The sequence below is a fragment of the Scleropages formosus genome, chromosome 9, assembly GCF_900964775.1.
Source record: "Scleropages formosus chromosome 9, fSclFor1.1, whole genome shotgun sequence".
NCBI lineage: Eukaryota > Metazoa > Chordata > Actinopteri > Osteoglossiformes > Osteoglossidae > Scleropages > Scleropages formosus.
Window position 1 is genome coordinate 30,462,936 of NC_041814.1, and position 284,956 is coordinate 30,747,891.

Here is a 284,956-nt window from a genome sequence, read left to right on the forward strand (position 1 = left end):
GGTCTCATTTTGGAAATTCATTGAAAATATTTAAATGAAACAGTCTGGGTTTCATTTTGTGAACCACTTCCTTCCGAATTTTTGCCTCGAAATTCCGGAAAATATTATGAAATAATATTGTAATGCGCTGGACTATCTGGTCATTCCGATATCTGGTCACCTGAGGTCCCTTACAGGTACAATAGAAGGATCTCCCCTGGGATGTGAACCTACCTCCTACAAGTTGATAATTCATTCTTCTCCATTATTAATAATAAAAGCCACGCCCCTTTACAAACCCCACCCACTTTGCTAAGCCCCACCTACTCTCCTTCTTTTTTTTTTCTCACGGATCAGAATGGATTACCAGCCAACCAAAGGTGTGTGATTCTACACACTGTTCAACTGGACAGGTAAAAATTTCTCCATTCATCATTTTCGATGATTAAAATCTTTATTCAATAAAAAGATCCTAAAAACTGTCATGCCAAGAATAAAACACTCTCATTCTTCATCTGCTTCAGCTCAAAGAGATCAAGCTAGGAGTCGGGGTGTCGCCTCTTTAAGAAAAAGAGCTGGATTAAGCGACAATTCGTACCCACACACACACACACACACACATTTTCAGAACCGCTTGTCCCATACGGGGTCGCGGGGAGCCGGAGCTGAACCCGGCAACTCAGGGCATAAGGCTGGAGGGGGAGGGAACACCAGTCTGCCGCAAGGCACCCCAAGCGGGACTCAAACCCCAGACCCACTGGAGAGCAGGACCCAGTCCAACCCACTGCGCCACCATGCCCCCTCATCATGGTTATGTTAAGTACAAATATTTTAACCTGGCCCCCAACACATACCTCTTTGCCCCCAACTCTGCATCTGGTTATTCCTCACACATTGTCAGTGTATGTTTGTATCTGTCACATCTGCATTAGTTTTTGTGTGTGTGTGTGTGTGTGTGTGTGTGTGTGTGTGTGTGTGTGTGTGTGTGTGTTCTGGGCTAATTAACGTGTGCAAGGAGAAGACGGAGCCCTGGGACAGGTGTGTTTTTGTACCTGTTCCCAGTAAAAGCCTCTCTGGACCACTCCCCCCCTACTGCTGGTCCCTCACTTGCAGATCCCCTGGGGGAAGGAGAGGGAGGCAAACACACCCTAACAGAAACACACAGACACACTCCCATACGCAAACAGACACGACACACAGAGAGTGAGGAGTGACGCACAGTACAACCGAAAAACATCCACACATCACCTGTGAGTAACTGGTGGTCTGGCTGAGGGTCACAGTGGTCCACAGTATATCCTGAAACATAGGGCGGGAGGGTGTACTTTGGACATGGACACACACGCACACACACACACACACACACACAACTCACCTAAACACACATATCTCAAGACTGTGGGAGGAAACCAGAGCACTAAGAGAAAACCCATCCAAAAACAGGTAGAACCTGCAGACAGACTGACTCGCACTCGAAGCCACAACCGTGGCCAGAGGCCAGGAGCGCACAGATGTAGCGGTACGTGGCCCAGGCAGGGAGGGACGCCACACCGCCGTGACCTTGGGACTGTCCGCAGTGGCAGCTGGGCTGAATGAGCTCCGCTATGAATAAGTGATGAAGGAGCCGCCTGACGCCTTTGAGGGAAACACAGCGGTGGACGTGCCGGAGTCACGTCATGCTGTCCCACCGAGGCCTCGAACCGCAGCGAGCGCCGGCACGACCTGCCGGGACGGGATGCTGTCTCAGTGCACACTGGAGCCCAGTGGGACTGCTGGGTTGATCAGGGGTCAGCAGGGGGCGCAGCGGTTACAGCTTTCGTGTGGCAATCCAACAACCCAGGTTTGGATCCCACCTCCTGCTGTAGTCCTTCCAGACCGGGGACCCCGGTTCTCTCTGCTCTCAAGGATCTTCTCACAACACCAGTTTTTGGAACTGATTCCGGACCCGGATGATGAGGCACAAATACAGTAGGTGTAAACATGGTGTATCACAGCCCCGAAGAGCCTAAGTCGGAGTTACTGTCCCTTACGGTCCCCACTCTCCTTCCTCTACTCAAACCCATCAAACAGAGTGTCCAAGGGCTCTTGAGCGGAGGAGCCCCGCATTCCGGAAATTGCACAACAGGTCACGCCGGGTACCACAGTAAGGATAAAACATGCAAGTGAGATATAACCGGGTAAAAAATAAACACCACAAATTAATACAATATGGTAAACAATATAATGTAGAGTGATTCAAAGTAATTCAAAGCAAAACAAAATGATATACAGTATGTACACAAAGTTACAGTATTTACCCGAAACTGAACAGTAAAAACTGCCCAGCTGGATAAAGTGGTCAATAAAAAATTAGAAAATAAAATGGATGAATAAGAAATAAATCATCAGCTAAGTGAATGAAAGTAAACGCAGTTTGTACCGGACTGCTGAGGGTCTTTGGGACCGGAGGACGCATCGCAGTTAGAACTCCTGCTTTTGGGTTCAAACCCCACTTCCTGCTGCAGTACCTTTGAATGAGGCTCTTACCCTCAGCTGGCATGATAAGAATTACCCTACTGTACACATTTGTCAGTAGCTGAACGCTGTAACTGAGATGCTGCTCAACTGCGATCGGAGTCCACTTTGCGTCCAGTGGGGAAAGTGGCCCCGTTGTCCACGGCGGGGCGGAACTTGTCTGCGTTGCTAATGGCCCGATTTGGTTCAGAACTCAACCATAAACGACGGGGCATAAACGTAGCGGTGCGTCGACGGGACACCAACGTCCCCAGTGGCAGCATCAGGGCGCCAGGAACCTCCTTTATTATTCACACTTAAGTTCGGGAGACAAAAGGTGGCCGAGGACGGCGATCTAAGAGCAGCTGGACCATTAAAGCCGGAGGGGAGGGGAGCAGCCACATTACGGGGATGCCATCAAAAATCGAGAGCACAGCACATTACGGCAGAGGCCCCTTGAACTCCTCGCTTCCTCTGTTGAGATGACGCTGTATATCAGAGAAAATGGCGGCTGACATCTTGAAAGCCGCGTGTGAGTAAAGTCGGGACGCTACACCAGCTCGCGCGTCCATTTCCAGATCAAACGTCTCCGCTCGGCCCTCATCTGTTTTCATTCGCCGCTCGGCCCACGGGCGCATCTCCTCCGTTTGATCGGCGAAACGCTCCGGCGGCTCTTCTGGACGCTCTCGCTCATCAGCGCTGTGTGCTTATTTGATCAGAGTTTAGTGCCCGAAGGTTGTGGGGTCATGTCCATTTTGCGCTTTTACATAATAGTTGCTCAGCAAATTGTTCTGCTCAAAGTGCCCAACGCAGTAGCATCTTTATAGCGGTGCACCTCTGAACATGAACGCGCACTGGTCTCAAGGCCCCTCCTGAGAGTGGGGGGATTCTGTTCAGCAGTTCAGGGTCTTGATCACATCTCCAGGTGTTCCGCAGGCGCTCCTCACAGGTTGCGTATGCTCAAGTGCAATACAGTCTAATCTTTGTCCCCTGTGGGACAGGGCAGCTGCTAGCTAAGCTCAAGCAGGGGGTGTCATGGTGGGATAGGGTGTAATGGGCAGGGGGGTCCTATGCGTACTCCACCACCGGATCAATCAGAGGTGATTGGAAGTGGTGTGTGAGCCCTTCACTCTCCTGGTCATATTCGAAAGTCCTCTTACCCCTATTCCAGCTGAAGCTCAAAATGCTTCATTTGCATATATTTGCAAACATTTGCATACATTTGCATGCGCTGGTTTGCGAAACTTCATAATAAAGGGATGGACAGATTTTAAGTCTTGGAGAGTTTGTCAGATTTTTTTTTTTTAGCTCCAGGTTATCTGATGTTATGAAACATTGCAAAGTATTTGTGTCGTGTTTGAGTCCTGAAATTTATTTTCTGCCAAATAAAAGTGAGCTTTTGTTTTTTACTTTTCAGTGTCTGTCATTTTTATTGTGTTCAAACACGTTTTTTTTTTGAACATTTGTGAGTTATGTTGTTATTTAGTATGGATTTTGTGTTGACTGTGATGTGTAACAAGTGTTTGTTTTTTGATCCTCTCTTGTGTTCTGTGTATTTTAAATACTTAACTGGAATTAATAAATACTACAAGTAAAAATGGGTTCGATCCCCACTCAGTCTGTGTGGAGTTTGCATGTTTTCCCCATGTCTTTGTGGGGTTCTGCTGGGTGCTCTGGTTTCCTCCCACACTTCAAGACATGCTGTTCAGGTTCACCCATAGTGTGTGAGTGACCCATTGTAAGTAGTGTATCTAGCAGTGTAAGTCACCGCGGTGAGTAAGGTGTGTGGGCTGATGGTAACACTACATAGAGTTCATTAGAAGTCACTTTGGAGAAAAGCGTCTGCTAAATAAATCAATGTAATTCTGAATAGCAAGAATAAAAAAAATGAAGGTAGAAATCAGGTTTCGCTTGATATTTCTTCACGAGTGAGGCTGGAGAAAACAAGAACTGGGAGAACGTGAGTGCTTTATATACTGCATGGTCTCGTTGAAGTTCGTGTCCTCTGCTCCTTTACCTGAATCTCAGTTGTTGTTTCTTTACTCAGGAAGAGTCAACTGAGTTTCATTCCTTGGTGTTTAACAATTATGGGTAAACGGAATAAAACGATGCTCAATCACTGATCGCTGGACTGACATCACCCTCCGACAGCCTGCTGTCCAGACACCCAACTTCAGAGAAACGCACTCCCTGTGGAATTTACAGCGACGCCCTTAATTTTGAACAGATCTGCTCTTGATGTGCCACACGCAAACACACGCAATAACTGGACCCGACCGCAGGCCAGAAATGAAACACTTCCAGGGCCAGATTAACGAGACCGATAATGCGGCAGATTTAAAATGCCCCATTTGAGCCAAATAGCTTCCTTTCATTTAACTGTTCGTATTCTGTTTCATCATTATAACCGTTATCGCTATTGCTGGTTATCATCATTAATGCTTTGCGTTTGGCGAGCGAGAAACTGCCGACGCAGCAATAGCTGCAGGCAGCGCTGCTCTGCTCTCCGGGTCTGCAGTCTCAGCCGGCCAGCGGCCGAGGGGACCTGCCCCCCCAGCACACCGCAGCCTGTTTTTTCTCTGCGGGGGGCAGGACCCGGTCAGTGCGGATGGTCAAATTACCTACGTGGAATCGCCTCCCCAGCAGCGTCTGCTGTAAATGGTCCGAAAAGAAAGGAAGCTGTTAAACCTGCAGGGCTGTTTATCTGGCGTTGCCCACTCCTGATCCAGAAGAGCACTTCTCGACACCCCCCTCCCCTCCCCCAACGAGACGGTATGGATTGGGGGTGGGGGTCCCATCCTGTTCAAGACTGACTGGCAGGATAAATTGATCTAGGAGTGCAAGGTTCAGGCGCCAGTAAATACAGGAGGATGGGGTTCAAAAAAGAGCATAGCCCTAGAGTTGCCATAGATTTACTGCAATTATGGTAAAAAGACAGTAACTGTCAACGTTACTGTTTCATACGATGGCCAGAGCACCAAATATAATTTTGCTTCTCTTTACACTATTTTTTTCATTGAATGTAAATGTAAAAAATGGATTACATTAGATGAGAACTTTACTGCCAAAGGAGAGTGCAGGAGCCTACAGTTGCTCACACACACACACACACACACACACACACACACACACACACACACACACACACACAACTTAGAGATACAATAATGCCATGGCGACGCAACAACAACGCAGTGAGTACATTTACATTTACATTTATTCTTTTAGCAGACGCTTTTCTCCAAAGCAACGTACATCACATGCGTGAGGCCCAATTCCTTCTTTTCTTAAGTAGAAAAAAATAATTTAATTAGATTCTCTTAAATTTTGTTCCCTGCTTTTGATTTGGCCACCTCAGTCGCTCTGCAGAGAACAGAGAAAGTGATGCTAAAAACATAAAAGGTAAACTCATTTAAGGCTGGATAAAACCAGGTTCCCAAACTGCATAGTACACGTTATAATAACTCATAATTATGAAACGTTGATTAAAAGTTTAGGATTCATAATACATTAGCACTTAACAGTATGGAAAAATATGCACAAGAGGCCATTCACCCGGGTGTCACTGAGAACGTATTTCTTGGCAAGTTTTGGCAATGATGGGCAAACAGGCTGCTCAGAGAAAGGCTCATACTCCATATTTCACACAAAGCTCCTTTGGAAACCTGCCTCGGACTTACGATCCACACTCCAGTTTATCCTGCGCTTGTTTACCGCTGACCTTTGCTCCTGATTGACCTCCAGAGCACATCTTTGCCCAAAGCGTATTGACAGCGACCCTGACAAATAGCTGTGTGTGTGAAGGTGACGGACTGAAGTAACTAGGACACCTCGTAGGTAACTTGACAATATTGTTGTTTCTGACACTCGATGATGGAGCTCAGTGGTCTGAAGGGGGGGGTCAGTAGGCAGCCAAGCCTGAAGCCTCAACAAGACACATCCTTAGTGCTCCTGAGAGCATGAGTATGGAGCATCATTCACTAATACGGTAGCTGAGTTTCCTTCCTGAACTTCATGTTTGAGGGGTTGGTTTAATGCTGTAACAGACACATCTTGTCAAAAGTGTGTTGATCATGTCTCTTTTGAGTGACCTTCTGCCTGAGACGTCAACGTCTCCTGAGACAGTTTGCTTCCCAAAGGGACTCATCATCTAAAGCATCCCTGGGGTCCCTATCCAGAGTCATAACCCTGTACCCTCTGTGTGTGACCTTTGGCCCAATCTCAAGTAGCTGACCTGGTGTTGCTGAGAGCGACCAGAAGAGGGAAGAACTAACGAGGGTTACCCCACCCCCAATGAGAGTCCACCACGCACTCTGACTAACCAACGTTCTTTTGACTTGTGTTGGCACCCAGGTTAACTGCAGCCATTTCAATCCCCAGTACCAAAGCCAGTCGTATGCATTAAGTGGTGGAAGAGTCACCTCTTAAGTGAAAGGTCTTTCCAACTGGAGTTGCCTTTCCCTGTTTGTCCAGAGCTGATCTGCAATCTCTTCCAAAAGCCTGATGTCTACCACTCCTGGTTTAGCCAAGTAGCACTGGGAGTCCAGCAACTTCCTGGAGGCCTTCATCCAAAAGAGAGCTTCTCAAGCATAAACTCACTTCTGTGCACGAGTTCAAGTGTCGATACCTGTAGAGGGATGAAAGGATACGTAGAAGGATGGACGGTTAATGAATGGATGGATGGATTGTTCACTTAGGTGTCAGGGAGGCTCTCGGTGTCCTTCTCAGTATCTCTGCACAGATGTGATAAAGTTTCCATCCTTTCCCACAGTCCTCTCTGGCCAGGCAAACCTCACCGATGTGAAGGGGGGGGGGGGTCCCAGGATAATCCAGCAAAGGGGCTTGCACCCCTCCCCCACAGGCATTTACATAGATAGCATTTATTACGGCAGGGTTCCGCTTTGCATAGGAGGGAAAAGCTCTCGCAGCCGCAGATCTCCCTGACTAAGCTTGTAATTTACATGGCCAGACGGGGTGGTTAACCCTGGGATTGGGGGGACGCCGAGCAGTGTAAATGTGATTTCTCCCTTAATAAAATTCATAAAAGAGACGTTATACGCTCCCCCTCCCCCGCCACCCGACCCTGGGAAGAAGCAGCCGAGTGGAGGTTCTCAGTAGACGGAGAATGAGCGACGGTCCATGGAGAACTTCCACACTTGAGTTTGCGTCAAGGTGCAGAGCAGTTCTCCACGTTCCCATAGTGCTGTGGTCACGTGATCATTGCAGATTCACAGGAGGAGATGTTTGGAAGGGTTTACCAATGATGTTGGCATTTTTATCTAGCTGAAGGAAAAGAAAGAAAAGCTTGAGCAGCGAGAATATGGATGAACTTAATCACAGTGATACTGGGCAGAGGTTGGGTCACCAGCATTCAGGTTAGACCCTTTACACTGGTCCTCCTGGGTACAGAAACTCCTTTCTTTATTTTGGGTAGTTTTTAATCCAAATACTATGTCATTCTGGATATCTACCTTCAGTTTTAGGTCTTTTCTCGCTTTGTGAAAATCAGTCTTTCAGAACAAATTTACACCCATTTCTTTAGCCGAAGCTTCTCTCCACATTTATTTATGTAAATATACATGACTTACAATGTTCAGCTGCTTACACTGATTTACTTATTTATACTGCAAGGTGATTTTTATTCAATCAGTTTAGGTAAAGTACCTGGCTCAAGGGTACTACAGTAGAATGTGGGATTTGAACCCAGTTCCTAAGAGCGTAAGGCAGCAGTTCGAACCCCTATGTCATCTGCTGTCCTGTAGAGTAGTGTCAAATGGGGACTGAAATGTCCAGCAGTACCTCAGATGGTACTTCAAACCCAACCCACCTGGCTACCTGGGCAGAATCTGAGAACAAACTGGGGGGTGTCAAGAGCCGTGGAGGCCTTGACTTTGCTTGCTTGCTTGTTTGTTTGGTTTCTGCCTTGCATTTCCAGGAATGGGGTGTGTGTGTGGAGGGGGGTGCTGGGGGTGCTGGGGATGCTGGGGGTGGGGGCACCAGACTGCTGATCCCGAGGAAATTACCCAAGAGTCTGCACATTCTCCCAGGCCCTCCCCCCCCCGTTCCCTTTTTGTCAGCAGGTGCTGAGACAGATTTTTTTTACGTGTGACTGCCAGCGCCCTGAACTCCCCCCACCACCCTCGAGCCCCCGGCCCACCGAATGGGTCGCACACCACGGCGGCGACGCCAATCGATGCGCCGAGCCCCGCTGAGCGTGTCCGTGCAAGGGGCTTCTCCGCAGGGGATTGTGGGAAATCTGATTTATGACGCCTGTGGTGTTGCTGACCACAAAGTTTGCCTCCGCTACCCCCTTTCCCCCTTCGTGCGCTGCTATCTTTTGCTCTTTGACTCCGAGCGCCGCCTCCCCCCCTCTCTGACACGCTCTTCACCATCCTGCTTCCCTCCTCTGTCATTATGGTTGAGAGCACCTTCAATGTCTCTTCATGGTCCGCTCAACCCGCGATGGAAGCAGGAAGTGATCAGTGAGTGCATGAACTGCTCTTATCCAACCAGAAACCAGCCCACCCAGAGGGGCACGGACGTGGGGGGTCTTCTTCACACAGCCCCTCGACTCCATGTTCAGCCTCAGTGAACGTGCTCTCTGGTGCCTTTGTGTGGTTGTAGGCAGCAGGTGGAGAAGTGCTTAGAGATGTCAGCTTGCAACAGGAAGGACCGGGGTTCCAATCCTTGCTCTTGCTGTAGTCCCCTTAATCAAGGCACTTACCCTGAACTGAAACGGTAAAAATTACCCAGTTGGGTAAAGGTGTAAATCCCTGTGTTTAGCTCAGTGTGCAAACTAACGTCAACAACCCGTTGTACTGACTGGGGGTCGTGGTGAACCGGAGCCTAACCTGGCAAAGCAGGGCGCAAGGCCGAGTTGGGGGGGGGGGCACACACCCCCCCCCGAACCGGACACCAGTCTGTTGCAAGGCACCCCAAGCAGGACTCGAACCCCAGACCCGCCACACAAAAGGCACCGGCCAAACCCACCATGCCTCTTCACCCTCTTACTGTACAAACCTAATGTAAGTCACCATGAGTACATGTGCATGTGTGGTACTTTACATGCTCCACAAAGGTAACCGCTGTGCTCTGTACACACAGCTTTCCACACAATGGGTGTGTGTAGATGCACCATGAAGTTTCCTCCCCACTTGTGTCTGAGTGTTTCTTCTTTAACCATTTGTGTCATCCTCTTCAGCACTCTGGGGGAATGCTGTCCACGTTGGGGTTGGTTTTCATCTGTCCTTGAACAACTTGCTCACTTATCTTAGAAGATCCCCTTATTCAGCAGCTTAAATCCCTCGGACTTATTTGTTGAAATAACTGAAAGCCAACACGTCCACAAAGAATGAAGGTCGCAGGTGTTCCATCAGTGGAGGTCCTAGTACACGACAACGGATGTGAACTCTGGATGGTGAAGACGTAGGGCGTGCAAAAAAACGCAGGTGTTGGAGATGACTTTTCAGGACACCACGGTGAGTTTGGATTCTGTAGACAAGAAGGTGATGGTGGGAGGAGTTGGAGGAGGAAGAAAAGAAGGATGAACGACAACCAGGTGGATGGACTCCATCACAGTGACCATGGACTCAGCCCTATCAACAGTGAGGACAGAACATTCTGGAACCCCATACATCTGGTCAACAAGAGCTGGCATCAGCTTGACACTGAAGACTTAAGAGGAGAGCAGAACATTCTGGACGGACTCAACACGAGTCGATTCAAGGGCACGGAAAAGAACACTTTTCGAAGTAACTGCAAATTCCGACTGAACGCGGTATTTAGCGGTGCGAAAGCAAGGTACGACATTTCCGTCATGAGTCCCGTTGCTGAAGCACAAGGACTCCATACACAGAACCAGAAGAAAGTCCACTGGTCTGGACCAGGTGGCACAGGTGACCCGTGTCGTGGAACAGGCCACCACTCACACCAGCGGAGCGGCTCGAATCGAGAGGCTCCGCGAAGAAGACGACAGAGGAGCTCAAGCGGCGGCTGAGCGCAGAGAGACACTAGCGCCTGGGGAGGTGGAGAGGAGCAGGTAAATACCACAGTAATTGCCGTTTCCCCAGGCTGCCGCCCTCTCTGATTAGGGGCAGTGAAATGAGGCTGCTGCCGCTGCGCTCTAATTGCCCCCGGGGCTCAATGGGGGAACGAGCCGCTTCGCACCTAATTGAAATGGTTGCTAAGAACCTCACTTTCCACAGTCTCTGGTGGAAAGAGGTCTTTATCGAGTGTGTGTGTGTGTGTGTGTGTGTGTGTGTGTGCGCGCACTGCTGTACCGTTTCGACAGGTTTTCGCTGTGTTACGTCTGCTGTCGACAAGTTGTGTGTCTTTGCTGAGCAAAGCGAACCGTTAGTGTGCTACACTGAGCAGCTCATGTGGATGGAAGTTATTTCTCACACACACACGTAAACACACACACTTTGTTGTATATAACAATAATGACCACTTTTCCTTTCCTCAGCTGCTGTTTTAGGGCCAATTTGACAATTTCACTCCTGTATACGGCTGAATATTGTACAGGAGTAATTTGGAGTTTTTAGCTTAGGATGCAAAGTGTGTGTGTGTGTGTGTGTGTCGGGGGGGTTGCACATCTGCACATGAGCAGAACACTGCTGTCCAGATAGTAGGTTGACTAGGCAATCCAGTCCATTAGAATATCATTTTTTTTAAAATATATTATTCGGAAATAGCGGGTGCGGTGGCTCAGTGGGTTGGACCGGGTCCTGCTCTCCGGTGGGTCTGAGGTTCAAGTCCTGCTTGGGGTGCCTTGCGATGGACTGGCGTCCCATTCTGGGTGTGTCCCCTCCCCCTCTGGCCTTACGCCCTGTGTTGCCGGGTAGGCTCCGGTTCCCCGCGACCCCGTCTGGGACAAGCGGTTCTGTAAATGTGTGTGTGTATTTGGAAATAAAAAAAAAAAAAAAAATGTGAAAGACTGGAAAAATGGGACAGAAATTGTAAAAAAAAAAAAAAAAAAAAAAAATTTCTGAGCATGCAGCTTGAATTATGAAACATAAAAATATTTTTCCGTTATACTGTGTTTCATATTTCATTGGAAAGGCAACGCTGGATGGAACCGCCAACACGCACAAAGAAAGAGGAAAAGCCTTGTAGACACTGTGCATGGGAAGTAAAATAATGGTAAAAAGTACTAGTGAAAGGGGTGGGGGGTCGGTTAAGGGTAGGAGGTTCCAAATCACTCGACGACCATCCTCTGGGAGACCTCGTTGGCTCCCGTCTCCCACAGCTACAGGCTGCATCTCTTTCGGCGAAGAGCCCGGCATCTCCGGGGGGTCCGGCAGGGACTCTGCAGTGGGCGGGGCTTGTCGTAACACTTTAGGTCAAGGGTCAGGGCTTTGGGGAACCCGCTCAGATCAGTGCGACCGCATTCAATCCACACGTAAACGCTGTCGCTCACGGCAATTCCCTTCGCAAGAGGGCATCGCAGGTCACCCTGTGACTCTCATCTTTTTATGGACATGAGTCTTTGTGAGGGTTTTTTTTGATGAACCGTAACTCATCTGATGCTCCTCTCCTAAGTAGCTTACTATGTTTTTCACACTAGGTTACAGTTTTCCCCTGCCTTACCAAGGTAGACATGATCACACCAGACATGGTACCCATACCACCTCTGTTTTCCCTCCATCCACATCCCATCCCATCCACTGTAATCTTTTCTTAGCTCCATGAATGAGAAGAGCGACTCTCCTATGCTAATGTCCTCCAGGATGTGTCCAGAGATCATCGATACCTCATCTCCTTTCCCGCTGGTCCATGGGTTCTCAGCAGGGACCCAACACTCACTGAGAATTTTGTGGGATCAACACACCAATGGCTCACCGTGAAGAAGGTAGTTAAGGAGCAGCAACAGCAGGTGGTGCAGTACTTAGAGATCTTACTCTGCATTTGGAGCTGCCAGGTCCACATCCCATCTCTTGACCAAACTATTGATACACTTGACTCAACTGATACGGTAAAAATTACCCAGAGGTATAGATGAGCAACTGTAATGCGGATGTAATAGGAGTAGGGCCACCCTTTGCCTTCAGAACAGCTTCAGTCCTTCTCGGAATGCTGCCAAACATGACCTCAACTGTGTGAAGTGGGATACTGGACCTTAAATCCCACAGTTCTTTGAAGGATGAAGGAGGTGGAAATCTACTCTGCCCTGTGTGTTCCAGAAGTTTCCCTAAAGGTTCAGTGATGTTTGGATCTGGTGACTGAGGAGGATATGGAAGGTTTTTAACTTTGTTCTGGTGTTCATGAAATCACTCTTGAATTTGTTTGGCAGTCTGTAGAAGACCATTGTCATCCTGTAATGTGGGAACATTATGAGGGAACAGTTTGCACCACAGGGTGCACTTGGTCCTGTAAAATGGCCTTATATTCCTTTGCCGTTACAAGACCCTGCAGAACAGTCATTGGACCTAGTGACTCATGAGGTGGAGCCCACACCATTACTGTTGCCCCACCATGCTCAGCTGTATATCTGGGCGTTGACATCTACGTGTGCGTATGCGTGTTTGCGGCAAGAGTACAGAATTTTGCGAGATGAAGGTATAGAAAAGAGGTCATCGAGAGGAGTGGAGAGGCGGCCCGGAGAGCGCCCCTTTCCCGGCAGGTCGCCGAGCTCTGCTCCGTGTCCCGTCCCACGGTGCCGAGCGGCGAGGCCCAGACGCCCCTGCGAGGCCACCGCCGGGGCTCTTCCGTCAGTCCTCCCGTTCCGCGGTGGCGGCGAGGGGCGGCCGGGCCGTGCGGCAGGTGGCGGCGCTCGGCGCGGGCCCCAAATCCGTGTCACGGCGGCTGATTGGGGATTAAAACGTGTGGCTTATTCGCGGCGGGGGGAATGATACAGCGATTAGTGCGCCGCCGTCCGCCGCCGGCCCTGCCTGCTGAATTAGCAACATGCCTGAATGAGATAAAAGGAGCGGCTTAGCGGCGCGCGTCTCCGCGGGCTAATCCCACCTCAGCTGTGAAATGAACAGGGAGCGCGGCCAGCCACAAAGGCGCAGGGCTCGGCGAGTGTGTCTGTGTGTGTACGAACGCGCATACGTGTCTCTGTCTCTATGCACCCGCACCCGCACCCGCATGCGCATGTGTGCATTTTTGTTTGCCGGTCTATTTGCACACCTACATATCATATGAATATATGCGGGCAATAGAAATAAAAGATATTTCTATTCGTGCTCCAATATTTGCTACTAATAACTTCTGTGTATTTGCACTGCTTATATAGATGCTTATGAATGTGTGTGTATTTGTGGATGCGAAACGAAGGAGGTATTTAGTGCTTAGAGTCGTCACCTTGTGACCGAAGGATCCGACCTCCTGCTGCGGTACCCTTAAGCGTGGTACTTTACCCCGAACTTGCATGGTAAAAATGATCCTGCCGAATGAACGAGTGAATAATTTTTTGTACAAATGATAAAAGAATAAATAAGTGACATACTGTGCCTGTGCTTGTATTATGGGATTGGTGCACCGTGTGTGTGTGTGTGTGTGTGTGTGTGTGTGTGTTTAGTCGGGGAAAAACATGTGACAGACCTATGCATCTTATTTATAGTTTGGAAATATTTATAGTTAAATAATATTTATAGTATAGAATATTTACAATTACACAGTATATTTCCTATTTATAGTTATGCTCCACACATTAACAGCATTCCTTTCTATTCTGGTGTGTGAATATGTGCACATGTGTGTTTCCAGGTGAGAAAACACACACTTCTGTTTATTCACACACACGTAGTTTATCCATATGCGCACCAGGGTGTGTGTTTGGGTGGGCCAGCACTGCGTAAGCGACCGATTCGCTGCCATTCCCTCGAGCGACGAGTGCTTTTTTACCATGAAACCTCTGCTTCGAACGCACTTGGAGAGCCACTTGGGCACAGAGTCTCGACCCCCCCCCCCCCCCCCATGGTCCTTATTACTGCTCCATATTTCATTCACTTGGTATGACGCTCAGGTTGAGCACTCGGGCACCTTTAAGGTACAACCGCAGCCCCTCTGGCAGGATTTCAGAGGACGACAGTCCACCGCACCCCTGACCAAGGCACATTCAAAAGTGCGTCTGTGGGAAAAAAACAGTGTATCTGCAGCATATTTGATTTTCCACGCTTGCTTTCTCTTAAAATGACCCATTTTCGCACATGGACATGCATATTCGTGTGTTTTATTACTATTTGAAGTTTATTCACAGTCAAGTGTGCTTTGCCAGTCTAAACCGAATGGGCGCATGCTGCTTATTATTAATAATTAAGTATGTTTTATGTGTGTCTCTGTCCCAAATTGGCCCCCTTTAGCACACTTGAGGCCTGTTTGCATGCGCTGTGCTTTTTAATGTTTCCATAAAATATCCCGCGGTACAAAATTAAGGTGTCGGAGTGTATCTGTGTGCCGAGGCGTCCTGAGCACGGAGATAATAAAAAGAGATCGTAAAAAGGGAGGGGCCTCCCAGACGAGCGTCTTTCTTTCCGGAAGGCGGAGGAACCACCGACGTGGAGACAAATCACGCTCTATTATATTACGTTAGTTGCACATTTTCTTTCCCTTTCATTACTCCCCTATTTTTAGACGCACAAGCATTTTGTGCGACTGTGTTTGCGCTGACGCCACGCGAGCAAATCAAGTGTAATTTATTAGGGGCGTCGCGCTCGCTTTCGGACGCTCCCGAGGTGGGGCCTTGCGCTCGAAGTGGGCAGCAGCGCCGAAACGTAATTCAGCGGAACAAACGTAAGCAGCATTAATAAACTTGACAAGATGGCCATGTGGCCTTTGTTTGTTTTTTTTTTTTTCGCCATTTTTAACAGGCTCTCGGGCCCACGGCGCCCGTCCTCGTCTCCAGGGTGACGGCGCTCGGACAACTCGGGGGGTCCTTTCTGGTAAAGTCATCTTCTGAAATGCGGATCTGAGAAGCTGCGACCGGAAGCCACATGGCTGATGAGAGCATGGCTGCCAGAAGGTTGTGGGTTCGAATCCCAGCGATATGAAGGCTGCTGGGCTATAAGCAGTGGTTAAAAAAAAAAAAACAAACTGTGCAGTATTTAGAGCTGCCATAATGGACTCCAAAAAACTTGGTTCAAATCCCAGTCCTCCTTTGATGAAGGTACTTATGCTGTGCTGGTACAGTAAAAATTACCATGCTGTGAGAAAAGCATGAAAAAATGCAGATGGTAATGTAATACATCAGTTAAATAAATGTAAATTGTGGCATTTTTTTAACCCATCTGTTAATGGCCAAAAAATTAATTGAAAAATTTGCTGAAAACCTAAGCAGGCGGTAGCGACAGGTGAGGAGAACATGTTGATGAGCCTCCTCTTCTGAGTCATGACCTCAGAAAACACACACACACACACACACACACACACACACACACACACACACACACATTTTCAGAACCGCTAGTCCCATACGGGGTCACGGGGAACCGGAGCCTACCCGGTAACACAGGGCGTAAGGCCGGAGGGGGAGGGGACACACCCGGGGCGGGACGCCAGTCCGTCGCAAGGCACCCCAAGCGGGACTCGAACCCCAGACCCACCGGAGAGCAGGACTGTGGTCCAACCCACTGCGCCACCGCACCCCCCACCTCAGAAAACAATAGATCAATATTGCAGCATTTGGACTTTTGAGAAAAAAATACTGCTGTGATTATATTTTATTTTAGGTTTTATTTTATTTTATTCTATTTCACTACTTGCAGTGTCTTTATTTTGTCTTGAGGTGATTTTCAGGTGCAGCTGTTCGGATTGTCTCACGTGATTTTCCCCTCGAGAAATGGCAGTAATTTGACCCCATCGAACGACCTTCCATCTACGGGGGGTTTCGTGGAAGAACCGATGGAAACTGTACCGTTGTGATGCCTGTTAGTCCGGTTATTAATCACTTTGTTTGATTTCCGACAGCCGTTTGTCCTTCAAATCCCTTCCGTCACGTGTTCTCGGACCCGAAATTCCTAGAGGGTTTCAGCGTCAACTCAGAAAACGTGCAAACGTCACCGGATGTTTCTCCGGCAGCACACAAGGGCGAGGCGCTCGTGTCTTCTTACAAAACAAAGTCCGTTCCATTCCTCTCCCTTTTCCCACTTCCATTCCTGTTTGCTGTTCCCTTTCCCATTCCCATTTCCATTCTGGATCCCATTCCTGCTCCAGTGCCGATGGCCCTTTCAGTGGCAATTACAATTCCAATTTACAATTATAATTTCTGTCCCTTTTCAATTCCCATTCTTGCTCCCATTCCCACCCCAATCTAGCCTTTCTTCCTCCCCTTCCCTTTCCCTTTCCCTTTCACCCACTCCTTCTTCCACACCCATACCCATTCCCACTGCTATTTCTGCTCCCAGTCCCACTGCCAACCCCACTCCCAATTTCCATTCCCATTCCAATTCCAATTCCCATCCCCAATCCAATTTCCATTCCTAACCAATTCCCATTCCCATTCCAATTCCAATTCCCATCCTCAATCCAATTTCCATTCCCATTCCCATTTTGAGATTTCGGTTTTTCTGCCCCACAGACAGGCCACTAAAACACTCAATGAAGCAGTTGCTCCCTGGAAACTCACCGAACTGATGAAGTGCACGTTTTTCTGCGCTCTTTTTCATTCCCGGTGTCACTCTGCAGCTGCTCACAGCAAACAGAATGTAAATTTTTCGCAGTGTTTCCCCGGAAAATGTCAGTGATTAATTGTGTCGCATTGTTTCTGTACTCGGGACGATTTCACGGGACGGTTTATCCGCTAACAATGTCCAGATCCCCCGCCATGCGACGGAGTCCAGGAGGCAAAGTGTGGGTGGGCAGCGCCGCTCCTGCAGTTATTGCACGTTTCGCAATATTTCACAAGTTTCATTATTTCTGCCCTGTCCAGAAGGGACGTCTCCCATGGGTTCCTCTCGCTCTCTCTCTCACCCCTCGCTCTCTCTCTGCCTCTCGGGGGCCACGCCGATGGGCACGTGTCCTCGTTATCGGGAGAGACACAGCGCTAAGCATTTTCTCCTCCATTCATTCACTGAGTGTCTCTTAATATCATATTGATGATAATTCCCCGGTAATGTGCAATTTGCGCTAATTGTGATGCAGAGGGTGAGTGATGATGGTTTCTGACGGAACGCCTTCGCAACTCCTCTTCCCCCGATGGCGGGGGGCCTGGGGACACGCCGCGGGGCCCGTGCATCATAGGTGGGCTCGGCCCCATCCCCCCCACCCCGCCCCCCCGTCGCCATCATTCAGCTCCTTCTCCGCACTTATTGCTGTTTCTGCTGCTAATTTATTCATTGATTGTTTTTTTATGGCAATACGCTCAGATTCATCTGCAGAATAGATAGGAGCCCCTCCCCCGCTCCAAGAGCCCCTCCGCCATCCGCCCCGCCCCCGGGCGCACGCACATCCAAGATGTGGTTTTGAGGCTCTTCCCCGGGTCGTTAGGCCCGGTGTTGCGCAGCGCCATCTCCAGGCACGTGTGTGTTCGTGTCAAAGGGACGGGTGTGGACCTCACACACGAGCAAAGCAAAATTCCAGTCGTGCGGAGGGTCGGAGGGACCAACGCATTCATCACCCTCGTCCAGCTCGACCGTCCGCACGCAGCGTGCAGTGGAGCGTGAGATCGAGGGGGGCGATTCTTGCCTTTAGTTCTTTTATTAGTGTGTCTTTGTGCCGCTGTGCGTCTTATGTGTCTCATCTATGTTTGGACACCAAGCCGCGAACAGTGATTCGCTCTTCGCTCTTTTTCAAACTGCCAGATTTCAATCGGCTTTCCAAGTACTGTATTTTTGCTTTGGTTTCCACCAAAAAATAATTTCCTGGAGATGGAAGGTGGTTGAAACTGAAAGTGAAAGGAATAAAGACTTTTTATCCAGCTGGTCCAACTGTGTGCAAAACCTCTCTAAACTGCACATGATAATAATAATAATAATAATAATAATAATAATAATAATAATAGTAGTAGTAGTAGTTTTTAATTTGTTTGTTTTTTCCTCCAAAGCGGCTCGGTTCTTCAACCTGTCCTCCTTTTCTTCCTCATCGCTGCCTCCTCTCTTTGCGCTGCGGAGACGTCTTGCGGCCGATCAATGGGCCTCATAGCTTGTCAATTAGTCGCAGAGCACGAGCGGGAATGACATCTGCATATATATAGGGGCTGCGCTTAGCCATGCGGGAGAGACGCTCAGAAATGCTGCCCTCAGCTCGGAGCGGGAGAATCGATGATCTGCGCCAGGCGGCCCTGTGCGTTTGCCTGTTCGCGCCTGTGCGTGTGTGTGTGTGTGTGTGTGTGTGTGTGTGTGTGTGTGTGTGTGTGTGTGTGTGTGTGAGTGGCTGCTGTCTATGTGTGTGTATGTGGTTTGTGTCCAAGGTGCATCAGTGCCTTTGTGTGGGATGTGCTCATACATGAAGACGTATGTATTTGCAGTTTGTGTGTTTGTGAGCGTGTGCTGTGTCCTCCTGTCTTAACTGGGTGATTTCGTTCCTGCCGTCCACATGCTCAAACCCCATTTCACAAGACTTGGCTTCTGACCTGACCTCGAGTGACCTCGACTCATATTTAAGCGCTGCGACTAATAAAATAGGCGTACCCTTTACCGCGTTTCATAGAATGAAGCCTCTTACATATTTAGCGATCTCATCATTACTGGCTTAATGTTAAAATGGGAAATAGCAAATAAATGACTGGTTACCTTGGAAAATGTACGGTGGTAAGAACACAAGGTAATAGTGAAGGTTGTATACAGTATATTGTCTGTGGCTAAAACTGCAAATGACTTTTTAGAGTCATAAGAGCCCTCGCTCACCAGAGGGCTCAGTCCAGTGATCTGATTCCCAGCATTAACCGCGTCGTTCACAGAGCCGGGAGGGAACAGGGTGTCACTATGCATCACGATTACACTGTCGCTCTTTCACTGGGCGTGAGAAGAAACACCACGGGCAGAAACGAAGCTCTGAAAAGGTGATGTTGTTCATCTCATGAGGAAAGGACATGCTGAGGAGGAGGATGTCCTTTTCTCTGTTCCTCCAGTCATTTCTAGAGGCTTAGGAGATAGGAGATAGGGGTTCGGGTTAGGGGTTAGGGGATAGGAGATAGGAGTTAGGGGTAAATGAATAAGGTTAGGGGTTAAGGTAAGGGTTAGGGTTAAGGGATAGGGGATAGGGGATAGGGGTTAGGGTTAGGGGATAGGAGATCAGGATTAGGGTTAGGGGTTAGGGGATCGGGATTGGGTTAGGGTTAGGGGATATGAGATCAGGATTAGGGTTAGGGGGTAGGAGATAGGGGTTAGGGGTTAAGGTTAGGGTTACAGTTGGAGGTTAAAGTTAGAATTAGGGTTAGAAGATTAGGATTAAGGAATAGGGTTAGGAATCGGGGATTCGGGTTTAGATTAGGGTTAGGGTGAGGCAGCATGACGACTGGGTTAGTAGAGCTGGCGACTCACAGTGTCGGACTAGGGTTTGAATCCAGCTCAGTTTGTTTGGAGTTTCCATGTGGTTGCTGTTTTTTGTCATGGTCATTATTGTTCTTGTTTATTTGTTTATTCAGTTATTTAGCTGATTCCTTTGTCCATCTTCCAGCAATAGGTTACACAAGTCAATACAGCGCTGACAAGGTTGAAAAATACTCGGTTAGTTTGGTGGTTTAGAATGAAGTGCTGTGATGCGACCAACAGTCAGGGAAACACAAGAATAGACAAGTTTCTTTAACATCTCAATCAAATTGTCAGAGTGGCACCAACATAGTTCAGTAGCAGTCATGATTTTACGCACCAACATTTTTTTTTTTCCCCCCCAGAACCGCTTGTCCCGTACGGGGTCACAGAGCCTACCCAGTAACACAGGGCGTAAGGCCGGAGGGGACACACCCAGGACGGGACGCCAGTCCATCACAAGGCACCCCAAGCAGGACTCAAACCCCAAACCCACTGGAGAGCAGGACTGCGGTCCAACCCACTGCTCCACCGCACCCCCTACACACCAACATATGGTTCATTAATTTTTATAAATATAAGTATAAAAGATGGACACAACAATATCCATTTGAAGTGTTTCCTCTGGGTTTGGTGAAGCAAGTGAGGATACTGGAAAAAAATCTCCGTTGGTTTTCGTTTTGAACCGTACAAACCAAAAAGGTATCGTCCTATCAGATATCTGACCGCCGGAGGAAAACAGATACAAGTGGGTCAAACCCTGTTCCAAGGAATCAAATGTTTTCATGTGCACTTTTCTCTGATCTGTCTCGAACCCATCTCCTCATTTCTACTTGCCTGGTCACTTTGTCTTGTTTTTCTGTTATTCCAACTTGGAGCTCTGCACTCGGGAAGCCAGGCCTGTCAAGGGGGACACGGTCATCTCAGGTGGACGAGTGTGATCTGGTAGTCATACGGTATCGTGCTGGAGCGCAGGGAGTCGTCGGGGGCGACGGGGATGTCACTTCAACCTGAGCTCTTCCAGCAGGCCAGCAGTACAGGGCACGTTTCCTCTTCACCTCCTGTTCATCTCCTGTTCATCTCCTATTCATCCCAAGCTTGGGTGGAGACACCACTCAACACAATAACCCTTCTCATCCACATGGAATTCACAAAGACTATGAGACTGGCACTTTATCTGAACCATTTCTAGGGGTAAAGCCAGAATAATCCTGACCCTGACCTGGAATAATTTTCTAAACACTCCCACCAGCTGTGTTTTCCAGCTGTTTAACCAAGGGTTTGTTTCAGTTCAGGGGCAGAGGGCGAAGGAAGAGCGTTGTTCTTAAGACTGTTAACTGTATTGCTGAGCGTCTTAAGTCTCTATACAGTCTTTGTTGGGACAAAGGACTAACCCTAACCCTAACCCCAACCCTAATCCTAACCCTAATTTTTCTCCATCCACACCAACCTCATGTTCATCTCGTTCCTTGGCCAACCAGGTTGCAGCGCACTATTCTCTCAAATAAAAGCCAAGTCTTCAGACCTTGTACACATCTTGTTAGCTGTCGTATTAGATCCTCCTCCCCCAGAACCCCTGACAAAATGGCCTAATTGGCTGCAGTCAGACACCCTCAGCACCAGCCTGTATGGCAGGACATGTCCGGTCCACTGAGCAATCCAGCTTCCGCTGCTGGTTCAAGGCTCCTACACACACAGCTGTACGTACAGTATGTGTCTGCAGTTTGGTGTAAATGCAGTTTGACCAAAATGTCGGGTTGTGTAAGTGGCTTGTCCTCCGGAAAGAGGGGCTGAAAGAGCGGTCGCGTCACTGCGATGAACGTCGTCTCCTCCATTGGCATGTCTTTCTGTAGACAGCCAAGCATGACACTTAGATGGAGTTTGTGGCATCAGCGTTCACTGTAACCACACGACCACGTTTGCATTTCGGTGTTGTTCCTTCACTGACCGAGACAATGGCCACAATACGTAGATTTACCCAAGCGTGTATCATGAAGGTACCTTGACAACCAGCATATTCTGTCAAAAAGCAATACATTTCACCTTACATCACCAATATTATTAATATTTATTCAGCTGACGCCTTTCTCCAAAGTGATTTACTTTGTTAGGTTTGTATACTACACTTTTTACTGTGATTTACTCATTTATATGGATGGGTGTTTTTTTTCTTGTTCAAGAGTTCGAGGAGGTGGGATTTCAAGACTTGAATGTGGGTCCGGTGGGTCGCTCCATTGTACCATTGAGTATTGATGACTTCACATGAATAACCTTGATGTATCTCCAATGGTTTTACCCATTTAAACTGCTTTATTAGAGGAGTGTGTAAAATGAGAGTGTACACCGTGAACCCCAAGGCACACTGCAGCTCAGCAAGGGGAAGGTTCACTGTGTTTGAACGTTTGTCACGGAACCTCCCTCTAAACAGCATGAGCATCTGCCCTGAGGTCATAGAATCCAGGCCACGACAAAGTGTCTTTGGATACCGGGTTTTCTGATTTCTGAAAATTATTGTTTCACAGTGTGACGTGCTGGAGAGAACTCCTCAGAACAGGGTAAAATAGGATGGAGAACTTTTGGGCGGGTGGCGCTCTTCTATCATACAGCGCTTTGTGTCCTAACTAGGTTCTAGTTGGTTCGGTTGGACGGTTTAAAAAATTCCATCCTAAGAAGTAGTGTTCATAGAGATGTTCCGGCATTCCCGGTTTCATGGATCTGCACAGTTGACAAATCACAGCACCACCTGACTAGAGAGTATAAGGACCATAAATCATTGCAAGGTTGGGTTGTAATCAGTATGATCTTGAGCAGCCTTGAGCATCGCCACGCTCCTCCAGATCTCCAGCAGAAGGAGGCTCCAAAACATTCTACAAGTTTGCAAAACGGAGCTAATTACAAAGCACAAATATTTCATTGGCTGTAGATATAATTCGAACCCCTCTAAAATACGTACTCTCACCCTCACCTACACACACAGAAGCCCTCTTGGTTCATCCGCATTCAAAACCCTCATGAACAAGATGTTGACCACATCTATCTGGCCACATCTTGTGTTTCTTCATGGTCAATAGACCTCCTGTAACAGTAGATTGTTGGTGAACGTCGTCGCTCCCCCGCCGCCTCCAGCCTAATGCTTTCTGTTATAATTAAGTACCTAATTGATAAAATGGCAGAGATGCTAATCAGCCCATTTTGACAAAAATGTGAAGCGGTATTGGGGGGGCACTGTTGAGTTTGGCAACGAGCAGTAATGAGAAGCAGCAAAATTTGATATTTTTCATCCAACACCAACCCCGCCCGAAAGAAGACTTCACCCCCTCCACATCAGATGATGGCTTTCATTTAAAGGGCACACAGAGCTGCCATCCCTCATTGCAGTATTGACTGGCTAACGAGAGCTAATGAAAGCCATGCAGAGGTGGGCAGTCTATTAAAACTGTGGTTGATTGAAAGGAAGCTGATCAAGGAGGGTGGGGGGGTGAATTGCTGGGCTTCTGGAAGATGTCACCCTCCCCCATACCAACATCACTCCATTCGCGGAAACATTCGGGCGCATTCTTCCTGGAGTCACCATGACTAAAATGAGGGAACTGAGATTTACTGTGGATTCCCTGTCTCACTGTACCTTCTCCTGAATCTTTCCAAGGTAAACTTTTGGAAATCAGCTGTCATGAGGAGGGTCATGAGGAACACTTTCAGTGGTTGGGGTGTGAGACTGGGGTCCTTCTGACTGGACAGAACGTGGCTTAAAATTCAGCTCCAAGTGGACAGTTTGCTTGACCAACTACTGTAGTACCTTCTCAAAGGGTCGAGTCCATGTTTTGTGTCTAACTCTGTCTTATTTACGTAAAATATAAATTTAATCACTATTCCAGATTCAGCAGAATTTCAGAGGAAACTTAAACATGTTCAGGCAGGCTAATTGAACATTTAAGGTTAAAATAAGCGTAGGTTGAATTGTGTAGAAGGGGTGTGGTGGTGCCATGGGTTTGACTGGATCCTGCTCTCCGGTAGTTCTGGGGTTTGAGTCCCACTTGGGGTGCCTTGCGACGGACTGGTGTCCCGTCCTGGGTATGTCCCCTCCCCCTCCAGCCTTACGCCCTGTGCTGCCGGGTTAGGCTGCAGCTCCCTGCAACCCCGCATGGGACAAGCGGTTTCAGATGGTGTGTGTGTGTGTGTGTGTGTGTGTGTGTGTGTGTGTGTGTGTGTTAACTGTGTAGATCCAGTTAAGCCACCACTGCCAATAGAAGTGCAATTGAAGGATCCAAGGTTTACATACCTTAGACATGTCATGAGATGGTTGGATTCTCTGAAAAAGATGGTGATGTGTTGAGGAGTGCAGGAATAATAAGAAGAGCAACCAGGTGGACAATCAGTGACGATGGACTCAGCCCTCCTAAATACTAAGGACACGAGTAGAGTGGAACTTCTTGGAGAAACTCTACATGTGTCGTCAAGAAGAGTTGGCATCAGCTCAGCGACACCGAAAACAGAAGAGCAAAAGAATGATTTACGAGAAAAGGAGTAACAAAACCATGATTTACCTCTGTTCTCAGATTCTTTGTACATGTTCTCATCATAAGAGACAATAAACAATGGAGGACGCTACAGGTGACAGATAAGGGAACGTAAAATCCGCGGAGACGCTCTTTCCTTCAAGAAAGTTTGCTTTTGCACTTCTGCACATTGTAGGGCAGCAAGGCTCACATTAAGCTGAAAACTTGCCCGGGTCAGAACCTTCTTCATTTCGGGAAGAGAGCGTGTAAAACACGCTCGGACACTTTGAAATTGCTCTCCGACTTGTCTTTCATGTCCTTCCCTCCTTTTTCGGCCCTATCAAAAGGAAACCACTCGCAACGGACCGTTCCGGGGCTCTCCGAGAACCTCCAGATCCGGGCAGCTCCCTTTGTTGGACGCACGGACAACTCCTCCCATTGTGTCCCCGGCGCGATTACGGAAAATCCTCGCCGAGGCGCGGGCCGAGAGGAATAACGTGATTCCCGAGATGCGTCGCCGAGAAACGCGTCTACATATGTTTGATGTTTTTCCCTCTGCCTTTCTTGGCGGGGCTTTGTGGGTGAGAAAGTGCTTGACCGCAGAGGAAGTTGCGCGGCAGAATGGAAAGCGCTTGGCGCAGCAAGTCGGAGGACTAAACTTCTCTAAGTTTCTCTCCCCTTCGCCTCCATTTCCCCGTTGAAATTCCTCTCTGGAGATTATCCCCAGGTAAGCTTGTTAGCTCCTGGGGGTCTGCATCAGCAGCTCTGCGCGTTCACACTGACCACTCGGGAGTGTGTCCGCTTCTGTCCGCGAGCCTCCCTTCCCGTGTGTGCGCGCAGGGGGTGGAGGTCAGGGTAAGGAGATTTTCGGGGGGGTGCGAAGTCCGATTCATGGCGGGGGGGTGGGGAGATGGAAACGGCTTTGCCGGCTTCCCTGGCGGAGGAGGGAGAAGAGGTTTTTGGGGCAGGGGGAAGGTTTTCTGACACCCCTTCTCAGGGCGACACACTAACGCGCACACACACACACACACACACACACACACAGCATCATGATCATCATGGTCTAAACTCAGAACTCCTGCGCAGGACAGCCAGTCAGTCACGCTCAGAAGGGGCCAGAATGTGATCGCACCCCTTCCTCACAAAGCCCATTAGATGAAAATGACGAGAAAGTGTGTGTTACTGGGCACGACGCTACTCTGAGTGCGTGTGCCTGTGTGTGTGTCTGCCTGCCCATGTGAACGCCTGGTGTTAATAATCTCTTGTCTGTAAACTATCCTGTCGTGAAGATTCAATCTTTTTTTCCTAATTTTTTTTAAAACTTCTCTCAGTACTCCTGAGTGTGGGGGTTGGGGGGGCATAGCGCTGGAGATGGGGTGGGAGCACTCAGCCTCCACCGGGGCTTTGAGACGGGGTTTACACAAGCTTTGCAAAGAAGGATCCCAATTTGGGAATCCGGTGAACGGGGTAAAACGTGAAAAGCTTGGAGCTTCTCTCCAGAGGAAGGAGAAGCTGAACGGACGAGAGGGATTGGAAAGTGAGATTTGTGTCTCAGCCTTGGAGAGGGAACCTGCTCAGATCCGAGCAAATCAGAGGTGGCTTCCCTTTCCCACGTGTGCGGAGATGTTTCCCCAACAGGTATTTTCTGACTCATCCGCAGAGAGTCGTTCCCTTTTCAGCCGGAGAGTTTAGCCACACATTTGGGCGGAGGGCTTCCAGACATCTGTCCGCATTAAAGGCAGATTTTGTTCAGAACCACAAACATCCACAGGCTTCTCCCGTCCCATACAGGGGCGACTTTCTGCACTCCTCCCGCCTCATGTCCGCCAACGTTTCTGCTTTATGCCGTTTCACGCCTTCACAAGTGGCCACTGTGCTACCGGCACATGTCTGACCAGCCAATTCCATGCGATACGGTTTGGCCGAGAGACAACTCTTCTGCAGTGCAGTTTTAATAAGCTCTGACGTGGACCTGGACAGCATCACCTGCAACAGACCTGTGGTTACCAAAGGGTTTCCTTGGTTTTTTTACCTTCTATGCATACATTGGGTAATCGTAGATGTTCAGGTGAATCCCATCAAGTTAAAAGTCGACTCGTGGTGACCAGTCGTGTGGTTTCCAAGGTAGGAAAGGATGTGAGACGGTTTACCATTGGTTTCATCCATGTGTGTCTTTGGGCTGTTGGAGGAAACCAGAGCACCAGGAAGAAGCTGATGCAAACATAGAGAGAACATGCAAACTCCACAGAGACTGGGTCAGATTCAGACCCACATCTGAATCCATATCCCAGGTGCAGCAAAACACCTGCTATGCCACTTTGCCTAAAGGGGTTAGCTGAGGTCATGTCCATACACATCTGGAGTCACCAAATGAGGTATTTGTCTTCAGTTCCAAAGGCGTAGCAATTGATTTGTGAACATATGTTTGTGTGCGTGTGTGTGCGTGTGTGTGTGTGTGCCTTCACAACATGACAGACCTCTCCAGAGGTTCATGCTGGTTTCTGAGAGCTCCGAAGCGAGACTCATCATCAGGATCAAGATCATCTGGAAACATCTGGTTGTGTTTCATAATCACAACCTCATGTGTGCTTGTGCTACTGTGTGTGTGGGTGTGTGTGTGCTGAGTGAGTGTCAGTGATCGCAGGTCCATGCGAGATTGTGTGTTTCTCCATTAGCGTGTGTGAATGCACATGTTTGTGTTTATGAGTGTGTGTCTCCATTTCGGCACGTGCGTGTTTGCACGCAACACCCCCCCCCCCCCCCCCCCCCAGTTTTATGCTGACCACTACAAACGGATTAACAAGCCGAAGAGCTTCTCTGCGCTAATTAATTTGATTATGCCGCTGCGGAGGGCTGGATTAGCCGGGGAACTTTTAATCAGGGTCCCGGAAGATGGACGGGGCCTGGCGTGGGGGGTGGCGCCCCCCCCCCCTCGTAATTTACACCGTGCGATGTCACAAAGTCGATGCGCTTTTAATTCTCCCCTCCCCTCACCTCTGCGCACGCACGTGCCCCCCCCACGACTGCCTCTTCATTACCTCTCTCATTAATGGAAATCTAATCACAATCCCCCCCCGTTTTTGTTTATTTAACTGCGTTTGACACATGTGACTCCTCCTGTGTTATAGCCTGGAGCACCGGGGCATTGTGGGGAAGCTGTGGTCCCCCACCACTAATTGCATTAGCAGGCCCAGCAGCCAGATATAACTGCACCTGACGTGCGCTTATGAACACAAGATCAATACCCTCCATGCTCTCTCTATCTGCCCCCCCCCCCCCGTTGTACTGTAATTATTGATTTGTGGTGTAAAATTCAACAGGTATCCAGTAATGACCAAACGCCTCCATCTACAGCAACTTGTATCGCAGGGTGTAGCACTGGTGCCTTACCGCTCTTGGATTTCAATCCAGTTCAGTGTGTGGACGCTTTGCATGTTCTCCTCGTGTTTTTGGGTTTAATCCAGGTGCTCTGGTTTCCTCCCAATCACTTGTGTTTTAGGCGAACAAGTGACACTAAACTGCCCTTAGAGTGTGTATGAGTGTGTGATTGCCCTACGTAGAGTGGTGTCTCATCCATGGTACGCCTACTTCCCACCCCATACTTCAAGAATAGGCTCTGGACCACCATGACCCTGCTCTGAACAAGTGGTTAGTAATAATGAATGAACTCACAATCTCTTTACTTTTGCTCCTTTCCTTTCAATGATGGTCCACTACCTGTAGGGTTGAACCCCTGTAGGTAACCAAACCTGTGTTACATGTACATTTACTCATTTAGCTGATGCTTTTCTCCAAAGCAACTTACAATGCTAAGGTTCTTACAGTCATTTACACAGCTGGCTAATTATACTGGATTAATTTAAGGTAAGTACCTTGCTCAAGGGTACTACAGCAAGAGGCGAGTCTCAAACCTACAACCTCCTGGGGCCATAGGCAGCAGCGCTAACCACTACCCTACCAGCTGCCCCTACATCTAAGGTGTTCTTGTCTGCTTGGCCCCTGGGCTCTCAGCTGAGCTTGCAGTTAGTGCGTCATAAACATCGCCCGGCTGTCGCTATGACGACGAGAACTGGACAGGTTGTGTCTGTTTCGGTGATTGTTAGCGGCTAATTCTGATTATAATTAAGATTGTGCAGGTGACTGAAGAGCAACCATAGAGCTAGTAAGAAGTGTGTCTTCAGCTGCCAAGCAGCCATATGGAAATTAAATTTTAACGCAGTGACTGCTTTCCACAGGGTTCACATTAAAAGAAAAAAATTTCGAAACAAATTCAGATGGGAGAATTTGAGACAGTCATCAACCTTATTGATGCTTTCCCAGTTATCAAAAATATGTTAGTTGATCACATAGTCATTGCTTTGTGGTGCAAAAGTCCATGGCTTACAGAATTATGAAAAACCGCAAAAAATGGGTAAATCAGTGTCAGTAGCTTGGTGTACAAACCTCGGCGTATGTTTCCATGGAAACGGGCAAGCTTAATAAATGACACATGATATTAAAGACTGGGTTTGGGTTAAAAGCACCTGGAGCACAAATGAGTGATAATAAAGACAGGCTTTATCACCCTGGGCAAGTGACCAGGGATGTGCGAGGTCACCGGCTCATGTGCCGCCGGGGTGACATGTTCTCTGTGTGTGTGTGTGTGTGTATGTGTGTGTGTGTGTGTGTGGCTCTCTGACACAGTGGGAACGGCTCTCTGTCAGCAACACTTGTACAGGCCTCCTCGCCGCTCATCAGTCTCTGCAGTCCTCCTTTCAGCCCCACGCGTTTCCCCGTTTCTTCTCCGAGTTGCGGGCCACGTTGGCGCACGCCGCCGTTTCATCTGTCAGGTGCCGCCGTGCCAGTTACATAAAATCAAATTACTTAAATGGGGACAAAATGGTTGTTTGAGAAAATAAAGTTTTTTTGGTCGCCATTATTTATTTAATACCCTGTTTCTTTCTCTGCCGCTCTTTTTCGCCTACCCCGTGCGTGGGAGTGCGTCTCCCCCCGGTCCCTCCCGCTGCGACACGTGGCGACGGGCCCACGGCTCTTCATCCCACTCCGTTTCCCGCCACCGCCGACACTTCCAGTTCACAGCATCATTGTCGTGCAGGTTTAAAACAGCGCGTGTGTCAGCGCGCCACGGGTGCGGTTTCTTACCTGCGGTGCGTCTCCGCAGGCCCCTGACACGCGTGTTCTCATCATGCTAAATTGCATTTCGGGTGGGGGGTGGGCAGGTAAATAGGGCGGGTTCCGCTCACCGTTTATTTATCGTGCGCTTTGTCACTCGACGATGGATGTAGGACTTTTAAGTTGATAATGGCGCTCGTGAGCCTCGGCGGCGCCGCTCCGCCGATCAGTTAGTGACGCGGGACGGCCTACATGGCAAACGCTCCGTAAGCACTTTATCACAAGCGCTCGCTCGCACTTTCCCCACTCTTTTCGCCCGTCGTTCTTTCTGCTTTATTGTTGTTTTTGTTATTCTGCACCCCCAGCCCCCCCACCCACCCACAAACACCATCACTCTGACACTCATTAAAGGGAAAAGAGAGCGGGAAACATCAAGAGGAGGGTGGGGTGGCAGCTGTGCTCCTGCCTCTCCAACCTGCGGTCAGAAAGACGCGGCTCGTTACCGCGGGAGACGATCACAAAGGCCATCAATTATGGATCAAATGAGCGCTGGCGTTCGCGCCTCTCCTGCCGTCTCCTCGCTCGTCTGACCCAAGTAGCGCGAGGAAGACGGCGGAGAAGAGAGGAGGGTGCGGCAGGTGCGGCGGCGCCACTCAGGGGTTCGGGCCGTTAGGATGAGCGGAACTCATCTTCCGCTGATGAGCTGGGCTCTCCGATGAGCGCCAGCCAACACACCTCGCGCTACTTTGCTGTTGTGTATCCCTTTACGATCCTTTCCAATTAATATTTAATTCTGGAATAAGCAGAAGACCGAGGAAAGAGAAGTATGTAGGATTTTTTTTTACTGTTTGCAAAGATTACATTGAAACTACTGAAGAATCTGAAACATATAGAAATGTTTGTATAAAATTCACATTGATTTACTTAGCAGATGCTTTTCTCCAAAGCGACTTCCGTCGAACTCTATGTAGTGTTTTCAGTCCACACACAAGAAATGTATCACTTGGCTCCACCTAATTAATAAAACTGAACCGCATATTAACATTGGAGTACAATGGGAAAACGATACATGTCCATGTATTCAGAAGTGAAAATATAGCCCAACATGAAAGAATGATCCATATGGAGTCCATAGAGTAAGAATGTGGTAAACAGGTATACTGGTGTTTTCAGTATGGCACATGGACATGAGTAAAGTGGTTTTATTGCAATCAGCTGATTATTTTTGCCTTAGAAAGAGTTTAAATGCGAAAATTGTAGTAAAAATTGGCAATTTTGAAGGACGACCAAGTCTGAGCAAAATCAAAGACACAAAAACAGTGCATGAATAGGATTAAGTTGTAAAAGCTCCAGATTGTCTGACACACATTTTTAGAACTTTACCATAAAATTTATTATTAAAATGCATTTTTCTTTCCCCTGCAGGATGGTCTCTAAACCCCAGCAATCCTGATTCACACAAACAGTTAAAGGAAGTGACTGAGTGAGCGAACATGAGCTCGTTCTCCTTCCGCAGCCCATTAACAAACTAGATTGTCCATCAAGGTGGGGCAAAACTGAACACTAAACTCTGATTGGTTGACTCTAAACTCTGATTGGTCAACTCTAAACTCCGATTGGTCAACGCTAAATTCAGATTGGTCTCACTTGTTGGACACTGGCCAATGGAACTGATAAGAGAAGTCAACTATAGTGGAGAGACCTTTTCTGTGGATTTACTGTCAATGTGATTGTGACTGATGGCTGATAATGGCTAATGAATTTCACAGTTAGTTTAAAGGAGAAAAATTTAAATAAACATTAAATATGAAAAATTCACAAGTAACATTTCCATTTACATTTATTCACTTGCAGACGCTTTTCTCCAAAGTGATTTACAATGGATACTACGTAGTGTTACTAGGCCACACAAGTAACAAAAGGAGAGTGATGGAAACGTAAAACATTTTTTCTTCACTAATGTACCTGAATAAAAGTAAAAAAGTATCGATGCCAAACCCTACTCTGAAAAGTATAATTTCTCCCAAAAGTGACTTAAAGTCAGGTAACAGAGAACATGTAATGCGTTACTGCCCACCTCTACAAATGTGTCGTTATTGCACACCTGCATCCGGACACGATGATGGAGGAAGCCGATGGGGGGGCAGTAATGATGGGGTGGGGAGGTCAATACAGGCAGGATGTGAAACCTGCTACTAGCCCCAGGTGAGGCCGTCCTGCCCTCAGGTGTTACATATCCCTAACCTCCGGGCTTCCACTCATAGCTGCGATCAAATCGATGGAGTCCGCGCCACCACCACCCCCGCCTGCCCCCTCCCACAGGAGGGATTGAGGTGCCTCACCCAGGGCTTTAAACCAGCAAGCTTCAGGCTGTCGTGTCACAGACAGCCTACCACCTCTCTGTCTCACCAACATCTGTTGACTTCTTTTCCTGCCTTATTATCACCTCTGAAAATTTATATTTTTATGGAGACGTCTAAAGCAGATTGTTCTGTACTAATGCCGTCAATTCAAGGACATGAACTCAAATTCTTTCTCGATCAAGGTACTTATCCAGAGAAAAAATTATTGTGTAGCATTGCTGAATAAATGAGTAAATCACTGTAAGCTGCTTTTGAGAAACGTGTCAGGTAATGAATGGATAATAATAACGGTAATTCCACTCTAAACTGGGTGAGTTTAATGTATATTTTCCTCAGACATAACATATCGACAAAGTTGCACATGCAGCGTCATCCTGAGAAAATTAAGTGGAAATAGCGTGAGTTTCATGAGGGTTTGGGAATAAGGGACTGGCGCACTGCCCATAGTAGGAGGGCCCACAGGAGTCCAATAGCGGCACGGCGCCTGTGGGGGGTTGGGATCCCTCTTCCGTGACTAATGGGGGGGTTTAGGGGAATTCTGGGCTCAGCTGCAGGTCTGGGGACAGGGGTGCGGATGAGGGGTGTCTCAGGGGCTCTGCGAAGGACTCGCATCCCTTGTTCCCCAGCTGGGGCCTCTTTGAAGGAAGAAAGAGCATTGATCCCGGAGGAGGTTGTTATCCAGTTTCTTCAATTAACCGGCCGGCGGGGGAGTGATGTGGGGGGGTCCTTTCTGCCATGACGACAGGCTTCCGGTAGTTAATGGCACAAATGAGCACTAATATTTATTTACTGTGTAGCCCGCTGTCAGCCAATCAGCATGAAGCGTGGCCACCTGCCGAAGTTCCGCTTCACTGCTTCTCCCTGCAGCTGCAGGGCTGAGTGCCGAGGCATGACCCATCAGCTCTGGCTCTGCCAGGAGGGAATGGATCCCTGTAGAGGCCCTCACAGCCTTGTAGTGGGACCCCATAAAAGACAGGGGCCACCGAACACTGACTGGGGCCCCAGGTACAAGCAGGGCAGCTACACAGAGACAAAGAGAAGAGGGGCCCCCAGGCGCACACAGAAGCAAGTACCCTAGAGAGCTGTGTCTCTCTTTGCCATAAAAGACAGAAGAAGCAGCTGCCTCAGCAACATCGTCCCCAGAGCAAAAAAAAAAATCAAAATCAAAATATCAATAAGCTCTTACAGCATTAAAGGAAACACCTAAATCTTTTGCTTTCTTTGCCCGCTACATTTCGCCAATATCACTCAACCACCACTTACACTTGGCACACTTCGCTCTGGGGGGGGTCCAACCCATAACGCACACACATGAAAAATGGGAACACTCATCACCCAAGGGGTATCAGGTGGTGTGGCATTTAAGGAATTGGACTAGTGTCCAGACTTGTGCAAGTAACTATTCACCCTACTCAAACCAATGTCATGATGTAATAAGAGCAAGGTAGCTGTTTGAGACTGGACCCTGCAACCTTTTGAAAATGCTGTACCAAAAGAAATGGAAGGGGAAAAGAGCATAGAGAGAGGGTGGGCAGTAACTGGCACTTGGACTCCCAGAGGTTTTTTTTTTCCCCTCCTTTGGCTGGTTATTTGTTCTTTTTCTGCTTACCCTGAATTGATACTGTAAGAATTACACAACACACACAACTGCTTCTCCTGGGTGGGGTTGCGGTGAGCCTAACCTGGCAACATACCCAAGGTGGGATGCCCATCTGTTGGAAGGCATCCCAAGCGGGACTCAAACACCAGACCCACCACACAGGAGGCCCCGGCCAAACCCACTGCGCCACCACACCCCCCATCTAAGAATCATCCCGCTGTTAATTAGTTTTTACTCAATAAAACCATTAAGTTTAATTCACCTTGGGCAAAAGTATAAAAATATAGTTAAATGACATTAGTATCCACCACCATCCTACATTGAAAATATTGCACTCAAATTACTTGCTGAAATTGTTTATCTTCACATTAAATTATGTCATATACCATAGATTAATATAATAGTAATATAGGCTGTGGATGTGATGGAGTAGATAAGTAGTGGTTGGAGCTGTTCCCATGTAGTAGCAAAATCCAGGTTCAGGTGCCTTGAACAAGGTACTTACCACAAACTAATTCAGTAAAATTTAACCTGCAGCATAAATTGGTAAATCGGTGTAAGTACCTTTTACACTGTAAGCTGCTTTGAAGAATAGTATCAGATAAATACGGAGTCAAACACTTTTTCAGAAAGCTGTTATCATATGATCAACATAATTAAAGTGGTTTAGGGTTAAGAGTGATCATGTCGCCTTGGATCATAACTTATTTTTTTGGGGATCCATGATGAGAGGCCAGTAGGGTGGGTAGCAACAGCATGGACAGAGAGAAAAAGAGACACAGAGTGACGGGTGAAGGAGAGGACAGAGGGACGCGGGCCACAAATGAGGAATGAAGCCCAGCAGTGGCTCACTGAGAATTATTATTGATGATTCAGGGGTGTTAATTATTAACGAGGGCCGAGAAGCATCTCTGAATGTGTCTTTGACACCCGATACGAACAGACACTGATGGGCCGGACAGCAGAGAGGATGCTGGGTAGCGGACAGGGTGGTCGGAGGTGACAGTGAAGGACGGCATGTGGAAGGGGCTGTCGCTCTTGGCTGGTTGGCAGGAAGATAAGCAGAGAGATGGGATCTGTCTTCCTGTATCCGACTGAATGATTGTGGTGTGTGTGTGTGTGTGTGTGTGTGTGTGTGTGTGTGTGTGTGTGTGTGTAAAAATTACAATACATTGTCATGCAGTTCTGTGTCTGTCTGAATGTGGACATTATGTCTGTTCAGGATGCTACTGCCAGTCAGCCCCCCACGACTATCGCACCTGAGACGCCTGTCTCCCGAACTGACACTAAGAGGAACGATGAACGGCCACATTGTCACCACGGAGACATGGTGACGGGATGCTGCCGGGCAGCTGTCGCACCCCATCGTCTTCCAGGCCTGGGCAGCGGTTTCTTCCCTACCGTTTCTACAACAGTTCCAAACACTGTGAGAGCCTGCAGGTGGCAGCTATCGGGTCCAAACCATCTCTGTGTGTTTTACACCGTTCTCACTGCTCTCTCTATGCATTTAGGGAAGAGTTATTTCTCTACAAACCCTGATGGACAAAGGTAATAAAATGTACTCAAGTGAGAGCTGTGTGAGTGCTGAAATATGCAGTGCTTCTCCGAAAAGATGGAGCGATAAAAAGGAAACAAAGAGACAAAAGCAGAAATTACTGACAATAAACTGAGAAGGATGTAAATTTTACCATTTGCAGAGTAAAAATGCAGTAAATGCTCCACTACACTGCACATGACTCCTCAGCTGCACCAAGTGGAATTGTATGTATCCGTTTTAAGCACTGGGGGTTGTGGGTTCAAGACTGTGGAATTCAGACAGTACTCCTGCTCGTGTATACGTACCACATACAGCACACACACATATACAATACAGTGCACTTCTTGAACAATTAAAAAAAATGTTAACAAACATGATCCGCAAGTTTGTTGCTGATGACGCAAGAAGAGCCCCAGTAAAAACAAGAGTCCAGCATATTCTTGACTTATGTATGAAGCGCAATTCACTGTCAGAGAGCACTTGCTCTTCGGGTTCCATCAGTTTGTTACCCTTCCGTTTGGGTTTCACGGAGCCCCTGCAACATTCCAATGACTTAAGAAGAAAACTGTTTGACATACAACACAGCAATAGACATTTTTACACTTTACTTTTATTTTACTTTTACACTTTACAGTTCTCCCTCACTCTTCTTGACCCGGTGGTTTGATGAGTAAAGTGGTAGTGTTGCATGCAGGATACGATGACATTGAGTCTTATCTGAGAGTAAACACAATAGTGCCTATCATCTAAGGAAGAGAAAACAGTGCCCGGTCACAGTGTGGCTCTCACATGGCATACCTACAAAGAAGCAACCCATGTCCCAATTTCCTCTCACTTTCACAAGAGTCCCACAACTCCTCCTCTATTCATGACATCACCACAGTTTAGGTTGGAAAGGGTTGTGAAACCCTCACCCCACAGGACACCTCAGTTAAACGAGGCTGTCCGGGAACCCTCGCAAGCCGACTGCTGATGGGGGCACAGAGTCACTGCCAAGCCCTCTGTGATTGTGAATAATTCATGGTTCAGCTACTGCAGGCAGATGTCACAGAAGCAAGGGTTGGTCCCCGCAGTCCTGTCACTGCACGTCACCTGGCAGCTCTGGCTGCTTCTAAATACTACTAATCTACACTTTCTTTAACCAATACACCACTTTCTGCCTAAAATCATTCCAGACAGTGCCTCAGCTTGAGGGTGGATGGAGCTACAAATAAACGTTCAAAGCACGTGAGGAGATGCACAGCGCATGGACACATAACCATAGAAGATTTGTGGTTATCAATCAGGCGCAATATGTGTAAGTGCAGCAAGGATGAGAGAAAAAATGTTTATGCTGACATAACAGGCTTTTGGTGGAACTTAAATTTGGACAGTGGGAGATGATGGAGGATGAAGCATAGAAAAACAGAGATGGATGATGGGATATAATGGAGAATGAGGCATTGACAATGAGAAATGGACAGCAAGAGGTTATGGATAATGCAAGATGGACAGCGGGAGATGATGGGCACTAAAGTGTGGACATTGGGAAATGAAGAATTAGAAATGGACAATGGAAGGTGACGGAGAAAAAAGGAAGGACACTGTGAGGTGACGGACAACGTAAGATGGAGAGCGGGCGATGATGGGGATTCAGAGAAGGACCGTGAGAACTGGAGAATGAGACAGGTGGAGCAGAGTGAGAGAAGCTGTGAGTTAATAATGGGAGAGGAGTAGACAGTAGGAGGGATGGAGTGATTGGGAGTGCAGGATATCCTATGTGTGAAGAGGAAAGTGTCCTCATCTCACCCAGCATAAACAGGGAAAATGTCAAAATAAAGTTAAAAAAAAAGTGTGTCCATGTGTGTGTGTGCATGTGAGCAAGAACAAGGCCTGCAATATCGACCAGCCATCAGGCTTCCCTTCCTTTTTCTCCCTGCCTCAGCATTCCTCTGCTCTGCCATTACTGCTCATAATCTCATCTGGAGAGGCACTCAAACCCAAGAGAAGGCAAAAGGGAGATGCCGGGGGAGGGTTCTCGTCGAGTCAGATTCCGCTGAAGGTAATACAACACACACATGAAGATACCCATAGATACCGCCGGGTGTTTGGTTCAGGTCACTGCTGTCAAATCCATCTCCTGCTGATCCTCTGCAAGCCAATCAAAACTTTGTTTCACTTGCATTTCAGCGCCGCATTTTACATTTCTGTGTCGTATATACACGGCACGTGTTCGCCCGGGATTTCTTAAGTTCATGTAAGGTGTAAAGGTTCATGCACTAGCACTTTAAGATCATGTTTGGATAAACCTTTACACAGCTGCTCCTGTAATGTAACGTAAATGTTTATTATATATATTTCCATAAAAATATTAGAAGGAAGGTGATCAGGAATCAAATATATTCGGATAAAGTTTTTTGCAGCTACTTGTGTGACGAACATTGGTTCACATGGTGGAAAGAAACTAACTGTACTTAAGAATCACACTTAATGTACTTAATGAACACGTATTTTCTATGTATGTACGCCGCTTTGGAGAAAAGCATCTGCTAAATAAATAACTGTAAATGGAAACGTGTTTATCTTCCAAGCGGAACGTAACCCCACCATAAACCGGGGACCACCTGTGCAATAGATTTGTGGGACTGCTTTAGTGCAACTCACTTCCACAGTGTTTACAACTAGTGTTTGCAGGTGTTGGTCATGAATAACAAGAGGAGGAATGCTGTATATGTTTATGGCATGAATCACACCAATTATAAGTGGGGTTTACACAGACAGAGTGTGTGAAGGCCACATATTTTTAGACAATAGTTTCTAAGAAAATAGCTTTAATTTTAATGTAACTTGAAGTTAATAAAAATATTTAAAGTCTAATGAAATATATTTTTTATTTATTAGCTCTAGGTCAGAGATTATTCACAGTGTCAGAATCACAGTTTAACTGAGCTACTTGTGCATTTTTAAGATTGCGATGATTTTATTCTTAAGATTTTATTGATTTGGGCTTAGTACTAAAAGTGGTTTTGAAGTTACGAGCCAGAGGTTGTACATTTGGATCCCACCTCCCGTTGTAATGCTCTTGACTAAGATACCTACCCTGAAGTGCCACTGGAAAATTTACCCAAAAATTATTCCGCTGTATAAATAATTAAAACATTATAATTAGCTTAACGTTATATGTCACTTTGGAGATAAATGAATAAATGTTAACGGTTCATCCTTGAAGCAATATGAGGTATGATGTCAATGAAAGGTATAATAGTTGGATCTTGGTTAGGTGTGACCCTAAAACATCTTAGAGGTAAGTGTGGTTCCTACCACAGTTCATCTCACGCTGTGGGAAATAAATCTAATTCAAGACCCACTGTGATGGGACTATGTCCTGTCCGTGGTGTATGCTACCTCACACCCTGCGCATCTAGGATAGGCTCCGGACCACCGTGGACTGGTATTGGACAAGTGCTTACTGATGATTGATGAATGAATCTGTGATACATGTCCATTATTACTGTAGAGTTAAGGTGCTGAGATTTTATCATCAGCTGTTCGCAAAAGGATAGAAATCCACTATTAGAAAGCTGAACGAGTGTGTGTGTGTGTGTGTCTGTCTGTCTGTGCGGGCACACGCATGCTTGGGGAGATGCTCAGCATTTCACATTCAGTCCTGATGAAAATCCCACGTCAATACCGATCACGTTGACTGTGTTACAGAGAATTCCCCGCAGTCGATACCACCGCGGTCAGGCAGGCGCACGCCACTCACCACAGTATTGACCAGGTGAAGCCGTTGTCCAAACCTGACAAATGAAGATGTCGGGAGCTGTCCGAAATTAAGCGGCGGAGATAATTGTGGCTGAAAGTTGCCCGGTGACACGCAACACAGCTCACCATCGCTCCTTCGAAACCCTTCTTTGTGACCAGATCGATTTGTGGTCCATTCCTTTTCCCCGCTGCGTTATTCATGGTTAGAAGGCGGTTTCAAAGTTTGACCAACCGCAGGGCAGGAAGGGGCAAACAGAGGTCACAGGTGGTTTCCTTACGGGAGGACTAAATCCAGAGTGTGATGAAACCAGGTGTGTGTGACTCACACCTAAACAGCGGAGACGTTTGAGCTCAAACCCCTCTCCAGAATGAAGAGCAAAGCCACAGGGGTCCTCCTGCCACCTCTTCCTACTTTCCTTTCTGCAATTTCTTGTTCGTGCATCTTGCCCTCCTCTTGAAATGGAGCCACTCAAGCCTCGTTATTGAGGTTCACCCTCATCGGGTCTGGGTCATGAACTCAAAACATGCAGAATCTCACTGTCTCCTGACGAGTCAGTGCTCACTGGGTCTCAGAGGTCACCCGCACACTTGATGATTTCTCTCTTATTTGCCACGACCTTTGAGTCTCTAATTCTCGTTCTTCTCAACTCTTATCGAAGCACCACTCCCGTGTTTTACACATACATTTACTCAGTTCTTACATGTTTCTCTCCAAAGAGATGTTCAACTCAGAGTAAACAAAGGGAATCGCCAAGAGACACAGATAAAATCATAGCACATGATGTTGGACTCATTTATGCAGCTGTCAGGAGATCAGGAGGGAAATGGCTCTGGAAGAGGTGGGTTTCAGCCCCTTCTTGAATGTGGGAGGGGCTCAGCAGCTCTGCAGGCCGGAGGGAGTTTGTTCCACAACGTCAGGGGCAAAACTGAGAACCTGCAGGCTTTTTATTTTAGACTCCATGCGAGTGGGCCGACCGAGGGGTCCAACTTGGCTGTAGGGAAGGATCAGCGTTTGCTTATATGTTTGGGTATCTATATTAATCACTAGCTGTGCTGCAGTCAGTAAGTCCCAAGAGTGGCCACTTTGTGGTGCTGCTGCATCCAGTCCTTGAAATTATTCACTTTGCCACATACAGTTTGTATGTCATTTTATTCTGTGTAGTTTTCCGTTCGGTGACGTGAAGAGTGTAACCCGCGCACCAGGGGTTCGTAGAGATTTCGTACAGATCACCATATTCCCGTCAGGCATCACCGAGCCTTCGCTCTAAATCTGTGCTTTGGGGCAACTCTGTAAGGTGTGGTGAGCTGTTCTGCTTCTGAGTGTGTGAGTGTGTGTTAAGTTTCACCTTCTTCTTTGAAAACACAGTCATTAGCGTATTGATCGGAACAAGTATGCGATTTACTGGAATCAAAGGTTTTCTTAACCTTTGCCCAGAGCGTTTTGGTGGTGGGAGCTTTGGGTTCGAGAGGGATTCCCCAGGTTCAGCCCTGCCAGCTGCTGCTCCGCTCCTCCTTTGCACTCTGCCTGCCTCTGTTTGCTGATGCCCTGGTGCTGCGGCTGAACGCGACCGTGGCATCGTAACTAGGACAATAACCACGCAGCGTCACGGTCGTTGGCAGCACGCCACCACCGCAGGGTGTGTGTGTGTGTGTGTGTGGATGAGCAAGGTGCTCCCGTCTCTGTATTGGATCTACAACTGGTAGACTGCGGCCTGGAATCCTCACACACACACACACACACACACACACACGCGCGCACGTGCACAAGGTGTCCCGTTAGGATGTCATAAACTGGCAGCAGAGATGAAGATGGACTCGATGCAGCAATTTATGCTTCAGAAAACCACGGATTAAGCAGGTTTTTTTGTTGCGCAAGTGTGTTCTAAAAATGTCCCTCGCGAGTGTGTGTCAGGAGCGTCAATTAATGTAACTGCGCAGGCTGCCGGCGAATTAGAGCTGTCACTTGTGCGGTAAACGGGCGGTATGGTAAACACCTGACATAGTCTGTAATATTTCAGTACGAGGAACAGGCATTCTGCTGAAATAAACTCATCGCTAATGGTTTCGCATGTTACAAAGGAAGCAGAGCGGTCGCTGTGTCTCATTTTTGTTGCGAAAGGACTTTTTGAACTCTTGATTTTCTGTTAGATAGATAGATAGATAGATAGATGGTCAAACTGCACTTGCTTGAACTTTACAAGGTTAATGTTCCCCACTCCTTTGTTACACCTCTGCTAACGATTATTACTTTCGAATTCTTTGAGGAGTATCTAAGAAGGCTTCCAAGCTTTTGCCAGTCCCGGTGATGCAGGTATCATGAACGGCTCCCACCCTCGGCCGGCGGTTTGCCTTGTCAAGCAGCGATTTGTCCTGCGGCGATCATCACCGAGAGAGGGGAGAGAATTCCCTCCTTTATGTGACAAAGAAAGCGATCAATAAATGATGGCGAGGTTTGAAGAGGTCCGCGCACGCCGGACGTGTTCGTCATGGAGTATTTATGAAGCTGTCGGCCTGCTTCCTTCTCGCCGCCGCCGATCTCCCGCTTGAGGCTCGCACACCCTCAAATATCAAACTGCATGCACTTGTTTAACAAAGGGCTCTCAGACAGACACGGGTACCCTTTCAGAAGTGTGTGTGTGTGTGTGTGCTGGATTTGAATGCTGTCACAGATGATGAGCCCATCAGAACAGTAGAAGCCTCCGAGTTTCCGAAACAGAACATGTCATAAACCCCTCATTTAGACCTGTCAAAATTTGGGAGGGAAACCAAATTTTAAGTAATTTTTAATAAGTACTGTCATTGCGTTTTGGTTTTATGTATCAAAATACACCATAACGTCTATGTGGTGAATCGTTTTCAGACGAGTTTCGTCTTCAGACGATCGACCTGCGGTAACTGTACGCATGCGCAGAAAGTAGCTTGGCGTAGTCTGTAAGTGGAAACATCGCCGTCTTTAAAAAATCGATTTTATTACAATTTAGGGTTCAAGTTAATGAGTCATTTTAGTAGACTGATAAAGGTGACGTTCTGGAATTATTAAGCAATCTGGAACGGGACAGGAGGTGGTGGCACTGGCAGTTCAGAAACCAAGCAGCGGGAACATCATTCATTGCTGCTGCTCGCTGAAATAAAGTGTTTTCGCGATTATTATATTAAAGATGCATTTTTTTTTGTTAATTCAGTGAAGTTTTCAACGGAGGAGTTTTACTGTAGTTGGACTGTAGTTAAAAGTCCGAAGCGAACCACAGCTGCTTTGATCACGAAGCACAAATGGAGGGAAAAGTGAAAGTGTGGCGCCATTTTGTGTAATTCTACCACAACGAACTACAAAGATTTCGGAAATAATAATAATAATAATAATAATAATAATAATAATAATAGTAAGACGTTAGATTCTTAAAGCAAAGCTTCAATCCAACTAAAAGGTAATAAAGTAATCACTTAAGTAGTGAATAGTAATTACAGTCATTGAATGAGTGCTGCCAAGTTTGACCACGGTAAAAAAAAACTGCATATTTCACTGTTTGTTTAAAACTGGGTGTTCGTTCCTACTTGTTGTATTACATTAATGCTACATGAACATTTAGTGTTGCATAATTCAGTATTTCAGTCATGCGCTTTCTGAGACAACAAGCGCAAAATAAAAAGTAGAATTTATTAAGGGTTACTTCAACTGTGGTGAAGAGGGTCCTTTAAGTTTAATTGACAGAAACGTCACACCACACTTACTGGAACACCATTGGTATTTGTTCATTTAGCTGAAATGTTTTTCTCCAAAGTAACTTACAATGTGAATTTACTCATTCATTCAGCTGGGTAATTTTACCCGAGTAAATTAGGGTGGGGGCAGCGGTGGTGCAGCAGGTTTGGCCTGTGCCTGCTTGCTGGCGGGTCTGGGGTTTGAGTCCTGCCTGGGTTGCCTTTCGATGGACTGGTGTCCCGTCCTGGGTGTGTCCCTTCCAGCCTTTTGCCCTGTATTTCCGGGTTAGGCTCCAGTTTGCCGCGACCCCACTTAGGACAAGCGGTTTCAGTCAATGTGTGTCTGTGTAAATTAGGGTACTACAGCAGTGGAGGAGATTCAAACCAATGACCTTTGGCTATGAAGGCAGCAGCTCTAACTGCTGTGTTATCAGATCCCCAATTTTTCACCCATTGCTGTACTTATTCCAATAAAAATTAATTGATTTGAATTATTGCTTTACACTCATCGGAGAATAATGTTTTGTTCTTCATACTCAGTTATGTTTATTTAACAGACACTTTTCTCCAAAGCAACTGCCAATGAGCAGTTAGCACACACACACACTTGAACCCCAGACCTACCAGAGAGCAGGCACAGGCCAAGCCTGCTGCGCCTGTGTAATTAGCCCACACACCTTATTCACTGCGGTGACTTACACTGCTAGATACACTATTTACAATGGGTCACTCATCCATACATCAGTGAAACACACACACACTCTCTCTCTGAGTGAACCTGAACAGCATGTCTTTGGACTGTGGGAGGAAACCAGAGCACCCAGAGGAAACCTATGCAGACACAGGGAGAACATGCAGACTCCTCACAGACTAAGTGGGGATCAAACCCATGTTCTCTTACACCCTCCAGGCGCTGTGAGACAGTAACGCTATGCTCTGTGCCACCGTGCTGCCTGATTTTATTTTTCTCCCAGTTTGGATGGACATGAGTGCTGTGAATACTTATGTACCAGGGGATGGCTGTGGGCCAAGCAGTGGCAGTATCTGTCTCAGTCACCATCAGCGACTGGGAAACATAGTAATACAGCTGTGTTGTAAGACCTGTCAGTAGTTCAGCGGGAAATGTGTCGAACCTGCAGTGTGCCGACCTTCCGCGCTGTAATCCCACAAAGGAAACAAAGCAGGGGTTTCGCCTTGTTACCGCTGTTGTGTGTGATCCTCTGTCAGAGAGCCCTCCTTTAATCCCAGCTCATTAGCATCATTTCATCCCAGATTATAATTTAAACGGCCTGTGGGTGTGGTGTCCCCAGGGGGGATGGGCTCGTACACCTTTTCTGAGAGCTCTTGGGAGAGGTAACATTATCAGAATGAGTTTTATTGGCCAAGTGTGCTGATGCACACAAGGAATTTGCTGTGTTTCGAGACACTTCCAGTATTTAGAGACAGCAAACAGCTGACACAATTTCAGAATAAATGAAGAACATATTTACAGAGTATACAAACACAAGAGTATAAATAGTAGTATAAATACAACAAATGTAAATAAGAAGTAAATTACAAAAAGTGGTTGGATAATGTTGCACTGACAGGAGTGTGACTATAGGGGAGTGTAACTGTTCATGAGAGTGATGCCTAAGGGAAAAACTGTTCTTGTATGTGGTCGATCAGGTGGACAGTGGTCTGTAACGCCTGCCGAAGGGAAGAAGGGTAAAGAGTTTGTGCCCGGGGTGTATGGGATCAGTGATGATCTTGCTCAGCCGCTTCCTCATTCTGGACTTGTACAGGACCTGAAGGGGCACCGATGACCCTCTCAGCCGTCTTGACTGTCCTTTGTTGCCTAATTCTGTCCCATTCGGTAGCCGAGCCAAAGCAGACAGTTATACTATAGCCGTGCACAGGACAGACTCAATGACAGCTGAGTAGAACCGGATCAGCAGGTCTGGCAGCAGGTTGAACTTCTTCAGTTGGCGAAGGAAGTACATCCGCTGCTGGACCTTTTTCACGATGGAGTCAATGTCGGTATCCTACTTCAGATTCTGGGAGATCGAGCTTCACAAAGGGGTCTTTGGAGGTGCAGTCGAGAAGAGTAGTGGGGGGAGCACACATCCCTGGGTGCGCCAGTGCTGACTGAGCAGGTACTTATCTTGTCATTTATTTGCTTAACAGAGATCTGCCAAAATAATGTCCATAATCCTTTACCCCAGAAGGTATTAATATGATGCAAGAATTGGGCATGTTTAAGGTTTTAAGGACCACTACAAATGTGTGGGTTGCACTGGAAGTCCCAGTTCTGGTCCTCATTTAGTATCGTTGAGTAAGGTACAGACCCCCGTCGACTTGCGCACGTAGACTGTTCTTCAACCCCTTACTTAAGACAAAAGTTTCGTATGTCGGATTCCCCTCCTCGCTGTCACGTCCACACCTCGATCGACAGCACCTGACTCCAGTCAAGCACCTGACTAACCGCTCACCCTTTAAAAGACCCTCCTCAACTCCCATACCTTTGCGGAATCTCGTTTGAGACAACCCGTCCTCTTGCGCCATGTCCTGCTCTTCATCCCTTATTTCCTGTCTCCGTTCTCTGGTTTTCGACCCCTCGCTTTGTCCCCTGACCACGTCCTCGGATCCTCGCTCCCACTCCGACCACCGATCAACCAACCCTTCGCCTGTCCCCAACAACGAGAAATCGCCAGACCCGTCAGTTCCAAACGAATGATCCTGCACTTGGGTCCAACTGTCCCGGATTCCTCAGTTTCGTGTGACGCTCCCCCACCAATCGACAGAATAACAGGAATAACTTTTCCATCTCAGTTATTGCACCTTGACATTTCTTTGTTATTACTGTCGTTTTCATGCTAGCTGTTCTTTCACGTGCAGCATCCTTCACTATCGTATTTATAGTCGATACAGCTAAACCTGGTTCCCATGCTATAGGCTATAGACAATAATTGTTGTTCACCTTCATACTTCCTTATTATTTTCAGTTTCACCTCCAAATCAATTGCTGCTTGTTTGCGAGATGGTTCTTGTTTTCCTTCAAGTGTATGTTTACCACCGGGCATTGTGAATGATGAAATGGGTAAAAAATGTGGGGAAAAAGCACTACACTAACGAGAGGAGATGTGTTCACAGCTCGAAACATGTGGGAACTGGGACGATGCAGCTTCCTGCCTTGTCTGGCTACACTGACTTGCACAACGTATTCCCGGCATACGCATTATTTACTGATAGCACTTTTATTTTACGTAAATCCACATTATACGTTAGTCAAATTTGCTTAAGTAGAGGGGTGTCTGTATTAGTATTAATACCTTCATTTTGCACCACATCAATGTGTACAAATTGTCCCAAAAACAGTAAAGGTTATCAGTGCTGTGAAGGAGCCCAAGATTCATTATCATCCAGACACCAAGAGCCCTGTTAGTGGTTTCAGTCCCGTTTGAAGCCGAGCAGTCGTCTCCCGTCAGGTCACTGGAGTGGAGACAAACAGAGAAATGCTGACTCTAGGAGTACTGATGTTACGGCTTGTACCGCAGTAAATATCCAGCTGTGTAAATGGGGACGAGCGTGAGCCAGACTCAAAGTAATAACGTGTCTCATAGATTTGTTGTTTGGGCAGATGATGGAGAGGATTAACCAGCTGTCTGTTCTCTTTTGATTTCCTCTTGTTTCTTTAATTCTTGTCTAAATCTGGTTTTGTATTTATTTACATGTATTCATTTAGTTGACACTTTTCTCTATAGTGATTTATATTGTTAAGATACTTACTGTTATTTACCCATTTATACAGCTGGAGCTATTTTATTGCAGCAGTTTAGGGTTAGTACCTCTTCCGAGGGTATTGCGGCTGGAGGTGGGTTTCAAACCTGCAACCTTTAGGTCCAAAGCCAACTTTAACCACTACTTTAGTAGCTGTCCCACATTTTTATTGTGATTCCAGGGTTTGTGTGCGTGTGTGCCTGCATGTGTGCGTGCGTGCGTGTGTGTGGCCTCTGCACTTTCCTTTGTGATTAATAAAGTTCTCCATTTGTTTGTTTGTTCAGATTCTGTGAAGTTTGTTTCGTCCAAAGCAAGAAGCTGAAGAGTCATCAGATAGGAAATGAATTCGTGATGACTGCTACACACGAAGGCTGTTTAAATTGTATATGAACAAGTCATCTTGGGCTGATCATCACGGCGTCACCGCGACTGAGTGTTTGCCCTCCTGCAGACGTCCTACCCGTGCCTGGTGTGGGGGAGAGCGTGCCTCGGATAAATACCGTGGTGCCAAGGTGAGGGCAAAGCAGAGGAATTCCCTGCGCTCACCTGCCCATCTCCCCTCACGTGTGCGGTAAAAGGTAAGAAAGGTCCCCTGTGGTGGGATGATGTGTGTGTGTGTGTGTGTGTGTGTGTGTGTGTGTGTGTGTGCGTGCGCACGTGTGTGCGTCAGGCGCACCAACAGCTGTCAGCTGGCCGAGTGTGTGCTGCGCCTTGGGGGGTGATCGCGTCTCAGGAGCACAGCCACGGCACAGACGGGGTTCAGGAGCTTGTGGGCGTGGCGGCCCTCCTAGGTGTCAACACAGTACATCTATTCTTTTACCGCAGTAATCTCAGAATCTGGTTGTTGTGTATTTTAATATAATTGAAAATGACAGAGTGATGTCAGAAGGCTCCGTTTTAAGATGAGACTTTGGGACTTTTCTTATGGATTATTCAGATGTTTTACTGTATTTCTAGAAGCACCTTTACAGGTAAAGGGTTTTAAATCCAGAGTTCTAATTCTCAATGTGGTTATTTATTAGTATTATTATTATTATGAATAATAATTTTTTTTACCCCTGTTTTTTGCATTCTGTATTTAGAAAGGCAGGTTTGTGTGCAGAGGAGTGAATAATCACCCTCATTTCTGTGATGAGAGACTTTGATGGAAGTGCGATGAGTATGTGATGAAGTGTTTTATAACTTTATGGAATTTAATAAAGTTTGATGGGGGGAGAAATCTCCTAAACTGATGTTAGGAAATCGTAATTTGAGAGCAGAAACCATAAGTGGTATTTTGGCTAAAGGAAAGGAAAGTGGGCCGTGAGCTGGTAGACTGGTAGTTAGTTACTTAGTTAGTAGTCAGTTTCTCTTTGTTGATGTGATTAGATATGAGTATAGTGTGTGTGCCCCCCCCCCCCCCCCCCCCCAATGTTTGTATTTATTTTTGTGGGTTGTAGGTAGGGTACTGGTTATAGCTGCTGCTTTATGCTTCATGGACCTGGGTTTGAATCCCATGTCCTGATGCAGTACCCCTGAGTAAGGCATTACTCTGAACTGAGATGGTAAAAATTACTCAGCTTTATGAACAGGAAATATAGTGTCAGTAGCTTAATGCTTCAAGTCACTCTGGAGGGAAGGGTGAAATAAATAAAATGTAAAGGAGTGGAAAACTCAGAGTACTGGGTGAAGGAGGCCACGCGGGTCGAATTGTGTCCCGTCCCCAGGAGCTGAGCTGCAAAATGCAGTCTTCCAACAAAAAAATCCTAAGGATATTTCAATTTCCATGCGATTGCATGGAAATGGAAATCTCCTTAGGATTTTTTTGTTGGATGATTGCATTTCCTGTGCAAATAGCGCCTTCGTCTGGACTGATGTGTGCAGCACATAGCTTCAGACCTCACCTTTGGGGTTCCTTTTTTTAAATTACAAGCCAAAAGGTTGCTTTAATTCTTCCTTTACATAAAAAGAAATTTATTTCAGATTCCCTATGAGTTAAGATTTGAACAAGAATCCATGATAGTTTCTTTTTTTTTTTTTGTGAGCATGAAAAGGTTCTTAAAATGGACAAAAGCAGATTTAAAATGGAAAAGATAATTACAGATAATCAGGGTGGTCTTAAAATATGAAATTTTGTGAACATTGTTTTTTTGTGGATGCCCAAATTTAGCAGTTGTTTTGAAGTTGTCAATATAGGGATATGAATTTTTTTCCCCACCATCAGTAATTTAATGTTGAAAACAGTGCAGTAAAGTCTCCATCGTCCAACTTATATTTATTGTATATATTTTTTATTATTAATACATACACACACACACTGTCTGAAATCACTTGCCCCAAGCAGGATCACAGTGAACCAGAGCCTAACCCGGCAACACAGGGCATCAGGGCATAAAGCTCGAGGGGGAGGGGACACACCCAGGAGGGGACACACCCAGGAGGGGATGCCAGTCCATTGCAAGGCACCCCAAGTGGGACTCGAACCCCAGACCCACCAGAGAGCAGGATCTGGCCAAACCCACTGCGCCACCACACCCCCTTATTATTAATACTGCAGTGATATTATTTTAAATGACATAAACAAAAAATGCTTTGGATATGTAAAGAGGCGTGAAATACCCTGTTTTCGGGCTTTGTTACCCAGAGCAATACGGCCAATATTGGGTGGGGATGAAAATGGGCGAAGGAACAAATTACAGAAATGCACTGTGCTCCTTTCTATTAATTCTTATATTTCTGACAACACAATTAAAATTTCTGCAGACCTGTAAAAATAAATTGAATTTTTGAAAACTTGTCATGTCTGCAGGGTCACACAAAACATGCATTATTACTCCCCCTCAATGTAATTTTTTAGCAAAGCATTTATAAAAATACATCTCCTTTGATCAGCACTATTTAGGAAACTCACACCCTTCTCAGTTAAGATGTATAAATAAGGATATATTCATATTTGCATTTATTTGTTGAGCAAATGCTTTTCTCCAGAGTGACATGAAATTCAGATTAACAGAAGTGTATAAAATTTTCTGTAATGATTTCTAACAATTTGCGGGTTATTTAAGTGAAGAATATTCTGTCTGTTGAAGCGGGTTGGTGCGAGGAGCAGCTGATGAGCCCTTCCGGGGTTAGGAGTCCGCAGCCTTCTTCTCTCATCTCACAAGCACCTGTCACCGACACACACACAGACACACACAGACACACACACCGATGGTGGAGGTCACTAGGACAGAGCCAGGATGCAGCGCTGCTCTCGGAGGGAATGGAGGGCACGGCCATGGAGACGAGCTCTCGCAGTGGTTAACGCATCGGCCTGCGGGGATAAATAAGTAATGGTGTAAACAGTAATAACACCCTAGGGGTGGAGCGAGGGGCTGCTGTACGTGCTACACTGGGTGTGTCCACAGAGTGCTCCCTTTTCACACACACCTCTTTAATGTGGCGTAGGTTTGAAACCTGTCCCAGTCTGTGTGTGGGTTTCCTCCAGCTGCTCTGGTTTCCTCCCACAATCCAAAGGCATGTGTTTCAGCTGGACTGGTGACTCTAAGCTGTCTGCAGTGTGTGCGTGTGCGAATGGTCATGTGTGATTTCCCTGCAATGATCAACAAATTGAAACATTTTATCCTGTACCAGAGCAAAAATGTGATTTTTACCAGATTGCAGGCCCTGAATTCAAAAATTAAATCCAAAATTTTGCATCACCTACTGCCTTTTTTTCCCTCAGATGAAAATATGTTTTTATCAAATTACTGAAGGTAACATTTAACACAGCACATGATCTACCAGCGCCAAAGGAATTTAAGTCAGTTCTACGAATTGAAACGGACTGAAGGTAAATACTGCAATGTTTACCGCGCTCTGTCATGACAAATGTATTTTACACCTGTGCTTACAGGCAAGAAGGTGTTGAGTTTTACTCCCATTTTTAAGAACCCTTTTTGTCCCTGGACTCTGGACCCACTCACCTTTGGTTTGATCGCCCCTGGAGTAGTGGGTTAGTGCGAAGTGTATGGGTGACAGTGCAGTACTGTGGGGGGGTTCTTTGAGCAAGTCTTGCAGGTCCGACAACCCGAGTGGAGGGAGGTTCTCCGGTGACACTTTGAGTCCTTTACGGCTCTTTTATTGACATTGTAGAGCACTGAAAGAGAGATGAACGCAGACATGACCAATCGCACAGCATCCCCTGCGTGGGGATTTAATGATGAGGCCCCACATTTTGCACTGAAAGATTTATGGCCCCCAGCAAGCGGGGAGGGGTAGTATCGGCGCTGCTTTTCTGCGGAGAGCTGCCGAGGACGTGAAGGGTTCTGCTGCCCCTGAGCATCGTGGGTATCGGGTTCTGACACGGGGCTGGTGGTGGGACGCCAGGTCTGTGGACTTCATAGCTGGGAGGGAACCGGCTCATCTGGCAACTCAGCGGTCACGCTCACGAGGGTCAAAGTCATAAAGCCTATTGGCTCTCAGTTTTGTCCTCGATATGGTGGAATGAGCTCCCCGCATCCCTCGGAGCTGCTGAATCCCTCCAGCACTCAAGACGGGTCTCAAACCCATCTCTTTGAGAGCCACCTCTCTCCTGATCTCCTGACAGCTCCGTAAATGAGTCCGACACCATGTGCTGTGATCCTCTACGTAGGTGTCGTTATCCTGACAAGCGCTAGGTTGTGGTTTTGCGTCCCAGAGGAGCGTTTCTTCAGCAGGCTGGATTTTCCCAACGTTCCCAGGTAGACTGTGAGGCTCTCGCTCCGCTGCTGTCGAACATGAGCTGAATGAAAGACCGAGCGGTCCTCGGAGAGCGCTTCCACTCCCTTTCAGGGTCGCAGAGCACCGAGGAGTAACGAAAAAGAGCCGTGTGTGCGTGCATACAGTATATGTGCGTGTTTCTTGTTGCCATGTGCATTTGTTTGTTTATTTATTTACTTTGCTGCCCATGCTGCATACCGTAAATCCTCTGAATTATACAGGAGTCCCGCTCTGCCCTTAAGGTAAAAATAACACGTGTGTCCGGCAAATGGGGAGCTTAGAGTTTCTCCATAATTCATGGTAAAAGCCTCCACAGCACAACATAAAATATATATGGAAGGGCCTCCTGTAACAAAGAGACTTAGAGAACGGAGGCGCAGGTGGTGGTGGCGGCTGCGGGGGGCCTTGGGCGGGTGGACGGCGGGCAAACTGCGAGACGGTCTTCGCAGCGTGGACAGCGACATCGAGGAGTGAAGCGCATGTTTACCACGTTTACTTTCAGTCCGCTGTGTGACGCCAAGTGTGTGTTCCAGGGTACCATAGAGGGGTAACGGTGACTTCTCCAGATGACCACTGGGAGCAGCAGGTGATGTGGTGCTTAGAGCCCCTGTCTGAAATTGGACAGTAAAAATTACCCTGCTGCATATATGGTAAAATAGGTGTAAGTCTCTTAACACGGTATGTCAGGTTGAAGAAAAGGCTCTGAAAATAAATAGAAATAGGAGCACCGATGGCTGTGGGCTACAGGAGGGCTGGTGGTGCAGTGTTTAGAGAGCCATGCTGCTGAGCTGAAAGGTTGTGGGTTCGAAGCACCGCATCCTGTTGTACTGTGTCCCAAAGTACTTTGGCTTTAGTGCTTCAGAAGAATACCACAGTGTGAGGGGGTAAACGTTTCACTCTGTATTTATCTGACCCCCGTGTTCAGAGAGCGACTAGACAGGGCACCGTGGTAAAGAACCCGTTTACCAGCACAGTCCAGACAAAAGCCGAGGAGTCGTTAGTCCGGTCCCTCATCCCCTGCCCGACCGTGTTATTTATATTAATGTTTGTCTGACGCATAAATGTAGATTCACACACGCTCTTCCATTTTGGGATACAATGTAATGTATAAACATGGTAGAATACCCTGTTTAAAATACAGGTGGTCTTCCACCGATGAGAGGATTCCGCTCCGATGGCTCCACCCACAGGTCAGAGATCCCCTTACTGTATATTACTGTACAGGTTATTGTTTGTTTTTAAAAAAGAACAAACAATGGAAGAGCAGTAGGTGGCAGCAACAGGCACAAGAGTTGAAGAAAAAGCAAATACATACAGACACACATCAGCGGGAGAAAAGGGTACAGGAGGAAAGTGACATACACACCGTCCCCGAGTTACAAACATCTGAGTTACAAGCATTTCACATATACGAACCTTTCTGAGATGTGTTTAGAGTTTTTGTTCCATGGAAAGAGCGTCAACATACCAGTCCAGATTGGGCAGCGGAGCATCGCCCGGCATCGCGCCACAGCAACGGAGAGCAGTCAGCCTGTCATGAGTGGACAAGGTGGAGGAGAAGCGAAGGGAAGGTGAGCGAGTGAGCGAGCGAGGGGTGGACGGTCCCGCTTCCTTGGACACCAACCACATCCGAGACACGAGCCAGGCGCGTGCGCGAGGCTTCCCGGCTCCCCCTCCAAGGAAAACTGGACATTTGACCGGTGTCTCACTGCACCTGGATGGTGTGAGAGGACGTGGGTTCGATCCCCCTTCGATCTGTGCAGAGTGTGCGCGTTCTGCCCATATTCCTGCGGGTTTCAGGTCAGTTGGTGCCTCTGAAGTATTTGTGTGTTTTGGACCAACTCGACTGATGATGCGGTGGAACAAAGCTGAGCACTTGAGTTGACCCCACGTTTGTAGAGGGAGCATCGTCGCCATGTCTACCGCAGTGAGTTACCACAGCGTGGCCCTTATGGTTCCGTCTCTTTTTACTTCTGTAGGCCTCACTGGTCCGGTCCAGTTCGTTCGTGTGACTGCACAAGGTGTGTGAGAAAGAGGTACGATGTCCTTCAGACAGATGTGTACACCCTGTTTGCCTGGCACCCCTTCACGTGCACAGCGCGTGTGGAACATGCTGAATAATGCACACAGCTGTCAGCTGGTGGAGCGGGGGAGGCTGCAGTAAATCAGTGAAACCCCCCGCTTCAGCCACAGACTCACACAAATGAGAAAGATACATACACACCTCTGTGTGTGTCTGTGTACACACAAAGGACATGTGTAACACCCTCGCATTTCTGTGTGCTGGAGACGCACCCCAGTGACACTAAGATCCCACAGAGCATGATGGGTAAATGTTCAGAAGCATTGTGCACAACTCCCTCTGTCCCTCAGAGCTGCTGAATTCCTCCCAGCACTCAAGGGACATGTCTCTTTTGGACCCATCCAGATAGACGGGTATAAGGTTTGTACTGTGGTAAATGAATGGTTTCCTTCATGGATCTGTCTGAGTGAGTCACGTCACCCCCCCCCGCAGGACCAGGCATCGGCGTACTTTCAGCGCCACCTTATGGCCACGTTTCATACGGGCCTGGAAAGTCCACCAAATCCGAAGTGTATTAACTCGGGGACTGGCTGTATCACCGAGGGGGAGTCACTTGTTCTCCAGAACACACTTGCCAGCTCCTCAGGGGACCATCCATCTTGACTCCGTGTGTGTAAGAGTGAGACAAAGTGAAGAACACAGCAAAAGGTGTAACCTACTTAAATCTATTTTATTCATTTTAGCACATACAAAACAGTGAGAAATGCCAAACTGAACACAGGAAGGTGTGTTTGTGGTGGGACATGGCACAGCTGCTCTCAACATGGTAACTATGGCGATGGGGTTTACAGTGAAAACAAAGTCTCGAATCCACAGGATGGCACCGGAGAAGAATGAAGAAGTGCTGCGAGTCAGAGGTTACCGTTCAGACCCCCTGGTGTTCAGTTCTACTGTGGTGTGTGTTAAAGTGGGCCAGCAGGTGGCGTAGCGGCTAGAGCTGCTGCACTGCAGTCAAACCAGGTTCGAATCCCACCTCCTGATGTCATACCCTTAATAGCAGGAGTATTCTGTGATTTCTGTCCACTCCTTAGTCCCCAGTCCAGTGACATGTCCCCTGCGGATGCGGGTGCAAGGTGTTCTGAACCAATGGTTCCTGACCACCCAGTGCTGTTTCCTATCCGGGCCATAAATGGGTTACTGACCCAACACCCCCCTCAGCCCTCAGGCACACTTTTCCACTCAGGAGACCACACACAGCACACATGTGTTCTGCACTTTGTATGGTGAAATTCAAGCCCTTTTCCCTTTGTCCCTCAAAGCTGCTGAATCCTTCCCATGTTCAGAAAGGGTTCAAACTCATCTGCTTCAAACCCATCTCCCCCTGGACCACCTATAAGTGATTCCCTCACCACTGACTTTATCTGCCTACATTCTCTTTCATGTACCACTTATGTAAGAAAGTGCCGCAACGTGTGTGTGTGTGTGTGTGTGTGTGTGTGTGTGTTACGACAACATACTGAGCTTCATTAATCAGGTGGTTGGACCCGTACCTCAGTCTGCTGCTGCCGCATGTCCCTTTGGACAAAAGCATCTCCCTTGCCACTAGGAATAAGCGCAAATATGAAGGCGGAGCCATTTAATTAAACTGATGACCTCATCAACCACACGTGGCTTAAGTGACCTGAAGGTGCTGCAGCTTGAACCTCTAACATCTCCATCACACTTTGGGTGAACATCACCATGTTTGTCTCCAGACCTGACAGACCTTTAGGGTTCGACAAGCCACGGGGAAGCAAGGAGGTGGTTTCGAAGGGACCTAACGTAGCAAGCCGACCTGTGCCCTGCCGGTTTATCTATCAGCAGCGTCCGTGTTCACGCTCAGTTCGGGCTTTCGCCAGGAGTCGAGGGGGTCAGGGGTGATGGGTCATGACCCCCCCCATCCTCCTCCTGTCTCGTCCCCGCCCACTGCGATGCTCCCTCCTGTCTTGCCTCCAGTGAAAGAGCTTCCTGTGGTGCGGGTGGTACGCGTGTGAACACTCAGCACACAGCCTTGTCTTGCAGGGTCCTGAACCCCAGGCCCAAGGTCCCACTGAACCTCTTGGTGGCCTCGCCTGCTCCTCCACTCCCTCCTTTCTTCCTGTTCCACGTGAGGAGCGACGTGGGGCCATACCCCTTGGTGGAGGTGGGGCTTGCCTGGTGAAGGGCATTCTCCTTGTTTCCTCCGGGGGGATGCACTGCGGCCCTCCTCTCCACCTGATCGCAGAGCGGGGGAGAGCGTTCAAACCCAGGGTGTGTAGAAACGATATACAATAAACTTTCTGTAGTTCATTTTCAAATTTCATACTTTTCACTCATAAATACAGTCTTCACTGACACACCCTGCCAACAGATACCCAAACAGAATGGAAGAGTGGGTCTGCCTCCCCAACTCATATCCACAGTGTTTACAGTTCATGTCCATTCCTGAACAGCATGTCTTTGGACTGTGGGAGGAAACCAGAGCACCCAGAGTAAACCCATGCAGATACTGGGAGAACATGAAAACTCCACACCGACTGAGCAGGGATCACACTCACGTCCTCTAACAAATCCCAGGTGCTAATGTACACCAGTTAAAAAATAATTAAAATACTGTGAAAGACATTTTAAGTTGTATTACAGTTATATCGATGACATTCCGGAATTTACCATGTATGTACTCAGGTGTTACTGAGAGTGGTTTTGGGGCAAGAGTGACTGTGGGGTTACAAAACACACCGAGTTAAGAACAGGATTCCCGTCCGTCCGTCCGTCGGGGGGGGGTTCAGTACCTGTCCGTGCACCTCTGGGGACAGCAGGGTGATGACACAGAGCTCCACGCCACTCTCGCTGTAGGTTTTGAGGGTATGTACCACGTCAGCGTGTTTGGCCCACTTGCAGTCCACTCCATTCACCGACACTATATAGTCTCCTTCACGAAGCCCTGCCTCCTGTCACAGAGACCATGTTTTACACTGGGCCTACCAGAGTATGTGGAAAGGCAACACTTGAAGTAGTAAAACAGAATGCAATAGCTACAAGACAAAGCAAATCCTTCAGACACATGCAACACATAGAACAATGTTAGCAGTGCATTAACCACATAATAACAAAAAGAAAATGCAGTAAACACTACAGATACTTAGGGGGTGTTTATGAGGATATAAGTAATGCGAGCATAGTAATGAGATTAAAAAATGTGCAGCTGGTGATACTATGTAAATACATGCAAATTTATGTAAATATATGCAAATTTGGGGCATTAGGACATACAGTACACTGTGGTACCCAGTTGCATTAAGTAAGTTTGTAGCTGGATGCCAGTAGTGTAATATTAATGTGTCCTTACAAGTAGATCATAGATTATGGATGATCGATTATGATGTGCAGTGCAGACATGGCTCCTTGGGGCCAGTTTTGGGTGGGGACTGTTGAGGTGTCACGGTCAAAGAGTGTGTGCGGTGTGTTCTCACCGCGGCGCAGCCCCCGGGAACGACCCCGGCTACGAGCACAGGAGAGTCGCCCCTCAGCGTGAGCCCCAGGCCTCCGTCGGACCGCTGCAGGATCACGACCCGTGGAGCGCTCCTGCGGTTCCGGGCAGAGAAGATGGGCAGCGGGCCCTGCGAGTGCCCCACACACACACACACACACACACACACTTAGTGGAGAGTGAGATGTTTTCCAGTTTTCCCAGATCAACTTGGGTTCAGGTCCCACCGAGGACCCTGGCAGTGCAGCACAAAACACAACTCAGTAGTACAGGGGTTCCTTCCGACAGCCGTCCCTTCACCCCGTCATTCAGGTCCTGAGTTCCGAATGAGCTGTAACGTGTAGCGATACAACAACACCCAATGGACTCCGCAGCTCTTACAGTCTGGGTGTCCAGCAAATCACTGTGTTTTGTTTACACTACTTTTCCTTTGTCCTTCCCCCATTCTACTTTTTGTTTACACTGTCCAGCAGGTGAAAGTGGAAGTAAAAGTCTGAGTGTTCTGGTGGTGCAGAAAAGAAAAAGCAAAAGACAATAACAATGCAGCACTAAAATATGACAATACTGTACTACATTTACATATTACTACTGTATATTGACATTGTTGAAACATAAACAACATTACTTTTTCCACTAAGTAGAACTTACTTATAGTAAACCATTCATGCCTGCAGTAAAATAGTGTCACGACCACCTGTACTACTTCACTGGCACTTACACTGATTTACCCAAGTACACAGCTGGGTCATTCTTACAGCATCAGTACCTCAATCAAGGGGACTACAGCATGAGGTGGGATTTGAACCCGCATGCTTGGACAGCTGCAGTGACATTGTGTTCCAGTCCCACGGATGCTTACCAGCCGCCGGAAGATGTCCGTCACCTGCACTCTGGAGAAGTCGGGGGTCTTTATTTCCGGCTTCTGTTCAGTCTTTGCTGTGACAGCGGGAGGAAACGGTGCACCGGCAGTCAGAGGTGTGAGCTATGAGCCCTAGTGCTTACACACACACACACGCCACCAATGGCATGGCCCGCCCCACCCACTCACACTGCACATCGGGCGCCTCGACCGTCTCAAAGAAGTCATCCTCGTGATCGATGTGGGAGTAGCAGTGCAGCGAGCGCTTGTGCATCAAGGACAGCACCTCCTGCAGGATGTCCATCTTCCGCAGGATCTTACAGAGGCTGTGCACACGCATGGCCTCCTCGTGGCGCATGATGGCACGCCGCAGGTGTGCTTTACCTGGACACGCACGCACGCACACACACACTACATTCATTTAGCTGATTCTTTTCTTCAAAGCAATTCACAATTATTTAATTTTATTGGAGCAATTCAGGGTAAGTACCTTTCGCAAGGGTACACCAGCCAGAGATGGGATTCAAACCTACAACTTTGAGTCCAAAGGCAGCTCTAACCACTACACCACTAGCTGTCCCATACACACACAGCTAGGTAAACAGAGCCAGGGCCAGTAGGTGGTGCAGCGATTATATTATTTTGCCATTGTCTTTCCTTACATACATTGGTTGCTTATGCACACAAGGGACCCTGGTTCGAATCCCACCTCCTGCCGTTGCACCCTTGATTGAGCTACTTACCCTGTGCTGATGGGGTAAAATGAACGCCACTAACCAAGCTTGCGCCTCTCCTCAGGGTCCTGCAAAACGTGGCCGAGGGGCGGTCCTTTGGGCGTGCTCGTGTGGAAGTGGTGCAGGGCGCGCTCCCCAGCGCCATCGTCCCACTGTGTGGACTCTAGAGGCATGCACGCATACAGCAGGAAGAGTGCGTTTCATTTCTGGTAAGGGTTTGAAATTTTAGTTTCTACAATCTGGTGAATCAAACCCACAACCCCGTGTTAAAGGACACTCACGAGCGTGCTCACAGAGGGCCACGGCGGCGTAATAGTGAGAAAGTGCACGGAAGTGCTCCGTCTTGACCTGTGCCATGGTGGCCCAGGAGAAAGGAACGTAGTCCTTGACCAGCGGTTGCCCCATGGTCTGCAGAACGAGCCAGTACATGTCCGAAACCTGGAGGGGGGGCAGGAGCACTGGTACAGTCAGTGTGGTCAGCATGGTCACATCACATGCAATATTTTTTATTCACTCAAACACACGTGTGCATGTCAGAATGGTTCATATTCATGAACTATTAGTCTGTTCATAACTCGTTTTGTTCACAACTATAAATTCCCTTTAACCACAAAGCGTCCAATCAAGAACAGATAATACAATTTAGGTGCTGGTTACAGTGCGTAATGTAAAGAGCTCTAATCAATATATTTCATACCATATTTAATATTAATGAGTATAAACACAGCTCCTGGTCAGTCCTGACTGTCGATTGACTCATCCCATAAACACGGTCAGCATTCCTCATCGTGTTCCCGGTCACTGACACTCAGGGACACCAGACCGGAGCTGTAGACACTGTGGCAGTGAGTGGAATGAAGGCGGTGCAACGCTCCTATCGTGTCTTGCTGGAAACGCGTTGATGTGGGAAAACCCACCGTACCTCGGCCCTGCGTGTGCGTGTGCGTGTGTGCGCGCGCGCGCGCATGTGTCGCTCACACTGACCTGCGCCGCCTCCTGCGCCACCTGCAGGTGGGTGGTGAACTGGTCATCCCGCAGAAGCAGCAGCACACGCTCAAACACACACTCCTGCACCTGGGCCAGCATGAGGCGCACGAGCATGGCCAGTGAGGCAGCGCTCATGTCCAGGCTGGGCGCGTTGGAGAAGTTCTCCTTCAGATAGCTGAATGCTCCTGGCATGAGCCCACACACACACAGAACAACAATCAGCACTGGTGCAAATATGTTGTCACACATTAAACTTGGGAGATAATGCTGTTTAGAAGATGATACAGCAGGAGTGTGTGTGAGAGAGCGAGAGAGAACATGGATACATGGGTGTACAGTGAATCCGCACACAACCACACCTGTGGGTGACCAGATACCAGAAAGACAGTCAAGTCCAATTATTTATTTTAGTATAATAAATTTTTTAAAAATTTAAGTGGTCAGTTAATCGGTACCCCTCCCCCCCCCCCCCGACCCCCGCCATAAAAACACTTCATTTAAATATTGAAAGTGACTACAATTTTCAATATGTCATACTGTTTGCCTTTGATAGACAGAAGTCCCATCCAGGGTGCCCCCCCCCCACCACCACCTCCACTCAGCTTTGCACTCATTGCTTCCAGGAAAGGATCCGGATCACCATGAGAGTTCCTGGCGATGTGTGGACGAATGGGGCGGGGCTTACCGGCAGCGCGCTGGAAGGCCTCGATGGCGCTGTCAATGCCCTCGCTGGTGCAGCGGTCCTGGCGGGCACCGATCTGAGTGTAAAGTGCCCCCATGTTGAAGAGGACGCTGCCCTTCTCAAAGGCCAGGGCCCGCTGGCAGGAGGGCACACCTGTGAGGGAGTCATACCTGGGGGCAGGGTCACAGTACAGGGGCGTGGTCACATTGGATCCAACCCAGCATTACATGGCGGTGGGAACTGTGAGCAAATGGTTGCAGGTTCAAGTCCCGGTCCAGTCGAAATGGATTTTGTAAAAAGTTTTCTGGACAGTCGCTAGCAAAGTGGTTAGTGGTTGTCCAGTCGTGGGGTAGGGGGGTGGGACCCTACCAGTGGAAGTACACGCCCAGGGTCTTGCCAACAGGGAAGAAGCGCTGGTCCAAGAAGTACAGCTGGTTGTAGTACTCCATCAACAGCTCCACGCCCGCCTCGCTGCGGCTGGGGGTGCGCATGGCCTGATGGGATACCCATACGTTGTCATGTGGCCCATCCTTCCACTAACTGGTCAGTCACTACCCACTGCCTCAGGGGGCTCGCTATAATCAAGACTAAGTTCTGAGCTTAGAACCAAACAAGGACCTGATCGCACGCTGACAGCCCTACCTGAAATGTGCCGACAGCATGTTCACCTCCTCCAAATATGAAAAACTCCATCATCTTTTAAACACAGAGAAAATCTAATTCATAAATGCAGAATATCAGAGCTGCTCTGGACACCTTTAAATCCAGGCTTCAGACCCACATGTTCAGTCACTATGTTTGTGTCCCCTTTCACTCCCGGGATTCATCTCACAACTAAAGTCTCTTTATTATGTTTTCTGCTCTTCTAAATACTGACATTTACCATTAACTTTGTTTCTTTAGAGTTGTAACCCATGTATTTTTTACTCTAAAGCACTTAGAGAAGCTGCTTTTAAGGGTAAAGGAAAGCGCTTCAACTCCCAGTCGCTACGACCACACCCACACAGTCAGCACCATCCTCACCTGTCGAAGGTCCGCGAGCTCCCTGATCTCGTTCTCGTACTGCAAGCCATCTTCACCGTAGTGCTCGCAGATGAAGTCCTGTGGGGTAAGAGGGGCAGAAATAGCCTTACATGACTGACATTCAAGGTCTCTGTGGGATCTGAACACGCTACATTCCCCTTCCATGTCCAGGTTTCGTCTGCTCTCTGCAAGGGATCTCAAAGGTTCAAGAGCATTTCCCTTCCAGGGGGGACTGAGCCCATCTACCTCTTGATGTGGCCAAGCTTCTGAACCTCCATATCATCTGAGAGATGTCATCCATACCTTCAGTGCAGCGGAGAGGTCCACCTCTTTAGTTTCCTTCAAGCCCAGCGGGATCATGGGTACGTTGACCGACTCACTGCCAAAAATGAAGAGCCGCAACAAAAGAAACACGACGTTAGACTGTTACACACCAGGGTTCAACAGCCCCACACACACACACACACACACACACACACACACACACAGCTCTGTGATGTGGCACATACGCAATCCCGTCCAGTTTGACCCCACACCATCTGGGGAGGTTAACTCCCTGTCTGCCAAACCCACCATGTTGGTGTAAACCCACTACATACTGTGATATTGAGCACAAAAAAAAGTGCTAAAAGTTGGAAAGGCAAAGGAAAGCCATACCTATCAGCATAAAGCCAGAAATAATGAAAATGAATACTGAATTAAGGTTACAGAAACACATTATAGAAGTTATCTTGTGATGTACTGTTAATGCAGTGATATTTATTTTAAACAGTGCCTCGAAAGTAGCTCTTCAGAGTGCTTTAAAAAAAAAAAGAAAGAACAATACTCCAAAGCAAAGAAATTAATGTTGGCATTTAAAAGAACACCAAAATAAAGAGAGAAAACTATAATAAGGTAAATGATGAGATTGGAGGACATAAAAATACGTATTATAACACTTTTTGAACATGAAGGTTTGAAGCTTGGATTTAAAGGTGTCCAGAGCGGTTCTGATATTCTAATTTGAATTAGATTTCCTCTGTGTTTAAAAGACACAACAAAAATTTTTCACGTCTGGATCACTTTTGTTACTCAGGAACTAAATTTTCCAATATAAATTAAGAGTTCTTTTTTCATGAGAACTGGCCTCACGGTCAGATCTTTGGGAGCAAATAGCACTCATTACGTGAGGGAAGCCTGTGCTGTTGAACCCATGTTGTGCCGTTCTGTGTCTCTGCCGGAGTCGTAGAGTTACGGGACACGCCACAGCGTGTGTACGAGGGAGTGTGTATGAGGGTGTGTGTCCCACCCACCTTTCTGTCTGGTAGACCTCCATGTTGCTGTTGAGCTCCTCCAGCTCCTCTTTCAGCAGCTGCAGGTTGGAGTTGACAAAGCTGAGCTCCAGCGCCACAGTCTCCCTCACCTTGTGATTGGTGGTGGCCCTGGGTGGGTGAGAGAGCAGGGGGAGTGCACCCAGTCTCACAGACACCCCCAGTGGAGTGGAATTTAGCAGGAAGGAACAGGATTGGTTTGACTCCGCTTAATTCCGCTGTTCTGTTTGGTTTTACTGGAACAGAAGAGTCATCTTTCCATGACTGAACTCGCACAAAAAAAAAAAAAAAAAAAAAAAAAACAGAAGAACCACACACGCTGCGGTAGGAGAGGAAACAACCCAAAGAAACGGAGTGGGATTTGAACAAACACTCTTCTTCGCAAACCACAGTCCAACACAGAGGTGGGCAGGGAGCTCTTTGAAGAGGAACCCAGGAATCCTGAGGTCCTGAAGCAGCTCTACACAGACAGTAGGCTGCAGAGTGTGTGTGAGAGAGAGAGATGCGTTGCATCTTCTATGACACACACGCACCCCACAAATTTGCTTCTGCTGTGTAGTTTCATGATCAAGGGAACAAGACAAGTGCAGATTGTCCTCTCGTTAGGAGAGCGGCGAAGGCGACACGCTCACCTTCACCAGCCACACCTCCTTGAGACTCCTAGAGGTGCAGTAATAATGAGCTGAATTATTACACACCATGCAGGCCAACCCAAACCGTACATCCCACACACTCACCAGAGCTCCTATCCACAGTGGAGCCCCGCCCACCAGAGACCCGACTCACAGAGGGACCTTCAGCGATGCTGTACCTGTACCACTGACCACTGTCCGCTCTAGTGATAACTGGGAGTGACCGCGCACAACATCTTCATGAGCACATCTTCACTGCGTGCGCGTGCGCACGCACGCACGCGCACACACACACACACACGACCACAATCACCAAGTGACCAATAGCCACAGCAGGTGGTGGACACCTGAAGGTGACAAACTCATCACAGCGGAAGGGACGAGGAGGGGTCTCCATTCGCTCTGTGTGTGTGTGTGTGTGTGAGAGAGTGAGTGAGTGGGTGTTTTCAGTAACTGGTACATTACTGGTGAGAAATCACACAAAACAGGTCACTGGGAGCAGTGTGAGGACCTTTAGTTCCCCTGTTGGTGAGTCACCCCTCAGCACGGCAGGAAGGCGAGTTGTCACTGAAGGGGAGGCGCACATATAAACACATCCCCCCCCCCAGTCATCTAGGTCGTCATGCCGACCATCTCTCAAACACACAGCTGGGTAAAGAAACAAATCTGGCAACACCTTTAATAGCAAACTCATCTACTCACAGGAGGGACACACACACACACACACACACACACACACACACACACAAAGCCTCGATTCTGATGTGCGCAAAGTGCCCCCCCCCACAGCACGCACAGGGAGCTGTCCTCCTACTGAGACTGGGTGCTTTTGGAATAACAGCATTGGTGCCATCAAGAAGTGGTTGGAGCGGGCAAGTCATTAAAAATACTGCGGTAGGAGTAGTACAGCGGAGTGACAGTGTTGAAGGGTGAGAGCTGAGCACAGCAGTGCAGAGACCTTACTCAGCAAAAACAGCATTTAAAAAAAGTCATGAGTTTCCCAAGTGGGAGCTGGGCCCCCAGCGCTCCTTTGGACCTGGAGGTCACAGGTTCAAAATCCCCCCTCCTACTGTAGTCCCCCTCAAGCAAGGTACTTACCCTGAATTGATACAGTAAAAAAAAGTTACTCAGCTGAATAGATTTGAAAAATACTGTCTGTTTGTCACAGTGGCCACGCCCCTTTGTTTACACCTATTTATTTATCCATCGATCTTCTCCTGCGTTGAGTAACTTACACCGATTTACCCAGTCGCAGAGCTGGGCGTTTTTTACTCTATCTGGGTGGAGTACCACAGCAGGAGGTGGGATTCGAACCTGCCTCCTTCAAGCGCAAAGACAGGAGGTGTAACAACTATGCCCCCTGCTGACCTTCACACGCCAAACACGTGTGGCTCTGGGTTCCGTGGTGTGCAGGGCTGACAGTGGGGCTCCGCGTTTCATTTCCCTGAGCCGGCGCTCCAAATGGGGTTTGAAAAAAAATGTCCTCATTACCGTGGTGAGATAAACACTGTTGAGGCACTAATGAGGAAGCAGTCGGGGGAACGGGGGTGGGGGGCAAAAACAAAAGGCACATTTTTGTTTTTTTGGCTGAACTTTCCAGCCAAACTCTTGTAAGATGAGTGATGAGAACCGTGTGACACGTGTAGCCTGGGAGGGGATGGAGTAAGCATGGTACTAGTGCAGTAAACTGCTCCCACCAATAAGAACAGCTGGAGTCTCCTGAACCAAATTGCTCACTTGGACTGTTTAACGGCGACCTCTGACCCCAACATCACCACACAGTGATGCCCCGAGAAACCAGCAAAACAATCCCACAATCCTCAGAGGCAGCGATGACGACGAAGAGAGCGTCATGCTTCTGACAGATCGACGGAGCTGAGCTAAGTAAAGCAAAGTCCAGTCTCAAGTAGCAGGATTGGCCACACCCACAGTCCCGCCCCCTTTACCTGAACAGGTTCTCAGCCCCGGCACGCATGCGCAGCTCTTTGTTGATCTGCTGGTTGATCCTGGCCCTCCGATGCTGCAGTCGACTGCGCAGAGTCATCAGCATGGGGTCGCAGCCCTGGGGGTGGGAGCAAACACACACAGTCATTGAACTGCAGAACCAATTTTATGCAGCTAAACAGCTGCGACATCACAGGGCTTATTTGCATACCCATCACTATCTCACACTTGGGTTTGAATGACAAATCGACTGTCTATTTGTAACCAGTCGGCGCGACACCGCGAAATTACCTTTATTTTTGCACCGCATTTGTACCACAAAACGGCGACTGAGGCCCTCCAGAGGAAGGAGGGGCCATCGGTTCAGTTAAAGAATCCCGTTTCACCCATAATTGCACTCACGTTCGCTACTCCGTTTCCCTCAACGTTCACCACAATTTTACCTTCTCCTTTACAGCCCCTTTACGCATAATGCACCTGTGCTTCAGGGAGACAGAAGGGTAGAAATCCTGTACATCAAATGTTATTACATCCGAGAACAACAACAATAATAAAGATAAACATTGAATAACTCATAATTTAAAGTAATAATCATAGTAACTCATCACTATCGTCTCGTTCATCTTCTCACTTCCTCTCTCATCAAAACAGAGGTGAAAGTCCACAATTACTGGAATTTTCTTTGCCAGTTTCTCAGCTCCTTGGAGCCCCCCCAAATCCATTATAAGTGTCCATCTGTCCACCGCAGGGTCCTGCCGGTCCAAAGCCTCTTCCAGTCCACCTCGGACAGGACGCCACTCCACTGCGGGGCTGCAGTACCTGAACCTGCGCGAAGACGGTCGTTTGCTGCCAAACTGGGACAGTGCAGCAGTGTCACAAAAGGACTTCATGGTATTCTACTACAGTAGCTGTGGGAAACGAGGTCATCAAAAGCATGGGACAAAAAAATTAAAGATAATTAAAGACGGCGAGTGACTGAGTGAGACAACGGGCCGATTGTCCCCGTCCCGCTTAACGCTCTGCCAAGTCTCTCTCTCACACACACACACACACAATATCTGTGAGTTACTGCTCACGGCTAACACAAACAGCCGTCTTTGTGTCCAAAATGAGGGTTCCAGAGGGACACGTGCTCTGTCCACTCTGGTTCCGGATTATTCCGAGGTTCAGAGACACGGCACGACTCGGGCGGTAAAGAGGCGTTGCTGCTCACACAAGACCTGGGTCATTCAGGGTCACCGACGTCTCCATGGGTAAATCAGACAAGTGGAGCGCAGCGCTGGAATCTCTGTGGTCAAGGCCGCCCTCTTCCGAGGGGCTCCCGTCCTCATCTAGTCAGCATCCAGTCATCGTCTAGTCATCGTGTAGGGGTGGGAAACCCAAGCGAGAACATTCAAGAACGTCTTGCACTCCAGGGCAGCTCTCAAGGTCTCCCTAGGATGTGGACATTGACACCGGGTTGTTGTCAGGTGCCACCGAGTCCATGTCCACTCCTGTTGACCATAACCACAGAGCTCCTCCAGAAAGTTCCGCCCCCACCCCCCCACCCTCAGCGTTGAAAGGGCTGTGTCCATCGTCTCTCAGCAAGTCCATCATGTGGTTCCTGTTTATCCTGCTTCTTCCTCCTACAACTTTTCCCATCTTTTCGAGACCAATCATCTCACGACGCGTCCGAAGTCCGACAACCTCGCCCTCTCATCATTTCATGCGACTCGACTTCCGCCTGCTTGTTTGCTGTCTGCCCGCAGTGTCCTCGAGAGATTTATCCAGAAGCACAGTCCAAATGAGTCCACGTTTTTAAAAGTCTACCTTCCACATGCACAGTGCTGTGAACAAAACCGGGATTGAAAAATTAGTCTTTGTGCTTGTGGAAACATCTGAGGACATTCTGCATAGGTTTCATAGCAGCTCTTTACTGCCGTTTCCCACGTTGGTCCTCATTGAGCAACACTGATCAAGACTCTGGGTCCTCACATGAACCGCATGTGGTCATCGTGTTGGCGAGGTGCATGCGGACAGCAGCAGCGTTGCCCATCAACGAATGGACCACAGCGCAGCCCCCCGAGGACGACCTCTTCGGCCATCACCACGGAAACAGAACTGGTCCCAAGTCGTTCCTGAGCGTCCATTTGTTTTATGACCGCAGGACCGTTAATCCTCCATGTGCCTCTGGGGATTACCAGCCTGGACGTGCTCCAGCCCCCGATTAGCCACCGGGGGGCAGCAGTTCCCAGAATTCCCCCATCTGTGCAAGTCTTTGACACGCTAACCCTGCCTCCCCCACCCCTAACCCCCACGACCTCCAAGCTGCCAAACCCAGGACTCGGTCATATTTTATCCCAAATGTTCACCCTACACCAGACTGTAGCAGCACCTCACTGCTCACCTGGGTTTACCACAGTACACGTATACCTCACTTTCCACTGGTAAGATGAGCTCAGCCGGAGGACTGATTCTCTAAGATGCCAGTTCAGGTTCGACACAAACACCAACCGAATGGTCCGTTCCTCCCGCGCGGTGCTTAAAATAGTGCCACAATAACATCCGCTGCTGTTTTTGGGGAATTTTACCCAGCAGCCCTTGGGCTCAGAGCTGTACCAGGCAGCTGGTGCCACCGATCAGAACGAAGCTCCTGGTTTGGACGGACAGAGCGCCCCCTCGAGCCACGTATCCGAGAGGGTGAGAACAGTCGGCTCGGCGCGGTCTGGTTCGAATCCCACCACCCTGGTAGCGCCCTGGATTGAGGTACTTGCCCTAAATACAGTAGAAAGTACAAAAATGGGTAAGTCGCTCTGAAGTTGATTGATTGATGCTATAAATGACCTTGAACAAAAGAATAAGTTGCGTGAAGATGAAGAAACTGATCGAGGTACAGAAGACTCAGGAAAACCAGTCAAAGGAGCTCATTATTCATAGATACATGTAGGTACGAACGAGGAATTACGCTGCGATTAAGTGGGGCGAGTGGCACAGCGGGTAGCGCTGGTGCCTCAGTCACCTCAGAAAAAAAAGGCATCGGCTAAATATTAGTTTACTGTGACTGCATACCACTTTAGGGGGAAGCGTGCGTCACATGAATACATGCAAATTAAGTATCAACAGGGGCGTTGTGGCGCAGCAGGTTTGGCCTGTACCTGCTTTCTGGCAGGTCTGGGGTTCGAGCCCCGCATGCGGTGCCTTGTGGCGGACTGGGGTCCTGTCCTGGGTGTGTCCCCTCCCCCTCTAGCGTTGCGCCCTGTGTTGCCAGTTTAGGCTCCGGTTTGCCGAGACCCCGTATGGGACAAGTGGTTCTGAAAATGTGTGTGTGTGTGTGTGTGTGTGTGTGTGTGTGTGTGTGTGTGTGTGTGTGTGTGTGTGTGTGTGTCTTGTTCATGAAGACCAGCAGGACAGTGGTCTGTACCCTAGTGAGGCAACACACAACGAAGCATTTCAAGTGTGTTCACAAGTGCGGCAGCACGATCTCACTAAACAACCCCGTTTGGGGGGGGGGGCCTGTGACGGAAATCCACTGTGACAGATCTCTCCTCTTGGCTGAGGGCAGTGCGACCAACTAGCAGGAATTACCACAGTAATTACCGCGGTCATCAGCAGTTCAGCGTTCTATACGCTCCACTGCGGAGGAGAGGCCAGGACCGGACCGGACCAGACAGGGTGCGGGTTCGAGTCCCATCTCACACTCCCGCACTGGTGCCCTTGAACGAGGCACTTACCCGCGGGAAGCAGTCCGAACACCCTGCTGGATAAACGGGTCACGTGCTCTAAGTGGATTTGTATCGTCAGTAATAACGCTGACGTGACCGACGGCGATAACCTGCCCCGTACCTTGCGCATGCTCCCTGCGCGGCCGCTGTGGTCCTCCGGCGGGGGGAGCGCTTCCTCCGACCCGTGGTCGGACATCCCGAACGCACGCGCTGCCCTCGAGCCCGCTCTTCCGACGGCCTCCGCGGCGCGGGCTACCCGCGCAAGACCGCGGTGCGCGTGCCGTCGCCGGCAGCCCTTCCTTTGCTCGCCTGCATCACGACTCGAGCGCCGCGCGCGGACAGACGGAAACTCCCAGGGCGTCTAATTTTCCTGCGCAAACCTCCGCGGACAGGTGGAAAAGACCACTTAGCTTCTTCTCCACACGCGTTAGGCTCGCGCAGCGTCTTCTTCGCCACCGGTGCCCGTCTTGCAGTATAACGTCAGGATGTATTAATGACCGCGTTTCCCACGGGACGCAACCGCCGTCTCGCGCTCCAGGTCCACTTGTTGCTTCTTATCGATTCGCCGTTTGTCTCACGCAGCTGACTCCGCGCAGTGGGGACTGGACTCGGAGGGGCGGGGTCAAAAAGTACTGAACGGCCAATGAGGGGAAAGGAAGCGTGACTGGCGGTTGCGTTAGTCCAATGTTAGCCCGGAATTCAGCCCTCAATATCCTTTGGAAGGGCCGAGATGTGGTTCCCCCTGGCAACGCGAAGGCATCGGGAGGGGGAGGAGGGGAGGGCGGTCGGCCGAGGAACAAAGGCTGGGGGAGAACGCGGGGGTCCGTGGGACGGCTCCATCGTCGCTATTTAAACACAACTCCCAATGAGTGTTTGCGTCCATTGCCCACTGGACTTCGCTGTTCTAAACAGACAAACAAACAAACAAACAAACAAAGTCCTGCCCTTTCAGAGCCTCCAAACTCGAGCACAATGGCTGTGGGTCACAGTACCGCCCGGTATTTCGGAGTGGCGTGCGCGACCCCGCGTCTACACCGTCGCCCTGCCCGCGCGTCTCGCCCGCGCTTTCCCGCTCTTTTGGGAGTCCTCGCGCCAAAGGCTTTCGGGCGCGTTGCCTCAGCATCCGAAAGAGTGAGGTACCATAATAAGCGCCACCGAAAGTACTTTAGTAAATACCACGATACGTGCCTCAGAAGGCACCAAAGTGATGCCTGAGCAAACACCACAAAGTACTGCGGTAATACTGCGCTATGTACCGTAGTAAGTACCTCAGTACTGCAAAAAATAACGCACTGATACCGCGGTAAGCACCTCCGATAGCACTGTAAAACCATAGCAGCTGCCATAGTAAGTACCACAGAAAATGCAGTAATTTTACACGGTACCAGGTAAGTAATAATAGGTCAGTAAACACCACAGCAAATAAAACGTTAGGAATTGCAGTAATAACTGAGCAAGTGCCACAGGCACTAAGAGAGTAATACCCTCCCCCAGTGAGTACCACAGTAAGTAGTCCTGAGAAGTCCTTCATGAGGACTTTGTTTGTAAGGTGACCCAAGTTAATAAATACAAAATCAAAAAAGCAGTGGTTTAAAATGTTGGTAACAGCCTGTCAGATCTCTTCTGCTTTTAAGTGAAATCCTTAGAAAGAAAAAGCATTTTGTTCTGTTTAAATGTTTTTCCAGCAGAAAAACTGTGACGGTAACGGTACGGCTTCCTTACCATTCAGATCATTTTTAAGTTTGGATGAAGAGTTTATAGTGAAACAAATTAATGGAGGTTCTTAAAACAGGTCTTTTTATGCTCTTATTTGATATCCTTATTGAATATTAGCATGCAGCCGTGGCCAGAAATATTGGCACTTGTGCACATTTTTCAAGTAATGCAACACTTGTTCCTGAAAACTGTTGGAATAAAAAATGTAATTTGGTATCCACGTGGGTGGGTATTTCTTTGGTTTGCAATGGAACAGAACAAACAATTTATGAATAATTTATAAATCTAATTTCTAAATCAAAGCTTATTCCACAGGGAATCCTAAAATAACCCCGACAATATTACTGGCACATTCTAGAATGAGTTTGTTGTGGGGACTGGCAGGTGCTGATACTATAAAAACAGCTCATTTACTCAGTTTGAATAAAGAACAGGACTCAATCTCCTGTGTTGTGCCACAGTGTGCACCACAGTAAGCGTGGAGTAAAGACGGGAAGCCAAAAAACTGCCTGAGGAGGTCAGACACAAGACTGTCACCAAGAAGGGACAATCTCAACTCTGCAAGTCCGTCTCCAGAGACCTCGATGTTTCTGTATCCGTTACACATGCTGCGTTTGAGACATTTAAGACCCGTGGGGCTGGAGTTGACCGCAAGATTCAAGGTAGGACAGTTTCAACCAGCAATGCCCGTCACCAACTCAGTGAAAGGGGATTATATGGTTGGAGGGACAGGAGCACCCCCTTCTGAGACATAAAAGACGTGAGAGACATAAGGTAGTGCACACAGAAGGACTGAACTGTAACTTTTACAATGGCATTTTGTGGTTTTTAGGTGCAACTGAGGACAGTGGGTAGTGTAGTGGTTAGAGCTGCTGCCTTTGAACCCAAAGGTTACAGGTTTGAATTCTTCCACCAGCTGTAGTACCCTTGGCTTGAGCAAAGTATTTACCCTAAAATGAGTCCAATAAAATTAAGCAGCTGTATTAAATTGTAAATAATGGTAAGTAGCTTAACACTAAGTTGCTCTGGAGAAAAGTGTCAGCTAAATGATTTAATACAATTAATGTTTGTGAATAAAATTTACCATTACTACTGGAAGCCTTAGTGACTTACAACTGTAGCTACTTATGTACAAGGGTATTATATGTGCACAGTTTAGGTAAACTAGTTTCCCCAACTATAAAAATTCCCTCATTGGATTTAAACCAATAGGCTGTTCACAACCAGCACACTAACCCTAATCCAAAAAGGATTGAAAAAAGTACCTTCCCCATTGCCTGGGAACTGTAGGACCTGGGTTTGTACCCCAGTTTCCTCTATAATGCTGTTGATCAAGGTAACTCACCCTGAACTGATGCAGTAAAAACTATCCAGCTGAATTTACGTAGCTGAAATATGTTTACTAATAGTAATAAGGGACAGCAGGCGGTGTGGTGGTTAGAGCTGTTGCCTCCACTTGAAGGACCCAACGTCACATTCATTTCATTTATTTATTTAGCAGATGCTTTTCTCCAAAGCGACTTACAATGGATACTATGTAGTGTTACTAGCCCACACACCTTATTCACCAAGGTGATTTACACTCCTAGATACAGTACTTACAACAGGTCACTCATCCATACATCAGTGAAACAGTAAAACTCTCTCTGTGTCATTCACACACTATGGGGGAACCTGAACAGCATGTCTTTGGACTGTGGGAGGAAACCGGAGCACCCACACGGGAGCAGACACAGGAGGAACATGCAAACTCCACATCCCTGCAACTGTTCTGTAACCCTTTATGCAGTAAAAATTACTCAGCTGTGTATGCTGATAAATCACTCTAAGTAGCAGAACAATGTTTATTGTCTGTGTATTTTGTACACTGTGCACATTGTCGCCAGACTCTGGCCTGTGTAGCGCATTACCCTGTATTTGCACTCGTCTTGTTTGTGACACGCTGCACTGCAAGTTCTATGTGGCACAGATGTCCAAAGAGAGACAAAATTTTGCCCCGCTGTATGTGTAATACACCTATAGATGAAGTGACAAAGTTGCCTTTGATTTCGATTGTAATTCTCTTTGGAGGAAAGTGTCACATGAAGGAAAGTAAATATTTTCAACTTAGTTAACATTCAAAGCAAACCTGTGCTTCACGGACCCCTGAAGTTGATCCCAGGTTAAGAACCCCTGTTGTAGCACAATGACGAAAATTAGCGACAGTCCCCAGTTTAACAGCATCATTCTTTGTGCATTTCTTAAATTATCTTCAGTATCTAATGGGACACAAGTGACTGGTTTGTTAATGCATTCAGAGCAAATGACAGCACAGTAAAGGCAGATACCCGAAACACATTTTATTTCAGTGGAAACTTGTACGGGTCTTCAGGGCAGAGTAATAGTGGACAACCTGAAGTAGGAATTCCATTAAATACAGGTAAATACAGGTACATGTGGACAGAGACAGGCATTAAGTACAGTCTAGGTGGAAGGGGTAAGCATTGCATAGACGATCCCACCTGGGGCTTGTGTGATGTGGGGCTGAAAGGATAGTGCATGGGGATATGGGAGTGGGGACTGTCGAACACACACCTTTACACACACAGTATACACCGAGTCACAGCATCTTCCACTTTGGGACCACATCTGTCTGCACCGATACGGTAAACTGCCTTGCCAAACTTCACTAAACCTGTGACTCTTGGTTGAAGAAAAGGTGTGTTAAGGGGCTAGAATGAGACCAGCAGGGGATCACATGAGATTAGAGTCTTCAAAGAGCGCCGCCTGCAGGAAGGGTGACAAAGCACAATGAGGTAAAAGTGCTCTGAATTTACCATAGCCCTTTGTTTTTGTTTTTTTTTTTTAACTTTAGTTACCTTATTAAATAAGTGGAGTGGGCGGCAAACAATTTAAAAAGAAGAAACCTGGGTCCCCTGTCCTTCAGGACAGAGGTGTGTGGTGATGATGGGGGGGGCTGTTTCTAACCTGCCCCCTGGTGGTGGAGGAGCATCATGGCGGAGCCCTTATGGTTTTTCACACAGACGTGGACATGAAGCAGTGAGACCCCACACACACACACACACACACACACACACACACACACACAAAAATCCAGTTCTCTCCTCCCAGGGCTCCTGAGATGACAATTCCTAGTGGATTTGCTGCACTAATTACAGTCATACTTATTATCACTATCATAATTACATTATTTAGTTGCTCTGCAGGTGCTTTTAACCAAAGCATTTTAGTTTGACAACTTACCCATTCATTCTATTCATTTAACATATTTCAGGATAAGTACCTTGCTAAAGATCTTCTCTCAAGACAAGAAAACGCAAAGTTCTCATGATGGTGTTAAGTCCCTGAAGCACTGTGTCACTCGTGTCCCTGTTGATTCCAGAGAGGACAGTTTTCAACCTTTAAACATTAGCTATTTGGCCACAGGTACAGAAGCATCCTATCATCCATCAATCCATCAGTGTGTCTATCCGTCCGTCTGAACATCCATCCATCCAAATGCTGGCATAAATGATACACACCATTTGCAAAGCGGTCATGAGTCTCAAAGTGTGAGGAAAGGGACCCTTAAGACCAGGCGTTTATGTTTGTGTACAGTCTCGGTTTTCACTTTCCCTTGTTCACAGATTTGTTTTTTCAGTCTTGGTCTCACTGCTCTAGAGTGATAAACACCAAGGAGGACTAAAGACAAAATCATGGGCCCTGTGTGTGCGTGCATGTGTATCCTGCCTTCTTAAGAGAGTCCACTTTAAAATAAGTACAAAAAAGTATGGTTTATGTTTAGGAATCATCTATTGCATCAGTCAGTGTTGAGCTCCCCACAATATGTGTTGGGCCTGAGTGGTGGGGGGGGCATGGTAAAGTCTTGGTCGCTAGGACACTCCTTCACGTACCCAGCAAGGGTCCGAGAGGGTGTGGCCACACCGTCATCGTGAGATCCTGTACAGGGCAGTAATGCTGCCACTCTGGCAGCACAGCAGACCATATGTTGGGGTTCTACCACTTGTAGTTTGGTGCTCCTTAAGTAAAATTTTCATTCCTGATGTTTATTGCATGAATCTTACCATCTTTACTCCCTTCACGAAGGCATGGTGGAACATGTGGGAGCTCCCTGGCCTGGGACCCCCTGCATGGGCGACAAGGCTGAAGTTCTTGCCTCTTATTTCATACACCAATCCCTAGGTGTGGGCAGATGGTTGAGCGGGTGGAATCGGGTGGACAGTGCTCTGCCCCAGCGGCCCACGGACAGCACACCCACACACAATGCACTCCGTGCGTGTGTGTTTGAAAAATGTCCGAATAGCTGACTGAAAATATGTACATACTATATAAAATTTGAAATGAGTGACAGACACACAACTTGACAGGTTTGTTGCCTGGCACCTTAAAGCTGTTCTCTCTCTTTCTTTGTCTGTTGCTGTTTCGGTGCTCATGTCCATTTCCTCTCCCCTACTTCCTGTGTATGTGAGGAGCAGAGTGGCGGTTGGCTGACCAGTGGGTCAAAGACAGGACAGCTGCGTGATGAGCAGAGACATACACTGCAGCGTGGGGTTAGCTCTGGCCCGTGCTCGTCCCTCACGCTCATACGCACAGGTAAGGGTGCATGTGCAGCATTAGAGGCACGGACTTACGCACATGTTGCTGTCACACCTGCAGCCCTTAAGAGTCCCTTTCCTCAGTGCTCTGCTTCTCATCACGTCCTCCCAGCTAGTGTAACAAGAGTGACCTGAGTGTGTTTTGGCCCCATTTTCCCTTTCCTTCATCCTTCCTCCTGTGTTATTCATCGTTAGATATTTCACACAGTATTAGTAAAGTTTTTGTCCCACAATGTCAGCGGTGGCCCTAGATTGTCCTACGAGATCTTTGTCCATCTTGTGCGGTTGTGTATCCTGCTTTTTGTTTTGTGTGCTCCACAGCTCTTGTGGTCCAGCAAAGCGTTGTGTGTCTGTTCTTAAATTGTTTTATGTCAAGGTCAGCTAGCACTTGATGACTATAATTCCAGTTCTGGGTTGTTTCCGTTCAGGAACGGTTTGGAGAACGACCATCTCCACACACATCTTCTACCTTCGGCCTGCCGTCATATGCTGCCTCCTACTGGTCAGTGCTCTAACTGCGTTTCATTCCCATCTGTTGCCTCAGCTTCTCTCGCTTTTTATTCTCCGTCAGCCTGTGGGCAGAGACCAGAGGAGAGAAGTGAGATGGTGAAATCTAAGCGCACACGTGTGTGTGTGTGTGTGTGTGTGTGTGTGTGTGTGTGTGTGTGTGTGTGCGCACGCGTACGTATGTACCTATGGCTGCGTGCCTCCATCAATTCTGTCAGCTGGTCCTGTGCAGCTCGCAGCTCATCCAGGCTCTGCTGGTAGCTGTGGTCAGCCGAGCCGGATCTCTCGAGGATTGAAACCTGATTGGAGAGCTCACTTGTGCGGTCCCGCAGCCGTTGGATCGATGTGTACAGGTTCTCATCGTCCTGCCAGCACAGCACGCCATGAGAATGAGGGGCAACACAAAGTGAACAGGTAGTTGTGTAAGGGGAGTAAACAGAGGTGACAACAGTGTGGGGGGCTTCCTGACTAGATGCCAGAAGAGCCCACAGCTCACCTTGGCATTAACAATCTCAATGTGCACGAGCAGTGAGGCCAGTTCTAGTTCTTCACTGTAGCTGTTCTTCAGTGGAACGCTCCTGTAACCTGGGAACACACGGGCAAGTGTATCACTCACTCACACACACACACACACACACACACACAGAAAACACACAGGGAACAGCATATTCACACATACTGCATTACTGATACACTGGTTCCTGAGGTTTGCTGGTTAGGCTGTGTACAAACTTCAGATATAACATAAATATAACAAATAATAAATTAATAACGTATGATGGGGGGGGGGCATAGTGGCTCAGTGGGTTTGGCCAGGTCCTGCTCTCTGGTGGGTCTGGGGTTCGAGTCTTGCTTGGAGTACCTTGTGACAGACTGGCATCCCGTGTGTCCCCCTCCCCCTTCAGCCTTGTGCCCTGTGTTGCCAGATTAGGCTCCAGTTTGCCGCGACCCCGCCTGGGACAAGCGGTTTCCAATAGTGTGTGTGTGTGTGTGTGTGTGTAATGTATGATTAATAAGTAAAAAAAGCAGATGAGACTTTCCAGTTTTATTTTGTACTTCATAAAAACAAATCTAAAATGACCGAAAATAAAAATTACACAAACTCCTGTTAAATGTTGACTGTTGACCAACCCATCCTATAAACACGTGAAGCGTTTGTCATTTTGATATTGATCGGTGACACCCAAGAACACCAGATACGAGCTGTAAACACTGTGGAGGTGAGCTGAATTACGGTTTCCCCACACTCCTATTCCGTGTGGGTGCACTTTACTGCCTTCTGTCAGCTCGGATGGGAAACAGGTGGCTTTTGCTCCGCAGCAAACAGAAATTTTTACAAAACTCATAAGTGAAGACAATGTCGTTAAAAAGTTATTACAGTGGAAATCAGCTGTGTCTGACTGTAGCTGGAACCAGAATACAAGGACAAAACGTGTTTAAAAGGTTCTTACATATTTTACTTGATACACATATAATAAACACACACACTGGGCTCCTCACCTGTCTTGAGGGCTTGGACAGGATAGCTGGCCTGGGCCAGGAAGTTGGGGTCACTGAACATGTCCTCCTCGTACACGACGAAGCGAAGAAAGGCGAACGTGGGGTTTCGGATGTCAAATACAAACTGCTTCTGCATCCACACGGGATTCAAGCCATTGTCCGCTAGAGAGAGGCGGGTGGGGGTGCGCCGGCACACACAGACACACACACAGGGATCAAGACATTGTCTCTGGGAGAGAGTAGGTTCAAGGGTGCAGATGAAGATGTGCACATGCATACGTGCTCATTCTGGTTTCTCACACACGCACACAGACATCCGCTGGAGGAATAGCCATAGTCGGTCATATTAAAGACATGACAGTTATTCCTGTTGTGTTCTATCTGACCCCGTGTGGAGCCCAAAAGGTGCCTTGTTGTCCCGCCCCCACAGCCAGCGTACAGTTAGCGTACCCACAACATCGGTCTTGCACTTGCTGCAGTCGTAGTCGGCCCCGCACACCTCCACCTCGACAAAGGGGCACACAATGCTGCGGCCGTTCTTCGGCAGGTGGCGCGCTCCGAGGACCTGTAGGGGGAGGGGAGGGTAAATCTGCACAGCCACGGGAGGAAGGACGTTCTCTGGCCACACATTTAGCTCCCCTCTAACCTGCATCTGGATGGTGATAGGCTCCACGCGCAGCGTCTCCTTGTCGAAGGGGTCAAAGCTCTCCTCCCTCATGATGTCCGGCTGCGGGACGTAACCAGTGCCCCCTCCCAGGGTGAACAGCGCCTGGTTCAGCTGCATGGGCTTGTCTGCGTGGCGAGAGAGAGAGAGAGAGAGAGAGAGAGAGAGAGAGAGATGGCACGAGAGGTTCACACTGTGACAGAAGGCTATAGTCAAAAGCTCGGTCCAAGGGGGCGGAGCCTGATTTGTCTCATTTATGGGACAGCAAGCGGCCGTCCCTGGACCCCCGCAAAAGTGTCACTTGCTGGAGGTATGGACTCCTCCTGAAGAAGTGTGCCATCGGGAGCCGTACTGAGCACAGAGAGCCATGGGCTTGGGAGGCTGCGTCAGAGGACAGCAAGGGGTGCTGTGAAAGGCGGCTTTGCTGTGGGAACAGTTGCGTACCGGGTGTCTGGAAATTGAGCGCCACCAACTGGCTGCCACACAGCCACATGGGCAGCGGGTCGTAGTTGGAGGAGTCGAGGCGCTGGCCCTTGGGGTAGATGCGGGACAGCTGCCTCCGGTTGTACTGCAGGAAGCGCTTTCCCCGGCCACGCGTGGCAAACTTCTCCGCCTTGGTCTCCGGGAAGGAGGACATGTCCCGGTAGCAGGCCTTGTCTGTGCCGATCTCTGCGGGGAGGAACGTAGACAGTTTGTCTCTCATTTCACTGGAAATGTTTCATGTTAACGAAATACAGCACAATTTGAGGGAAAAAGACAAAGACAGTAAAATGGTTCTTGACCAATTCTGCATTTTCTAAAAAGAAAAAAACAATATGTATTGAGAATTTTGGCTCAAAATCTCTTTACATATCTAAATTAAGTTCATTTTCATGATTTTGAGTTTCATTTTGCCAACTGACCAACCACTTGAGAAAAAAATTACAAACGATTGCGACAAGATGATGCCACATTGGGAGATGGTAAAACGATGCTACTGGTCTAACTGATTATGTTTTGATAATGGCGCACACATGTCTATGAGTTTGTGTGCGCATGTGTGTGTCTCTAAAGCTCTAGTTATTGATGCACTTGTGTTTACTCCGAGTTATACTTCACTTTGGAGAAAAGTGTCTGACAGGTGAGTAAATGTAAATATGGGTAAGTTATTGTACACTTGTAACTGTACTAATTTTAAGCACCTTAACACTACATCGCTTTGGAGAAAACACACACACACACACACTCACACACACACACTGTCTGAACCGCTTGTCCCATACGGAGTCATGGGGTACCGGCAACACAGGGCTTAAGGCCGGAGGGGGAGGGGACACACCCAGGACGGGATGCCAGTCCGTTGCAAGGCACCCCAAGAGGGACTCAAACCCCAGACCCACCGGAGAGCAGGACCCGGTCCAACCCACTGCACCACTGCACCCCCAATGCTTTGGAGAAAAGCATCAGCTAAATGAATAAATGTAAATAATAGATGGCACAACGTTTATGAAGCTTTCTTACACAATCCACATTTATAATAAAATGTTTATGCTATTAAAAGTTTTATTTATCAGTGTCAATCACTTTAAATACTTAACACTTTTTATCAATTTGGTTTCGCTGAACTAACTTGTTTTTAATTCTGAAAAATACACACAAGATAGCGTGTCGCACTGGACCGTCTGGTCATTCCTGTCAAATGCGGTCACGTTCGCGTGAACTCTATTGCGGGACATATCTACTCAGTGTTCTCACAAGCACTGACATGACAAGGCAAAGAAAAGCCGGAGAAGCTTCTGAACATGTGGAAGACGGTTAAAGAGAATCTTGTGGAGAAGAGCTATGGGCGGTCTTCTTACTTTCCTCATTGAAGGGCACAGGTCGGCAGTACACCACGAGTTCCGAGAGCTCCAGCGCAATCTTCTTCCGCCTCTCCATCTGCTTCTCCTCCTGCATCTGTCTCCATGAAAACAAGTCAGCATCAGCACAAGCAGATGGCGTCTCTGCCCACGCTTTCTTCACAGGTACGCTGACCTCAGTGGGCGGGCCTCACGGAGACGCTTCCGGAGCAGCAGTACCTCACTCTTCCTCCAGCAGAGGCCTTAGCTCCACCCACAGCGTGTTACAGATCATGTGACTGGCTATCTGTCTGCCTGCACATGTGTCGGTACCAACCCGCGCATCTGCGTTCTGGGCCGCCTCCCGGATCTTGGCCACCCATCCGTTGAGGTCCTCCAGGGAATCCGCCGCCACGTCAAGAGTCTGAACCGGGTGCGAGGACATCTGCTGGGAATGCACGGTGAAGACGTAGGGCCGCAAGCTCTTGCCCTCTTTCTGGACCACTGTGACGGAACGGGAGTGTGACGCCCGTTAGCGTGTTTAGCGGAGCGGAACCAACCGGAACGTGTCGGCCAAAAGAAGCTCGAGGCTTGGGCCTCTGCTGGGTTTTGGGTTAGCTTTCCAACTGGGCACGGCTCAGAGGGGCTATGGAGTAGTGTCAAGATCTAGACCGGAGCCAGCAGGGTACAGTAGCAGCCCTCTAGTCAAAGTCCACTCGTGGTGATTCCCGTGTGGTTATCACTGTAAGGGAGGGTACAACTTACTGCTACAGTCTTTCACACGTCTTTGGACAAGAACATGGGAGGAACATGCAAACTAAACACGGGATGAGCCAGATTTAAAGCCACGTCCAAATGCAGAGACCCAGAACTGCAAGGAACCGGCGCTACCTGCTCCTCCACTGGGCTGGACTCTAATTGGAGAAAATCCTAAGGGCATCGTGGGTAACGCTGATCAGTTAAATTCAACAGAGGCCTTTATATACGAATGAAGATCAAGGGGACAGTGCTGTGCAGGACACCCCCACAGGGACACGAGCAGCCCGATGCCCTGTGGGGGGGTGGACTCACCCACTTGGCAGGTTGACACGTCGATGAAGCCTTTGAGGAAGGTGCCTAGAGGGCTGCTCTCAGACGACTGCAGCGGGTCAAAAGGAGGAAAGAGAGAGAGTGCGTTTGTGTGTGCATGTATGTGTGAGCGCCTGACGAAGCACCGCTGTGGTCATTTCTGACCGTTTTTGTCTCCCATCCCCCTCCCACTATTAGGGACTCACCACGTCCTCTGACTCTCGGCACGGGGAACAGGGAAGCTCCTCCACGTAGTTGGCGGGGAACCATAGCTGCTTCCGTCCCCCGTAGTCACCACGCCACCTAGACACGGGTACAGGGGGGTACAGGACCCATCCGATTTTGCTCCATCTCACCTCTTGGGTTTGGTTACCTGCCAGCTACCTTTCAGCAAATTAGTTGCTGTCTGGTCATTTAGTCGCCTCTCTCAAATTTCTAAAACTGCAGCCTCCTCGTAAATGTCCTTCATCCTCCTGCACATTCAGTCCCTTGCAAGCCTTGCTTAATCCTTTTAAGGTACTCTCCCCGTTTACCCTCTTTTTACCACAGTCGTCTAGTTCGCGTGCTCCTCGAGGGTACTTGACCGAGAGCGGACCCCCTCCACTGATTTGGACCTGTGACCATCCGGTAAGTTGCCTAGGTGCCCACGTGCTGCTCCTCACCAGCCGCCCTCCTGCTTGTCCACGTTGACGATGAGGGCCTGCTTGGGGAAGCACAGTTCATCTTCACGCTGTGCCCTGTAGTCGTAGAGAGCCCTCACGGTGCACTGCAGCGGGATGCACGCACGCGCACGCACACGCACACACACACACAGAGTGTCGGTTTCCTTCCCAAAGAGCCGTGCTTTAATAATGACAAGGCGTACTCCACCTGGCACCATCACGCGTGACCCTGGACCTACCCGAGCGGTCGGCATCTTGTTGGCTTCCACGTAGAAGTGTGGTGTTCGCACCTCATACAGCGCCCCGTAGTCCAGCTCCTGGAGGCAAGGAGAGCGCGAAGCCACGTCAAGCATTCCGGCACACGCCTCGCTCTGAGCAAGGCTGCCGGAGCATGGTCGATTACCGTGGTGCCCATGCGTTCCAGCGTGTCTTCATTGATGGGGTAGCGCAGCCTCATCTTGCGGTAGAGCGGGTGCTTCTCGTAGTAGCTGACCAGGTCCACGAGGCTCTCAAACTCGGCCGAGCTGCCCAGCATGAAGAGGCGGCCCTCCTGCTGAATGCGGCAGTGCTTGATCTTCCCCTCCGCCCTGGTGGGGGGTGCGGGTGCGGGCAACACAAATATACAAACACACACAGAGTTAGTGAGCAGCTGCAGGCCAGCCGTGGGGGCGGTGGGGTACAGACCATCAAAGGGGCGAATGGGATGAGGGCTACAGGCGTAAGAACCAGGGTACGTGTTGGAAGAGTCGGGTTACGAATATTTGAAGGTACTTTTTTCTGCTTATTTCTTATTTGCGTTTCTATATTTTTCATTTCTGTTTACCCGTTCGACAGATCTGAGTTCACCTGCCGAGCCGCCGACACGCGGCAGCGAGAAGCACCAAGACAGCTCCGCGAATGTGGGGTCGCCTTAATTCATCTCACTTCCACAGTGTTTACAGTGATCAGCAACAAGGTGACAGGTATTGCACACTGTTGGGGTGCATCTGGTCAACAACCGGCACCAAACAGGAATTTGTGAGACAACACATTTATTTTCAACCATATTAAATTGGCGCCAAAAAAAACATTAAGAGGAAAAAAGTCCTACACTCTGTTTATTAACGGTGATATAAAAAATTTTTACAAACCCTATCCTGTAAAATAATGAGGACATCTGCACTATTAACCTTTCGTTGATGTTATTCCTGTTTTTCGGAATAATTATCGTTGCATTGCCATTGCTGCTGTATCTAGGTGCTGACGTGACTTTGGATTTACGAACAAACTGAGTTGGGAACAGAATTCCAGCCCCAGCTGCGTTCACATTCTGAGGAGCGGGATGGATGCAGGTCAGCAGGGCGGAGAACGAGGGAGGGGTAGAACACAAGAGGAGGCGGCGGCGGCAGCGGCGTTTGCGCACCTGAAGGAGATGGCGTAGGAGTTGGCCTCGCTGCGCTTGCGCACCAGGAAGGCGCCGTCCCGGGGCACACGCATCAGCATGTGTTCAGCCTGCACACGGGACAGGCACGCGTGGTACCACCTGCGTCACACAACTGCGAGTCAAGCCACCGAGCCGAGGTTCCTCAACCGCGCCCCTCGGCGAGGAAGACAACACGCAGCTCGTGACAGGTCATCTGCTCATGACTTCGGAATGACTAATAACTAATGGGACGTCTTTCCTGTGCCGCAAATTCCGGAAGGCGCTGCATATTTTAAGAGCAACGCACTTTACCGCATGCTCATTTTAACATGCGGTCCCCCGAGGTCTGGTCACGACCAGATGACCTGTATGAAGCACATTTCCCCTCTTCTGAACTCCAGCACCACAACATACCTGGACAAACTAGACAACAGCGACCGCGCACAAGGTTTCACGCAAACGTTCATACGCTCGACCACGCGCGTCTGCAGGAGCTCCAAAAACTGCACCCAGCCCACCCCTGACCTAGGGCCCCGCCCACTGCCCCCAATCTCACTCTCGGCTCTCGTGGGCGTTGGGCTGCGGCACGGGGTTTCCCAGCCTCATCTCGAACTCGTTGCAGCGCAGCGGTGTGTCCCTGTAGTGGCAGATGAGGCGGTAGAGGCTGTCGAACACCAAGTTGTCCGTCAGGTAGAAGCGGGTGCAGCCGGACTCCTGGCGCGAGTGGATTCGGCAGTGCTGGACGCGGCCCGAGCGCCTGGGGGCGGAGTCACATCTGCATTTACGGGCTTGTCAACGGAGAGCGGCAGCGCGCAAACGCAGGTCGGCCGCAACGGCGCGGTGAAACGGGGGCCAAAGCAGCGCGCACCAGAAGGACAGGGTGTAGTCGCCCACGAAGGTCTCGCTCTCGCGCACCAGGAAGGTGCCGTCCTTCCCGCCGCCCTCGCAGTACTCCTGCAGGAGCTTCTCCGCCACCTGGCGCCCATCGCGCCCCCCGCCCAGCTTGCCGTGGAACCAGCGCTCGGCGCAGTGCTGCTCGTTGTTGTTGCACTCCTGCGTGACGGGGACGGACGAGGAGATTCGCGTGAGGACGGCGGGCGCGCAGCTCGTTTCCACGTCATCGCGTCCCTCGAATGTTCACGCACCCCCCGCACGTAACGTCGCCATCCTTTAGCCCACATCGCTCGTACCTCCTTGCTCTCGTCGTCCTCCTCCTCATCGGTGCTCTGGTAGCGAGACGTCTCCTCCGAATAGTAGATCTTATTGCTGGTCAGCACAAAGTAGTGTGGAGTCCAGGTCTGAAACAAACAAACACACACACACACACACACACACACACGATTCCAGTTAAATTACAACGGCAACCCTTCTCCCAGCAAGCCCAGCTGTCCTCCAGGCCGCACTCACGTGGTCGATGGGGTCCTCCAGGTACAGGATGCCGTTGCGCAGCGAGTTACTGATGTCGCTCTCGGAGTAGCTGGCCGACGTGACCTCCTCGTACAGCGTCCCCTCGGCCAACTTCTTGTGCTGATGGCGGCACAGGACACGCGTCCCTCAAACACGCCGTCCCGCTCGCACCGGCGACACACCAACCCAACGTCTAACCACTAGAGCTTAAAATCTCCTCCGTTTATCAGTTTCCTACAACGCAGCCTGTGTTTACCCATCAGGCCAATACATGGCAGCGCAGGAGCATGGGACCACCCTTGTTCAACTCACTTCCACAGCGTTTACTTCCTAAGCGGTAAATAACAGCAATGCAGCGCTGCACATGTTCAGTAACTGAACGGAAGGTCGACGACATGACTTTTTTGTTTTACTTTTAATTTTCATACAGCTCAACGTTAATAAAAAGGCCACAGACAAAAAGTCTTCAATGCGTCGCCAGGCATGCACACGGGAATTTGAAGAATCCTTCACGTTCCACTGAGAAGCATCTGTGTTGCGCTTCATGCTGATACATGAATTACAAGCCACTGCTTGAACCTTGATATTAACTAACCAGCCCGTTACCCACTATGCTCTCTGCAGGCGTACCTTGATGAGGATCTTCCTCCTCAGCTGGTAGGGCGAGGGCAGCTCGTCCGCAGCGACGTCCACGGGCTTGGTGAGCAGCAGGTCCCCGAACACCTTCTTGAAATGGGTGGCCATGTTCCTCTGCTGCACCACGCTGCAGTGGTCCTCGATGGACAGGATCACCGGGTACCTGCCGAGGAAGCGGTTAGAACTTCCCGAGGAAGGGCATCCACCGCTGACGTACTCACGAGGGAAGGGTGTGGGGCCTGAAATGCTACAGAGACAGGGTGGGAGGGGCTGGAGGCACTTGGCGAGAAGCGGGCGCCATTCTCTTCTTGCGCGTCAGCGCGCAGCGGACACTCACTCGGACGTGACGAAGGCGTGCTCCTTGATGGTGTGCAGCACGTCGAGGAACTTGATCTTGGAGGTGAGCGTGTGGCCATGGTAAATGATGGGAAGGTCGTCGGGTCCATCCCAGCAATCCACTGCAGCGGAGACGGAAAGAGCGACGGCGATGAGGACAGCGAACGCAGAGAAGGACACGCAGAGAGGAAGAGGCAAAGGCGGCGTCCTCACGTTCGATGCAGCGGCAGCCCATGCGCAGACAGCGAGCGTACGCCTCCAGGGACGACTCGCTGGAGAACTGGTCCCCCGTCAGGTACCTGAAACACACCGAGGGGGAGGGGACACAATCACTTCACTTCACTTCCACTGTATTTTTACCCTTGCTTGTGCTTTTAGGCCCTAAAACTAAGGCACGTTGCGGACACAAATCATACTCGTTATACCTTTATTGCTACTTTTTATTCACGTATCTGAACCTGGGACCCCCGAGTCCAGGGGCGGCGGCGAAATGAAAAAGTGTGTAATTTAAGTTCTCCGTTCCAACACCTCGACCGCACAGGGTGACACCGACGTGAAGGGGCCGAGAGAAACCGCGAGACGGGGCAGGGACCGGGGCGGCGAGGGGGTGGGCGGCGTACGTGTTGTGGGAGGAGGAGATCCAGTACTGGGACAGAGGCCTCTTCATGTCCTCGGGGGAGACGGCTACGGGGTAAGGCTCACACACAGCATTCTCCTTGGAGAACAGGAACGTGAGGAACTGCAGGGGGGAGGACAGGGGTTCAGACACAGCACCAGAAGCACGGTGTGTGTGTGTGTGTGCGTGTGTGTGTGCGTGCGTGCGTGCGTGCGTGCGTGCGAGCGGCCTGCAGCCCTCACCTCATCCAGCTGCAGCGAGGGGTCCAGCTGGGCTCCGCCCCTCAGGTACCCCAGCATGAAGTCCCTGACGCGACCGATGTCGGCCGCCCACGACTCCTGGAACGGGAGACACACGGCCGTCAGGTACAGACACACCAGTGCTTTGTGCTACGAATTTCACACACAAACATCGTCTAGTTCACTGCTTTATTTGTACTGTGTCTGAAACACCTGTTTGCTGCACTTGGGAAGCGGCCCGTGTTTCCGCAGCAGCAAAATGCACCGAGGCTGACAAAAAAACAGCGGGAGCGCGGACCGCCTTCATTCAGCTTCCTCACACGGTGTTCACGGCTCCTGTTTGCTGACTGCGTTTACGGGATGGATCCGCTAAGAATCGGCGCTGAACGGGAACCGTTTTGTTTTCGTTTTAAATTAGCTCTGATTTTAACGTAGCTCAAAGTTAAAAACAAAAACGCTCCAACGAAAAATCTTACAATATATCTGCATCCAAGACTTTCACACAACCTCGACTATAAATGCATCGACGGAGATCTGTTTTCAGCTCCGATCGACCGTATAGAGGACAAGGGGAGCTGAAAGTGGCCAGAAGCTGATGAACACTGCAAAGTGGGAAGTGACCAGGAGCTTCTAGACACGTGTGTCACATCGTCTTGCTTTAATTTAAAATTACAATAAAACTATTAGAGTAAAACGGACCGGTATCCCGTCCATAGTGCACACTGCCTCACATCCTATGCTTCCGGGATAGGCTCCAGACCACCGCGACCCTGAAGTCAGCAGTCGCTGGGAAAGGTCGGACAGATGGAAGCGCTACACTACATGGGCGCTGCCGCAGTGCCCTTCAGCGTAAACCTAACAGTGTCCTTCATACCTTCTGGTCCAGCTGCAGGAATTTCTGGAAGTCATACAGAGAGATCTGGCAGAGCTCGGGCCGATCCACATTGCTGTTAAATACACACACACACACACGTAAAAACAATACCTGCCACTACACTGTGGAATAATTTACTCAGATTTATGAAACTGGTCTCAAGCCAACCGAGACGCCGTGCTTATGCACATTTACGCAAACAAAACATGATGTCTGTAATGCAACACTGGGGGGCAGCAAAGGGTAAAGTAGCCAAGGGCAGTGGGCGAGCGAGGGAGAGAGAGCAGTATGGTAGGTGGAGGAGGAAATGAGAGGATCAGGGGCCTTGGAGAGAATGTTCGATTGGGGGGGGGGGGTTCCAGGATGAGCACCAGAGGGACATGTGGACAGGGGGTGCACTCACCGCAGCGGGAAGGACAGCTCCAGCTGTTCAATGATCTGGGGGGGCAGAGACACAGAATGAGGGGTGGGACAAGGGGGCGGGGCCAGGAGGTTCCCAGTGGGAGGTACGGTGGAGTGTGATGTGAGTGCGTCTTAGTGAGTGTAGGAGAGCAAAACCACGTATCTGTGTTGAAAGGGGAGTGTGTGTGTGTGTGTGTGTGTGTGTGTGTGTGAGGGAGCAGTACTCACACTCCTCTGTGCATCAAACATTAGCGTCCTGTACAGCTGGACAAAGTGGGGGAAGGTCAACTCACAGCGGGCCTCCACCTCCTAGGCAGAAAAAACAGACGCACGCACGCACACACACACATCAGGACTTTGGGATGATTTCACCAAATGCAACAAACAGCACATTCGTGGGATGCAGACTATAACAATCGCTCCAGAAGCAACACACCACCTGTAGACCGGCGCCACTCACACACATGCACGCGCGCGCGTCTGCATATACATTTATATACATACACACACACACACCACGGAATTGGCACAGTTGGAGAAGTTTGCAAAAGAGACCCAAAAACGCACTAACCGAATTACTTTATTTCATCTGACGCTTTTCTCCAAAGTGACTTACCATGTTAAGACACTTAAAATTACATACCCTTTTATACAGCTGGGTAATTTATACTGGAACAAACCAGGGTAAGTACCTTGATCAAGGGTACGACAGCAGGTGGGGGGATTCGAACCCTGATCCTTCCGACTGCAAGGCCACAGTACAAACCCCGCCACCTGCTGGCCACTCCTGAGATTAAACTGAAGACTGGCTGAAGAGCTGAACTCCTGAGCCAGTGGTCACATGTTAGACCCTCGGAGCAGGTCATGGTGCGGTAAAAATATCAGCACAATGTCCAGCTGTCAGCAGGTAAAAGCCCTCGCCGCCGCCACCGACTATCTGCAGTTCACTCTATAACATCGGGTCAATAACCTTTCTTTAGTCAGGGGTTTGATGACAGAGTAGGCTGGCGCTCTCCCTCGAACCCCCGCAATGAGTCGAGCAGCTTCCATTGACAGGGCCGGGCGCCACTGCGTCAGCGGCGCTTTACGCACACAAATAGCAGCGCTGTGAGTCAACGCAACTGTGACTCACGTAAGATCAATGAGATGCGCTAAATATAGAATGTCGGAGATCCACAAGTAGGACCACGTGATTTTTTTAGGAGCTCGCAGATCAGGTTTCAGACGTTCAGGGCTGAGGAGGCCGTGCAACCGAGACTGCGTTTCGGGTGTAATTTATCTGTAGTTCATTCATACAAATGTGCGTGAACCGCTCTGGCTTCCTGCAGCTGGTTTAACTCTGTGGTTACGGTCTACAAGACGGTCAAAGAATCTGCACCGATACCTACAGGCCCTCATCACCTCCTGCAAGAGTGCTGTGCTCTTCCCCCTCTGGCTGCCTGGTGACCCCACTCACAAGGGTCAAAAAGTAATAGTCTGCAGGTTCTCAGTTTTGTCCCTGATGTGGCGTAATGAGTTCCCCCTCTCCCTCGCAGCTGCTGAATCCCTCCTACATTTAAGAAAGGTCTCAAACTCATCTCTTTCAGAGCCACTTCTCTCCCGATAGCTCCATAAATGAGTTTGACACCATCTACTATAATGTATTTGCTATTTGAATGTCACTTCTATAGGAGCTACGTGAGGGATGTGAACCAACAACATGGTCGCTCTCGCTCTGTGTGCAGGTGCTCAGTGGACCCACCTGCAGCTTGTCCTTCAGGAAGCGCATGTTGGGAACGCGGTAGTTGACCTGGGGCAGCAGGGCCTTCACATCCTTGGCAGTGATGCTGCAGTGATGGACAGAAACACGTATACAGATACTGTGGTTCATCACCGACACACACACACACAGACACACACACACACACACACACACACACACACACACACACGAGCGTTGTAGACCGGATATGACCTGTATTTCCATGGCCCCAAAATGTAAAAAAACAACAACAATAGAAACCACAGATGTGTGAACCGCCTTCGTTCAACTCACTCCCACAGTGTTCACAGCTCGTGGGCCTGACGCAAGGTCCAATTCTGTGAGAACCTGCTGTGGTTGTCGGACACTCTCCCCAAACCCCGCCGACACCGGGACAACATGGGAGCCCGACACTTGCGCCACGTGTTCCTCGTCGCCTCCAGCTTCTAACTGGCTCCAGCTGTCACAGCAGGAAAGGCACGCGTGGCGCACGGCCGAAACGTGCGCAGGGGTAAATGTCGGTGCTCTGCGCCTCTTACTCAACTCATCAGCGTGTTTGTTTTGCACGTGCACGCATGTATGCAACGCCTGCCGAGGGGTAACGCTTCCAGGAATAGGTTCGAGGACTTCTTTTTCCCCAGAAGGGTTGTGTTTTTTTCCAGGAAGACCTCAGATTTGAATTATTACACGTTGCAGAAAAGAATAATTCCAAACGATACCAAATCGATCAGTCACTTCCCGAGATCTTGAAGGAGAGTTCGGTGGTGTCTGTAGGCAAAGTCCATCAATCGGATGGGGTTCTTGATCACATTGTAGTTCCCACATTGGCATCCAGGGGGCGGAATCGGGCAGCGTGGTGAGGTCTACAGAAACCTGCGATGAGACTTTCCATCTCAGTGGGGAAAAAAAGCGACCAAGAAACAAGAGGAGGCCACCCAGAGAGTGACGGCTGCTCTGGTAGAACGAGCTCCTCAAGGAAAGACGAGGTTTTCGCGGTAAATCAGCGTAACGACTGGTACTTTGTTGTCTCGGAAGGAAAGCGCACAGGCCATTATGGCACTTCCGCAAGGAGTACAGCCGAACTGAAGAAAAGAAACAGTTTGGCATCTTGGGCCAACCAGGTCCAACAGGTGAAGGTGATGAACTGCCCAAGGACTAGTGCTGTTGGTCTACGTGTGCCACCCCCCACAGCCCCCAGCCCCCAACCCCCAACCCCCATCCCCTGTCCCGCTCTGCACTTTTCCCCTCAGCTCTGATTTGAGCTCCTATTTCCATCCAGAGGAGCCAGGAAGCAGCTGTCTCACAGCCCTCGGCATCACTTCCTGTTTCGGTGGACGAAGGGCCTTATCGGGGCCGAGCAGACGAACCGTGTGTTCCGGGCCTCGCTTCCTGCGCAGGAGGAGCTGGCTCTCAGTACTGGGATGTGTGTGTGTGTCGGTATGGGAGTGTGTGTGGCAGGAAAGGGGTAATCCAAAGGCTCTTTCGCATATGATACACCCCCCTCACACACCTGCTCCTCATATCATACATCAGGGTTCAGACCCATCTGTGCCTCTTGCAAGAAACTGACCGTCCCACCATCTCATCCTCCATCTGGCCTCCTAACCTGAGCTCTTTATCTGGCTGGCGAGGCTGAGATGGGATTTCTGAGGGGGGTTCCGGGGACCCATTCGAGAAACAAACACGATGAGGTCAACAGCTACTTTAATCCTGGAACCACCACTATCTTGTACCTCTATCACAAAGGTAGGATAGATCCACAAATTCATGGCCTTCACACCGAATTCTGACCCTACCATCAGCATGTCAAAACAGAAACTGCGATTCACTAGACCAGGCAACATTTTTTCACTCTTTAATCAACCAGTTTGTAGCCTCATTTTCTTGTCCATATCTGAAAAGAGTGGAAACTGACAAAGCCTTCTGCTGTTGTAGCCCGTCCACTTCACGGTGTAACGAATTCTTCATTCAGAGATGTGTGTTTCCATATCATTGTGCTGAACTCTTATGTTTGCACTTGTGCTCCTCCTGTTAGCTTTGACAAGTCTGGCCATTCTCCCCTAACCGCTCTCATTCACAAGGTGTGTTCACCTGCACAAGCAGTGCTGACAATGTTTTTGTGCATCACACCACTCTGTAAATTCTTGATGCTGTAGTGTGCAAAAATCCCATGAGGGTCCCTGCATCTGAGATCCTGAAACCACCACACCTGACCCAAACAACCATACGACTTTCAAAATCCTTTAGATCATGTATCTTGACCATTCCAATGCTTAGTCGCAGACTAACTGAACCTCTTGACCACCTGCAAGCTTTATACGTTTGGAGGAACCGGTGTACCTAATAAACAGACCATTGTTTATTGCACAGTTTGGTAGGCAGGTAAACAGTGGTTATGTAGCTTTGATTGTGCATTTTAGGTTGGTTTGCTACCAAACCTTTCCTGTCCTTCACAACTACAGTTGCTTCAAGCTATTCCAGTTTATCTAGGAACTTTCAATAAATGATGTCTGTTCGTGGTTGAAAAAATGTATGATGAGATGTTGGTAGTAAGGCATCTTGGCTCAACAGGCCAAGATGATGTTCTGAAAATCAAGCTTCCATAGGAATTCAGGCATCGGGATATAACACTGTTCAACCCTCCCCTTCTTCTCTCTCACACACACGAAGACATACAAAGGTGACTCACCTGCCTTCACGGTTGCGGTCCATGGCGTCAAACTGCTTCTTCAGCCACCTGGAAGACAGGAGACGGGCTTGATGTGAGAGTTCGGCGAAAGGGGCGCAGTTCAATCCAAGGAGTCATCGTTTTAGGACATCTGAGTGTGTACTTAACCTCAGAGATTTTCCTAAATATCTCACCAGCTTCCAGCTTCGGTCAAATGAAGCCATCAGGAAACACTGACCCCCCCCAAAAAAAAACGTAATTTAACAACACATGATCTTTGATGTGACCTTTTAATTATGAGGTCCATGAAGGTGTTTTTCCTTCAGTGATAGAAACTGTTTCAGTGGTAAGACACCAAGACAGACAATTAGGAAGGACAATTAGGAAGCACTCAGGTGTCCTGCCCAGAGACAAAAGAGGTAAAATAGTGTGCAAACTACCCTGTTCCTGGCCAGCTTGAAGGTGAAGGGGAGTGTGTTGTGAATTTGATACCAGGTGGACATTTTTAAACCACCAAAAAAAATACACACTGAAATTCAAATATAGCATCTGCTAGTCAGACATCGGTTGGACGTTCGTCAAGACGTCCACAAGAATGAAGATCAGTTCAATCAATGGTACTTTCTGTAACACTGAAAGGATGTAAAATGTGGTCACTAAAGAAGTACAACAGCAAAACATGAACTACAGTGCTTGTAAGACACTTTTAAGGACAGCATGGACAGAGAGGTGGACACGAACAAATCAGGACAGAGCTCACATAGGAAGTACAAACGATGGCACCAAGGTACCAAGAAGGACAGATTCTCTCGAAAACACGGTAACGAGTGGAAAAGCTGATGGAAAAAGAACGCGGACAGGCAAAAACCAGACGGATGGACTCAATCGCGGCAACCGCGGACACAGCCCTTTCAGCGCTTGAGGAGGACAGAACTTTCTGGAGAAACTCTGCACGTGGTCACCAGGTGTCGACATTGTCTCGATGGCACGACAAACTTTGAGTGGACGTCAACATTCAGTTGCTGACAGGACAGCGAAACTATAAATAAGTGTGTTTGTCCCCGACACCCTGTGACATACACACTGCTGACACTTCAACAGATCGTTTTAACCGATAGAACCTGAATTGCAAACCTGTTGTCAGCTTTCGCACAGCTACTTTTGTTGACAATGAAATCTGAAGGAGTGAAGGTGACAACCCCGACACACACACACACACCAAGGATACACCAGTGCATCTTTGTGCATCTTTGTAACGTGAGAAGAAAGCCTCACGAGCACGCAAACTGCACGCAAATCAGACCTGGGGCCGGATCTGATCCCTCAACCGTGGAAACGGGCCAAAGACCCGCAGAGCCTCATTGCCTTTTGTTGCTATCAAAATAAGTCGGCGATTTTTCCATAGGGCGAAAACGTCAAAATCGTCAAAGCAGATTTAACGTGATCAGAGGAGGGCACAGAGTGTGGAAGCCATGAGCAGCTTCACCTCGGTGTGCAGCAGACCTCCAGTCCCCCCGCCGGGTTCGAATCGGTCGGCCAAGTTTGGGACGTGAAAATGGAGTCGAAAAAAGGTTTGAAAGCGGTGCCGCGTACAGGAAACGGATGCGAATTATGCAAAACTCCCACCACGGCGCACAAAGACTCCCTGAAAAGCTTCACGTGCGGCTCGAGCCGAGCGGCCGGCGACCCCGCCCTGCAATCGCATGCGGAATCCCACCACACGGACCAAGTGTGGGACTCTTTTATTCGGATCAGACGGCGGATTTCAGCGCCGTCCTTTCTGGTCCGAAAGGACGTCCGGCCGGAACGAGGACAAGTTACCGTCGACCGACTTCACCTGGGTAAACAAAGGTCAGATAAAATAAACATGAGGAAGATATTTCCGGCTTCTCGTCCCCTGCCCCCCCTTCCCGACCCAGAACGCCAAGTGAAAACGTCCATTCATTATTCATGGAGGACGGCGCTGAAAGACGTCCATTAAGCACCGAAGTCCGTCGGGGCCGCAGACGCAGCGCTGCCCTGCCCTGCCCATGTGGCTTATTTACAGACAGGGAGCGCGGTAAACGTCCAGCCGACACGGGACAGAGACGGCGAGGCGGGGTGGGCAGAGTGACCCGCACATTGTTTGTGTCCTCTCGCTCTACCTTGTTTACCACCCCATTTTACTTATAAACGCGGTTCACAAAATCATACACGGGACCATGAATTGCAGCGATTTGAAGAGTCAGAGCACCCCAAAAAAAGTGTAATTTTCCGATCTCAAGATGTTAAAGGAATCATGCTTCGCTTGATCAGTTATTAATTAATATTATAATTATTTACAATTTATCTCTCAAAGAATGTTTACAGTGTCAGGTTTGTACACCGAGCTACTCATTTACCCATTTATACAGCAGGGAAATTTTTACTGTATCGGATGAGGGTGAGTAGTACAGTGATTAAGGGCACTAGAGCAGGAGTGGGATTTGAACCCAGAAGCTTTAACTGTAAGGCAGCGGCTCCGACCTCGAGACCTACTTGTTTGCGAAGAACCATTGAGCGGAGCAGAGACACACGGCACTTATTGTTCGTCAGGTTGTTCTTCGTGGGTCGACATCAATCGCTCACCAGAATGGGCAGCGGGCAGGCAGTGAGGGAACAGGGGTGTGTGTGTGTGTGTGTGTGTGTGTGGGGTTGTGTATGAGAGAAAGAGACAGAGCCTTGCGATGGACTGGCATCCCATCCAGGGACGACCCAGTCTAGCTTAGCACCCCCTGCTTCCACGACAGGCTCTGGACCACTGAGACGCAGCCCCAGGGTAAGTGGTTAGCGACAGTTAGAGTGAAGATGTTGTTTGGGTCGGGACTCGCACGGGCTCACGCCACCCTCACCTCAGGGTCCAAGGTTCACATGGAGCGTTGCTACGTGTCTTTGAGTGTTTTCCGGTTGGGAAAGCGCGTGTCTGCGTGGGTGTGTGCGCGTGTGCACGTGCACTAAAGTCACAGCGTTGTCTGTGAAGAGTGGCCGAGAGCCAACAACCCAGTAAAGACTCCCCGCGCTGTCGCGTGTGAGCCGGAAAGCTGCGGGTTCAATTTCGCACCGAGACACCGCAGTTGAGACACCCGAGCCCCCCGACCGCTAATGGGTCGGGTAGCTAACACGGCCACACCGCGGTAAAGCTGACCGCCCGAAGGACGCGCTCATACCAGCGGGTGTGGGGTCAAAGCCAACGGCCGAGGCGGGAGCTCACCTGTCGATGTGCTGGGGGGCCGAGGACCTCTGGGTGTCCGCGATGAGAAAGTTGAGGCCCGTGATCCACATGGTGACCTCCTCCTCGCTGAAGGCTGAGAGACAGACAGACACACACACACACACACACACACACACACACACAGTCAGTGAGGAACATTCACAGCTGATTGATGAAGATAATCCGATGAAGCAGTTCACTGATGATGCCCTGGTCTGGTCTTGTCACCAGAAGGGCTAAAGGTTCAAATCCCCAGAAGGCAACTGCTGCTCTGCCATTAAGTTTTAAAAAAAAAAAAAAAAAAAAAAAAAAAATTAAATGTCTTTTTTTTCTTTCTCTCCCTCTGCTTTCTACTCCACCAGGTCACGTGTTCTGACAATACGACAGACCGCAGGTAATTTTCTTCTTTTACCGTCTTACGGTCAAATTATTTGCGTTTCCTCCTAAAATCACTACCTGGGACGGCAGAAGGTCAACGTGGGACTTGTCTCATCCTTTTGTCCTTCACCTTTATTAACTCGGCAACAACGTTCTGTCGTCGCCTCCATCTCAGAGCTCTTTTGTACAAGAGCACATGAGCCGAGGGATGAATTTTCTTTAGCTCAGATGATTAATAAATAATCTGCATTATATCTTAAAAATAAATGAGGAAATATATAAATGCATACACAGTCAGTCCCCGGGTTACGAACGCCCGACTTACATACAACCTGTAGTTACGAACCAGCCCCCGTAAAGGCTATTATATTAAAAATTTGAGTTACATACAACGATTTGTAATAACAAACGGGCGCTACTTTGCGATGAGCATTAAAGCATTTTGCATCTACAGCGGTTTTCAGTCGGACCACGTTGCTGTTAAGCGTCTTGTGTGTTACTGTATTTGGCTTTAATTTTTTTTGTTCTTACCCTCCTAGCCATGGCACCAAAGCGTAAATGTGATGCAAGTGATGGTGAAGCATCCAAGAAAAGGAAAACGATCACGACTGAAACTAAAGTGGAAGAAATAAAGCTATCAGGAAAAGATGAAATGCCAACAATCACTGGAAAAGTGAACATTAAAGTTTCTTTAATGTTTTTTGTACCCACACACACACTCTCTCTCTATTATAAATACTGTAGTTATATTTATTATCATCATCACACTGTATTATTATTAGTACTGTATTATTATATTAAAGATGTTTTATTGCATCCAAAGTGTTTCTTTAATGTTTTTTATGCATAGAAAGGTAAAATATCCCAAGACAAACATTTGACCGACGTTGGATACCCACCATAGCTAACCGTTCCGACTTACGTACAAATTCGACTTAAAGACAGACTGAGGAATGGAACTGGTTCGTAATCTGGGGACTGCCCGTATATGAATTAATTAAAAAAATAAAATACTGGATTACGCTAAAATCAAACACTGGATTGAATGAAACAACTGAAATACATCAAGTTAAAATTAAAATACTAAATACCTTAAGTTGCCTGACTTGACACAGCAACACAGACCTCTGGGATCATTAACTCCCTTTTCCTGGGACGTCTGTAAATTAAGTCCACGTACCGTACGCACACAACACACCGCACGCATCAAACACTGTATGCAGGGCTCACGTCCGCAGCTTCGAACCCCTTTCTCCAAACGCTCGGTGGGTTGGGGGAAATGGGGCGCGGGGGGGCCCACCTGCCACACTCAGGGTCTTGAGGCGGAACTCCAGGCCGTGAAGGACGATGAAGCAGAGCGACAGGTCGAGTTTGCGCGCCTCCTCGGGGTAGCGCTCAAAGTCACGGGAGCCCTTCCCCAGGCGCAGCTCCTTGATCTCCGTTACGTCGACTGCAAAACCACGGGAACAAACGTTCAAAGGAGTCCTCGCCGAACTCCAGTACGTTAACCGCTTTTTGGCGCAAATAGAGCCCTTTTTGTACCAATCACAAATATAACCGCTTCTTAGTTGCAAATATTTACGTTTACATTTATTCACTTAGCAGATGCTTTTCTCCAGAGCGACTTCCAATGAACTCTATGTAGCGTTATGAGCCCACACACATTATTCACCGCGGTGACTTACACTGCTAGATACTCTACTTACAAAGGGTCACTCATCCATACATCAGTGGAACACACTCTCTCTGTATCAAATACCGTCCATCTTGGCTGTGTCCTATAGCCGTGTCCCCGCTCAGCTCTCACCCAAGCGTAAAACCATCTCTCGCCTCTGATCATAATGAGCCCTAACGCAAAAAGGCACGGAAGGAAATGCTCAAAGGTGGAGAGGCGAAAGGCAAAGGAAAGCCTTACCTATCAGTTCACAAGTCAAGGTGAGAAATGTAAGAAATTCTCCATCAGCATCGTTACGAATGACTTTGGATAATTTTTTTTTTTTTTCCACTGCTCACTTATTGAAAATGATCCTTCGCCAGTGGCTCAGCAAACAGGGTTATGGGTAATTATGCTTATGACATTATGTAGGGCCCAGATACTCAATATGGATTTTGCGTATTGAATATAGATGAACCTTCCTGGCTCGGGAATCATTGTTTACTTAATCAACAACTTGTTTTACAACAATTCATATGTTCAGGGACGAATTACACTCTCAATGCGCGGGAATCCTGTACAAACCCCTCCCCCCCGATGACGGCGAGACACACACGGCTCCTTAATCGCCCCACTATGACTGAAGGGGAACCAAGCCGGTAAAAACATGAATCTTAATTTTAAATATTAAATAGCCCATTACATTCCTTGTGTATTTGTTTCAGATATAAACATAACTAATAAAATAAACACCCCCCCACCCCCCCACGAACTGAAACACTACACTCGTGGTGTTTAAGTGTAAATAAGTGACGGAACAGTGCTGGTTCTGAGGTCAGGGGACGGGACTTGTTTCCAAAGGTCACAAGGCGAGGAGGTAAACAAACAGTACAGGACACTGCCCCCCTCCCCCCCCCCCCACACACACACACCCCACTCCCTCCCCCCTGAAGGGTCCCCGAGTTGTCAATGCGTCCACGCGCAGTGCAGGGTGCGGGATGAACAAACACACGGAGGGACAAAGGTCGCGTCCCACACAACTCTCACAACAAGGAGGTGAACCAAGACGTGACACGTACACACACTCCCTGAGAAAGAGGGAGGGAAATGCACAAAAACAGCGAGTACAGAGTGTAACACACACACACACGCGCACACGCACACAAGCTGTGTCCGTCTCTCGCTCCACCACAACGTCCACACCCAGTTGACCGCTGTGGGTCGGCGCCACCCAACCGGGCCCATCCACACGCACAGGGTGGGTCCGCCCAGCCACCAATTTGGGCCCCTGTGGTCAAACCACTGGAGTCACGATCAGAGGGTTGCAGGTTCGTATCCCATGTACAGCCCTTCCGAGGAACTTGCTTAGTCTTAAAAACGAGTTTCGAACACATAACAACATACAGTACATTACTGCCTCCAAAAGGGTTAGGGTTCAAGTCTTAAAGAGGCCCTGCTTAAAAAAACTCAAACTGCCTAATTACAAGATGGAATAGTAAATCAAGGTAAATTTTACAGTAAAGTGGGTGAAAGGATCTGCTAGGCAACTAAAACAATAAGAACAATATTAATGGAGAGCAGCAGTGTGCCCCCCCCCCCCCAGAGTACACAGCGCACTGTGGAAACCTGAGACGTGGCAGCGCTGCTGACTCTGGCTCCGAGTGCGGCCAAGACTTCCTGTGTGCGGGACACAGGGAGATAGTGTGTGTGTGTGTGTGTGTGTGTGTGTGTTACTGAAGAAGAGGGAAAGACAAAGAGGGGGAGAGAGAGGCACAGAGAGGAGAGGTCTAAGATGAAGGAGCAGGTTTTCAACTTCTCCTCTCCTCTCACACACACACACACACACACACACACACACACACGGAGATAGAAAACCCATAAACCAGACCAGAATGGAATTCCTCACAAGAGGCCACAGCGAGAGCAAACAGGCCACGCCCGGCGGTAGGGTGCCTGCGCTGGGACAGGGTGCGGCACAACGCCCGAATTGGGGGGGGTACCGCGGCGGAGCGTCCGTCGGAGGGACAAGACGACTCTCCGTCTCGCACCTTCACACTGCAGGGTTTTTTTCTGCTCGAACTTGAGGACGTTTTACTACGTCTCACACGTCCTCTCGATGGGCTAAAGTGGAAACGCAGCAAAGCCTTCAATTCAGGCATCGGGTGGCGCCGCGGTCAAGGAGTCGAACTCGAGACGATGAGACTCTGGCATCGAATCGAATAGAGGCTGATGATGGGAAAAGTCGGAGGAAGAAGAAGAGGACGAACGAGAACCGGGTGGACGGACTTGATCAGAGACAACGGGCACAAGCGCGGACAGAATTTTCTGGAAGCACTCCGTATAGATGGTGTCCAAGAGCGTCCGGCGACCCGACCCGAGCTGGAGGAACATTCACCACCGGACCAGTATAATGCTCAGCTTTGTGCTCCGTCCTGCACCCAAGGGCTACGGCTTAGCGCCGAAACAATGTACAGCGGGGTGACGTACCGCAGTAACGCAACTCTAAACAACGGCTGAACTCCTGAGACCGACTGTTTCGGTCACACGGCTCGTGGGTCCCGACCCTTATCTCGCACGCGGGGCGCGGACCAATTTGCGGTCCGGTGCCGAGCGAGGACCTCGACGGGCGCATTGTGCGGCCTCGTTATCACTTCCGCCCAGCTGCCTCCTTTTGTCTCTTCTCTTTGTCTCCCTTTGAGGGGTTTCCTCCGGTTGCCGAGGAGCTCCACCCCCCACCCATCTGACTGGCGGCGTTGCCCCTCCTTCGATGAGAGCTCTCTCACACAAGGCTAACTGGCGCGCTCCTGCGAGGTCGAACCCTTCGCCCGGAGCGACTCGCCACTTTTAGCCCTCGACACGGTGCCTTTCGGGTGAAGGACCAAGAGACCCGTCTTTACACACGCAGCCAATAGGGGGCAGTAAAGAGCACCCGAAAGAAGTCCGACCGCCGCAATTCTACTCCCTTCCGCAGCATTAACGGCTCCTGAGTGTCGGTTATCAATAACGAGACAAGGAACGTTGGCCGCATTTGCGGGATGAGTCAGTCGACGACACTTTTCTATTTTCAGCCTATTTCCGGCCGTATTAAATAAGCGCTGGGATCCGCCAATTTGCAAAATTAATCCGTTCTTGAAAATGGTGCCGATATCGACGTTTCCGTTACCGAAATCCTATTTCAAATCAATTTAAACGGAGAGAAACGCGTTTCCCGCCGATTCGAAAACCCCAAACCAATTTGCCCAAATACCTCTAGAACGCTGTAGGACTCCTGTATAACCACCAACCCATGATTTCACACAACATAAAACATATTTACACACTTAGCGCATCACTTCTCCGCAGGATGAGCAATAAACCAACCGGGGATCCACTGAGAAAGTTGCGTTTATTGGGAACAACTTTCTAAAACTACACAGTGCTGCTGTCTGCGGTCAAAGACACACCGGTGGAATTTGACACACTTCCTACAACGCAGAGCGTGACACACAGCTCTCTTTTGAAGCAACACTCACGTTCTACACACACCAACCGACGGAAAGATCCGGATGCAGACACACACACACACGCTACAGCGCATCACTGCGCTTCCGTTTCACTCGAGTTACACGCTTTGGACAAATTTCATTTCTGTTCCATAAAACTGGGCATGAAAAGCAAAGAGGCGAAATTCTGGTAAATCCACGAATGCCTGAATTAAATTCTTTGACCGAGGAACTCGCATTGAGTTTCTGCAGCAAAAATGACCGTTTTGTGTTACTACACAGTAGGTTAGATTACACTGGTCTATCTGCTGCCTTCTTCTCCACACCCTTTCAGGGCCTAGAACTGCACCCTTTCACAGCTTTATGAACACACACACAGTCATTCCGCTCGGGTTCCAAGAATCAAAACACGTGGGCGACAACCGGGGCTCGAACCAACAACCTTCGGGCCGCAAGCTCGGTCTACTTCTCTAAAGGCCCCAAGCTGCGCGGCACCCTGTGTGTTCGTTGACCTGATGCATCGAGCTGTGGGCTCACGACCCAAAGGGATGCTGCGAGGGATAGCACGTAGAGGAAGCGGACAGGATCACACACTCAAAGACACGCCGACACACACGTGGCCCGAACAGGCCTTGATCAACACACTCGCGCACCGGGTTGGGGGCGGGACCGCTCGCGATGCTCCTGCGACTACCGTTTCTTAACCGTCGCTGGGGTCAGCAGTGGAGGCGTGGCCTAACGCACCCACACACCGGCTGGCAGAGAGAGCGCTAGGACACGTGACCGACGGTCCACCGGACCACGGATCACACGTGAAACAGGAGTGAGCTGCGGACACGCGAGGCTGCACACGGCACCGTGTCGCGACCGCTATCGAATGCGGGCAAAACACGTAAAACCGGCAGGACCGAACAGCGGCGCGTTGCCGGAAAACAACACGCAAACACGCCTGGAAGGAGGAAAAAACAAACACGGGTGTCTCTGTCCCGAGCCCATTTCCTACAGGCGCTCCTTCCTGTCCCCAGACGGCCTCTCGGTCCCGCTCGTGTGCGTGTGTGAGAGAAAGAGTACAATTTATTCTTACAATTATGCATCTTTGCTTTATTCTTAAACATATGCAAATTATTACAATTTATAATTAAAATCATTTCTATATTTTTATGTTCCAATAAACACATATTGCATTTACGTTAAAGTAACTCTTTTATAATTCATTCTTAAATTCCTATTCTTTGCTCCTTACATCAGTTTATCCCTATAATGTTTTCTTAGATTCTCGGCTATACAGACAATCAAAGGTGGAGGCGATCATTCTCCGCTGAGGGTCCTGCTGTTCTGGAGCCTATCTTTGAAGTGGGAAATCGTAGGTGTGATGCATGCGCGCGCGCGCACACACACACACACACACTCTGATACACTGGGAAGTTTCCGGTGCTTTCTCATGGCGAACATAAACACGCAGGAAATCTGCAGGAGTGTGTGATATGATATGAAGCCTTCACCTCCAGCTTATGGAGTGGTCATTTTTCTGAACATGTGCTAATAATCACAGAATCGTGCTTCCACAGCGTGTGTGTGTGTGTGTGTGTGTGTGTGTGTGTGGGCCATTTAGGGGGGGTGAAGAGTTGAACGATGAATGAGTGAAGCTTTAACAGAACTCAGCAGACAGGAGCTGTCCAGCCACGATGTCTCACTCATTCATTCAGACACACACGCACACACACTGCAAGGTAGGGATCCTGAGAAGAGGCTCTCGGGAGGCCAGGTTCAGAAAGCAGAGTATGTGGGCAGACGGCAGCCGTGTGTGAGAACCGATGGGGCCGAGGGTGTGGCTGGAATGGGGGATTGTGGGAAAGTGAGCTGGGGGGGGGGGCAGAGAGGATGGGAGAATGAAAGTTCAGTTGGAGGAGACAGTCGAATGAGGAGAAATGGAAACACACACACACACGGGACTCCAGGAATGTACCCTTCTACAGGGTGGGGGGGTGCGTGGGAGAGCATGTGTGTGTGAGAGAGAGAGAGAGAGAGAGTTTACAAGCAGGGAGACAGTGAGACCACAGAGCGTCTTTGATGAATGACTGACCAACCACTTGCGGTTACGCAGACACAGGGGTGTGTGTGTGTGTGTGTGCGCACACAGAGCCCTGTGGGGGAGGGGGAACCACATCCACATGGCTCATTTATCTTTAATCAATAATCATTGGGGGGGGGGGCACCCCACAGAAGAAGTGATGCTCTTAACCACCATAGTCTTTTACTACAGTAATTCAGGTTAAATTTGTTCCCAGAGGCTACAGCCTCACCACCCAACAGGATCTGAACCCTAACCATTCTGGTACATTTATTGTTCTGATGCTTCTCTTAAAGTAGTTTACACTTATTTACCCTGTTATACTGCAGGGAATTTTCACTGTATGAATTCAGGGTAAATACCTTCATCAGGCTTACCACAGCAGGACATGGGATTCAAACCTGAGTCCTTGAAGTGCAAAGGCAGCAATTCTTACCCCTGGACCACCTGGTGCCCCAACACCCATCTGATCTGCCCTGCAGTCTCACTTTCACACAACAGACTCCCTTTGGGATTTGAACCAACAACATTCAGGGCAAACCTGTGTGGGAGCACCCCCCCACCCGAACACCGTGTGACACCCACAATCTCAGTGTGTGAACAGCAGAGTGTCTCCACGGTGTCCACCTGGACGGACGTGTGCCGCAACTTTGCGCACCGCTTAGCGGATGTGATCCAAAACACAGTGACTCAGAACCTTATGGAAAATACAGTAATTATTTCATCTAAAAAAGGCAGGGGAGCAGGTGCCGCCTTTGGACTCCGAGGATCCAGGTTCGAATCCCACCTCCTACTCATTGATGTAGGTACTTAACTTGAACTGACACATTAAAAATTACCCTGCTGCATAAATGGGTAAATCAGTGTTATTAGTTTCTTATTCAAGGTTACACTTATTTGACTCTTCTGTTCAACAATAAAAAAAAACCCACTGACGTACCATAGTACACACTGCACATTCTACACTGCTCTGGCTGCTCAACTTCCAAACACAACAGACTGTTTGTATTTTAGTTTGTTCATAACTCTAAAATCCCTTTCGTCCAAAACAACAAAAAGTTTTTTTTACAGCTTAGATTCTGACAAAAATCTCAATAATACATTTTTAAAAATAAATTTATTTTTTATTAACAACCAACCACATTTTTCAGTCACAGTCTAAGTTATTTGTGTATAAGAATATGTTGACAGAAGGAGCCTCCTGGCAGGTCGTGACCCCAGACTGACTGCAGTTCTGCTCACTGTCCAATGATCCCCAAACCTCGGGGGATGGGGGGGGGGGGGTCACTCTGTCTCGGTCACCTGTCTCCCGTCCATCTGGTGCCTGTGGGGACTGGACCCAAACTGCCGCTGAGCTGGGAGACAGATGGTCCTCCAGTGGAGGTGGAGGAGGTGGAATTATTATGTAAAAGCTGTGGGCTGCAAACCCTGCGATTGAACTACTGAGTGGGGTCCTCAACCGCAACTTCAACACACACACACACACACACACACACACAGTCTTGTTTATGTTTCTATTTCTGAGACCCACTGTCTGTCTGCTGGGCAGCTGCGCTCCCACCACAACACCTGTGTGTGACACCTGTGAACGGAGCCGCAACTGATGCCCCCCCCCCCCCCCCCCCCCCATACAGCCCTCTAACCACGGTAATGTGACAGTTTACAGTGCTCTACTGCTACTGAGGGAAAGAGTAGAACAACAACCTGTCTCTCAACAGCAGCCATGGAGCGCACAGCTGGACTGGACACCTGGAGACACCTCAATTACATGTAAATGAGGAGCAGGCAGGACAGAGGTTAGAGACTCTGCCTCTGCACTTGCAGGTTGTATGTTCAAGTACCACCTCCTGATGGAGAACTTGGGAGCGATGAAATCACCCTGACTCGATACAGTGAAAATGACTACAGAGCAACACAATAAATCACTGAAAATACCTGAACAATGCAAGCCGCTTTGGGGAAAAGCATCAGCGCGGTGAAAAAAAAGCACCTGGGTGGCACCCAGTTCCACACCTGGACGGGGAGCTGGATTGGACCACTGGCTGAACACCTGGAGATGGGCCCTGAGAAGAGCACCTGTACACACGTACAAACATCTGGATGGGCTCATGAAGATGTAGACAGTCAGCTGTACGAACCCCTGAATCAACACCACCAGCATCATCATCATCATTTATTCATCTGATGCTTTTCTCCAAAGCAACTTTCAAAGTTAATCTACCGACAGTTATTTACCCTTTGTACAGCTGGGTATTTTTTACTGGAGCAACTTAGGGTAAGTACCCTGCTGGAGGGTACTACAGCCAGGAAGAGGTGGGAATCGAACCTGTGACCTTCGGGTCCAAAAGGCAGCAGCTGTAAGCACTATGCTACCAGCTGCCCAACATCTCTGTGAACATCTGGATCGACACGTGCATGAACATGCACATGAACATCTGGACAGGCTCTGGATGCACACGTGGTGAACCGCCTATGAACACCTGCCAGGGCCCCGACCAAACACCCACCCTCACCCCCCCAGGTCGTACTCACTCTCGCCTTCCACCTTGTCGGGGCTGCGGCTCCACACCACCTGCCTCGTGTCCTGCTTTATCTGGAAGGTTCTCCGCTCGGGCCGCTGGGACTTCTTCTGGTAGAACACGGTCATGACCGTGCCGATCTCGAGGCTGCGCAGGACCCGCGCGACGCCCTCGTGCCAGTCGGGCGCGCCGGCGGGCCCGTCCGCGCAGCCGTCCGCGCTCCCCGCGAACCTCGCGGCGCACATCCTCACAGCATGCCCGCGCTCGGGGACGCGCTCGGGGACGCGCTCGCACGGGGCCGCGCCACCGTCCGCTGTAATTAGCGGTGCTCGCGCGGCAAAGGCGGCAATAATGTAACAAGTCCGATATGAGGAAACGCAGATCAAAGGTGGTGTGAAAAGGCGGGAGGATAAAAGAGAGCGATTGATACAGTTAAAAGAGATGAAACCGGAGCGCGAGGGAGGAGGCGGACACTTGACTTGTTACATAAAACAACATCAATGTTCCTGTGTGAGAAACACGGCGAAACAGCGGCGTCCGAAGATTGAAAATCAAAACGCGGCTGAGCCGCGGCCTCGCGCACGGGCTGCGCGCGACGCGATACGAGCGAAACGACGGTGCTGAATATGCCGATGACTAGTGGTGTGTGTGTGTGTGTGTGTGTGTGTGTCCGTGTCCGACCTGCCAAAGTTTCTCTGCTCCTCCTTCCAGATGCTTCTGGCTTCCCGCCGAGATGCTGCAAGTTGTGCAAAAGAACACGGACGATGTGTGTGTGTGTGTGTGCGCGCGCGGCTATCTATACACACTGTCTCTGTGACTGTCTGTGTGACAGAGCGTCGGTGTGTGTTCCGCCTGCCTGTAAGGACCGTGTGTGTGTGTGTGTGTGTGTGTGTGTGTGTGTGCGTGCGTGCGTGTCAGGGTGTCCTGTCCTTCACCCAGGGGGAGGGAGCGAGCGTCCTGCACGAGCGCTCTTCTTCACACCGACAATCCAATATCGAAACAAACAGTCACACGCGCGCGCACGCGATGCTCACGGCGGCCCAGGTACACGGGGTCCTCGGCTGGTGCTGCTGCTGGTGCGCGCTCACGCTGTAGCGGTCGGCCAGCCCCAGCCGCGCGCCTTCCATCCCCGTCCGAGGGTTCGAACGCGTCTCGCGCTGCGGCCGAGTCTGCGACGAGAGTCCGCCGCTCCTGCGCCGCGTGCACGGCTCGCGCTCCCGCGTTCATATATCAGCGCGCGGTACGAAACGCATCGCCGCTCCTCGTCCCGACGGTTCATGCGCGGGACCGAGCGGCTCGTGCCTGGAGAGCCGGGAGGGGGCGCGCGCCTGGCGCGGGGTAGAGGAGGGGGGGGGTCTAGGTCTGTGCTCTGCGAGAGCGGGGACGCACGAGCGCAGGAGGACTAGAGGAAAACGGAGGAAAACGCGAGAAAGAAGGCCGGTGTGTGGGGGGGCTTTCGGAGCGGAAACAGCGGCATCTAGCGGTCCGTGGAGTGTGACCGACGCTGGTCAACACACACAGCAGGGGGTGCAGCGCTTAGATCCGCTCGCCCAACGCTCAGAAGGACCCGGGTTCGAAGGCCCTTTGACGAAGCCACTGATCCTGAACGGATTCAGCAAAAGTTACTCTGCTGCATAGGTGGGTAAATCGTGTTGAAGTCGATCACCCTTCAATAAAAACAAGAACCCAAGTCATTCCCAGCAAGTGATGATTTTCACCACGGTAAACTGTCCTCTGCCAAACGACCGTAACGGGAACGTCGTCACCGTTGCGCAATTTTTTACCGCAGCGAAAGCCGCCACGCGTCGGTCCCGCCGCGAGCGATTCGCTCGGTGAAGCGATGACGGTCTCGGGTGAGGAGCAGGAGACGGTGCTGCGCCCACCCCCAAGGCCCAGTAGTGCCCCCCGTGGCAGGGGGTAGTTTGACTGCGCGCGCCCTACGGCCGTTAGGGTCCGTACCTGGTTTACACCGCGGGCGCCAGATAATGGGCTCGCACAACGTAAGGAGCAGTGCTGAGAGTTGCTGTTCTCCGCATGAGGGTGTAGGTTCGAATCCCACCTCTGACCGCAGTACCCTTGATAAAGGTTCTTACCCCGAATTGGTGCTGTAAAAATTACCCCACTGCATAAACGGGTAAATCAGTAGCTTGACATCGTGAGTCACCCTGGAGGAAAAGTGTCAGATAAATGAATAACTAAAGATTGTAATGAGAGTAACAGCATTAAGGCAGCTGACCCAACCCTGCCTTAGATCAGAGGAAACTACCGTTTGACCCGTTTGAGGAATCTTTTACTCACCCGGCCTTAGAGTGACCTGATATTTAATGGCAGTTCTGGGCCTGGTGTGTGTGTGTGCGTGTGCGCGTGTGTGCGCGCGTGCATGCGCATTTAAGCCTGCATACTTCTCCTTTACCACATCCAGCTGTGTGTGTGTGAGGGAGGCGGGCTGGTGTTTGACATCACCGTGCAGAAATGCCTAATCGGCTCCACATGGTCAGGCTGGGCGTGTGCGGGACCCCTGGCTACCGGTCACAGAGAGGCCGATCGGAGGTACGCGCGGCCCACCCCGCGTCTGCTGGAATGAGGGGCGGGGGGTGGGAGGGAGTTGGACCAGAGGCGGAGCGCAAGGGAGGGTCATCGCCACATTTTCATCGGCTAGGGTGCTGCGAGTAATACTCAGCATTCCCAGTAGAAATAATTATTTCTAGTATTATTATTAGTATTATGGTCAAACACGAAACCAGTGAAAAGAAACTAGTCCGACGTAAGAAATGCAGATATTTATTTCTTCACCCGGACATTATAGGTAGAGTCAATCTTCCAAGTTTATGCAAAAAGTCTGCAGAAATATTTTCAGATACAGGAAATAAAATTCAGCGATTTCATGCTTCGTTTCTAATAGTTAATAATGGGACAACCTGTGTTTTCGTAGTTCGTTACAACAAAGCCACTTGGTAGCTCTGATCACCTGAAACGGCGACTGGCTGCAGGAACACGTTGGCCTTTCTGCCGTTCCGCACTGCTTTTTGGTACCTGCACTAAATCGCTGCCTCCTCGCTAACATCTCGCATCTCTGGCAACGATTTTGGCACCGGAGCAGGAATTTAAAAACAGAAACGAAAAGAAAAAGAAATAAAGTCATCTCGGCATAGGACGTATCGAATTTTTACGGCGAAACGTTTCGCGCGGTTCCGCGCTTCTGTCAGACGCTTGAAAACCCGACGAAACGGAACACGCAGGTATAGCTGCGCAGAGAACTCGAGGCACCTTTCTCCATGAGCGTGAGGGCACGTATACCGTTGATGCAGTTAATCATTATAGGACTAAATAAAAAAAAAATTTAAAAACTTTGAAAAGTGTGTTTCGGAATCAGCGAGTCACCATCTCGCCCAGAAGAGTTTCAAAAAGAACCTGCCGGCGCTGCACTTTCGAGGCTCTGGCGCGTGAGCGAGCGAGCGAGGTCGACGATGGGCCAGCAGGTGGGGCGGCGGTTAAGGACGCACAGACTTGCATTGCGAAGGTTACCTATTCGAAGCCCGTTCCCCACGTCTGCAGGACCCCGGAGGACGGAACGCACCACGGGTCAAACGCTGCAAGGGGCGTTTTAGAAAAGCAGCAGATATGAATTACTGGCGAGCGACAAGCAGTCAAAAGCTAGCGGACGACCTGCGTTCGAACCTCCTCCTTCACGTCTGAGGATCGAGGAAACATTCTTTCGCCGTTCTGCAAATATTACTGAAAGACGCTACATTTCGACCTTCGTTACAACTTATCATCATGGTTACGCAACGAGGAGTCTTTCGTTCACGACGACCGGGACGTTACCGTTCGGAACTGCGGAACGGCTCGTACGAGTCACCGTTATAGCTTTCCGTTCAACGCAGACGTTAGCGGACGACACGGCTCCCGTCATACGAGCCGTGACACGATCCCTCCGTTAACAGAACAGCTCGCGACTTTGCCACGAAAGAAAAACTGTGATTTTAGTCCGAGTGAAAAGTTGAAGAAGGCGGCGGCGCGACACTCCGCCCCCCCCCCCCCGTTCCGTTCCGCACGCTCCCATCCGTGGGTCCACCCGGTCCGTCGGCTCTCTCAGCCGGACGCTGGTTAGTTCCCATCTCTCCTGAGCTCCGTGAGCACCGAGAGGAGCCGGTCCGACAGCGCCACCTGATGGAATAGCGTGAAATGCCACACTGCTCATAAACCACAGCTCCTCTGTCCCTTCGCATACAGTTTTTTTCATACTTTATATATAGTTTCAGTGTGTGTGTGTGTGTGTGTGTGTGTTCCATTACACATGACGTGCACAGTCATGGATGAATTATACACATGTGTAAGGTTGCTGACGCTAAACATCTGGTCTTGTTTTTTTTTGTGGGTGTGCGCATAATTATATCCGCGTGGTGCGCGTAATGGAAAAGGAGTAAGACGGCCGTAACGGGGTAACTCACGGGGTACGCGTCAGGATCGCGCAGCCTCTTATGGCGGGGGTGCAGCATGTCCAGGGAGCGCTGTGCCCTCTCTCTGACCTCCCGCACACTCTCCGGGGGCTGTAGGACCTACGATGGTCGAGGGGAGCCGTGAGCGCAGGCTATACAGGCAGAGCCACGAGCACAGAAAGCACAGAATGTTTTCCCGTCCAGAACGACTAAAATCAACTAAAATAGCTTCTTACGAAGCTGAACTACAGCTATGGCTGAATAACGTTCTCAAAGGCACAAGAAAAGGATCCCTGAAGAGTCTTGAACCTGAAACCTTCTGGTCACAACAGTGCCAGACTAGGGTCCCTCAGGGGACGTGACCCAGCAACCTTCTGGCCACAAGTCAACGGCTGTATTACCCACCAGCCAGGCTCTAAAATCCAGCATTTTAAAGCTGCGCAGCCGATGCAACTGAATCCGGGGTCGTAATCGTTCCAGGAACCGTGGGCAAAGAGGGACGCGGCTTTTTACAGCAAACACAGTAAAATCCCAGCTGAGATCAAATGTAACGGACGCCGTTCCATCAGCCACGATCACATCTCTCAGGAATTCCTTTGTTCTCTCCTGCAGTCCGAGATACCGGAGCTGCTGTCCAAATTCAACTATCCGGCGAAATTAACGTGCATAAGATGAGTCTAAACATCATCATCATCTCAACAGGCGCCGTATCAGGAAGAAACGCGACCCACAGTACCGCGTCCCTTCAGCGTTTCCGAGCAGCGAAGGCAAACGTTAGTGGGTTTGTATTCGGTTCTGTCCAGCAGGAACAATCCTGATCCTTCCCCTTACTGCACGTCACGTTATAAGCCAATTTACTACTAATGTACTTCTTATTCTTCAAGTCACCACCTTTCATGTAATAAAAATGCTTGTTGGGTTGGGTTGGGTTGGCTGTTTAGGGTCCTGTCAGACTGACCACGTGCTGAGCAGAGGATGAAGCTTTGCACACTGGGTAAAAAAAAAAAAAAACAACTTAGTTCTTGGATTAAAGGTCCAAAGATGAAAAATGTGTCAAACGACTTTTCGAGAACTGTTCGGACTACCGGATTATGTGGTTACAAAGGTTTACAGGTGTACGGCTATAAAGGTGTAAATAGGGGCGCAGGGATACAGATACACAGTGTTGCACACATAGAGATATGGAGTTTTACAGGTATACAGGTGCGGATACATACAAGGAAACAAGTCTATAAATGTACGGTGATAGAGACGTACAGGTGTGCACGCATACAGGTGTATCGAGACACAGGTGTACGGATACGCAAATACACAAATATAAAGGTATACAGGCGTACAGGTTTGCAGCAAATACAGGCAGCATCTTATGGCCGAATACGGCGGCCGAAACATACCTGTCCCTGAACGAAAACGTCCCGCCACAGGCTCACCACATGGGCTGGGGTGACGCTGATGGGATTCCGCTCCTGCCCCAGGAGATGACACCGCAGCTCCACGCCCTCCCGGGGGGGCGGCTCGTCGCGCACGCACAACAGGTCCAGCGCGGGGTGGCCCCGGGCGTCCAGCAGCCGGTAGAGGCCCTTCCTCCCAGGCATCGTGCTCTTCTCGGGGTCTTCGGTTACCTTCATGGTGGGCCGGCCCGCCACCTCCACAAGCTGCGACGTGAGCATCAGGTCTCAACGTGGAGCGGAGCAGAACAGAGCTTCGCGAACCCGGAGTCGCAGCCCAAATGGGACCGTCTCCAAAGCGCAAACACACCCATCTACAGCTATGGTTACACAATTACTTCGCCACTGGATTTTATTTTGTTATAGTCTCTCAGAGAAATTTTTCTAAGAACTTCTAATCTGAACGAAACAAGAATGTTTGCGTTCGTCCTCGATCCAGGGAAACTATGAATATTGAACATGCGCAGTGTCTCAGAACACCGTGATCGCCAGGTCAAGACACGGTCGTGGTCACGGTCGCCACCGAAATGGGGTGGACTCACGCAGGCACAAGGTCAAAATACAAATGTGGTTGACTCACTAGGGACAACGATGAGTCTGTTGCCTCTCTTTGGCCTCTACGACACACGGGTCCGTTACCTTGTACACGCAGCCGAGCGAGGGCTGCAGCGTGCACGTGACCAGGTGCGTTCCAACCCCGACGGCATCAATCTCGTTCTCCTGCAGCCGACAGGGAGGGACAACAAATAAGAAAGAAAAACTACACACGTGGACATAAATATATCTGCATGCCTGTTGTCACTGTGTTTGCAAATCCCTGTAAGCGTACCACATATAAACATAAACGTTTGTTGGTTCCCATATTATTTACAAACTTCTCAACAACTGAATCTCACAAGAATAACTGCAATTTATCTGTTATTTAACAACAGTTGTTATTAAACCGAGGGGGTGCGGTGGTGCAGTGGGTTGGACTGCAGTCCTACTCTCCGGTGGGTCTGGGGTTCGAGTCCCGCTTGGGGTGCCTTGCGACGGACTGGCGTCCCGTCCTGGGTGTGTCCCCTTCCCCCTCCGGCCTTACGCCCTGTGTTGCCGGGTAGGCTCCGGTTCCCCGTGACCCCGTAAGGGACGAGCGGTTCTGAAAGTGTGTGTGTGTGTGTGTGTGTGTGTGTGTGTGTGTGTGTGTGTGTGTGTGTGTGTGTGTGTGTGTGTTATTAAACCAGCCGCTAGGTGTCAGTAGAACCCACTAAAGACAATGGCAGTGAGACCTGTCTTTCTTCACCCAGCCACTAGGTGTCAGTAAAAGCCACCAAACACAATGGAAGTGGGACCTGTTTTTTTCCACCCAGCCACTAGGTGTCAGTAAAACACTGAAAGTGCAGTGCTGCCCCGATTCAACTGCATCCACAGTGTTTTAAACGCATATCCGGCATTCCTAAGTGTCGGTGATGAATAACCAGACCGTGAATGTTGTGTGTTTATTCACATTATTTCCATTTTGCAGATGCTTTTCACAAAACTAACTCAGAATAAACAGTACATATGGAGATTAATTATTTACCAATTTATACAGCTGGGTAATTTTAATGGAGCAATTCAAGGCAAGTCCATTGCTCAAGGGAACTACAACCAGAGGTAGGAATCAAACCTGTCACCTTTGGATCCAAAGGCAATAGAGCTACCACTACACTATCAGCTGTTCCTGATTCAGGAGACAAATCTTTCAGTGAACAGTACTGAATACAAGTTTCTGCACACAGAGTAAGTAATTTTAAATTAGTTTAAATTTTAATTAAAATATTAAAGCCTGACAAACTGCCTGTATTCATTATAGCTGTATCCAAGATTTCCACAGAACCTAACTCATAAACACAGGTCATATCTCTGCTATTAAGCTTTTACTGACAGGGACTGAGAGGTATAAAAAGTAACTTTGGATTTATTAATAAATCTAATTACGAACCGCCTTCTGATCCCAATTCTCTTTGTAAGCTGAGGGAATTATGCTCATGGCCATGTATGTTTGAGCACGTGTGTTTACGTGTATGAATGCACTGTTTGTATAACTGTGTAAGTACTGACGTGTGTGTGCGTGACAGAACATGTACAGGTACCGCTGTGCTCCCTTACCGTCTCACTGAGCTCCTCCAGGTTGCACTCTGAGATGTTGTTTGTCCCCACGATGCTGAGGGACAGGAAGTCCGGCTTACCGAACCTGCAGCCACAGAAAGGCTTATAGCGTGACGGGGAAAAGGTGCCTTTATGAGCCGAGTCCAGCCAGCCCCACTCCCCCATCACGCTTACCCTTCAGCGCAGGTGCGGAACACTCGGCGCACTTCCACCGACTGCCTGCAGAGGTCCCCGCTGTCTAGCCGCACACCTCGGGGCTTGTACCCGAGCTCACAGAGGGAGAGAGCCACGGCACAGAAGCTCAGCAGACCACTGTGGGTGAAGTGGGAGGAGCCAAAGGCCTCATTATTGCACCGCCCAATCAGAAAGCAGATCCATTTTATCAATGAAGAGGGAGCAACACAGGGTTCGGTGGCTACAACAAGCAAAGGACCCGGGTTCGAGTCCCCGTCCTGCTGCGGTACCCTTAAAGTACTTTCTCAGAAGTGATACAGCAAAAATTACCCTGTTGTATAAATAGGTCAATCGCTAAGTAACCATACATCGCTGTGGAGAAAAGCATCAGAAATAGAAATTATTAAAATAATGATCAATCTGCTGTTTCAGCAGTCAGATTTACATTGATTGATAGTTGTCATTAGTGGATGACGAAGATAAAACTGTGAAACCGGACCGCAAGAAAACCGTTTTCCCCCCGAGCACAATGGGAAGTCATGGTTTCCAAGGCAGCGTAGAGTACACAAGCGCTCCCTTAACTGTGTCCACACAGCGCATCGCATACTGACAGGACACCTATAGCTCCCCCTGCAGGACGGGCGCCGCACCGCAGTACCTGGCCATGCTGTAGCTGTCGATGACCGGCAGGAAGTTGCTGGGGTACGCGGCGGCGTAGGACACGAAGGCGGCCAGTTCGCCCTCTCGCACCTTGGCCCTGTCCTCGGCCAGCAGGTGGCACACGCGGCTCAGGGATGCGCGGCTCAAGGAGACCAGGTCCACGGGGGGTCCGGGGCCAGCGGCAGGAGGGAGCCTCTGTGAGCAGACCATTGGTCATGCCTTTATTTACTGTTCATTTCACACCAGTGTCCTCGGGTCCAAGAGGGCGTGTCTTTATGAAGGATGTCAGCGACTCACACAAGGCTCCGCCTCCTCCAACGAAGAAAAGGAAGTGATGTAAGAGTGCCCTATGGTGCCCGCCAGAGGGATACCGAACAGGTAGCCAGCCTGGACATTAGTGGTCAAATTGAACCCTGGTAGAAGGGCAAGATGTCAGTATGTAAGTACAATCACAACACCCCCCCCCGCACACACACAAAGTATAAGCAGTAACTGATGGGCAATCACCCCCCAAGTGGTAGAAGGTGGTCACTTAATTCACTCATGATCAGTCACGGTCCCTCACTCCTGCACAGGTTCAAAAAAAGGCTCTCAGTCACCCCCCCCAAGTGTGTGTAGCATGCAGCGGTCACTCACGGTCACTCTCCACCTGTGCGTATGCAGCAGGTAGTGGTCACCTATGGTCACTCACCCCCTATGTAAGCGCAGAGTGAGGCGGTGAGGCTCCCGTCTGGCCCCTGAGCCCTCCGCAGGCCCATTTCCAACAGCTGGAGTTTGGGACCCGCGGCCAGGCGGAACCTGGCCGCGTTGGTGCACACGAGGCTGAGACACACACACACACACACACACACACACAAGAATGAGCCAGTGTGTGGTGCAGCAGGTTACGGACAGGTGTGTGAGGTCACAGCTTCTACCTGGCGTAGTTGACCAAACACAGCAGGCTGCTCTCCAGCAACTGGACCACAGCCAAAGGGCCAGAAACCTCCATGAGGGGGACCTGGGCGCACAACCATCATGACAGTCATCATTACAGTCATCATCATCATCCTCCTCCTCATCCTCAACACGAACATCATAAACAGCATAAAAGCTGAAAAGTACTGCCTCGCCAACACGATGCTCGGCTCCCTTCGTCCACTGGAACAGCTGCAGAGGCACGAGCGCCTTGAGGGGCTACATGGACACACGTGTGTCCCGTCCAGCTAAAGTGACCAGACCAATCGATCGATGAATCATCCCGATTGGCTGATCGATCCGTAAATGACATTGATTTAACTTCAGTCCCACTAAGAACTTTGTAAGTGTCCCAAGAAATGCCTTAAGCGTTCATCCCATTTCAACGTCACACACTCAGTCCTTCCTGTTCAGATATTTATGTGGTTTTACTTTTTCCAAATTTTGTTCCTGGGAAATAATTTCATAATACATCAATAATAAATTAATTATTCCATATATTAAATTTTATTACCCTTTCGACCCTTTTTAAATCACTTGGGTGGTTGTAGTGGCAAACTGCCTGTGTAAAAAATAATTTTTTTTTTTTAAACATATTTTTTAAATACAGAAAATAGTTGGTATTTTACACTCGCTATTTTTGTAAAATTTCCTGCGTATGCAGGGTAACAGGAATTTAGCCTAAGTTTCATGTTCATGAAGGGTCTACTGTATCTAAAATAAATTTTTAAAAATTACTGAAAGAGTAAATTTACAGCCTTCATTTATCCGACTGGCTGCAGCAAGATGAATATTGTACATCATATTTCAATAAATGATTAAGGGTCCAAAACAGAGGACGGCAGTGCACAAGGCTGCCTCCAGCTGAGAGCGTGGGTACACAGTTCCCACAATGCATTGCACCTCATGGTCTCTCACAGAGCCGCTTGGTTTCGGTTTATCGCACCAAACCAGATCCGAGACCAGATATACGAAAATGACGAAAATTAATTATAATAGACATTAACGATCTCTGAGTGGACATGTGAAAAACCGCATATCTGGAGAGGAAATAACGAGAGATGAGAGTATATATCATGGTGTGTTCTTTACAGGTGTGCTCCACGGGGTGGCGCAGTATGTGTGTGTAGACAAATACACCCCCCCCCCCACAACAAGAGGGTACTATGAAACACTCTGAGGACTCGTTCATTCAACGTTGACTGCTAACATTCTCGAAAAATCTGTATGCAGTAAAGAGCTCTTGAACCCAAGTCTCCACGTCCGTCGTCGTGATTCTCTACCCCCAACGCTGCCGACCAATCAACCAATCACAGCAGTCCATCGATCGGGGTCACCTGGCGAAACCCTACACGAACACCCTCTCCCTAGCGAGCACGTTTCCCTCTGCGGAACTCTATTTTAGCGCTGAAGACCCCGGGCCATCCCATGGCATCGTCGAGGCCACTGTTACAGCAGCATCCCAGTCAGTCAGTGTGACGTCAGCGAGCGGAGTAGCCAGACAGGGACCCACCCTGGCGAACGCAGCGCTTCCCTCGGGGACGGCGCGCACGGTCACCCCGCTGCAGTCGAGCCGGCGCAGGTACGAGAAGAAGTCCGGGTGGGTGTCGGGGGGCAGCGCCGAGCGCAGGTACCGCACCTCTGTGTGGCGGAAGAGGGAAACGGAGATACGCTGCAGTCACACACCCCGCTTCTGGGATAGATCATTATAAGATAGGCTCCAGACCACCGTGACCCGGCTGCACTGGTGACTGGACACACAGCCAGGCAACCAAGCAGCGCGCAGATTGATTTTTGGCAGCGCAGGGGCTGCGTTTCCAGCTAAAGTTCCCAGGTGAAAACTTTGGCTACGTTTTAGACACCTGTAGAGCACCGCGCGCGCACTTTGTCCTGCCCAGTGCCCACCCCCCCCCTCCATCCCGAGGTAGATTATTATACGTAAATCGATTGGAAAGTTCCCGAAAACAACCCAAGACCGTCGCTGAAGTACAAGAAGAACAAAATTTGTAATACCTTGCTTGAGTAGAAAAATACAGTAAAAGCACGTAAACGCAGTAAAAGTGACAGGCTCGGTCCCGCCACATCTCTCTCTCTCTGGCCCCCGCGAGCCGCTCACCTTCCTCGGAGAGGCGAAACCCCCCCAGGAAGCGCGTGCACTCGCGCAGCCCGCAGAAGAGCGCGAACCCCCCCTGGAACGGGTTCGAGCGGAAGAAGAGCTCGAAGGCGGCGGGCTCCTCGTGCCGCCGCGCGCTCCAGTACCCGTATGCCATGGTGAACTGGTACAGGTCCGTGAGCAGCGACGGGACTCGATCGGGCACTCGAACCCGCGCCGCGCGCTCCGGCGCTGCCATGTTCGCGAGCGCGCTGTTGCGGAAAGTCCGTGCTGAGATTTCTGGGACTTTGAGTTTATTGCTCCCCCTCCGCCAGCGCCAGGACTCGAACCCAGCTCGTACTGGGAGGAGGTTAGACAGAACTGTTCAAGTCAAGTGCGAACGGACAGATGGGTCTTTCGGCCGCGTATGGCCAGCGCGTGCACTTTCACCACGGTAAGCACGTGCTGTACACCCGCGGAAGCTTCGAGACGCTTTCAGGATAGAGAGGTTGGGAGGACACTGACTGGGCGGAACCTAATGAATATAGAGAGAAGGACAGAAAAAAATATATAAAGAGGAGAAAAAGTGACAGAAGGAGACGGAAAGAAAGATAAATTATATATATAGAAAAAAATATTATATATATATATATATAGGGGGTGCGGTGGCGCAGTGGGTTGGACCACAGTCCTGCTCTCCGGTGGGTCTGGGGTTCGAGTCCCGCTTGGGGTGCCTTGCGATGGACTGGCGTCCTGTCCTGGGTGTGTCCCCTCCCCCTCCGGCCTTACGCCCTGTGTTTCCGGGTAGGCTCCGGTTCCCCGTGACCCCGTATGGGACAAGCGGTTCTGAAGATGTGTGTGTGTATATATATATATTTGTATATGTATTTCTCCATCTCCTTCTCTCAATCTCCTATATATACTGTGTACAGTATAGACAGGAGCGAAGCTGCAGGCTGTGCAAAGACGCCCCTGAAAGTCCAGCACATAGTAGCAGGGTGTGAGATACAAGCCGGAACGGCGTTCACAGAACCAAGTGGCTGGAAGAGTTTAGAGGAACATCTGAGCAGAATATGGACCGAAGGCTTGATGAACCGCTACACTCCAACCGGACCCCTTCGCTCGTCTACTTCTGCTCGCTCGGTGGTCCCCCGCACGAAAGGCAAAGCTCGGAGGTTCTCGGTTCTGGCTCCGTTGTGGTGGGATGACCTTCCCCCGTCACTCAGAACTGCTGAAACTCTGTCTACGTTCAAGAAGGGTCTGAAAACTCACCTTTTCCGGACCCATATCTCCCAAGATCTCTCCAGCTCACCTATGGTGTAAATGTTCATGTACCGTAACTTCATGATCATCCCCAGATCAGCCTTTACACAGCCGATACTCCGGCACTGTACGTGAATGTTTGTGTACCTTCTAAAAAAATAACAATGTATGAAGGTGATCAGGATTCGTCTATTCTGAGTTTTGTGCACCTACTCGTGAAGAACATTGGCACAGAAAGTGAAAAGAAACAAACTAAGTTTACTTAAGAATCCCACATCTGCAACTATGTCTTTCTCCTCGTGTAATGAACACACTGTATTTTCTCCGAGATGTACGTCGCTTTGGAGAAAAGTGTCTGCTACATGTGTAAATGTAGATGTAAGCCCCCAAGTCCAAATGGGAGACACCGCCAAAGGTGGTTGAGGACAGCAGCACTAAGGTCCTGTGGGACTTCAAGTTCCAGACTGACAAGCAGTTTCTGACCAACCAAGCAGTCATAGTGGTGGTGGACAAGGAGGAGAAGAGGGCAGTTGCGATAGATGTGGAATCCCAGGTGAGAGGAATACCAGAACGAAGGAGCATGAGAAGATGGAGAAGTAGCAAGGGCTGAAGGACGAATTGGAACGGGTGCGGAAGGCGAAGTCCAGGCTGGACTCAGTGGTAATAGGAGCACTGGGGATGTGACCCCCAAACTGGGAGAGGGGCTCCGGCAGGTTCCGGGAACAACATCTCAAGTCTCTGTCGAGAAGAGTGCAGTCCTAGGAACAGCTAAGATACTGCGCAGAAGAGAACCCTCAAACTCCAAGGGCTCTGGTGGAGGACCTGGGCTTCAGGAAGACACCAGGTGGGGATGAGAGGGAGATTTTTTTAGAGAGAGAGCGAGAGAAAGTGTCCCCATGCTGTCGTCCTCCTCAGCCTTATCGACAAGGGACACCAGCTGACTGTACCAGGGTAAAGGCCATCATCACTGGCCTAGCAGGAGACAGGATCAGTGGGACATGACTTGTGAAGTAACCAAAGTACAGCTGAGTTACTTTCGTTCCTTTAATTTTAAATATTCTCTCCGTGTTACACTGTGTGTGTGTTACACATGACACACCCTCTCCTTCCTGTCCCGTCTGTCCACGTCCTCAGGAAGGAGCGGCACTCTGTCCTCATGGAGTTCTGTTGACCTGTTCGTCCCCCGAGACCCCCACATTGCCCACACCGCCGTCCTCAGTAGGACATAAGTTCTGTATCCGAAGTGGGGTACAGAAGTGGGTGGTGTGTGTGTGAGTGAGAGGGCTGAATCTTCAAATCTCAAACATGACGCCAAGGGACACTGTCGCAGCCCAGAAATCATGTCCAGAAGGTGGAAAAGCAATATGCCCTAAATAATGACTAAAATATTATAAGGTCTTTTAGTCTGTCTGCCCACAAAGTAAATTTAATTACGCAAAATTACCGGAATATTCCAATCGTGGACAAGTAAACAGCTCTCTGGGTCCAAGCACAGCGAAATGTAGTAAAAGCTGAGGCAGCACCACTCAGCTACCCCCACCTTCTTCCCCGGGGAAGTATCTGGCAAGCTCATTGGTCAGCAGGTGGCGCTGCCCCGCCCACAGGAAGTGGGTGGGCTGGCGGCTCTGGCCCCGCCCCCGCTCGTAGTGAAAGCGCGCGCTGAGCTCGAAGGCGAGGGAGGAGCGCAGGAGCCCTACGGCCCCCGCCCGCTCGGGACACGGGTGGTAGAGGCGCCCGCTCGCGGGGTCCGCGAAGAGCGCCTCGGGCCGGAAGGGCACGCACAGCTCGTCTCCGCCCCCGCAGAAGGAGAGGCGCTCGGCCCCGCCCCCCTCTCCTTGGCCCCGCCCCGGCAGCAGGTGCGTGAAGACGAGCGGCCTGTCCTCGCAGCGCAGGAAGTTCCTCTCGCGCCCGCAGGGCGACACGAAGGGGAAGTGCTCCTCGTAGCGCCCGCTGTCGTTGGGCCGCAGGCGACTGAAGAAGAACGCCAGGAACTGCTGGTCTGCGGGGCGACACACCATCACCTCATTAGTTATTATTATTATTATTATTATTACTACTGGTGGCAGCGGGTAACTATGGTGTGTAATGTGGGTTCCAATCCAGTTTGCACGCTCTCCCCGTGTTCACGTGGGTTTCTTCCAGGTGCTCTGGTTTCCTCCCACAGTCCAAAGATGTGTGTTGCAGGTGTCCTTCCCTAGTGTGTGTGTGTGTGTGTGTGTGTGTGTGTGTGTTTGTAGCGTGGAGCGGCGCAGTGAGTGACCTTTGAAGCAGGTGATGAAGTTCTTCACCTTGGTGTCGTCCAGGAAGAGCTGTGGGTTGAGGTCAGAGGTCAGCAATGGTCACTTAAGCTCACTGGGACACTGCCTGAGCACAATCATGGTACCAGGAGCAGCACCGCGCGCTACTGTACATGGAAAATGAAGCCGAATATACAGTGTAGTTATTAATCAACACCGAAGGCATTTAGTTACTCATCAGTACAGCGCGGCGTGTCGCTCTTAATAACTCTGAATCAATTTTAAATGAACTGCTCAGCTGGGGGGGGGGGGGGGGGGGGGGTCACCTGTCCTTGGTGGTCGATGTAGTAGAAATATTCGCGGACGCGCGCCTCGGGACTCTGGCCCTGCGCGTACACGGCGCTGTCGCGAGCCCAGTGGACGGGCGCGCGCCACCACAGCCGCAGCCGCAGCCGCAGAGCGGGAAACATCGTCCGCGCGCCGAAGGGAAAACAGCGCCGGTGAGCGAGCGGCCACCTCTGCGCTCGAGGGGAACGGTCCGACTGCGACACCGGAACCCCAGGAACTCGGGTGGCGCATTTGAGTTCCGCCTCTTCTAACGTTCCAGTTTTTTTCATGAAAAAAGTGAAAGGGCAAAAAAAAAAAAAAAAAAAAAAAAATCGGCAGAGATGTGATTTGTACGCAACGCAATGGGCTCGAAGTATGACAAGGAGGGGGGTCCCCCAGGGCCGAACATGCCCCCCCCCCACTCCTCCCCCATATACTTCTGCGTCACTCAAGCGAGGCCAGTCGCTCCTGCTTTTCTTTTCTCTTCTCTTCTCTTTCCCCCCGTCCGGTGTATCCTGTCACTACCCGCAGCTCGGCCACTGGGCGGCGCTCTTTCCCCACTTTCCCCTCGCCCTCCCAGCCGTCAGACGACGCTCTGGAGTTCAGAACAAATTAATAGCGTCCGTAATGAATTACTGTATTGTGGTCGACGAGCCAGGACTGATGAGAAGTGTACCACTAGAGCGAAGTGATGTGAAGATTAAACTTTGAGTATCTTTGTTTCTTTTGACTGCCGACAGCGAACTCTATCCTCATGCTTTCTCCGACGACGTCACTTCATTTAGGAGACACTTTTAACGGTGACTTTTCTGCAAAGCGACTTCCAGTGGACACCAGCACGGTGACTTACACCGCTATATACACTGCTTACAGCGAGTCACTCGGCCATACTACCTCAGTGAAACACTCACACACGCGAGGGGTGACTTCGAGTCACCAATCCATCTGAACGGCGTGTCTTTGGACTGTGGGAGGAAACCAGAGCACCCGGAGGAAACCCACAAAGGAGAACATGCAAACTCCACACAGACTGAGTGGGGATCGAACCCAGGTCCTCTCGCACCACCAGGCGCTGTGCCACCCTAACCCTAAACCCTAAATTCCAACCCCGCACACTTTCCCCTGGAATCTCTTACATGGACATATCGCTTCATGCGCTGCCATGGCAACCGATCTGGCTTGCCTGCGTGCTCGCCCCTGAGCGGCCGGGTGACGTCACGTTGTCGGTGGTGACGGAGACGCGGTAGAGTGAGCGCGCGCGCGCTTCAGGAGGCAGTGTCAGTGCGCGCTCTTCGGCAGAGGAGACGCGACGCGCTGCGAAGCCATGGAGACCCTTCTGGGAATTATTAATGCTAATAATAAAAATAATAATATAATTACTGACGCTGCTGTCATCGCGCGGGGACTGTGAAGAACGCGGAGAAATGGCTGAGAGGTGAGGCCGCGCGCCGCGCTTCTTCTTGTCTTTCCCACCCCTCTTTCTGTGTGTGTGTGTGTGCGCGTGTGTGTATTTAACAGCGCATCATTTTAAACGAGGACTGCAAGTCCAGGGTGCGCACGGGGCGCGCGCTGCTCCATGCTCTCGAGGCGGTCCTGCTTCAGCATCCCCTCCCCCCGGCGCGTTCACGGCGAGATGCACCCGTACACCTGCGCTCGTGCGGAGCCTGCAGCGGGCGTGGAGCGCGCACACCTCTACTTGTGGCTGTGGCGCGAGGACGATGCCGTGCAGTGTCCGGTGCGCTCGCGATCGCGGCGGTGGCGGCGGCGGCTCAGCGCTGTGGTTGTGAGTGACGGACGGAGGATGATGATGAGTGATTTGCTGTGGAGGTCGGTCATCGGTGCGCGCGTCACGCCCTCGGGTCTCACCAGCACTCAGTTCATTACTGACTTTCTGGTGGGTGGAGATGGGGCTCGTGCTGTGGTGGCAGCGGTCCAGCGGTGGTGTCCATGATGGTGTGATGCTGGTGCTGATGCTGAGCATCTCCACGTGCCTGTCATCACCGGTGGAGCGGAGCACGAGTGGAACCCGACTGCGACTCGGACCACGTGTCGGGGGGACCGGAGCCGCGCGATCCAGAGCAGTGGAGAAGATCAAGAGGTCCGGCGGCCCGCTGCCCAGAGCCAAGCGTTACTCTGTGTACTTTCTAGAACATTCTCCACGTCCCGGAGCATCGCGGACTCCAGAGTGGCCGTTTCTGATGGGGCGAAATGGATGTACGCGGTGCGTCCGTTGTACAACATTTAGCGCACACACACCCTGTCATTGCACGTGATGGCGGCAGCGGGGGGGGGGGGGGGGGGGGGTCTCTGAGGGCGTGGTCACTAATCCCGGCCCCCCACAGCGGGGAGGGGCCCCAGAGTCGTTCGCGTCAAGGACTCGCTGTCAGATGATTTTGGCGAAGGCTGTGTGCGCGCGCTTCTTCTCTCGACAGTCATGGACGCACGCGCGCGCGCGCGCGACCCCGCTGCACCTGTCGTTTCTCTCTCACTGTCCCATCGAGTCCCCATTACGCTGTTAAGTACAGTTTCGCTCGGTGCTGCCCCCCCCCGAACCCAACCCGCCTCTGCCGTGCGCGCGACTCGTATCGATCGGAGCGCCGGGTTCCGGAGTGAGAGTCTGCGCGCGCCCACCCGTCCCTCGTCGATCCGCAGGCACGAGGAGTATTTAAGGAAAAGCGTTCCGACGACCCCTATTAAATCAGAAACTCCCTTTTCCCTCAAAAAGGCAGGTAAAATGTGTCAAAAAATATGAGGCTGAAATATCACACTGCTTCACTGCTTTGGTGTGTGTGTGCGTGCGCGTGCGTGTGTCTGTGTGTGTTCATAGGAGGCGACTTCAGGGAGAGGGAGACAGTTTACTAATAGGATTAGTGTGTAAAAGTGTTTCTCCTCTTTGGTGGGGGATGGGGGCACTGAGCCAAACCCCCTCCTCTCATGTCCTGATGATGTGCTGGTGCAGGGTGGGGGGGACACCTGTCTGAGGACACCCCCTCATTTACAGTGCTGGATGAGCTCCTCCGGCAGCAGTGCTGGTGACCGTGCGGTGACACACTGAGCTCTTTGTTCCGCCCGCCCCAGCGCCGAGTTTGGGTCGCCGCTCTCTGCCCGGAAACTCATCCTCAACTCCGCAGCTCCGAGTGTCACTGAGGACAGTTAACTTCTCGTCCCAGTAGTAATGTCTACTCCCGCTTCGGCCTTGTTGAAATGCGGCTGAGCTTCGTGATCCAGTGCAGGTTTCTGTTCTATGGATGTGCGGCGTAAGAGTCCCCCATGAGCACATGCGACCACATCGCAGAAGCTCGTCTCCCCTTTGTCAACATTATTCTAAAGCTGCTAAAATTTCACATCTATAAATAGATGCTGCTTTTCCTGGAGAAATTCCACTTCATTATCTTTGGAAAGACTCAAACCAGTAACCTTCAGGTGGCAACTGGTTTCCAAACCTAACACATTCTCTGCTGCTCTGTAAACGTGGCTTAAAGACAGGGCCAGCAGGTGGCGTAGTGTTTAGAGGCATCTTTCAATTGAAGGACCCGGGTTCGAATCTCGCTCCTGCTGCAGCGCTCTTGGTCAAGGTGCTTACCTTGAATTGTTAAAGTAAAGTTACTCTAAGTTGTAAGTTGCCTTGACAACCGACACCTAGTAGATCATGGTTAACGAGTCCGACTCGGTTTTGATCACCCAGCTATACCTGCATGATGTTCTACACCACTGACGCTCCTGTGGAGGGAGCTGGAGAACTGAGAGGAACACTCAGCCCCCCTGACTGGTATCTCGATTTACCTTTATCATTTTCACAGGGCTTCTACACGAGAGCTGCACGGTAGCCGTAAACTCGTTGAGAATGATTGAGCTACCTGCCGTGCTCCTCTGTTTTCCCACGGTGGTCTAGGAGGGCTTTTCCACCGGCGTAATGTCAACCTGAGCTCCTTTCAGAAAATATCTGAAACGGAGACGACAGCGCTGGAGCTCCACGCATCCCTTTCGCTGAGTTTTCCCTGTTGTCTCACAGAACAGTCTTTCCTGTGACACCCGACCACTTGCACACAGTCGTGCAAGAAAAAGCTAACTGTAACCCTAGCTCTAATCCCAATCCTGACCTTGACCCTGACCCTAATCCTATTTCTAACCCTATTAAAATGAATGTGTGTGGTTATGAAAGGAAAATAATTCAGCTAATAAAGATACTTCTTGACCCACCCATTGGTCTATGGCCCTGTTGTTCATTGTGGATGTTCACATGGTAGGACTGCCCTTTCCAGTCACCAGTGTACCTTGAAGTACCCTGAGGTAAACCAGCTGAAACCGTTGCTGAAGTCGATTGCTGGGGTTTCTGCTCGCTCTGATGTTCGTTGCTTGACAGAAGTCATTATCTGGGCTCTAAGACACTTCATCTAGTAGAGCAGCTGTCAGTGGAAAGGTTGTTCCAAGACCTGCAGCACCATGGCCTCCAAGGACTGCGGTTGGGCGGTGTTGATCTAAAGCAATCTTGATTTTTGCTTTAAAAATGAAGAATGACGTTAACGTGACCTGCACTCTGAATATGCTTTCAGAGGAATCTTGTGAATATGGCCCTTGCTGTCCGGGAAGCTTGTGAACATCTTCTGAAAGCCAAGTTCTCTTTGAACCCTTCCTGTTATGGCACTTTCTCTCGTGCTGCTCATGGCTTGAACATTGTCACAAAGGACTTCTCTTCTTTATTTTTTTAATCAAGCTTGACAGCGAGGGAGCAGAACCTTCTTTGAGTCAGAAGAGTTGCCCTTCTGGTGCACCAGCTCCGCAGTCAATACGCCGTCATGGCCAATCTTTCATGATCTCCTCATCTAAGTGCCTTCAGATGACTGAACGGTGTTCTTAAGTGAAGGTCTTTTCATGGATTCTGGCATGATGATGGAAAGCGCTGGACCTTCATCAACTCTGTGTGTGTGTGTGTGTGTGTGTGTGTGTGTGTGTGTGTGTATGTGTGTGTGTGGCAATATGGTGGGGGTGTAAGGTACTCTGCATCTCAATGAGGTGACCTAGGGACCTCTACACGGAAAAGATTGATAGGACAAGGAGGCGTGTCCCATTCTTGATGGTGTTGACGGCCGAGGAACAGGTGGTAGTGGTAGCAGTGAGGAGCACAGCTGTGGGTTGGTGATGGTAAAATGGATGGATTTGGAGAACATTGATTACTTCATTGGTGTCTTGTGAGGGCCAGGCCAAGCTCAAGATGGCCAATGGTCCACCACCCCCATGTCTCCTGTTTGCCACGTGTCACACGTTCCACTGGTCCCTTCTGTCAGACAAGCCCTAAACCCAACTCAAAGCCGAAATCAGAAAGTAGTTAAGAAAGCAGGCTTTGGACCAAAGAAGTTCTCAGCTCTTAAGAAGAACTGTCAACCAAGCAAACTGTTTTGAGCCAATGTCCTCAGAAATTCACTGCTGTCATGGTTATTTGTCCCCAGCTTTCTCCAAAGCCATCTACACAGTAGTGTGTGATTTGTAGACAGTTATTACACACACACACACACACACACACACACACACACACACACACACACACACACACACTTTCAGAACCACTCATTCCAATAAGGGGTCACAGAGAACCAGAGCCTACCTGGTAACACAGGGCAAAGGGGACATGCCCAGGACGGGACGCCAGTCCACCGCAAGGCACCCCAAGCAGGACTCAAACCCCAGACCCACCGGAGAGCAGGACCGTGGTCCAACCCACTGCACCACTGCGCCACCGCACCCCCAACTACAGTTATTACATTTTACATTTATTTATTTAGCAGACGCTTTTCTCCAAAGCAGCTTCCAATGAACTCTATGTAGTGTTACTAGCCCACATACCTTATTCACCAAGGTGACATACACTGTTAGATACACTACTTACAATGGGTCACTCATCCACACATCAGTGGAACACACACTCTCTCTGTCACTCACACACTGGGGGGGAACCTGAACAGCATGTCTTTGCACTGTGGGAGGAAACCAGAGCACCTGGAGGAAACCCACGCAGACACAGAGAAAACCGCATCCTCTCGCACCACCCAGGTGCCGTGAGACAGCATCGCTACTCGCTGTGCCACTGTGCCGCCCAGTTGTTCTCAGACAGTGGTAATCAGGATGCAGGTGGTATAGCAGTTATAGTTGTCTTCTTGCAGTCTGAAAGTGTAGGGTTGAAATCCCCTTCCTGCTGTAGAACCCCTGATCTGGTGTTTACCCTGGACCGAAACCATTAGAATATCCTGCTGTACAGTTGGGCAAAGTGCCGTAAAGTTGTTCAGGTAGCTTTCTAAGTGGCCTTCTAGAGAAGAGTTAGAGACGGATGAGTGACGACAGGAAGCTGTCTGTCCAGTTGGGTATCAGGCCCCCTGTTTCGGGAGTCGCGGGACAGAGGCCCCGTTTGACACGCGTCGGTCACGTGCGGCTTTTCACTCGCTGCAACTGGGCCAATCAATAGGGAAAGAGCGCTAATGTGGTGGCGGCACCAGATGGGCCCCCGGGGACATGAGTCGGAGCATGTGACACTATTGGGGAGGCGACACGCACATCGGTGGGCTCGGGACACGACGTAGGCTCCCTGCGGGTAACTTCACTGTCACCACACTGCGCTGCCCCTGGGCCTCTGGCCACTGGACAATGAGTTGGGGGGATGGACGGACAGACGGACAGGGTTAATGCAGCGATGTGTGACGATACACACTCACAGGGTTCTCCGCCTCTAGTTTCAAGTCAAGAGACTGTTCTTGGATCCGGACGGCTTTTGTTGGTGCTCAAGTCCATTGTCGCTGCATGATGCGCTCGCAGTTGTGTTGAAGCTTCCCCCTGTCTGCTTGCTTTGGTCCCTGATGGTGTGTGTGTGTTGAAATGCTGTGGAACAAAGGGCATAGTGAGAAGATCCTTTACAGTGCTTTGTTGGTCAGCCCGTGTCAGTGTTGATGTGCTTTCTGTGCTCCATGTGACTGTGATCTGCAGTGTGTGTGTGTGTGTGTGCATATTACTGCACACCGATCAGTGTGTGTTACCACGCTGCGGTGGCGCCCCCCTCCCTGTGGTTGTGACAGCACGGTGAAGGCTCTGTGATGGCTCTCCACTTATGAAAATTCCCAGAGATGCAGCCCAAGCTGGGCTGATGGAGTGCCAGGGGTTGCTAGGCGACCAAACACCAGTGTGGGGGAGAGTGACGCCTCCCTGGGTCAAAAACAGCAGCATAATTTTCACATGATAGGATACCGTTTGATTGTTCTTATTGCTCTTCGTCCTGTGTTGTTTCTTTTTTTTAACTGATTTTTTTCTTGTTACACGTGTTATGCTCCGTTACTGCTCTGCTGGTCCTACAGCGGCTCTCCGTCCAGCACATGTGCTCCTCTGGTATGTGACCCTGTAACAGCCAATCAGGGCTCACAGTGCAAGTGGGCTGAGTGTCCATTGGAGGGGCAACGTAGCTGTTGCTATTGGCAACCAGCAACTCGCAAGCACCTGACGGGGCAACAAAGCCGCAAGGCAGCAGACAGCTGAGGTGACCTCACTAATTAGTTCCTCGCTCGGTGACTCGGCGTTGATTGGTCCGTCCCAATTAACCTGCAGCAGAGGTCAAATTCGCCCCTTTTACTGCAGAGCACTGTTGATTGGTTCTTCACAGTCAGCTAATGGCAGAGCTCAAATTCTTCCTTTTCTCAGTAGAACGGTGCTGATTGGTTCCCAGTCTCAGTCGACCTGTCAGAGCTCAGAGATGTCTGTTTCGGCAGAACCGTGTTTTTGGTTAATTGTATTCAATCAGTGGCAAAGCAGAAATTTTTGGATTGGTTTCAAGTCCAAGTCAACCAATCACAGAGCTCAAACATGTCCACTTCTCATGTGAGCACTGTTGATTGGTCAGTTACAGTTACCAATCACAGTGCTCAAATTGTATCTATCGGTACCTTTCTCATGCGAACAGTGCTAATTGGTTCCTGGTCTGAGTCAACCAATCATAGAGCGCAAACATGTCCATTTTTTAGCTGAGCGCTGTTGATCGGTCAGTCAAAGTCAACCAATCACAAAGCTCAATTGCTTCTCAGCAGAACACTGCTGATTGGTTCCCTGTCTCAGTGGACCAATCACAGCTGAACAGGGACCTGAGCTGCAGTGAAGAGCCTATGACCTTCCGCACGGTACGCCGCTTGATGCTCCATTCCCACCGAGAGCTTTTCCGGATAGGTGGGCATGAAACGGAGCGGTCACGTCTGCGTTGCACAATTTTATGTTAATTTTATGCACCCCGGTAGATGATTTTATATGGCTTTAATAGCGGTATAAATGTCTTTTTTCCATCTGCTGTAGGAGTTTTCTTCCGAAGCTCTTAATACCTTGACATTTGACAGCCCTTAAAATATTTACACAAGCTGTTCTAATTGCCCTTTAAGCATATTTTCTGGTGTCGGAATGTTTTCCAGTAAAATCGCGGATCTGTCCTAATGGATCCATGATGAAGATTTCGGTCTGTGCTCAAAGCCATTTGGATCACTTTCCTGCGGGCGCCCGTGCATCTTATCGTGACCCGGGTCTAGTTCAGTTATTATCATATGAATAGTGCTTTATTGATCGTTTCCGTGTGTGTCACAGCTCTCTGGTGACCTTCCGAGACAGAGCTCCGGCGACCTGATGGGTTCCAGAGACCCACTGGGACAGAGGGGACGTCCAAAGATTTGTCCTACAGGTGGAACTCCGTTAGGCCTGAGACGGGAGGCTGTTCGCCTGTGACCTGAGCATTTAGTATGTTCCGGAAGCCCTGCATCAAAGTAGTGCTGCACCACATCTGCACTGATCACCTCCCATTTAATTTCTGACACTTACTGTACTTGCGCGTACTAAATACGAGCGAAGATGAATAATGTCGGGGATATGAACTCAAGTGCAGCGTTGCAGTCCTCTATTAAAGCCTGTGGACCGTAGTATTGCTGGACACTGGAATACAATGCAACGCTTAATTTACTGGTATTATTATTATTATTTCTACTTATTTATTTATTTCTAATGTTGTTTTTATTGACTAGCTGCTTTTCCCAGTCAGCTTGCATTTTCCTCAAAGCTACAACAACCAGGTCCCTCCCAGGGCTCAACGTAGCACCTGCAGGGCGCCAGCCGGTGTCCTTAACCGCTGTGCTGCCTGTTGCGTGTCTGGCTGCGGAAAAAGAAGGAAGGAGAGAAGAAAAGAAAGGCACGAGTGGCCGCCGGGGGTTCAATGCTCCCGGCGGGGAATGGGCCAGGTTAGCGCAGGTGTGTTAAATCACACTCCAAACGGCCTGCCGAGCCCGTTTGCATGCAGTGAGCGGGCTGCGTGAATCAGACCATTACGGATGGCACAAAATCGATGGGCGTGGCTGAAAGGCGCCGGTGAAATAGCGCCGTGCCCGTGGGAGAGCGCGCGCGCACACACAAACACAAACGAGCACGTTGTGTGTGTGCGTGTGCATGTTCGCTGTGTGATTTTGCTTGGCGTGCGCGAGCTGTCTGTCTCCCTTTCACTTCATTAATTTCTGATTTGCTCGGCAAATAATATTACCCATCACACAGTTTGCCCGTTAAATATGACTGGATTACGGAGCAGAGGTTCGAACGCGGAGTGTTTCGTGTCAACGAAAGGCACAGCAGCACTTCCCCAGGATTTGATCCGCTTCCTAAACCGTCTCACCACCTGCGGCCCGTGAAGCTGTGTGTGTGTGTGTGTGTGTGTGTGTGTGTGTGTGTGTGTGTGTGTGTGTGTGTGTGTGTGTGTGTGTGTGTGTGTGTGTGTGTGTGTGTGTGTGTGTGTGTGTGTGTGTGTGTGTGTGTGTGTGTGTGTGTGTGTGTGTGTGTGTGTGTGTGTGTGTGTGTGTTACCAACCTTACCCCTCCTCCACTGCAAGGCGAAGATAAGAGAAGATGCTGGATCAATACCCCTCCCCACCTGCTCCACAAAAGGTTGCCTGTCTTTCATTCCTTGATCCACATTGTCGTCTCCCGGTGTCACGTCTGATTTCCCCTCCCCGTCTTGATCTCTCTCCTCAACCACAACTCGTTCAGCTCTACCCCCCCCAAGGCCACCTACAGTCAGTCCCGCTGAATTCAGTGCAGTCAATTGAACTCAATAAAGTCAATTCAATTTAGCACAATACAGTCAAATCAATTGAGCTCTGCTTCAAACGGCTTTGCCCCTCTTACAAATATAGCACTGCCAAGGCGTTCCTATGAATGCAGAGATGTAATTGTCCATCTCCTTTTGTTTATGACCCATCTAAAACCTCGTGCTTCTCCAGCACTGGTGCCTACATCCACACAGGTTCTCTGTACAGTAGTATGCCGGGGAGGGGGGGGGGGGCACCCACTGGTACTTGGACCCCCAGAGGTTTATTTTTGTCCCCTTCTTCACAGTGGGTTTTTTAAATTTTCATCTCCTCAGTTGCCTGCTGGCTTATCCTAAGAGTACAGTATAATGAAAATAAACACCTATGTTACTGGTTTATGTATTTACTATACTGTACTTTTTATTATACAGTGTACTCTTTCTACTGATTAAAAAAAAGTTTACTGTAGAACAATATGCTGTGTTACGCAGGCAGCAGCATCATAAACCTCAGGTTTACCATGTCGCTTGACTGCATTGAGCCTCTATACCATCTAGGTGTGTATGAGTACACTTTATGATGTTCGAACAACAACGAAATGGTCCAACGACACATTTCTCGGAACGTATCCCCATCGTTAAGCGACGCATGTCAGTACTGATATGATAATAATAGTGATAGTATACTGACAATTACTGCTGTTACTCTCTATTGTATCTTTATTGTATTACACTGTGCTATACTGTTGTATTGTATGGTTCTGAAAAATGGAACTGAAAGTCCTGTCATTTTTATGGGACATGATTCATTCCAGCCCTGGTTACCACATTAAATAAGAGTTGAGGTGACATGACTTTTTTTCAAATGAGAATCTGGGAAGTGAGACTGAAGGGGAACCATTGCTCGCCATGGGGCCTCCAGGAGTGTCGATGCGCATTCCCGATGTACTGCCTCACATTTCCTTCCCTCTCTCCTGGAGCAGCAGGTGGTGTAATGGTTAGCGCTGTTGCTTTGCGCTTGAAAGATCCAGGGTCTAATCCCACCTCCTGCAGTCGTGCCCTTCGTCATGCTTTTTAACCTGAACTGACACAGTAAAAATACCTGGGTGTAAATAGTTGCAAGTAGCTTACTGTATAAACTGAACATTGCAAGAAAGGAGTCAACAAATAGTAATTAATAATCATCCATAAAATAATCCGTTTCCCATTTCTCCCTCATTATTTATTGATTCCTCCTCAGTATTTATTCCATCCCTCGTTATTTTCTCTTGTTTTCCGGCACTGTCAATGCATCTTCGCACTTATTGTATGTGTTTATCCCGCCCTGGGTGTGTCCCCTCCCCCTCCAGCCTTACGCCCTGTGTTGCCGGGTTAGGCTCCGGCTTGCTGCGACACTGCTCGGGACAAGCGGCTTCAGCCAATGTGTGTGTATGTGTGCGTGTGTGTTTATGTGTGTATTTACGTTTATATGTGTATACTGTATGTATGTTGTGCTTTTTTTTTTTTTTGTCCACTCTACGCTATGAGCCACTGGGAACCGAAGCCAAATTCCCTGTATGTGTGTGCATACTTGGCCAAATAAATCAAATTCTGATTCTGACTATCCATAATCAATAACCATTTGTCCAGTGCAGGCCGATGGTGGTTCAGAGTCCATCCTGGAAGCACAGGTCATAATCATATCAATTTGCGTCATCGTTAAATGCCAAAGACGAAGTTCACTTCATCAATGTGCGACACGCGGCTTTACAGAAGTAGGTGAGCGTGAGCTATTGAACTGTTAAAATGTGTGATTTTTTTAAAGAAAGACGAGAAACCTAAACGCCGCACAGTTCGCCGTTTGCTGATCAGACAGTTAGTACCGTTTCCTTGGGTTGAACTGCGTGTGTTTGGTTTTCAGTGGGATTTTTCAGACTTAGTTTTCTGTGTATGACACTGTGCTGGTGCAAACAGCATGCATATTTAATCAAAACCCGTTTGCAGTTCAGCTGTCCAAACTGTGACAAGAAATGGCTATGATGGGTCGTGGTAGATTGTTTCTAATTAAATTTTTATGACTGCTCTGTTTTGAATATGTTTATTTATCTTTCAAAATAAAATACATCTGCACTTAAAATGTGTCTAACTTAAAAACAGGAGGCCCGGGGGAGAATCTGGAATTTTCCAGAAGTCTTCAGTGCTGCTGGATGGCGGGCAAAATGAGTTGTAGGCTGTGCTGGAGAACTGGAGGTGAAATAGTCTTTCTCCGTCCGTGATTGACTGCAGTGATAAACCGAGAGGGAAATTCGGGGCCCGTCTCACTTTCCCGTTGACGTACGGTTAGACTTTAGGTGGAACCGACACCAGAAACCCGTGAGTCCATCTGGATGAAAGACTGCGTCGATCCATCGATTCTTGAGCAATGCGAGGGAATACGGGGCTGCGGGATCATATAAGGTCCAGGTTGATGCTTTTTCTCAGTCCCGCTGTCGTCCAGTATTTCTCCTGGCAACGGACTTGATTATAATCACAGTTGTCAGGTGGAACTGGCCGTATAACACGAGGCCCGGCAGGAACGTGACGGTCCAGTACCCATGTACCTCCTTCCTCTGTCCCCACCCCCGTCTCTGTCTACGTTCAGATTCAGAGTGGATAATGAAAGGACACGTTCGCACAAACACACACAGTGACCGTGTTGAGCAGCGAGGACGAAGTCTGAAGGCTGCCTCGGCAGCGAGCAAACGAGGGAGATCGACCACGCTCCGGAGTTAACCCTGTTAAAAAAACTGATATTTGAATAATCGCGGGTGCATGTTGATCCTGTGATTTACTCGGACGTACGCAAGGGACATTTTTGCAGAATTTATAAGGAGGAATAGTGTTTGTTAAGGGCTGTTGCGGTGATGTCGACTGGTGGCGACCATGCGGATAGCTGGTCTGAACTGTTCTCGGCCTTCGGTCCGATGGTAAATTACCGATGACGGTGCACCCATAGCTGTGGTTGGTGTATCAATCTAACACGTTACCTGTCTTCCTGTTCTCCGTTGACCTTGCCAGGGATGATGTCTTTCTACTGAACTTTCTCTTTGCATGATGTGTCCAAAATATGAAAATCTCAGCCTTGTCATTTGAGCTTCCAGAGAAAACAGGTTTGATCACCTCCAGCAGCCTTTTCAGACGGTCTTCGGTATACACAGTATTCTTTGCCAACACCATCGTTGAAAGGCATCAGTTTTCTCCCTATCTTGTTCTTTCACTGTCCAGGTTTCGCACTCATATGATGTGACTGAAGATGCCACGGTTTCACCGAAATGAATCTGTGTTGTTTAAAGATACATCTCTGCGCTTGAAGATCTTGTTTGTCCAAGTCAGTTTATCCTTCAATTTCATTCATTGACAATTGATCCAAATTGGCTGAACTTGTCTACTTTTTCTATTTCTTTTCCACCAGGACCTAAAGTCATTTACCAGTTGTCAGGTCCAGTATTTGTTAAGGTTTCCACATCCTTTGTTAACAGGTTAACCCTTTCAAAACTGTGTTCCTTGGTCAAGACCAGCAGATGTAAGAAAAAGTAGCTCATAGGAAATTTTACACTACGAACGCCACATGCTCTGCAGGTCTTTGTGGTGTCCTACCACTCAGTTAATTCTATTAAATTATAATATTACAGAAAATAACATTACTTGGCTGTAACAGGTGAGAAGTGCTGTGTGGAAAACTCCGGGGGGCGAGTGTTGTTTTCATAAACGACTGTAATCTAAGCAACTTTAATGGGACACAACGAAAACGAGGGCACCTCAGTCCCCCCGGGTTTCTGATATTGACCTTTCAAACAGAGCTGTGTGAAAACCACTTCTTACACAAGACAAAGTCAATACAGTAACACAGCCGTCAAAAGAGTGCAGAAACGTGAAGGTCCTAGGGTGGGACAGTTAACAAGAAAGTGCTCGTACTCGTTTACATTGCAGCATCTTAAAATAAGACGTATTGTCATTTCTTAAGAAATCAAAGTCAAGTCAAAGAAGCAATGAGAGTACAGCGTTGTTTGGCTTTGTGGTCAGTCTGGTCAAGTGGTCACCAGAGAAACGTTAGTGTCATTGTGGCTTTTTTTCTGTATGAGATGGCAATCCAAGGTTTTTGACCTATAGTGGGGGGGCGTGGTGGTGCAGTGGTGCAGTGGTGCAGCAGCTTTGTCCAGGTCCTGCTCTCTGGTGGGTCTGGGGTTCGAGCACCGCTGCTGTGCCTTGTGGCAGGCTGGTGTCTCGTCCTGGGTGTGTTGCCTCCCCCTCCAGCCTTACGCCCTGTGTTGCTGGGTTAGGCTCTGGCTTGCTGTGACCCCACTTGAGACAAGTAGCTTCGGCCTGTGTGTGCGTGAGTTCTACTCCCATTTGTTCCCTTCATGCTTTCTTCAATGCGCACACTTATAGACTGTTCCTGCTTTATGCTTTAATTTGCCCAGATCTGTGCATTTTGCCACAGTGGCCCTGCCACCGACTTGGGATAAAAGCTCCCGCTAAGTGAATAAAATGTGAAAATGATGTGTGTCATGCTGTGGTAACAGCTTGAGTTGGATGAGACCCACTGTGATTAATCTGACCTGAATGGTGAGGATGGGGGGTGGCAGACATGGTCCAGGTGCTGGCCTAGAGGTGGATCCCGACACTGCTGAGGGCATCCCCATGTTAGCCAGCACAACCTGGACTACTGTCTGATACTATTTATTATTATTATTATTATCATCACTTTTTTGTTAGAATGCACTAAAGCCAGTTAGGCCTTAGACAGGCAGTTATTTCCTATTAGTCAGTCCAAAGAGAGTGACTGATTTGTCTGCATTTTGCATTGCATTTACATTTTAATTTAATCACACACACACACACACACACACACATTTTCAGAACCGCTTGTCCCATACGGGGTCGCCGGGAACTGGAGCCTACCCGGCAACACAGGGCGTAAGGCCAGAGGACACACCCAGGACGGGACGCCAGTCCGCCGCAAGGCACCCCAAGCGGGACTCGAACCCCAGACCCACCGGAGAGCAGGACCTGGTCCAACCCACTGCGCCACCGCGCCCCCTCCCTTTTAATTTAATCATTTAACTAAATAAATTCATTATCCATAACAATGAATAAATGCAAATCCGTTTAGGGCTTTGTGGCCGAACCAAATCGTCCATACAGCATCAACTGAATCTTCTTAGCGGTGCCAGGGGAATGGGTTTGGTGGAGCTAGTTTTGACTCGTCCTGAGACGTCCCCTCCTGGCCCCATGCGGGGATGTGTCAGCACAGAGAAGCCCCCCTCAGTCCCACCCATCCTCCACTCCCTGGGGTTGACAGGTTATGTTTTCCATGGCCACACTCAGCACTCTCCTGCCAGCTCACATTTATCTCATTAGAATATGCAGAAAAAAGTACGTTTTGCATGTTATTCAATGTCCATACTATCAAGCATGGCGGCGGCAGCATCATGCTGTGGGGTTGTTTTTAAAATGTGTGCCTCAGTGTACGCTCGTATATATGGGATGTATAAAGCATTACTACATTGTCAACAAAGCAGATATTCTGGCATATATATTTAAAATAAAACCACATGCAGTAAATATCTGTAGTGCTTGTTTTCGTATGAAATAACGTTCAGAAATATTTTTTGTGTATGTGTGTTCGGCATTTTTTGTAGTGGTGGTGATAAACTAGGAGTCTTGGAGAGAAACAGTCCAGCAGGCAAGTTTTTAATGACCTCTCATTTACATGTGAAACCCCAGGTGAAGTGACTTACTACCCACATAATTACTACAATAAAGTAATTATTAATTATTCAATAATGTAATGGAGGCAGTGGGTAGCAGAGTGGTTTCAGCCGTCATCTCGCAGTCCGGCACCTTTCGGTTTGAACATCGCTGCTGCTGTAGTTCCCTTGACCAAGGAACTTATTCTGAGCTGATACAGTAAAAATTACCCTGGTATATAAATGGATAGATCAGTGCAAGTAGCTTAGTGTACAGATTTAACATTGTGTCAAATAATAGTTAATTATTATTTCTAATTTTGGGCTGTGGTTCTGATTTTATTTCAGTTCAAATTAATGCAGTCCTGTTAATGCAGTCTGCATAACACAATTACAGTGCAATGCATGATTCCCCCCCACAGACACCAGTATATGCACTTTGCAGATATTTGTCATAGGGAATCATAAAAAAAAACAAAATAAATTTGTTGGACAGCCTTTAAAAGCAAACACAAAATTTAATGCACTCCTAATAGTGTAATTTAATTGATAAATTGGGTGATTATAAGTTAATTACTTGATTTATTGAGTGAAGGGACTTTGTTTTGCAGGGATTTTACAATTGATTTACATTTATTCATTCTGTAATAATTTGTCATCAATAAATTTTCTGATTAATAAATAATTTTTGTGATTTTGTGATTAATAAAATATTTGAGATTTGTAATAACTGTGATTAATAAAACCCATGTGTTGGTGTGTGTTCCTCGGTACAGGTTTTTTTTTGTGATGAAAAGGAACGGCGAGTTTTTACAAGAAAAGTATAAAATGAGATTAAACGCTGCCCTTCTGCAGATTAATGCCCATTTGTTCCAAGTTTTAAGACCTGAGTTTGTGTCAAGAGGGGATGAAACGCGGTGACTATATTAGCGGAAATCGGCGTTCAGCTCCATGTTGGGAGATAACACACAGGGTCCGGAATCGATTTTTCCGCAATGTTCTCATGGAAACAAGAAGGATGAATTTTTCGATCCCTTTTTCCACATGTTTAGTCGTGGCCAATTACCCGGGTGTGATATCTCGTTTTGGAAGCACAAAACGGAACCTGATAGGGAGAGACCGCTAGCGACACACACCTTCTTCACACCCCTCAGGCAAAGCAGCCTTGGAAGGGAGCGCCGTTTGCTGGGTTTTACCTGTCGCCCGAATTATCGGAGGTGTCACACTGAGTATCGCGGCAGAGAGAGAGAAGCTCATCCATCTCGCCCTCCCAGAGGAGGCTGGGACAGTTCCTTGGGGGAATATGGGCCTCCGCACTACAGATGGTTAGTGCGCCACAGCGGGGAGTCAGACCCGGATCCACATCATGGGGTATATGCCAAATTTTAGTGAACCTCTGGGGAAGTGCAAGTGGATTCATTTTCAATAGGTTGATATGTCTGTAGCGCGTAAATGAAGGGCTGTGTCCATGTCTGGGCAAGAGCAAAAAGTGCTTAGTTTGTGTGCGTATGTACGTGTGTGTGTGTGTGTGTGTGTACCCGTCACTCTGTCCATTCCCATAATGTCACATGTGATGCAATTTTATTAAGTGGACAGGAGATCCAGAGAGAAATGAGATATGTTGAAACCTTTCTTGAATTTTGAGAGAGATTCAGCAGTTCTGAGTGAGAGAGGGAGGTCGTTCCACTACATTTGGGCGAGAACCGAGAACCTTTGTGCTTTTACCGTTGGATGTTTTGTGCGTAGGAGCACCAAACAGGCAGAGGTGGAGGAGCATAGTGAGTGATCAGGTGTGTTATCGATATCAAAAAGCCTTAATGAAGAGTGTTGCATTTGATGCGGACAGCTGTAGGAAGCCAGGGGCCGAGGAGGGGGGAACGTTTCGGCAGGTCAAACACTACTTGAGTATTTCACTCAAATACATAGAGGGGCACTTTCTTAAACACTCCCTTCTCATCCTTGGAATTTTAATTCACATCACCAGTCTGAAAACATGTCCTTACATGGGCTGAGTATTATTAAACCCAAGAGATATAGCTTTGGAGAAACTTCTTAAATGTCGAAAGGGATTCAGCAGCTTTGAGGGAGAGAGGGAGCTAATTCTGCCACATCAGAGCGAAAACTGAGAACCTCGGGACTTTCAGCTTTTGTGTGGGACCGCAGATCAGCCAGAAGGGGAGCAGTGTAGCAGTCTGGGAAAGATGGGTGAAAAGGTTCTCCCACAGTCAAGAAACAGATGTCGAACCCCCTTCGTCTTGAAACCAAGGACACGCGTCTTACCGGTTACATGTAGCAAGTGGTTGTGGTTGGAGTAACTAGTTCGGTGGCAGAACCGCTGTCAGTCGTCTCGTTCGTGGCTTCACTTAACCGAAGCAGTTAGTGAAGTGTGGCCCACCCATGATGATGATGCTGTGTGTGAGCAGACGTTTCCAGGTTTGCTGGCAGGCCCCCCCACGCCGTCCCACCAGTAAATAAACAGAGCGCTGCTCACAGGAAACAGCTTACGGCATGGCGTCCCGGAGTGTCGCACAAAGGCAGCGTGAGGCCAGGACGCTCCGGGTTGCAGCGCTATGGCAACCGAGCCGGCGGCAGCGCCAAGGCCACCCCGTCGCCCGATTCCGGTCCTTTCTTCTCCTTTGTGCTCTCGCCCCGTGGCGAAGGTTAAAGCAGCAGCCCTGCGAGAGCCGGCCACCCGCTCGCCGCCCATTTCCTCCCGCCAGCCGCCTTGGCTGCGCTTCCCATTGACGCTCGTCTGTAAAATGTTCTCTGTGGCGCAAACAAAGTGTGTCGAGCAAAGATTTGGGTTTGTCCTCGTCTGAATCCGTCCACCTCCACCTGTTCTCGAGTGCTCAGCTGGAACCAGGGACCAGAGGCAGCATGTGTGTGTCTGTGTGTGTGTGTGAGAACCAGTGGCTCGGGGGAAGTGCAGAGGCCATGTGACTGGGAAGCCACCTGCGCCATTGTGGAGCAGCCCCCCCAGCACTCACCTCTTTGCATGGAACCCCCACCTTGGCAAAAAGGTCTAAATCCCGTTCATGTCTCACAAGCCTTGGAACAGTGCTATACAACACAAAGGGGAGCAGTGTGTGTGTGTGTGTGTGTGTGTGTGTGTGTGTGTGTGTGTGTGTGTGTGTGTGTGTGTCTTTCATCTGTGATTTCCACCTGGTAATTAGTAACCGCGACTCACCACTACTAATCCAGCATAATGATGGCTAATTGTTAAGGCATCACAGAAACTGACAGCCCCGTTCAAAGCACCGATTTCCGTCCCTGCAGGGGGCGCCCTTTCAGTCATTGGTCTTTTCACATGCCAGTCACACGGTCAAGTAGAACTGAATTTCGAGACATGGCTCCAGCTGACATTTCCAGCATCAAGAAAGGGAGTCTCATTTGCATGTAATTGCCCTATTAGCATTCGTTTTTAATTTTATTCACTCGGTTTTGGACACTTATTGTCCTGAGCGACATGACTGTGTATCGGAGGTAACCATGACAACAAGGAGACTTTGGGTTCCGTTCCAATGACCTTGTCGTAAGTCGACTTTTTTGTAACTTGCAAATCCCCTTAATTGTATTATATAAACCACGAGGATATATGAAGTTATATTTTTTACCGCTTTTATTCATTATACATACTGTAGTCAAAAAATAGAAATTCAGTCCAGTATTGTATTCTCATTCTGTACAGTTTTTTTTCTACCGTTTCACATACTTTCTTTAGCTTTTTCTTTCCTGCACAACCAGAACGCTCATGTTTTTGCTTGCTATCCATTTTAGATTCAAATGGAGTCTGTACTGTACGCTCTGTACATAAAACTTTTTTGTAACTATAATGTGGCCACTGATAAACACAGTGACTGAGTCAATCAGAAATATAGCGCTTCGGAGCAGGGCGACCAACTGATTGCACAGCAGATGAAGCGGTCATTGTTAACATCAAGACGAAATGTAAGGACTCAAAAATAATATAACCGAGCTTGATGGGACAGCTATCGTCGAAGGTCGAGGTGGTGGTTAGGCATATAGGTCAAAGGTTGAGATCCAGGTACAGGTAGTCAGTAGTGTAACTAAGAGCCATCAATCCGATACAGTGTTGATTGTCGTTAAGTGCTTTTGGGTTCCTCAATTTTTTTTGACCACACATGTGGTTTCTCCGGAAAGTTCTGTCCTCCACTTATGTCCTTGAAAGGGCTCTGTCCGTTGTCACTGTAATTGAGTCCATCCATCTAGAGGCTGTTCGTCTTCTTACTCCAACTTTTCCAAGCACAATTTTTTGAGATGCGACCTTCTCAGGACATGTCCAGAGTATCACTACCTCAGTCCCATCATTTGTACTTCCAGACAGAGTTTGAGTTTGACTTGATCCAACTGTTTGTTTTCCTGGCTGTCCACGGTGTCCTAAGATTCTCCCCCAGCACCACGGTTCAGAGGAGTCCATGTGTTTCCTGCTTTGTGTCATCAATGTCCTGTTGTCTAACAGTGCAGTTTTACTCCTTTGGTGATAAGAGTAACACAGAAGAATTCTGGAAATGACATCTATTAATAAGGTACAGTTTAAAGCTTACGAGGCAGACATCCCAAGGGTGCGCTTCTGTGGAGCTCATCTGCTTGAGTGTAGATTTACTCGGAAGCCTCGATTTTCACAGCATCCCATGGTACACAGCTCTGTCTCGCAGGACTGTCCCCAATTAGTGCAATAAAACCCAACAGAGGGATGACTGGAGGAAGATTTTATTAACACTCATGGCCCTACGGGAGACGTGCAGGGTCAGAGGAGGTTTGGGTGCACCTGACCAACTCCTCTTCTCATCTGCCTGTGTCTGCAGCCTCACCAGCGATGTGCCTAGGCCTGTCTCCATTCAGGTGGGGCATGGGCCAGTTTGGTGGTCGCTCCCAGCCTTGGAAAACGGTGTACTTGTTGTTTCCCACTAACCTGAGTACTTGGAGAACTAATGAACTGTTAATTTTCCCATCACTGGGTGCAAATATGAGTATATGATGTAACTGAAAGTGAACTGGAGAAGCACTGGTATATGAGGCTGTGTGAAAAATGTAGGCGTTTAAAAAAAGTGAGTTCTCTCGCAATGTCTTCTACAGAGAAGCCCACTGTGAGCTTCTGGGTAATTCCTCTCTTGTGGGTCAGGAGGTCCATACAGCTTGTTTTACATTTTTGGAAGCCTGTTGGGGTAGGCTAGTGGATCAATAAATAGGAGGAGGTGTAGAGAATGAGGAGAAACTATGGCAAGGATGGATTTAGGGATGGGGATGGTGATATTCAGGTGGTTTTAGCATTATGTTAAGGAGAAATGACCTGAGTTGTTCTGTAATTGTTTACCCTCACTGTACTGGTCATTTCCACCTTCTTGAGGGATCACACTGACCTTAACAAAACCCACCTGTGTTGTTCTGGATTCATTCTGTATTCAGTTACTTGAGTTGAGAGTAAATCTGGCTGATTTTGTGAGACCTCCCAGCTGGAAAAACAGGTCAGCTGAGTAACAGTGTTGTGAAGACCAAAAAACTAGTTGAGACCCTTCAAAATGAAGTTAAGAGGCAAGAAGTGTTGCAAAAAAATCTCTCAGGTGCACGGTTGGGTATATTAGAACGAAACAGAAAGAAAATGTCTGAACCCAGGCACTGTGAAGACTGTTCTTCTTAACTGAAAAACTTCATGAAAGGTCAACTGTTGGTGAAATGATGAAGACACAAGTCACCACATTTGGCTCAGTTAATTGGATGAAAATGGGAACCACTGACCTGAGATCAGCCATCTCAGCTCTACAGACATGTGACCTCATTGACAAAGTGGCTAGACAGGAGCCGCTTCTTTGAAAAGTTAACATAATATCATATAGGAAGTTTGCCAGAACCCGTAGGTCAGAAGACTGCTAAAATTTTAAGAGAAAAGTGTCAGACAAATGAATAAATAATGATAAAAAATTGTATTTGTGCTGAGTATTCTTGGATATGGGCACGGTGGCGCAGTGGGTTGGACCGGGTCCTGCTCTCTGGTGGGTCTGGGGTTCGAGTCCCGCTTGGGGTACCTTGTGGCAGACTGGTGTCCTGTCCTGGGTGTGTCCCCTCCCCTTCTGGCCATATGCCCTGTGTTACTGGGTAGGCTCTGGTTCCCTGTGACCCCATGTGGGACAAGTGATTCTGAAACTGTGTGTGTGTGTGTGTGTGTGTGTGTGTGTGTGTGTGTGTGTGTGTGTGTGTGTGTGTGTGTGTGTGTGTCTTCTTGGATGAAGATGGCAGATAAATACTGATTAATAATAAGATATTGTTGTAATGAAACCTTGCCCAGGTGACACCATCCATACCATCAAGGATGGTGGTGACAGCATCATGCTGTGGGTGAGCCAAAAATAGGTGAGCCAAAATGTAGGCAAAGCATGTTGGAGAATCTGTGTTAGTAGGCAAAAAAGAACTGTGTTAAAGGTGAAGATTGGTATTCCAACAAAACAACAACCCAAAAGGTACAAAATGCATAAACATTTATTCATTTAACAGACACTTTTATACAAAGCAGCATACAGCTCAGAAGTATTGGCTTAAAAAGAAGGTTACTGTTCTGGAATGGCCTCTCCTTCAATCCCTCTGAAAATCTGTGGTGTGACCTGACAGTTGTGCTCTACAGATGCTTCCTATCTAACTTGGCAGGGAGGGAACAAATTTGCATGGAGGAACGGGCCAAAATTCCGAAATGAAAATGTGCAGAGCTCATCTAGACTTGCTTACAAAGATAAAGAGCTGTAGCTGCTGCCAAAGGACTGTCTACAGAGCGATAACTCGGGGATGATTACTTCTGTAAATGGTTGTCTTTCGTCTCTGGAAAACACACATTTGCTGAATGAAGTGTGTTTTGCATCATAAATGTGTCGAATTTATAGTGTCAGTGATGGGAGCAAATATTTGTATGAATTCAAATTTACGTAACAGAACAAAATATGATAATGTTTAAAGGGACACACACACACACATGCACGCACACACACAGCCTTATGCATGTAGCAGCAGGTGGTGTATCTGTTACGGCTCTTTTATTCTGAAGGTCTCTGGTTCGAATCCAGCTCCCGCTGTAGTGCCCTTCATTGAGGTACTTACCTTGAATCGCTGCAGTAAGTACACCCTGCTCTCTAAAGGGGTAAATCATTGTAAAGTTGATTATCTGTCATTATATATCACCTCAGACAAATGTGTCTGCTAAATAAAGATTAACGGTAATGCGCGCGCAGACACAGACGCACACACACAGATGCTAGTTATGTGCAGCAAGGCTGAAACTCAAATATCCGTCTTAACCCTGGACATCATGTAACCATTTCCTAAACTTTCTGAAGCTTGGAAGCCCAGTGTAAATCCTGGAGCGTTCAGATGGTTGCAGTGCCCACCCTTCGTTCCTGGATTAGGCACCAGCTCTTTATGCAGAGCTCTGAGGATGCTGACAAAGGGGCTGATTTGTTCAAACAAAAGACAATTATTGAGACCGCTCTTAGCAGGTTTTTGCATGCAGACTCATTTTACGGAAGTGTCACAATGAACCAGGTTTATAAACCATCAAGCACTGGCTGCTTCACCCACTCTGGAGGTCATTGTGATCACCACGGAGGGTCAGCGTGAAGACACTTAAGGCCATGCGTTCTTGTAATTTGCCTTGAGCACCAGACTGTTTGAGACCCTCATCTGGTCAGGTCTGGGATGTCATTGACCTTAAAAGCCACGACTCCTCCCATATGTCAAAAAAGCCTGGCAAAAATCCATCCACTCCATCACGCCACAGAGCATGTCAGCGGTCCCAAAATGCTCACCGTAAGAACATTTGCCTCTTTCTCCAAATGCTGAAGTACTGAGTTATTTATTTACCTATTTAAATACTATAGGTGGATCATTTTTACTATAGCAATGTAGGGTGAGTGTCTTGATCAGGTATATTACAGCAGTAAGTAGGATGTGAATCTGCCACCTTTAGATCTAAAGGCAGCAGCTCTAACCACTTAGCTGTGAGCTGCCCACTGAAAGGGAAAAATTCGGAACCGGTACAAACAATGATGTGAGCCTAAATATAATAGAAGTGAGGTTACATTTCGACCCAGCGCTCAGTTTCCGAGAAGGTACTTTTCGTTTGAACACTCAAACGTTCCTCAGCCCGCAGACAAAGAGCCTGCCTGAAAACAATTCCCTGAGAACCCCTTCGAAGGAGGTGTAATCACTCTCCGGGCCCTTGTGTTATCCACGGATTAATGCTCCTTTTCCTGGTAGTCTTACTAATACACACTAACACACAATATATGTGCTGGAGCCCTTCCAGAATGTGCATAGTGTTTTTTTTTTTTCCTCACATGTAGGTGGTGGTTTGGTGACATTTAAATTTTTTTCATTTCCATTTTTTACGTTGCACATACACCACACACAGATTTGCACGCTGGGCATGTAGACGCCCACACAGCCTTGTCTAGTATAAACTCATACATGGCGTTATACACACTCTCACACACACTGACTCATTTTCAAGTCGGACACACAGTTAAGAGGCTTTTATCTCACTTCCTACGGTGGAGACGGGTGGGCGGAACGTCACTGCCGACGCGCCTTTGACAAGTACAGCCGTGCACCCCTTAACAACGTTTTGCTTAACGACTGAGCGCATATACGACGGTGGTCCCATAAGATTATAATGCAGCTGAAAATTTTTTATTGACTAGTGACGTCGTAACGTCGTAGCGCAACTTGTTACTCTCGTGTTTTGTTTCAATTATGTACAGTACATAATACTTGATAATGATAATAGACACCTGTTACTGGTTTATGTATTTACTATACTGTACTTTTTATAATTATTTTTACAGTGTACTCTTTCTACTTATAAAAAGTTAACTGTAAAATATACTGTGTTGTGCTGGCAGCAGCATCATAAATCTCGTGTTTACTGCATATCTTGACTGCATCGAGGCTATACCATCTAGGTGTGTATAAGTACATTCTGATCGAGGCTATATCACCTACGTGTGTATAAGTACACTCTGTGTTCAAGGCTATACCATCTAGGTGTGTATAAGTACATTCTGATCGAGGCTATACCATCTAGGTTTGTATAAGTACACGCTATGATCGAGGCTATATCACCTACGTGTGTATAAGTACACGCTGTGTTCAAGGCTATACCATCTAGGTGTGTATAAGTACACTCTATGTTCAAGGCTATACCATCTAGGTTTGTATAAGTACATTCTGATCGAGGCTATACCATCTAGGTTTGTATAAGTACACGCTATGATCGAGGCTATATCATCTAGGTGTGTATAAGTACACTCTGTTCAAGGCTATACCATCTAGGTGTGTATAAGTACATTCTGATCAAGGCTATATCATCTAGGTGTGTATAAGTACACTCTGTTCAAGGCTATACCATCTAGGTGTGTATAAGTACATTCTGATCGAGGCTATACCATCTAGGTTTGTATAAGTACACTCTATGATCGAGGCTATACTATCTAGGTTTGTATAATTTATGATGTTCACACAATGACGAAATCGCCTAACAACGCATTTGTCAGAACGTATCCCCGTCGTTAAGCGACGCATGTCTGTACTGTTATCAGGCCCTTGGATGGTTGCTATGGACCTCCTGGCAACAGCGCAGCCAGGCAGCAAATACGGCTCATTGTCAGCTCCCGCTGAAATCCGAAAGGATCATGTGACCAGAAAGGCCTCCAATGAAAACAGTGTATATAGTGAAAAACCTCCGCTGTGACTCTGCATAAATATCTCGACCTCTAACTTTCAGTTCGTCATTGTTCCATACGTCAATGATTATTTTGGCACAGCCTTCAAGGTGTTGTTGTGCATGGTGGCAGTTTGTGATAATTGAAAATATTTCTTGCGTGTCTGTCATGAAAACATGAACATTTCGAACAGTATGCATCATTTCATTTCAGCAGCACTGATTGATAAACTGCTGGTTTGGTGCAGGTGCTGTCTGCTTTGATAGCACTGACTAGGTGGAGAAGGACAGGACTCGGGGGGCATTGGTGAGGTGCTTCTCAGCTTTGGATGAGATCCCATTTAACACATAGGTTCAAGATGCTGTTGATATGTTGGGTCATGTGTTCATATCAAGTGCTGTGCAGGAGAAGACCATTCGTAAGCCTTCTTCTGGGCTCATCAAGGTGGAGGTGCAAGGTGGTGATTGAGGAGGGTCAGTAGCTAGTCAGTGGGGTCCAGAAATGGGGATTTGCATCCAAACTGGAGATCTGAATCCCAGCATGGCTGAAGTTGTACCCAGGCAAGGTGGACGGTCCCTGGTACTTGGACCTCCCCGGTGCTCATTGATAGTGGTTCTGTTCCTTTGCTCAGCTGCTGGACATCCTATTTCACAACACTACACTGGCAGAGTGCCTTCTGTGTCTGTTTTCCCTTTACTTTCTCTTTATCGTCTCTCATGCGTCACTTTATTGTTAACTTTGTTGACAAGAGCACTTTATAAAGCTGAATCGAATTAAATTGAATGGGAATAAATGGAATTGAATTGAAGCAGCTGTACCCTACAGCACAGAATGATGACACTCAACCTGGAGGGACATGACCTGTTCTTTTCCCTCACACTCTGCCCAAGACTAGTTGTCTTACACTGCCACATCTTGATAGTCCACATTTGATATTGGGTGACGTGGTGGCACAGTGAGTAGCGCTGCTGCCTTACAGTGTCTTGAGTGTGCGAGAGGATGTGGGTTTGATCCCTGCTCAGTCTGTGTGGAGTTTGCATATTCTCCGGGTGCTCTGGTTTTCTCACACAGTCCAAAGACATGCTGTTCAGGTTCCCCATAGTGTGTGAGTGACAGAGAGAGAGTGTGTGTGTTCCACTGATATATGGATGAGTGACCCAATGTACGTCACCTTGGTGAATAAGGTGTGTGAGCTGGTAACACGACGTAGAGTTCATTGGAAGTTGCTTTGGAGAAAAGTGATAAATAAAGACATGTAAAGCTGGAGAATTTCCTCTGAAGACAGTACAGATCATGTATTACCAAAGGAATCTCTGGCCGCTTCAGTGGACATGATGCATTATGAATCCAGTCCAGTATTTAGTTGATGAGATGCCAGCGTAGTGTTTATATGATGGACGGGGGCAGGGTGCAGAGAGTGTGATGGAGAGGATTATGGGTACAGTGAGAGATGAATCAGTACATTAAGAGTGATGACAGTTCTGTTGGGGTGAAATAATGTTTGTTACCCAACTCTTACTCCCTCTATCAAAGCTCAGCTCTCACGCCCAAGTGCTGAACTAGGCGTGTGTGTGTGCGCGCGCGCGTGTGTGTGTTACGTGTGTGTCAGGGTGCCTGTGTTTAGAAACCAGCAAAAGAATGGCTGCTGAGCAAAGCGTGGGCAGTGAGAGGCGTGAATCTCACATTCCGCTTGACAGCTGCCATCAGCGTTCCTTGGGATTATCGGATGTAAACACCGAGAAATGTGTGAGGTGTGATCATCGAAGATAAACCGAGCGTGGATTATCACACCTTGGATCGATACTTTGGGGATAAACCATCCATGCGTGGCACATAAAATTTTCGATAACTGGAGAGTCTTCTTTACCTGGCAGGTTGCTGAGACAACTAAGGTGATATAGATATAGATATAGATATTCAAATCTGAAACACAAGTTAAAGCACGTGACGCTGGTACCTTGGAAAAGGGAGAGCTCTCCTAAATACACGTATTTAGACCAGGACTGTGGACTGTGGTGTCCATATTAAATTGTCTTTTTCTGGCTGCCTGTGAAGGTGTTGAACTATTGGAATTTAAGATTTTTTTTTTTTTTTTGCCAATGAATTTAAGTAATAGACTTCTTTCCTCTGCGCTATTTGTGCTCTGTGTGTACATAACAGTAACAATGTGGTTAATTCAAAATATTTACCCCATTTGGCTGATCCGTACCATTAAATGCTGATAAAAGCCATCTGCTGAGCTATGGGTTCCACATTTTCAAGTGAAACATAAAATGACTTTGGAGACCCTTGTCCCAGACACCAGACACCCCCCTTGACCCCTCTCTTCATCGTCACATCTGGCGGCCGGTTCTTATTAACCCCCCTCCCCCATGGCTAAGAGGTTAATCTGAAACGCCATGCTCCCCCCTCCACCTCAAATCACCCCGTCCCAAAGGGGGATCAGGGAAAGGGGCATTGGATTAGCACAGTGCCTTTTGTTATGCAGGGTTAGGGTCGAGGTTTGCTGGGGGTAGGCGGGCCAGGGGGGTGGGTGTTACAGAATAAGAATGCAGGACAAAGCATGAAATGAAAAGTGTGGATGAAGGAGACACAAGACACAATGGGGTCCTACTGTGGTCCATCTGGGGTCTTACTGGGGTCATACCGACTCGAGCTTCCACACAAACACCATCTACACTTTTTGTTACCCAGTGACTGACAGTTTGGTGCTCAGAATGGCTAGGAGTCTCTATATTAAAACAGACTGATATTCTACTGACACTTGAGGGTTCAACGGAAGATCCTTTCCTTAACCAGAACCCTTCCAGAGAGAAGATTGTTGCCTTAACTGGAAAGTTGTTGCCATGCTGCCGCGTATCTAAGTATTATCATTGGGTTCTTCTTGCGCGTAGACCACGTTCTCAGAGAAACCAGTCTAGAACAACTTAAAAGTGAATTCAGAACTGGTGGACAGAACATCAAGAATTATTTGAGGTCTTCTTCAACCTGTCGAGATCATCTTCATCCTTCATCCTTAATGTTCCATCAATACCACGCTAATAACAGGATGAAGAAGATCTCAAATGCTATTAAAAAAAGACAAAAAATGGGACTGTGAAAATATGCGAAGAAAACTAAAACCACGACAACTGACTTTGACTGAGATTGATACAGAAGCTATGGAGGTTATTGTTGGCTTCCGCCTCGTGGAATCAGTAATGCGCAACAATGGACCAAACATTCAAGAGTTAAGGACACCATGGACACCCAGGAAAACCAAGAGATGGATGTGGGATTGAATCAAACCAGATCTCCCACTGGATGCACAAATGCGTCAACCAGATCGATGGACTCAATTACTGTGACAATGAGACACACTGCTTTCAACACCAATGAAACAAGTGGAGGACAGAACTTTCTGGAGACCTTTTTATGTGGTCAACAAGAGTCGACAGCAACTTGATACTTAACAACGAGAACCTCTTAAATACTTTCAGCCTGGGAAATGGACCACACAAACTGTGTAATATTTATTTTCATTTTTGGCGCAAGGGTGGTGTGGTGGTCACCAGAACAGACTTTTTGTAAAATGCTCAAGGCTTGAGCCTCAGGAGGACAGCGGTGTTATAACTATGAGACTAATTGCTGAAATTTCTAACATTTTAAATACTGACTTGTGCTGGATAACAAGGGTAAGAGTACAGTAATTCCTTTTGAGTCTTAACCACCTTTTTTCTTATTCAAACTCAAAGCATTACAAGTAACACGTTTAGGATTTACAGTAGTGACACCTCGGGAATTACATGGCCTTGTCCGTTGAGCTTCCTTCACGGTGTCAGATTCAACTGAATTCCAATCCTGCCAGTCAAATTCCCAATTTCGCACCTGACCGAGAATCGGTTGCATCTTTTGGAGGCCGAAGCCAAGATGAAAAACGGCGACACTCTGGCTTGAGGCTCTTTTATCCGTTTCATTATTGCGCGGCTGTATTTTAACCCAGTTACAGGGTGAAACGATGCAAATGGAGACATTTTTATCCCGGTGAAGTGGTTGCAGAAGAGCTCCTGAAGGTGCCGTGGGTAGGAAGAGCCACCTGGGGAAAGATATCAGACCATGGTGGTGTTTGGGTGTTCCTGGGTACTCCTCTATAGATTTGTTCTGTTCACTCATTGGACAGCAGGTGGCATAGTAGTTAGGCGAGATGCTTTACGGTCTGAAGGTACCTGCTTTGAATCCCTCTCCCGCTCTTATTATCCTTACCTGAACAGATGCAGTGAAAATTACCCTGCGGTATAAATGGGTAAACCAGTGGAAGTTGACAGTGCCACGCCGTAAATCAGCTCGGACGAAGGAGACAGATAAATTATGTTAATAATGTGCGGTGTACAAGTCCTGTGCGGGTTCCTTCACTGCCGCTCCTGCTCCTCTGGTATCTCCTCTCGGCTCCGCCTTGTCCCCCGTGACCCAACCCCACTGTTTGTGCTCTTGTTGAGCTCCACTGACCCGTGAGGATATTTCCATTACCTTGTCTCATTAAACTCAATGGGCCGGGGGAGGGCTGCGGGGCCGGCGGCTCGGGGCTGAAGGGTAGCGGAAGACAGAGTAAAGCAGCTGAGAAGGGAGAAAAGAAATGGGAAATTTTCCCTTTTCCCTTTTTCCTTTGACTGGAAGTGTTTTCAGGATTTACGTCTCTTTCCTAAATGGGATTTTAAAGGAACGCAGCAGGCAGGGTTGTGCTTATTATTTTCTGTTAAGTCTGCGCCGTTGCTCCAGGCGACGTACAGCGCTGGGTTAAAACAAGTTGAAAAACCAAGGTGCCAAAAAGAGTACAAGACAACAACTGGGAGACGACAGTCTAGGATATGGTGTTGTGTGAAATCAACAGCAGAATGAACAGTAGTCGTTCAAAAATTCAGTTTTTTATGCAGTGCTCTTCGTAACAAAGTGAAACAGAGAGAACACAACAAGTGAGAATGAAAACGAAACCAAAGTAAAGTAACAGAACAGGAAGTTGCGAATGTGCTGCTGTGAAATGTGCTGTGTGGCAGTTGAGGAAAGGAAAACAAAAGGGTCCCAGTCTAAGGAAATGGGTCCAAGTAGAGCTGTTGCATTACAGTGAAAAAACCCAGGTTTGAATCTTCACTCCTGCTGCAGTACCCCTAGAGCAAGGTACCTACCACGGTAAAAACTGATAAAAGCACAAATTATTGTAAGGTGCCTTGGAAATAAACAGATGTATGAAAAAGGAATCTGTGTACATGATGTACATTTTGCCTCTTTTCAACGCTCACCATTGTCATTGATGTTGTCCTCCTCCTTTTCCTGCACCACTCCCTGCTGTGCAGGTCCTTCTGAAAGGACTCCACGGCACGTATCCCATCACCCGGAATACGCCGAGAGCGTTAGTGGTGCCGTGATGCGAGAGCGGTTTGACGTGAATTGCAGGAACGCGATAAAACGCGGTGCAACGTGCTCCTTCGGCATGTTTATTGAAATGCGTAGGTGATCGCACCTGCGATTCCCTGCACGTCGCACCGTGGCCTGACTCTTCTCCAGAACGTGTGGGCTGGAGTGCCTGCTGTTCCTCTCCACGCCGCTCTTTACATATTGCATTGACCGCAGGTCACTATTTACATTTAAATATGAGTGTGTTTGTTGCTCTGCGCCTACTCTATACATAAATCTTTTTTATGATGTGAGAAGAATCTCTCGGTGTATCACTCTCCCTAACGGCACTATGGAGCTCACAGTTTCATAGTCGCCCACGAACCCGTGACCCCCAGTGCCCCTGCCTGCGAGGACGCCGCCGCTGAATGCCGGTGCTGACGTGTGATAAAAAAATGACGTCCAGGACTGTGTTTTGCAACTCCATCCTTTTTCATCTAAGGTCATGATAGAGGCAGTGGAGGCTGAGCAGTCTGAAAATAATAGTGGCCTTGCTGCTTGAAATATGGATTTTTGTTAAGCTGGAACTGCATGAACGTGTGTGTGGCGGCACGGTGAGATAGCGAATAGTTCCGCCGCCTCAGAGTACCTGGGTGGTGCAAGAGGACGTGGGTTTAATCCCTGCTCAGTCTGTGTGGCGCTTGCATGTTCTCCCCGTGCTTGCGTGGGTTTCCACCGGGTGCTCTGGTTTCTTCCCACAGTCCAGAGACATATTGTTCAGCTGGATTGGTGTCTCTGAACTTATCCTTTGTGTGTGTGTGTGTGTGTGTGTGTGAGTGAGAGGGAGAACATGTGTTATACTGGTGTAAGTAGTGTATCTAGCAGTGTAAGTCACCACAGTGAATAAGGTGTGTGGGCTGATAACACTACAGCTACATAGAGTTCATTGGAAGTCACTTTGGAGAAAAGTGTCAGATAAATTAATAAATTTAAATATGTGTGTGTGTGTGCGTGCGTGCGCATTGTGGTGTATTACCATTGCGGTGCCCACACACATATACCCCAGCTCTTCATCTGCTGCAAACACTGTGCCGTATGGTTCCCATGGCAACTCGACATACAAACAAACGACTGGACATTTGTACCGTTGTGCGCAGCAACAGAAGATGCTAAAACATCCGACGCGTAGTGAAACGGGAAGATTTGAGCTCCCTGATCTTAATTTAATAGGCTACACCTACCGAGTCAATTATAATTATTTATTCCATCATCTGTCCATCTGAATTTGCTCTCACGGGTTGTTTTGTTTTACAGCCCAAGTTGTGTGAGACACTTGCTAATTACCATCTGAAAATGCAATCGTGTTTATTTATCAGTCAGTGTCGCGTTCGCTGTCACATGGTGCCCGACACCTGGTCTGAGTCCGAGCGGCTCCCGCTCACCTGCTCAAGCTCAGTGATGCCAGGGAGAAGGGTGTGTACATGTCACTGGAGGGGGGGTGGGGGGTCTTTTGGGTCACAGGATCTGATAGGAACCTGGAACGGTCTCAGGTGATGTAAGAGAAATGTAGAAAGTGCGATATTTGACATTTTCATACATGACAACTCGTCAGAAACAACTTTAAATTCAGTACTTACTTAGCAACACAGGTTGTGCTTTTTCCTCTAGGGTACGACAGCAGGGCTCCTTCTGACACCTGGACTGGAAGCTTCGTGGTTATAAGTCCTCCTGAAATCCTTTAGCATAATGGTACACTGCGTGACTCATGGCCATACACACACACACACACACTATACACGGACACAACCTCTTTTTCTCACCTAGAAACGACAGCTCCAGAAGGGTGTGGGTGAACGCAGTAACCGTGTGCTCGACAACCTAAAGGATGATCTGCAGTCTCGGGGGGATCTTCTGAGGAACTCGCTTGAATGCGAGAGATTATTGATCAGTAAAGAAGGATATGAGACGCAGCTGCGAGAGCGTGGCTGGCGGACAGCCAGGAGTGAAGGGGATGAGGGACCTGTCCTCTTGGGTCTGATGGATTGGGATAATATTACCGATACGCGCTCTGTGCTTTGAGGTGTGTTTTATGAACGAGCAGCGGTGCGGAGTGGAAACGACGTTCATCATCATGCCTTCAGCATCATGCGGTGGCATGAGAGAAGCCCTCAAATTCAGTCACTTTCTGTTTGTTGCGGTGAGTCTTCACTTGTGCTCAGAAGGACTTTGTCAGAGGGCTCGAGGAAGACATGGTAGGGTGGGGTGACCCACGGCGATCGCTCACATGGTCTTCATGGTAAGGCAGGGTACAGAAGTGGTTTACCACTGCCGCCTTCTGTACATGTCTGTCAATGAATGAATGGATGAATGAATGAATGAATGAATGAATGAAAACTTTATTAATAGGGGAAACCAACATTTATTTTTAATTGTGGAAAGGTAGTTGTGCAATACGGTTACATACGAATGGGAACAGGCAGGCGGACAGCAGCCTCTTTTGCAGGAGTAGTTCCCCGGTGCTGATGTAGTGTCATGTGGCATCGTTCTCCGCTTAACCCCCGACACGAAGCTGACTGGCTCACTAATGAAAGAGGGAATTTTTCTGAAGAAATGCGACCATCTGGGGTCAGCAGACGATAAGGGGGGCGGGGCATTGGCACAGTGTGTTCTGCTAGTGGAGAAGGAGGAAGATGTGTCTCAATGCGGAATCTCTGAGCGCTCTGTCTGATCACTCAGCATCTTGTTCCGCCTCTCCGTGGCCAGCACGCTGTCCACCTTGGGTCAATTCCTCACTCCGAGACCCGCGCTCTAGGGTGTAGGCTCCTCAACTACATAACTCTGAGAGCAATTCGCACCCCAAAATTAAAGGTCTCTCCCTTAATCCTCACTTTCCCACACGCCTTACACCTGTAGAGCACCATTCTTCTTATTCCACCCTTGTGCTTATAGAAGCTCATCTTTTCTTTGTTTCTCCTAGGACTGCGCACACCTACAGTACTCTTGTCCGGCGGGTTTTTGTTTTGAGCTGTTGGGGAAGATGGGTGGCTATTTCTTGAAGGGGTTGATTGCAACACTGCAGATTGGTTTGGTTTGCGACCTGCGCTGATTGAAAGCAACGCCATTCATTTTTACAGTATGCAAATTATTTCTGTTCCTGTTTTTCCAACTCATGAAGAAGAGCACAGCTGGGAGCAGTGGGTCTCGAGGTAGACCTGTGAATTCATAAGCGACTTGGCTGAGAATTTGTTCTAGCTGTAGAGTATGTGTGTGTGTGTGTACAGGATAAGACAAAATCAAGACTGCGTGGATTATTCTTACACTTGATATATTTGCCATAATAGCAGATGTGACTCATGCTGCAGTTACTCCTGTATGGTGTGTGAATTCCACTCTTAACCGTTCCTTAACCGCTTCCACCTCAACGCTTATCTGCGAATATCTCATAGAACCTGTGGTCATTTAAACCGATTGTCGAATATAAAAGAAGTGTGGAAAGGGAGTAATATCTCCCCAGTGAAACCGGTGTCTTCCTTAATGCTTCTCGAGCCGTTCTGAGTCATGGAACCAGAGGATGTCAGCAGATGTCACCCCAGCTCTCAAGTGCTTCTAAGTGACTGTTGGGCCTTGTTTCAGGAGAGGGTGGCAGATGAAGATGGTTCTGGAGAGGGAGTGTGCAAGTCCCTGTGCTTAGAGTCAGCGGATTCCACGGTTGGATTTATTCCAGCCCAAAGTGTGACACCTTCAGCCGTGTCCCAGGTGGACCGCTGTTCAGCTCTGTTCGGGCAGCTAGGAACGTGTTTCACGTATATGGACATATTTGCAGTTTCTCAGATCTGCCGTGATCCGGTGCTGTTCATAATGCTAATGTTAAAAATTCTCCCCGAATTGTGTTCGGCTCTAAGGGGATTCCTCCAGACAGGGATTGCACCGGACAGCGTCGTACTTGTGGACAGTTGTTGACATCCGAGATAAAGCGTAATAGACTGTGGACCAGTCAGTCGCTGCCAGAGATGTCTGAGAAAATACGTTGAGTAATTTGATTCGAGCACATTATTGCACTTCTGAAATGTCCTAAAAGAATTCACACGGGATTCTGGGTGAATTAACGTTGGAACTCCTGACACAATACGAGTCCCCTGAAATAATCATCTAATGCTGGGCTCCGAGCTGGATTGTGCACGTCTGAGCTGAGCTAATAAAGTCATAATGATGTCGGTACGCCACTGAGACGTGCACTGCGCTACATGTCGCCGTTGCCAACTTGACACAAGTACAAGCACAGCTTCCCATTCTTGTTGCCATGACAACAGTTGCTCACCAACAACTCATTGGGCGAAATTAAATGGGTGCTGTCCAGGGAGTGCAGCGTTTGTTTCCTATTGGCCTCTTGTTTGCCCAAATACTCTGTTGTTTTCACTTTTGGCCATCGCAGTCATCCTGGTGCAGACTTTGACCAACATGTGAAGCATTGTTTCAGTGAAACTCGCTTTGTTTTACCCCTGCCTGTAGAGCACCGTCGAACATTTTGACGAGATGCACTGATTTATGGTTATGTAGAGGCCCAAGAACTCTGCCTTTGATGACTATAAAGTCTTTGTCTGTTGTTAATCCTGGTTATCCTGTCTGTACTGGTTAAGAAACTATCCTTGTGACCTGTTTGTTAGGGGTTTACATTTCAGGAGGGATCCTACAGCTGAACCCTTGTCTGATGCACTTAAATTAGGCAGCATGGTGGCACAGCGAGTAGCGCTGCTGTCTCACAGCGCTTGGGTGGTGTGAGAGGATCTGGGTTTAATCCCCACTCAGTCTGCGTGGAGTTCGCATGTTCTCCCCGTGTCTGCGTGGGTTTCCTCCAGGTGCTCTGGTTTCCTCCCACAGTCCAAAGACATGTTGTTCAGGTTCACCCATAGTGTGTGAGTGACAGAGAGAGAGAGAGAGTGTGTTCCACTGATGTATGGATGAGTGACCCAGTGTAAGTAGTGTATCTAGCAGTGTAAGTCACCGCGGTGAATAAGGTGTGTGGGCTGATAACACTACATCGAGTTCAGTGGAAGTCGCTTTGGAGAAAAGTGTCTGATAAATAAATAAATGTAAATTGTAAATCCTTATGAATCTGCTGAACTCATTTGCTGGTTCCCATGTTTACATGTTTTACTAGAACCAAGGACTCATGGGAAACGAATGTTTAGTAAGGAGAAGAAACAGGAACCAATATCTCAATGTAGGAATTTAATGTGAAAAAGAGTAACTCGGTGACTGGGAGATGACTGATACTGAGGGGAAAAGATGCAGATGAGGTGCAAATGGAATGAATTGTTCTCTCAGCTACAATAGAAATGAGAAAACCAACATCTTCTGATGACATAAGAAGGTGAGATTCTCCAGAAAACCCCCAGGGGCTTTTTTCTCTGGGTGATGCTTGTAGTAAAAGCAGAAAAAACAAAGATAAATTAATTTTTTGCACACGTCTTTTAATAGTACGTATTCCCTGAATGTGAATTGCTTCAGCAGATGAGAAATACTGAGTGTCGGTTAATATAAAAGTGTTTGCCTGGCAGCACATCCAACGATGAGAGTATCCATCTATAATAAAGCCCTTTTTGGGGGCTTTATTTTTTGGGAGAGCCTTTTTTATGCTTTGTGTTGAAATAAGCCTTTCCTCGCATACATTCAGACGTGGTTCTGTGTGTGGGGCTTGTGCGGGAGGGGGTCTCCTTCCACCTAAAGCCCCTACGAGCTCCAGTTAGCCACACTGTATTAGTGAGCGCATTCTAACAAAAATGCTGCAAAACTGCACAGGTCATCTCATAGAAAGAATGATCAGAAGAAAAAAAAACACAACAGTTGGACATACGAACATTTTCCTGAGCTCTTCCAAAGGTTGTCTTTTCACTGCCAACCAGGTGAGATAGGAGCTGAGGAAATTCCTCCAGGGAAAAGCTGTAGGGCTCTATGGCATCACTGCAATGTGCAGTTTTCCAGTGTGTGTCCCTGGAAGCGGTGCCGGTAATGTGAAAAAACACCCTAACCCTAATCCCCAAGAAGGTGATCATCAGCTATAAAATGACTGTTTTCCAGTTATGTCCACGCCCTTCCTCACTCGGTAATACTGCAGTGATTGTTAGCCACGCCCCTCCTCACTCAATGACTGTTAGCCACACCCCTCCTCACTCAGTAATACTACAGTGATTGTTAGCCACGCCCATCCTCACTCAGTGACTGTTATCCACGCCCCTCCTCACTCAATGACTGTTAGTCACTCCCCTCCTCACTCAATGACTGTTAGCCACGCCCCTCCTCACTCAGTGATTTTTAGCCACGCCCTTCCTCACTCACTGACTGTTGGTCACACCCCTCCTCACTCAGTAATACTACAGTGATTGTTAGCCACGCCCATCCTCACTCAGTGACTGTTATCCACGCCCCTCCTCACTCAATGACTGTTAGCCACGCCCCTCCTCACTCAGTGATTTTTAGCCACGCCCTTCCTCACTCACTGACTATTAACCACACCCTTCTTCCCTGTAACGAATACCCATGCCGCTTTTCAGTCAGTAATACTGTAGCCCCCCCACTGACTGAATTGTTGTGTGCTTTGGAAAGGGGGTGGAGGGCATTTTTATTGCATGTGATGATTTCCTCTGCACTGCTTGCTGTATCTCGCTAATGGTGAAAGGGACTGACAGCTGTTACTGCAGACCTTTTTAGTGGGGGGGGCGCCCCAGCAAAGACCTGTGTGCGTTTGCGTGTCTGCGCTTTGAGTCGTTAACTGCTTGTCTGGCCACGGGTTCAGCTGTCCGCCCTCGTCTGGCTGTGACAGGCAGAGACCCAGCAGGTGATGGATCTCCGAGGACCTGATTACACCAGGAGATGGGACACACACTGGATTAGATCCATCTGCCGGTCCCATATGAGAGTCAGAGTGTTTCTCCATCAATCAGTCAATCGATCAACGATCGATCAGTCAAACCAGACACAGCTCAGTTAGGTGGAAGCTCTGATGAGAACTGAACAAATGCATATTATTGCTACGTGTCTGTGCTGTGGTATCATATGAGCCGTGTTACCGCATGTCTGTGTGTGTGTGTGTGTGTGTGTGTGTGTGTGGCTGTCATGTGCTCATAATGGATACTCCGGAGCTCACCTCATAAATGTTTCATGTCCGTCAGTTCGCTGTGGGGTGTGGCTGGCATCGCTCTGTTTACCCCGGGGGCTGTTTTCGGCAGGGGCAGTTGGAGAGGTGGGCGGCGGCTCTGAAGTGGCGCCATGTGAGCGGCGTCTGGATGATCCCTAAAAACCGCGTCCAGTTTATTTCACCCACCAGCAGTGGCTACCGGACATCGCCTCGGCGTTGCATCCGCACCGTGCGACCCTTAAGCCATTCGGTGGCTCGAAGGAGATGCCGAGGGTCCGAGGTTCCGGGCAACACTGTGTCTCTCAGTCAAGTTTATTTGCACCTCGCACCCCAGTCTGTGATCTCTCAAGATGAACACAAACACCCGTTACGGTTTGACCGTTGTTCCTCCGAAACGGAATCCGCCACAAAGAAGCGTCTCGATTCCCGTCGCCGAGGAAACGGGAACGAGCTGCTCGTTTCCACATCTCCCAGCGAAAATGTACGCGACAGCTCACATGTGTATGTGTTTGTTTGTATTTTTCTTAATTTGCCTGACAGTTTCATTCACAGCCCTTTGCATGGCCATCGCTGCGGCGGAAAAAAATGTCAGATGATCTTTACTGATGTAATGGAAGAGAGACGAGGACAAAGAGTGTTTTTCCTCTCTGTTGTGCCCACACTCCTAATAGTACAGGGTGGGGCATCTCCGGCCCAAGGGATCATGGGACACATGGACATTCCTTACACACGATTTGACTGGTGACACACGCGAGTCCTCTGTCACCACCTGTGTGTGGTGTGTTTGGGCTGCGATGGGGGAGGGGCCTGTAATGACACCGCAGCCCCTACCACAAAACTGCACTCGCAGCCACTTTGCACTTTTGCTTCGTCACCGGAGGGTTGTCGGGTGAAACCCCCACAATGGTGTCCTGTTGAACTCGGGCTCCAGCTGTGTAAGTGGGATTGAGCCCCATCGTCGAACCCTCAGCCCCCCCGGGCGTTTTCCTGCAGTTCACACTCGGGGATACATGAGCTCCATCTCCAGGCCCATTAGCGTGTGGGATCCCGATTTCCCATCCGGATCGATAGCTAAACAGGGCATTCATCTCCCACGCTGCCCTGCCTACGAGCATCAAGGGTCCTAAGGGAAGTTCACACGTTTTTACTGTACTTTTTAAAATGATTTTGTGCTTTTTTGCCGTATTTTTAGGTTTGCGGATGATTTTACCCAGGGCTACCGATCCAGCTGATGTTATTTTTTAATGTATTTTTTATCAAACCAACCAATACAGTCTAATTTGCGAAAGAAACAGGTTAAATTTCGACTCAAATTTTTCACTCTTAGCACTTATTGAATAAAATAGAAACTAACTAAGGGTCATGGAAACAGGGATCATCACAAAACTACACTACATTTTGTTAAAGGAAACACGAAGGATGGCGCAGAAAGAGGCTGACTTTGTGTGTCCAATCAGACGGCTGCGTGGCAGCGGGAAAGACAGGGATTGGGTGCTGCCCCCTACAGGAAACCTGCATTACTAAAATGGCCTGAGAGTGGAGCTATAAAGTAATCTGTATGTTATGGTGTAGGTGGCTCTCTGCTGCTGTCACTGTGTGTGTGTGTGTGTGTGTGTGTGTGGTGTTGCACAACCACCTACACTCACACCCTCAAATCATATTCCGGTTCTCCACAAAACGTTACATGGAACTCCATCTCAAATCATCCTCATCAGCAAGTCAGAGAGACACTGGTGGTGTCCTCCAAACTGGACCAGGAAAACAGACATGGAGCCTGTTAGACCCCCCCCCCCCACTGCATTTGCATTGCATTTGGACATGGTTTTGAATTTGTCGCAGTCTGTGTGGAGTTTGCATGTTCTTCTTGTGTTTGTTTGGGTTTTCTCCTGGTGCTCTGGTTTCCTCCCACAGTCCAAAGACATGTGTTTCAGGTGGATTGGTGGCTCTAAATTCATCTTGTCTGTGTGTGTGTGTTACATTGTCCTACTGCAGGGGCTGGGGACAGTAAATGAGGGGCTCTCTGTGGGTGGGTTACTGTACGCCACACCTCACTCTCCCTCCCCCTCTGTTTCTCCCACATAACGTGACCGGCCTGTGAATAGATGGCGGCGCCGCGGCTCTCTCTCCCTCTCGACCCCCGTATTCAGGCATGATAATTATACTAAGTGTCCTCCTGGCAGCTGGCAGCACCGGGCTTCCCGTTTCCCACCACTCGACCAGGGTCAGAGGTCAGCCGAAAAAAGCGATGGCAGTAAAAAAATGCCTGTGGGGGCTGAGCACGCTGCCTCCGGATTACTGCGTATGATAGCGATATGATTTCACTGGGTTCGACACCGTCTCTGTTTCCATGGTGCCCAGCAGTGAAAGCAATAACCCCCCCCACCACCTCGAAACATTTACATTGCAGTGTTAACTTACTTACAGTAATTTATGCATTTATACAGCAGGGTAATTTTTCCTGTATCTGTTCAGCAAACAAACGTTGATCAAGGGTAAAACAGCAGGAGGTAGGGTTCAAACCTGGCTCCCCTGAGTGTAAGACACCAGCTATAACCAGCTGCCCACCAAAAGAACATTCTTGATGTTTGGGAGTCACAAACTCATGAACGTCTGGTGGTGTTTGGTGGAGGGCGAGTGGTGATCAAAACCCCTGCTTTATCAATGGCTGTAAGCACCTGCAGTTGCACCTACGCTGTACTCAGCCAGCTCTCTTTCTCACCCAGCAGGCTGGAGTGGGTGGAGATCATCGAGCCGCGCACGCGGGAGCGCATGTACGCCAACCTGGTGACGGGCGAGTGCGTGTGGGACCCCCCACAGGGTGTGCGCATCAAGCGCTCGGGCGAAGACCAGTGGTGGGAGCTGTTCGATCCGAACACCTCGCGCTTCTACTACTACAGCGCCTCGTCACAACGCACTGTCTGGCACCGCCCCCGTGACTGCGACATCATCCCGCTGGCCAAGTTGCAGACACTCAAGCAGAGCACTGACGCCCAGCCCGGCTCCGCCCACCAGCCGCACCGACGGCGCCGCGCCTCCGCAGACAGCAGCCCTGGCCGTGGCAGCGCCGTGAGCACCTCCTCCTCGCTGGACCAGGAGCTGACCGACAAGCAGCCCTCGGGAGCAGGGGAGGGAGAAAGGTAAGAAAGAGGAGGAGCATCGGGAAGGGAACGGTGGGGCTGTGGGTGGGGCAGTGGCAGGTAGAAGGCGGTGCAGTAGGAGGGGCAGTGGGAAGGAGAAGACAGCAGTGGGAGGTAGGAAAAGGTGGAGCAGTGGGAGGGGCAGTGGGCGGGAGAAGACAGCAGTGGGAGGGAGGAAAAGGCGGAGCAGTGGGAGGGACATTGGGGAGGAGAAGGTGGGGCAGTGGGAGGGAGAAGGCAGCAGTGGGAGGTGCAGTGGGAGGGAGAAGGTGGTGCAGTGGGAGGGGCAGTGAGAGGGAGAAGGCGGAGCAGTGGGAGGGACATTGGGGAGGAGAAGGTGGGGCAGTGGAAGGGAGAAGGGGGGGCAGTGGGAGGGAGAAGGCAGAGCAGTAGGAGGGGCAGTGGGAAGGAGAAGGCAGCAGTGGGAGGGGCAGTGGGAGGGAGAAGGCGGAGCAGTGGGAGGGGCAGTGTTGGGCAGTTTGAGGTCTACAGAAAGAGAGGAAGTGGGAGGAGGAACAGATCGGTCGGAACCAGGCTACTGAAGAACAACAGTAACTGCTGTTTTGTTTACATTTTACAGATGATAAACTCCTGTCTAGTGTTATACACCGGTATCCAGGGCCATACTCTGGTATCCATGGTCATACACCTGTACCAGGAATCAGGAATCCTCCAAAGCTCTGCGATACTCGAAAACTTCCGGATGCTTTGGAGGGTGACGCACCAGTAGCTGAAACAGGGAAAATTAGCGTAATGAGGACAAAAAACCTTGTTTCCAATTTACTTATTGCTATTTAAAGCGTCTTCAGTCTAACACTTTGCTCCATTTAGCAGTGAAAACAGCCAAACTGAACATGTCAGAGCAATGAATCATGGTAAAGTAAATGCTGCTTCAACAGCCTCTCGGTCCCAACTGAAGACGGAATACAGCCACTTATTCTGACAGATCTCCGCCACTCGTGCCCTGTAAAACCCGTGAGAATGCACTCATCTTTCTCCTGACCAGCAGGTGGCACAGTGCCTAAGGAACTGCAGTAGCAATGTGGTGGTTTCAGGTTCATTGTCCACAAACTGAAATACCTGAACGACAGTAAAGTATGGAGTTGCAGAAGTGTGAAAAAATATGTTGCGGTCCATTTCCATAAGTTAATACACCTGCTAAGAAATAAAACAAAACTAGTAATATCATATTTAAAAAACACAGCACAACATTTGGAGAGACTGGAGGAAAAGGGGCAGGAACGTTAGGGACGCTTGAGCAAACTACAGAAGCATTTTGTTCCAGCGAAAGGAACTTACTAAGCCAGTTATGCATCTGTGCTAAATAATAGTATCAGCTTTAAAATCAGGGCCCTTTGTGGGACTTGAACCATTAGCCTTTTGGTCACGAGGCCAGTTCTTCAGGCACCGTTCTTCTGCCATTCGCTCGGACGGGAAATGCGAGTGCTAGAGGCTGGGTGTGGGCATTACTGGCAGCGAAGTTAAAAAAAGCGTCGCTAATGCAGCAATAATGGGATGTTATTATGGAATTATGATGCTCTGGCCGCCTCACAGGTCTTCGTCTCTCACCAGAGGGACATTTTTAAATAGCTGGCGGCATCTTCACAGTGAAACGGGCATCAAACATGACCACGTGCTCTCTAAAACTGCCCCTTCCTACCTTCATAATCACACGTATATTAATTAGTTAATCAACGAATGATTCAGGTGGTCCTATAAGCAGGAGTGTTTGTGGTTAAAGCCTTGCAAGGCTTTTTGACGCTGTCTCTGTAACATACAGGTCTTTGGACCACCCTTAGAGGACAAATAAAGGAATATTTTAAAAAAGAAATTTGCTAAGTTCACAGTTTTGGCTGTTGTACATGTGGTAGAATGAGGTATATGTGATTTGACGAGCTGCTGAATTCCTCTGAGCATTCAAGAGGGGTCTCAGACCCATTACTGTTAGAGCCAGATCTCCTGTCTGCTCTGTATACTTACATCACACCATCTGTCACCGTCACCTTTGTGTTTCAATTTTATGTTTAGCAACTTGTGTAATGTGTAAAAACGGTGGAAAAATTGGCGATACTGGACAAACTCACTGGACCTTGAGAATCTGTCAAGTGAATAAATGTAAGTGATAAAATCAGCTTTGGTTACAAAACTTGCATAAAATGTGTTGATGTCCAAAAACTCGGGATGCTGTGGAGAGGAAGTAGGAGGTAAACTGGTGATGAGGTGGGGCTGCCGAAGAGGCGGGGCTTCTGTAAGCCCATCCCTCTCTTGGCTGGTGGCCTCTAATGGAGGAAAGCTGTCTTTTCAGATGGTTGTTTCTGTTTCCATGGTGACAGCCAAACAAGGTCACCAAGGTGACCAGCCAGTGGCCGTGTTTCTTCCTGTTTCTGTCCCATTCCGTGGATCTTGCTCAACACCGTCCCCTAGCTTTGCTGGTCACCCCCACTCACGCTGCCCTTCTTGATCCAAACAGGCCGACAGAGGGTAGATGAGTCGATTACAGGGAGGGGGGAACTGACCATGGGGGCCTTGTTGGAGGACAGCAGTGGAGAGAAGCAACCATTGTCCCTTCCCCTCCGTTGGGTGCCAGAAGCTCTGCGTTGGCGTGACCCCCGCCCTGCAGACACATGAAGTGGTGCCTTGTTTCCTGCGCGGACGAGTAGGCGTCGCTCTCGCTCATGAACCACAGCTATTCAGAGCCCAACCCACCGGCCGCAGTGCATGGAGCTCAAGGAATTCTGGGAGAAAGTTTCTAAATGCAGCTCTTGTGTGTCCCCTTGGACAGCAGGCCGGTAAAGTGCGGTAAAGTGCAGTAAGGGGCTTGGAGGAGACAGTACCTACCACTGAAGTTTGTCAAGAATGGGACTGATCGTCTCACTTTTGTCTCTGGCATTCAGTTGGATCAGGTAGGAGCACGTGGGTCGCTATGGAGACGCCCACATCGCCCCCCCCTCCCATTGTTGTATCTGCAGAGAATGTAATGCTTTTTCTTGAAAAACTCTTCTTCTTCCAGTGTTTTAATCATTTCCCACACTGCTGTTTGTACCTTAACTGTCCTCTGGGAGACTGACTCTGGATCACATTGACAATATTGTTCAGATAAGGTCAGTCTACTGTTGGACCTTGTAGTTGGTCACAGTGCCACAGGTCACGCTGGATTTCTGAAAAGGATGTGAATCACTAGCGGGGGTCTTACTGATGGAGAACCACACATACACAGCACACTCATGCACATACACATGCACAGGCACATACAGATAAGGTAGGGTTTGTGTGTTCTGTGTTGTGTGTTTCTGGATGTTTCTTGCTGTAACACCCTTGGAAAAGGTACTTGGGCCCTCTAGCAGAAGAGCAGGCTGCATACGTGGTTCAGATTGAAATAAGACTCAGTACAGACACATTTGCAGAAGGAGAGTTTGTGTAAATTTATTTTGTAGGCTGGATGTATAAATTATTTATGATGTCGGAGTTGAAAAACTATGTTCACTTTATTGTGGGATGTTCTTCTGGAAACGCACGGAGAGCGAGCAAAACTGCAGAGAGGTGAGAACTGAAGTGTGTGCATGTGTTTTTGTTTTTTCCAAATAAATTGTTTGTGTGCCTGTGTTCTTGGAAGCAAGAGCCTAGAAAGAGAGACTGTTCTGTACCCACTGTATATCCTCTTTAAAAAACATTAAACAAAAAGCACAGACATTTAAGCATTTAAAAACGGTAATAAACAATGCTCCCTCTGTGGTCCTACGTTACCATCCCTCCTCAATTCCTCACAATTAAATCCTCTCAACTCTCCATTGTTACAATTAAAACCAAAACCCACCGCTATTTTTCATGATTATTGCTCACTCCCACCTTCTGTCAATTAAAGTCCCCATTGTACCATAATGCATCCTGATATAAGTCAAGACCCCCTGTGGAGCTCCAACATTGAAGTCCGCCATTCCTCAGTGTTTCACAATTAATACACCACTCCGGTCTTCTTTATTGCAGCTTAATACACACTTTAATTTTAAGGCCCCTCCCAAATTTTCCCTCCTCCCTCCTTGATGCGACACAATTAAAACCTCCCACTTCCCCAACTCAAAACTAAAGCCCCCCTTTTCTCCCACAATGTTCCTGTTTCCTCTTGATGCCTCAGATGGAAGCTGCACTAAAATGAAAAGCTGATGATGCTTCAGAATGTTATTGTGCTGCCAGATACTTCAGTTTCAATCTTTCACGTACAAATGATAATCACTGCATATGTTTCCGCAGGGCCTGAGCTTTTAATGTACAGTATCAGTTAAATGTTTGAAAACAGATTTACCTTAGCCATAAAATAGAAACTTGACATTTGATGAGTAGAAGCTGGGGTTTTCAACTGACACGTCAAAAACTGAAACATTTGGATCCAACTGGGAACTGGCTGCAGCGAAAATGAGCGTATGGCTTGTGTCTGTGTTGTTTCAGCTTGGTGGTGACAGTGTCATGCTGTGGGGATGCTTTGCTGGTCATCAAGTTAGTGATCTTTACCAGGTCTTTACCACCATGTCTATCATAGCATACTTAAGAGGCACACCATTACGGCTGGCTGGGCAGTCCTTCATTCTTCACCAAGATAAAAACCTGAAACACACATCAAAGTTGTGCAAGAACCATTTGATAAAACACGATAGTGAAGAAAAACTCAAAGTAATGACCTGGATATGAGGCATTGCTGGTCATGACATTAAAAACCGGTTTCAAGCTCACCCTTTTGACTGGGGTGTGGTGGTGCAATGGGTTCAGCCAGTACCTGCTGTGTGGTGAATCTAGGGTTCGAGCCCTGCTTACGGTGCCTTGTGATGGACGGGTGCCTTGTTGTGGGTGTGTCCCCTCCCTCTTCAACCTTATGTCCTCTGTTGCTGGGTATGGCTCTGGTACACTGCAACCCCCACTAGGGACAAGTTGATGATGGATGGACTTTGAACTGGTCCATTTATGTTTGAAGATCTAAAAAACTGCAACTTTAATTTTGCCCCTTTCATCTACATTGCCTATGTCTGGCTCCACATGTATCAATATCTCCCATCTCCCCTTCCCCTTTCTGCAGGACTTCCCCATTCCGCTGGAACACGGGCACTAAGGATCGCATGCTCATAAAGGTGACAGACCGTGAGCCCAGCTACCTGTCCCACCAGGATAATGGCTTCTCTCCATGTGAGGTTCCTGGTGGTGGAGGTGGTGTTGGGGGTACGTCTTGCTCCCGCCGCTCCACGGGCCACTCTGATCCGGACAGTCCATCCATCCTTTATCCCGATCGCCGCCAGTCCCCCTACCTGAAGCGGGCTGAGCTGGCAGGGTCACCGCTGCTGTGTAGCGGGACCTACCGACGCCCTTCTGCAGACTCGCAGCCCCCGTCACCTCGTTATGCCTATGAGCCCCCCTTGTATGAGGAGCCACCAGCAGAGTGTCAGCCACCGCCCATCTATGAAGAGCCGCCCTCTGACATGCGCTGCGATACCCAAGGTCCTCCCTCTTCCCCAGCCCACAAGGCCCAGCCATCTCCATCGCTCTTCCACTCACCCAAGCAGGGACAGTCACCGTACCAGCAGCTGGTGTTGACCCGCCAACGGGGTCCGGACAAATCCCAGAGTCTGGAGTACAGCCCAGCTGGTAGGGAGTATGTGAAGCAGTTGGTGTATGTAGAGCAGTCAGGCTCCAGTCCCCGCTTCCGCACCGTGGACCGACCAACACGCTACCAGGCATCGGTGGGCTATGGAGGACCCGGCAGTTCGCACACACTGCAGCACAGCATGTCTCTGATCCGTGACCCTCGCGAGCAGGGTAGAGTTGGCCGGCAGAGGCCACCGCACGAGGATGTGCCCTCCTGGGCATCCGCAAGCGGTCAGGACGACTCCCTACCAACAGCTGTGGTAGGGGCTGGCTACTCCCCAGGAGGCCACCGCAAGAGAAAGAGCCGCAAGCCCTCCCTGCCACAAGAGGTGCTGGCCCACTGTGGGGAGGCTGAGCAGGGTGGGAGCGGGGCCCCTGACTCGCCCCGAACGGGATACCCCACCGAAGCAGTGGCGGCCCAGGCCCGGCTAGCATGGGAGGCTCAGCAGGTGCACCTGATGAAGCAGCGGAGCAGCTGGGATGCCGGACAGGTGCAGGGCAAGCCTGAGGGTGGGGATGGCTACGAGAGCGACGGGGCGGTGCCGCAATCCCTGCCTGGCCCGGTGGTCCGGGCCTTCAGTGAAGATGAGGCTCTAGCCCAACATGAGGGCCACCCTTGGAAGCGCAGCACCTTTGAGAGACTCGGCTTCCCTCAGGCCCTGCTGGAGAAGAGCCTATCTATGCAGACCAGCCTGGCTTCACCTGAACCCTACCTGCACCCCTCTCAGGTGAGTTAATCACACCTATGTTCTTCACAAGTGGCGGTGAAGAAGCAAATAGTGTAGGACATGGGTTTGATTGTGGCATAAGTAACCAGCACATGTCCAGGCTGGGATCTGAACCTCCAATTGCTCCTGCACCAAGCTGGGGGCTGTGTGGGTGGTTTCAGTCTGCCCGTGCAGTTAGTTTTTTTGAGGTTGTATTCTTAAATTACCCTGTGTGACACTGGTAACATTATGGCTGACTCAGATGATGCCCTATGAATATTTAATCTCTTTGCTGGCCGTTTTAAGAGTCTTCGAAGTTATTGGGTTATAACTTTTGCCTGGTGACACCAGGTGGATGGGGCATGGAACGATTTGAGTGGAAGATGCAGTGGGTTCAGATCCATACATCTCACAGGAAAAGAACGTGTCTTTGAACCTAATTGGAGGGGATTCTGGGTAAACGCAAGAAGAGCTTTGGCAGTTGGGAGGTTAGGATCTTTCCATACTAAGTTGTTCGTCTGCCAGTTCTCAGGTGGCCACTTCTTTGGATAAACCACTATTAAAAAAATGCAGTTTATGATATATTAATTTGGCAGATATTCTTATCCTGAGTTATGACAAAGAAAACAATCTGCGTTTCCCAACCAGACACTAAAGGTCTTGTGAGAAACATGCTAAATGATTCTGTTAAAAATCAAAGAGAAAGTGTGATGTTACAATTTCATTATTCATTATAATGCATTATTACTAATAGTTCCATAATTTTTCTCTTTTGTCTTCCTTTTGTAATAATACCAAATACTTATTACCGCTCTATATGAATTCCTTTTGAACTGTCATTTACTGTGATCTCTTTGGTTCCGGCATACTCCTTTTTATCTAAATTGCCCTCCCTCTGCCTCTCACCTGTGGTGCCCCGCTCTCCTTTGTCCCCAGTCGGAGGACCTGGGAGCGTGTGCCCAGTCTGAGGCGAGCCGGAACGCCCGCAACATGATGCCCAGCGCCAGCTGTGGGGTCTTCCCAGAGTTCAGCCTTCGCAAGCCATCCTCTGAGACGGACATCGAGAACTGGGCTTCCAAGCACTTCAACAAACACACGCAGGTGCGCGTTCTCGCACAAGCATATCCATCAGTCTGATTAGTGTCCATGAAAGCCCAGACTGAAATCTGGTAATTGGAAGTTTGTGTGGTTCTTAGTTGACCTTTAGCCTTATCTCATCCTTTGTGCCCCCCTGGCACCCAGGGTCTGTTCAGACGCAAAGTCTCCATTGCCAACATGCTTTCGTGGAGCAGCGAGCCAATCCGCAAGCCCATGATCGTCACGTCGGACCGGGTTGTGAAGAGGGAGGCCGTGGAAGTCTTCAAACTGATCCAGATGTACATGGGTGACCGCCGCACCAAGGCGGACCCCCTGAGTGTGGCACTGGACATCGTGGTGAGGGGATGGAGCTACCAGGGTCTGCGCGATGAGCTCTACATTCAACTTTGCCGCCAGACCACGGAGAACTTCCGCTATGACAGCTTGGAGCGTGGCTGGGAGCTGATGGCCATATGCCTGGCCTTCTTCCCACCCACACCCAAGTTTCACTCCTACCTTGAAGGCTACATCTACCGGCACATGGACCCGCTCAACGACACCAAGGGTGAGGGTTGCTGGGACAGGGTAGCAGCAGGGTGGCGATCACCATGGTTTGGATGTGGAGGCAACTTGCCAGAATGGGTTGAATTTGAAGACTCGATATTTGAAGAAGGGCATATGGTGTGATTTTAGGGAGAAGGATGTACAGGTGGTCCTTGACTTACGACCGAGTTCGGTTCCGACGAACTCATCGTAATTTGATTTGTGTCGTAAGTTGCAAACCCCCTTTTACTGTGTCATATGAACTTTAAGGATATATAAGCACCATTATATAATAGGACTTTGTTATATTTTTTCATAAACTTCACACAGTTCCTGTTAAAATTATATTAATACAGAATAATAACACTGGTACCGCACAATATTGTATTTCACACGGCACTGTTATTTTCACTTTCATGTCAAAACCTGTTTTCTTGTGCTTTTTCTTTTCTGCACCACCAGAACACTCATTTTAACACTTGCTGGTTATTGTAAAAAAGGGCAACTCAAATGTAAATGAAATGAGATTGCTAATGGACACACTACTGAGTCAGTAAGAACTATGGTGCCTTGCGGCAGCGTGGCCAGTCCATGTTGTTGTACAACAGAGCGGTCAGAGCTAGATGCTATGACCAAACGTCAGGACTCGAAAATAATAACACAAGGTTGATGGAACGGACATCGCAAGTCTGAGTTGTCGTAAGTTGCAAATGTAAGTCAAGGACCGCCTGCATTAGAAGCTGGGATAGACCAAGTGTGGATCGTGTGGTTCATGGGAGGATGTGGGTTGGGGCAATGTGCCATGGGTGGATCACTGACAATACCTGGAGTGAATTTAAGAGTCTGTGTGTCCAGGTGCTTTGCATCGAAAAGTTTTAAAATTGCATCATCAGAACATGTCGTGAGCTCAACATACAACATGTTTAGTCAAAGAATGACGATTAGCTTCAGCACTACAGTAGCTGTATCACTATAGAATCTAAACTCAGCCGGGTGTATAATAATTCCTGGATCGTTTATTGTCACGATAACCCTAGACGGAGTCTTGCATGCTGCTACATGGTTCTACGTGATCTGGAAGCCGCCTACCATAATTAGAAACCAAGTAGACTTGAGCCATTTCAACAGATTTGCCACAGCAGGAGTGTAAGGCATGTTCATCCACTTAGTGGAACTGCTGCTGCTACACAGATGTGCTCTGTGTGGAGTGTATGTGTGTATGTGTTATTGTGTGTCTGACGTTCATGGGTTTATTTGTATGTTTTGCTGTTCTTTTCATGACCACGTCTGTAAACATGTTTCTCCCAGTTTGTCTCCTGTCCCCGCATCGTCCTTCCCCTCCTTAATGACCTGTCAGTCTTGACTTTTGATGGTCCTTGTGTCTTCAGGACAGCATCCACACGTTGTTGTGTGTTTGTGTTCAGCCGAGACGCGTCTGTGGTTATTCGCTGTCAGTGTTGTGCTCACGCGTGGTCGTGTCACGGGTGCCGTGTTCAGGTGTGGTCACGTGTTTGGCGTGCTGTGTTCCGCAGTGACGCAGCACATTAGCCAGCTGCTGGCAGCCCGGGACCAGAGGAGGCACAGACCGCGGCGGAAGGGCAAACGCACCGGGGAGCCGGCCGAGGGTAGGACGCCCCGTCTGGGGGGGCACAACAAACGTCCCTCTCGCTGCTCTGTGCCTGCCTTACGTCGCCCTGGGCTTCCGTCTTCCGCGTGCCCCGCCCTCTGTCTCAGTTGTGCTCGGGTTCGCACCCGCTGTGGAGCTGGGGTGGGGTCGTTTGGGTGCTTTCCATGTGTCCCTCTTCCACTGGATCAGTTTCTTTCTCTGTATCTTTGTCCTCATGATCATGTTTGCATTTTACCTTCCGCCTCTAACAACCTTCCAATGGTTCAGCCCCAGGCCTATGAGCTGCTCTGCTGTCCGTGCCCCAGGGTTCTTTGAGTGTGTGTGTGTCCGTCCTGGCTGGAAAGGCTCTGTTCATTTATCACAGTCAACAAGTAGTGGTAAAGGATCTGAACATGGGAATAAAGTATCGTAATGTTCATTTTTGGATACTACGGTATTTATTTTGGCTCTTAAAAAAAAAAAGTAGCCACAGTGCCACTTTTATTTTGGGGTACGAAACCATAAATTCAGTTCCTTAACCACTGTGCCACTGGCTGCCTCTGCCCAGCTGCTGTATCATCCTAACCAGTCAGTCTGAGGGTGGGGCAACCCTTCCTCTGATTCTCCTAATTTTTCACTACATGTTACCTTACCGTATGTTGTGTTGGTCAATAAGCCATTTTATTCGTCTTTTCTATTTAATGCCATATTTCATTATCCATATGTATATTTGATAACTACCATATTTCATTCCCACGCATGTTGTTGATACACTATTTCATTGGTTGTGCGTGCGTCTCCGTAACACCGCACATAATAGATCAGACAATCCTGTTATATTCCTAAACATATGGCATCATTTCATATTTTAGTTTTATTAGTGTCGGTATGTTTACCATAGTTAATGTGTGTTTAACTTTGTGTGTCCGATGAATGATGTATGTGGGTCCACATTATGGATTGTGATATTTACAGTATTTAATAATGATGTGTTATGTTCACGAGGCACAAATGCACACACACACACACACAACTGAACCTCATCCCAGCCTGCGTTGTCGAACATGACCGTAAGCCAGAACGATTGCACCAGGGTCAGTGTCCCTCCTTCCACTCTTTCAAACGGTGATACAGTGCCCCTTGTGGCCATCGCAGGCACATGCATTACAGCAGTTCTCACTCTGAAGGATCCTTACTGTGGTGTGAACGTCCCAACAGCGCAAGCATGTCATTGGATCGGAAAGTCAGCACCATCAGTATTAACAAGGTTCCAGGATGACCGCACTGCCTCAGGACCACCCTTTGATGAATTGAACTAATTTAATTCAGCCTTGGCCTCATATTGCAAACACATCTGCTTGAGAAAAGCCTAAAGTCTATTCAAAGTCCACGAAAAGACCTGAAAATAACTTCAGCTTGCCCAGGAGAGCATCTTTATGTTGCTGACAGCACCAGGCGACCTGCGGTCATCAGAAACTGGTTTGTAATGTCACGGTTGAACTTTTGATGATATATTAGCAGACGAGCCCTTCCGTTGCAGACAGGTCCTTTCTTGGTCCCACAGCTGAACTGGTCTCTGCTAACTACCTCCAACACCTAGCAACCTGCCGCTGATGAACTCCAGTGGTACTTGACTCAACTGAATGAGTCAGTGACCTTGAAAATAAGCAAAGTACATTAGTTAGACTGGGACAAGTAAGTGGAATTAGCAAACCATACAGGTGATCCTCAACTTACGACTGGATTCCATTCTGATGACTTTTTTGTAAGTTGACTGTCATAAGTCGCAAACTCCCTTATGCTGTATTATATAAACCATAAGGATACTGCATATTAAAAAGTTAACATGCATGACTGCTACATTGAATAATGGAGCAGTTTTCTTTAAATTAATTTCACACATCATTCAAATTTAATAGTAATGTAGAATAATGTAAATATTTACAGTAAAATATTATACTGTCGGGCTGCAGTCTTATTTTCCCTTTCATTTCTATATCTATTTTCTCTTGCTTAATCTTCTCAGCACCTCCAGAACTGTCACATTTTTGCTCACTACCTATTTTAACTAAAAAGTAACACGAATGGGATCACAAACAAAAAGTATTAAATGTGGTAAATAAAACCCTGTTTTTGTAATAAAATTCATGACCGTTCCATCTGCGATTAAATACAGTATATAATAAATAAATATGGTGCCTTGCAGCAGGGCGCCCAGTCAATGTTACCGCATAGCGGACGGATTGGTCACGGTTAGACTCAAGGATAAGGTTTGTTGGACAGCAGGTCGTTGGAAGTCACGTACGCTGTAAGTCGAGGAGCACCTGTCTACGTTCCCCCTCGCATGACAAAAGGACCACAAGCGCAACGACGTGATGCAGTTATAATGTTGGACATTCAGCACCTGCTGCATCCAGTGCTCTTTGGGTCCGACACGCCGAATGATGTCGTGTGCCCTATTGCGGTGGCCCACTGTCACCACCACTCATGTGTCTAATATACCAGAGGGATATAGATGGGGCATAACAACAGCATTGACTGCAACAATAGCACAGTTGACCATGTTTCAAACTTCAGTTCGAACTTGATGGTAAATGAAACAGCCAGGGTGGTTTAAAAAAAAAAAATGTATCCGTAGGGTTACTCTCGGCCCAGGATTGGGACGAATTGTCCTGACCTGCTGTTGCTGTTATTCTTTTGCTATTAATTGTTTATTCTACCAGCAGAGCTTCAGACTGCTTGCCTCTATCTGCCTGTTCTACCCCCCCCGCTAATTCTTACCCCTCCTCGAGTCTTTGTGCCTCAGGCCAGTGTGTGCTGATCCACTACGTGCTGCTGTCACTCTGAAAAACACGTGTGCCTCTGTTTCAGGCGTGGCCATCAGCAGCTATGCCAAGTACTGCCACCGCAAGCTGCAGAAGGCGGCCTTGTCTGGAGCAAAAAAGGTACGTACCCAGCGCTGTGGGCGGAGGAGCTGCGCTTGCAGGAACCCAACGTACTTCAGGTTCCACATTCGCAGTAACGGGCAGGAAAGTGTTGTACCCATATGAAAGGAAGGATTACATTCATTCATTGTTTTCAGAAGGGGGATACAGGTGGTCTTCAAGTCGTGATGGGGTTGCATTCCAACAACCTCGTCATCAGTCGATTTTGTTGCAAGTCACAAACCACCTTGTGCTGTGTATACAGACTGTAAGGATGTATAATCAATTAAAATGTACAACATAGTATTATAAAATACTTGCGGGGCAGTGGGTAGAGCTGCTGCATTTGGACACAAAGGTTGCAGGTTTAAATCCCACCTTCTTCCACAGTGCAAGGTACTTATCCTAAATTGCTCCAGTGAAGTCACCCAGCTGGATAAGTGGATGAAAAGTTGTAAGTAGCATAATGTTGCAAATCACTTTGGAGAAAAGCATCAGATAAATGTTCCACATATTAATATACAGAAGAGTACAGCTTTAAAATTGTTATGCAGCACTCATTTTCATTTTCAAAATGTTTTCTTTTACACTTCCCTTTCCTCACCACCAGAGCGCTCATTACAAATAAAAATGAACGTGAAAGGAAGCTGTGTAAACAAAATATTGCTAGACACCAAAACACTGACTGAAACCCAAAGTAAGAAATACTTGCCTTGGGGGAGCGCAGCCAGTCACTGTTATTGTATGGTAGATGGAGTGCCTGTCCTTTGACTTTATGACCAAAAGTCGGGACTTAATAACACGCTAAGGCTCATGGGACGGCTGTCGTAAGTCGGGGACTACCTGTGTCCTTATTTCATCCCTGTAAACTACACTTTCAAGTGTCTCAGAAGTAAATAAAAATATAGTATCAGTAGCTCCAGCAGCTGTCAAACAACTTGCATGCTGTGGGTTACTTACCATGGTATACAATTATTTATTTATACAAATTACATATTTATAGAGAGTAACTTTATTTATCGCTCACCCACTTGAGGCAAAGAAACTTGATTAAAGGCAAAAAGAAGACACTTTCATAAGACTTTCTGATCACGACTGCAATTCCTGTTGGACCCACACCAGTCCCGTTTACCCAGTTAGATGATTGCTGCGTGTAGCAGGGTGCTGCTGACATCCTTCCTTGAATTCCAGCTGGATCTGAACTTCAACCAGCTATCAAGGTGCTTGAATGGGTTTCAATCCCTTGTGGGATGCTGCCTATCAGTAGGGATGATGATCTGTAGTTCAGTGCCCGAGATCTGCTGGAGGCTTTCCCTACATCTCCAAACATGTTTCTTCAAAGACGTTTAAATTTACGCTCTGGTTACTGGGGTTCCATTTATATCCCCGTGTTAATTAACAATCAGTATGCATATTTCCCAGCACTAATTGCCTGCGAGAGCCGCACCACATTCGGTCTTGTTTTCCCTCCTAATTAACAGGCATCCCAGCATTGACAGCTTTGATTAAGTATTCAGAGTTTTTCCCACTTGCTACTGATACGATTTACATTCAGCTGATTTTGAGTTGACCCTCAGAAGGGAAATGAAATGAATTTTTCTGAGCCACGCCGGTCAGACCGAGGCCTGCATTCCTCCCACTAGTGTGGCTTTACTAATTACTTACTGTTGTTTGTCATTAATTACTTCTTAAGGATTATTAAAAATGTGAAAGTACAGTATTCAAGGGTATGTGCGGGGAGGGAGGTCAGTGGGCAAACACTGGCTCTGTAGTTCTTTGGTCTCAGCAAATCCACAGAGACGCAGATTCAATGATACAGGGCTGCTTGAAAGTGTATGAGCCCCTTGTGTCCTTTAGTTTTACCACTAAATGGTTATTTAATGAGAATCAGTGTTTCGGTGTTGAGGACGTTGCTGCTCAGATCTGCATCCTGGGAGCAGGATGTCCAATCTGGGTTGACGGTCCAGTCGAGCGGGGAAGGTGATGGCAGCTCTTCACTTTCTAACATCTTACACCCCCCTCCCTCACTGCTGGGTGTAGCTAAATTGATTCTTCTGTGCTCGTGCACACTCAACAGCTCCCGCCAAGCTGGATATGAAGCTGGATTAGCTTTTTGACCCTAGTACTACCCCTCCTTGTTACTGACTGAAGACCCACACTGTGTTAGTTTGTCGTACCAGCAGCCTTGACGAGCACAATGTGTCTCAGCAGTCTGCTCTCTCTTCTTATCAAACAGTAGGACAGTCTCTTGTTTCTCTGCCTTGTGAAGTGTACTAAAGACCATCCTGCCTACAGTTGCCAGCTCTGTTCAGTAAGAGTCTTGTCACCTTTTGGCACTGTTTAGCAAGAAGGTCTTGTCTCTTGCCAAGTGTGCTCTGTTCTCCATTGTCTCTCCTACCAAGTGTCCTGTATTCAATAAATCAATCTTGACTCTTCTCTTCCCAAGTGTCCTATATTCAGTAAGTCAGTCTTATCTTGTCTTCCCAAGTGTGTACATTTCCAGAGAGGTGTATGCTCATTCCTTAAGTGTGTTTTGAGTCAGTTTTGTCTCTTCTTCATATCACTGTTGTAGGGTTTGCAGAAGCCCAGCCTGGAGGAGATAGTTCATGCTCGCAGTGCCATCTTCAGTGCCTCCATGTTTGGTAGCTCCCTTGAGGAGGTGATGGCATTGCAATGCGAGCGCTACCCTGACCGACAGCTGCCCTGGGTCCAGACTCGTCTCTCAGAAGAGGTGCTTGGTCTCAATGGGGACCAGACTGAAGGAATCTTCAGGTGAGGGGGGGCAGCGGAAAGGAACAAGGTGTGCAAGGAAGACGGCAACAGTATGGAATTTGCCTTCAGTTCGGGTAGTTTCAGGAATGTTGCTGTGAAAGAACAGCAAAAGAATGACATGGGACATCGATTCAGGGGATGTCATCCAGTGTTTACAGTGGCTTGGTCAGGTTTGTAGGGGTGAGGCTTTATTCAGTTAATGTGTTTCATTCTTTTTGCTACAAAGATAATCATACCGGCTGGATGAAATGCAGACTATTTTATTCCTTACTCATTGTCCAGAGTCCCAGGGGACATAGATGAGGTGAATGCACTGAAACTTCAAGTGGACCAATGGAAAATCCCCACAGGGCTGGAGGACCCACATGTTCCAGGTAATCCTTCCTCTCCTGCAGTTAATCTGGAATTCAACCTTTTGGGTTGTTGCCACATCATTTACAGTTACATCATCCATCCCATCCATGCAGTTTTTGGAATCTGTTCATTTAGAAGAGGAAACACCGTGCTCCTCTTCACATATTCAGACTATAACAGGGAAGTTTCGAGATATGAACCGTAGAATTTTGTCCATTTAATCTGAAATCTGTGGAAATCCGAAAATCTGTGAAACTGAGGTCCATTTAACTGAGGATTTACTGTAAGGGCATATTGAGAGTTACAGCACGAATCACATGACCAAACTGCCTACAGTTTTCCTTTGCTTGCATGACGCCTCCACGGACCTTCTGGTCTTCACACCAGCAACAAACACACACACGCGCAGGTACATTTAGAACAAGTCTAGTGAGAGCGCAATTCAAGGTCTAACTCACACATGAACTCACACACACTCCCCCAGGCACTTGTTTTTTGGCTCCCTCACACCCACACTCACTTCGATGGTTAACTTCTGCGAGGACTTTGAGAGAAAATGGGCCGACTGGGTTGACAGCATCTGTAACCCAGTACCCTGTGAGCTGGCATGACCAGGAAGCAGCACAGAGGCATGACGGCACCCTGTGGTTGTAAAAGCAACCGATTACTAGGTGAACGCTGAGAACGTGAGACTATGGTCATAAATCGAGGGATGTTTGTGACTCTGTCCCCCAGCCTATAACACGTCTGTGTGTCTCTCTCTCTCTGTGCCACAGCCTCGCTGCTCAAACTATGGTACCGGGAGCTGGAGGAGCCCCTGATCCCCCACGAGTTCTACGAGGAATGCATCTCCCACTACGACAACCCCGAGGCTGCTGTGAACGTGGTCATGAGTCTGCCCCACATCAACAAGCTGGTGCTCTGCTACCTCATCCGATTCCTTCAGGTCCGTACCGCTTCTTGGCTGCCAGCCTGTCCATCCTGCTGTCCACTTGGGCCTCCTGTCTGTCAACCAGTCTGTCCTGTCCTGAAGGACAGACATGTCATCTTCCACCTGAAGGTCCTTACTTCTTCCAGTCTTCATGTCTTTTACTCTATGGTTCTTCAACACCTCGTGTCATGTTCTTCACATCTGCATGTCTGTCTGTCCAAATGGTCTTATGCAACCATGTGATTCTTGAAGGTACCTTGCTCTGTGTCTCTCTGTCCCACTGGTCCTCTGCTTCATTCCTGTGTTGTTTTTCCATGACGGAATGTAGGACTCACCAGCAATCCTTTACTTTTCCCCCATTCCACACCTGTGCTCAGGTGTTTGCCCAGCCTGCCAATGTGGCCGTCACTAAGATGGACGTGAGCAACCTGGCCATGGTGATGGCACCCAACTGCTTGCGCTGCCAGTCAGATGACCCTCGGATCATCTTCGAGAACACACGCAAGGAGATGTCTTTCATCCGCATGCTCATCCAGAGGCTGGACACCAGCTTCATGGATGAGGTGCTATAGCTGGTGGGACATGGACACACACATACAAACACAGAGCCATCTCATATTAATGTGCAGACATGAAAATATCAGAACATACACAAAGAATGGACACCTTCCTATGTGCAGGCAGATAAAAACACACACACACACTCAACACACACAGATGCTGCAATATTCCAGATGTGTTGCTGATCTAAAATGAGCAGCTGCAAACACAGATAAGTAGGACAGGAAGGACAGGATCGTGGTTAGCCCCACCCCCAGGACCAGCCCTCCTCTGAACCAGGAGTCAGAGACGGATGAGTCAACACTGCCCGCCGTCAACTGCCAAAAAGAGGTAATAATAATAATAATAATAATAATAAAAACAAATAAAAAAAAAAACCTGTAGTTGGACAGAGGGCTGGGAGGAGGCGTCGGGCTCTCAGCGGAACGTTCTTCCTCAAAGGATGCTCATCATGAGAAAAGGACTGATGAGAAGGTGTGGGCTAAAACCGGAGCCCGTGGTAATGGCTGCAGTGCCCCAGGGACTCTGTGTCGTAAAACATCCAACTGTGCATCAGGTCCAACGTGCAAACCAGTGACGTGTATTAGTCACTTTCGGCGAAGGCAATCCGCCAAGCGGGATGAGGGGAGTGGCGCAGGGGAGGAACGGGGGGGTGCTACCCAACCCCCCTGGGGACCGAGGCAGAACATCCCAGAGAGGACGATACGCCTGAGAAACAAGCAGGACACAGAGACCTCTCTGCTCCCCATTGTTCCCCAGAAGAAAGAGAGAGATAAAGGATGGATGCCGAAGGGATGAAGCTCCACTTTGCTCAGGGCACGTCTGGAACCTGTAACTTGGACCCTTCGCCACCTGTTGGGACCGGCCCACGGTCGGATTTTTAAAAACACCCATTTCATAAGACATCTGCAGGGTCAGCGGTGTGTCAATGTGTAACATGGGTCATGTGGGTCGCAGCTCATGTCCCAACTATGACCCCATGCTGTACTCTCCCTCTGGCGGGTTTGAGAGCTGGACTTGATGACTCTGTTCCACGGTAAATACCATCCGTAGAACGAGCTCGAAACAAATGCCCTTGTGCACGTGGTAACAAGTGTACTTATTGATCACTGCTCATTGACCCCAGTTTGGTTTCACTCACGAGGAATGAGCGTCTGCTGGGCAGGAACAACCTGGCACCGGTGCCGTCATCGCCACTTGCATATGAAATTAAAAATGTAAGAAAAATATTTTTAATGTTCAAAGCTGATCCCATACAAGTCATATTTAATTTATACCACTCATTTTACAGTGTATCACTTCCATTAGAATGTTTCACCATAAACACTGGAAATACGTTTCCTATATTTTTAATTTCTAAGTCTAGAGAAGCGGCTGTGAGACACACCAGAGCTCATGGGCATTTATAGGTGTCACTCTCTGTCCTTTGGACCTGTTTCTGTGATTCCTGTGTTTCAAAATGTGTGACTTTTTTCTTAATTTGTCATTTTATATGATTTATTTATTTCAACTGTTTTAATAAATGCTTTTTCATACTGTGTTCTAAAGGGTATAAAAAATTGCCACACACACACACACACACTGCAGCTGTGGGACTGACTTATGTCCAGTTTCATTAATCCCAATTAACAGGTGCCCATGTGTGTTCATGTATAAAAGATGCGCGCACACACACACGCACACACACACGCCTAATCACCAATAATAATAAACAGTGAATGAAACATTGAGAAATTGCAAAGCAGGAATTGTATTGTCAGTCTGAGGCTGTTGACTGTGTGCCTGTCAAATGGCTGCTCCTGCGTATTCCCGTACTTAAGGTTTGAACATCTGCACTGAGCCCCAACCCCCCCCTTCCGAGATCTGGGTTTGAGCCCATTTTTATCCAAGAGTGTAGGCTTCCAGGAGTGACCAGCTGGGGAAAAACTCCTTTTTGTATGAGCAGGGCATCCCAGCATCTTTATAGCACTCATGAATATGAACTGTTGTGTGTGTGTGTGTGTGTGTGCGCGGGGGGTTGGGGGTCACATTCCACAGCACTCATTCACACACACACAATGGCACATACCGACCCATGAAGTTGCCACGGCTGTGGAATCCAGCGATGACATCAGAGGTGTCTGGTCATTGGTCTGTGCAGCTCGAAGAGGATGCAGAGGAGTCCCCGTGTTTCGGGTGCAGATGTTCAACTCCCAACAAACGTAAACGTACGAAACATCAGATATTGGCAAGAGTTACAAACGGGACAAGTGAATGACCCAGCCCTTTCGATATTTGCGAAAACCTTTCAGTTTGGTATTTTTTACTTTCTATCTGCTACTGCTGTCAGTGTTATTTTACAGATACTATTGATTATATGGTGGAAGGTAGCAGCAATGTTCTACCTCACATTGTGACACCTCACAGACACAGATTTTCTTCTTCCGAAACATTTAAAAATGGCTTGGAAACAATGGCTCACAGACAAAAGAGGACAGATCAATAAATTATTGAAATAACGTGTCTCTTGTAATGTATATAAAGTATTCTAACTGTACTCCTTCCCTGACCCCCCACTAGTCCCTACCCAGGCCTTTCAAAGGCAAACTTCTTAAATTAAGGGTTTCGTTCCTAAGTCTTGTCTTTCAGTCGAATCTTTACATAAGTCGGAACAGTTAGCTATGGTGGGTAGCTAACGTCAGTCAAATGTTTGTCTTAGTATATCGTTTACCTTTCTATGCATAAAAAACATGGAAGAAACACTTACAAATGCACTAAAACATCTTTAACATAATACAGTAGTAGTAAAAATAATAATAATAATAATAATAATAATAATAATAACAATAAATGTTACCATAGTATTTATAATGGAGAGAAAGATCGAGACAAAGCCTTTTACATGCTCCATTATTTCTGGTTTGTCCTTTAAAATTGTCCTGATTGTTGACAAACTGTAGCCTAACGCTTTTCCAATGACTTTTGGAATTTCATCCTTTCCCGATCGCTTTATCATTTCCACTTTAGTCTCAATCGTGATCATTTTCCTTTTCTTGGATACATCACCATCACACACACACACACTTTCAGAACCGCTTGTCCCATACGGGGTCGCGGGGAACCGGAGCCTACCCGGCAACACAGGGCGTAAGGCCAAAAGAGGAGGGGACACACCCAGGACGGGACACCAGTCCACCGCAAGGCACCCCAAGTGGGACTCAACCACCGCACTCCTCTGTGTTACTGTATTTGGCTTTAATTTTTTTTGTTCTTACCCTCCTAGCCATGGTACCAAAACGTAAATGTGATGCAAGTGATGGTGATGTGGGGGCGCAGTGGCGCAGTGGGTTGGACCAGGTCCTGCTCTCCAGTGGGTCTGGGGTTCGAGCCCTGCTTGGGGTGCCTTGTGACAGACTGGCGTCCTGTCCTGGGTGTGTCCCCTCTCCCTCCAGCCTTACGCCCTGTGTTGCCGGGTAGACTCCTGTGACCCTGTATGGGACAAGCGGTTCAGAAAATGTGTGTGTGTGTGTGTGTGTTTGTGTGTGTACAGTAACACAAGACACTTAACAGCAACACAGTCCGACTGAAAAGAAGGAAGTCTTTGTCCCACCTCGGGTTCATGAGCTGACAAACTGCCGTAGATGCAAAATGCTTTAATGCTTGTCGCACGTTTGTTATTACAAATCATTGTATGTAACTCAAATTTTTAATACAATAGCCTTTACGGGGGGTGGTTCGTAACTACGGGTTGTATGTAAGTCGGACGTTCGTAACCTCGGACTGCCTGCAGGCGTCTGCAAAGAAAAGAAACATGATAATGTAGTTATCGCAGCAGTGGTTAGTGTGGTATTACAGCAAAAAAGTGACCAATCATAATTAGCCAACATGTCCTTAATTAGTCATTTTAGTGGAACACTTGGGATTATTCAAAGTCACTGATGAGTTTTTATACCAGCCCTGCTGACAGCAGGTCGCTCGTCCCTGGGTTGGTGGTAAAGGAGCACCCTCTTCAGGGCTGCACTACTCACTGCAGGGCTACAAGAAATTCAGGTTCAGGTGGTTTACTGGGTATTGCAGTGGAATCTGTTCTAGTGTCGAACTTGATAAACGTCCGAAAGAACCGCAGGCTTCCGGTCCAAATTATCACCGACTGTATTTCTCACTTATCCGAAAGATAAATAACAGTAACAAGTAACATGAACATTTAAAACTCGCCCACTTTCGTTACCCACTCACCCAAGTCTGGCTCCTGAGCCAAGTTTAAAACTAATTTACACAATTTTAATATTAATTTATATAAAAACTTAATTACCAAGGCTCCTTTAATCAGTTAAGTGTTGCACGATTAATGGGCGATTCCTGGGACCGGAATGAAACCCTTGGTAGACTTGGTCTTTGAAGAACATCCTGCTTCCCACCACTGTTGTTCATTAGTGTCCTGAGAGCTCATCCTGGCAAATCGAAGACATGCGGCTGAGCTTCATTAAATCATGCAGTGGATGCAAATTGTGCAAACTCTCCCCCCACCCCCGATGAGCCACCTGCCCATGTGAGCCCTGGGTCATGATTTAATTAGCTTGCAGAAAAAGCTGTGCCAGGGGAGAGGTGAGATGATTAAAATGAAGGATATATGTGCAGTCTGCTGCTCGATTAGCCAACTCCCCACATCCCCCTGTCCCGGACACCGAGGACAGACTGGGATTCGTCCTGTTAAATACTCACATGCTTAGAATGGGACGCACAGCTGGTCCCAGCAGGATGTTGGTTCTTCGGAGGAGGTCGTGTAGGTTCGCCAGCTCCCTTCCTGGAGCTAATTAACGTTTTTATTAATAACAGAGAGCTACATTTTTAAATTTTTATTTTTTAAAAAAAAAAAAGTTTTTTTCCTCCCTGAGTGGATAAAGAAAACCTCTTTTAATGTAGGGAGAAAAAGTTATCCTGCTTAGTAGCCTATAATAAATGTCCATTAGAGGACTTGGCTTACAAACAGTTTTATGCTCAGTAAATAAGTAATTTTTACTGGTATTTACAGGATATTCATTCCCTAGACCCACTCTATATAGTAATATCATCTTAAGTGCAGTACATTAATATTTAATACTCGCCCTGTGCCACGGGAACAAGATGACAAATGTTTTTTTCTGCCCGGAGCTGGAAGCTGATGAATGGCGATGAGTGACGGTGGCACCAGCTGCGCCTTTACGCTCATCTTACCGCCATGTCCAAGGACAAAGGTGCCACAGGCCTACAGTTTTGGAGATGACAGAAGGGACACTTCCTCGGCGGCACTTTGGGAGAAATAGAGACATCCATGAGATCTTTCCCACTTTCCGAAAGCTTTCTTAAATTCCGGGATGCTGATAAACGGTAACAAGATACACCATGCGTAACAAAAATGCACCTCGAATACATCGTCCACATCCAGAGTTGAATTCGACTCACAGAAACAGAAGGGAATCGGGATCAAACCCCAGATGCGAAGGCGCTGAATCCTGCCTCGCACCCAGTGCCCGCACGACAGCAGAACAGCAATGCCGCATTGCATGAACTAGTATGTATGGGAACACAACAAATAAGATTTTATAGGCGATTGCCAGTTTATTTGAGCTTTATGTGATGTCTTTAGTGGTACCCGACCCGCAAACTTATCAAAGGGTTACACTTTTCGCCGGTACTCGTATTTACAGGACATGATTCGTTCCCTAGACGCACCTTCCGAACAGTTTCCAATTACAAACAGGCCTTCGGTTGCAGTTGTGTTCTGAAGTCGAGGTAGGAGCGCGGGGTCGTTTGTAGCCGACCTCTATCCACAGGGGGCAAACCGGTGCGGAGGTCTCAAACACCTGCTGCTGGACCTCCCGTTGGATCCTGGAGGGAAAATCGGGATGAGAGTCAGTGAGGCAAGAGCGCCATGGTGGTCAGACACCTTAGTTTCTCACTTGTTTTCATAGACGCAAAGCAGCCCAAGCCAAGGTGTGTAAACCCATCACACCGGATCGGATGCAGGTCTGTTGTATTTTCCTACTTTTTGGTTAAACTTCTTAGAAATTCAAACAGGGTTTGAGAGAATCAAACATTAATGCAGTAAATGGGTTCGCAGCCCCGTAACTTGATTCTCGCATAAAATCCAACATGACTTTTTGAAGAAATTCTAAAGCCAGAAAAGTCTTTTGGAAACTATGAAGAAAGCTGAAGATCCTGTAAGGTGTTTGGACAGATACAGCCTAAGACACATGTTCAAGGAGGACTGCATTACAAGAGTCTCTGTGGCGCAATCGGTTAGCGCGTTCGGCTGTTAACCGAAAGGTTGGTGGTTCGAGCCCACCCAGGGACGCACGTTTGTTTCTTTTGCCACTGCTGTTGGGATGAGAGACTAATTGTAAGGAGTGTATCTAACACTGTAATTCGCCCGCGTGTGGGTTGAAAACGCTACATGGTGTTCACTGGTAGTAGCATTGGAGAAAAGCTAAATAAATATCCGCTAAACGAAGCACTGCAAACGGCAGCACCAACCACCTTTAAGGAAACCCGCCAGTCTTGGGCGCATGCGCGATATCACTGTCACGCGATCACAGTCTTACGTCACACGACCCCGGCATCTCCTCTCCGCTTTCGGCCTGTGGAAACACGTGTTATAAACGGGAGAATGTCCGTTTGTTCACACAGTGCAAAGTCACGTACCCGTGTCCAACGGGTCGCGCGTTGAACTCTAGGCTTCATCGTTTAGCAAGAACACTCCAGCAAATGCGAGCCCGTCATTGAGCTCTACTGCCTACAATTCCCATGATGCTCTGCGCTGGGCTCTCGGCTGATAAGCGTGATAAGTTTGTGAAGGTGTGGAAGCCGCAAGTCCGGCCGAACGGGTTCGGCAGCCGGATCTTGGACCTCCTGCGTGAGCGCGCGCCAAGGTGAGCGCGATCCGGCGCGTTTCTCCTCGCCGTCCGTCCGGCACCGGGGCCCCCGATCGCTGCACTACCCGCGGCGATACGTCTTGTTACACTGGTTCTGTGTTAGTCGCTTCCATCCGTCGCAAGCGTGTTGTCATTTTCGGGACGCTCGGAGACTTCCTCCTGCTGGTGCTGAAGAAGATCCGCGACTCCCGGACACCTGTGCGTCCTAACTGGGGGGTAATTTCCCGGTGCGGAAGTCAGTAGAAATCCGGGATTCGGTGTGTGTGTGTGTGTGTCACGTAAAACACGTTCCCGAGGTGTCAGGAGGAGGAAGAAGAAGAAACTGAACTGAAGACTCAGTAGAAGTTGATGCGGAGCATATGTGATATGACAGGTTGACCACGTGACGTAACGCGGACCCACCTGTTCTGGTCAGTCGCAGGTAGACCAGCTGCCTCTTGTTCCAAGTATAACAGGTTGACGCTCATGATTCTTGAAGGTAACGTGGAAAGTTGACCTTGTTGATCGTGTTACAGGTTGACAGTTGGCCCCCCTTGTTGACCGTGTGACGGGTTTCCCTACTGCTCTCTGTTGACCGTGTGACAGGTGGAGCAGGTTAAGCGGTGCGTTTCCACCTGATGTGGCAGGTGCTTTTCTGCTGAAGCCTCCCAGGCTGCGGATGGTCCGCAGATTCCACGTATCATAAGGAAGCAGAGTTACGGGATCTCCGTAAGCTCATTAAGAACGGCTGATGGAAGGTATTGGGAGTAGAGCTCCGCTTCGCACCGTTTTGGCTTCATTGCGTTTACCGTGGTGCGAGGAAATGTTCCAGGCAGAAAGTGCTATGAGATCCAGGCGAACGTGTGCGTTGCCGTGTTCTTCAAAAAAGCAAAACCTTTCACTCGTTTATCTGACACGTTTCACCAATGCGACTTAGTGTTTGGCTGTTTACGCTGATTTACCCATTTATACAGTAGGGTCATTCTTACTGTAATCAGTTCAGAGTGAGAACCATGCTTGGAGATACTACAGCGGGAGTTGGGATTCGAACCTGGTCCTTCCAGTGCAAGGTGGCAACTCTAAGCACGTGCCCCCCGCTGCCTCATATGTTTCACACCATGTCTCAAAGGAGTATTTTTGTACTTTTGTTTTATGAAAATGCCCTTAATGTGTGTATATTGGTGCATCAGTTGCTCCTTGATCACCCAGTGTTTTATTGATTTTTCTTGTTTTTAATAGAAGTGCAATTTATTTGATGGTTAAAAATTCTTTACAGGCCTGTGGTACTGTTATTATTGATACATTTTCCCTGGCAGACATGGAGCAGTGAGCTCTGTGTGTGACCCCTGTCCCTGGCCGCACCCCCAGATGGAGAAACGGGTGGAGCCGATGCGTGTGCTGGTGACCGGAGGGACGGGTCTGGTGGGGCGCGCCATTGAGCATGTGGTTCGAGAGGAGGGAGGAGCCCGTGAGGGAGAAGAGTGGATCTTCGTCTCCTCGAAGGACGCCAACCTAATGTGAGTGGGGGGGAGGGTGGGGTGCCGCGCCCCATCCTGCTCGGGGACACTAACACTTTGCTTCTGTGTGTGTTCCTGTGTGGGACAGGGACGCGAAGGAGACACGGGGCCTCTTCGAGAAGCGCCGGCCTTCGCACGTCATCCACCTGGCCGCCATGGTCGGCGGACTCTTCCGGAACATGAGGGAAAACCTGGACTTCTGGGTAAGCTACCTCCCCTAAATTGAGATACCGCCCCTAAATTGCCCAGGGAAAAAAAAAATTACCTAGCTGTATAAACAGGTAAATCATGGTAGGCAGACCAATTAGACAAGACATATTCTAAGAAGCCATAATAAAATCAGCTATTTAGTTCACGTTCCACCTGGTCCTGTACTTTGGGGACAAGTGGAAGCCGGTGTTTGACGGGCTGCACTTCTGTTCCCCCCCGTCCTCAGAGGAACAACATCCATATCAACGACAACATTCTACAGACTGCGCATGAGATGGGCGTGGCCAAGGTGGTGTCCTGTCTGTCCACCTGCATCTTCCCCGACAAGACGACTTACCCCATCGACGAGACCATGGTAAGGTGCCGTCTCAGCTCTTCCGTCCGTCCTTCTGTCCTTCCCCGGTCGGGTCTTCTTGGTTACCGTGGTGCAACAGGGTACGTCCTGTTCGAGGAGCTACATTTCCTACCAGGAGATGACAGGTTCCAGTCCTAGAGGGGTATTAGTTATCGCAACCGCAAAAAGCCACGTTCTCGTTACTGGGTGGCGAATGTTTCACCCTACAAAGTTTTTGAGCTCCAGCCACATGTTGCACTGTTACTCTCATGAAGGTCAACATTTGGACCATCGGTTGTCATTTTCCATCCAGCCTCTCATGAATGTTTCCGCTTCTGCAGCAGATGACTGTCTCTCCTTCCTAGAGACGTCAGCAATGGAAAGTGGGTGACAGGAAGTGTGTCGTGGTATCAGGCACATGGCCATGTATGAAAGAGACGGAAACTGGCAGTGGGGTACAAAATACACCGGTAAATACGGTACCCATCAAGGGTTGGAATCATGAGATCAGAGCTCCTTTGCTGGGTCTGTGGTGTCTGGTGTGTCCAGTGTCCGTCTCGTACCCCTCCGCTTGGGAGGGGACGTGATGCCGGCGAGGTGGGACTGCTCTCATTACCACCCCCCACACCACCACCCCCATTGCCTGTCTCCTCCCCAGATCCACAATGGCCCCCCACACAACTCCAACTTTGGCTACTCGTACGCCAAGAGGATGATTGACGTCCAGAACAGGTGAGGTTCAGGGACACGCTTCCTGTACTGCTTTCATTGATGTACCGCAGTAAACGCCTGTCCGAGTCGTTGCTCTTTGACAGAGTTTGCTGTACTGTGTTGGGTTCGCTGGCAGTCTGTGCTGCTGTGGTGTGTGTGTGTGTGTGTGTGTGTCTTAGAACAGGGGTTCTTTACCTGGGGTCCATTGACCTGGTGCCACTGATGGTTCAGTGAAATTCTTACTGTAAAAAAATCACTGAGGAACTAAAAAAAATGAAAAGCAAAATGAAAATATTGCTATGGTATTATTACCTGTGACACAGTTCCATGTGAATTTAATGGCGATTCGGAGCAGTAAATTGACTCTGAACATTTATATACGTTACTCTAGGAGGGGTCCTTACCTCTCACTAGATTCTTAAAAGCCTAGAGCAGGTTAAGAACCTCTGGTGTACAGGATGGTGGAGGATAATAATGATGATGATGATGATGATGATAATTGTTACTGACCGTTACCTATTTGACATATTTGGTAGTCGGAAGCACAGCAGTCAGTGAGGTTGTCTGTTGCTCCCTAAATGGAGTGGGGATTTGTGTGTGTGCTGATTGTAACCATGGTCCGTGGTGTGTGTGTGTGTGTGTGTGTGTGTGTGTGTGTGTGTGTGTGTGTGTGTGTGTGTGTGTCAACCTGCAGAGCCTATTTCCAGCAGTACGGGCGCCGCTTTACGGCCGTCATCCCCACCAACGTGTTTGGTCCCCATGACAACTTCAACGTCGCTGATGGACACGTGCTTCCCGGACTCATACACAAGGCCTACGTCGCCCACAGTGGGTTCCTTCGAACCCCATGCACATATGTTTGCGAAAGCAGACATTCTCAGTCTTAGCACATGCACGCAAACAGCACGTGACATGTAAAACACACATACAGCTGACCGGTGGCTTTCTGCTGATGCACTGCCTGCATCACCCACACTCGTTTACATATAAATTACTGTTATTAGCAGCTGTTATTTACCTGATGCTTTTCTCTGTGCTGACTGACACTGTCAGGGGTAACTTTTACTGTGTCAGTTCAGTTCTTGTACCTTGATCAAGGGTTGGGATTGAACCGGGTTTGCTGCAAGGTATTGACTCTAACCACTATGCCACCTGCTGGACAAGAGTTTTCCATCACCAAAACGGTTAACGCATCTGCTGTCATCTGACTCATCCTCCCCTTTTCTTTCTCCCCTGCAGAAGAAGGGACTCCGCTTCAAGTTTGGGGGTCCGGCACTCCCAGGAGACAGTTCATCTACTCATTGGTAAGGGACCCGCCATCACCCCGTCTGTGGCTGATCTCCTGGGGGTATGCGATCATATTGTGTTGATGGCATGACTGCTGACCCCACAGGACCTCGCTCGTCTCTTCATCTGGGTGCTGAGAGAGTACGATGAGATCGACCCCATCATACTTTCCGGTGAGTTCCGTGTCACCCCGGTATGGGAAGACACAGCTTCTCCGTTTCCTGTTCCCAGTTGAACCTGGGGATCTGCTGGTTCTGCTGGGGTAGCCAGTCTCTGGTGTTAGGATAGATATTTTTCTCTGTAAGTTGTTGTTACAATAACTATTTAGTAACTTTTGCTTATCCTTTTCTATTATTATTATTATTATTATTATTATTATTATTATTATTATTATTATTTATTTGACCGGTTTTTCCAAGGTGAATGACAGTGATTTACCCATTTATACAAATGTATATAATTTTTACTGTAACAGTCCAGCCTAAATGACTTGCTCAAGGACACCACATCAGAATGAAAGGCAGCACACCACAGAATCACTGTGGGGGGGCTTTGCTTTTGGCTCACTTAAGGGAGTATTTTTAGATGTTTTTTTTGTTTCCCAAAAGTAGGGACTTAAAACATTTTTAGAGGAGCTCGCCAGATGCCTGGTCCCCCGCAGGGCATTTTCGTGCATGGTACCAGGCATCCCGGGCCCTTCTGTTTGTAAGGTGACAGCTCTAATTGCTACGCCACCTCCTTGCCCCTTGTGGTATGGTTATTCATACAATGTACATTATACATTTTATCAGTACATTCATAGAATACAAAGCAATTTTATTTTTGTTCCCAAATCAAAATTGGGTGTTTATGCTGTGGTCAGCAGTGTGGTAATTGAGGCTAACCATCTTACCCTGGAAGGTAATAGATGTATGATTATTAATGTATTTTTATTGTATTATCTTTATATACTGTACTGTCTGTTTAAACTTACATTTTCTGTTTTTATACTTAAGTGTTTGCGTTTTATATTGTTCTATAAAGAACTCAGGGAATACCATTGTAATTTTGTTGTATTGCACAGCAGTACAATGAGTCTTCAGTTCAGTTCATGGTTATACTGTATGTAACAGGGCCTATGATGCAACAGCAATGCCCACTGTGTCAATGTCCCACAATGTATAAATCTATAATTGTATAATTTAATTTTATACAGTTATATCAATTTTGTAGAATATTTAATTTTATATTTAAAAATAATTTTGCAGTGGGTGAGGAGGATGAGGTGTCCATCAAGGAAGCAGCCGAGTGTGTCGTCGATGCGCTGGGGTTCAAAGGTCAGGTAGTCGTATCCTTTTTGCCACCTGCCTTTCTTGTGCCATCCTTGCAGAGGGATATGCACCTTTGTCAGTGTTCTACACACACACACACACACACACACACACACTACTGCAGGCTCATGTTTCTGCTACGAAGTCGCCAAAATAGCAGACTCTTCCTGGGTTGCTCCTTGACCCCTGAGCTCAGTTTGACACGACCAAAGCAGACGGTCAATTCAAGAAGACCGCGAGCAACGCCAAGCTGCGCCGCTACCTCCCTGACTTCAAATTCACACCCTTTCCTCAAGGTCAGAGCCTGATGCGTTAACCATGCGTCAGTGTGGGGGAACGCTTCACAGCTACCCGTGTGCACTTTTACCCTGTAATTCACTGCATTTTACTGAAGCACGAGAGGTCACGAGCAGGTTTTGCTTCCTGTTTCATGCTCATTTTTCTGCTCCCCTTCCAGCGGTGAAGGAGACGTGCGACTGGTTTGTGGCCAACTATAAGACGGCTCGCAAGTGAAGAGCCGCCGCTGGTTTACGGTGCGAGGTCCTCAGGGCAGAGCCATAGGGGACAGCAAAGATGAGCAGAGGAGGACCACATCCATGTGCTGCTCAGAGCTTCATCACACAAACTTCTCCCAGTGGCACCTGGCTCTGGTCTCCCACCATCCAGCAGTGGGATATTTTGATAATTTTCACCCAACAAGACTGGCGGGGTGGTTCACAGCAGGGATGGGTTTAATTTTGTGCTTTTAGCACATCCAAGCTTAAATAAGAATACATTATGGTAATAAAGGCTAGTTGCACATCACTCCATGTAGTGAAAAGTTCCTCTTACTGTGGAAATATGTATTTGTACTGTATGCTTAAAGGATACATTGAAAAGGTTCTTCCAGGCAGTGTTTAACCTAGAATTTGAAATGGGGGGGATTTCCAGGATTCACCTACCTAAACTTTATGTATAGAGAAGGATCTCATGCCCCCCTAGAACCCAAAGCACAGCTGCTAGGTTATCCTTTGGACATGGGTTCAAGACCAGCTCAGTGGGGGGTGAAGGGTGCAAGGTCTCCTATTGCTGTAGGTTTCCTCCCACAGTCTGAAGACATGGTGCAGCTGAGCAGGTGGCTCTAAATTGCTCATTGAGTGTGTGTGCACATGCCGAGCAGCCCAGTCATGAACTGCTGTCCCATCCAGGTTCTCTCACCCTCTAATGCTGACATAGGCGCTGGCTTACTGAGGTCCTGCATTAGGACAAGTCGTTACTGATGGCAGAGTTCTGTCCTACAGCTCCTTCCACATCATTTCAGAGAACGTTAGAGGGAATTACCAGCTCAGAAATAGTTGGGAGAAAAAGCATCTCCCCCTTCAAGGAAAGATGTATAAAAAAATATTGGTACAGTAAGGGAACAGGAGGTTCCGTGTGAACCCTGTGATGGAGGTGGAAGAGTTACTACACTTTTACACCTTTTTCCCCCCAGACTGTAAATTACCTAATCATGTTATTTACACCAAGTTGAAGACAAAGGAAATGGAAAATAAAGTTTTATTATAAAAACCACCAAAATTTAAAAATCTGGCCTGAGGGAATCTAAACCAGGGTTATTTTCCTCAGGAAAAGTTGGTTTAAAATATTTCACACGACTTCACCTGTGAAGGTGAAGCCCATGTGCTGCTACCTGCACGAGACCCTTCAGCAACCTGTTCAGGATGACCGCACTGGTAGGAGGGATGAAGAGTCACTGAGGGTTGAAAGACGTGTGTCCACCCTCGTGGATCCTGCAGTAGTCCTGGCCCAGTACCGCCTTCTTCCTGCACAAGTGTCCCGTCTTGGTGATGCCTTGACAGGGTCGTTTTCCTGTAGCTGAACTAGGAAGGAGGTAGAGACAGACACCAGGTGTTTCCTCTTACCCCTTTCTATTGCCAAAAGGTGAACGTAAACAAGTGTCGAGCTGCAGGACTTAATCACCTGTTGCTGGCGAGGGACTGGTTGGGACTGGTCCCAGGTGACTCGCCCATGGCATCCAACATGGCTGCAACATGCCTCTGAGACAGCCCTTCCAGCACCACCTGCCAATTGGAACAGTACTGTCCCCATGAGTGTGCTGCAGGCCAGTGCCACTTGAGGGGCGTGAATTTTGGACCTACCCTTCGGACACCAGGGATGCTCTTGGCTCTAGGAGTTGAGTAGCTTGGGGGACCCAAGTCTGGTAGGTGTGAAGGTGATGTCACTGCCTCACAGGGGTCATCTGTACAGAAATGAATGCATCTTTCCAAAAGACATCTAGACTCCTAAAGCTGTCAGTTCAACTGTATGGCCTAATTCTTCCCTAGTGCATCATAGGAGGCCAACATGAGGTGTCAAACCAACACCCCTGTACTCCGTAACACTTCCAGAGCAGCCTACAGACTGTGATGGGTGCGCAACTGCAGACAAAGCACCGCATGGCCTACAGTACCATTAATCTCCATAAGTGCATTAGCTCAATTACAGGGGAACCATAAATAAGCGCATATCAGCACTGTCTAGGATAGTTGAGCATGTGGAAGAATCCAGTTTCATCTAAAGATGAAGGGGTTTAGGTTTAGGGCCCTGGCTGGCATCTATTATGATGGGAGTTGCGTGCAATTCTCACGGAAGTTAAAGCTGTTGTGATCCATCAGGCCTAGGGGTTCGAGCCCCATGGTTTCAGGGAAGGCATTCCTGGAAGGAGAAAATAGACATGAGGATTCAGTTTAGCACATTTTAATTTAGCACCCTTCTGAAGGAATGCTCTCCATAGACCTTAGAATAAAAGATGAGAAGCTTTTGGAAAAATTAATCATGCAAGTATGGGGGCAGGACATAGAAAAAGCAAAACGAATAGAAATGCTTAGTCTAGCACATGGAAAGCTTGGGTTGAAGATGAAGATCTGCAGGGTTTGCACCCACCTTTAGTACAATAGCTTATCTTTGAAAGCTGCTGCCAGAATATACTGGACACCATGACAGGATAGGATCAAAACCCAAATGTCTAATGAGGAGCTGAAGTGACAGGTATGAGGCTCACGCTCACCGCTGGGGGGTGGAATGCATCAGACATGGACGGCTGGGGCTCGAGCCAGGACTCTTAAATTTGAGTTTGGGAACATCCTGGAGCAGCCGAAGCAGGAGCCAGCGACCTGGGCAGTGAGACACAGAAAAAAAAGTTTATACACAGTTGCATGTACATACTAAGATAATACTATATACTCTCAGTATTTTAAAAATAAAACACACACAAACCTTCAGAGCCATATAACCCAAATAAAGTCAGTCATGTCCTTTGAAGCTAATTTGTCATCTTTCATTGTCAGTTCATTACATTGTTCACATGCAAAGCTGCTTGTGCGCGCGCGCGCGCACACACACACACACACACACACACACACACACACACACACACACACACACACACACACACACACACACACACACACACACACACACACCAAAAAAAAAATATTCCAGTGTTACACACCATTCTGAGTCCATTCCCTACCCAGTGTGATCGAGACGAGAAGCAGGCCGAGTCCCACAAGGTCCAGCGAAGGTTGGTCATTGAGCTCTGCTGCTGCGTTGAGAGGCACGGTGACCAGCAAGGTGGCACGGGTGAAGCAGGGGCAGTGCAGAAAGGAGAGCAGCAATGCTGCCAGGAGGAAGTACCCAGCATGGACCACACACACCCATAAAGCTGACAGACTTAGGCCTGGAACCACAGAAACACAAGAGACCCATACCACGTAAAGCAGAAAGTCAACCTTAATTGTTTCTAGTGGCAGCCTTCCTCCTAGGTACACTTGTACCTCAACCTACAAACAAGTGGGACCGGAAGTCTAACTCGAATTGTTCGTTCAGTCAATAAGTCTTAATACATCTTAGACCCTTATGTATTCACAGCTTCAGTTACATTAAAAACATCAGCGTTATAATGAAATTAAACTCAGACAGAGCTTTAATAGGGGGGGGGAGAAAAAAAAAAAAAAAAAAAAAAAAAATATGCTGAATGAAATCATGGAGCCACCTTCCAAACACCAAAAATTCTTTGTTCTTCTCACGTGTGTTTTGCTGCAGGCTAAAGGTGACCAGAGGAAATGCAGGTCATTTCCACTCTGCAACAGAAATTTCATGAAACGCAACTCGTACTGGGCAACGTTCGTTTCTGAACGCCAAATGGTTGTAATACAACGTGCTAGTATACACAAGTAGCCCTGGGTGGCATCACTGTGTACCTGCCCAGCTCAGGTAGCTCTGGAGGAGATTGAAGCGCTCTTCTAGTCGGGTTTGCATGCTGTCCAGGTACTGCAGCATGAAGCCCAGAGTGCCGTTCATCCGCTCCAGCTGCCCCATCAGCTCTGCGTAGAACCGGGCAGTGCGGTTCTGGTACTTCAGGAAGCCCGACAGGTTATCCTCTGGAAGGGTGATGGCGATAGGGTTGTAAGGATCAATACACTTCAACCTGTCTAACTTAGAAAATTTTTTATCTTGTAACACTCATTAAAATGCAAGAGGAAACACTATCTCTAAGAAGCTAAACCATAACATTCATATAGTACAAGCTTGTTTTTAATGTACCCATCTTGCTGTATATGTCCTGGGCTTGACCTCTGACCTCAGCCAAATCCTCCAGAATAGCTTTGTGTCCATCGTGGAGGTCTGAGCCCTGACCTTTCAGCTGCTCGCTGACATTTTCTGTTAACCGGAACAAGGTGACAAACTAATGGGGACAAGCCAAGTCATCACCAGACTACAGATGAACTCTTGTGAGTCCACACTCACCCATCCTCTGCGTGATCCCCTGAATGAGCCTTGCCACCAGCTCCTGCCCTGCAGCTATGAGCGCCTTCTCTTGACCCAGCTGTTGCAGGTTGGAGGTAATGGAGGTTTCCAGCTGGTTCTGTCCCTCCTGCAGAGCCCCTTGCTGTTCCTGCAGGGCACTGTGCCCCTGCACCAACTTCTCCAGAGAGGCTGCTGTCAACTCCTTCAGCTCCTGCTGGCCCACCTGGACACATGGACCCAACAGGGTCAATGTCTACTGCTGGAGACAAAACTTGAGTACATCCTATAGCCTTGGGCATCCATCAGTGTTGCTCAGTGAGTGATATTTATCAGAAGTTACTTACAGCATTTTACCCATCAGTTAATATTTAACGGATCAATTCAGGTAAAGTACCTCACTCAAGGGTACCATAGCAGTGACACATAGAAGCTCAACTAGTAACCCACAAATTTGTCTTTAACAGCAATGCTAAATCAGAAAAGAGGACAAGGAGTTATAGGATGACCTCACGATCACCTTGAGATCCTTCATGGCATCCAGTTGGCTGGTTGCCGTGGCAATGAGGGCATTAACAGTGGTCTCTGCCCTCCTGCGGAAGTGCTGCTGGCGGGTGGCGTAGCAGACGGAGCGTGCTCGGTTGCTCACGATGTGGTAGGCATTCCACGTGTCGGGATCCATGTCTGCTGTGCACTCCTTCAGGGCCTGGGGGGGCAAGGGTGAAAACATTTAACAGTACTGTTTGTTGCAGTAAAAGTTGAAATGTTCCCATCTGTCGATCATCAATAACCGTTTGACTAGTGCATGCCCATGGTGATCTCAAACATGGGGTGCAAAACCAGGTACATCCTGGATGGGACAACTCCACTGCAGTGTTACCATGCAAAGAGTGCATTAATACCCAGAATGCAATACTGCACATGAGCTGTGAAAGAGTGACTTGCATTCAACTTTTTTTTTCCCCAACAGAATTTTCAGGAAGTTAAGCTACATCTAGCAGGACAATGACTGAAGGAATGTTAAGTTAGGTCAACTTAAACAACACACAACATTTAAGTAATTTGAAACCAAAAAAGCTTAAATATCTGGATATCTGAACCTGGAGCCAAGCAGGGGTTGACTGACTCCCCCCAACCCCCAGGGCAGTACCATTTCCTCGGTGCAGGGGTAAGTCCGCCGTCCCTCCACCTCAGCCTGGCAGTTGAACAAGAGCACGCCCAGCTTGGCAAGCTGCTCTTCGGAGAGGCTGGAGCAGGTGGTCTTGAGCTGACCAATGACCTGGTGGTGGAGGAGGGGGAGATGCATGGACTGAGTTCACCTCAATGAAACACCATGAGAACAAATTCTGATTTAATGCGATTGCATATGAGAACTAAACAGGAAAGTTCTTATCCCTCATGATCATTTAGGACATTCTCAGTTTGTTGCCCAGTAATAAGGTAAAAGTGAGAATGACAGTCCACCAAGTTGTCTGCCAGTAGTATCCGCAGAACATCTAGGGAAGATCATGTAAGAGTGTTTCTGCCGCTTGTCATTTTGAATTGCAAGAAATAATTGAAATGGAAAATTCCAACAGGTCAAAGAGTGCAGGAGTTTTAGAGAACTTCCCTCCCCAAGAAGTGATGCAAAAACAACTGCAACATTTCTCTGGCAGCTAGGAAGGTTCTCCAAACAGATTATAAACTGTTTGTCATCATTTGGGCAGAGGGGAAGTCTTTGCCCTCAGGGCCTCATTCTAGAAGGTTCAGCTCGTGTTTGTCACCCATTTGTGTCGACCGACAAGCGGAGCCAAGAAACTGCTCGACAAGAGTTCGTTGTTCCAAGCAATGAGACACCAAATTATTCACTCAAATTAAGAAGGATGCCCCTTGCTTTATAACTTCTGAAGATACATTTGCATAGTTTTAGCTCATTGAGCCACCCTTGGGAGGAAAGAAAAAAAAAATAAAAAAGGGTAACTTCAGACAAAGCCACCAGCCATAAAAGTTTGTCTGAGATGGTTTAAGAACTTGGTCTGGGCTTAAAGGCAGCAAAGCAGGACAACCTGAATGAAAATATACCATTGTGGACAGCACCAAGATGACAGCACAGGGACCCAAAGAGGAGCACACAGGTTAAAGGTGTTCTTACAACCAGAGCCATTGAGACCCTCACTGACCAGGAAACTTCCATGCAAACCCACCCGGTAGTGGCAGCTGTCAAGGGGACTGAGCTCCATCAGTTTGGCTTCTGCCAGGAACTTGTCATCTGTCAGGCTCATCTCGAACTGAGGAACAGCGCCTCCATCTGAGCGGGGCGATGCGACGACAGGGGGAGCAGCAGTGGGAGCGGTTGGGGCTACGGCCATCCTCATCCACCCAAAGAAAGCACCAACCAGCCCCCACTGAGAGGTCAGTAGGATCAGGACCAGTATCCATACCACTGCTTCGCTTGGGTATGAGCAACACATCTAGCAGCAGGGGAAGAGTGTGTGAGGATGGAACAGTCCCAAATATTCTGGAAGCACAATCTCTTCACAGCACTTTAGGAACTGTGAGAAAACTGAAGAGCTGCAGGTCTGAGGGCCAATGTAAATACAGGTGAATACAATAAACCAGCCTGTAATCTCTATAATGGTGATGTATTTGTATAAATTTAAGAGAAACATTTTAAAGAGGGGGAGATCAGTTCATGCAAGACAAGATGTAAGGTAGGCAGCAGGTGTGCAGTGAATAAGAAAGTGACTCCAGGGGCCCTCAAGATTTTCCCACCCCTAAACTCAGAACCCAACATTACTGCAGTTTTCCCCAACAGTAAACATGGGGAGAAAAAAAAAAAAAAAACCACACACACCACATGCACAAGAGCTGTAACTGGCACCCACTTTGTCCAGGCTTTCGCACATTGCAGATCAAAGCAGAACAAATGTGGATATTAAAAAGTGGTTATAATGGACTGATGACACATCTCAGTGCACCGGTAGTAGAATTACACTGATTTAGTATTGCACTATTTGCAGTAGAACCAACTCCCACTGGAATGCTCGGTACTACTGTAACTCCATGCTGGCAAGTGGCACCCTAAGTAACACTGAAAATTAATATTAAGACATTTACTTTTCCTATAATACAAGTGCCTTTCCTGTAGGAACACTAATAGCATGGGGGTCTTCAGGACCATCCAGTTCAGCTTCCCTGGAAGCCCTTCATCAAAGTGGAGGACCAGCAGTCAAGGTGAAAGGTCCAAGCAAGTGAGGAAATATGCAAACTAGAGTCACCCTGCAGGCATGTGCATGAATGTCAATGTGTGAACAAGCACTTGGACACCCACCTCAGTGTATGAAACCAGCTGTATTTCCAGAATGTTCTCCAAGCTCAGCTATACCATTTAACTTCCAATTAAGGGACTTTTTAAATGCCACGGAAGCAGCCAATCAGGTGAGAGGTTTCTGTTTCGGCAGGTGGTGGTGGGGGGGTGGGGAAATGGTGGAGACCACGCCCCCATTCGTCGCGCGGTCAGGTGCTCGCGGCGTCCGCCCGCATATACCGAGGCGGGAGTAAAGGACGTTTTACTCAGGACGTGCAAGAAAGACAGACAATAAAGTGCATATAAATAATTATAAGATTTATATCAACATCAAATAGTAGCAGTTTTAACCACAGCGAACATTTAACTTTCAAAATAAAATTAGCACTTGGCATATGCGTTCACTTCAATCAATGAATGATTTTTGCTTCTGGAATTACAAAATTATTATTGTTATTATTGTTATTGTTATTATTAGTCAGACTACTAGAGAAAATTTTCACCGCCAGCAGGAAATGCATCGTTTACAACGCGACTGTAAATCATTCAGTTGGACACATATCTCTTTTGAAATGATCTAATAGTAGCAATCTGGATTCCGTTAGAGGACTTGAGAAAATCAGGAGAATATAATTGGCAATATAATCAGTTATATTATCTACTCGTACGTACATGATGCAGACAAACACAGTACTATACATAGAAACAGACGTAAACATGCACAGAATTTGGGGCCCTTGTCCTGTCATGACGCAAGATATGATTTAAAAAGAGTTTATTGTCCCAAAGAGTGAAGTTTCCACAGAGGTTCTTTTATTTTGTCGCGTAATTCGACAAACGCAGGGAAACGGTTCAGTTGTCCGTTTCTGTGGTTCCAGTCAAATAACTCAGAGTTAGCGCACAGTCGTCCATCTTAACTTAAGCCCACGTGTGTCTAGAGACCGTGTGCAAAAGAAAATTTGAATGTCTTTTTAAATTTCACGTATACTAGCGTCTGACAAACAGGACGGGATAACCTTTTTTTTTTGGGGAATATTTACGAACTGATAGTGAGTGCTTCCAGTCTCCACGCGAGCGAGCGTTTCACATTTTTTGTTGCATGTAAAAACACACAGCCTGTGTGTGTCACACTCAGGACAGGTATTAATTATAATCATCCAAAATGTGTTGTTGTACGGGTAGACTGATAAGCACCTACTAGTCTAGTGTCACTGCACTGCACTGGGCTTGTGCCTGTACCTACCTGGTGCCAGGCACGGAGGTGTAGTATGCCCACACGATGGAGGGATATGATGATGACAGTGATGACAGTGAGTGATGATGTGTGATGAGTGGATGTGGACTGATAATATTATACACGTGCAGACAGAAGGCAGCCGTTGAGCAGAGGATGGAGAAACCAGACCTGAACATTGGATTCATCGGTGCAGGAAACATGGCCTTTGGGATCACCAAGGGGATCCTGTGCTCAGGTGAAGGTCCTTGTCTCGAAATGCCCTGTAGATTCCTCACAAGCAAAGCACTCTCAGCCCATGTTGAGGTGAATCGCTCCATCACATGGACTCCATGGATCCCACATAGACCCCCTGTGAACCCACCTTTGGGTGAATCGCTTCATCTCACTGTGGGCTGAGGGCCACTGGGCTCAGATTCGTGCCGGAGATGTAGCCGTCACATTGTCACTTACCTTCCTTCTTCTTCAGTGACATATTTCTTGTTGGGTTTTAATTTAGGCGGTTAATTTTTTTCTTTTTTTGGACTGTATGCGACACTCATATGTTTAACATGTTGTAGGTGAAGTCCAGCCCAGGAAGGTGATGGTGAGCGCGCCGTCCTCCAACAATCTGGGACGATTCCAGGTAGTGCATCTTCTCCACCGCCCCTGGCATTCAAATTATCTCAGGCCGCCCTAATGGATGCATCGCGTTCAGATCACATCTCTTTGTGTGCGGCAGTGTCAACAAATATTCTTCACGTCGATTCCATCCCACCAGCTGTTTGTGGAAGACCTGCCGAAACACATTGAAAATACACACACACATTTTCTGAACCGCTAGTCCCATACGGGGTCGCGGGGAACCGGAGCCTAACCCGGTAACACAGGGCGTAAGGCTGGAGGGGGAGGGGACACACCCAGGATGGGACACCGGTCCGTCGCAAGGCACCCCAAGCAGGATTCGAACCCCAGACCCACCAGAGAGCAGGACCCGGTCTAACCCACTGCGCCACCGCGCCCCCCTACATTGAAAATATCCTGTGCAATAAGGAATACGTAGAAATTTTGTTTGTCGCCACCTACTGTATGTCCGGTTGCATTATGAGCTTATGGTCGACACTCTTTCCTCCTTGGTTTCAGGAGCTGGGTGTGGCCGTCACTCACTCCAACACAGAGGTGGTCACCGCATCCCGTCTGGTCTTTCTGGCAGTAAAGCCACACCTCATCCCTCGGGTCCTTGCCGAGATCGCTCCCAGTGTTACCCGAGAGCACGTCATCATTTCTGTGGCAGCAGGTGTCACCATAGCAACCTTAGAAGAGGTGGGTAGCTGTAGGTGAAGTGCATAGAGCTGTGATGTCAGCAGTGTTTCTATGTGCTGAAATGAGCCCTGTGCCTCAGCAGTTATATCCTAAACTGAGTAAATCCTCAACTCCTGCTACTTCATTCCCTCCACTTGTTTCAGCTTTAGTCTGATTTCCATCCAGTGGTCAGTGTTTAACTGTACAGATGATTTGTGTTTGGGCAGGAAGAGCTCAGTCTTGGTTCTGAACCTGGAATCCTGTCATTATTAACAGATGTTAATGAATATGCTACTTGGATGCGGCTGAATGATTAAATGTCATCACACCACAGGCAAGCTGCTGTCACATCAGGACTCCGTTTGTCTCCCACATCCCCAACCCTGTCTGAGCAGCTTCTTCCCCCTGAGTCTGTAGTTCTGCGTCTCATGCCCAACCTGCCCTGTATGGTCCAAGAGGGGGCGCTGCTGTTCTCTCTGGGCTCGAGGGCAGGACCACAGGAGGGGGCTGTTTTGAAGGCCCTGCTGGCACCCTGTGGCCTCGTGGAGGAGGGACCAGAGGTCTGGATCGACACCCACACCGGACTGAGTGGCAGCGGTGTGGCTTTTGTGAGTTCCTCACTTCGGGGTGGAGGCACAAGAATCTCGGGGCAGCACACAGCTCAATGTTTAAGGACCAGATGACAGGTGATTCGAGTCCCAGAAATGACTCTGCTGTTTCCATTTCAATGAGCAACACATGTAGCCTGATCTGCTCTGCTCAACATCCTGCTGTATTAATGGCTTAGTGAATAAACTGTAAGCTTTGGGAACAGAGGAAAACCTCTACTGAGAGTGAGTATATTTCATTTAGGAGACGCTTTTATGTAACGCACATATAAGTCTGGGTAAAGATCAGTTCATTTTGGAAAAGACAAAGAGCCTTAGATACAGACTGAAAACCTGTGGACTTTTTAGTTTGGATATCTCATGAGAGGGGCATACTGCTCTAGCTGAGGTCCACGGATCAGTCTGGTCCTTTAGGAATTGGGGTACAGATCTTTTAACCGTTTTGTAGGCCATAACCAGTCTTGAACCCTAACTATACCTTGAGTAACTAATAGTAACAGAGTAACACAAGGATTAATAAAAGCAGAGTGTGTAACAAAGCTGCACCTGAGTTGTCTGACTGATTTCCTCAGGTTTACCTGTTTGCAGAGGCACTTGCAGAGGGTGCAGTGAAGATGGGTATGCCTACAGCTGTGGCACAGCGCATCGCAGCCCAGACAATCCTGGTAGGAGGCGGGTGTGTGTGTGTGTGTGTGTGTGTGTGTCCATTCTAGAACAGAGGTTCTTGAGCTGGGGTTCAATTAAGTTCTTACTTAAAAACACTGAACTAAATGAAAAATGTAAAGCAAAATTAAAATATTACTGTGGTATCGACACAGTTCCACTTGAATTTCATGGCGTTTCGGAGCAGTAAATTGAGTACAATATTCGCTTTGAAAATGTACATTATTTATTGTTCTATTACCTTTCATCAGATTCTGAAAGGCCTTGGGCAGGTTAAGAACCTAAAGTGTAGAGGATGGTGGAGGATATTATTTATTATTTAGTGTGTGTGCGCCGTGAACTGCACATGTATACGAGTATGTGAAACCGAATATGCCCTTTGTGTCCCACGCTCTGCAGGGTGCCGGCCGGTTGCTGCGGGACTCAGGAAGACACCCAGCTCAGCTGCGCTCTGATGTCTGCACCCCGGGGGGCACCACCATCTACGGGCTACATGCCTTGGAGCTGGGGGGCCTGCGGGCTGCCGCCATGGGTGCTGTAGAGGCCGCCACGGAGAGAGCCAGGGAAATGGGGAGGAAGTGAGACTCGAACTCACGGGACAGTGCTGGGATGGTGAAGGTTGCTGGAATCAAATCATCAAACTGTTTATTCAGGCTGAAATAATGCAGGTTTGTGGTGATGTCATTTCAACATAGGTTTACTTGATTGTAGGTATACATTGTGAAGGTTGGAAAATTCCAGGGACTTAGTGTTTTGGGAAACTTGGAAAATTTGTATTTGGAGTAGCAGAGGAGAAATTGTGCATCTTAGTGCAGAATTTTTCAGGCATCTCCATAAGTCGGATACACCAAAGAATTTTGTGTTGGACCAGTTTTTTGGCCAGTGGGTTCATGAAGCCCTTTTCCCATTAGAATGTAAATGTGTACCGATTGTGGTACTGAATTTTGTGTTCATTAGCAGAGACGCTGAAGGAATGTTTTCTTTAACCTTCAGTAACAGGTTCGTGATGTATTACTATTCCATTCTCATTTTTGTGGGGCTGAAAGGTTTTTGATGTTCTTTAAATTTGATTTTGATAACGGTTTGTCCTTTCATTGACTACATTTGTGTATTCTTCACTTTGAAATACAGCATCTGAAATCTGTCATGGAGAGCAGAATGAAATGTACCAAGCTGCTGTATGTTTCATTGAAATTGTAATTATTTATCACCAGTGGCCATCCATGTCCTTACTCATACAGAAAGCTGTCAGTGTAATATATATGTGTATGTACTGATTATGCAAAGTGCTGAAAAGCTGTTTTACTGCATGTTTGCACTGGTTTACTTTTACAGTTGTCTTGTGTCAGTAATTGCAGTGGTTCATGGAAGTTCAGCCTCAAATTTCAGCCATCAACTATCGCTCAGTTTTTGGTAAATATGAACTGAAATACTATATTTTACAGAGTTATCTTGTGATGGGAGGCTGTTAATGAAGTGGGTTTCTGCTCCAAAAATACAAGGATGGTGCAGTCGTAGCGCTCCCTGGTGCAAATAACTTTTATTTACACTGCTTTCCAGTTCAGAATGTAAGCAAAAAAAAAAACAGTGAAATACAATGATTTATTTTCTTCCCTTAGGCCAATACATTTCCACACTAGCTGTAGCTTAAGTATCCACCTGTACCCAGAATCTTCCTTTAAAATTGGATCTACACAAGATTGGTGATGAAATGATACAGAAGTGTTTTTGACACCCTAAATGCCTGTTCACATTCTTCCATCCACACGAGTGGACTTCTGCCCTGTTTAATGGTAAAGTTGGTCAGAGGCACAACAATATAGGCAAGCTCAGGGCTAAATTGCATGTATCATCCTACTAAATCCAAAAAGTTTCAGGGTTGTGCAGTGTTCCTAATGTTCCTTCAGCCTTGCAGAGCTCTATCCATAAGGTGCCAGAAGGTAGCTGGAGTTCCATGTAAGCCTTACTGTTACTGCAATACTGTTAATTGTAAAAGGCTTGTGGATTCCTAAGAGTTCTCCCTCAGCGCTATCCGTTACAGAGATTCAGGGTTGCAATACAGCTGGCCCCTCTGCTTCTTTCCAGGTCACTGCAGCACACAGCGTATGCTTCAAAGTGTGAGGCTGAATTCAGCTTGCACATATAAGTGCACACCCAAAGTCCCCACTTTGCTTGTGGTCTCCCTACACTTTCTGATGTAATTGAAGTGATCTGATTTTCTTCTTGTCAGGGTGACAGACCTCGCATGTGATAGGACTTATTTTCTGAATGATGGTATAGGGATGGTATAGTATATTTAGTCTTACTGGAGTTTGGTAACAAAAAACACCAATGAGTTATTTGGTTTTGGCAGGACAAAATATACAGAAAAAATGGACAAAGAATTTATGTATATTAGAAAGGAGATATTTCCAACATTTTTCCTTTAAACCAACCCCTTCCTTAGGAACCCATACTACAAAAACAGTAACAAAAAAAGAGGGAAGAAGTACATCACTGTGAATGAAGTATGCAGATTCGTTGTCATGTTCACCAGATTTGGTCACACTGTGGACCCTGAGCATCTGACCTTAATTAGCGCAACACAAATTTAAGGAGATTTAAGGATGGAGGGCTGCATTGTCCTGCATTAAATTATAAAGGGTTAAATGAAATTACAGTAAAATTCCCACATTCTTTCTCTGTGATCACTGCTGCTCTGGAACAGGTTAATGGTTCCACCATTTTTACTGAATGAAACCTTAATAGTGTGTTTAATCTAGTCTGAATTTGTGAGAATGAATGGAAGATGGTATTTAGCACATCTTTGGAGCATTATGAATATCTTGTTATACCCTTTGGTTTGGTACACATCCCCTCAGTAGTCTAAGCATGAAGTATTATGATTAGTCGCTATGTACTAATGTATTCGGGTGGTATTCTGGTGTTTTCTAGGTCCTACCCAGAACATGTATGTCACATCCAACAAATTTTATCCTGCCTCTTGGAGAATGGGTTGTAGCTTAAGGGTGAAAAGTTTTCGTTTCTTGATACTGGTGGTATATTATTTTTCTGAATGCATCATGACAAATCCATAGCAAATGCAAAGGCTGTATACTAACTACCAAATTTATAGCCTCACGTAAGGTTATATGCAATGCATTATGTTCACACAAGCATGTGGTCTCCTGCATGTGAATGATAATCGTTGCATAGAACATTTAATTTTTCTATAAACACAGAAGGTTATAACAATGCAAAGTGAACCAAAAGCATTTTAATCAACAACATTTAGGCTAGAATCAACATTTACAATGATTACATTTAATCAACAACATTTAGGCTACTGTGTTCCTTAACCACAATGATATCTTCTGCCCATAACATGACTACAACATGAAAACTGAGGACAGACATTATACATATTAATAACATGTATAGATGCATGAAAGACTGATCAGATTTGGAAAATACAATTTATGCCAGGTGAGAGTCCATTCATATTTATTCATTTAGCTGATGCTTTTCTCCAAGGCAGTTCCCAGTGTTAAGCCACCAACAACTGTTTACCAATTTGTACAGCTGGGTAATTTTACTGCAACAATAGGCGGGATTCAATGCTGCAGTTTGTGGATTTGATAGCAGCAGTTCTAACATGTATGCCATATGTGAGCTGTTCCATAGCAGATGGATATTGGTCCTGTAATGTGTATTGCAAGGGTTTATTATTGTTTATATCAGCAGCTCAGAAACTGCTTTATTATGATATTTATTCTAATACAGTCTGCTGACCATGTTTGTGGGTGCAATTTTGGTGATACCACACCAATTTAACCTCATATTTCAACATCAGCAATCATGCATAAGTAAATATTGACTGAAGCAAGCTATTTTATAGATGGTAGTTTTGTCTGTATATTGAACGAAATCACATTTTAAAACAAAACCAGGATTATGTTTAAGTTAATTATGGTTTACCACTGGGAGAATCATGGAAGAGTTCAATATAAGAACACGCATAGGATTCCTCCTTCAGTTTGAATTCTGCTACTTTGTTTTCTCTTTTATCACACAGGAAACAGTTTAACTTTAGAATTAAATCCAACCCAAAACCCAGAATAGAGGGGTTCAGCGAATGTGGTCTGGACTCTGTGGAGGAGGGTCACTGTGTCCTTAGAGACACTGTAGAAGGACAGAGTTCCTGCCCTGTGATCCAGGTAAACTCCTATTGTGGAGGAACTGGGACCAGATACTTCAGTCTTCTCATTACTGTTGTAGAAATAGTAACTGGAGGGAGAGCAGTATAAGCTCCAGGACTTGTCATTGTGTCCAAGACCACAGTCATCACCTCCTCCTTTCCTGTTGATCCCTTTATATGACACTGCTATACGAACCCCATTATCTCCACTACATTCCACCTCTCAGTAACAGCACCCAGACAGACCCTCTGTACACAGAACTTGAAGATAATACTGAAATCTTTCTGCATGTTCAGGATATGACTGTAGATGTTCCTCATGGGTCACCACTGTGTTCCTCAGACAGACGGAGGTTTTTATTTGCTGTATTTGTGTCCTGTGTGAGCTGACAGGCATCTGATAGAAGACAAAAAGTAGAGTTTTTGCTTTGAGTAGATTCTCGCTGTTTGTTTACTTTTATGGAATAAAATAAAATGTCAACTATTCAATGTACGTTTAATGTGCAAGTATATACAGAGTGTTTAGGAATTTTTTTTTTCCCGTTACTTGCATGTAAGTTTATTTCTGGAGAGCAGAACAGTTTTTGAGAACAATGCTTTTTATTTCTATCCAAATAAAGAAAGTACTTCTATGGGATATGACAAGCAGCCTTGGTCAAAGATGGGTGCTTGAATTTTGACTGCATTCCAGAAACCCATAAAAAGAAATCAACTCTGCAGACATTCCGGAACAGTTACCATAGACACACTTCAAGCATGTTCCTTGTTCCTGTTGTGCTACAGTAATTCACTCTCACGTAAAGACCCTGTAGCATGGATGAAGGAGTTAACACAGTGAATGAGCCAAATGAATGCCAAAAAAGATGTGACTGTCAGAATGAGGATGACAGAAGCTCAGCTCACAAAGCTGGATTCTGTCAATGAGCTCAACTGAGCTGAAGACAGTTTCATTGCACGCTGAGACTAAACAACCAAACAAAAAAGAAGGTCGGGGTAGGGTGGCACTCCAGGGACTCAAATTAATTTTGTGCTTCAACTTTCAATGAAAATACCTAATTGTATTAATTGTTACTAACTTAATAATTTGTAATATCACCTTCACTGAAACCAATATAAAACCCTTTTAATATTTAATTTAATTTAATTTTAGCTGTGTTTAAGTGCATTCAATTTCAACTGAATTTTAATTTCTTCATTGTGGTATTTGTACTGTAGCAGTCCATGTCACGACCTTTTCTCAAGGGCATGATGGCTGTAGAACAAAAAATTTTTGGACTTGTACACAAGTCACTTTTTTAAAGTAATAGCACTTGTACTTTATTATTATTATTGTTATTATAGGTACAAGTGTTTGTGTGTTTATGTGTGTGTGAGAATGTCTCCATCTGAGTGTGATCAGACTCACAGTGTAAAAAGTCTTCTCTGGTCCTGGGTTCTGTAATCTGTTGTTCTTTCACTAGAAAGAGATGAAGAGAAACAGAGAGGTGAGTGAATGGGATTTACCTCTGGTCCTGTGTACATGTGTGTTTACTGTATGGTTTCATTTCTGTTGTAATGAAGAATAGTTTTCAGAGTTTCACTGAAGACACACTCACATGGACTGGGTTTTTTTGACCTTCACAAACACTGCTATGAATACATGTTGTTTCTATTAATAACTATGTATAAATGTGTTTTATGAGAAACAAAATACTAAATCATGTGTGTCTGATAAAGTGTGAATAAAGACAATAGAATGAAAAATTATATATTTCTCTACAAACCTGTTTGGGAAATCTCAGTGAATGTATTCTTACAGGCTTCCTCCAGTTGGACTTGGAGATCAGAAAGAGCTTTTTTCACACCTCCAAAAGAGCAGTGTGGGTTCACAGTGATGGTGGGTAAGTGTACAGGTCCAGGAGGGACACAGAGAGACTGGAAACTCTACACACACACATAGAATGAGTGAAAGAAGCATCTCCAACTCACATCCTTTAAGTGTATCATATAAATGTATCACACATGCTGTGTTCTCCAGTCTCATAGAAAAGCAGTGTTGTTACCTGTAGGAAATGGATGTGATCCTCTGTGTGTGAAAGCTGCTCCAGCTCAGAGTGTCTCCTCCTCAGCTCAGCAATCTCCTGCTCCAGTCGCTCCAGGAGACCTTCAGCCTGACTCAGTGCAGCCTTCTCCTGAGCTCTGATCACATCTTTGAGCTCAGAGCGCCTTTTCTCAAGGGAGCGGATCATCTGGGTGAAGATGCTCTCGGTGTCCTCCAGTGCTGCCTGTGCAGAGCGCTGTTAGAGACACACAGAGAGACACTTTGACTGTGGTCTCCTCACTGTGTGACTGGAGGAGAGCCCTGACTGAGCCCTCAAATGGCTCTTCCAGCAGCCAGCTGTTGTCTTCTCCTCTGCTCCATACTCACTGTGAGTGAGTCCACAGACTCTCTCAGCTCCTGCACTTCCTTCTCTCTCTCCTCGATTGTGTTCTGGAATTCCCTGTTTGTCACTAGAAGTTGACACTGTAGAGAAAAGATTTTTTTCTACCATATATTTATTGTTATTATTATTTTAAGGAGATGAAACAAAAGGTACTGTCAAATTGCATATGGAGACAATGCTGAGCAGAATATTATGCATTCAATCACCTGTAGCTCCGATTTACAGTCCACAGTAATGTGTCCAATACCAAATGTAAGTTACACGTTTTGGACATTTATTTGCCCAGGGTACTACAGCTTGAGAGCGGGATCAAACCTGCAATCTTTGGCACTAAAGGCAATAGTTGTAACTACTACACTAGCAGCAGGCCCTTTATAGTACCTTGAACTACATTGTAGTGTAGTGCAAGAATGAATCTGTCTTAAAGAGTCATTGCAGAGTTACAATGGTGGTGGTAACCACTGAAACACTAGGAATGAACATTAATATGAAGTGTGAGGAGTGATATCAAGGTGGCTGATTACTTCCATTTTTTGTAACAACTGGCAAATTGTTATTGGTATTTTTATTTTTTACTTCAACTGTGATTATAATCACTACTGAAGAGCTGCAAAAACAGTTCTTACCTGTTTATTAGTCCTTCCAGTCGCAGCTGAGACTGTATCATGTCCTCTGTGTTCATCCATCACACACAGCAGACAGATACACTGCTGATCAGTACGACAACCGACCTCCAGCAGTTTGTCATGGTGGGAACAGACATTGTCCTGAAGTTTTCTAGTGGCAACAGTAAGTTCGTGTCTTTTCCCTGGGATGAGTTCATTATGAAGCTCAAGATGACTTTCACAGTAAGATGCCAGACATACCAGACAGGACTTGACTGCTTTGTTCTTTCTCCCAGTACACACATCACACACCACATCTCCAGGTCAGTGTAACAGTGTGCAGGTGAAACAATTTGGAGTTCTGTCTTCTTCAGTTTCTTCACCACTTCAGCCAGCATGGTGTTTCTACCCAGAACAGGTCTTGAGATGAAGGTCTGTCTGCATTGAGGACAACTGTAGACACCAGCATATCGCTCCTGATTCCAGCGGCTTTCAATACAGTCCATACAGTAACTGTGTCCACAGTTTAATGTCACTGGATCCTTCAGCAGATCCAGACAGATTGGGCAGCTTAAATGATCCCGATAAAACAAATGTCCAGCTTGTTCCATTTTGGTTCAGAGAATGACAGTTTAGTTTCATTTTACTGGACTAGTTCAGGGTGTGACAGTAGGAGGAACTTTCTGGTCCTGCTGCAGATGTGTACTGGATTGAGACCAGACTGAGCAAAGCAAATTGAGCCCATGAGTTTCACCCAGCAATCCTTAGAAGTACCATCACTGGTGTTAATATGAATGGCTGCAAAACTGGACAATATTGTGCTTTTTGTTTACTCATGTTGTATTACTGAGTGCTGTTTGATGAATACTGGCATTCTATCTTGGATGTGTCCTCTCCCCCTTCAGCCCTGCACTCTGTGTTGCCAGGTAAGGCTCTGGCTCACCATGACCCCACTTGGGACAAGCGGTTGTTGACAATGGATACATGGATATTTGATGAATGGGGTTCTCACCACGGTCACGTGGAGTATGGAATGCATAAAATTCAAACACATTAGTCAGTTGTTCATGTTGTCTTATATTCAGTCAACATCCAGAATTTTCTCAGATGAATCTGAACAGGTAGTATCCATTCCTAATTCCAGGTGAATTAACTTGATCTCATTGCTAATAAATTCTATTTATAAAGTGGCTTGGCATTGTTTTTCAAACATCTGTCTCTTTCTTTTTGTTTCTGCAATGTGTCATATTCCATGATGTTAAGCAGGAACAACATGTCAGTTTGCCGGTAAGTACTATGCAGTACAACAGGTATTTGGCAACTGGTTTTACCTGGTGTGACTGCAGCTGACACACGTCAAACTGAAGGAAACAAACTGCACATTACTGGAACTGATCCTTGACAGAAAGTTCTCGGCACCATGAAGTTCAAAAATCTTTTATTACTCTTTCTCTTGGAGTCATTTCCATCCTGCACCTGCACACAGTCATTTACAAAGGATGTACAGCTATGTCAGTGTTCATGTGCACAGATGTCCTGCAAATCTCTGTTCCATCTTTTAATGCACCTTAAGATTTATCAAAGTCTACCCAAAATAAAAATCTGTCAAAAGCATTTTAGTCTCGTAAACTCCAGGATAGTGAGAGAATCTACTGTTAGCGGGGAGCTCCAGGACAGCTTCGATGTCCTGCTCCAAAGAGCTGCTCTGGGTGCTGACATCCTCCTTGCCCTCCCTGTGTCACTGTAGTTTTTGGCAAATTGAGGTCCTCTTCTGCTAATGTGTTTGGATGTATTCCAGTTGTTCCCTGTTTTTCTCCCCCTGCTAACACTTCATTTTATGCTTTAATTTGAGCACGTCCTGCCTCTCCACTGCTACGTGACCGAAGGGATCAGGAAGTTGCTGTTCATTATAGAGAGCCATGGAAAGGATTGCCTTGGGTTTCATCTTTATGCAGCTTGCCAGTCTATTCATCAGTTTTTGGAAAGTATTGTTATCACAACTTTATGTTCAGTGTGTTTGTGCGGAAGTGTCAGCACCATGCTGCTCTGTTTTTCCTGGCGGTCAGGTGATGCCTGAAGCTTACGCCTCTGGGTAAGATGACGGGAAATGATCTGCAGGTGGACAATGGGCAGCTGTGAAGGAATTTTAATAAAACAGCATTCTGGTTGTGGGTGTGGCTCTGAGGATGAAACTCCACCATTGCTGGTCCTTAGCCTGAGAACGAGGAATACGACCGATAGGTCACGTTTTACGACTTCCTGACCAGAGACGCCCAAAGGAGGCGATGCGTGGAAGTGCAGACGGGGTTGACCAACGAAAACATGGTGTTCAACCTTTCAAGGAGACTTCAAGATCATGAACATCGAATGGACAGATGCTGAGATCATTGCTACCAACAGAGCCCATTGGAGAATACTCGTTGCTTAATATGTCAGCCGATGTGGGAGGAACTACCTAACTAATTAACTCTGAGGATGAAAGAGTGGGTGGAGGAAAAGGATGCGGTGCCAGACGAGTACAAGTGTACCACTGTGATTTGTGAGGACCAAGCGGCAGCAGTGCAGCTGGTGCAAGGGAAGAATCTCTCGGTGAAGCTGCTGTGTGGCTCAAATTGGTGGTATGAAGTTTGGTGCTGCTGCTAAGAAAACAATGATTCACAGTAAGATAAGATAATAAAATAAACAATAAGATTGACAAATACAATATACATAAACAAATAACTATTGGCTAAATAATTATGAAAAATAAATTAACTATAACTACAGGGCAGCTGATGGTGTAGTGTTAGTGCTACTGCCTTTCTACCCAAAAATGATACAGTTGAATCCCACTTCCATCTGTAGTACTCTTGAGTAATATCTTTAAAATTAGTCCAGTAAAATTATCCGGCTGCATAAAGGGGTAAATAATTGCAAATAGCGTAAAATTGTAAGTTGTTCTGAAGAAAAGTGTCAGATAAATGAATACATGTCAATAACAAAAATCATTCAAGTGCAACAAAAATTATAAAGTTTTTTGCAATTTTTGAATAACAAAACTCTCAGAACCTTTTGACTGAACCATGCACTGCAGTGAGCTTTTTCTTGAAATGAGAGTAGACCTATGTATATATGTGCCATCAAGTCAATCCTGACTCATAGTGCCCACTCACATGGCTTTTGTGTTAAGGGAGGAGGGGAATTGATTTGGCACTGCCTTCTTCAGCGCATGTTTTGGTGGTGCGAAGACAGGGAGAAACATGCAAACTCCCCACACTCTCAGCAGGACTTGAACCAAAAAGGCAAAAGGAAATGTTATTGCAAAAACTCACAGGGAGACCCAGGTGGCTTTGGAGCCCTAAGCAACCACTTACAGTAAAGAAAGGCCTTGGGAGAAAAACTTGTGCTGCTGGACTGTTCCAGAGGTCCAGCCATGCTTAGAATGAGTAGCTGGCCAGCGGGAATGGTGTCACTATGACTCAGGTGTTCTATCATGTTTTCACTGTGATAGTTGTATTTTACTCTTGTACTGTGTTTTACCAGGTGTAAGTAAAGTGTAAATGCTTTTTACATATGTTGCTGTTTTGCATGGTTAGTCCGAGGAATTCAAATGTCTAACTGTCTCCGTTTTGGACTGTAACTACTCCGCCCCTTGTGATAACTCAAAAGAGGTGTATACATACCCATCTTTACATATAGGACACATAAGGAGAATATAACAGCAAAGTGGTAACCAACCAGGGTGGCCGAGAGGTTAAGGCGTTGGACTTAAGTTCCAGTGGACAGATGTCCTCGTGGGTTCAAACCCCACCCCTGGTAATGTTTCTCCTGTGGGTGGCTCAGCATTGTCTTTGGCTGTTGTGTTAATGAGTGAAAAGAAGGTCCTGCTGCTGGTTCAAAATATTTTTCAGGCAGTTGATAGTGCAGGGTTTAATGGTGCTGCCTTTGGATCCCAAGGTTGCTAGTTTGAGTCTCATGTACTGTTGTAATACCCTTGTTGAAGGCATTTACCCTAAACTGATCCAGTAAAATTACCCATCTGGATAAATAATTATAAGAATCTTATCACTATGCGTTGTTTTGGAGAAGTGTGTAAGCTAAGTGAATAAATCTCAATGAAGTAACAGCTTTCTGGAGTGAAAGACAGTGGATCTAACTGAAACGAGACGGCAGCTGTCAAAGCAAACTGGAGGGTAACAGAGTCTATCTCTTCATAATTGCTGAGAAGGAAACAGACACATGTGAGACAAAATCCTGCATCACAGGCTATGCCAGATGTTTTAGTGGCCCATCCATGACCTCTGTGGCTATTATAACCATTTCCAAAGCTGATGGCCCAAGAGCGTGACATTCAAATGTGAAATGCAACGTAGGGATGTGCCCTCCCACGGAACAATGACAGGATGGGGGGGCTTCCACAGGAGTGGATTCTCCAGCGAGCTTGAACAATGAGACAATTCCTGGAAGTGCATCTAGTATGAACTGCATTGTGTGGGGCACCACCATCTACGGGCTGTCTGCCCACCATGGGTACTGTAGAGGCCGCCATGGGGAGGGCCGGGGAACTGGTGAAGAAACTGAACTCAGGATCTATCATCAAAATGTATTTCATGATGTAGGAGCACATTTGAAACACTGACACTGTGATTTGGTAAATGTTCACTTTACTGTGTATTTTATTGTCACTGTTTTCCAGAGTGCATTTCTTTCTATGCCTGTTGCTTATAAGAGTGGACACCAACATAACTTATTATATTTGTGTATTATGTTTGACTGGGGGGTGCAGTGGTGCAGTGGGTTGGACCACAGTCCTGCTTTCCAGTGGGTCTGGGGTTCGAGTCCTGCTTGGGGTGCCTTGCGATGGACTGGTGTCCTGTCCTGTCCTGTCCTGGGTGTGTCCCTTATGCCCTGTGTTACCGGGTAGGCTCCGGTTCCCTACGACCCTGTATGGGACAAGCGGTTCTGAAAATGTGTGTGTTTGACTGATGCTTGGTTGGTTCTGTTACCCTCAACTGTAACCTTGCCTGTTTATCTTTAGAGCCTATAGTACTCAGGTTCTTTGTTTTGCTGGGTGACATTTATGTTGTCTTTGCCAACTGGTTTGGGCAACATCATTGCTACCACAGACCAAAATGTGTGCTTCATCAGGAGATTAGTTCACCCCACTCTTTCACCTCCTCCAACCGGTATCACTTTTTCAACAGGGCCACGAAGGAACCAAATTTCATCCTTGCATATGATTCCAATCTGTTGCTAGACCTTTTACGCTCACTGACAAATGAGTGACCCCTTTAAAGTCACTCACACCAACAGTCCTCTCTACTAAATATTCCTTTCTGGGAAGGGTGATGTGGCACAGATTTGCTATGTCCCCCCACCAGTGGGACTGTTCAGTTCCACCCGTTTCCCATTTCTGGCTCCCTCATTTGAATTCCTCAGTCTCTCCATCTCTTCCCTGACTGCACACCCTGTAGTCGTACCCTACCACTCTCCCAATCAATCCCCTTCATACTTCATGAACTCTCCCTTGAGTCTTCTGGATACCTTCAATATACACTTTAAGCACACTCAAGCAGATGGCCTTATAGTACTTCTACAGTCATTTGACCCATCAATGTCTCAATGCACAGCCCCTCTCTAGTCTGGTAATCTTGTTCAGCTTGTCACTTACACAATCACGTTTGTGAACTGCTTGTTTTTGGCAGGTTCATGGCAATTTGGAGCCTGGAATCTCTGGACCATAGACTAGGAAGGGTATGCCTGGGATGGGACACTAGTCCATTGTGTTATACACTCACAGGCCACTTTATTAGGTACACCTGTTCAACTGCTCATTAACACACATATCTAATCAGTCAATCACATGGCAGCATCTCAATGCATTTAGGCATGTAGACATGGTCAAGATGATCTTCTGAAGTTCAAACTGAGCATCAGAATGGGAAGAAAGGTGATTTAAGTGACTTTGAACATGGCATAGTTGTTGGTGCCAGATGAGCTGGTCTGAGTATTTCAGAACCTGCTGATCTACTGGGATTTTCACACACAACCATCTCTAGGGTTTACAGAGAATGGTCAGAAAAGAGAAAATATCCAGTGAGTTGCAGTTCTGTGGGTGAAAATGCCTTGTTGATGCCAGAGGTCAGAGGAGAATGGCCATACTGGTTTGAGCTAATAGAAAGGCAACAGTAACTCAAATAACCACTCGTTGCAACTGAGGTAAGCAGAAGAGCATCTCTGAATGCACAACATGTCGAACCTTGAAGCAGATGGACTACAGCAGCAGAAGACCACACCAAATGCCACCCTTGTCAGCTAAGAACAGGAAACTGAGGCTACAGTTTGCATGGGCTCACCAAAATTGGACAATAGAAGATTGGAAAAATGTTGCCTGGTCTGATGAGTCTTGATTTCTGCTTCAAAATTCAGATGGTGGGGTCAGAATTTGGTGTAAACAACATGAAAGCATGGAGGTGGTGGTGTAACGGTGTGAGGGATATTTTCTTGGCACACTTTGGGCCCCTTAGTACCAATTGAGCATCATTTAAATGCCACAGCCTACTTGAGTATTGTTGCTGACTATGTCCATCCCTTTATGACCACAGTGTACCATCTTCTGAGGGCTGCTTCCAGCAGGATAACGCACCATGTCATAAAGCTCAAATCATCTCAAACTGGTTTCTTGAACATGACAATGAGTTCACTATACTCAGATGGCCTCCGCAGTCACCAGATCTCAATCCAATAGAGTACCTTTGGGATGTGGTGAAACGGGAGATTCGCATCATGGATGTGCAGCTGACAAATCTGCAGCAAATGTGTGATGCTATCATGTCAGTATGGACCAAAATCTCTGAGGGATGTTTCCTTGTTGAATCTATGCCATGAAGAATTAAGACAGTTGATGGCAAAACGGGGTCTAACCTGGTACTAGCAAGGTGTACCTAATGAAGTGGCCGGTGAGTGTAGTCGTACACACACACAGTCATATACACATTCACACACTATTGACTATTTACAGTCACCAATTCACCTGAAACACATCTTTGGACTGTGGGAGGGAACCAGAGCACCCAGAAGAAACTGCAGAAACTTCACACAGATTGAGCTGGATTCAAACCTAATGGCCCTTCTCTTTCCCTCCTTTCCTTTACCAAACCCTTGGAATGTGCTGTTTTCATTGTTATCCACATTCCTTGCCCAGAATGCTTTTCTCGATGAATAAATAGGTACCAAACACAGCTTTGTATTCTGAAAAGCACTGTACTGTACATACAGCAATCATTTTGATACAGCTGATGACTGAGTTTGTACTGTTTCAAATACTGCTGTATTTGAAACTGTAGAAACATAAACAGAGGATTTTAGAAAAGTACAAGAACACATGGAGTTCACAGGTGTCTTCAGCTGCTCTGTTTTTGCTCTTATTTCAGAGAACACAGCTTAACTTGAGATGACAAACTAACCCAAAATCCAGGATAGAGGGGTTCAGTGAACATGGTTTGGACTCTGTGGAGGAGGGTCACTGTGTCCTTAGAGACACTGTAGAAGGACAAAGTTCCTGCCCTGTGATCCAGGTAAACTCCTATTGTAGAGGAACTGGGACCAGATACTGGAGTCTTCTTATTGTTGTGCCATAAATTGAAGCTGGAGGGAGAGCAGTCCAAACTCCAGGACTTGTCATTGTATCCAAGGCCACATGCATTACTCCATCCTTTCCTCCTGATCCCCTTATATGACACTGCTATGTAAACCCCATCATCGCCACTCCATTGAACCTCCCAGTAACAACATCCAGACAGACCATCTCTACATAGAACTTGGTACCAACACTCAAATCTCTCTGGATGTTCAGGATATGACTGGAGCTGCTTCTTCCAGGTCACCACTGTGTTCCTCTCAGACAGACAGAGGTTTTTATTCACTGTATTTGTGTCCAGTGTGAGCTGACAGGCATCTGATGGAGGAGAAAGAAGAGATTTTGGGTTTATTTGATCCTTATATTAATCTTTGCGGGTCATATTCAATGAATGTATCATTTGAATGGAAGTTACAGATTTATGGACTTTTGGTGGATAAAATAATGTTGGCAATTTCAGTTAGTTAATTAGATGCAAATATCTGTGGATACTTCTTGGTTACATTTACACTTATTTGTACTGAAGAAAAGATTTTGAGATTAGACTTTTTTTGCATCAACATGAGTAAAAAAAAAGAAATGTAGATTTATGCAGCTACATTTTCTAACAGACATGCTTGGCTTATGTGGTCTCAGGAGGAAAAACATGCACTAAGCGTGGACTTCTGCATGTGAAAACTCAGGAAGGTCTTTGGGGACCATTCCTTGTCCAGACCCAACTCCTTGGACTTGATCGCCAAAAGAGAGCCCACAAGGAGCATGAAACTCCTGATAACATAGCTTTGAGGTCCATGAAGACAAGCAAGTCCCACCAACACACCAATGTAATGGACCATCGGTGGAGAACACTTCTTTGCATGCCTTATAACAGTGAACACTCATCCACACACACACTGAACACAAACTGAAAGAGAACAGGCAAACTCTACATAATCAATATTGCAGAATTTAGTGATAATTACATGTACATGTGTTTCAGTGTGAGTTTGTCTCTATCCGAGTTTTTTCAACAGACTCACAGTTTAAAAACTCTTTTCTCGTCCGGGTTTCTGGAGTCTGTAGCACTTTTTTCACTAGAAAGAGATGAAGAGAAACAGAAAGGTGAGTGAATGGGATTTACCTCTGGTCCTGTGTACATGTGTTTACTGTATGGTTTAAGTTGTACTGTAATGGAGATGGTTATCAGAGTGTCACTGAAGACACTCACATGGACTGGGATTTGAGGTCTCCACAATATGAATGTCTTTCACTGTGTGGACAGACAGAGAAATGGGAGATGTGTGGATTAATCCAGAATATAAACTGCTGTCACTGATGTATTTGTAAATAAAGTGACTAGAAGCAAATTAATATTATTCTGATTACGATGTATAAATGTATTTTGTAACAATGTACTATAACATTTTCTATAGCATGTTTGAAAACAGACATAGTTTAGAAAAGTGCTAATATACCTAGTGGAATCATGGTGAAAAAAAGTACTTCTCTACAAACCTGTTTGGAGGATTTCTTTGAATTTATTCTTACAGGCTTCCTCTAGTTGGACTTTGAGTTCAGAAAGTGCTTTCTTCACACCTCCAAAAGAGCAGTGTGGGTCCACACTGATGGTGGGTAAGTGTACAGGTCCAGGAGGGACACAGAGAGACTGGAAACTCTACACACACACATAGAATGAGTGAAAGAAGCATCTCCAACTCACATCCTTTAAGTGTATCATATAAATGTATCACACATGCTGTGTTCTCCAGTCTCATAGAAAAGCAGTGTTGTTACCTGTAGGAAATGGATGTGATCCTCTGTGTGTGAAAGCTGCTCCAGCTCAGAGTGTCTCCTCCTCAGCTCAGCAATCTCCTGCTCCAGTTGCTCCAGAAGACCTTCAGCCTGACTCAGTGCAGCCTTTTCCTGAGCTCTGATCACATCTTTGAGCTCAGAGCGCCTTTTCTCAAGGGAGCAGATCATCTGGGTGAAGATGCTGTCAGTGTCCTCCACTGCTGCCTGTGCAGAGCGCTGTTAGAGACACACAGAGAGGGGGTTGTACATTTGAACTAGTCCTTTCACTCAGCTTTTACCAGGAGCCCAGACAGCCTGTTTATTCCCCACAGTGTGACTCAGTGCGATCGAGAGCCACAGCACTGGAAAGTGGTCCAGCTGTGGTCTCCTCACTGTGTGACTGGAGGAGAGCCCTGACTGAGCCCTCAAATGGCTCTTCCAGCAGCCAGCTGTTGTCTTCTCCTCTGCTCCATACTCACTGTGAGTGAGTCCACAGCCTCTCTCAGCTCCTGCACCTTCTTCTCTCTCTGCTGGATGTTCTGTTGGAATTCACTCTGTGTTGCACCCAGCTGATTCTGCAGAGAGTAAAAAAACTAATCTGTTTCAACATGATGGGGGGTGTGGTTGAGCCACGGGTTTGCCAGGTCCTGCTCCCTAGTGGGTCTGGGGTTCAAGTGCTACTTGGGTTGCCTTCTGACGGACTGGTGTCCCGTCCTGCTTGTGTCCCCTCCCCCTCCAGCCTTGTGCCCTGTCTTGCCAGGTTAGGCTTCGGCTCGCTGTGACCCCCCCTTGAGACGTGTGACTTCAGTCAGTATGTGTGTTTAAACATGGTTTCATTATCATATGCTGTCACAGTGTTTATAATGACCTTGACCTCTGATTTACTGCCTGCAGTTGTTTGTGGAATATAAAGAATAACTGACAGGATCCACTCGATATATTAAATGATATAAGGGCAAGTGAAATTCATACTATGTCATCACAAATTATTTCTCTGGACATGTTTGGAACCATCAACACACACACACACACACACACACACACACACACACACACACACACACACACACACACACACACACCATCTGAAACTACTTGTCCCATGTGGGGTTGCGGGGAACTGGAGCCCAGGCTGGCAGCACAGGGCGTAGGGCTGGAGGGGGAGGGGACACACCTCGGATTGGATGTCAGTCCATTGCAGGCCACCCCAAGCAGGACTCAAACCCCAGAACCACCAGAGAGCAGGACCCAGTCAAACCCACTGCATCCTGTTGGAACCATCTAGCTAATTTTATTTCCATTATGATATAAGGCAGAGATGTCAAACTCAAGGCCCGCGAGCCAAATCCAGCATGGTCCCTCATTTTATGTGGCCTGCGAGAGCTTATAAATTATTTTATTGTTATTATAAATTTTATTTTCGGGACCTGAAAATGCATCTCAATTTTATTGTGTGCGTGATGAAGGCATCTAGCCAGTAGACGGCAGTGTCTGGATATCTGTTTTTTCCTGCAGCGGCATTCTAGTGGAGTGATAGGATTAGTAAAAAAAATATGAATAGACCCATCATGTCGAAGAAAAGAAAAGTTGATGCAGATGGGAGGCTATTTAATGAGAGATGGAAAAGCGAATACATGTTTGTGCTTAACAGAAACAAGCCGGTGTGTCTTCTTTGCTACGAGGCCGTGCTCAAGGAATACAATTTATGTTGGCACTTCAACATCAAACACAGAACTAAGTATGTTAACAGCCACCAAGACAGGAAAACCAACAAAAGGTACAAGAATTGAAAAACAGCCTGCATTCTCAGCAGAATTTGTTTGCAAATGTTTCTGCAAAAAATGATGCAGCAGTGAAATCCAGCTTTATTGTGGCTGAAGAAACTGCCTGGGCTTCCAAGTGTTTTTAAGAAAGTGCATTTTTAAAGCAGTGTATGTATGCTGAAGATATGTGAACAGCAAGGGTGCCCCAACCAGAAACAGGCGTTTAACAATGTTAGCTTGTCAAGGAATCCTATTGTGGACCAAGTCAGGGAACTGGCGCCAGGAAATCTGGCGACACAGCTGGCTGGAAAAGAGCGCAGTTTTCTGGTGTTTTCGTTAGCTGTTGACGAAAGTACCGACATTACTGATAGATACGGCGCATCTAGCCATTTTTTACGAGGTGTGAAGGCAGACTTGTCTGTCAAGAGCTCTTGGATGTGGTTGCTATGCACGGAACGACAACAGGGAGGGACATCTGCACTGCGGTGGAGAAGTCCATCAGTAAAATGAAATTTTATGAAGGAAATGTTCTTTGATGTATAAGTAACGATTTTTCTTAATTTCATGAATTTATTTGATTTAGAATATCACAGAGAAATCTGAGCGTGTGCTCACATACAGCACAAGCATGTGTTTTTGTTACCACATTTATTTTTCAAATAAACTGTACAATAGTTGTACAGTTGAATAGACTTTGTCATTATTTGTCCTGGGCTTCTACTTTCAAAGCTAGGTATTAATTGAGTTATTACCAAAACCAGTAGTAATCGAATGCAGAGGTAATTATGTAATGTAATAAAAGAGTTGATAGATTCATATAGTCGTACAGTTACAACCGGCCCTATGAGAGCAACCGTAATGTTGATGTGGCCCGGGATGAAATTGAGTTTGACACCCCTGATATAAGGGAATCCAACAAAGGAATCTGGTTACTGCAGTTTACTACATTGAGGGTGATGGCCATTGAAACAGAGGGAGTGAACATTTACAGTGTGTGTGGTATGAAGAGTAAAGTCACAGTGAACCAGCTGGTGTTTACTTACTACTTTCAGCAATGTGTAAAACAGAACTAAAATATTTCTGTTAATTTAGTTCAGATCTAATTAAAGACATTAGTGAAGAGCTGTGATTTTAGACTTCTTACCTGTTTCTCAGTCCTTCCTGCAGCAGCTGAGACTGTATCATGCCCTCTGTGCTCATCCATCACACACTGATAACAGATACACTGCTGATCAGTACGACAGTAGACCTCCAGGAGTTTGTGATGGTGGGAGCAAATCTCATCCTGTAGTTGTTCTATAGCATCAGTCAGTTTATGTTTATTTCCAGGGTTGAGTTCATTATGAATTTTAAGGTGTGTTTTGCAATAAGACACCAGACACACCAGACAGGATTTGACAGCTTTGTTCTTTCTCCCAGGACACACATCACACACAACATCTCCAGGTCCAGCATAAAAATGTTCAGGAGGAGCAGTCTGGAGTCCTGTCTTCTTCAGTTTCTCCACCACTTCAGCCAGCATGGTGTTTCTGCCCAGAACAGGTCTTGAGGTGAAGGTCTGTGTGCACTGAGGACAACTGTAGACACCAACATGATCCTCCTGATCCCAGCAGCCCTTAATACAGTCCATACAGTAACTGTGTCCACAATTTATTGTCACTGGATCCTTCAGTAGATCCAGACAGATTGAACAACTTAAATGTTCCTGAGAAAGAAGATCTCCAGCTTGTGCCATTTTGGTTCAGAGAATGACAGTTTAGTTTCATTTCACAGAACTGGTCGGAGTGTGTGAGAGCAGGAATTTCCTGGTTTTGCTGTGGAAGGTGTGGTGTTGAACTGTGAGCAAACTGGGAGGAGCACATAGCCCTTAACTTTGTACCATTAAAGCTGGATAATTCTAGATTTTTATCAATCCATGCAAGATAATACAGCATTGTTGGAAATTGTGTTCTTAGGAGATATGACTAGATATGAAGTGAAAAGAATAATTAATGACTTTTTTGTTCCTTGTAAATATAGTCTTATTGATGTTAATAAGGTATAAATGGTGTTAAGCTACCATTTTATATTTAACACTTTTTTGAAGCAATTACAGTGATTTACATCTTTTGCAACTGGGTCATTTTTACCATAACAGACTTTGGGCAAGTATCCTAACCAAGGGTACTATAGCAGGAGGTGGGATTTGAACATGAAATTTTGACATGCAAAAAAAGTAGCTTTTACTGCAGCAGTACCCGGTGCTATACATGTTCTCCGTTACTGTTGTCCATTCCTCATTTTTAAGTGAATTTACTTGAATCTGTTGCCAAAAAATTCTATATCTTGTGTGGCGTTTTTATTTATTTATTTTTTAAATTTTGTGTCATGGAACATGCTCCCTATTTACATGATGAACTGATTTGCACTACTTACTGCTCTTGCTGAGTAATGTCTGCTTTTAAGTATTGTGTACAATAGCTATATCCGCCTGCACTTTGTACTACATTCCAAGAACCAGTTTGGCCAGAGCTCAGGGTTTCACCAACATTTTCCATTTATCAGAATCTCTTCTCTACTGTGATTCCTCGTGGCTTGTGTTAAACAGAAAACAAAACAGACTGACTAAACTGGACTGGACTTAAATCTCTGCTCTTCTATTGCTGCAGCTCATTGGAATCTCTTTTATACATTTTACAAACAAATTAAACAAGTTATCAACTTTGCAATGGGGACCAGAGTTCCAGGGTTTAATGTTTCACCAAAAATCTCTGTCATCATTCTCCCCTTGAGAAAAAGCTGGCTTTACCTTTCCATCACCATGAATGTAGTGCTTCCTTTCTTTATGTCTTTTTTCTGAACCTTCAGGAAATAATTCCAGCACATGCTGTGCATTACTGTTGCCCTCAGCACTGTCAGCATGTAAATTCTCCCGTCACTTTCATCAAGTCACTAATAGTAGTTCACTGTTGGACAGAGAAGTGATGTTCTAGTGGTTTTTGTTCACTTACACCAGTAGCTACACACAGAGTTGATGGGGAGCCCTTTGTCTGCTCCATGTTACATTAGACTTTCTAACTCTTTGAGCCATACAAGCTCTAGCTCTCAGTTAAGTTCATTAGTAGGGAACCAGCTGTAAAGAGAAATTGTAAAACCTATTTTTGCTCACCACAGAAATGGTAAAGCCTCTAGAATCACTGAAATTCACAGGGAGTTGAGACTGTAAATGGAGACTTTTCAAACTAAAATACACCTTTTGCTTAAAAGCAGTGTAAGCTGAAAATAATAATGAGCCAAAAGTTGGTTATTGCTGAAAATCATGAAATATTTGAAATTAAATAAATTAATTTAAATATTGAAAATTTTAACAGAAAGGAGTTTGCTGAATCTGCAGATAAAGACGAATTAGACCGTGTTCTTCACGTTTGCTGACTACTGGTTTTCAAAAAAACAACTCTACAACTGATGTTATTTACTGCGATATTGTCATCGCCAGAACAGACGTCCTGGAGACAGGTGAGGTGAGTGTTGGACCCAAGTGCGGGTTGTATTTCGTGACTGGGTTTGTGGGATAAGGCAAAATTCATGGATCAAGGACAGGTGAAGGTCTTTGGGGTGTGAACGTCACAATGCGGGCAAGGCAAACTTGATAGTCGGTGAAAACAGGCTGGGGTCAAGAACCAAGAGCGAGGTAAGCAGGGGGGTTGCAAAGAGTATGAGGAGAATGCTGAAACTGCAAGCCCACTAGGGCAATTGCAAGAATCCGCATCGTGGCTTGGATCCGGAGCTCCTTTTATTCCCGGTGTCATCAGTTGCCCGCAGGTGTTCTTGCCCCGCTTGTTCCCGGGGGCGTGACGGGTTGGCACAGTCTCGCTGAGTAATGCGTTTGAAAGTACATCAGGACAAAAACAGTGATCTGGTGTTTTTAGGCTCTGTCACAGTGAATGATTTTATGGGATAGTCAGTGAGACATCAGCACACTGGACCGGTTTCAATGTTTTTAATGTTAATGTTGGCTGTAGGGTCCCCCCTTGACTAAGAAGCACATAACTCAAACAGCATGAATTTGTATATTACATTATTACACATGACAGAGACATGAAATACTGTAAATCAGATATTTAAAAAACAGCAATATCTCACATTTTCAGAAGTAACTGTAAACACTTTGTTGATATGGACTCAAGACACTGTCCTTGTACCATTATGCCACTCTGATGAGATGGACTTCTGACCTCCCACGCATTCTGTAGTCTTTCACTCTTAGGTTCTCATCCATGATTTCTCCTTGAACAACAAAAAAGCACAAGAGATATGTATTACTCTCACAGTAGAAATGATCCAGTATTTAAGTGATGCTTATATTATTTGCAAGTCAGGACTGACATGTTCCCGAAAATATGTTCCTGGGGTGTGGCAGGGTAAATTGTGGCTACACCCCCTTCCCCAACTGGCAACCAACTATTGAGAGAGCTCATTCAAGGGAAACAAGCACGAGGTGCAGCCATTTCATCACTTAAAAGAATTCTATTTAATAACTGAATTATATTTTTCATTGTGAATATAATAGCTACATCTCTGTAATTAGATGTCTTACGATTTCATTTTGCTGCTTGGAGTTTTTGATTTTCATTTTTATTAGTTTTGCTAGTTATTTGTTTCTTAGTTGGGAGGTGAAAGGCCATTTAATTTGAATAATTTTACTGAGTTTTGATTTGTTTTTATTGAAAATTATGTAAAATTGTATTAGTATTTCAGCTCATCTTGTCATGCCAAAAGCCTGGTAACAGCCTGAACCAGAAATGCCGATGTGTGTCAGAATGTCAACGCAGAGAACAGAGACACACACACAACGCAAGCAGCTAAAGCCTGATCTTGTTCTCTGTACGCATATTTGTCAAGAAAATTGGCACAGTTTTGTGCATAAAACAGGCATCCCTCCTGTTTTTCCCTTGTTTGGTTCTGTGAAAACCCAAGATGAAGCTACAATATCTGAAAATTAAAAAAAAAAACATCCAACACAGCAGCCTCATCTGGAGCCTCTCCTGGAAACCTAGGGTGTGAGGCAGGGTACACTCTGCACAGGGTACCAGTACATTAATTTTATTCGTCTTTTAGCTTCAGACTAAACAAAAATTCACTCACACACACACACACTTTCAGAACCGCTCATCCCATACAGGGTGACGGGGAACCAGAGCCTACCTGGCAACACAGGGCATAAGGCCAGAGGGGGAGGGGACACACCCAGGACAGGACGCCAGTCCATCACAAGGCACCCCAAACAGGACTCGAACCCCAGACCCACTAGAGAGCAGGACCCGGTCCAACCCACTGCGCCACCACGCCCCCTAACAAAAATTCACATTTCTTTAAAATTTACTTGATTTAAAAAATGTTTTCAACATTTCATCAGGACATCAAAACTTTTGAAGTCTTGTTTTTACCTTTGTAAACAAGTTGCATGTTTTCTTGTTTACACGCTGCCTGTTGGCATGCATCCTCCTTCAGAACTGAGATTTTCTCCATGGGAAAGGTGTCCACGTACAGAGTCTTCCCTTTGCATTTTACACAGATGTTTATCTTGTCAACCTCTTCTGTGTTGTCCGTAGATCTGACGCCCTGTGACAAAAGAGAAGCCTTTAAGGGTAACGACTGAATGCTTCTGTGCAAACACTTGCTTTAAAACCACATTTTTAATTGGTGCTGTACAGAAACAGACTTTACTTTTTCAGTACACTGATTTTACACCTGACTGTAGTTTGTTCAGACAATTTACTTCTGAAAAAATGTCTTTCCATGAATTATTAAAGAGCAGACTGGTGACACAGTGAGTAGAACTGTTTCCTCAACTCCTGGGCTGTGCATTTGGATGTGGGTGATCACTGATCAATGATCGATGATCGCTGATCACTGGGAATTGTTAAGGACCATGCAGATTTATACCAACCAATACAGTGTCTTGTCCAACAGCTCCTAGGTTGCTGAGAACAGAAAAGAGATGTGAGTCAGAGCGCATGCAGAGATCTGAAGAAAGAAAACGATAGCAAATATTTGCATAAAACATCTTACTAGCCATCCAGGGACAAGAAGATCCCTTTGAAGAAAACCGCACTGAACATTCGATTTTATATTACTCTTGTCACATCATCAAGAGGGATTATAACAATGTTATGTATCTTATTCTGATTAAACTGGGCCTTGTGTTGCTGGACTTTGATGGGAATCATTCAAGTGGCAAACTTTCAGCTGTACATATGTATGTGACTTGAGTGAAAACATTTTTAAAACAATATTATGTGTCAGTACAGGGAGTTGCAAAGTTCATCTGTGGTTGTTCCATAAACTGAGACTGAATTGTTTCCCTAGAATGAAAAGAGTTCCATTGCATCACACAATTTATTAAAGAAGCACATGACAAAATTCAAGGAAAACTTTGTGTGTAATTTGTGTTTTTGTCTCACTGACATTTTTTCTGTTCATCTAATATTTCTGTTGTTATATGTTAGTATTACTAAATATTTATTTTTAAAAGGAGTGACCAAATTCAGCAGTTGATATGTAGCCCCTGCTGTCGAACGAAAGAACAATGACTGCTGACGGCAGCAGGTTCACTGATTTACAGTGTAGAGATTCTCTCAATGACCACTCAACATTACCGTACTATACTGTGCTATACTGTACTGTACTTTCACTATGTGAAGTTCCAGAGGTCAAAGGGTTAAAAGAAATACATCAGAATTGGAAGAATAAGCAAAATTTTACATTTTGTAGACTCTAAATTTTATTGCTGGTGGTGTTATTGTTGAAATGATACATATTATTTATTTATTATTTAGCTTCAACAACAACAAAGGCAATAATAATAAATATATATAATTTCAACAATAACGCACTATTAATTATATGATCAATAATGTATAGTAAATAATATAAAAATCCATCCATCCACTTTCAAAAACTGTGTTTGTCTTGAACAGGGTCACAGTGATATATGATAATATTAAGCCTAACAATAATATAAGAACACATAATATAAGAACAAACCAAGAAGAGGATGTAGTACCTGTTCTGGGTCCATGAAGTTAGAGTAGGAGGATTGCTTTGGTTGTCGTCTTCCCTTATGTATACTCTCTCTTGTGAGCCTTGGTATGTGAAACAAAACAGTACATAAATATTGTAGCCCCTCCCCCATGGAGCTCCTGGAAACAAGGCTCCAGGAAAACACTTTTTACTGACCATGTACAATGACAAAGGCAGAACAGACCATACAAGAGAAACTCTGAACACTGGAGAGTTCCCCCAGGTCACTCCAAGCCTCCCTACTCCACACACTGGTTAAAGAGGGCCCCTTGAACCCCCCAGCACTAAGCATCATCAACATAACAGACAGTCAGAGAGGAAAACAGGACTGTGTACAGGAATAGAGAGTAACACCAATATTTACATGAATCCACATGAGCCCACCTCAGCACTGTTCCAAAAATCTTTACAGTAATTGTGTCAAACGTGTCAAGTTTATTCCTTTTTCGAATCAGTTGTGGTTACGTGCGAATTGTACGATGTAGCTTAATTTGGAGAGGAAAAAAACATGTAGCAGAATCAATAACCAAAAAGAAAATGCAAGAACTCGTGCCAAAAATGGTATGCTGTAGATTGTAGCGCGCAGAGCTACGGGTTCGGATGGGGCGAAGGAGACGTAGAAAGCCTTCAGTGCTAATGTTTATTGGAACAGGAATCAAGGAAATAATGCTCTCGGTACGATTCCCTCAAGGGCCTGCACCTCAAGGCAGTATTCCCGGCATGCCTGGAATTCCCAGTCTGCTTAACACTCCTCAGTCTTTTCCTTCATCTTCCACTGGCCACACTGACCCTTTATATTTCCCGTGAGTCCCCACAGCGGCTGAACACAATTCTGTTTTATCCACAATTCAACTATTTACAGTAAACCCATTTTCCTGCTCAGACTCCCAGCAACTCAGGTTGTTACAATATCTTTGTTTATACTTTACTATTTAGTGTAATTACACTATAGTGCAATTAAACATAAGTGTAATGTTGCTAATATTTGCTCATCTCACCTCTCTCCGAAGCCTCATCCTTGCCTTTTGGCTCTTCCTTCAGAAATGAAAGGTTTTATCAGTATCAAATATTTTTACTTCACATTTTGCAAGTTTCACTTTCTCCCTGCTTGTTTAGCCTTTCGAGTAAATCGGGTGAATTTACCACAGTCAGCACAGCAATCAATATTACACTTTACTGCATATTTAGAAAGATTATACTCTACATAACACAGTGCAGAGAGCATAATAATAACAAATACCACAAAAAGCAGGGTCAAGGTTGCACTTAACAAATGCATTTAATAAAGATAAAAACACATTTTGATCATTAACAGAAAGGAATTTAAGTGATACAATGAGATCAATGAGCAGCAAATCTCAAATTTTATATTAAATATTTTTAATGTTCAGAAATGAGTCCCATACCTGTGGGAAAAAGTAAGCGTAGACTTGCCCCATGATGATCACATGATGATGGTCGAGCTCACAGCCTTTATATATTCTCTTTATAAATACTTTCACTTTCAGTGGTGTAATAAAACATGTTTTGCTGCTTAAAGTAAACATGACAGGTTCTAGGAAACTGTGGATCAGTGAGGAATTCTTGGGGAAATCCGGACACAGAGAAAGTGGAGAAAAATAAACATTTCTTTTCTTCAGCAATACTGTATGTTTTTTCTTATTGTTGCTTCATCGTTATGCAACCAAACTGGGCACGGCTGTGCAAATTATAATGTTTTTAATAGCATTTTTAATTTAACTGAAAGTAAAAAATGCACCCCCTCCTTGAACCGCCACCTTACCGTGGTGGAGGGGTTTGAGTGCCTGAATGATTCCAGGAGCTATGTTGCCTGGGGCTATGTTGCCCCTGGTAGGGTCTCCCATGGCAGACAGGTCCTGGATGACAGACGAGACAAAGTGCGGTTCAAAAGCCCCTTATGATGACAGTTAAACCAAGGCTTTCGTTTACCCCATCCGGTACGGGGCCACTGGGGCCCCACCCTGGAGCCAGGCCTGGGGAGGGGGCTCGCATGCAAGCGCCTGGTGACCAGGTCTATGCCCACGGGGCCTGGCCGGGCTCAGCCCGAAGCCATGACGTGGAGCTGCTCTTCGGTGGGCTCACCACCTGCTGGAGAGACTGTAAGGGGCCGGTGTGTTGTGATTTGTTTGGTGGTCGGGGCCGAGTGCCCGGCAGACCCAGGCCTCGGGCGCCAACTCTGGTTTTTGGGACTTGGAATGTCACCTCACTGGCGGGGAAGGAGCCTGAGCTGGTGCGGGAGGTTGAAAGATACCGTCTAGATAGAGTCGGGCTCACTTCCACTCACAGCCTGGGTTCTGGAACCACTCTTCTCTACCAGGGGTGGACTCTCCACTATTCTGGCGTTGCCCAGGGTGAGAGACGGCGGGCCGGTGTGGGCTTGTTAATAGCCCCCCAGTTCAGCCGCCATGTGTTGGAGTCTACCCCGGTGAATGAGAGGGTCGTCTCCCTGCGCCTTTGGGTCAGGGAACGGTCTCTCACTGTCATTTGTGCTTATGTGCCTAGCGGCAGTGTAGAGTACCCGGCCTTTTTGGAGTCCCTGGGGGTGTGCTGGAAAGCGCTCCCACTGGGGACTCTGTCATTCTACTGGGGGACTTTAACGCCCACGTGGGCAGCGACAGTGACACCTGGAGGGGCGTGATTGGGAGAAACGGCCTCCCTGATCTAAACCCGAGTGGTGAGTTGTTATTGAATTTATGTGCTAGTCACGGTTTGTCCATAACAAACACCATGTTAATGCATAAGGGTGTCCATCAGTGCACTTGGCACCAGGACACCCTAGGTCGGAGGTCGATGATCGACTTTGTAGTCGTTTCTTCTAATCTTCGACCATATGTCTTGGACACTCGGGTGAAGAGAGGGGCTGAGCTGTCAGCTGATCACCACCTGGTGGTGAGTTGCATTCGATGGTGGGGGAAAAAGCTGGACAGACCTGGCAGGCCCAAACGCATAGTGAGGGTCTGTTGGGAACGTTTGGCGGAGGCCCCTGTCAGAGAAGTCTTCAATTCCCACCTCCGACAGAACTTCAACCAGGTCCCGAGGGAGACTGGGGACATTGAGTCCGAATGGACTATGTTCCACACCTCCATTGTCGGGGCGGCGGTTCGGAGCTGCGGCCATAAAGTCTCCGGCTCCTGTAGCGGCGGCAATCCCGGAACACGGTGGTGGACACCGGAGGTAAGGGATGCCCTCAAGCTGAAGAAGGAGTTCTATCGGGCCTGGCTGGCTCATGGGACTCCTGAAGCAGCTGACGGGTACCGGCGGGCCAGACGGAATGCGGCTCTGGCAGTCGCCGTGGCAAAAACTCGGGCCTGGGAGGAGTTCGGTGAGGCCATGGAGGAAGACTTTCAGTCAGCCTCAAAGAGATTCTGGCAAACCGTCCGGCGACTCAGAAGGGGGAAGCGGTGTTCCGCCAACACTGTTTACAGTGGAAGTGGTGCGCTGCTGACCTCAACTGAGGATGTCCTTGGGCGGCGGAAGGAGTACTTTGAGGATCTCCTCAATCCCTCCGACACGCCTTCCGTAGAGGAAGCTGAGGCTGGGGACTCGGGGGGGGGGGGGGGGGGGGGTGGACTCGTCCATTACCCTGGCTGAAGTTGCTGAGGTAGTCAAAAAACTCTTTGGTGGCAAGGCTCCGGGGGTGGATGACATTCGTCCCGAGTTTCTCAAGTCTCTGGATGTTGTGGGGCTGTCTTGGCTGACACGCCTCTGCAGCATTGCGTGGTGCTCGGGAACAGTGCCTCTAGACTGGCAGACCGGGGTGGTGGTCCCTCTTTTTAAGAAAGGGGACTGGAGATTGTGTTCCAACTATAGGGGGACCACACTCCTTAGCCTCTCTGGGAAAGTCTATGCCGGGGTACTGGAGAGGAGAATCCGACCGATAGTCATACCTCGGATTCAGGAGGAGCAATGCGGTTTTCGCCCTGGCCGTGGAACACTGGACCAGCTCTATACCCTCACTAGGGTGTTGGAGGGTTCATGGGAGTTTGCCCAACCAGTCCATATGTGTTTTGTGGACCTGGAGAAGGCATTTGACCGTGTTCCTCGTGGCATCCTGTGGGAGGTACTTCGGGATTATGGAGTTCGGGGCTCGTTGCTACGGGCTATTCATTCCCTGTATGACCGGAGCAGGAACTTGGTTCGCATTCCTCCGCAGAGTGGCTGGGCGCACCCTTAGGGATACGGTGAGGAGCTCAGTCACTCGGGAGGAGCTTGGAGTAGAGCCGCTGCTCCTCCGCATCGAGAGGAGCCAGTTGAGGTGGCTTGGGCATCTGTTCCGGATGCCTCCTGGACGCCTCCCTGGGGAGGTGTTCCGGGCATGTCCCACTGGGAGGAGGCATCGGGGCAGACCCAGGACACGTTGGAGAGACTATGTCTCCCAGCTGGCCTGGGAACGCCTTGGGGTTTCCCCAGAGGAACTGAAGGAGGTGTGCGGGAGAGGGAAGTCTGGAAGACTCTGCTTGGACTGCTGCCCCCGTGACCCGGCCCCGGATAAGTGGAGGAAGATGGATGGATGGATAAAAAATGCACATAACCTTATTACTATCTGCAACTACAGTCTGCAGGTAGACAGCTCCTCCTCCATTCTTATTATTATCCTACTATGGGGGGTCAGGTGACTTTTATCTTCTCAGTGTTGATAATGTAAGTAGCAATGTCACACCAAACACTTAAATTCTGGGTGAGGTGTAGAAGCAACTCTAGTGAACAAAAGGGTAAAACCCTGTATAGTACCATGAATTTTGATTTGCTGTGACTTGGTGGTGAAATGACTCATCGTTTTATTTTTCACATCTATCACACTGAAGAACAGTTAGGCAGCACCATGGAGGTGTTTATTACAGGGACAGCAACACAAGCACAGCACTACATTGTACTTTTTTGCTGCTAGCAAATTTATTCAACCCTACTTTTATAATAGTGAAGTGTAGATAAGATCCTGCAAGAAAAGCAGTCAGGTCACTATTTTGCTGGAATACAGGTAAATAAGCATTATTCTATGTATGAGTTTGGACAAAAAGTCAATAAGGTTGTCAACAATGACACTGAAAAGAACTTAATGAAAGCGAGAAAGCAGAAGTGATCTCAGCGGTTTCTTAGTAGAACCTCATATTTGAAGTCATCAAAAGAAAATACAATTCAAAAATCCAGACAAACAAAGAACCTATGGAATAACTGAACAGCTAATTTGAAAAAGCTTTCTAGAAAACAGCAGTTCTATAACAACATATGCAAAGAAGCAGAAGATATAAACAGATGTAAGAATAAAGAATGTCTTCCGAAAATTTAAAGAAACCAAAATGAAAGCCCAACCTTGACTAAGAATGTCATTTCTGTACCATCATAAAAATGAAATTTTAAGAGAACAGAGAACAGAGTTCAATTTTAGATGACAAACCAATATAAAAAGTGGGATAGAGGGGTTCAGTGAATGTGGTCTGGACTCTGTGGAGGAGGGTCATTGTGTCCTTAGAGACACTGTAGAAGGACAGAGTTCCTGCCCTGTGATCCAGGTAAACTCCTATTGTGGAGGAACTGGGACCAGATACTTCAGTCTTTACTTCATTGTGATAGAAACTGTACCTGGAGGGAGAACAGATCAAACTCCAGGACTTGTTATTGTGACCAAGACGACAGTCATCACCTTCTCCTTTTCTCTTGATCCCTTTATATGACACTGCTATATGAACCCTGATGGGGGTGCGGTGGCGCAGTGGGTTGGACCACAGTCCTGCTCTCCGGTGGGTCTGGGGTTCGAGTCCCGCTTGGGGTGCCTTGCGATGGACTGGCGTCCTGTCCTGGGTGTGTCCCCCCCCCTCCGGCCTTACGCCCTGTGTTACCGGGTAGGCTCCGGTTCCCCGCGACCCCGTATGGGACAAGCGGTTCTGAAAATGTGTGTGTGTGTATATGAACCCTACTCCCACTCCACTGAAGCTCCCAGCAACAGCACCCAGACAGACCCTCTGTACACAGAACTTGGGACCACCAGCCAAATCTCTCTGGATGATCAGGATATGACTGTAGATGTTCCTTATGGGTCACCACTGTGTTCCTCTCAGACAGATAGAGGTGCTTATTGACTGTATTAGTGTCCAGTGTGAGCTGACAGGCATCTGATGGAGAAGAAACAGAAGAGTCTTGCACTTCAGTTGACATTAATTTTGTCTTGGTTTGCTGTTTTCTCTAGTACTGGTATATTAACAAAGGTTTTACTAAAATGAAAGCTTTTAGCTGGAATGAGCTTTCACAAATAGACATTTAATTTGGATGATATTAGGAGGAAAAGGGTCTACTGAAGATGGATTTCTTCATGTGAAGAACACTTGTGGAAACACTACAGTCCAACAGAACTACTAGCGATGCTGCATGAAGCCTCAACTGACTTTTTGTGACGAAGGACGAATCTCTCACTACAGCTCTTTATTATCCAATGACATCAACTCACTCCTGTGTCACCACCGCAGGGAAGGTAGTATTTATGATGCAAGACGACTTTGGTGGGTTTCATTAGCTGAGCAGAAAGATCATGGAAACTCCAGTTACTGTTGTACAATTTAGTCTTAATCACAGGTTCATTTTAATTATGTGTTTATGTCTGTGTAACATGTCTCTATTTAAGTGTCTGTGGACAGACTCAGGGTGTAAAAACTCTTTTCTGGTCCTGGGTTCTGGAATCTGTTGTTCTTTCGCTAGAAAGAGAAAGAACACACACACTGAACAGAAACTGAAAGGGAACAGGCAAACTCCACACAGTCAATATTGTAGAATTTAGTCATAATTACATGTCTGCGTGTTTATGTATTTCGTGTGAGTTTGCCTCTGTCCAGGTTTTTTTGCAACAGACTCAGAGAGTAAAAACTCTTGTTTCATCCTGGTTTCTGGAGTCTGCAGCACTTTTCTCACTAGAAAGAAATGAAGAGAAACAGAGAGGTGAGTAAATAGGATTTCACTCTGGTCCTGTGTACATGTGCATTTACTGTATGGTTTCATTTCTACTGTAAGAGGAGATAGTTATCAGAGTTTCACTGAAAACACACTCACGTGGACTGGGATTTGAGGTCTCCACAGTATAGTCTTTTTTCACTCTGCGGACAGACAGAAAATATGTGGATTAATCCAGAATATAAACTGCAATCACATGTATTTCTTAGGACAAAGACTAAACACACGCATGCATGTTATTTTATTAACGAGGAGGGCATGGTGGTGCAGCAGGTTTGGCCAGGAACCACTGTGTTGCTTGAGTTGCCTTGTGATAGACTGGCATCCCATGCTGGGTGTGCCACCTCCCCTCAGCCTTGCACCCTGTGTTGCTGGGTTTAGGCTCCAGTTTGCCGTGACCCCACTTGGGACAAGTGGCTGAAGATATCGTGTGTCATTATATTTTATTAACTACCATGTACAAATGTATTTTGTAACAATGCAGTACATTATGTGTTATATCATGTTTGTCAAAAAAACTACATAGATTAAAAGTATTAATATGGCTAGTGTAATCACAGTAAAATGAAATATTTCTGTACAAACCTGTTTGGAACATCTCTGTGAATTTATTCTTACATGCTTCCTCCAGTTGGACTTTGAGTTCAGAAAGCACTTTCTTCACATCTCCAAAAGAGCAGTGTGGGTTCACAGTGATGATGGGTTAAGAAGTGATTGAATATGTATTTCAGATTTATTTCCATGAAAAAGTGTCTGCATGGATCACAACACAGTGCACCCCATACACATTGTCTGAAACTGCTTCTCCCAAGTCACCAACAAACCAAATCCTTAACTAGCAACACAGGGTGCAAGGCTGGAGGGGGAGGGGGACACACACAGGACAGGACACCAGTCTCTCGCAAGGCATCCCAAGCAGGACTTGAACCACAGACCTTCCTAACAGCAGGCACAGCCCAAACCTGCAGCTCCACAGTGCCACTGTACTTCTCTCTTACAACACAGTCAATATTAAAAAATAAAATCACAGTGAAATAATTATTTCTGTACAAACCTGTTTGGAGGATCTCTGTGAATTTATTCTTACAGGCTTCCTCCAGTTGGACTTTGAGATCAGAAAGAACTTTCTTCACATCTCCAAAAGAGCAGTGTGGGTTCACAGTGATGGTGGGTAAGTGTACAGGTCCAGGAGGGACACAGAGAGACTGGAAACTCTACACACACACATAGAATGAGTGAAAGAAGCATCTCCAACTCACATCCTTTAAGTGTATCATATAAATGTATCACACATGCTGTGTTCTCCAGTCTCATAGAAAAGCAGTGTTGTTACCTGTAGGAAATGGATGTGATCCTCTGTGTGTGAAAGCTGCTCCAGCTCAGAGTGTCTCCTCCTCAGCTCAGCAATCTCCTGCTCCAGTCGCTCCAGGAGACCTTCAGCCTGACTCAGCGCAGCCTTCTCCTGAGCTCTGATCACACCTTTGAGCTCAGAGCGCCTTTTCTCAAGGGAGCGGATCATCTGGGTGAAGATGCTCTCGGTGTCCTCCGCTGCTGCCTGTGCGGAGCGCTGTTAGAGACACACAGAGAGGAGGGAGCCTGTTTATTCCCCACAGTGTGACTCAGTGCGATCGTGAGCCACAGCACTGGAAAGTGGTCCAACTGTGGTCTCCTCACTGTGTGACTGGAGGAGAGCCCTGACTGAGCCCTCAAATGGCTCTTCCAGCAGCCAGCTGAGCTGTTGTCTTCTCCTCTGCTCCATACTCACTGTGAGTGAGTCCACAGCCTCTCTCAGCTCCTGCACCTTCTTCTCTCTCTGCTGGAATTCCCTTTATGTTGCTCCTAGCTGATTCTGTAAAAATAATCAATCATTAATCTTTAAAAATCATTTATAGGAGAAAGTGTCATTTGTATAATGCTCATCTGTACACAGATACATATGCATATTCAACAAGCTTGTGGTGTTTCCTAGTTACCAGTGTTTACTAATGAATAATCATCAGTTACTGTTAGAATTACTAGTACTCTTACAATGTTAGTGTATGATCAGTCTAATTTTATGAAAATAATGGTGTATTTGTACAACACTATTAGGATGAAGGTGATGCTACTGATACATTCACCTGTTTATCACTGTATAAATCAGAGGTAGTATATCAAACAGTATGAACAGACATAAAACCAAGTTAACAAAATCATTATATTTATGAGACTTGATTTTATAAGAGGATAAGGGTTGCAATTGGGGGGATGTGGTGGCATAGCTGCGCAGCAGGTTTGGCCTGCATCTGCTCTCTGGTGTGTCTGGGTTTCGAGTCTCGTTTGGGGTGCTGTGTGATGGACTGGCGTCCCGTCCTGGGTGTGTCCCCTCTCCCCTGGCCTTGCGCCCTGCGCTGCTGGGTTAGGCTCCAGCTCGATGCGACCCCACTCAGGACAAGCGGCTTCAGTCAATGTGTTTGTGTGGGTTACAATAGATTCAATTATATTTCATTTTAAAGTGTGTTTACATCACTGCCAGGGGTCGGGGTTCAAATCTGATCTGAACTATTTGTGTTGACACTTTCTTCTTCCCGTCTCTTTGCCTACTTCCTTCTTTTAGTTATAAGACAATCTGTAGGTGAATAAGTCACTATAAAGAGGTCATATTAGGATTTATTATTCTGGACTTTGTGTCTCCTTAGTTTTTGTGTTTACTGAAGATTGGTCGATATTTAAACAATTTCATTTGTGGTGGGAGTCAAAACTAAATCTGCACAAAAAAGGAGCAGAAGAATTTTATCTCCAGTACACAAGGAGTCTCATTATAACCTGAAGACCTGTGATCTGAGAGTTATCACCTGTTTCTCGGTCTTTTCTGCAGCAGCTGACACTGTTTTATGTCCTCTGTGTTCATCCATCACACACAGCAAAAAGATACACTGCTGATCAGTACGACGGTAGACCTCCAGTAGTTTGTCATGGCGGGAACAGACCTTCTCCCGAAGGTTTCTAGTAGAATCAGCCAGTTTGTGCCTTGTAAGAGGTACAGAGTCATAGTGAGGCTGGAGGTGAACTTCACAGTAAGAGGCCAGACACACCAGACACGACTTAACAGCTTTGTTCCTTCTTCCAGTACAGAAATCACACACCACATCTCCAGGTCCTGCAAAACAGTGAGCAGGAGGAGCAGCCTGGAGCCCTGTCTTCTTCAGTTTCTCCACCACTTCAGCCAGCATGGTGTTTCTGCCCAAAACAGCTCTTGAGGTGAAGGTCTGTCTGCACTGAGGACAGCTGTAGACACCAACATGATCCTCCTGATCCCAGCAGCCCTCAATACAGTCCATACAGTAACTGTGTCCACAGGGAAGAGTCACTGGATCCTTCAGTAGATCCAGGCAGATGGAACAGCTGAACTGTATCTGCTCCAGATCTCCAGCTTGAGCCATTTTACTGCACACACAGAAGACATATTTCAGTTTCATTTATCTGTTCTTGTGTGTGTATATTTCACGGTTCTGGTACAAGAAGTGTGGTGTTGGACTGAGACCAGACTGAGGAGGAGGGTGAGCTGATAGAGGAGTTTGACCCACAGAGAGTCAGTCTTACTGTACGTGACTCACTGAGACTCCTTCCTTTCTAAGTGACTCTTTATGGTGTAATTTACTCTCAGAACTTTATTGTAGAAACAAGTATCTCTCAGGGTGTAGGGAAACTTGCTAATCTTGACATGAGTCTTCAGTTTTGCATTCTGTTTAAAATAATGTGGTACCTGTGTGCTTTAGAAAAACACGCAAAGTGCAGAACCTTCGTAGACTTTGAACTTGATACAGATCTTGAGTTATTAAGTTATTCACCGATAAGAAATTGTCATGGGTTTGTAACTCATAAGGACTGAGTATTAGTTAAACATTGACCGGACTCATAACAGACAGCTTGTCTTTATCCATATTATATGTTTGTCTGATGTTGCTGTACTTAGCCTTAAGTGCTGAAACGACTATAAAATGCTGATTTCCCAGACAAACCAGATAATAATCCTTAGGGAGTTTACACTTTATTTTACATCAGTCGTATGTAAAGATACACAAGCCTGGAGATACCAATGGTGTTATAAATAAGGATCTCAACTGGACCATGAACTCCGCACCCTAGAACTAATGCCTGCTCAATCCTGTGATCAGCTGAGACATCTGTATTCCACCCACCAGTAACTGAGCAGTTTCACTCTGCATTTGGGGTGTGTGCTTAGTATTCTCCGGATCTGCTGGACATGTATCCATAAATTGTGAAATCTTGTTCTAAACAATTTCTAATAGAAAATTTTCTATTACAGTCAGTCGTGGTACCATAGCATGCGATGAACTGGCGTCTTTGACTAGCATTGCATCTTGTGCATCTGCGATGTTCTCCAGACCACTACCACCTTAACCTGATTAAGTGGTCACTGAAAGTAAGTGACATCTTGATTTAACTCCTGGGTAGTAGTTCTGTGGACTTGAACTTCACATTACAAAATGTTTTAATTGAACTTGTGCAAAACTGCCAAGATTTATTCTATGAACACCCGGCGATTATTGAAAAGCTAGGGAACACTGAAGTTGCAGAAACTAAGAGAACATCCCACAGAGAGTTTTCAGGCTATTTTCAGTTTTAAACCCTTTGCTGTTTCATGTGGAACATCACAGTGATCTGAGTTTGAACAACCGGTGTGCTTCTCCTGGGAAATGGAGGATCCACTTGAAGAATATAGACATCATGAGGAAAGTGCTTATTGCTCTTCTGCTCTAATGCGGAAAAAGCAGAATCTGATCAGAGATTGACTCAGTGCCCTTTTTGGTGTTACTGTAGCTCATTCAGGATGAGATTACAGAAATGAGTTGGAGTTTAGCAGCATTAATATATATCACCTAGTTCTTTAGGTAGAGCTGCAGTAGAGGAGAGACTAGAATGACCATTACACACTTGTTTACACTCTTATCTTTATAAAAAGCATTGTGACCCTACTCCAGCAGTACGGTGAGTTAGAGCTCCAGCACAGCCTCTAAAATGTGAAACATGGTTTTGAGGTGGCAGTGACTTCTCAGAACAGACCCAAAAGCGTTTCATGGCTTTGACAGCTTTTTTTTCAAGGAGAATCAGGATTCAGAGGTGATGGAAAACAAAGTGTGGATTTGTGATAGGAGAAGAAACCCTCCCAATCTCTGGAAGTAAACTGTGGTCACCTGACTGATATAATTTCCTCCAAAATGTTGTACAGTCTGAAGACCTGTTGAAATAATAGTTCGACAGTTTTCAAAGCAGTGAACAGGCCCATCAAAAGAATCAGCCAGCAAGATTTGGAGAAATTGTCAATTGCCACCAGTACAGCAGTGTTCTCATTGCATGGAGGTAGATTGGTAAGGAAGTCAACTGCAATGTGGGACCATGGTCAATTTGGAACAGGCAGAGGTTCTAAAAGCCCTGCTGGTAGTTGTCATGGAACATTTGGTTAGGCACATGTGGTACAAGTCATGGGAAAGTCTGTCACATTATGTTTCATGAATGGCCACTAAAACTGTTCCAAGACATGTCTTAAGGTTTTACTCACTCCTAGGTGCCTTATGCTGGGGGAGTCATGAGCCCAGTGTTGTAACTTGGAGTATATGCTTCTGGGGACATACTCTTTATCCCGAGGTTGAGCACTGAGTCCCGGTTCCTGGACTTGGGGCTGCTCAAATATCATCCATCAATGGCTAACAAATTGGAGCTACAAATCAGGAAGGTGGCAAGATGGTGTCAGGAGGAGTACTTTCAGGAGAAACATCGTACATCCGGAGAGGGCATCAGCTTAACCATTCCTGGAACCTGGACGATAAGTCACAGAAAAGTTCAACTGGGTGAAGAACAGAACCCAGTGTGCTTGTTTGAAATTAAGTCTCTTCATTTTCCATAGATACTCCAGGTTACGATGATCTGTCAGCACTATAAATGGGTCAGTGGCACCCTCTGAATAATGCCTCCATTCTTCTAATGTTAACTTTATGGCTAAGATTTCTTGATTCACAACCTCATAATTAATTTTTGCAAGAGAAAATTTCTGAAAGAAGAAAAATAAAACTTAAGAGGGTGTCATTTCTGTCAGGGGAGCTGCAAATACACTGAAGTTCCTTATGAAGCTTTTATTGAAGTTTACAAACCCAAATAACCATTCTATGTCTTTCAGCATTTTGGATAAGCAACCATGGCAGAAACCTTCTTTGGGTCAATTTCTACTCCGCTGGGCCAAAGAACAAACCCTAAAAACTCCACAGTGTCTTTGTGAAACTGATACTTCTCACCTTTCACTTACAATTTATGCTCTAACAACAGCTGCAATACGTCCCTTACATGCCTCACAAACTTGTCATGACATCGAGAAAAAGTCAGAATGTTGTCCAGGTGAACTGATACAAACCAATTTATCATGTCTCTGAGCACCTCATTCATGAAAGCCTAGAATACAGGAGGTGCATTTTCCAGACCAAATAGTATGACCAGATACTCACGATGCCTAAGGGTGGTGCCAAACACCATCTTCCATTCATCATCCTGTCTAATGTAGGCTAAATTATAAGCACTCATGAGATCTAAGTTTGAAGAAGCGACTACAGGCCTAGACTGACACCCACACTGAAATCAATTTAATTTATTTTTATAAAGTGTTATCACAGAGTGACACAGAGCACTGAACAAAGGTATAAGACAAATAAATAGATGGTTGGTTATATATTAAATTACTACAGTAGTGACTGAATGTGACTGAATGGCAGTGATGTGGTTTTAGTGAGTCCCTGAGTGGGGAGTGAGGGGCTGCAATGGCAGGACTGCACATAGCTCAATGTATCAGCACCAGATGACAGGTGGTTCAAGTACCAAAAATGTTTTTTAGCATACTGAGCAACTTGTTCAATTGACCCATTCCAGCAAAAATCCAGCTGCGTTATTGATTCAAGGGGGAAACTGTAAGCTATGTGGACAGAGGGAAATGTTGGGCAAGTAAGTAATAATATAATAAAAAATTATCAGTAAAGAGAGATATGGACAAAGCTGCACCTGAGTTGTCTGACTGATTTCACAGGCTTACTTATGTTGGTGTAGGTGTAGTGAAGATGGACTTTGTAGCATAGACAGTCCTGGTAGGAGGGGTGTTTGGCTGCATTTTCAAGTGTGCTGAATTGTACACAGGATCTGTGTTACTTGCATAATAAGTGTTTATGTATTGTTTCTACAGTAAGCTCAAACATAGTCTTACTATGATATTTATGACCATTTACCTGCACTTTTTTTTTTTCATGTGAAAAGTTTCAGTTGTATTATGAAAGAATACAGGACAGTACAGTTACAACATTATAATTCTACATCAACTGTCACTCAGTCTTTATGCACTGAAACATTGAGACATTATGTCCACATTATGTCTGTAAACTGAAAAATCATGCAGAGAGCATACATTTTCAGAAAGGTCTGCGGTAATTTTAACAGTAAAATAGATTGATGGATGAGAACAATACAGGAATACAAACAGGATTCCATCTTAAACTGAATTCAGCTGTTGTTTTCGCTCTCATCACAGTTTAACTTTAGATGATAAACAAACATAAAACCCAGGATAGAGGGGTTCAGTGAATGTGGTCTGGACTCTGTGGAGGAGGGTCACTGTGTCCCTAGAGACACTGTAGAAGGACAGAGTTCCTGCCTTGTGATCCAGGTAAACTCCTATTGTGGAGGAACTGGGACCAGATACTGGAGTCTTTACATTATTGTGATACAAACAGTAACTGGAGGGAGAACAGAACAAACTCCAGGACTTGATATTGAGTCCAAGACCACAGTCATTACCTCTTCCTTTCCTACTGATCCCTTTATATGACACTGCTATATAAACCCCACTCCCACTCCATTGAAGCTCCCAGTACCAGCGCCCAGACAGACCCTCTGTACACAGAACTTGGTAATAAATGTCAAATCTCTCTGGATGATCAGGATATGACTGGAGTCCTTCACAAGTCACCACTGTGTTCCTCTCAGACAGATGGAGATGTTTATTCACCGTATTAGTGTCCAGTGTGAGCTGACAGGCATCTGATGGAAGAGAAAAAGAATAGAGGAGTTTTTTCCTTAAGTTGATTCTCATTTTTACCTTGGTTTACTATTATATTACCTTTAAGTTACAGCTGTAGGTACTAACGATGGATAAAATAAAATGCAGATAATTAATGTGCAAGTATATAGTGTGTCACGCCCATGCCACCGAGTCAATGCGGAACACCTGGGGCATAAAATGCAGCGTCAAACAAGGAGCTGATGCGGAACCTTATTCAGCCTTGTTGCTAAGATCTCCTAGCGACCATTCACCCCTTTCCTGATCCCTTAGTCCTCTCCCATTCCCGTTACCCTGCTCCTTGAACCTCTGTGTCTCCTTTGATCATCGACCTCTTGCCTGTAAACCGATCTTGCTTTTAGATTGCCCCTTTACTGACGTCTGCGCCTCGAAGACCTTTCCATCTGTCCTCTGACGAATTCTCCTGGATTTCCCATATTAAAGCCATCATTCCGCTCTGCACGTCTGCCACTTCTTTCCAGGTCCGCACCACGACACAGTGTAATAAGTACATTTGTTGCACTTCAGTGACGTTTTAGAAAAACTGCACTCTCCACAGTAATTCTTGGCAGTGATACTTCTTACTTTCACATATATATTCACATTTATTCATTTAGCAGACACTTTTCTCCAAAGCGACGTACCTCTCAGAGAATAAAATTTGTGCATTACATTAGGAGAAAGAGAGACGTAGTTGCAGATGCGCGATTTTTAGTTTCTTTCCATCATATGCACCAATATTCATCACACGAGACGCTGCATAAAACTCAGAATAGTTGAGTCCTCATCATGTTCTTACATTTTTTTTTTGAGATACACAAATATTTACGTCGTACCATACAGGAGTAGCAGCTGTGTAGAGTCTTATCTGAGCTTGATCATAAAGTTATGGTGCATGAACATTTATACCTTACATGAGCTTAAGAGATGATGGGTAAAATGAGTGTGGAAGAGGTGAGTTTTCAGACTCTTTTTAAATTTGGAGTTTCAGCAGTTCTGAGTGAGAGGAGGAGGTCGTTCCATTACAACAGAGCCAGATCCAAGAACCTCCGTGCTTTACCTTTCATGTGCTGAGAGAAAGATAGACTTGGGTCAATCATCACTCCCAGACTCTTAACTGAGGAAGTAGGCAGTTTGATAGAGAGATCGTGACAGGAAGACAGGCCAGCTGGGAGGTGTACAATCTCTGTTTTGGAGAGGTTGAATTGGAGGTGGTGATCAAACATCCATGCAAAGATGTCCGACAGGCAGGTAGCAATGCATGGAGAAATGTCTGATGCTCCAGGTGGAAAGGAGAGGAAGAGCTGGCTATCATCAGCATAGTATTACATTTATATTTACTTTTATTCATTTGGCAGATGCTTCTCTTGAAAGCGATGTACACTTCAGAGGAAACACAATTTGTGCATTAAATTAGGAGATAGAGTCATAGTTGTAGTCCTGTGATTCTTAAGTAAACTTAATTTGTTTCTTTCCACTTTATGCACCAATGGTCATCACTTGAGTAGGTGCATAAAACTCAGAATAGACAATTCCTGATTATCTTCCAAGGGGGGCGTGGTGGTGCAGTGGGTTGGACCGGGTCCTGCTCTCTGGTGGGTAGTGAGGCAGAGGAGAAAAATAGGAGCTCCGCCAGACCGCTTGATAGGATCTGTCAGATAGGTAGGACTCAAACCATCTTAGTGACGTGCCTTTGATCCCAAGCTGACTATAAGAGGAGAGTAGAATCTGGTGGTTGACAGTATTGAATGCTGCAGACAGGTCGAGGAGGATGAGGACTGAGGAGGGAGGTAGCTCTAGCTGACTGGAGAGCATCAGACATTGCCAGAACTGCCATCTCCGTGGAGTGACCAACTTTGAATCCAGACTGATATCCATGAAGGAGATGGTTCTGGGTGAGGAATTCAGATAGTTGATCGCAGGCTGTTCTAGAGTTTTAGACAGGAAGGAGAGGAGGGAGACAGGTCTATAGTTTTGGACTGAGTTGGGATCCAGGTAGGCTTTCTTTAACAGAAGTGAAATAAGAGCAGTTTTGAAGGCAGATGGGAAGCAGCCAGAGGAGAGCGAGGAGTTGATGATCTTAGAGATGAAGGTGGAGAGTTGGGGGGAGATGGTTTGTGTAGGAGTGACGATGGGATCGGATCAAGTGAGCAAGAGTCTGGAGATTTCAGATTCAGAGAATTGCTTGAATTTGAAGAGCATGACTTCCCAGGGAGCTCCAGCGTGAACCGGGCAAAGTGATAATGAGAACTTGTCCGTGATTGCATTGACTTTGTCTCTGAAAAATAAAGCAAAGTCACTGGCAGTGAGAAAAGAAGGAGGAGGGGACATCGGAGGACACAGAAAGGATGAGAAGCTGGCAAGGAGTCTGTATGGTTTTTAGTTGCAGACTGCATTTTGATGTGGAAGAAGATTGTTTTAGCTGAGGAGACAGTGGAGTGAAAAGTCGCTAAGAGTTGTTTGTAGACATCCAGGTCCATGCAAGTCTTGGGTTTTTGTCATTGTTGCTCTGCAGCCTGGAGTTTGGTCCTGTTAGTAGGTAATGTATCAATCAGCCATGGGGTGATACTGGGGCATGCTGGTCTAGAAGATAGTGGATAGTAGAGTCAAGAGAGGAAGATGGGCAGAGAGGAAAATGTTAGTGTCATCATCAGTTGATAGATCCTAGAATTGTGCAACAGAAGGGAGAGTGGACAGTGTGGCAAAGGCAAGGCAGGAAGGCGAGAGAGATTTTAAATTACGCCAGAAGGTAACGATGGGTGCAGAAAAAGGAGAGGGATTTGTGCTGAGGAAGGGTTGGAAGGAGATAAAGAAGTGATCAGAGACATGCAGCGGAGTAACAGAGGACAGGTCAGCCACAGTTACGAGAAAAGACAAGGTCAAAGCAATTTCCTGCTTTGTGAGTAGCAGGGGATTGGGTCAGGGAGAGACTGAAGGACTGTAAGAGCAACAGAAGGCTGCTTGCATGAATGTTGTCGACATGCAGGTTGAATTCACTCAGAAGAATCAATGATATGTTGTCTCCTGAGCGAGAGCTCAACAAGATGTCAAAGTCATCCAAGAAGCAGCTGGGAGTCCCAGGAGGACGATTAAGAACAAACAAAACAAGAGTGATTGGTGCAGTGATAGAGACAACATGCAATTCAACGGGACAATAGGTCATGCAGGTAGAGAGGGAGAACAGAATATTCCCACTGGGGAGAGATGAGCAGGCCTGTCCCTCTACCTCTGCTGGAGTGGACGAGGGTTGTGGGAGGAAGAGTAATTAGTGGAGAGTGCTGCAAGTGTGGCTGCGCTGTCTGGGGTGATCCAGGGTTCAGTTAGGGTCCAGGAGGTCCAGTGAGAGATGGGAGGTGTAGACCGGTATGAAGTCAGACTTCCTCACAGTAAACTGGCAATTCCAGAGTCCCATGGAGAAACCAAAGCAGGATGGAGGGTTTGACAGACGAGGATAAACCAGGTTACTATAGCAGCGGGAGCGTCTGAGTATCTGGTGGTGGTGATGTTGCACAGTTCAGTTGCCATAGACAACTTTGATGTTTGACATGTTTGATGCATGATACCTCGATGAACAGGCTAGTGATGGCAGAAATCACGTGGTAGCCTCTGTTGGTGGACTGCCGCAGGAAGACTCCCTTGTCTTTGCACCCGAGTCTTCACACCAAGAGGCTGCTGCTACGTGTCACCAGCTGTTATTTAAACCAGGCTAAGTACCGTCATCTGACAGTCTTAATTGAAATCAAAACTATTCTGACAATGATACCCAAAACAAACAAACAGACGTGATTTATCGATCGAATGAGTCACGCCCACTCTACGGTATGGGGCACAGAATTGTTTAGCTTTACACACGCTCTAACAAACCTCAAACACAATTAAACAAACAAACAAATAAGGAAAAATACAACCGAGAACTACACACACAACCAATTGCTTCTATTGATCCACCCAACTACACGAAAAGAATACGCGTTGGGATAAATCAGTAGCAACAAATAAACTTACCTGACACACGACAAACTGCGGTGTTGGACCTCCAGTGCATAATATAATGCATAACTGTTACTTCAGTGAAGAAAAAAAGACAGAGGCTTCCATCAATTTACAAAATCTCTTCATCTGAATTTTTGGATTAACAGCTCTTGGCTTTTGATGCTCAATTTTCGATGTCCAGAACCAATAAAAGTAGTGAAACAAAATTTATCTGAATCATGTTCTAAAAAAATTTCAAAGTCAGTGAAGCAGAAGTGCAGTAATGTACTGTAGGTGGAGCCAATGTACCATCAGATGTTTCTTATGGGGTTCCATTCTCATTGTTGCTTTGTTTCGCTGCATTTGTGCAGTGGCAGTGCAAGAATGACTGGCCAGCCTCTGCCCTCCTCTGCCCACTTCAAATCAAAATGACCTGTTCTTCCATTCAAACAGTAAGTTCAGTAGTAGTTTGTTATTGTAAATTTCCTTGTTTATTTTAAATAGTTGTTGACTTTTTTAAACCTACATTTCAGTATTGAATGTTTGTTGCTGTGTAATTCTGGTATCCAGACCACTTTCAACAATGGATTAATTTTGTAAATCAAGAGACTGCTTTACTTTCACTCAGGTCTGTTTCTGTAACAGATACTTTTGACTTACATGGTCTTGTCTTGTGACAAAAAAACTAAAAAGGGACAAATTTCGCCATGTGATAAACACTTCTGGAGGTACCACAGTCCAACAGAGCTACATGAAGACTCTCCTGGTGATGACTCTCTCACTCACTGCAGCTTGTTTTTATCGAATGACACAAATTCACACCGGTCTAACACTAACACTAACAGGGGAGACGGTCAGAGCTCCTGACTTATTCTGTGGATTTCATTGGTTATTACTCACTGTCAGTCATCGTTCTCTATATAAATCAACCACATCACTTTTGCGGTGAATCAGTTTCACTCTTACTGTGATACAATCAGCTGACTGCTTTTGTGGATTTTATCTCCCATTAAACACATTCACCATTTTTAAGTGGGCTACGAAATGTTTAATAATGCTCTCTGTGTTCTGTTTCTGAAACTGAGAGCATCTCGGGGGAGTGTGGAACGCCACTGGCTTAAATTCTGTGTATGTCTGAATTCAAAATGAAAACGAAGAAACATTATTAGTTCTAATACACACACACTACCTGAAACCGCTTGTCCCAAGCAGGGTTGTGATGAGCCAGTGCCTAACCAGGAAATACAGTGCATAAGGCTGGAAGGGACACACCCAGGACGGGACGCCAGTCCATCACAAGGCACCCCAAGCAGGACTTGAACCCCAGACCCACCAGAGAGCAGGAGGTGGCCAAGCCCGCTGCACCACTGTGCCCCCCCAGGTCTAATATACTTAAAACGTAAATTGTGCAGATATTACAGTAATTTTTTTGCCGATTGCTTGTACTCTAGCAATTCAGGCTGTGTGTGTCACCAAACTCAAGGAGGCTACAGCAATGGATAAAATGAAAGAATAATATATGGTAGTGACTGAATTTATTTAAATGCTTGGACAAGCATTTTTACTATTTTTGACAGCTATACACACCTGTTTCCGTCATAGAATACTGAAACATACACACTCCAGCTGACTCATACTCTCTCACACACAGTGAACAAACTTGCAGAAAGCAGAATGAACATGGAAATGCCACAATAATTGTTGTCAATTTTGTCTAAATCACAGGTACGTGTGTGTGTGTGTGTGTGTGTGTGTGTGTGTGTGTGTATGTGTGTCTCTGTCTGAGTTTCTGAGTTTCTGAACAGACTTACAGTGTAAAAACTCTCCTCTGGTCCTGGGTTCTGTAAGCTGTTGTTCTTTCACTAGAAAGAGATGAAGAGAAACAGAGAGGTGAGTGAATGGGACTAATAGTACTTTTGAAAAACACTCAGACCCCTACACTTATTCCATACTTGGTTTTGTTTTAGACTTATTTCAGAATAGATTGATGAACAAACAATTCCTCATGACAAACTAAAAAACAAGTTTTTAGATTTTTATTGCAGATTTATAGCAGAGAGAAGATAGAGAGAAGAAAGAAGTGTGGATTAACATAGAACTTATTACATATGTGCATTTATAATGAATTTAAGACTGGTAGCATATTTCAAAAACTTATTTATATTTATTGCAAGCATTATACATGCATTAATGTGATTTATTCATGACAGACTATAAAAACAAAATTATTTCTTTGTGTTTTTCATTAATTTCTAGAAGTTCTGCCAACAGACATTATGAAGTGCAGAAGTTTTGAATTTGTACAAATGTATTTTATGAGAAACAAAGTACTACATCGTGTGTATGATGAAAGTGTGAATAAAGGTAATGGAATTCTAAAAAAATTTTGTATTTTGTATTTTGTATTTTATTAACTACCATGTACAAATGTATTTTGTAACAATGCAGTACATTATGTGTTATATCATGTTTGTCAAAAAACTACATAGATTAAAAGTGTTAATATGGCTAGTGTAATCACAGTAAAATTAAATATTTCTGTACAAACCTGTTTGGGAGATCTCTGTGAATTTATTCTTACAGGCTTCCTCTAGTTGGACTTTGAGATCAGAAAGAGCTTTTTTCACATCTCCAAAAGAGCAGTGTGGGTTCACAGTGATGGTGGGTAAGTGTACAGGTCCAGGAGGGACACAGAGAGACTGGAAACTCTACACACACACATAGAATGAGTGAAAGAAGCATCTCCAACTCACATCCTTTAACTGTATCATATAAATGTATCACACATGCTGTGTTCTCCAGTCTCATAGAAAAGCAGTGTTGTTACCTGTAGGAAATGGATGTGATCCTCTGTGTGTGAAAGCTGCTCCATCTCAACATCTCTCCTCTTCAACTCAGCAATCTCCTGCTCCAGTTGCTCCAGGAGACCTTCAGCCTGACTCAGTGCAGCCTTCTCCTGAGCTCTGATCATATCTTTGAGCTCAGAGCGCCTTTTCTCAAGGGAGCGGATCATCTGGGTGAAGATGCTGTCAGTGTCCTCCAGTGCTGCCTGTGCAGAGCGCTGTTAGAGACACACAGAGAGGGGGTTGTACATTTGAACTAGTCCTTTCACTCAGCTCTTACTGGGAGCCCAGACAGCCTGTTTATTCCCCACAGTGTGACTCAGTGCGATCGAGAGCCACAGCACTGGAAAGTGGTCCAACTGTGGTCTCCTCACTGTGTGACTGGAGGAGAGCCCTGACTGAGCCCTCAAATGACTCTTCCAGCAGCCAGCTGAGCTGTTGTCTTCTCCTCTGCTCCATACTCACTGTGAGTGAGTCCACAGCCTCTCTCAGCTCCTGCACCTTCTTCTCTCTCTGCTGGATGTTCTGCTGGAATTCCCTCTGTGTCGCCTTAAATTGATTCTGTAGGAAGAAGTATGTATTTGTTGGCATTTCTTTTCAGAGAAATGTCCCTGTGTATAATTCTTCCATCTATTATTTAATTCTATTATGTCTAATAATATTTCATATCTTGATGTCGACTGTTAACGTAGTTGAAAGTGACACCAATACAAAGTTATCATCAGTTATTTCTGCAGAAAGGTATCATACAATATCGTCATCAAACAACAAGTGCATTTTAAAGAGATTGTGTTGTAGTACAGGACAGAACCAAACAGAAGAGAACAATTACAATATTGTAGTGACGTTGAATCTACTGACATGATGGGAGTGAGTGTCTATAGCAAAGGTGACAAGGGAACTGGAACTGTTTTCAGCAAACCATAGTAACAGCTATAAAACCATGTTTGCTCAATATTACTTAATTAATTATGTGATTTGTAATTTTACTTTTTTGAGAAATAAATATTGTAGTGGATAGCTTAAGAAGTGTGTTACATTTTTCATCAAAAATATTGTGTTTTTGTCACGCGCAGCAGTGTCAGTAACAATCAGAGGTCCTGTTCTGAGCCACCTGCCAGAAATCAGCGCACCTGTTCCGAATTGTGGAACAAGTAATAAAAGGCAAGCAGGAGGCTGGTACACTTGTGGATCTATGATCAGCTGTAAGCATGTAACCTGTGAAAACCTAGCCTACCTAGTTCCTTCACCTGTTCCCCAAGTTCTCATGCCAACTTTTTTGTTCCTGTCTCATTCTCCTGCCTTGTCTGATCCAGTTGTTCGCGCTCCTTCCCTGATCCCATGCTTCAGTCTTGTCTTTGTCAAGCCTCTATGTCCTAGTCCCTGTCCTGTCCTTCTGTTTTACTTTAGGTCCTTGTAAATAAACACTTGCTACTTCCCTTTGTTCCATCTTAATTCTATCAATCTGCGCTTCGTGTCCTAAGCCAAACTGCACAATATATGTCACTCTGCTGCTGAGATCACCACCCTTCACATCTGTGTTTGGACATTGCAGTAATCTGCGTCTATGTCAATGTCTCATCCGGGTGCAAGATAAGTTTTATTGCTCTGAATGTGGTGTTTCTTACAAAGTGTTCATTGACACAAAAAACAGCACAGAAACAGAGCTATCAATATGAACAATACAACTGTAACTCCAGTCACATGCATCTATTTGTGCTCTGAAGAGCTCTGATTTTGTAGTCTTCATAAATAGGTTTCCAGCTGTAACTTTATATTTATTTCATTGTAACTATTATAGTTGTCACGCTTATATAGAACAATTGTTATAAAACCAAATCAGCAGCCACTTTTACACCTTATTTATTTACACACACACACGCATTTTCAGAACCGCTAGTCCCATACGGGGTTGCGGGGAGCCGGAGCCTACCCGGCAACACAGGGTGTGGGGCCGGAGGGGGAGGGGATACACCCAGGGCGGGACGCCAGTCCGTCGCAAGGCACCCCAAGTGGGACTCAAACCCCAGACCCACTGGAGAGCAGGACCCTGGTCCAACCCACTGCGCAACCACGCCCCGTACCTCCTTATTTATTTATTTAATTTTTATTTATTTTTATTTTTATAGAGCGCTCTTCTCACACAGTGACACAGAGTGCTTTAACACAGGCATAAAGCGAGAAAAACAGACACAAACAAGACAGTCGACTAGTGGCTACCATAATGAAGAACTTATTATAGAGCTACAAGTAAACCTACTGGCCACCGGGGAAAGGAACAAGAACTCCCAACTGAAGGTTGAGGGATAAAAAACCTCTGGGGGTCCACGGGCCAGTGGTTGCCCACCCCTCCTGGACATTCTAGAAAATAACAATTTCTAAGCCAGTGTGTAACAAGTAATAATGATAATGTTGCTAAATGGCATCTTGGATCCCCAACTCGGCATGGAACGTCTCGATCGTCATGGCAGATGGGCATCAGCCTCCAAAAAGCTGTGATTTTAGAGTCCTTACCTGTTTCTCAGTCCTTACTCTCTCAGCTGAGACTGTATCATGTCCTCTGTGTTTGTCCATCACGCACAGCAAACAGATACACTGCTCATCAGTACGACAGTAGACCTCCAGCACTTTCTCATGTTGGGAACAGACCTTATCCTGTAGTTTATCAGTGGCATTAATCATCTTGTGCCTCTTTGATGGGTTCAGTTTGTCATGAAGACTGAGGTGAGTTTCACAATACGAGGCGAGACACACCAGACAGGACTTAACAGCTTTGCGTTTTCTCCCAGGACACACATCACACACGATATCTCCAGGTCCAGTGTAAATGTGATCAGGAGGAGCAGTTTGGAGTTCTGTCTTCTTCAGTTTCTCCACCACTTCAGCCAGCATGGTGTTTCTACCCAGAACAGGTCTTGACGTGAAGGTCTGCCTGCACTGAGGACAGCTGTAGACACCAACATGATCCTCCTGATCCCAGCAGCTCTTAATACAGTTCATACAGTAACTGTGTCCGCAGGGAATAGCCACTGGATCCTTCAGTAGATCCAGGCAGACTGGACAGCTGAACTGGTCCTGATCCAGATGAACTCCACCCTCTGCCATTTTACTTCACACACAGAAGACAGAGTTCAGTTTCGTTTCTCTGTTCTTGTGTGTGTGTCACAGTGGGAGGTACTTCCTGGTTCAGCTACAGGAGGTGTGGTGTTGGACTGAGACCAGACTGAGAGGAGCAGGATGAACAGAGAGTGGAGATTGACTCACCAAGAATATTACTTCCATTATTGTGGAGGTTAACATATTGAGACTTTATTTTTGTGTACTGTGTAAAAACACTTTGTAATGAACAAAATTCTCACGATTATTGTGAATTTTTCTTTGCAACCCTGATATAACTCTTTAGTTGAAATGTGTTTATCACAATATACCTGCTTTTACACAACAGTCAGCAAGGTACAGCACTTTTGCAAGCTCATTTTTCTTTTAAAAATAAAAACAAAATATTCAGTAAAAGAATGTTTAATTGTCAAGAAATATTTAGTAGTTTAATAGAATATTTGATTTGTATGACATTCTCTAAATTCCTGTGCTTGTCGCAACCCACAGGGACAATTCTCCCACACCATGTTTGAGCACAAGAATGTGTGGTGTCCGAAAAGGAAGGTACACCGTTCTTCGGAGGTTTCCCTGAAACAAAGCACTGGAACACTTGAAGTGTGCAAAACAAAGAGTTTATTAAGAACAGTAGCTCGCGTCACAAACTCACTTCACACTGCGGAACCTCATCTCTTTTTTTGTGCGAAAACACCCCCGTTATATATAGTGCCGCCAATAACGGTTCCCGCTTCTTTTAGGAACTAACCAATGACAATTACCCTTTGTCAACTTACACCGTACAGGCCGGCAGGAACCTTTCTTTTACAAAACTCTCAAGGATTCGTTCTTGGTGTAAAACACCACAGAATGTTTATAAGTGTACTTGGTAACAGAACTCTATGGGCCAAAAGCCAGTGATTGACTTTCTAGTCGTTTCATCTGACTTGAGGGCTTATGTTCCGGACAGTCGGGTGAAGAGAGGTGCTGACCCGTCAACTGATCACCATCTGGTGGTGAACTGGATCAGATGGCGGGGAAAACTGATGGACAGACCCGGTAGACCCAAGTGAGTAGTGAGGGTATGCTGAGAACAACTGTCGGAGGACCTAGTCCGGAATGATTTTATCTTCCACCTCCGTGAAAACTTCTCCCATATCCTGGAGGAGGTAGGGGACATGGAGTCCGAATGGACCCTGTTCAAAACCTCTATTGTGGAAGCACCCAGGTGCAGCTGTGGCCAAAATCTTGTTGGTGCCAGTCATAGTGACAACCCAAGAACCCACTGGTGGACACTGATGTGAGGGAAGCCGTCAAGCTGAAGAAGGAGGCCTTCTGGGCCTAGTTGACTCTGGGGACTCTTGACTCAGCAGACAGGTACCGGCAGGCAAAAAGGTGGCAATGGCTGCGGTTGCAGAAGCAAAATCTAGAGCATGGGAGGAGTTTGGGGAGGCCATGGAAAATGACTTTCGGTCAACCTCACAGAAGGTCTCGAAAACCATCTGGCAGCTCAGAGAGGGTCCTGAGGAGTTTTGCCTAAGCTGTGCTCAGCAAAGGTAGAGAAATTCTAACCTCAAATGAGGACACATTGGGAGGTGGAAGGAGTACTTTGAGGAACTCCTAAACCTAAGAGATATGCGTCCCTTACAGGAGTCAGGGCCAAAGGGTATCAGGGTCCATTCTTTTTGGCTATCATGGCTGACACACCTCTGCAATGTTGCATGGACCTCGGGGACAGTCCCTTTGGACTGGCAAACTAGGGTGGTGGTCCCTATCTTTCAGAAAGGGGACCAGAAAGTGTGTGCTAACTATCAGGGTATCACACTTCTCAGCCTCCCTGGGAAAATCTATGCTTGGGTGCTGGAAAGGAAGCTCCGGCCAATTGTTGAACCTCGGACTGAAGAGGAACAATGCAGATTTCATCTTGACCATGGAACACTGGACTGGCTTTTACCCTCTCACAGATAATTGAGGGGGCATGGGAGTTTGCTAATCCAGTCTACATTTGTATTGTGGACTTGGAGGAGGCCTACGACTGGGTTCCCTGAGAAATTCTGTGAGAGGTGCTTAGGGAGTATGCTGCAGGCCATTCGGTCTCTGTACACACGGAGTGAAAGCTGTTTCCGTATACTCAGCAAAGCTCGTTCAATGTGGGCGTTGGACTCCGCCAAAGTTGTGGCTTGTCTTTACTCCTGTTTGTGGTTTTCATGGACATGATATCAAAGCGTAGTTGAGGTCAGGAGGGCATTCTGTGTTGGGGCTGGAAGGTGATGTCTCTGATTTTTTGGGGATGATGCTGTACTTTTGGCGCTATCACACAGATGCCTCCAGCATGCATTGGAATGGTTTGCAGCTGAGTGTAAAGCTGTTAGTATGATGATCAGCACCTACAAGTCTGAGTCAATGGATCTCACGGAAAAGGGTGGCATGCCCCCTTCAGGTAAGGGGAGAAAATCTGCCCCAGGTGGAGGAGTTTAAGTATCTCGGGGTCTTATTCACGAGTGAGGAGAGAAGGGAGCGTCAGATCGGCCACAGACTGGGAGCAGCAGCAGCAGTAATGCGATTGCTGTACTGGACTGTAGTGATGAAGGAGGAGCTGAGCCATAAGGTAAAGCTCTCTGTTTACCAGTTGGTCTATGTCCCTACCCTCACCTATGGTCATGAACTCTGGGTAATGACTGAAAGAATAAGATCTCGGATACAAGCAGCTGAAATGGATTTTCTCCACAGGGTAGTGGGACTCACTCTCTGTGCTGCTACTCCTCCACATTGAGAGGAGCCAGTTGAGGTGATTTGGGCAAATGCTAAGGATGCCCCCTGGGCGCTTCCCTTTGGAGGCATACCAGGCATGGCCAACTGGGACGAGGCCCCAAGGTCGGCCCAGGACCTGCTGGAGAGATTATATCTCCCAGTTGGCCTGGGAGCGGCTGGGGATCCCCCGGGTTGAGCTGGAGGAACTTGTGAGGGACAGGGGCATCTGGGCTGCTCTGCTCTCCCTATTGCCACCGTGACCCCAGTAGGACAAGTTGGTAAGAAAATGGATGGATGGATGGATAGATGGTGTTATTCTGTGTACTCTCTTTTCTTGTTATACTTGTTTGTTATTTTTGCAAGTAAATGTGGAATAACAGTGAAAAAGCCACAAATCCTCAAGGGAAGCTTATTTGTATCACATATAACACAAGAGAGCTTCAGAAGTTGCATTTACATATGCTTTGTTTTCAAAGCAAAATCACATCTTGCTTAGGTTAAGGGGCTAGAGAGGAGGAGACTATAATCACACTTCTATTAGGGCATTAGGGCATATCATCACAGCTTGCCTGAAAAAACAACTGTCAAATTCATCTTCATTGTCACTTCCACAATATGTTTAGAACATACATTGGAGTGAAATAGCATTACTCCTGGACCATGGTGTGACACAGAATACAACATGTACTATTACTACTATAGCATTTACTATTAGTACTACAACACACACACACACACACACACATTTTCAGAACCCCTCGTCCCATACGGGGTCACGGAGCCTACCCGGCAACACAGGGCGTAAGGCCGGAGGGGGAGGGGACACACCCAGGACAGGATACCAGTCCGTCGCAAGGCACCCCAAGTGGGATTTGAACCCCAGACCCACTAGAGAGCAGGACTGTGGTCCAACCCCCTGTGCCACTGCATCCCCTCTAGTACTACCACACAATTTACAATAACTAACTACCAAACTAAAAACTTTGTTTCACAGAGATCACATATTGATTTGAAAGAAGCTCAAAAACTGACTTAATTCCCACTCAATTTATTTTCATATTTAATACAACAATATTATATCTTGGTATTAACATTTCAAATGGTTTTCAGAAGTTTTTTCATTTTGGTTGAATAAATGTGAATGAAAGTGTGGAAAACAGTTAATAAACAGAACAGATGTGTTTTGGATGGACCGATGAAAAGAAAAAAGTTAATTGGAAGTTAATATGTGATTACATTTATCATCCACACCTCTATTCTAGTCATAATGGTAATATCATAAGATTAAGGCCTAGGAATTAGCAGTACTACCTGGTCAGTGGTTTTGTGAAAGTGAAGAGGGTTTGGATACAACATAGGCAATACAAATACAGGCTGTAGATCTGTCTCAAGGTCCAGGAAACTGAATCATGTTTGATGAGAATGCTGAGCTCTCCAGCTCATGGTTAATTGGTTTCTTCAATTACTCGGTATCAATGAGCTGAACCTGCAACAGGACCAAAAACAGACCTGAGACGGCTAAAGACCCAGTTGAACCCAGAGCAGTTCCGATTGTGGTGGATGGCTCTGGGGTCCGCGGGACATTGTACAGGGACTTTAGAATTGGGTTGAATCAGCAGGTGCTCTCTCACTCTTTCTAGGAATGTAAAGGTTGTGAAGAGTGTGGTCATGATGTGTTCTTGGTAGGGTGGAAATGTGCTGAACACCAACTGCCTTGAACCTAACTGTGCCATCAGATCTCTGGAGGATCTGCCACCTGAGGTTCCTCCTTCCTGAGAGGAGCTGTTACTGTAGGTGTGAACAATCTTGGAAGAGATGCAGTCACAGGGCACACCAACCTGGGAAGAGCAGTCACTGCCTCCACTGAGTGCAGTAGAGAACATACAGAGAATTTATTAAATTGTTAAACAGAAATAGGCTTTATGTACGTCAACACTAGCTTGGTTCAGTTTTTGTTTTGCTCCCTGATAGATTTTTTGAAGTTTACACACAGAGCAGATAGCGAAGTGGTTACAGGTCATGTCTTCTACTTGAAAGATTTAGGATTAAATGCCCCATTCTGCTGTATTACTCCTGACCAAGGTACTTACAAAGAATTTATACAGTAAAAATTTCCCACATGAAATAAACTGTAAGTAGCTCAACACTGTATGTTACTTTGAAGAAAAGTGTATGCATATTTCCTATAATTCAATATGGAAAAAAAGTTACTCTATCATATGTATTATTTAAAAGATACCACATTCTTTAAATGCAATCATGGACCTGTATGCTTAGTTAAATCTCTTTATGAATGTTGTACAACACTGGAAAATTTACCACTAGTGTGTATTTGTCAGCAAACAGAAGGTGAACTGTCTACATTCACATTTACATGTACATTTCTTCATGTAGCAGACACTTTTCTCCAAAGCAACATACATTTCATAGAAAATACAATGTGTTCATTACATTAGCAGAAAGAGACACTTAGATGCAGATGTGTGATACTTAAATGGACTTAGTTTGTTTCTTTCCATCATATGAAGCAATGTTCATCACAAGAGTAGCTGCATAAAACTTTATCCGAATATCCACGATTCCAAATCACCTTCCTAGTAATTTTTTTAGCTATATTTATATTAACATTTAACTTACATAACTGTCTACACAGACAATCTCCCACATTGCTGTTTGCAAAGCAATGTTTGTGTTCACTTAACTTCTCCCGGGTTCCTGATGTCAAGTGCTGATGAACTGACAATAACTATCTGCTGCAAATTATAAAAAAACCAGTCAGACTGAATGTGCAGAAACTGAAAGAGGTGGTTTTTTTTTTTTTTTTTTTTTTGCACTGATGGACATCAGAGTGTAATTTTTTGATATGAAATGTCATAATAAATTTAATGAACAGACTCACTTATAAACTCTCCTGTGGTCCTGGATTTAGCAGTCTGAACAACAGTTTCTTTTTTCACTAGAAATGAATAAAGACATGACAGCATTATACCCAAAATAATACTCATTCGGGTTTGAATCTTTGCATTATTTTTGTAATAGAAAATCTAAGAGAAGCTAAAAGTAATCTAAAGCAAATTCCACTATCAACCTTTTCGGGAGATTTCTTCCAGTTTCTTCTTGCACAAATATTCCATTCTCTCTTTTATGTCAGTAATAGCATTCTTCACATCCCGAAAAGAAAAAGAGTGACTGATCACTGCAGTGTGTGAGAATCCGGGAGCAGGAGGAGTAGAGAGAGACTGATAAGCCTGCAGAGAGGACAGCAGGGAGTCAAAAGGCAAGTTTAAAACCAGTACCATTTAATGAAATCACTCACTTGATGAGGAATTCTAAAAAACGCATTTCGCAAACCTTAAAATGATTATTTTCATGAGTATATTGTTTGTTGGTGCCACTCGTAGAATTAAATATTCATTTCCATATTATATTAAAGAATAATTGTTGTTACCTGTAGGAAATGGATATGATCCTCTGTGTGTGAAAGCTGCTCCAGCTCAGAGTGTCTCCTCCTCAGCTCAGCAACTTCCTGCTCCAGTCGCTCCATTATTCATGACAGACTATAAAAACAAAATTATTTCTTTGTGTTTTTCATTAATTTCTAGGAGTTCTGCCAACAGACATTATGAAGTGCAGAAGTTTTGAATTTGTACAAATGTGTTTTATGAGAAACAAAGTACTACATTGTGTGTATGATGAAAGTGTGAATAAAGCTAATGGAATTCTGAAAAAATTTTGTATTTTGTATTTTATTAACTACCATGTACAAATGTATTTTGTAACAATGCAGTACATTATGTGTTATATCATGTTTGTCAAAAAACTACATAGATTAAAAGTGTTAATATGACTAGTGTAATCACAGTAAAATTAAATATTTCTGTACAAACCTGTTTGGGAGATCTCTGTGAATTTATTCTTACAGGCTTCCTCTAGTTGGACTTTGAGATCAGAAAGAGCTTTTTTCACACCTCCAAAAGAGCAGTGTGGGTTCACAGTGATGGTGGGTAAGTGTACAGGTCCAGGAGGGACACAGAGAGACTGGAAACTCTACACACACACATAGAATGAGTGAAAGAAGCATCTCCAACTCACATCCTTTAAGTGTATCATATAAATGTATCACACATGCTGTGTTCTCCAGTCTCATAGAAAAGCAGTGTTGTTACCTGTAGGAAATGGATGTGATCCTCTGTGTGTGAAAGCTGCTCCAGCTCAGAGTGTCTCCTTCTCAGCTCAGCAATCTCCTGCTCCAGTCGCTCCAGGAGACCTTCAGCCTGACTCAGTGCAGCCTTCTCCTGAGCTCTGATCATATCTTTGAGCTCAGAGCGCCTTTTCTCAAGGGAGCGGATCATCTGGGTGAAGATGCTGTCGGTGTCCTCCACTGCTGCCTGTGCAGAGCGCTGTTAGAGACACACAGAGAGGAGGGAGCCTGTTTATTCCCCACAGTGTGACTCAGTGCGATCGAGAGCCACAGCACTGGAAAGTGGTCCAACTGTGGTCTCCTCACTGTGTGACTGGAGGAGAGCCCTGACTGAGCCCTCAAATGGCTCTTCCAGCAGCCAGCTGTTGTCTTCTCCTCTGCTCCATACTCACTGTGAGTGAGTCCACAGCCTCTCTCAGCTCTTGTACCTTCTTCTCTCTCTCATTGATCCTTTGCTGGAAGTCCCTCTGTGTCGCCTCCAACGTCTTCTGCAGAAGAAAAAACATCTGCAATGGCTCTTTAGTGTTTAACACACAACAGATTTACTTTGCTCAGATAAACACACCAGCCTATAAGGTACATGGTGTTTAAATAAAAGCAAAGGAACAGGAAACAATCATTTCATCTCCAGTTATTTTAAAAACAACTACAGTGGTGCTTGAAAATGTATGAGTCCCTTGTGTTCCTTAATTTTACCACAAAATGGTGTGTTTATTTGTCCCAGCCTTTTAATATGGGCCTTTTAACATAAGAACACTTTTAAACACTGGAAGTCAATGTCCAGTATATGTATGTGAAGCATAAAAACATTGCAGCCATAAGTAATCACAAGAAACAGGAGGTCCCCAATTTATGATGGTTCAACTTAAATTTTTTTTGACTTTACAATGGTGAACTGGCAATAGACATTCAGTGGAAACCGTACTTCGAATTTTGATTTTTTCCCAGGCAAACGATATGCGGAGCGATACTCTCTTGCAATGCTGGGCAGCCACAGCGGCCCGCATCTCCCATTCTGTCACGGAGAGGTGTGTATTAGGTGCATTAAATGCATTTTCGACATATGATATTATTGAGTCATGATGGGTTTCAGGGAATGTAACCCCATCGTAAATCAGGGACCACCTGTACTTACTTCCTTCCGTTTGAGTTGAGTATCAGAACTAGAATATCTTTCACACTATATAAAAATTTTGCCGTTAAAGCTTTTGTTGAAGAGATGTGTTTTTACAATTCTTACCTGTTTCTCAGTCCTTCCTGCAGCAGCTGACACTGTATCATGTCCTCTGTGTTCATCCATCACACACAGATAACAGATACACTGCTGATCAGTATGACAGTAGACCTCCAGCAGATTATCATGGTGGAAACAGACCTTGTCTTGTAGATGTCCAGTGGCATCAACCAATTTATGTCTCTTTGCTGGACTGAGAGTGTCATGAAGACTGAGGTGGATTTCACAGTGAGACACCAAACATACCAGACATGATTTCACAGCTTTACGCTTTTTCCCAGTACAGATATTACACATAACATCTTCAGATTTTCTGTAATGGTGATCAGAAGGAGAAACTTGAGGTTCTTTCTTCTTCACTTTCTCCACCACTTCAGCCAAGATGGTGTTTCTGCTCAGAACAGGTCTTGGGATAAAAAACTGTCTACACTGAAGACAACTGTAGACACCAACATGATCCTCCTGATCCCAGCAGCCCTTAATACAGTCCATACAGCAACTGTGTCCACATGGAATAGTCACTGGATCCTTCAGTAGATCCAGACAGATTGAACAGCTGAACTGATCCTGATCCAAATCTCCAGATTGCGCCATTTTCCTGGACACAGGAGAGTCCTTACTTTAGTTTCACTATACCAATAGTTTCTTAAGTCCTTGTTATGGTTAGTTACTGTTATGTTAAGGGCTTGTAAGGTAAGTCCTGGTTCTACTACAGGAATTGTGTTTTTGGAGTAAGAGAAGCTGGATATGCAGAGAGTGGAATTTTACTTGCAAAAAAGTCACTCTCATCATTTTATTAATGTAAATGTCTTCTTCTGTACTGGATTGCCATCTGTTTTTGAGAATTCAAGGGCTTGAATGTTAGCCCATAGATCCAGACCAGATTGTTTTTGTTTTGATTCCTGTTACATGGCAAGTAGGCCTGTTTCAAGCCAATTTACACACACACACACACACACACACACACACACACACACACACACACACACACACTTTCTGAACCACTTGTCCCATATGGGGTCGCGGGGAACCGGAGCCTACCCAACAACACAGGGCATAAGGCCGGAGGAGGAGGGGACACACCCAGGACGGGACACCAGTCCATCGCAAGGCACCCCAAGCAGGACTCAAACCCCAGATCCACCAGAGAGCAGGACTGCACCCCCCACACACATTTTTCAGAACCGCTTGTCCCTTACGGGGTCACGGGGAACCGGAGCCTACCCGGTAACACAGGGCGTAAGGCCAGAGGGGGAAGGGGACACACCCAGGACGGGACACCAGTCCGCCGCAAGGCACCCCAAGCGGGACTTGAACCCCAGACCCACCGGAGAGCAGGACTGCAGTCCAACCCACTGTGCCACCGCACCCCCTCACGCCAATTTAATTTACTTTTATTTAATAGAGTTGCCACATAAGGTATTTTTCTTTGCTAATGCTCATTACCACTTCATGATCCGGTTTTTCATGGAGTGGGGCCATTTCATTTCTAAGTAAAAACATAAGGTATATCTCACCCTGCCATGTTATGCCAATGCTACTTAGAATCCCTATACAAGTATCCCAATGACAGTTCTTGTGAAAAAAACAATATCTGCTTGCAGTTTTTAGTAAGACCAAAGTATCTGTGCTCCTACTGCATTGTCCATGTACTTTAAATTTGCTATCTTGCAGTATCTCACCAACAGAGGGGGTGGTTCCACATTCCATTCTGGAGGGCTATGGTGGAATACATTACAGAAACACTTGAACTTGACATAATAAATCTATCAATCTCACCAGCTTCTGATTTTTTTAAAGGATGTGTTCCTGAGGCCTGGCATTGATTATTGTGACATAAATGCAAAACAATTTATATATCAACACCCTCAGTCATTGGTTGCATATGCACTTGAGCAGAGCAGTGAAGCCAACAATTTAGTTAGTTAATCAGGTATATGTACAGCTTGACAAAGATATAGGAGAGGGATTAGTAGAAAACCAATTGATGGGGTTCCTGATAGGATAGTGGACAGAGCTGTTGCCTTTGGATCTGAATGTCTCAGATTTGAAGCCTGCATACTACTGTAGTGCCCTTAAGCAAGCTCCTTACTTTAAATTGTTCCACTAAAAATGCTGGTAGTTTAGCATTATAAGTCACTTTGGAGAAAAGTGTTAGCTAAATATTTAGTATGCCCATGGGACATTATGAGCGCATGGTGATGCCTTTAGGATTAGGTAATGCCCCACCCCAGCCCCAATCTCATCACTTAATGAAATCCTCATTTTTTGATCTTATGAGGCGTATGTGCTCCACGTAAGATTGGGATTTCAAGATGTGTTAGAACATGGTGTGCTTCAAAAAGGTGAGAACTGTCTACTTCATCAGGGCACAGTTTCCTTTTGGGAGCTATCCTTTGTCCTTTGGCTTCTAAAAATGTAACACAAAAATTCAAGCAGTGGTGACTTGGCTGCAAACCCACATCGTCACCGTAATATATATATATTTTTAATGTTTTCCTAATTTGTTTAGTTTTCCATGGGTTCATTTCAGTGGCTGCTGCTCTTTCTGGATTATTTCAAGGCACTCGGATGACGCAAGTTTTGACTCCAACTGCAAAAAGAGGAGGAAGGGAATGCTTCATTGCACACCTATATTAAAACACCATGATCCTTTGCCTTTTTCGTCGGAGGTTAGATGCATCAGAGGTCGGAGTTGGGGCAGTCTTCTCCTCATGCCATGACTTTTTCCCTACCTGTTCCCACATGCCTTTTGCCATGTAAATTATCACTAATTAAACAAAAATATGGTGTCAGCAACATTGAACAGAGAATAAAACTGTCCTTGCAAGAATCTAAGTAATAGTTAGAGGGAGCCTTCATCCTTTTGTCATCCTCACTCATAACAGAAATTTAGAAATCTACACAGTGACTAAATACCAGGCAGTCAAGTTAGGTCTTATTTTTAACAAGACTTATTTTTACCATAATGTCCAAATCAGGTTTCAAAAATAGCAACACTGATGTCCCCTCTGGGGGTCCTTGTAGTAGTATCCCTCCAGGTTCCATTTTGCCTACCTCCTGGGTCCTCCATTATGTCCTCCATTCCCACATTGAGGACATCAAGGTGGTTCCTGGGTCTGAACCACCTTAATGTCCTTCTATCCTTCATCTGTTGTTGGGTGATGAAATGGGCTCTTAGTTAACAAAGTTGTAACGCATCCTATGGTGAGTTAAACAATTAAGTTTTTAATGGAAAATTCTGGTAGCCATCCACAAGAGAATGTGAATGACTTTGCACTAGCTTTTAATAGTTGTTCTTAGTGTAAAACTTCTAGCAACTGTCAGCTAGACAGTGCTAGTGCCATTTTAGTTCCCAACAGGCGCTGCCCACAGTTATCTACAGACTTTCCTTCTTGCCAAAATCTGACTATTTCACCGCTATCCTGGTTCTATGCAAAGCTAAGATAATGTTTTTATGTATCTTCAGGTACTAAAGAGTACCTCAGGACAATGTCTCTGATCAGTGTCTGCAGTTTACATCTAAAGTTTTAATGCATTCTGAACCCTGTTAGGGGGGTGCGGTGGCGCAGTGGGTTGGACCAGGTCCTGCTCTCTGCTGGGTCTGGGGTTCAAGTCCTGCTTGGGATGCCTTGTGACGGACTGGCATCCCTTCCTGGGTGTGTCCCCTCCCCCTCCAGCCTTGCGTCCTGTGTTGCTGGGTTAGTCTCTGGTTCCCCGCGTCCCCGTATGGGACAAGCAGGTCAGAAAGTGTGTGTGAACTCTCTTAGGGATAGCCATTTGCCTGACTTCTGGCTACCTCTATCAGACAGAGCAGCTTAATCAGGAGACTGAACAGTATTCTCGTAGCTGGTTTTCATAAGGTTTGAAACACAGATTTCATTACCATTCTATTTATTTACAGGTTCAGTAAAACAATATATGTAAATACAAAGACAAAACTTAATTAATCCAGAGGAAATTGCACAATACAACACATTACCAATAAGTTCATATCTGTCTTGTTTTAAAGATTATGAAATATTTCTTATAAAAGTTAACTGGTATTTTTTTAATAAACATAAATGAAAGCATGTAAAATATCTGGAAATTAAAGACATCAGAGGTGATTTGCATGGCCTGATGAAAAAAAGACAAATTTATATGATTATACCTAGAAATCACATCTCTGTTCAAATGGTCATCTGAATGGCATATCTCTGTAAAATCTTTATGAGATGTGTGTGGTGAGGCTGTTTTAAGAAAATGTGGGAATCTGGATCCAGGAGGCAGAGACAGAAGCCCGATAACTGGTTCTCCAGCTTATGGTAAAGTGATATTTTTATTGACCCTTTCATTAAATTGGACTAGCAGGTGGGTGAAAGTATAGGGGTAAGACATTACTGAAGCCAGAGCTGGACCAGGTTTGTGAGTTTCTGCCAGAGATGTGAAGTCACAGGCAGCACTGTGATTGCAGGGGTACTGCAGAATCAGTTGGACACAGCAAATGTTCTGTCACCTTTTTCTTGGAGGATAGAGACAGTCTGGAGAATTGTCATGGCTTGGTCTCAGTGTGATGAGAGAGATTCTTGGAACTCCCGTCTCCTTGAACATCACGGTAACATCTTCAAGTCCCAGATTGAGCTTCCTCTTCGTTTTCCTCCCTTCTATGAGGAGCTGTCACTGTAGGTGCCAACCAGCTTGGAAGAGATGCAGTCACAGGCCCTGCCCATTTGGGAAGTGCTGCAGTCACAGGTCTCCCCAACTTGGGCAGAGCTGTAGTAAGAGGCCACACCCACCTAGGAAGAGCAGCCACTGCTCCCGCTGCATACAATAGAGAAGATGCAGAGATTTGTAGGAGGTCCTTTGTTGACCATATAAGGAATGCATACCTAAAGTAGAGACATCTTAAATGGATTATCAAATCAGACCCTGGACATAGTTTGCCAATGGCCAGAGTGAGAACTTTGACTTTGATGCAACATGATAGGAACAGCAAGTAGGAAAACTGATTCTATAGCACTTTGGATAGGATTTTCTAAATATCTTTACAACGTTATCTCATTACTTTCAGTATGCTTCAACACTTTACATTTTACACTTATTCTTTACTGAGTCCAAGGTGAGCTCTCTTGTTCGCTTCATGTTGTGGAGTGCACTTTTATTTGCCCTGTGTTGTATTTTACTTCAGAAGAAAGTGTTTTCTGAATACATAATTTGCGATGTAAATTAAAACGCTAATACCCACTATCTCACAACTGTAAGCCATTCTTACAGATGAGTATTCTTAATAGACCCTTCAGGGATTCTACTTTGTTGAAGAGCGTTATGATAAGGGCAGGATATACAATATATCCCCATATATTACCCTATATATCTTTTCATCCTTATTTTTGAAAACCATCTGATATAAAATAAATGCTCAGCATTTTAAGTTGGAAAATTAAAAAAAAAATAACTGGCTGTTTAAATGCTATTATGAACCTGTAATTTATCATTATCTCATTAAATCACACCAACTCTTACTGAATCTTACCTACTGCTGTAGTACCCTTGTGCAAAGTACTTAACCTAAATTGCTCTGGTAAAAAATTACCCAGCTGTATAAATATGTAAATAGTTGTAGGTGGCTTAACATTATAAGTAACTTTGCAGAAAAGTGTCAGCTAAACAAATAAATTCTAAATGTAAATGCTGTACACTACATTTTCATAAATTATTAGTGCTTATTTGTCAGTAAACAAGATGTGAACGCTCTATGCACTGAATGTCCCCCTACTGTGAAGATTTCCTGTGTCAATACTCTAAAATTAAACCATTCCAACATCTTCAGTAAACCACCAAATGGAACAAATGTGGAGAAAGAGAGAATAGTGTTTCCTTGTATGGTTAGATTTAAACAACACATTTTATTGCACTGATGCATACTTTATGCCATTATATAATATGTCATATCATAATCTTTACAAAACATCATGAACAGACTCACCTATAAACTCGGCTGTGGTCCTGGGTTCTGCGTGTAGGATCGTTTCTTTCTTAACTAAAATATGTAAAACAAAATGAAAAATAATGTCATTTACCTGTGGTGAATATTGAATGATTCAGTTTTGTTAAAGAGAAGATGCTCTTCCTGCTGTGGAGCCATCAATGAAGACAGACATGGGCTAGATGTTGCAACCTGAACGTTATAGATATTGTTCCTCAAGTACAAAATCAATCAGATATAATGTGATGTAAATGAATGAATTGAGCTAACAAACAACTGAACACAGACAGAATTACTGCTAAAAGTATGAAAAACTCAACTAATGCCTCTATTAACCTTTTTGGGAGATTTCCATTAGTTTCTTCTTGCTGAAGTCTTCCATTTTTTCTTTTAGATCTGTTATAGCATTCTTGACATCCCCAAAAGAACAATGGTGACTGACAAATGCAGTGGATGAGAATCCAGATGTAGGAGGAGTACAAAAAGACTGGTAAGTCTACAGAGAGAAAGACAGACAGACTGTCAGGAGGTAAGTTTAAACCCAGTACCATAATAATGATGTCACTCAGCTAAAGAACAATTCTACAGAAAAGACATATCTCATGATGATCGACATATCTATGTATGTATTTAGGGTTTTTTTTCTGAAACTACTGATAAAATTAAGTTAATTTACTTGTAGGAAATAGATGTGATCCTCTGTTTCTGAGAACTGTTCCAGCTCAGAGTCTCTCCTTCTCAGCTCATCAATCTCCTGCTCCAGTCGCTCCAGGACTCCTTCAGCCTGACTCAGTGCAGCCTTCTCCTGAGCTCTGATCAGTTCTTTGACCTCATAACGTTTTTTCTCAATTGAACAGATCATCTCAGTGAAGATCTTCTCATTGTGCTCCACTGCTGCCTGTGCAGAGCGCTGTTAGAGACACACAGAGAGGAGGGAGGGAGGGAGGGAGAGGGAGAGAGGGTGTACATTTGAACTAGTCCGTTCACTCAGCTCTTACTGGGAGCCCAGGCAGCCTGTTTATTCCCCACAGTGTGACTCAGTGCAATCGAGAGCCACAGCACTGGAAAGTGGTCCAACTGTGGTCTCCTCACTGTGTGACTGGAGGAGAGCCCTGACTGAGCCCTCAAATGGCTCTTCCAGCAGCCAGCTGTTGTCTTCTCCTCTGCTCCATACTCACTGTGAGCGAATCCACAGCCTGTCTCAGCTCCTGCAGCTCCTTCTCTTTCTCCTCTATTCTCTTCTGGAATTCCCTCTGTGTCACATCCATCAGTTTCTACAGGAAACAAACATTTTCAAAAAACGTCTCTTACAAACCCACAGTCCACCCAATAGTCTCTTCAATGGTACATCAGTTTGGATTAAGATTTGTCATTTCATTGAGACTGCACGGTCACAGGATTGTCAAGTAAATGAACAAGTAAGTATTGGATCCATTTGAATCTGTTAAAATGGATTACTTATGTTGCTACAGAACACAAAAAGCATAATTTGAGTCAAAATGACTTGATGTTTGAGCAGTTTGATGAGGTAAAATTGTCTTAATTGCTTAAGTAGACTGTTGGATGACTACTTGTACTTTTTGGAAAGATGGTGCAGCAGGTTGCACCTTTGCCTCATGGCAACTGGGCTTAGATTTTGGAAGTTCATTAGAATCCAGCTTAGTCAGTGCAGAGTTTGCATGTTCATCATGGGTTTGCATTACTTAATCCCAAATGCTCTGGTTTTGCCCCAAAGGCAAATGACATTGGTCTCAATTTAGTAACTCTGTGTGCTTTCTCCCTGGGAGATGCATGTACCCTGCTTTAAACCCTATACTTCCAGTATAGGTTCCAGGCCATCACAACCCCGCATTAGTCAAGAGGTTAATGACAATGGACAAATGGATGGATATAAGTATAGTTTGATTACTCAACCCACCTCTCCTCGCTTCTACAACCAACTAGATGAATGATGTCTACCAGCATGTACCAACTAGCATGTACCAGTACCAACATGACATGTTCACAAACAAGCTGAGCACTGATAATTGCGTGTCTGCATCTATACCTCTTTGCATGTTTTTGAATGTGCTTGAGTGTATTGTAAGTGTGTTGTATGCTGCTTGGAAAAAAGTGACTGCCAAATGAGTGATGCAAATGGAAATGTGAACAGAACAGATCCCATTCCTCTTGCACCCCTTTGAGGAATTCTGCTCCTTGCCCATAAAAAAGGATTCAGGTTTAAGACAGGTTATAAACTAGTAATCTAAAGGTTCCCAGTATGAATCCCTCCTGCTGTTGTAGTACCCTGTGGTAGTGATAATAGCAATTTGCTGTGGAAAATGGTGTAAGATAAATCAGTAATAACCGTCATCTTGGGAATAACAATTTTATTCAGGGGCAGCACAGTGTCTCACAGCAAATCCAGATGGATTTTGTATGTTTTTACCAAGTGTGTTCCTTCCGAGCACTTTTTTTTCCCTCTCACAGTCCAAGACAATGTGTTTCAGGTCAAGTGGTGACTCTTAAAGGTCTTATTTGTGGGAATGGGAGCGACTAGCCAATGATGGACGATGTCTAGGCTATACCCTACTTATCCCAGTACTCTGCACTTCCGGAACTGGCTTCCGGCACAGTCATCCTGAATTTGGTAAATGATAATGAATAAATTTTTTTTAATCTTAAACTCATTTTATTGATGTTAAGCAAATTTTACTCTCTTTTTTTGCTTGACATTAAAGAAACATAGTTTTCAAGACAGTGACGTCAGGAGAGAAAGATGCAGTTGTAACCTTGAGTATTTTACTTTTGCTCACTTGTGAAAAATGATCAGATTATTCACAACTGTTTATTTACTCTGCATGACAGGTATGCAAAATAGCAATGCAAGTTGTAATGTTCTACTCTCAAATATTCCCATATCTAATCTTGAATATAAAAGTTGTTTATCCAGCTCTGTTGTCAAAAATGATGTATTTTATATTTAGCCACTCTATCATCACTTCCTCATTGTAAACTCCATCTGTTATTTCTGACATTTATTGAAGAATCTGTTTGATTATTGGACTGCATTTTCTGTGTTACTTTAGTTGTGCTTACTTTAATATATAATGTTGCCTGCAAATATGTGCAGTGTGTAATGGTTTTTCATTTGTTTTATCTGTAACCTTGTAAATGCATTCTGAGTCTGTCTTTGGATTACAGTCTTACATAAACATAAATAGCATTGTATTTTACCAGATTCTATAGTATAGCATATAAGAGCTCAAAATGTACTTTTAAAGATAGGAACGTATTAGCACATGAACTATGTGTTTTACTAGGCCTGAGAAAAGTACTTCAGAAAAGCTAATTGTACCCTGGCTGTAACAAATTAAAATGCGAAAAACATTTGCTTTTTTAAACTCACATAATTCAAACCGGGTGTGAAGAGAAATGTTTCTTCTGCAGTCCAACTTGAACGAAAAAAACGGCAAATAACAATTAAAAAATTTTACCTGTTTCTCTTTCCTTCCTGCGGCAGCGGAGACTGTATCATGTCCTCTGTGTTTATCCAACGTACAATGATAACAGATACACTGCTGATCAGTACGACAATAGACCTCCAGCAGTTTCTCATGGTGGGAACAGACCTTCTCCTCCAGTTCTCCAGTGGCATCTATAAGCTTGTGCCTCTTCCCTGGATGGAGCTCATTATGAAGCTTGAGGTGAGTGTCACAGTGAGAAACCAGACACACCAGGCAGGATTTGACAGCTTTGCGTTTTCTCCCAGTACAGATGTCACACATCACTTTTCCAGATTCAGAATAATAGTGAGCGGGACGAGCAACTTTGAGTCTTGCCTTCTTCAGTTTCTCCACCACTTCGGCCAGCATGGTGTTTCTGCCCAGAACAGGTCTTGAGATGAAGGTCTGTCTGCACTGAGGACAGCTGTAGACACCAACATGGTCATTCTGATCCCAGCAGCTCTTAATACAGTCCATACAGTAACTGTGTCCACAGGGAATAGTCACTGGATTCTTCAGTAGATTCAGACAGATTGGACAGCTGAACTGGTCGTGATCCAGAAGATCTCCCGCTTCCGCCATTTTCTGCAGTTACTGTTCCACTGCTTTGCTGCTCTTTGTGCTTGAGAGTGGGAGGGACTTCCTGCTTCTTCTGCAGGAGGTGTGGTGTTGGAGGGGGGCCAGTCTGAGAAGAACAGGACGAGAGGAGATTGCTGAGAAGAGAATGGAATTTCTCTCACACAGCATGGCTGTGTCCCTATTCCTCTTCTGTTGTTGTCTATGCCTTTCCTCTTGGATTTTTTGGAGTACTTTTTCAAATTATTATTGTAAATAACAATTCAAAACCTAGAAAAAATTTGTTTAATTTTAGATGGGAGGATGATTTAAAAAGAACATTATACTTGTGCAAAACTCATCTATGTTTGAATTCTGTCTGGAAATAAAACTGGAAAAAAACTCAGTTTTTTTTTTTTTTTAAATAGATTTTACAGTTCTCTTGTACTATAAGGAAAACAGATTTTTTTTTTTTTTTTAAAAAATGTTTGTAGTGTCTTTAATTGTTTTTTAATCAGAAAAACCTTTGCAAACAGATTTAGTGAGAGGTCAAAATTTATAGGAGAAATGGGTACTGAAAGTATTAAAAAACAAATTTTGCTTTGTAAGACATTTTTATGCATTAACATTGAGTGCACCATGAGAAAAGTTTGAAAATGTACTGAGTATGTTTGCTCTCACCCCAACTTTTACAGCTGAAGTATGTTGACGATGTTCACCGTTCCACCCTGGAGAAGGGCACTAGGACCCAGGATCCAAATAACACAACGGCTTTTGGCATCTCATTACACTGGGGAGGAGCTATTGACATCCATGTCCGGTAGCACTGGGGGGGGGGGGCTATTGACCTCAGTATCTGGTTGCACCTCTGTTCAGCTATTCAGTATCACACATGCACACACATTGCTTTATTAGCATGAACTAAAAATGAGTGCACACTCAACACAGTTCTTTTCATTGCCTTATCAACAGCACTCGCACATTGTTCATGTGGCATAATGGTCTGAAATGGATCTGACTGGCATCAGTCCAAGTCAACGACACTACATCCCTGCCAGTTCTGCTTTGCCAGCCAGAGTCCATGTCCATGGTCCTCATTCTCATCCAAAATCAGTGCCCTTGCTGGTTAGTTCCCCTCTCCTCGGCGGAGCCCGTACTTTTATTGTTGGGTTGGTTGAGCTGGGTTGAGCTTGCTTGTCTGCAGGTCTTTCCAAAATACCCCTGTCATGGTCGGGTCTTGAAGGAAGCGGCGGACCCAAGTGCAGAGCAGTAATCGTGGTGTCTTCGGGGAAATCCAAGAGAGGAGATCAGAGAACGGGCAAAGGGTCTTCGAGGTGCGAACGTTGTAACAGGGAGGATCCAAAAGGTGAGGTCAGTACACAGGTAAGAGGTCGATGATCAGAAAGAGGCAGTAGATCAGGGGAACAAGGGACGGGTTCGGGGAAGGCGTTCGGGAACAGGAAATGGCTGGAGAAGGTCGCTAACGAGGAGGCAGATCAAGGTTCCGCATCAGCTGGTGGTCTGACGCAGCCTTTTATGCTGTAGTCTGCGTTGCGTCCCAGGTGTTCCGTGTTGGCCCGGAGGTGTGGGCGTGGCAACCCCAAGTGCCCTTTGTTGTGCTCGAGGGGAAGGTTCTTCAGTGGAACCTGCTGCTGTGCTCCTCAGGGTGGATCACATCACCCTTAATTTTTACTCCCTTCCCCTAGAGGAAGCATCTACCCACAGCACACTCACTATTGCCCTTTCTACCTGTAGGGCCATGAGAAAAACGAGCAAAACATGTTATTCTACATATCCACTCAGAAATGTGTGTCACATGAAGGCTAAGGTCAGGGTACCAGTTAATAGAACTGAGATTTCCTCCTGTCACGTGGGGAGTACCAATCTATAGGCAGGTACAGGCCTGGCCCATTAGATTCAGGTACACAGGTTGGAGTGGAGCAGAGCCCTGTCCATGGTGCTGGACCTGTTGGCACTCAACAGGCTGTAAATACAACTTTACAGGGTTTAACCAGGCAGTTCACATTAAGGTACAAACCCATTTAAACTATAACAAGAACACCATTCATGACTGAGTAATGACAAAAATGTGCAAAGTCTCTCTCCAGCTCAGTGTCCACTGTCAATCAGTCATGTACCTCTTGATTTATGACATCTGCATTTCGGATATTATCTTCAACAAAATCTGCCATCGTGGGTTGACCTTAAAGTATAACTTTTAATTTAGAAAAGTGTGACAATAACTGGTATTGAACTATAGGAAGCATTCTATACATTATGTAAAACACCTCCTTATGTAGATATTTCTTTTAGTTGTTTTTCTTTAATGTTTCCAGCATTTTCTTTTTTTTTTTTTCTCTGTCTGACTGAAGAGTGTCCCGTGAGTGGTGTTTGGTTACTTTAATACATGTGTAAATATGTACATACTGTATATGTCTTTTTTTGTATAAATATGTATATTTTACATATCATACTGTTTAACCAAAGATAATATCCCTCTAGGATTAAAAAAGTTTCATTAATTTATTAATTTGGTTGCAGTCATTGCAGCTAAAGGTAACGCAACATGTTATTAAGTGTGATGGGCAACTGAGTTTCTCACAAAATAAATAAATTTGTTAAATTATTCAAAAAGGAGTTCTTTGTTCGCTTACGTGCCCTTTGTCTAATGTTAGATTAAGCTTGAAGACCCGAAAAAACATTATGTCGAAAATGTTTCAATATAATGGAAATTCAGCAAAGGGAAATAGCTTTTTCACAACACTGTAAAAGTGAATGTGTGAAAAATGAAGGTTTGCCTATTAAGCATGCGAGAAATGTATTGTTCATATTATATAAAAATATATATAACTGAGTTGTTCTGTACTCACTGGTAGTAAAGTTCCATGTGTTAAACAATTCATATATGTGTTATACTAAGTCCATATATCTATTACAGCCTTCAACTTTGTGACAGAGTTCTAAGGACAGTCTGTCAAATGACGGTACAATGTAAGAAAAGTTCAGAAAAGTTCTGGTTTGGTCATCTGATCTTCAACACAACCATGACCTCACTTCCTCAGTTGATGTCATTTGACATGTTCTGTGCAGGACCAGGGGCCGGGGACATCTTCTGAAAGGGAAAATGTTATGTTATAAACAACATTACTGGTAACATTTTTCCAGTTTAATCCATAGATGCACAAGGGTCTGACGTTCTCTGTTTCTTACCAAAGTGACACTCCCATTGATGCTCAGAGATCCTCAGTGTTCTGAACAGCTACAGCACTGTATGTCACTTCATCCCCACAGTTCACTGAGTGCTGGACACAAACACAAACACACACACACACACACACACACACACATTGTGAACAGGCACTGCCATTGTGTATCACTACTGTCACTCTTTACTGTAAAAATACAGTAAAAGTATACATGCCAACAAAAACTGCCAGAAAAAAATTGCAGAGGCTCAAGAATAGGAAGAATATACACACGTACATGTGTATATCTCAATATATCTATATATAGTACATGAAGCAGTTACAAACTTTTTCTACAGTGAAAAACTAATGATAGATCATTTCATTTTACTCTAACTGTACTCTAAGAAATAGAAATGCTTTGCTCTTTTTACATTTCTTCTTGCTGCTGGTTTCTTGTGGACCACAATACTGTAAGTCACTTCTTCACAGTTTGTGGTTGGCTGGAAGAGAAGAATAGCACACCTTAAAAGGCGAGTTATCTTAAAAAAGCCCACAAAAGCGCGAGCGTGCTTCGAGCGCAGATAAGATGTAGGAAAGTCCCCTGAAGTGGTAACGTCACCAGCAATTTCTGTCCTTCAGGGGATAATTTCTTACAATCCTCATAACCTTATCTTGTGCAAAGCCTTACAAATCATGAGCGCTCGTTCAGTTTGCTCGAATCACACTTTTTTTTTGAATTCATAGCTATATAATTTTAATATGTCCATATAGCAGAAGTACATGTTTCATAAGACATCGAACCGCATGGCAGAACTTCTTGCTTTCAAAAGTAACTATCTAGCTTTCGAAAACTAACACAGCATGTCTTAGGGACATACAGTATGTGTGTAAACTTTCTATATAAATACATATATGTATATATACATATTTATGCAGTGTATATATATATATATATATATATATATATATATAATAACTGTGCAGTTTAACAAATAAGCTTGTTAAATCACACAATTTGTGAACTGCCTGTCACGAAAGACTGCAGAGAATTAATTTAAGCACATAATTCTCCATAATACATGACCGATATGCATTGCGGAGAGTTACAGGTGGGCATGAGTATCTTCAAAATGGCTCAACTGTTTGTCTCAGGCTCGCTGTGTGAGTGGGAAGGCATGGGCACGTGAAGCGAGGTACCAAAAAAAGATGGTAAAATTAGATGAGCGATGATTCTTTGAAGCTCATCGGTTTTGCTCCACCGTTAGCACCAGTCCTGCACACACAATCACATGTAGAGCACAAAAAAAAGTCCAAGACAGGTACTGTACTAACATTTATGGTAAACTTGCTGTCTGCTCCTTTGTTCTTGGTCTTTGTTTGCACTGAAAAGAGAAATGATGGCAAGGAGTGAGGAACTGTGGTCTTTCTAACTGACTCCTCTCCATACAGCCGCAAGGATATTAGTAATAACAGCGATAACTGCAATAAGTCGATACGCCGTGTGGATGACTTTGATTCTTACGATTTCTGCTGCGAGACCAGGTAACGAAGAAGAGAGCCCCCAGTAGCACCAGCAGTCCCAGTATGACCAGGAGGACCATCAGTGTGGATGGACTGGAGAAGAACATGAGCAACGAGGGAACATCATAAGTTGGTGTTTCTGTTTCTGAGAACATTGTTTCAAAGGCACTGTAAATATGTAACCTCAGCAGAAGAAAAGAACCTTGTTTTGTTTGTCGGATGATTCGTGGTGGATGATTTTGTTGCTGAAATCAGATCTCTGTGTTGCGTAGTTGTGGCCTGAGTAGCTGGAAGACATAAGTTAAAAAAAAAAAGGTGCAGCTTTTGAGAGCTTTTCCAGACAGTAGTTGTGCCTGACATACAAATACAGTCGGATTATTCTGTAAACAGTCTTAATAAAGTCTGAATATCTCATTAAAATATTAACTATGTACAGCTTACCTTCTAACACAGTAATGGGCAGCAATACAGCAACATCTTGTGCCCCATGAATCTCCACAGCACACCAGTAAGTGTCAGAGTCCTTCTCCTGTAGGTTCCTCATGGTCACACTGAAGACCAGCTGGTCGGGGTCATCAGTGATTGACACCTCACCTTTACTCTGCGGTGAGTCGCTGCGTACCATAATAGTACAGGTTGACCAGTGATACCCTTTACACCAGTATTTCACATGGTGTTTATATCTCCGATCATAGTGACATGAGATGGTGACGGATCCTCCTCTCCCTGCAGACAACAAGCTCTCAGTCCACACACCATACGTATCTGGAAGGACAATAAATCATAGAATTTCTTTCAGAATCTTACTGTCCGTTACTGGTTTGGCTAACTCAGGGTCGTGGTGGTCCAGAGCCTGTTCTGCAGTCACATTGCACAAACAAACAGCCCCGACACTGTCAGACACCACCACTACCTGCTGCGCCACTGTGCTGCCCTGCAGTTTGTCAGTTGGATACAATTACTGTAGAACATATGGGTGGTAAATACAGGATTTAGACACTAGTAATAAACATCATAACATGATATTCTTCTATATGTCAGAATTAGGAAGAAATGTAACAAACGCTGGAAAAACAGAATACAGTGAAACACAAGTATAAACTGGTTTTAATTCAACAGATAGGATGAGAGGTAAATGAAATGAACATTTTACCTTAAAATTAATTGAACTGTATCATAGTCTTACCTGCAGTTACTGTTAAGGAAATAGATTTACAGTCATCCATAGTTCCAAACCCCCCAATCTCCACAGCACACCAGTAAGTGTCAGAGTCCTTCTCCTGTAGGTTTGTCATGGTCACAGTGAAGACCAGTTGGTCGGGGTCATCGGCGATGGACACGTCACTCTTACTCTGTGGTGAGTCACTGCGTACCAGGGTACTGCAGGATGTCCACAGTCTCCCTTTACACCAATATTTCACGTGCTGTTTATATTCCTGATCATAGAAACATGGGATGGTGAGAGATCCTCCACTGCGTACTGATAAATGACCAAATGTTGTCACACTGTTGTTACCTACAGGAGTAACATGGAGAGTGGGGTCAGTTAATACTGTTCCAAGTGTTCACAGTCACTGCCAGTGATGTAGAAATGCTTTGTATTACTCTGTTCCGCTTCACTGTATACAGTAAAATACACTGCCGGACAACACAGTAAGCAGCACCTAACTGGAATTGAATGAAATGTCCAATATTACATTAGTAATATTGCCAAGATGGAATAAAAACGTAAAGCAAGAACTTTTTAAACCATATTTTAATCTGAAAATACTAACACATCTATTTTAACAGACAAGCAAGTTTGGTGTCAGTTTACCGTGGTAGCAGAACCATGTTAAAAACATGTCATAATTTACATGAGAAATGACAGAAAAAGTTAACATAAACACAAAGTAAACTCAAGATGTGTATTAAACATTTATTCCTGCTCTTGTTCCAGCCTTTGTGCCCGTATGACTTATACACATTACTGTAAGGAATTGTACCGTTTCAATAGTATGTATTTACTGAATTTACTTTCAACTTTGTTACTTCATAGTTACCCTTTAATGTTCTTCTTGTAATGTTAATGTTGTCACAACCTCTCTATCAAACTGGACAACTCATTCATTTCGCCTAGCTCCTTGGCTAAGAGTCTGGGAGTGACGATTGACTCAAGTCTATCTTTCTTTCAGCACATCAGAGCCGCAACCCGGACCTGCAGGTACATCCTGCATAATATTCGCAGGATCCCTCCCTACCTCACTACTGACTCTGCCCAACTACTTGTCCAGGCCATGGTAACATCCTCTCTGGATATTGCAACTCTCTCCTGTGTGGCCATCCTGCTACTGCCATCAAACCTCTGCAGCTTCTACAGAATGCTGCTGCACGAGTTGTGTTTGATTTGCCAAAGCGCTTCCACATATCTCCTCTACGCATTTCTCTGCACTGGCTTCCTACAGCTGCCCGAATCAAATTCAAAACTCTGGTTACTGTGTACAGACGCATCAATAGAACTGCTCCCAGCTATTTACAGGTCTTGATCAACCGCTACACCCCAACTAGACCCCTTCGCTTGTCTACTTCTGCTCGCTTGGTGGTCCCACGCACGAAAGGTAAAGCACGGAGGTTCTCGGTTCTGGCTCCGTTGTGGTGGAACAACCTTCTCCTCTCACTCAGATCTGTGGAAACTCTGTCTACATTCAAGAAGGGTCTGAAAACTCACCTTTTCCAGACCCTTTTCCCCAAGATCTCTCCAGCTCATCTATGGTGTAAATGTTCATGCATCGTAACTTCATGAGCATCACCAGATAAAGCCTTTATTCAGCCACTACTGTTTTTGCTTGCTTGTGTATTTGACAATACTATTTAAAAAAAAATAAATAAAAAAAAATTGGTAGGAGGGTATGAGGATTTGTCTATCTTCTGTTTTATGCACCTACTTGAACGATGAACCTCGGTGCAGCAAGTGGTAGGTAACAAAGTAGGTTTACTTGAGTCACATGTCTGCAGCTGTGTCTCTTTCTCCTAATGTAATGCATAAATTGTACTTTTGCTGAGATGTATGTCACTTTGGACAAAAGTATCTGCTAAATGAATAAATGTAAATGTAAATGTTCTGTGAGAAATAGTTTGAATCAGCATCTCAGACTCCTTGCATGTCGAAATATAGTTGCTCAATACAATTTTTCTCTGAATTCATTTCTGCTTCTGATGCTATTAAAATGCATAACCTGAAAAGTCACTTTCCTGAATTTACTGCATAACCAAGATTGTTATGAAAAGCAAATGTCAGGTTTGCTTTCCCATTTGTGCAAAAGTTTTGTTAGTACAGAAATTATGACTGTGCTACCCTCTCCAGAGAGCAACAGCTGGGTCCATCATATTCCCTTAAACCAACAACCTACGGATTTCCCAGAGCCACGGAAATAACAGTTTTGTCCGCTGAAAAGTCTCCGAGTTCCTTCTGAGTCCTGATGCTGCTGCTGTTTTCTAATGTTATATATTATTTTTCAGTGTGTAACACCGACAATTTCTAACCGCTCTCCCTATGTCACCAGTCTGCTATATTTCAATGAGTCCTACCTGGTAACAGAGTGTAGAAGAAGAGGACGAAGATGAGGAGAGGAGCCATGTGTGTGTGTGTGTGTGTGTGTGTGTGTGTGTGTGTGTGTGCGTGTGTGTACGCACGTGTGTGTCAGTGACTCCAACTCTGAGGCTGATTCTCACTTCCTGGTGTTGTGATAAATCATCTCTGTTTCTTCCTCTTCTGTGTCCTTCCCTCTGTTCTCTACTTCACTTGCTCAGCACTGGTGTGCGTGCACACACACACACACACACACACACACACTCCCAGACGCACAAAAACGGCATAAAACTATTGTCATTTGTACATCTATAGCCAACCATATGCAAAATGACATATTCTGCAAAGATGACTGGTGCAAAAGTGAAACTTCCATGGCTGCAGATGACTTTGACTAAAAGACCAGTGGAGGAGGAAGAGTCTATAGGCTTCCGCCCTCACTATCATTAACCGCTTTTTCATTGTAGGGTGGTAGTGGCCCAGAGCTAATCCTGGAAGTACATGGTGCTAGGCTCGTTTGGGTGCAACAATTAACCTGAAACACGTGTCTTTGGATAGAGGGAGGAAAACTGCAGCACGTGGAGGAAGGTAAAAGATGAGGAGGACATGAAAACTGCACACAGACTGAGCTGGATGCGAATCTATGCCAAAACAGCCCAAGTGCTGTGAGAGAGCAGCGCTACCTGCTGCACCACCATGCACCCCATTTATTCTTATTGCTGTTGTAATTGTTCCTAATATGTTACTAGGGGACACTTTTACACACAATGGTGTTTTTACCTTTTTATCAATTTTTAGAAAAAGAAAGTAACTTGTGCTGACTGAACCAGTTCAAGGTAACGTTTGGTGGAATATAAGAAAAACAGTTCAGTTCAGACTTGATTTATTTAATAATTGTTTTATACAGATTTACATGGAAGAAGCTGGAATACTGCCAGTATTGTGTGAATGTGTGAGTAAATGAGTGTGTCTCTGGGCACCCTGAGATACACTGGTGCTCTGTCCTGAGTATTCCCTTACTATACACTACAATCCTAATGTGTTTACTGATAGTGAGTAATGTATCATGAAATTGCAACCATAACTGGCTCAAAGGTATGTACTTTTCCCCTAATTAAAAAAAAAAATGTTTTCCAAAATTTCTGGTGGAAAAAAACCCGTGCTTATAAGGTTGCAGTAAAGAACACTGAAACAGAATGGGACTGTGGGGCCACCAAATTTAGTTCATGGAGCAGAGCAGATGTCTTAATCCACAGAAAAGGCCTCATTTCTTCCGCTATTGCACTACTGTGGCTGAACCTAGGTAAATGTGGCGTTTCCTCTTTCACGAGTGAAGTATTTTTTTTACTGTATAGATGCTGTAGGTGAGGAATATTTTAGACTTTACATTTGTACTTATTCATTTATCTGACATTTTTCTCCAACACAGCAGACAGTGTTACCCTCCTTACAATGATTTTGGTACAGGTAGGGTTATTGTTGGTGTGGTCGCACAGCAGGTTTGCCCGGGTCCTGCTCTCTGGGGGATCTGGGGTTTGAGTCCAGCTGGGGGTGCCTTGCGCTGGACTGGTGTCCTGTCCTGGGTGCGTCCCCTCCCCCTCCAGCCTTGTGCACTGTGCTGACACCCCCCCCGCCACCCCACTTGGGACAAGTGGTTTTAGACTGCATGTGTGTGTGCACAGCTGATTTAAATTCTTCAGTACCTCAATAACTGGTGCTACAGTAGAAGGTCATTCCAGTGACCTTGAGGTTACTGTCCATCATGGTTCCCTCATCATTTTTACCCAAGGTATGATTAAAAAAAAGGTAACGCATTAGCTAAGGTAACACATTTAGTGACAATGGGAAAAAAAAAAGAAAAAAAACATAGAGCGAAATAGAATAAAATTCTCAGGTCATGTAAAACTTCTACTTATACAAAACTAAAGTTGCAGCGTTTATGTAGTTGTGCTTTACCTACTATGCAGACTTGCAGAGTTCATCAGGAAAATGTTCTATTTTCTTCCAAGGCGCTTGTCTTCTGTAGTAGTTTCAGTGTGACCACAAGATGTCAGTATTGCACGAATAGAAGACAGGCGCACTTCCTAAATGTAAAAGAATCAGACATTAATTGTTCTCTACACGTATAGAAACTGATCCTGATTTCCACAGTCTCAGGTATGGTTACTTACTACCACACTTCTTTGGACAAAGAAGGAAGTGTGTGAAACTAGCAGCACAGTATGTGCATTCCTGTCCAGAAACACCACACCACCATCTGAACTGCTTGTCCCACACAGGGTCACAGGAAGCCAGAACCTAACCCGGCAACTCAGGGCATAAGGCCAGAGGGGGAGGGGACACACACCCAGGAGGGGACGCCAGTCCATTGCAAGGTATCCCAAGCAGGACTCGAACCCCAAACCCACTGGGGAGCAGAACAAGGGCCAACCCACTGCGCCACCACACCCCCTTTGTCCAGAAACATTTACATTTATTTATTCAGCAGATGCTTTTGTCCAAAGCAACTTCCAATTAACTCTACGTAGTGTTATGAGCCCACACACCTTATTCACTGCGGTGACTTACACTGCTAGATGCACTACTTACAGTGGGTCACTCATCCATACGTCAGTGGAACACACACTCTCTTTGAACCTGAACAGCATGTCTTTAGAAAGAGGGAAGAGGAGTGACTTCACTCAACACACACACACATACATGCAGCTGTTGATACATTTTATTTATTTACTTTTAACAGGAAGTTAGTGTCCATAGAAATTTCTTTCAATAAATTCTTTAAAAACAAAAAAATAATGGAGGGGTACATATACTGTTTCCAAAACTTTATGAAAGAAATATCATCAGTGGGACATGTTCAGAAAATTGCCTTCTGTACATCCTGCATAATATTCGCAGGATCCCTCCCTACCTCACTACTGACTCCGCCCAACTACTTTTCCAGGCCATGGTGACTTCCCGTCTGGACTACTGCAGCTCTCTCCTGCGTGGCCTTCCTGTTACTGCCATCAAACCTCTACAGCTGATACAGAACACTGCTGCTGCATGAGTTGTGTTTGATTTGCCAAAGCGCTTCCACATATCTCCTCTACGCATTTCTCTGCACTGGCTTCCTACAGCTGCCCGAATCAAATTCAAAACTCTGGTTACTGTGTACAGACGCATCAATAGAACTGCTCCCAGCTATTTACAGGTCTTGATCAACTGCTACACCCCAACTAGACCCCTTCGCTTGTCTACTTCTGCTCGCTTGGTGGTCCCACGCACGAAAGGTAAAGCACGGAGGTTCTCGGTTCTGGCTCCGTTGTGGTGGAACAACCTTCTCCTCTCACTCAGATCTCTGGAAACTCTGTCTACATTCAAGAAGGGTCTGAAAACTCACCTTTTCCAGACCCTTTTCCCCAAGATCTCTCCAGCTCATCTATGGTGTAAATGTTCATGCATCGTAACTTCATGAGCATCACCAGATAAAGCCTTTATTCAGCCACTACTGTTTTTGCTTGCTTGTGTATTTGACAATACTATTTAAAAAAAAAATAAATAAAAAAAAAATTGGTAGGAGGGTATGAGGATTTGTCTATCTTCTGTTTTATGCACCTACTTGAACGATGAACCTCGGTGCAGCAAGTGGTAGGTAACAAAGTAGGTTTACTTGAGTCACATGTCTGCAGCTGTGTCTCTTTCTCCTAATGTAATGCATAAATTGTACTTTTGCTGAGATGTATGTCACTTTGGACAAAAGTATCTTCTAAATGCATAAATGTAAATGTAAATATGTTATCCATTTTCTTTGTACTATGAATGACTGAGAAAAGTAATTAATAATTTGAACTTTTAGTGCCAAAACAAAAATAAAACTGTTTGTAACACACCCATTTCAAAAAACATGATCTTCTATTCCAGTCTGGATATCTTTAACATAAATGTTGATGCCATAACTTAAGGCAGAATTTTAGATAGACAGATATGATTGCTGAAGTCCTTCAGGACACTGAACCTTCCTTGTTCAGTTTTTGTCCCTCCTTTACTTTTTAATGCACATCAGTTTGGTTTTTTTCCTTGTTTCAGGTAAACCCTTCTGTCTTTTTATTTCACAGGGACTAACGACCAGTTCTGCTTCATTTTTCTTTGACCTCTTTTGTTTGTGAGGTAAGTGGGGTACTTTCTGGACTGTAATTCCAATTATCTAACCAAGAAGATCAGAGAAATTCAGAGATTCATCACTGTCCTCCTGTGCTGTGCTTCTTCTGTCTTGGATTAGCTGATTGAGAACCGCTGCAGGCGACTGAGTGCTCACAGGAGAAGCTGGGCTCAGAGCTCCACCCGGCATGTTTAGGGGTTCATGACAGGTTCTATTTTTTTTTTAGCTTTCTTTTACAGATTAGATGTCTTTAGGTGAGATGTGGTGACCATGACCAGGTGGTAGAAGTTCCAGCATTCAGAGATCCTGCCATTGAAGATGTACAGGGCTAAGTGTCCACAAATAGTATTGTAGGCTATGAGCCATAGACAGGATTTCCCTCTGAAATCCGATGGCGCATGACATCCCGCATTTTTCACAGTAGTCAGTTGAGGGCTTTTTCCTCAGGAGCCTCTTCTTTGATCTTCAGCACTTTCAGGCCCCGTGCAACATCTTGACCATGAGAAGGCTCTTCTTTTAATTCACCTCCAGACAAATGAAGAACATTCTGCTGCACTTGTGCCTTCATTTCCTCAAAATCCTTTTCGAAGGAGGATAAGGAATCTTCATTTCCCTGGATCATCACAGTGCCATTGTAAATATTGATAAATGCCGAGAGGTTATGCTGGATGTGAAGTTGTATGCCATGATCAATCCCTTTTTCTTTCCTGATGTTGTATTTTTTACAGAATTCGGTTTTCCATTGTTCCCTGTGATCAGTGCGGAAAATTAAGTTGGTCTTTCTTCTCTTTTCTGTATAATCTGCGTACAGTTTTTCAGGGTTATCATTCAGCACTTTATCTTTGTACTTTTTTTTTGCCTTTTTAGATTGGACTTCTGTAGGATAATTGATCTCCATGGCTGCCACTGCCTCCTCAAAAAAGCAAAATTACAAAAAGATTTTCCTACAGTAAAAGGAAAAACAAGAGTAATTATTTTTCAGCACACTTTTTTGTAGCTATCAGTTCTTTTCGCAAAAATTGTTTTCCCGTCTGTTTGAGGAAACTGTACCTTTCTTTCCTTTTGTGTTCTTTCTAGTTCTCTTTTCTTCTCATTTATTTGTTGTTTGCTCTAGGATATTCGTCCTCAGTCTGGTTCTGTTGTTTCTTTCAGGCAAGTCCTTCAGTCTTTTTGCTTCGGGCAGGCTTGAGAATCCGGTTTTAATGCTTTTTCCTTGACGTTGTTTTCCGAGTGAGGTCGGCAGACACTCTCTGGGCGCTCCTTCTAGTTCTACTTCTTCTGCAGAGGTGTGGTGTTGGACTAAGTACAGAGTGACGGGGGGCAGAACGAATGGAAAATGGAATTTAGTTTTGTTTCTCTGAAATTAGTTATGTAATTCCTGGTCCGAGCTAGGA

The 284,956-nt window shown here is 46.6% G+C and overlaps 11 protein-coding genes, 2 long non-coding RNA genes, 2 other non-coding genes and 2 pseudogenes across 31 annotated transcripts; 5 read left to right on the forward strand and 12 right to left on the reverse strand.

Moving 5' to 3' along the window:
• Positions 1-38,551: 38,551 nt before the first annotated feature.
• On the reverse strand, positions 38,552-68,887 carry rhpn1 (rhophilin, Rho GTPase binding protein 1). Of its 3 annotated transcripts, XR_003797922.1 has the most exons (17): positions 68,434-68,887; positions 64,614-64,729; positions 62,018-62,146; positions 61,029-61,104; positions 60,726-60,803; positions 60,345-60,398; positions 60,072-60,196; positions 59,706-59,872; positions 59,018-59,205; positions 58,315-58,471; positions 58,077-58,196; positions 57,489-57,683; positions 57,300-57,376; positions 56,424-56,570; positions 55,743-55,901; positions 54,403-55,185; positions 38,552-38,574 (listed from the first exon to the last, which is right to left on the reverse strand). XR_003797922.1 is itself a non-coding variant. In XM_029255069.1 (16 exons), exons 1-16 carry the CDS (start codon positions 68,506-68,508, stop codon positions 54,970-54,972), a joined length of 2,079 nt encoding a protein of 692 aa, XP_029110902.1. In that variant the 5' UTR covers positions 68,509-68,887; the 3' UTR covers positions 53,724-54,969. The 3 variants fall into 3 exon arrangements, 2 of the variants coding, with proteins under 2 accessions (XP_029110902.1, XP_018604696.2); XM_029255069.1 differs by lacking the exon at positions 38,552-38,574 and having other exon boundaries at positions 53,724-55,185; XM_018749180.2 differs by lacking the exons at positions 38,552-38,574; positions 60,345-60,398 and having other exon boundaries at positions 53,724-55,185.
• Positions 68,888-72,363: 3,476 nt separating this feature from the next.
• On the reverse strand, positions 72,364-104,966 carry LOC108932661 (1-phosphatidylinositol 4,5-bisphosphate phosphodiesterase gamma-1-like). Of its 2 annotated transcripts, none has more exons than XM_029255062.1 (32): positions 104,509-104,966; positions 96,070-96,219; positions 94,392-94,485; positions 91,184-91,231; positions 88,495-88,579; positions 86,982-87,062; positions 86,755-86,789; positions 86,352-86,424; positions 85,481-85,576; positions 85,243-85,361; positions 84,836-84,921; positions 84,624-84,744; positions 84,281-84,449; positions 83,651-83,770; positions 83,434-83,541; positions 83,112-83,296; positions 82,800-83,000; positions 82,244-82,363; positions 81,245-81,428; positions 81,081-81,158; positions 80,842-80,945; positions 80,386-80,482; positions 80,183-80,249; positions 79,449-79,615; positions 79,133-79,229; positions 77,739-77,963; positions 77,277-77,422; positions 77,081-77,195; positions 76,631-76,792; positions 75,627-75,715; positions 75,317-75,495; positions 72,364-75,195 (listed from the first exon to the last, which is right to left on the reverse strand). In XM_029255062.1, the coding sequence occupies exons 1-32, from the start codon at positions 104,738-104,740 to the stop codon at positions 75,135-75,137; spliced, it is 3,894 nt and encodes a 1,297-aa protein (XP_029110895.1). In that variant the 5' UTR covers positions 104,741-104,966; the 3' UTR covers positions 72,364-75,134. The 2 variants fall into 2 exon arrangements, with proteins under 2 accessions (XP_029110895.1, XP_029110896.1); XM_029255063.1 differs by lacking the exon at positions 104,509-104,966 and adding an exon at positions 103,967-104,189.
• Positions 104,967-106,877: 1,911 nt separating this feature from the next.
• Positions 106,878-116,811, reverse strand: naprt (nicotinate phosphoribosyltransferase). The gene is made up of 12 exons (XM_018749204.2): positions 116,420-116,811; positions 115,817-115,944; positions 114,264-114,346; positions 114,038-114,168; positions 113,644-113,759; positions 113,345-113,541; positions 112,687-112,824; positions 112,513-112,597; positions 111,022-111,102; positions 110,329-110,589; positions 108,947-109,054; positions 106,878-108,662 (listed from the first exon to the last, which is right to left on the reverse strand). The coding sequence occupies exons 1-12, from the start codon at positions 116,652-116,654 to the stop codon at positions 108,603-108,605; spliced, it is 1,623 nt and encodes a 540-aa protein (XP_018604720.2). The 5' UTR covers positions 116,655-116,811; the 3' UTR covers positions 106,878-108,602.
• A 1,895-nt stretch (positions 116,812-118,706) lies between these two features.
• On the reverse strand, positions 118,707-120,477 carry c9h8orf82 (chromosome 9 C8orf82 homolog). Its single transcript, XM_029255090.1, has 3 exons — positions 120,222-120,477; positions 119,919-119,967; positions 118,707-119,657 (listed from the first exon to the last, which is right to left on the reverse strand). The coding sequence occupies exons 1-3, from the start codon at positions 120,363-120,365 to the stop codon at positions 119,185-119,187; spliced, it is 666 nt and encodes a 221-aa protein (XP_029110923.1). The 5' UTR covers positions 120,366-120,477; the 3' UTR covers positions 118,707-119,184.
• Positions 120,478-121,272: 795 nt separating this feature from the next.
• Positions 121,273-178,502, forward strand: arhgap39 (Rho GTPase activating protein 39). Of its 5 annotated transcripts, XM_018749208.2 has the most exons (11): positions 121,273-121,657; positions 160,958-161,371; positions 166,437-167,727; positions 168,643-168,807; positions 168,949-169,348; positions 170,859-170,951; positions 173,804-173,877; positions 176,429-176,628; positions 176,911-177,002; positions 177,759-177,928; positions 178,291-178,502. In XM_018749208.2, exons 1-11 carry the CDS (start codon positions 121,647-121,649, stop codon positions 178,483-178,485), a joined length of 3,105 nt encoding a protein of 1,034 aa, XP_018604724.2. In that variant the 5' UTR covers positions 121,273-121,646; the 3' UTR covers positions 178,486-178,502. The 5 variants fall into 5 exon arrangements, with proteins under 5 accessions (XP_018604724.2, XP_018604726.2, XP_029110899.1 ...); XM_018749210.2 differs by lacking the exon at positions 170,859-170,951; XM_029255066.1 differs by having other exon boundaries at positions 177,759-178,372.
• LOC108932666 (uncharacterized) lies at positions 178,448-181,178 on the reverse strand. Its single transcript, XR_001966013.1, has 3 exons — positions 180,543-181,178; positions 179,616-179,670; positions 178,448-178,485 (listed from the first exon to the last, which is right to left on the reverse strand). It is a non-coding gene; the product is annotated as an uncharacterized LOC108932666 (long non-coding RNA).
• Positions 181,179-183,565: 2,387 nt separating this feature from the next.
• On the reverse strand, positions 183,566-185,887 carry LOC108932638 (uncharacterized). The gene is made up of 4 exons (XR_001966008.2): positions 185,767-185,887; positions 184,166-184,321; positions 183,896-184,001; positions 183,566-183,741 (listed from the first exon to the last, which is right to left on the reverse strand). It is a non-coding gene; the product is annotated as an uncharacterized LOC108932638 (long non-coding RNA).
• Positions 184,714-184,787, forward strand: trnan-guu (transfer RNA asparagine (anticodon GUU)). The gene has a single exon. It is a non-coding gene; the product is annotated as a tRNA-Asn (tRNA).
• On the forward strand, positions 185,143-191,516 carry gfus.1 (GDP-L-fucose synthase, tandem duplicate 1). Of its 5 annotated transcripts, none has more exons than XM_018749176.2 (11): positions 185,143-185,361; positions 186,660-186,860; positions 186,949-187,063; positions 187,297-187,425; positions 188,063-188,136; positions 188,810-188,943; positions 189,355-189,419; positions 189,509-189,575; positions 190,650-190,729; positions 190,909-191,065; positions 191,170-191,516. In XM_018749176.2, exons 1-10 carry the CDS (start codon positions 185,237-185,239, stop codon positions 191,026-191,028), a joined length of 1,110 nt encoding a protein of 369 aa, XP_018604692.2. In that variant the 5' UTR covers positions 185,143-185,236; the 3' UTR covers positions 191,029-191,065; positions 191,170-191,516. The 5 variants fall into 5 exon arrangements, with proteins under 5 accessions (XP_018604692.2, XP_018604691.2, XP_018604693.2 ...); XM_018749175.2 differs by having other exon boundaries at positions 185,145-185,361; positions 190,909-191,008; XM_018749177.2 differs by having other exon boundaries at positions 185,284-185,361; positions 186,712-186,860; positions 190,909-191,008.
• A 743-nt stretch (positions 191,517-192,259) lies between these two features.
• Positions 192,260-199,118, reverse strand: bmb (brambleberry). Of its 2 annotated transcripts, none has more exons than XM_018749201.2 (13): positions 198,808-199,118; positions 197,681-197,947; positions 196,648-196,776; positions 196,018-196,203; positions 195,501-195,723; positions 195,297-195,413; positions 194,954-195,133; positions 194,224-194,430; positions 193,759-193,864; positions 193,339-193,406; positions 192,851-192,951; positions 192,672-192,772; positions 192,260-192,566 (listed from the first exon to the last, which is right to left on the reverse strand). In XM_018749201.2, the coding sequence occupies exons 2-13, from the start codon at positions 197,945-197,947 to the stop codon at positions 192,329-192,331; spliced, it is 1,923 nt and encodes a 640-aa protein (XP_018604717.1). In that variant the 5' UTR covers positions 198,808-199,118; the 3' UTR covers positions 192,260-192,328. The 2 variants fall into 2 exon arrangements, with proteins under 2 accessions (XP_018604717.1, XP_018604718.1); XM_018749202.2 differs by having other exon boundaries at positions 192,264-192,571.
• Positions 199,119-199,293: 175 nt separating this feature from the next.
• pycr3 (pyrroline-5-carboxylate reductase 3) lies at positions 199,294-203,952 on the forward strand. 4 transcript variants are annotated; one of them, XM_018749197.2, is made up of 7 exons: positions 199,294-199,923; positions 200,149-200,255; positions 200,578-200,642; positions 201,140-201,319; positions 201,694-201,906; positions 202,479-202,571; positions 202,969-203,952. In XM_018749197.2, exons 2-7 carry the CDS (start codon positions 200,174-200,176, stop codon positions 203,149-203,151), a joined length of 816 nt encoding a protein of 271 aa, XP_018604713.1. In that variant the 5' UTR covers positions 199,294-199,923; positions 200,149-200,173; the 3' UTR covers positions 203,152-203,952. The 4 variants fall into 4 exon arrangements, with proteins under 4 accessions (XP_018604713.1, XP_018604712.1, XP_018604711.1 ...); XM_018749196.2 differs by having other exon boundaries at positions 199,294-199,832; XM_018749195.2 differs by lacking the exon at positions 199,294-199,923 and having other exon boundaries at positions 199,953-200,255.
• Positions 203,953-205,900: 1,948 nt separating this feature from the next.
• On the reverse strand, positions 205,901-210,385 carry LOC108932654 (tripartite motif-containing protein 16-like; annotated as a pseudogene).
• Positions 210,386-213,489: 3,104 nt separating this feature from the next.
• On the forward strand, positions 213,490-213,572 carry trnal-uaa (transfer RNA leucine (anticodon UAA)). The gene has a single exon. It is a non-coding gene; the product is annotated as a tRNA-Leu (tRNA).
• A 3,605-nt stretch (positions 213,573-217,177) lies between these two features.
• LOC108932648 (tripartite motif-containing protein 16-like) lies at positions 217,178-222,699 on the reverse strand. 2 transcript variants are annotated; one of them, XM_018749188.2, is made up of 7 exons: positions 222,070-222,699; positions 219,642-219,737; positions 219,166-219,399; positions 218,887-219,046; positions 218,600-218,641; positions 218,412-218,465; positions 217,178-217,710 (listed from the first exon to the last, which is right to left on the reverse strand). In XM_018749188.2, the coding sequence occupies exons 1-7, from the start codon at positions 222,658-222,660 to the stop codon at positions 217,178-217,180; spliced, it is 1,710 nt and encodes a 569-aa protein (XP_018604704.2). In that variant the 5' UTR covers positions 222,661-222,699. The 2 variants fall into 2 exon arrangements, with proteins under 2 accessions (XP_018604704.2, XP_029110907.1); XM_029255074.1 differs by lacking the exon at positions 217,178-217,710 and having other exon boundaries at positions 218,320-218,465.
• A 10,663-nt stretch (positions 222,700-233,362) lies between these two features.
• Positions 233,363-238,369, reverse strand: LOC108932643 (tripartite motif-containing protein 16-like protein; annotated as a pseudogene).
• A 4,139-nt stretch (positions 238,370-242,508) lies between these two features.
• Positions 242,509-271,196, reverse strand: LOC108932652 (E3 ubiquitin/ISG15 ligase TRIM25-like). The gene is given in 14 exon segments (XM_029254512.1): positions 242,509-243,023; positions 248,826-248,876; positions 249,563-249,722; positions 249,842-250,075; positions 250,323-250,418; positions 252,372-253,007; positions 259,868-260,101; positions 260,295-260,390; positions 265,746-265,939; positions 267,105-267,158; positions 267,441-267,600; positions 267,781-268,014; positions 268,283-268,378; positions 270,581-271,196. Coding segments are annotated over 14 exon segments (3,351 nt in total). The 5' UTR covers positions 271,172-271,196.
• A 3,619-nt stretch (positions 271,197-274,815) lies between these two features.
• On the reverse strand, positions 274,816-279,469 carry LOC114911229 (CMRF35-like molecule 3). Its single transcript, XM_029254513.1, has 6 exons — positions 279,421-279,469; positions 277,040-277,369; positions 276,295-276,618; positions 276,056-276,140; positions 275,855-275,946; positions 274,816-274,832 (listed from the first exon to the last, which is right to left on the reverse strand). The coding sequence occupies exons 1-6, from the start codon at positions 279,467-279,469 to the stop codon at positions 274,816-274,818; spliced, it is 897 nt and encodes a 298-aa protein (XP_029110346.1).
• Between the last annotated feature and the right edge of the window lie 5,487 nt (positions 279,470-284,956).

What these genes read in the sequence shown, in the direction of transcription:
- rhpn1 (XM_029255069.1), bottom strand. Translation starts at nt 68,508, where the DNA reads ATGTCCGACCACGGGTCGGAGGAAGCGCTCCCCCCGCCGGAGGACCAC. An exon ending in TGGCGCAGGAGGCGGCGCAG is followed by an intron (nt 58,472 to 59,017) that starts GTCAGTGTGAGC and finishes CCCCCCCTCCAG; the next exon opens with GTTTCGGACATGTACTGGCT. An exon ending in TTCCCGGGGGCTGCGCCGCG is followed by an intron (nt 55,902 to 56,423) that starts GTGAGAACACAC and finishes TCTCTGTGACAG; the next exon opens with GAGGCAGGGCTTCGTGAAGG.
- LOC108932661 (XM_029255062.1), bottom strand. Translation starts at nt 104,740, where the DNA reads ATGTGCGCCGCGAGGTTCGCGGGGAGCGCGGACGGCTGCGCGGACGGG. An exon ending in TCCTGAAGGACAAGCTGCAG is followed by an intron (nt 87,063 to 88,494) that starts GTGGGTCCACTG and finishes TTTTCTGCCTAG; the next exon opens with GAGGTGGAGGCCCGCTGTGA. An exon ending in CACGCCTTCGTCACGTCCGA is followed by an intron (nt 84,450 to 84,623) that starts GTGAGTGTCCGC and finishes CTTCCTCGGCAG; the next exon opens with GTACCCGGTGATCCTGTCCA.
- naprt (XM_018749204.2), bottom strand. Translation starts at nt 116,654, where the DNA reads ATGGCAGCGCCGGAGCGCGCGGCGCGGGTTCGAGTGCCCGATCGAGTC. An exon ending in GAAGCGCTGCGTTCGCCAGG is followed by an intron (nt 114,347 to 115,816) that starts GTGGGTCCCTGT and finishes TTGTGCGCCCAG; the next exon opens with GTCCCCCTCATGGAGGTTTC. An exon ending in TGGAGGAGGCGGAGCCTTGT is followed by an intron (nt 113,542 to 113,643) that starts GTGAGTCGCTGA and finishes GTCTGCTCACAG; the next exon opens with AGGCTCCCTCCTGCCGCTGG.
- c9h8orf82 (XM_029255090.1), bottom strand. Translation starts at nt 120,365, where the DNA reads ATGTTTCCCGCTCTGCGGCTGCGGCTGCGGCTGTGGTGGCGCGCGCCC. An exon ending in ACATCGACCACCAAGGACAG is followed by an intron (nt 119,968 to 120,221) that starts GTGACCCCCCCC and finishes CTCAACCCACAG; the next exon opens with CTCTTCCTGGACGACACCAA. An exon ending in CTTCATCACCTGCTTCAAAG is followed by an intron (nt 119,658 to 119,918) that starts GTCACTCACTGC and finishes GTCGCCCCGCAG; the next exon opens with ACCAGCAGTTCCTGGCGTTC.
- arhgap39 (XM_029255066.1), top strand. An exon ending in CCCGCTCAACGACACCAAGG is followed by an intron (nt 169,349 to 170,858) that starts GTGAGGGTTGCT and finishes TGTGTTCCGCAG; the next exon opens with TGACGCAGCACATTAGCCAG. An exon ending in CCTTGTCTGGAGCAAAAAAG is followed by an intron (nt 173,878 to 176,428) that starts GTACGTACCCAG and finishes TCACTGTTGTAG; the next exon opens with GGTTTGCAGAAGCCCAGCCT.
- gfus.1 (XM_018749175.2), top strand. Translation starts at nt 185,237, where the DNA reads ATGATGCTCTGCGCTGGGCTCTCGGCTGATAAGCGTGATAAGTTTGTG. An exon ending in ACCCCATCGACGAGACCATG is followed by an intron (nt 187,426 to 188,062) that starts GTAAGGTGCCGT and finishes TCTCCTCCCCAG; the next exon opens with ATCCACAATGGCCCCCCACA. An exon ending in CGACCCCATCATACTTTCCG is followed by an intron (nt 189,576 to 190,649) that starts GTGAGTTCCGTG and finishes ATAATTTTGCAG; the next exon opens with TGGGTGAGGAGGATGAGGTG.
- bmb (XM_018749201.2), bottom strand. Translation starts at nt 197,947, where the DNA reads ATGTGTTGCTCATACCCAAGCGAAGCAGTGGTATGGATACTGGTCCTG. An exon ending in ATGCCATGAAGGATCTCAAG is followed by an intron (nt 195,724 to 196,017) that starts GTGATCGTGAGG and finishes CCATGTGTCCAG; the next exon opens with GTGGGCCAGCAGGAGCTGAA. An exon ending in GGACATATACAGCAAGATGG is followed by an intron (nt 195,134 to 195,296) that starts GTACATTAAAAA and finishes TCACCCTTCCAG; the next exon opens with AGGATAACCTGTCGGGCTTC.
- pycr3 (XM_018749195.2), top strand. Translation starts at nt 200,111, where the DNA reads ATGAGTGGATGTGGACTGATAATATTATACACGTGCAGACAGAAGGCA. An exon ending in ACAATCTGGGACGATTCCAG is followed by an intron (nt 200,643 to 201,139) that starts GTAGTGCATCTT and finishes CCTTGGTTTCAG; the next exon opens with GAGCTGGGTGTGGCCGTCAC. An exon ending in CCATAGCAACCTTAGAAGAG is followed by an intron (nt 201,320 to 201,693) that starts GTGGGTAGCTGT and finishes CTGTCTGAGCAG; the next exon opens with CTTCTTCCCCCTGAGTCTGT.
- LOC108932648 (XM_018749188.2), bottom strand. Translation starts at nt 222,660, where the DNA reads ATGGCACAAGCTGGAGATCTTCTTTCTCAGGAACATTTAAGTTGTTCA. An exon ending in GACCTCAAATCCCAGTCCAT is followed by an intron (nt 218,466 to 218,599) that starts GTGAGTGTCTTC and finishes ATCTCTTTCTAG; the next exon opens with TGAAAAAAGTGCTACAGACT. An exon ending in GAGAAAAGAGTTTTTAAACT is followed by an intron (nt 217,711 to 218,411) that starts GTGAGTCTGTTG and finishes CTCCTCCATCAG; the next exon opens with ATGCCTGTCAGCTCACACTG.
- LOC114911229 (XM_029254513.1), bottom strand. Translation starts at nt 279,469, where the DNA reads ATGGCTCCTCTCCTCATCTTCGTCCTCTTCTTCTACACTCTGTTACCA. An exon ending in CTTCTACACTCTGTTACCAG is followed by an intron (nt 277,370 to 279,420) that starts GTAGGACTCATT and finishes TTACTCCTGTAG; the next exon opens with GTAACAACAGTGTGACAACA. An exon ending in CATCCGACAAACAAAACAAG is followed by an intron (nt 275,947 to 276,055) that starts GTTCTTTTCTTC and finishes GTTCTTCTCCAG; the next exon opens with TCCATCCACACTGATGGTCC.